This window comes from Podarcis erhardii (assembly GCF_964252035.2).
Source record: "Podarcis erhardii genome assembly, chromosome: 1".
NCBI lineage: Eukaryota > Metazoa > Chordata > Lepidosauria > Squamata > Lacertidae > Podarcis > Podarcis erhardii.
The window spans coordinates 43,847,096-44,114,665 of NC_138497.1; the positions used below are offsets into that span (position 1 = coordinate 43,847,096).

Genomic DNA, 267,570 nt, shown 5'->3' on the forward strand with positions numbered 1-267,570 from the left:
GCTTTTAGATAGGGCACTCTCTCTCTAAGTGTCCACTGCCTATATCTGCATTTTAAGATAACAACAGTAGCCAACTTCACTGGTTTGTTTTGGGAATTAGTGAGCTGACAGACGCTAGCTGCTATTTATTTATTTAAAACGTTTCTATACCACCTTCATCAAAACCAATTTCCAGGACAGTGTTCAACAAGACAAGCAATGAATTAATTTGAAACATTGCTGTACAGTACAATAAAACACAAATGTTTGTAGCCATAGTAAACGAGAACAGGTCAAAAATTACAAAGCACCCTGGGGAATTAAAATGCCTGGGTAAATAATGATGTCTTAACCTGGTGCCAAAAAGATTGTAAAGATTATACCCCTTTAGGGAAGATATAACAAAGCCAGGGTGTCAGTACTGAGAAAGCCTTCTCTCTCTGCAGTTACATAATGCACTTCTAAGAGGGAAGGCTACATCATTACTAAACATCAATACCGGTGACAAATCACAAGGTGACATCAAGGATGACTATTTGTGGCTGGGTTTCTCACTAGGAGTGCTGAGATGTCCTCAGAAAAGGTACCGAGCAGAGAGAGCAGATAAGTGCTTGCCACCTGGAGAGGCCCAGTGCACAACTGACATCAACAATGCTAAACATCTTGCTTATTTCTCTGGCTGTGTACACACTGCCATTTACTCTGGCTCCAGTCCACTCCTGCTGTTTGTTTTTGAATTCATGTACACACAAACTTGCCCAGGATCCAGAGCCATCTCATGGTTTCTGGAAAAAGACTGTGTTCTGATGTAGTTTCCTTCAAGCCAGTTTCAGGCCAACTTGAGCATGGTATGCTTATTCAACTGACACTGAATCCCAGGTCGAAACAAAATAAAAAAATTCCTTCCAGTAGCACCTTAGAGACCAACTAAGTCTCTAAGGTGCTACTGGAAGGATTTTTATTATTATTATTTTATTTAAATTTATTATTACTGTATTATTATTTTGTTTCGGCTATGGCAGACCAACACGACTACCTACCTGTAACTGAATCCCAGGTGTGTACATTTGCACAACCCTCCATTTTGTCCAGAGTATCGGGGGGAGGGGATTATTGGGGGGTGGAGACAAGGGCAGGGAAACCAATATGGCATTTCCATTGGGTGATGAAATGGGCAAATAGCAGATGATTTCAATACACCTCAACCCATGCTGAGGGGTATAGCGATGGGCAAATCAGACTTGAAATGCAGCAAGAAAAAACCTCAGCGCATTTTAAACCGGTAATGTCTACACAGCCAGCCTCTCCTTCCCTCTTAAGGCTGAATACACACCATACATTTGAAGCAGTGGCGTAGCGTGGGGGGTGCCAGGGGTGCCGGCCGCACCGGGCGCAACATCTGGGGGGGCGCGAGTCCAGAGGGAAGGGACAAGTTCCTTCCTCCGCAGGGCTCCCCGCCGCCACCCCCAGCCTTGCGCCCTAGCGCGCGCGCGCCCCCCGCCGCCGCCGCTGCGGCTGCGCTCCACTCACTGCTCGCAGGAGGAGCAGCCGCTGCAGCAGCGCCGACGCCGCCACCAACGCCTGGCCAGGCACGGGCAGCCTCCGCACCCCGATGCCGACGCCAGCCCCTCAGCCCAGCCACAGGCGGCGGCTGCTTCTGCCGACTGGGAGGGAGGAGAGCTCCGAGGGGCCTTGCCGCGCCCTGCGCTCTCCAAAACCCTCCGAGAGGAAGCCGGCGGGCGGGCGAGGGTCTCCCGGCGGAAGGGGGCGCCGCTGGCTCCGGCTCTCAGCGCAAGTCTCAGCCGGGGGGGGGGGGTTCGGGTTCGGACGGAGCGCGGCTGGAAGCCCCCGGACCAGGCTGGGGGGAGGAGAGGCGCTCGCCAAGCCCGGATCTGGAGCGCCTCAGAGTGCCCAAGGAGAGGAGGGGGTGGGGAGGCGCCCGAGGGGAGGGGGCTTCGGCTGCCTCAGCCTGCGGGGGCTCCGCAAATAATAAATTTAATAAATTCCTGCTGAGCCTTAAGGGGGGGGGTCCTTGGCTCCTTCGCTCGCGCCCAGCCCCAGTGGCGTAGCGTGGGGGGTGCAGGGGGGCCGGCCGCAACATCTGGGGGCGCGCGCTCGCACTCGAGTGCTAAAATCCAGGGGTTAGGGGGCGCAAATTACTTGCCTTGCCCCGGGTGCTGACAACCCACGCTACGCCACTGATTTGAAGCATTTATAAAGCACATTTCTCCCTGCGCCCGAAGAATAATCCTGTGAAGTGTAGTTTGCTAAGGGTGCTGGGAATTGTAGCTCTGCAAAGGAGAGCACACTTCAAAGTGTTCGTGCTGACCTTTAAAGCCCTAAACGGCCTCGGCCCTGTATACCTGAAAGAGCGTCTCCACCCCCATCGTTCAGCCCGTACACTGAGATCCAGCGCCGAGGGCCTTCTGGCGGTTCCCTCATTGCGAGAAGTGAGGTTACAGGGAACCAGACAGAGGGCCTTCTCGGTAGTGGTGCCCACTCTGTGGAACGCCCTCCCTTCAGATGTGAAGGAAATAAGCAGCTATCTTCTCTTTAAAAGACATCTGAAGGCAACCCTGTTTAGGGAAGTTTTTAATATTTAATGCTGTATTGTTTTTAACACTCAATTGGAAGCCGCCCAGAGTGGCTGGGGAATATTATTCTTATTCTTATTCTTATTCTTATTCTTATTCTTATTCTTATTCTTATTCTTATTCTTATTCTTATTCTTAGTTACAGTTGCTGGGATTCTTGTGGGGGATGTCTTAAATGCATGGTGTGTACACAGCCTAAACAGTTGTACTGAGGGGAAAGAATTATCAAAGCAAAAGAATGGCTTTGCCACAAAGATCAGGAAGTGAGAAGAAGGGTTATTTACTTAACAGTAAGCTATGAGTAACTGAAGGCTGGAACGGGTTTCAAAACAGCCTGCTACAGCAGCTGAGAAAGAGGGAACATCCATTATCACCCTGCGGGGAAGTGGAGTCCTGGAAAAACTGAGCGTACATCGGATTGAAGCAGCTCCTGAGGAGCAGAAGGTTGGCTCAGCTGGATTCGGAGCAGGGTACTTTTGGGTCCTAAAACTGCCAGGGCCTGCAGCATGATGCAATCCTGACACCACTGTGTCACCTGCACCCAGTGAGGAGCACAATCATACTACGCTCGGAAAACACATGCCAGAAGGATGGTTATATAATGCCATGACTATTCTTCGTTCATGTTGTGACTCTCATATTCCATTATGAGGTGTACAGCTACTTTAGCCAACATCTTCCAACATGTGAGTCTGATGGTGGAGTGCGGGGTAGGGGTTGCCAGCTGTCCAGGAAAGCAACAACAAAAGCAGCCTGGCCTCCTCTTGGCCTTAAACAGAGGTGCAGAAAAAAGCAGGTAAAGATTTTAGCAGCACGGTGAAGAAGTGGGCACTTTCATAGCCAATGCATGAGGGGATAATGGGGCCAAATCTGCCCCAACCTCCATTTGAAGAGCAGAACTTTGATAGCCAAGCCTTGCATGCAGACTGTACAGCTCTGTATCTCAATATTAAGGGTGGAGGTAGGGAGGCACAAATGGGACGCGGGTGGCGCTGTGGGTTAAACCACAGAGCCTAGGACTTGCTGATCAGAAGGTCGGCAGTTCGAATCCCCGCAATGGGGTGAGCTCCTGTTGCTCCGTCCCTGCTCCTGCCAACCCAGCAGTTTGAAAGCACATCAAAGTGCAAGTAGATAAATAGGTACCGCTCCAGTGGAAAAGTAAACGGTGTTTCAGCGCACTGCCCTGGTTCGCCAGAAGTGGCTTAGTCATGCTGGCCACATGACCTGGAAGCTGTACACTGGCTCCCTCGGCCAATAAAGTGAGATAAGTGCTGCAACCCCAGAGTCGGCCACGACTGGACAATGGTCAGGGGTCCGTTTACCTTTAGGGAGGCACAAAGCTGTTGGGTGGTGTCAGAGCCACCCTGGGTCCCAGCTCACAAGAGACCAAAGTCCAATCCAAGCTATATACAAAAGGTTTTATTGAAGATCATTGTCGTCATTACATCCAAACTCCGTGGCTCCGCATCTGTTACCCTTAGATGTTAGCAGTCCCCTCTGAGTCCGTCCCTCCCCTGCACCAATTTAAGAGGCTTGTACTGCTCCACCTTTTCCTCTCTTTCCTTTTCCGCAGGGTCTTCCTGCCCCCCTGTCTTCCCTCTTTCCGGGACTCCCCAGAGGCTGAGTCTTCTCCCGCCTGCTCCCCCCTCCTTCGTGCTTTGGCACCAGGCTCCTCCTCAGAGCTCTCCTCATTTCCGCGCGCCTCTATATTTGAACTTGGCGCGCGTACGTTGCCTCTGACCTTCCTTTCTACAGTTACGCTGCTCTCGGTACTACACTCCTCCCTTTCAGGCAGGACGTCTTGCTCCGAACTCCTCCCCCTTCCTCCTTCCTGTCCTGCTCTTTCTGACACACTGGCAACTCCCCCCCCTCTACTCCGTTCCGACGGGGGAGCTGGTCCCGCTTTGCCACTCCCACTGGGGATTCCCTCTTCGTTCCCCTCTCTCTGACTGATTCCCTCTCTATTGCCCCTTGGCCTGACCAGGGGGGCTCCCTTCTGGGAATCCTCTGATTCGCTAGACGGACTTTGGGACAACCTCGGCTCGTTGTCGTCCTCTTCCTCCTCGCCCTCGCTCTCTGTCTCCTCTCTCCCTAAAACCCTGACATCCATCCCCCCCTCGAAGCCCCCCCTTCCCCCCTTCCGCTCATCGGGTGCAGGTTGTGGAAGCTGCCGCTCTTCGGAGGCGGACGCAGGATACAGATTCTGCACCTCCATCTCCTCTGTTTGCAGTTCGTTGTACGAGTGTTCGAATTCGGGTTCTTGACCCAAGGTGTTCTCTTCTCCCTCCTCCATTGGTACCTGGTCCGGTGCTGCCTGCCAAGGTCCCGTCAGCCATTTCCTGCGCCAGTCCTCCTCTGGTTGCTCGTCCCACCAATAAGAGGGTTCTGTGTCCACCCCCGAACACGATCCCCTGGGCGAGTTGGAGTCCGGCGACCTTTCTTCAGCTGAAGAAAAGCCGTGGAAAGTGCTGCCTGAACATGTGGGCGTAAAGAGCCAGTCATCAAAGTACTCGGCTGGCATGGGTCTATGAGGGAAAAGGGCATGGAACTCGTCTTTTAAAAGAGGTTCGTCTAAGGCGTAGCCCGGCACCCAACCATTGGCACTGACTGGGGCACCCTCTCTGACTAGAAAATATTCTACTCCCTCTTGCCCCCATCTCGAGTCCAGGATCTCTGTGACCTCGTTGAGTGGTTCGGCCCTAGGCGCCCTCTCCCTCTCCTGTGACTTAGTGTGTTGTTGCGTGACTGTGTCAGACTCCTGAAACCTGTGCGGTGCCTTGTAGGGAGTGAGCACCGATCTATGAAAGACCGGGTGCACTCTGGAACCTTCGGGGAGGGCTAGTCGAAAGGCTACAGGGTTGATTTTAGCCTCCACCTGGTACGGCCCTAACTGCCTGTGCCCCAGCTTCTTCTTGGCCAACGACTTGGCTGGCATCGCTTGGGCCGCTAACCACACTCAGTCCCCCACCTGGATCTCCTCTCCCTCTCTCCTGTTTTTGTCAGCCTGCACCTTATATGCTTGCTTGGCCAGCTCTAAATGTCTCCGCAACTCTTCGTGCACCTCCTGCAGCTCCGCTGCAAACTGGTCGGCTCCTTGCGGCACCCCCTCTCCCGGTGCCACGAACCCCGGGAAGGTTCTGGGGTGACGACCATTGTTCGCGAAAAACGGCGTCACCCCCGTGGACGCGTGCTTCGTGTTGTTATAGGCAAACTCTGCCATCGGCAGGTAGTCCACCCAAACTGCTGGTCGCTGGTTGGCGTAACATCTCAGGTACTGCTGCATGATCGCGTTGACCCTCTCAGCTTGGCCGTTGGTTTGTGGGTGTCTCGCCGACGTGAGGTTGATCTTGACGTTCAGGATACCTAAAAGCTTCTGCCAAAAATTGGAAACAAACTGGCGCCCCCTGTCGGACAGGATGGACTGCGGCAGCCCATGCACCTTGAACACGTGATCGATGAAGAGTTTGGCAGTCTGTTCCGCCGTCGCCACCTTTGCGCATGGAATGAAGTGCGCCATCTTGGTGAACAGGTCCACAACCACCAGTACCGCCGTCTTCCCCCTGGAGCTGGGCAGGTCAGTAACGAAGTCCAGAGCTACCCTCTCCCACGGTTGCTGTGGCGTTTCCAGCGGTTCCAACAGCCCCGCTGGCTTCTGGTGTACTGGCTTGAACCTCTGACAAGTGTCACACCTGGCGACGTAATCCGCTACCTCTCCACGCATCCGGGGCCACCAAAAGTCTCTTGCCACCAGTTCTATTGTCTTCTCCTTACCGAAGTGGCCCGCACTGGGGGCGTCGTGCAACTGCTGCAGAACCTTTGCGCGAAGCTCGTCGCTTGGCACGTAGAGGGCACCTTTGCGAGTTAGCAGCCCGTCGCGTAGTTGGAACTCTTCGCCACTCTGCACACCTCTGCGCAATTCCTCCATCTTGGACTGTGCGAACTGATCCACTTGCAACGCGCGTCGCACCGCGTCCAGATCTACTGTGGCGGCAGCGCACGACCACGCCTGCGGTGCGAAAATGTGCTTGGCTGCTACAGGCGCCGCTTCATCGAGATATTGCGGTTTCCTGGATAGCGCATCGGCTATAACGTTGGAATCTCCTGGGACGTACTCTATCCGAAAGTCGAAATCCGCAAAGAATTCCGCCCAGCGCATGTGCCTCTGGCTTTGGAGCTTCGCCGTGCGCCAATACTCTAGGTTCTTGTGATTCGTGCGGACCTGTACTGTGTGCTTGGCTCCTATGAGGAAGTGTCGCCACGCTTTGAAAGCTGCGTGAATGGCTAACAGCTCCCTGTCCCATATGGTGTAGTTTTGCTCCGCTTTGCTGAGCTTTCTGGAGTAAAAGGCACCGGGTCTCCAGTTTCCATGTGGATCTTCTTGCAGGAGTACGGCTCCAACCGCTCTGTCTGACGCGTCGGTCTCTAGTCGTATGGGCTTGCCTGGATTCACGTGCAGCAGCTGCTCCTCGGAGGCGAAAAGGCTTTTAAGCTTCTGAAAAGAGCGCTCCGCCTGTTCCGTCCACACGAACCTCTTTTTCTTGGAACTGAGAGTGTCCGTGATCGCTGCCGTCTCCTTTGCAAAACCTCTGATGAATTTGCGGTAGAAGTTGGCGAAGCCGATGAATCTTTGGACTTCCTTCCGATTGCGAGGGCTCTTCCAGTCCAACACCGCGCGGACCTTGGCGCTGTCCATGGCCAGCCCCTTGTCGGACAGCTTGTAGCCTAGGAAATCCACGTCCGTCACATCAAACTGGCACTTCTCTAACTTGGCGTAGAGCTTGTTCTCCCGTAGTCTCTGCAGGACTTCCTTTACGTCCTTCTCATGGGCCTCCTCCGTTTCCGAAAAGATCAGGATGTCGTCGAGGAAACACACGCATTTCTTGTAGAGAAGTCCCGCTAGCACGTGATGCATAAATGCTTGGAAGACGTGAGATCCATTTTGGAGACCAAATAGCATAACTCTGTATTCGTACGTGCCCAGAGGCGTGAACATGGCCGTCTTCCACTCATCGCCCTCCCGGATGCGTATGAGGTTATACGCTCCACGCAGATCCAATTTGGTGAAGATCTTCCCCTTCCTTACGGTTGCCAGGAGATCATCTATCTTGGGCATGGGGAAGGCCTTGGGTTTGGTCTTACTGTTTATGAATCGATAGTCCACAATGAGTCTTTTCTGGGGCGTGTCTTTCTTCTTTACAAAGAAAACAGGACTGCCCCCCACCGCTTTCGATTCTCGGATGAATCCGCGCTTCAAATTGTGCTCTATGAACTCCCTGAGTTCTTGCATCTCGTCCTCAGACATGGAATACAGCTTTGCAGTCGGCAACTGCGCCCCTGGCACCAGGTCGATGGCACAATCATAAGGCCTGTGGGGCGGCAACTGGTCAGCTTCCTTCTCGCAGAAAACCTCCAGGAACCCCTCGTACTTGCGGGGTACTGCCTGCACCATGCCAAGTTGCAACTGCTGCTCAGCTCCCTCCTCTTGGCTGGACTGGATGCAATGTTGAGCACAGTACGATGAGCAAAAGGTGATCTGCCGTTGGTACCACGCTACAGCAGGACTGTGTCTCTCCAGCCAACTCATGCCTAATACTATAGGCGTGTCTGAAAGGCGGGTGACATTGAAGCTGATGACTTCTCGATGATTTCCAATCCTCATCACCATGGGAGGCGTCTGTTGCACAACTTGTCCTCCTAGCAATTTCCTGCCATCCACCGTGACTACGTTCAGAGGTGTTGTCGCTGGCAGAAGCGCTATGCGATGCTGCTTGACAAAGTGCGTCCCCACAAAATCTGCGTTGCTCCCAGAATCAATCGTGATGGGGACTTCCAGGGTGGTTCCATTCGGCAACTGAAGTGTTGCAGTGAGCTGCACCGCTGGCTTGGGTGGTAAAGGGTCTGTGCGTTGCAAAAGCGCTGGGGACTGCTCTACAGATTCGCCTGGCTGAGCCCCAGCAGCTCTGCTTCCAGCCAGGCACTGTCGTTTCCCTGAGGTTGCTCTGCTTGCATCATTTCTGCTGCAACAGTTGCTAAAGCTGCAGTGTGTTTCTGCAGCCTCTGGGGACACTCTTTCGCCATGTGCTGTGCACTGTCGCAAATGTAACACTTCCTGGTCCCTCTAGGAGGCTTTGCCTTCACTGCACCGGAAGCTGGGGCTCTGGCTGTTGCTTGAGCCTTAGCACCACCAAGTTCCATGGGCTCCTCCCCCTGCCTTCCCAGTGGCGAAGGATGTGACTGACTGAACTCCCTGGGGATGAAAGAAGACGTCCTCGCTGGTGGACGCACCTGACGTTCTTCCTCAGTGTGCCAAGGATGTCCCTCGTGCCGTATCCCAATCGCCAAAGCCCTCTGCACAAGCTCCTCCAGGGTCTGGGGTCTGTCTCCCCTGGCAAGTTCATCCTTAATGGGACCGCTGAGCCCCTCCCAGAACAAATCCCTCACAGGTGCACAATCCTTCTCCCAGCTTAGCGCAGTCAGTAAAGCAAAAAATCTAGAATGGTACTGACGCACAGTGGCTTTGCCTTGCCGCAATCCAAAAATTTCCCTGCGTGCAAGATCCACATCTACAGTAGACTGGAAGCAGGCATCCATCGCTTTAATGAATTCATCTGCATCGCGGCGGGCAGGGCCATCTTCACGCCACAAATTGCGCAACCAGTCTCTGGCCGGCCCATGCAAGTGAGAAACAATAAACCCCACTTTCTCCTCCTCATCTTTAAAGTCATGACGAAGCAAGTGCAATGCATACAAAACGTCTGCTCTGAAACTGGGGTAGTGCTTCAGGTTCCCATCGAAGTGGGTGACTAGGCTGCCCCCCCTCCGTCCAAGTCCAATCCCCTCTGATCTGGACCCTGGGAACCCTTCCCTGCTTGCACGTTCCCACCTTGTTTGCAGGTCCTGGCAGCGCTTCTCCATTTCGTCATGCTTCTTCTGAGACGCAAGGACTGCAGCAGTGAGTTCGGAAACTGTAGTTCGCAGCGCTGTCAACTGCTCCTCCGCAGTCATGGCTGTCACCGTTCGTGAGCTTTGCAAAAAAAAAATTTTGCGTTCTGGGGAGGGGACTTTCTGTCAGAGCCACCCTGGGTCCCAGCTCACAAGAGACCAAAGTCCAATCCAAGCTATATACAAAAGGTTTTATTGAAGATCATTGTCGTCATTACATCCAAACTCCGTGGCTCCGCATCTGTTACCCTTAGATGTTAGCAGTCCCCTCTGAGTCCGTCCCTCCCCTGCACCAATTTAAGAGGCTTGTACTGCTCCACCTTTTCCTCTCTTTCCTTTTCCGCAGGGTCTTCCTGCCCCCCTGTCTTCCCTCTTTCCGGGACTCCCCAGAGGCTGAGTCTTCTCCCGCCTGCTCCCCCCTCCTTCGTGCTTTGGCACCAGGCTCCTCCTCAGAGCTCTCCTCATTTCCGCGCGCCTCTATATTTGAACTTGGCGCGCGTACGTTGCCTCTGACCTTCCTTTCTACAGTTACGCTGCTCTCGGTACTACACTCCTCCCTTTCAGGCAGGACGTCTTGCTCCGAACTCCTCCCCCTTCCTCCTTCCTGTCCTGCTCTTTCTGACACACTGGCAACTCCCCCCCCTCTACTCCGTTCCGACGGGGGAGCTGGTCCCGCTTTGCCACTCCCACTGGGGATTCCCTCTTCGTTCCCCTCTCTCTGACTGATTCCCTCTCTATTGCCCCTTGGCCTGACCAGGGGGGCTCCCTTCTGGGAATCCTCTGATTCGCTAGACGGACTTTGGGACAACCTCGGCTCGTTGTCGTCCTCTTCCTCCTCGCCCTCGCTCTCTGTCTCCTCTCTCCCTAAAACCCTGACAGGTGGGTTCACCTTCCCTTGCATGTTAGCCACATATTAGTCTGAATACCTCCACTTTTGGAGGCTGTGTGCTGCTGAATGCCAGTTGCTAGAAAACGCAGGAGGGAAGAGTGCTGTCAAGCTGAGGTCCTGCTTGCATGCTTCCCATGCTCATCCCATGTTTGGCCACTGTGAGAACAGGATGCTGGACTCGATGGGCAGCATCCAGCAGGCTCTTCTATTAGTTTCTCCTCCCTGGGAAGCAAGCCTGGGCAGTATGTATGGAGGTCCTGGACTGCCCAGATGACAAGATTCCCCTCTCAGCCTTGCTGATGTGGTCCAAAGGAGAGCAGAGCAATACCTTTGCACTAGCTTAGTTGCAGGAGTCCAACCATCTTAGGGACTCCACTACCATTTTGTGTAGCCTTGGAAAGGCAGTGCAGATATAGGATCAGAGTTTTCCATCTCCTAGATAGGCTACCTTCCCATCCTGCATGCATATCACAGTATAGATAGGACAAGCACATGCTTAGCCACAGTTGGCACACTGGTTATGTCCGCTATCATTTTTCCTGGGGAGTTGATTGCAGAGCTCAGCTTCTTTGGAGCCACTTACTCTAGAGTGCCACACCCTAATACAGGTTTTAGGAGGTGCTCTTGCCCTGTACAAAACACTCAGGTGGACACATCTAGATTTCATCATGCTCCCTCTCATACACTTTAGTACACAATCCGAAGTTCAGGTGGCAATAATATTTGAAAAGGCAGTTTCCTTTATTCCAGGACACTCTGGTACCAACAGACTGTGTGGCCCTTGTTGCTTCTGCAATAATCCCTGGTGTCTGGGCAGCTGGGCAGGGAGCCAATTTATGCAGAAGCTTCTGGTGCTGAAATAGGATCTCCAATCTCCAAGACCAGTGTCAGGTTTCTGTGGGCAAGAGGCAGTCAAGGATTTGCCCCTGGGTAAGAGATCTGCTCCTCCTCTTTGCCCTACCTTTTGCTAATTCTCACAGTCCTTAATTAACCTTTCCCATTGAGGACCAGTGATCAAGCAAGAACAGAAGTGAAGCAAACCCTCACATAGGATAGGAGCCTCAGCCTGAAGGCAGTGAAATGATGTCTCCAAGATTTTTATTCTTCTCCTGGTAAAACAGCATTGTTTGTGATGCTTTCACAAGAAACCCGCTCAGACAGCAGAAGGGAGAGAGATCCAGCAGAAGGGAGAGAGTTCATCATGCAATTAGGAATCCTTTTCCTGAGTTTTATTCATTTGGGGAAGCACAGAAAATTGGGAAGCCAAGGCTCTGCCTCTGAGGTCATGCTCCCCAAACAGTCCAAAATGCAGCATGGTACATAAATAATATTTTTCAGATAGGTGCCAGTGCTGGCCATGGTTGTGCTGCTGTTAGTTGGGTAGTACTCTCATCCTCCAAGAAGCATAGGGCTCTGCCAGAAGTCCTGTTTATTGAACGTTTGTGCTTATTTGCTTGCACAAAGCTTACGCCATGTCCAGTCTATTGAACATTTGTCTGATTTGTTTACTGAGGTTGGGGAGTGTCATATGACAATGAGCATTCATTTCAATGTACTTGCACTGTATTTCTACATCTTCCTATAAATCATTTGTTTATCCCACACCTTTCAGGAGATTGGCTTGTCACTTTCCAAACCACAAAAAAACCATTTATTTATTCGTTTTAAAAGTGGATTTGTTGTGCTAGGGCGACAGAGCACTTTTGCCCACTTTAATTGCACAAACCTACATTTCCAGGATACACTTGAATCCCTCCTGCAAACTAGTGACATTCTGGAGACACTGACAGTGTGGGAGGAGTTAGGTTGTTTCTCACAATGATGCTGTGATTAATCTGGGAGGTTAGTGAGTGGCCCAAGGTCACACTGCGAACATTATGGGTAAGGAGAGATTTTCACCCTCCTCTCCCTGATCCAGCACCCATTTCTGTAGGATGTAGGATATCTGACATGCCTTGCTGACAACTTCTTCTTTCAAGAAGTGTAAAATGTTGAGGGGGATCTGCTGTCTTTGATTCGACCTTAACCAAGAGGGCACAGTTATGTAGCAATGTAGTGTGAACTTTGGGGAAAGTAATGCTGGAATTCATGATCTTCTGGAAAAGTAAATGTGAGCAAAGTCAAACACGTACCTTGGATTTCCAGAAAGTAGTAGTGGCACTGGTAACTAAGCTAGAAGAGAGTAGGATAGTGGTAACCAAGCTAAACTGAATATCTTAAATCAAGGATACCTAATGTAGTGTCCTCCAGGTGAGTTTGGACCACAACTCCCATCATCTCTGACCATTGGTAATGCTGCCTAGAGCTGGCAGGAGCTGCTGAGACACTCTCTGCAAAATACGATGCATCTAAGCATCTATTTCAGGGCAGTATAATATCATGTTAGGCAGGCTTGTAAAAAGCCACTCACCCACTTGCCTGTGGCTTCAGGTGACCAGACAAGGAAGTTTTTTAAAATTAGTTTGTTCTTTATTTAACTTTCTGAACACATGCCAACTATTACTAACAGGCATGTGTCAGCAAGCAGTCTAGACAAAATGTTGTGGCCTGGTAGCACCTGAAGACATGCAAAGGCATATGTAAAGACAGGCAACTGGCAGCCCAGGGGTTAAAGCTGGCTGGTTTCCATTTGAAGGCATGATAGTCTTCCTCATTCCATTTTATCCACCGCAAATGCTTTTTCCCATGCAAGAGAAGATGCAAGCAAGGAGCTCTCTAGCCCAGGGGGCCGCAAACTTTTTCAGCAGGGGGCCAGCCACTGTTCCTCAGACCTTGTGGGGGGCCGGACTATATTTTTTTTGGGGGGGGGGATGAACAAATTCCTATGCCCCACAAATAACCCAGAGATGCATTTTAAATAAAAGGGCACATTCTACTCATGTAAAAACACACTGATTCCTGGACTGTCCACGGGCTGGATTTAGAAGGCGATCCAGCCCCCAGGCCTTAGTTTGCCTACCCATGCTCTAGCCCATATCTCTGATACAAAGAGCAAGTGAGAATATGGCCAAGCCCTCACCTTCTTGTGCGCATAGCCATTGAATGAGGATCAGCTCAAACATTGCACTCACAGTACTGTTGCCTCTGCAAAACCACTCCCCGCCGTGATCTCCAATACTACATGGAAAGCGGACCCAAGCGCCAGCCACAGAGATGCATCCGACCTCTGTGTCTCACTTTCCAATTAGGCCTCTTTCAAGTTGGAAAGGATCCACATGATACCTGTTTCTACATGTTACAAAGCAATCTGGAAACTCATGATGGATTGCAGAGCTGATGTATAGGCTGCACACGAAGAGCTTGTTCAAGCCTCCTCCTCCTTTCCTCAGAATGTGAACAACACCACTTAGAGTCCTCTGCTTATTCTCCTCACTTGCTGCCTCCCATACAGAAACCAGGACACAGGCTGATGGGCTGAGAGGAAGGAGAAGCAGAGCCTCTGTCCCACACTGGAAAGCCCTCTCCCTGGCCTCAGCTCATGCAGAAGCGAGACAATGCACAATGGAACTGAATTTGCTAGTCTCCAGCCCCTTCTGAACAAAAAAATGCTGCCCCTGAGAGACCCTCCAAGTATCCCTATTTTCCAGGGACGCCCCTAATTTAGAGAAGCTGTCCCGCTTTCTGATTTGATCCTGGAATGTCCCACTTTTCCTTAGGATCAGAGGCGGAGGAAGGGGGATGCAGTGGGGGCAGACCGCCCTGGGCGTGCCCTCCCAAGCCTACCCTGAGCCTTCGGGGGAAGGGGGGAGCTGCGCCGCTTTGCCGGCGGCATTCCCCCCTTCCCCCTTTGTTTTGACAGCTGGGGGAGGCTTGGGAATTGTGGGCAGGTGGCGCACCGAATGTCCACCATCAGCAGCTCACTCCACCATCATGTGCTGCTTACTCCACCCCTGGCTGCAGGGCAAACGCACCACTCTGTGCACCCAAGCAGCTCTCCTGCGCCTGGGAGGGCACCCTCTGCTCCCCATGCCCCTTGGGAGTGTGCCCACCCTCAGCAGCGTGGGCATATGCTCTGCCGCTGCTTAAAGGGACCCCTGACCCATCACTCTGGTTGCGGCACTCTGAGGTTGCGGCGCTCATCTCGCTTTACTGGCCGAGGGAGCCGGCATACAGCTTCCGGGTCATGTGGCCAACATGACTAAGCCACTTCTGGTGAACCAGAGCAGCGCACGGAAACCCCGTTTACCTTCCCACATCTACTTGCACTTTGACGTGCTTTCAAACTGCTATGTGGGCAGGAGCAGGGACCAAGCAACAGGAACTCACCCCGTCATGGGGATTCGAACCACTGACCTTCTGATCAGCAAGCCCTGGGCTCTGTGGTTTAACCCACAGCGCTACCCGTGTCTTAGAATGTCCCTGTTTTCATTGGAGAAATGTTGGAAGGTATGGAGTTATCCAACCCCCCAAACTGTCTGAAGGCAATCCTGTACAGGGAAGATTTTTAATGTTTAATGTTTTATTATGTTTTTATATATGTTGGAAGCTGCCTAGAGTGGCTGGGGCAACCCAGTAAGATGTGTGGGTTATCGACTTCCAGGTCGGCGCCATCGCCGAATGGCGGACTCCCTCCGAGCTCCGGAGGGAGCCTGCACGGCAGGGGCTGGGTCCTACCGCACCGGCGATGCGGGGACCCTTAAAAACCACGGCCACGGGGGCCGTGGACATGGAGACTCGGCTGACACCGTTAGCGCCCTCCCGACTCGTGAAGGAGCCTTTTTAAAGGCTACGGATCGGGTGCCGGGGAGAAGCGTGGTGTTTTGAGTCCTCTGCTATCCCTGCCGTGCGAAGCCGCATGCCATTCGGCGGAGAGCGCTGGCTTTTTCCTTTGAAAATTCGGACCTAAAAGAACAACCCGTAAGTAATTGGAACTTGGACTAAAAAGAGGGACAAAAATTTTAAAAATTTCGGAGCGAGCGGGGGAGGCGCAAAAAAGGAAGTTAGCCACCCCCTCCATTGTAGAAGGGTCAAAGCAAAGGATCTGATAACTAAGATCGGAGTAACATCATTTTGGCAAGTTTTTAACCTCACGAGTGAAGAATATGAGATTGAGCTGGAGGAGGAAAGTAGAATTCGGACTTAAAAACAACCCCCCCTGGAACCCCGGGAGCGATCGATGACGGAGTTTGGAGAGGAGAAAGGCAAGTTTTGACAGCTGTCAAAGAGCTGTCAAAGCGGAAAATAAGATAGAGACTATGTTACAAGGACTTTGCTGGTTACATTTGTTATAAATTGGATACAAATTGTTTTAAATAAGGATTATAAAGTTACTAGGGCTAATGGACGCGATCTGGAAGAGAACTCAGTTTTTGCAATCCACCTAGAGGAGCCGAGGGATATTACAAGTGGTTTTAGCTGGAAATTGGAACAGAACTGTTTATCTCCTGGGAAACTGCAGAAATGGAACATTATTATGACTACAGAGGCTATTACACCGAAGAAGACAATGGAATCATCTGTTGTGGAATGAAAGGAACTTGACGTAATGTTTTGTTTCTGAATAACAAGCCTCTGTAAAGGAACTAACTTTTGGAATTAGGACATTTGTGCAGGAAAACAGGGACAGAAAGAAATAGAAAGAGGAGTGTGATCAATAAGAACAACAAAATAACAAGAATTGGACCAAGTCAAAAGTGGGGACGTTTGGGACATCCAGATTTGACAAGCTTAAGGATTATAATTTGGAGTTTTTCACTCCTGGATATAAAAATCTGGATGGAAAAAATGGGCCTTTCTTTGAGACAGAATCCTTCCATGATTGGACATTCGAAACTAAAGAGGACTGGCAAAGGACTATGACTTAGAGAGACGTGGAAATATCGGACATTGAGGAACATTGGGAACGCAACCGGGAAAAGGGGGGGTGGGAAATGTGGAATCCAAAGGGCGTAAGCTATGTTTTATTTAGGCCATATACATCTACATGGTATTCTAAAGTGGGGAACTCGTGGTGGGAATAAGCCGATTTTAGGGGAATGGAAAATAATGTTTAAAAAAAAAAAAAATTGGGTTAAGGATAACAAGTCTGAATTGAGGAGAAGAACTTGTTGAGATCATTTGAGAGATTTGGAATACAAGGGGGGGGAGGGAAGGGGAAGTCCTGAAAGGATGTAATTGGAAAAAGATTTGAAATTGGATGTTTTATTAATTTGTAATTAATTGGAAAACTTTAATAAATATTATTCAAAAAAAAAAAAAAAGATGTGTGGGTTATCAATAGTAAAATTATCATTATACAATGGGATGTCCCTGTTTTCATCGGAGAAATGTTGGAGGGTATGCCCTGATCAAAGCTACTGGGCATCCCCTGGCCCCAGAATTACATATGTACTTTATTATGCTGTCCTTTGGAGACCATGACAAGCAGAAAACAAAATCATTCCCATTTATACTGTGGTTCTGGGTACAGTGGTACCTCAGGCTAAGTACTTAATTCGTTCTGGAGGTCTGTTCTTAACCTGAAACTGTTCTTAACCTGAAGCACGACTTTAGCTAATGGGGCCTCCTGCTGCTGCTGCCGCTGCACGATTTCTGTTCTCATCCTGAAGCAAGTTCTTAACCCAAGGTAATAGGTCTGGGTTAGCAGAGTCTGTAACCTGAAGTGTATGTAACCTGAAACGTATGTAACCCGAGGCTCCGCTGTACTTCCATACGTAACTTTTATAACACTATCTGTATTGTGTGTTCAGTGTTTTGTTTTAGGATCCACACATCTTTACTGTTTTACTATTCAAATTTATTTCCCTCATCATCCTCTTTTTTCTCATACTGTACTGATCAGTGGTGGCTCTCTGGGGTTTCAGACAGGAAGTGTTTCACAGCAATACCTGGAGACACACCTTTGTTGTGGGTCCTCCTCACCTCCTTGCAAGCGGTAGGGCGGGGCGGGGGAAGGTGACTGTTGCAACAGGAAAATAAACATCTGCCTTGCTTTGTCTGGTTCCATTCATTCTTAGGGGAATCCCTTGATGGGAGCTGGGCTGTAAAAGCCAACACCAAACTTTTTACAACCAGACTTAACACGGACACTGGCACCAGAGCCTGCAATAAACCCAGATGCCAACTTTGCTGCCACATACACCCGGACAACACCATTACTGGCCCCAACAACATCACACATACCATCTCGGGACTATTTAATTGCTCATCGTCTAACATTGTGTATGCCATCAAATGCCAACAGTGTCCTTCAGCTCTCTATATTGGACAAACAGGCCAAACCTTACGCCAAAGGATAAACGGACATAAATCTGACATCAGGAATCACAAGACAGAGAAACCAGTAGGAGAACACTTCAATCTCCCAGGACATTCTATACAAGATCTCAAAGTAGCTGTTCTATTACAAAGGAATTTCAGAAATAGACTCGAAAGAGAAGCTGCTGAATTGCAACTTATTACCAAACTTAAAACCATGGAGAGACCTGGTCTGAACAAAGACATTGGATTCTTATCTCATTATACATGACAAAGCCATTTTTCACCTTCTCACCCCTTGCTTTTTCCTGTAAGACCTATTGCAGTCGTTAAGAGTCGTCAACAGGCTCATCACAGCTATCTGCCAATCACCCATTCCCACCACCCTTCTGAGTAATACCCCTCCCCACCTTCTCACTATATAGAAGGGTCTGGTGACTTCTGTTTCAGTGTATCTGAAGAAGTGTGCATGCACACGAAAGCTCATACCTAGAACTAACTTAGTTGGTCTTTAAGGTGCTACTGGAAGGAATTTTTTTATTTTGCCCAAACTTTTTGTATAACAATTACAATAGTGTGGAAGGTGCACTGCAGTTCCACAACCAAAAAGATTGCTGGAGCAAGGGGAATGGCAAATGCAATACTGTATTATTATTATTATTATTATTATTATTATTATTATTATCTGAAGAATGGGTAAACCGGGAGTCGGCAACCTAAGGGTCATTTTACCAGCCAATTAGCTGCCCCCAAACTGAGCTGCCCGCTCAACAAGTCCCCACGCACTGCGCTAAACCGGCGCAGCTTTCGGGTCACCAGAAATCGCATCTGCGCATGTGCAGATGCCGGAAATCACGTCTGCATGGACGCAGATGCTGGAAATCGCACCTGCCTACAATCCAGCCCACGGAGGGGGCTCCACAGCAGTGAACCAGTCCAGGCAAGGTAAGCCTTGCCAACCCCTGGGGTAAACCAAGGAGTGCACAGAGGCTGCGATGCCTAGCCAGCCATGCCTGTGATCATGGCTATACAGTGGTACCTTGGTTCTCAAACACCTTGGTACTCCAAACGCCAAAAACCTGAAAGTAAGTGTTCCAGTTTTCGAACGCTTTTCAGAAGCTGAATGTCTGATACAGCTGTTGGCTATTGTTTCCAGGGCGCCAGCACCAATCAGAAGCTGCGACTTGGTTTTCAAACATTTCGGAAGTCAAACAGACTTCCAGAGTGGATTAAGTTTGGCGCTTTTGTTTTTGAGTTTTTGTTTTTGAGGCTTTTTTGGTTAATTTGTTTTTGTGACTGTGTGGAACCCAGTTCAGCTACTGATTGGTTGGTTGGTTGGTTGGTTGGTTGGTTGGTTGGTTGGTTGATTGATTGTGTGACTGTGGAGATGGATAAAAGCCCCCCATCCAAACAATGACTATCATCAGTGCAGGTAAGAAAAAAAAGTAATTTTAATTTTTATCATCTACAATACTGTCTTATTTATTTTATAGTACAGTACATTGATTCTTGCTTTCATTTTATGTATCAATGGTCTCATTAGATAGTAAAATTCATGTTAAATTGCTGTTTTAGGGGTTGTTTTTAAAAGTCAGGAACGGATTAATCCATTCTGCATTACTTTCTATGGGAAAGTGCCCCTTGGTTTCGGAATGCTTTGGTTTTGAAATGGACTTCCGGAATGGATTAAGTCTGAGAACCAAGGTACCACTGTAAATCATTCTGAGTCATGAATTTCAGCTCACTATAAAGAGTTTCGATTCACAAACTAGAAAGAAGAAATGGTGCTGTTTGTTTTCTTAAGCTTATGGACAAGCTTTCTTTCTCTCAGGTTCTCTGCACAGGCTTCAGTTTTATTTATGTTTCATTCTGAAACCTTATCTTGCGTTTCAGATGAATGACTCAGGTCCATCAAACATCACAAGAACAGACTGGCTGGTGCTTACCTTCAATGATCTACAAAAGAAATGGGCATTTCCCTTTGCAGGAACTCATGTGTCAAAGATGCTAGCCTGTCAGGTTTGGATAATATGGCATTGCTGAGAGAAGCTGGTTTATCTTAGTGCTGTGTCAGACGTTAGCTGGGCTCATTAAAGGTAGTCTGGCTCATTAAAAGAAACAAATAGTGAAACTAGAGTAGAAAAGGTCACAAAAACAGGAACAGTCACCTTGTTTGTAACCTTCAGAGGCAAAGCTGACAACATATTAATTCATGAATCAAGAGACTTTCAGGTCACATCTGCACCAAACATTTCTATATCACTTTAACTGGCATGGCTTCCCCCAAAGAATCCTGGGAAATGTCATTTGTTAAGGTTGCTAAGATTCATTTTCTGCATGAGGTTGTTGTTGTTATTAATATTATTTTATTTATACCCTGCCCATCTGGCTGGGTTTCCCCAGCCACTCTTCCAGCAAAATATAAAAACGTAATAAATTTATGGGGAGAGGTAATCTCCCCATAAAATTCTATACCAGCCAGGCAGCAGAAACCTCTCACCCCTTCCTTTGGTCCATGGCTGGTAAAGAACAGATATGATCCTTGAGATAGCTGAGGGGCAAAAGTGGGAGGGAGGTTCCTGTTGGAGCTTGTGAGCTACCCAACCATTGAAGCTCTGGGGTTTAAATACAGTTTGGGACTAATGAAACTCCAAGGAGAGAGAAAGGCTTCCAGGATGAGCGAATACTGTATAACACCTTTATTCCTCTGTACCACAGTTGATTACCTGCAAGTTCTCCATATGTTTACTGAGATAAATTTGAGGTTGAAAGGACACGACCCGTTTCTCTGCATGTTTCCTGAATCATGAGCTTACCTTTGGAGGAAGGAGCCATTTCTCCCTTTCCCCGCCCTGAATAATTGGTCCTAGTCTAGGGCAATTAATCTCCTCAGTCCAGTAGTTACTTGCAGGCAAATAGGTGCTATTTAGAGAAAGTGAACTCCCTCAAGTACAGTATATGGCTAGCCTATTAGTTGTGGGCCTTCCACACACCTGAACAATCTTATGTGCTAGATATGCATGCCAAAGGCACAAGTAGCTTTCTTTTTAAAAAGCAACAACAATGTAGAGCAGAGGTTTTCAACCATTATGCTGTGGCATCCTGAGGTGCCTTGAATGATGGTCAGGGTATGGTTACCAGACGTCCCCGTTTCCTGGGGACAGTCCCTGGATTTACAAATCTGCCCCCAGACAAAATCCGTCCCCGGAATGTCCCCGGATTTCATTTAATGTCCCTGGATTTATATTTTAAGTGTTGTAGATTTATTAGTAGGGAATGAATGTTGCATGATTGGTTCAACAGCAGAAGACACATCATATGGGGACTTCCGGTGAGGCAAAATGGTGGGCACCACGGTAGCAAGCAGCTCCTGAAGCCAGCCAGAACCAACTGCGCTACCAGGCTGGCTCCGGGCTGCTGAGACTGCTGCTGCTGCTGAGGGGGAACCGGGGACGCCCAGCGCGTCAACTGAGGGAACCGCTGACACACACATCTCGCGACCCAAATCGAGCCGGGAACGAGAGCGCCCAGCCACCTGGCCGACTGCTCAGCGGCGCTCCAGGGCCAGGAAAACCCTGGAGCTGATGCAGGAAGAAAGGGGAGAGAAGAAGGAGAAGGAAAAGAGAGAAAGAGGAAGGATAAAAAAGAGGGGAGCCCCAACCTTGCCACACTGCTGCCGCCGCTGCTGCTGACAAGAGGTAGGAGAGCACTGGGAGGGCAAGGACACGTGGCCAAGCCCAGGTCCAACCCGAGCCTACTCCACGTTGGCTAGCACTCCAAGAGAGCAGGCTGGGACCCAGAGGAAGGCTGCGTGACAGAGGAGACCACAGAAGAGAAGATATTACTACTACTACTTCTTTCTTTCTTTTTAAAAAATAACTTTTTTCCTCTCTTTTCAAAAGAAGGGGAAAAAGTGTCCCCGGATGCTTTGGAAAAAAAAAAAATCTGGTAACCTTAGGTCACTGGCCTCAGTCCCTCTTTCGTTCCCTCCCTCCTCTGATGCCCTCTCACATCTCTGCCTCCCAAAGGCTTGTTTGTTGCAGCAGCCCTGCTCCTGCCAATGCTGCCTCCCAAGGTAAAGTGCTGGCTTTATATTCACCTTTGGCCAGTCTCCATTGTGCCACTATGGCTGAGGGCACCCTCTGCCCTGTGGGGCAGTGTTGGGATTAGTAACTCAGAGAAGGTTTGGGAAACTTCAAGCTTCCAAGAGGTCCAGGAGTTAACCTCAAAGGATGCAGAGCCATGGCTAAAAGCCATGAAGGCTGAACTTGATTCCTTAGAAAGGAACAAGACCTGGGAGCTGGTTGCAATAGTACCAGGGATGAATTTTGGCATATAACTAGTATACATCATTGATAATCATCGAATTGTAGAATTGTAGAGTTGGAAGGGACCCCAAGGGTCATCTAGTCCAACCCCCTGCAATGCAGGAATGATGATCATAATCATAAATCTGGATATCTATTTGGACATATAAAATGCTTACATATATGCGTGTCTTTTTAAGTCAGCAGTGATGGATTATTTTTATTGTTAATGTGAGCTGAGTTTGTTGTTGTTTGTTTGTTTGTTTGTTATATTTGCATAACAAGGAAAAGGGGAGAAATTCCATCTAAGCAGCCATGCGATTGCTGCAAGTTTCTACCCAATCCTTAAAACCTAACCCTTTCTGAAGATTTGTTAAAATAGCAGCTTGAATCTATCCTATGTAAATATAATCTGCTTATATGAAAAGCATTGCTGTTATTAAAAAAAAAAAACCCAGCTAGTTTGATTTATTATACATGGGTTCACTCTAACTCCATAGGTTCATGCAGTTGCCCAACAAACTGCGCAAACCGGAATCCTATGAAAGGAAGTGGTTTTCCACCAATTGGTTTTCCACCAAGTCTTGATAGTTAACTAGAAAGAATAAACGTCAAGCAGAAAGCTGACGCAAGACAGGCCAAACTGAGCTGAGTTTGCATTGCACTGCCAGTTGTTACCTCGCTGTCAGTGTTCTCTGAACAGTACGATCTCTCCATGACTCTGTTTTATCTATATAAGTTTCTTAGCTGGTCACTGTCCAGCAATCTCCAGCACAGGAACATCCTCAGCTTGCTTCTAGATGTATGATGTCTGTAGCTGAAGTGAAGATAATTGCTTTTGTTACAGTCCGTTCTGATGCATCACCCCAGCTCTGTAAATGGCCTTCTTGCTTGGCTGTGATTCACCATTGTCAGAAAGAAGCCTAATCCATACCTGTGCATATGCCTCAGTCACCTGAGACTAACACACTGAATGTTCACCCTGGAGGGATAATTTGTTTACTAAATATGAGCCAGTAATTCCACTCCTCCACTATAGCCTGGCGAGGAACAGTTTCTCACAGCAAAATTCTAATCTAGCCTGACAAGGATGCAGGTCTTGCAAAGCACCATGTCTGTTGCTGACTCTGCATACCAGAATCCCAAGTACTTGAGCCAGCCTGGATTTGTCTTTGTCCAATGATATAAAACAGGGGTAGGCAAACTAAGGCCCGGGGCCAGATCCGGCCCAATAGCCTTCTAAATCCAGCCCGCAGACGGTCCGGGAATCAGCGTGTTTTTACATGAGTAGAATGTGCCCTTTTATTAAAAATGCATCTCTAGGTTATTTGTGGGGCCTGCCTGGTGTTTTTACATGAGTAGAATGTATGCTTTTATTTAAAATGCATCTCTGGGTTACTTGTGGGGCATAGGAATTCGTTCATTTCTTTTTTTTCAAAATATAGTCCAGCCTCCCACAAGGTCTGAGGGACAGTGGACAGGACCCTTGCTGGAAAAGTTTGCTGACCCCTGATACAAAGGTTTGGGACATTTTGCCCCCTGAGTAGTTGACAAGCTGAATTCCAAACTAGGAAGTAGTTATGAGGGACAGTGGGTCTCAAAGTTTTCCCACTCAGCTTTCATTGTCACAGGATCTTTCTACCGGGCTTTTTCTTATACAAATTATGCTTTTATCTTCACATCAACCCCTGTGAAGTAGATTAAACTGAGGTAGAATTTATGTCATGCCACCCAGAAAGATACATGGCTGGGCAGGGCTTTGAATGGAGGTATTAGCATTTCGGCATTTGCAACATGCCCCTCAGAAATGGAAATGCAGGTTCTGAAGCCATGGGTTTTAAGTTAAATAAGTGCTGGACTAAGTGTTCATGTGAACATTTTAATTCAGTATCACTTTCAAAAAGTAAATAGAAGCATTAAAAAAAAAAAATTCCCAAATGATTCTGAAGGCACATTTTAAAACAAAGTACATAAACCTTGAAAATCTATTGCAAATTCTCTCTATGATGCAACAAGAATGGCCCAGTCAGCTCTGTACCTTGTCCAAGGGCTGCTACAGAGGTTAACACTCATAATATAAGCAAGGTGCTTGAGATGCACCACTTAAATGTTTGACCTAGTAGGGTTAGGAAAGTCTAGTCAGTGAGCAGTTCAGCCTCTGCCTCTTCGTATCTTCCTTCCTCTGCCTGCCTAAATTGGAGAATTTGGGGCCACACCCAACACGTCACTGCCTGTTGTCTTTGAACCCACAGGAACTCTTGAGTCTTGCATGATCTATTTAGGTTACCGGGTGCTTCATGCCTCATCATTAGATATATGGGCACTCATAATGCAGACCTTTCTCTTGTCTTGATTATTATCTCCAGACCACTATCTTTAAAGGCCATTATAGATTTCTCAGACCAATCTTTACTCTTGATGCCCAGCCAATGTTTGAATTACAGGCTGGGCAGAGGAGGGCCAACCTACTTTTCTTTTGTGAAAGTCTCCTTAACCACAGTTTCTGAAGGCAACAGGGAAACTATGGTTTCATTAAAATGGATGGGAGGAGTCAGGCAGTAGGGCTTATTGATGTATCCCCATGCCCAAGCACTGAGCTGCACATTGCCATTGAGATGGCTAATACCTTGACACCATTGTCAGAGCAAATTGAAACCACATCCTGTGCCTGGCCCACTCACTTCATCTCACCTCCACTGCATTGTTATCCATGCATCCGCAACCCTTGCAGAAACTGGTGAGCAAACAATTTTATTCATTCATTTTGGTCAAGTGACTAAAAGCAAGGTCAGATTCTTGCAATCGTTTTGTATTATCCCCATGCATTTTCTGCACCCCACCCCTAAATCCTAGCTAGTAGTAGCAGGGCTTTTTGCAGCCGGAACTTGCCAGAACTCAGTTACGGCACCTCTCAGGTGGGTGGCATTGCAAGAGAACAAAGGAGGCATTTGTGGTGAATTCCAGCATCTCTTTTTCTAGAAAAATAGCACTGGCAAGTAGTTCCATCTTACCACTGTCTGCTGAGCTGGCACAACCCTTCAGGAAGCCATGAGGACCAGATCTCAGCACAGATACCCCCCACAGCAGCTGCTACTAGCACCACTGACTGTTATGCTGGCCTCAAGCAACAGTTCGGCAACTGATGATGACACAGAATAGAGAGCAGATGGTGACACGAGACACAGGCCTGGTTCTAGGTTATGAGAAGCCCTCAGCAAAATACCTTTGGTGGGCTCCCTATTCTTCTTCTCAGCAGGACTAATGCTCCCCTTCGTGGTGCCCACAGGGAGAGAGAGAGAGAGTGACTGGGTGGAAGTGACAGTTGCTCCTGCAAAAATCTCTTCACTGTGCTAAGAGCATAAGATCAGGCCAAAGACCCACCAAGTCCAGCATCCTGTTCTCACAGAGGTCTATGGAAAGTCTCAAAGCAGGACCTGAGCGCAACAGCACTCTCCCCACTCATGCTCCTCAGCAACTGACATCCAGGAATGTTGATGTTCTGCCTCCAAAGGTGGAGGTACAATTTACATAGCCACCATGGCTAGTAGCCCAATCCTTCTCATCCAGGGTGAATGTCAAACATCACAGGGCAGCCTCTACCACCTGCAGTGGTGGTTTTGCCACCTCAGCGTCCAAGGAGAAATCCAAGCCAGTAGGCCCTCCAAGTGGGCTCTGGGGCCTCAGCAACTGCCTGGCCATGCTAAGCCAACACCCATCCTGCTCTTGCACTTAAGCCAAACAACCTCTAAGGTGCCCATGGTTCTCCTGCATGTGCGTTTCTTGTTAGCTGGAGAATATAGATCATCTTATGAGAAGGAGGATTTATGAAGATGCCTGTTGGGAAGTGGGGGCGGGGGCTAGCCTGTTTTTGTTTGTTTGTTTGTTTGTTTGTTTGTCCTGAGTAAAGCCTCCAGGCGGGCACCATTGAGCACCCCAGCCTGTGTGTGTGTGTATGTAAATACGCATGAGATGTGCCTTTGACCCGGGCTGGTATATTTCAACGTAGGGTTGGTATATTTCAAAAAGTAGAATTCCCAACACCCCAAATTGGATGAGCTCTTTTTGGGAACAAACCCAAATTGTTGTGTTTTTTTGGGGGGGGATTTTAAGCTTTTTGAGCTGTCTCCGATGCTTTTTCTATCGTGTTGCCATACATCCAGGTTTTCCCCTGACATTTGCCAATTTGGCAAAATTCCCCCCCCCCCCATTTTTACAACAAAAAGCCAGGCCTAAATAATGCCTTGCTTCACCCCGCCATCTGCTGGAAACCATCACAAGGCGCAGACCCCTTTACTACCTATTGACATCAGCTGCTTTTACCATAGTAATCTACCACAGAATACTATGGCATGGTAGAGTTGGGAAGCCCATCTAGTCCAGCCCGGGCAATATGCCAGAGATGGAGGAAAGGGTGCCTCTTTTTCTTTGTATCCTGTATTGCTCGTTTTTATTTCGATATTTAAAACAACCAGTGGTACAGTCCCCTCTCCGCACATCCTTTAGAGGTGCCAATATGATTTCATGGTACCCTCCTGCCAAGGAGGGGGGGGAGGGGTCCTGCCGATCAGCACTGCTAGGCAGAGATCAATATGTACTGTATTCTATATCACGTGCAGCGCATAAACTGGGGGCAAACTACTGCCCCTAAATGCCCTCGGCAGCCGATGCACAGACTTGCACCCCGTTAGGGCCATCCGCCAAAGCAGGTTTCTCCCCGCTGACCCCGATCCTCCGCCCCGCGCCTGGCTGCGCCCGCAGTCCAGCCGAAAGGACCGCCTGATGCAATCACCTGCCTCCTTTGCTCGAAAGCTTCCAGCCGAGTTGCATCATCCCGGCTTGATGCAGCGGGCGGCGGGGGGAACCCAATCGGCGCGCGCGCTCCGCCCGTGACCGACAGCTCCCTCTGAGCAATCCAGATTCCAGAGAGGCGGGACAACGCGCGGCTACCGTGACGCCGGAGGCGCTGATTGGAGAGCGGACGGCGCGAGCCGCCAGAATTCCATGACAGCTGGGTGGGGCTTGCCCGGCGAGCTGGTATTTAAAGAGGCTGGAGCTGCAGGAGGCGCACAGTTAATCGTGGAAGCGTCCGCTTTGCTCTTGCCTCCTCGCCGCCAGCCGCCGTGCCAAGCATTTGCCACCTTCTCTCCCGGGCAGCCTCCTTCCCCGGAGCGCAGGTCCAGCGCTGCCGCTTCCAAGGCGCAGGCTGCTTCCCGGGTTCCTCGCGCGGGGCCATGAAGCGGGATCCGCTGCCGCTGCACCCGCAGCATCCTCCTCCTCCTCCTCCCAGCGGAGGGGAGCGCCCCCTTGGGCGGCCGCAGCAGGAGGAAGACCTGGCCGCCGCGGAAGGCGGGCCGCCCAAATCCCCGCTGTGGGTCTTCGGCTACGGCTCGCTGGTGTGGAGACCCGATTTCGAGTTCACGTCGCGCAAAGTGGGCTTCATCCGCGGCTACACCCGCCGCTTCTGGCAAGGAGACACCTTCCACCGAGGCAGCGAGAAGATGGTGAGAGGGGGCGCCCCTTTACTTGGGGGGCGGAGATGGGGCGGGGGTGATGTATGGGCGCCTCTCTGTCCTGGGTCTCTCTCGGGATGGGGGTGATGGGTGGGCGCCTCTATCCTGGGTCTCCCTCGAGGCGGGGGTGGGAGTGATGGATGGGCGGCTCTCTATCCTGGGTCTCTTTCGGGAAGAATGCCTGTGGGTGGCGACCCGGGTGGTGGTCCAGGTTTGGAAGGGATGGGTAGCTTATAAGCAGCATTTGCTGCTGAGGGAGCTGGTTTGAAGAGGGGCTGCAGATCCGCACGACCCCTTTTGCCCTTGGCTTGGCATTGCCCGTGTGCTGGCTGGAGAGCAGCTTGTGCCTCCTGTGTGGTTGGCCTGCAGTGCTGGCACCGTGCGGGTCTCCTTGTGGAGCATCCTTGGGTGTGGCGGTGCTTCGCTTGCGCTTTCTGGGTGGATATCTGATACTGTATGTTAACTCTGACTTTCCTCTCCCTCCCTTTCCTCTCCTGTTCAGCCTGGTAGAGTGGTCACCCTCCAAGAGGATTATGAGGTAAGTTATTTATGCCTACATCTTTATCCAGTTCATTCAACACACCTGTAAAGCAAGTCTTAATCTGGGTTCTTCTGGGCATAATCCAGAACAGTTCTAAGAGTTCACCACCTCCCCTTTAGTTCCTGCACAGAGGGGGAAGGGGAGGTTCGTCACAGTGCTGCAGCTAGACATGTATGTAGCATTTGTTGTTTCTATGGCTTTAGGAGGATGCCCAAAATGCCTCAAGAAACATTAGGCAGTTGGGATAGTGGGATGCTGTGTATATAGTAAGGGACCATGAACATGGGCTTATCTTCAGGTGATGAGAGAAAGCTGAGATAATATTTGAGACATCCTACAAGATAAATAGTTGCTGAAAAATATTTGGTATGTGGTTGAGTCAATGGTGCCATGTCCTTCCGGGAGCCTCTGTAAGAGCCGATTGGATTAATCACTTAGTGGGTAGGCTGGAGTGGAAGGAATAGCCAGTGTTTTTATAATTTAGTGGTCTCTGACTTCTCCAGCCTGCCTCAAAGTCCTTTAAAATGAGATTGGACTTGGCAGCAAGCTGTATGTTATGCATAGCTGGACAGGAGATGAGCAAATGCAAAATTGCTTCAGTTGGTAAGGAGTGTGGTGACTGCTCTGTGAGCAAGTCTTAGTATTTATTTGTGTTACAAAGACATGTAGTAAAATGAGCAGAAAATTGTCAAAAATGTCTTTGTGTGGAAATTAAAGTCTGTTGTTTATTATACAGTCATAGACCCACTGAAAGTTTAAGACTGAGACATAATAGAGGAGCAAAACACAGCTGATCAGATGCATTTTGGACCAATCTGTAGCCTTTCTGAGAACAATGAGCTTGCTTCTGCATGAGTCTTCAGAATAAAAATGTAAAAGCGATGGACAAGGTGATCAGAAAATCTATCTGTGCTCTCCTTTCATGTCACAAAAGGAGTTGTCGAAACAAGGATAATCGTGCTTTCTTTTGAAGAGACATTTATCCATCCCTTGTGTGACCTAGTTAACAGGTTTACGTAAAAAACAGGAGTTTCATCAGCTTCCAGGATATAATAATGCATATGATTCTGTTTCTGCCTCTGTCACAGCAAGTAATCCTTGTCAATTTTTTATTCATTGCAGGGTTGCACATGGGGCGTTGCCTATGAACTCCGTGGTGATCAAATTGCTGCTTCGCTCAAATATTTAAATATGCGGGAAGCCGTGCTTGGAGGCTATGACACCAAGCTGGTGAAGTTCTACCCACAGGATAAAGAGACTGATGAGCCTATCCTAGCCCTGGTTTACATTGCAACCCCGCAGAATCCCTCCTACCTTGGTCCAGCATCTGAAGAGGACATTGCAGCTCAAATAATAGTTTCCAGTGGTCGTTCTGGCCACAATATAGAGTACCTGCTGCGGCTGGCAGACTTCATGCGCTACTTTTGCCCTCAGGTAGAAGATGAGCACTTGTTCTCAATTGAGGAGGCTCTGATCTCCATCCTGCCCTACATATACCAACCTGAGGAGTCTTCAGTGGAAGAATGAACGTGACTCTGCCCTCCAGAGGGGCTGAAGTATACCTTTTTGACCAAGAACAAGAGCAAACACAATAGACACACTTTTTAATACAACTAAAAGTCAGATTAATAAAGCCAATGGGTGAGGCAGTTTTAAGAGGGGAGGGATACTTCTTGTCACTGGACTGGCAGTGGAAACTGGAGAGAGCCTCCATCATTGCAGGACGAGAAGCTGCCTGAAAAATGCTCTGGAAGGCTCCAACCCTATGCATGCTAATCTGGGAGCAAGTCCTATTGCATTTGCTGAGGCTTACTTCTGAGTAGATTTGCAAACGGGGTTTGAGGAAGCCAAACAGTGTTTTTTTTCATCTTCAAAGGGAAGGGCCAGAAGCTACAATGTGCTTTTCTTAAGTGTTTCTGAAGCGCCCCTGCCCCTGCCCCAAATCACCCTAAGCAGGGACTTGGCAGCAGTGTAGAAATGCTGTGAGCTTTGCTCTACCTCACAAACTGGCAGAAGAGCCACAAATGTGTGGCACAGAGTGTCTTCTAGGTCAAAGGAGTCGGCCTCTTTCTCCAGCTTGACCTTCACTAGTACGCCCAGGGTTGAGTGCAATATGAACTTGTATCACCTTCTGTAGGCTCAAATGGGGCCAAATTTGCTTTCGACTTGTCTTAAGTGAACAGTTAATGCACTACTTTTTTATATATAACTTGAAGATGTATTTATTGTAATGAATATATATATATTTATTGAAGGGAAAGTGTCCAAGTTGTTTGCTCGTCTCCTAGTAAATGCCCTGCAGGGCAGGGAATGCTGCAAGTTTGTGTGATGGGGCCATGCCTTCTGGTTTCAGAACCATTTTAGGTACAAGAGTTTCCAATCTTAGTTGGCAGCCACAAGCCTGCTCCATTGAGGCAGCATTCTGAAAATAGTTCAGCTATGTGCCACCTGGTGTACAATATTACTGTCTTCCTCCTGTAAATACTACATCTGTCTCCTTTCTGCTTATGTGACTGCAAGGTGTAAGCACCAAAAACTCTGTCATTTATATCCAATTTTCACTACATTCTGATTCATCAAACAGCTCTCCCCCCCCCCATCCCCAATATCTAAGCTTTGTAAAAGCACAAGACATTAATGTCTCTGGATTCATTAGGCATGAACATAAAAGGCCTGTGCTGAGTAGTCTAGAGCACTGGTGGGGGATCTGTGAGCCATTCAGATGCTATTGGACTCCCAACTCTCATCTGCTCTAACGATCAGGGATGAGGGAAGCTGGAGTCCGGCAACAGGTGAGGACCACTGGCTCGCCAGCCCTGATGATTGGACAAGGTAAGGTAAGCTAGGCTGGCTGTAGTTCCCTGTTCCAGTGACATTCTGTGAGAGACACTGCTGCTCTTGCTCTTTTGTTAACACAGCTTTGGACATTGTGTTCCAAGAGGAGAAGAGCCCAATACTTGACTTCTCGCTGCTGTTTGTGTACATAAGGAGGAACTGTGTGTGCCTCTTGTGCCCAGACATAAACCAAACTGACATTATAGTTAACATCAATTAGAGAAGGGAAACTTTATTAGTCTTACCTTGGATTTATTGGTCTTTGCCATGGGATTTCTTGCAAAAGGTATATGGAGAGACCTGGGTAACTACCCATCTGCAAAGCTGCTGTTCCTTCACCAACAGCCAGTTGCTTTGGGTCATCTGAAATGATTTGCTCGGTCAGCGTTTTTCCTGCAGCACATCTGCATCATAAGCACTACATAATGGGATGCATGATGTATGGGTTGATGTGGCCCACAGATCTCCCACCCCAAGGGTCTTGCATCAAGATGGCATCCTTGTCCCTTTCAAATTCCATGTCTAAAACTTGCGATGGACAGGATGTGCATGATGCCTCTGCAACCTTTCCATGTGGACATAATGCAACACCAGGGGCAGAGGGTTTATCATCTTTCACACCCACCACTGGCAGCTGAATGTCTCTCCCATAAGGCACAAGTGACTTGTCATTTGGAAACTTCTTTTCTGCGCTTGAGAGCAGCAGAGGCACCATAAAAGCGCAATGCTACTGAGCAACCTTCTGCTCCTACCCAGTTCAGACAGTAGTGGTAACTGCTGAAGTCCCACACCTTAGCGGTTTTCTTGAATGAAAGCAGGTGCTAGACTGAATCTCCTCCTGCATTCTAGAAGCGTTCAGTTCCTGCTTCTGGTGCCTTGGCAGGGATTAAACTTGCTTGGAACCAGAAGGCCTTTTTATCTGAGAGGCAGCAGCTCATACTGGCTAATGCCCAATTTTGTTTGGCCACAATTAATGTTCAGTAGATGAAGCTGGAAGCCTTCTGCCATGGGAGTATTTCTCTCTGCATATTTCAGTGGAAAAATTTGAATATCCTGGGAAACAAAAGTGCTGTGTTTGGCCTTTAACTGTAGTTTTGTCTCCCACTAAAATAATTTTTAGAGTTTAGACTGCGGCTGCAAAAGTGGCATAAGCACCTACTGCCCATCACATTGCTGGTGCTGAAAACTCATGCACCTCATACTGACATTGAGTTGTGGGGCAGGGACACTAGATAGACACACAAACACAATTTTAAGCCAGGGATGGGAAAGATGTGGCCCTCTAGATGGTGTATCCTCATTTCCCATCAGCCCCAGCCAGCATTGCTGAGGGGAGCTGTAGCCTATCAACATCTATAGTTTCCCCACTCCTAGTCAAAACACTTCTAGATGTGGAGTGTGTCCCTGTTGTATAGCATGGAAACACAGGAGCCATCACTATTAGGCCCATGACCCTCTGCAGGGGCCCATGGCCAAGCCTCAGAACATTCCACCTCTACTGCTGGATGCTCTACTTTGTTGCTGTCACCTGTCCACTTGCCCTCTCTAAACATGCTGTCACTGAGAAGAGGAGATGGTGGCACAGCATCTTCCATTTGGCTTCACCTTTCCCTCTGGGCAGCTGTCTGGATGGGTCCCAGAGGGAGAAGGCAAGTGAATGGGCAGCAGTGAAGAGGGAAGCCCCTCAAAAAAGGCTCCCACTGTGGGCATTTTGTTCAAGCACCCCCTAAAAAAACACAACCCAGAGCAGTTATGGAGCTCCACGATAGTGACAGAGGTCACCCAAAACATGCTCACCATTGGCAAACAAGCACATTTTTGTTTTCTGGTGGTGACTGTTGCTGCCCAGCTCAGGTGCTCGGAGAAGGACATGCAGTCTCCTCTGTTGTCACAATGAGTCTCTGAGCATCTCTGGAGGTGCAAAATAGCTTGCTGCTTTCAGAGTGTTTCCAAAGTTCATGTGGCAGCAGGGATGGCCCTTGCTCCCCATTCCAGAATCCAGATCAGGAGGACCTGGGTGTTCACACTGGCCCTCCGGCGTTTGCAGAGCATCTCCCAAGTGATGTGATGCCGCAGAGAAAAAGACCTTTGAAAGAGGGGCTTGGTGGGCATTGGAGGCTGTGCATTCCTAATCTTGAGTGCACAAATCTGCATCTCCTCTTGACAACGTGTTGTTGTTTTCTAAGCAGGAGAACGGCTGTGGAATAACCACATTACTCAAATACTCTGGGCAGAGTCTTGTGAACCAGATTAAGTTCTGGAGGGTTCTCTTATCAAGCTGTTTTTGGAATGGTAGAAAAATGCCTCCAAGGGCAAGAGTTGCATCTGAAGTGCAGAAACACAATTCTCTCCCTGCAAGGATGCCAATAAAGGCTCAAGGGAGGAAACAAGGGAGCTGCTTGCCTTTCCACTTCCAAGAAACAGTTATGAAAGAACCGGGGAGGCTGCCTTGTCCTGCATTCACTGCTTGGGCTAAGAGGAAGAAATCTCTGGAGACGAGTGACAGAAGCAGGAGACACAGATGCCGAAACGCAACTGCTTATTTGATCTTTCTGGGTTTAACTCAAAAGTGGGTCCTCAAGGCAGCTTTGCCTGCGCATTGCATATATACCAGCACTCACATTAACCACTCTCTTTCTTAAAAGTGCACATAAACCATTCTCCAAAAATCAGCCCGTAACAGAATAATTACCAAATGCCTGCCAAAACAGATAATGAATTAAACTTCAGGACTGTATAATGGAATGGCTTCTCTCTCTCTCTCTCTCCTGACATACTAATTGCTTCTCATCAAGAGGTAATTAAATATGCCTCTTGGTAACATTTGGGCCTTAAGCAGGCAATATTACCTTGCTTACTTTTCACCATAGAGTGAGGAAAAGCACAGGAATTACAAGGCAAAATATAGTCACAAGGTGTGTAGATCTTTTGATGAAGGGCAGTATAAAAATAAAATAAATTAAATAGATTAAAATAAATAGGAGCACATTCTGGAATTAACTGTCTAAGTCTTCTCCAGGACTTGGAAAATACTGCCAAACTAGTTAGCCAATGCAGCAATCTGTGAACAGATTTTTCCAGTTCTTTATTTGTGTCAGAGCTGGAGACAAACAAACTTGTAGAGTAATTTGACCTCTGGATATAGGGCAGTATATAAATTATAATAATAATTAATAATAATAATAGGATCACAGGGGCACACAAAGGGGCTGAGTCCCTTTGGAGAATAGAACACACAGCAAAGACTGTGGTGCTTTAGGAAATAGGGTTTATTCTCCTATTTATACCCTAAGTCTGCATGGAGGTTGTCCAGATCTTACAGCATGCACATTGTCTTATTAACGACCCTCAATGGACCCTCAATGACTCTCTAATATTCCCTTAATAGCCCTAGCTTGGCCAGGCTACCCAATAATTCCTTTGCACCTTATATTTCTCACATTCCACCCCCAAATAATCACAATCCTAGAATTTATCAATATCTATGTTTATCCTGTGGGATGTGGGTGGTGCTGTTGGTTAAACCACAGAGCCTAGAGCTTGCCAATCAGAAGGTCAGCGATTCGAATCCCCATGATGGGGTGAGCTCCCATTGCTCAGTCCCTGCTCCTGCCAACCTAGCAGTTCAAAAACACATCAAAGTGCCAGTAGATAAATAGGTAAGGTAAACAGTGGTGGGAAGATAAACAATGTTTCCATGTGCTGCTCTGGTTCACCAGAAGCGGCTTAGTCATGCTGGCCACATGACCCGGAAGCTGTACGCCGGCTCCCTCGGCCAATAAAGCGAGATGAGCGCCACAACCCCAGAGTCGGCCACAACTGGACCTAATGGTCAGGGATTCCTTTACCTTTACCTTTATGTTTATCCTAAGTCTACAACAAAATTAAATGATTCAGCATACCTCAACCCCCGTGGCCCCCATTTTCTATGGAGATTGTCCTACAGTGACTTCCGTTGCTCTCTCTGCCTTCTATAGCGATGTGAAGAACATATTTGTCTCTTAGCACAGGCAGGAGATGCACTGAAAGACTGTTTTGACTGGGTTTTTAAAAATTATTTTTAGCTGATTTTCAATATATTGCAAATGTCAGCATAGAGCACAAAATATGCATTTAAAAACAAATGCTATTATAAAACATAACCATGAACTGTGGTTAAGACATTGTTACAGGTAATTAATATACAAATAGTTTCCCCTGTTATTTTGTAACAGCACATATATGCAGAGGTGGTTGGTTTCCAAAGTGGAACAACGGCCATGCAAGAAGTGGAACTAATTTTTCAGTGCCCTGACATTAAAACAAACACAAAAACCCTTCCAGGAAGTAGAAAATAAGCACAGCAGGGTGTAGTCTGGGCTTCAGATTCTTTCCCTGATTTAAGAGTTTCATACCAGGGGAAACTTTCAAAAAATGGTTTTGCCCACCTGTAGTCTGAAATATGCAATCCATTCTCTTGCCTCGTACTGATATATATGCATAAAGTCCAGGACAAGCTTGAGCCAATCTCTGTCATTTAATCTTTTCCTCTGCTGCAAGGGAGCAATTTAGGTGACTGTAGACTGCCCTTTGGATTCATGACCATTTTTAAGTGTGTAAAACTGGGGGTGGGGGAGAGATGGGGACACAAAACTAGACGCGTTTCAGTGTTTCAACACACCACAAGTTTCCTTGGCTTTCATTCTGGCACAAATAAAGTATTGGAAATATCTGCTCAGTCACAACTATGAGATCATATTTAGGCCTTTGTTTTTGAATTTGTGCTTTTGTGTTTGTATGTTTTGCTATTAAAGACTCCCTTTGCAAAAGGGAGAGTATATCAATAAATTACTGCAGTCTCTTATACTACTGAGGAGGTGGTAACTAAGGGACCCTCCAGAGGTCCTTTTTGTTGTGCATTCACTGTTATTTATGCTCATGATTTCTGCTCAATACTGTGTATGTGTGTGCAAAGGTTTCAGGGGGGACATACTTCCCCGTAGCTTACTGCTGAAATCCTGTAACTTTTCATACCACAATGCTCCAGCAAGAGTGTTCCTCCAGACAGCAAAAATAAGGTACTGTTTAGGAAGCATCACCAAAGTAATAAAGTGATGTGCAGACAATCCGGTATAAATCCACTGCTACTGCATTATTATTATTGTCTCAATAACATATTGCAGACCCTGACCATTAAGTCCAGTCACAGACGACTCTGGGGTTGCAGCACTCATCTCGCTTTACTGGCCGAGGGAGCCGGCATTTGTCCACAGACAGTTTTCCAGGTCATGTGGCCAGCATAACTAAGCCGCTTCTGGCAAACCAGAACAGCGCACAGAATGGCCGTTTACCTTCCCGCTGGTGTGGTACCTATTTCTCTACTTGCACTTTGATGTGCTTTCTAACTGCTAGGTTGACAGGAGCAAGGACCGAGCAACGGGAGCTCACCTCATCACAGAGATTCGAACCACTGACCTTCTGATTGGCAAGCCCTAGGCTCTGTGGTTTAGACCACAGTGCCACCCGCATCCATAACATGTTGCAGAACCCACCTGCAAAAAACCAGAAACAAAACTGTTAGGATCTGGAGAGATCCTAACAATTATGATGGGTCACAGACTCAATTACAAGTTGGTAAGATTGTTGAGTTGCAACTCTAAGAAGACACCTGTAGCTTTATGCCCACAGAAATGCAGAACGAGAGGTTGCAGCCAAATGCATTCTCCCCAGACAACTGTCCGTCAGCCTCAAATGTTCTGCCCATGAGAAGGGTTCACCCGCTTTTTTAGTTGTTCACCTGAGGAGAGGGTGAAATGTATGGCCGATGCTAACCGTTGATATGGAGGATGGTATAAATGCTTGAGATCCAAGTGTCAAGAGCAGAGAAGTCGAAGGAGAGCTAAAGACCATTTTCTTCCCAATTACAGAAGGCTGACACAAAGAAACAAGATAGTAAGTATTTACTAGAGCCACCAAGGCTCTGAAACAGTAAGACCAATATTGCAGTAAAGTTGATGTAGCTGGGATAACAGGAAATACTTTTGAACCATCCAGTTGGGTGAGGATATAAATAGCCCAGGGAAGGGATGGAAATAAAAGGAGACTTATTTATTGGGAATGTTTAAAGCCTAGGACTCCTGCTGTAACAGGATTCTTTCCAACTCCAATTATTCCAGTTTCAGCAGACATAGTTTTTTTCAACAATTGACGTGCAGTGGAAGCGAGCAGAAGGAGCTGTTTCTGCCAGAAGTCTCCCATTTGAAAAAGGAAAAATCTGTCTAGATTTTCCCACATACCGGGACAGTACAAACACAAAACATACAAATGGAAAGGCACTCTGCTCTGAGTTTTAATCAGCTCTCTGCGCCTATGAAATAGGTACTGTACTTGAAAGAAGGAACTGATGAGCTCTAGTAAAGGTAAAGGGGTAAAGGGACCCCTGACCATTAGGTCCAGTCGTGACCGACTCTGGGGTTGCGCGCTCATCTCGCTCTATAGGCTGAGGGAGCCGGCGTTTGTCCACAGACAGCTTCCGGGTCATGTGGCCAGCATGACTAAGCCACTTCTGGCGAACCAGAGCAGCGCCCGGAAACGCCGTTTACCTTCCCGCTGGAGCGGTACCTATTAATCTACTTGCACATGACGTGCTTTCGAACTGCTAGGTTGGCAGGAACTGGGACAGAGCAATGGGAGCTCACCCCGTCATGGGGATTTGAACCGCCAACCTTCTGATTGGCAAGTCCTAGGCTCTGTGGTTTAACCCACAGCGCCACCCGCGTCCCTTGATGAGCTCTAGTCCTCCATTTTAAAATATCAAGCTTCAGTCACTGTTGCCCTTCTGTAATAGTTCTCTGTATCTTACCTGGATAGTTCACATATGTTTTTTGCACACTTATCACCAGAATTACAGAGGACTTGCCCCATACTATATGCCTGGAAGAGGAGCAGATAACTGGATCTGTCAAACAGTTAACACTACTGACTACACAACAGGTTATTCTTAAATCTCCTCCCAGCCTCTCACTCAACTATGCTGGCTAGCACTGGCAGTGTGTTGTTTTGCAGCTGGATTTATAGTTGGCATTTCACTCAAATGAACTTCTAATCTTGCCAGTTGGAAGACAGATACCGGTTTTGGTTCAGTTACCCCCAAGTGTTTAAGGGATGTGGGAGGGGAGTGAGAATAGTTCAGTCGGTTGCCATGGCAGCCCACCTCAACCTGTAGAGTCATGCTGACAAAACCATTTGCTCCATTGCCTCTCCCATATTAACGCTGTGTTATGCACCCCACAAACCCAATAGCTCTTTTTGACCTAGTTTCCACTGCAGGAAAAGGGCCAGGTCTACCAAGGGGTAGAGAGGGGCAGCTGGAAGGACTTCAAATTGTTGGTTATTTAATTTATAATTGTTGCATTTTTTACTATGCAAATATCCATATTGCATTTTATTGCTGTGATAGAAACAGAGATATACGGAGGCGGGGACTCAAAATACTGCTAAATAAGAAGAGGGGCATGGTGCTACAGATATGAGTTTGAGCCATGCAAAGGCAGAAAAAATAGCAAGATATAGCAAGTGGAGCAGATAGGGTGAACTGGAAGCAATGGAAGGAGCAGATTTCTTGAGTGTCACCAGGCCTCAGTGTGTTGGGCCAGATCTTTATCTCCCCACCCTTTTGGGGCAAAAATTGACAGGGGGCGGGGCTGCCCAGCTATCAAGAACCTGACATCATTATGGCAACAGGTGGTGCTGTGCTTTGAAGTCCCAGTTTTTCAGACGCCTTTTCGCAAGCAGCTTTGTGTTGCTCTTTAAACCTCTGAAAACCAGAGCAGTGCAAGGCTGCTTGCAAAAAGCTTTCTAGCACTGGTTTTCAGAGGTTCAAGGGGAAGCGCTGGGGCCAAGAAGCAGGTTTCATTAAACAGCAAATGCTTCCCCCGCTGGAGCAAGGCATGACCCCACCACTTATCAGCTGAAAGGAGTACACTTTGCTCCAGCAAATGAATGATCAGTAACACCTTAAATTCCCAATTGTTCCTTTGAAACCCTGCCCTTACCTGCCCCACGCCTGAGGTGTAAGGTGGGTGGTCATGGCGCAGTACGGTCACCACCTCCGATGGGGGCTGGACCACAGCACACTGGCTACCTCTGCTGCACGCTGTTCTTATTGGTTAAGTAGCAAGGAACAGCATGAAAATCAGCGACAGCCATGTGCAAAAGCCTTAGACAGGAACTTCCTGTCTTCCTCACCGATGTGGGCTGCAGGTTGTAATTCTCTGCAAATACTATACAAATGGGTGGATCGGTCAACTGAGGTCACAGGCCTTGCAGAGGCCAGGTGTGCAGCAGAGAGAGAGAGACACACCCATAGCTCAGGGCATTTTGATAGCCGCAGTGGAATAGCAAATGGCAGCCCTCCCCAAGTCTAGGTGCATAGAGCCCAAGGCTGGCCAAGTTATTATGGCACTCGAGACAGAAAACCCCCAAAGTGCCTGTCCCTTGTAATAAAAACACAAGAATAAACTACTAACAATTTTCTGCCTTTCCTGACACTGAAGAATCAGCTGCATCTGAAGCAACCAACTCACTCGGCCTAATTGCTGGGTTGGCCCTGTGACATGTCCTCAGAAGCACACTGAGCATAACTTGCACAGTTCATACAGCATCAGTTTTTAATGTCTGACATTTTATTATGCTTTTATATGTGCTGGAAGCCGCCCAGAGTGGCTGGGGAAACCCAGCCAGATGGACAGGGTATGATAACTACTACTACTACTACTACTATGCTAGCTGGGGGCTGATAGGAATTGTAGCCCAAAACATCCAGAGAGGGCAATGCTGGTGAAAGCTGGTTTAAAGGGATTTGAGGACAACTTCACTGCAAGCAGATGTACAGCCAAGTATTTTCCACCTGCTGCATCTAGGCAATGCTATGTCTCTTTTCAGCAGAATTTTGTGAGAAATCAGGGCTATTCAGTGTAAGACACTCAGGAAATTTGACAAACTGTCACCCCAGTCCCATACTGGTTTTGTGTTTTCTTCAGCTCCCTTTTCATCTCTTCCACTTGCTTCTTGTCCACTCTGCCAAGGGAAGGGTTGCTTTGTTTATACTCTGCAGTTCCTAAAAAGTACTGCCAGTACCTCGAACTCTGGAGAACTAGAATAAAGGTCAGGAGAACTCCACAACACAGAGATGTTGTTAACTAAGCGTCTGTGACTTTCTTCTGAGGACACAGAGACATGGCACCTCTTCCCGTTTTCTTCATCTTTTCTTGTCTAAAGAGAACCAACGCTTTTCATGAGCACAGTGGAATTAAAGACTACTGGTCAGCAAATGGATTGTGTCAGAAAACACACACAGCTGATTTTTTTAGAATCCCCTGCTCAAAAATGTCTAAAGGATATTTGCTAAGGATGGCTAAAGTTTTTTTTTGGGGGGGGGGGATGGAGGAGCAGGAAACAAAGTCTCCCATGGAAATATATCAGCACTTAGGAGGGCAGCTAGATTTTTTGCTTCAATACCAAGGGGTGAAGGAATTTACTTGTGAAATCTCTTTACCCCATAGATGCCTGCTTAACCACTTCGATCTGCGGACAATGCCCTGTTACAAGAGGAATACTCTGCAAAGGTAGCTTTTAGCCCAAAGAGCTCTTTGCTCCAGGGGTTCTTAGATTAATAAGCATGTTTATTTGGACTGAGAGGTGGTGACTTCAAGCCTTAAGCCTCTTATAATGAGCCTTCTTTGCAGTGCTCAAGTAAGTTAGGGCTCATTTCATCTGTAAAAGCATGTGATCATAATACCTTTACTCTCACAACATCATCAGTCTCACAATTAAATACCAGTATGTCTGTGAAGCCAAGTATTTTCACCATGCGTCGACCAGCACTGGGTACATCAACAGAAAAAAGAGTAGGGTCTGTTTGCATATATGGAACACTTGGATTCTCATAGCTGAAATCTGTCAATTCTTGATGCCCAGCTGCTGAACATATAAACTCGATTTTATTGAAAAGAATTGTGTTCCTGGATTATACGAAAGTACTATCAGTGGGAGAAATCTATGGCAGCTCCTTTACATGATAAGAGGATCATCATCACCTGGTGTCGCAGTCAAACTAAAACACACAAACGGCCTTAAGGGTGCAGTCCAGATCCTGTTGTGGATAAAAATAAATAGGAACTTTGTCATTAGTATTTGTTTTCTTTATGAAAGTATTTATATACCGCCCCTTGCAAAACAGTAGTGCAGTGTACAGCAACATAAAAACATTTAAAAGCAATACAGAGCATTCATTAAAATGAATGGCTACTCAAGGGATATTTAAACAACTGCATAGGCCTCTCGGGGGGGGGGGGTCCTCAATAAATGCCCAAAAGTCAAAAGAAAGGATGGCTGCCCAAACTCTGCTGGAAGAGTGTTCTATAGCCAGAGGGGTAGTGTGGAGGGGGCTCAGGGGGGACATAGCCCTGGGCGTAAGATTTTTAGGGGGCATGAATCAGGTGCTCCCATGCAGGGATCCCCACCCCACCTTGCCTGCTGCTGGGGATATCTGGGTCACAGAGCCCAGCCTGGCTTTGTAACCATGTCCCTGGCCCCCTTGCGGAATGGACGCCCAGTCAGAGTTGGGGGGATTCCCCCGCCAAGGGCCACCCTGCATGGGTGGGCCAATGGCACAGTGTGGCCCCACTTGGTTCCGGTGGAGAGGGCTGGGCTGGTGCATGGGCTCTGTGAATCCTCCATGCCCCATGCATGTGGGTTCTGTTTATCCTTTTTGCCCTGCCCCTGCCTGGCACATGCATGTGCATGCACATGCACTCTAAGCGCTGGCAGACAACACAATGCCACTGTCTACAGCAGGCTTCCTCAACTTTGGCCCTCCAGATGTTTTTGGCTTACAACTCCCATGATACCTAGCTAGCAGGACCAATGTTCAGGGATGATGGGAATTGTAGTCTCAAAACATGTGGAGGGCTGAGGTTGAGGAAGCCTGGTCTACAGCATAGGACTGGTGCCACTAAATGCCTGATTTCTGGTTGAGGCCAGCTGGACCTCTATAACATGGCAGAAGGGATGATCTCAGTCGGCTGGGTTATAAGGACTCAGGTCTGGACCCCAGTTGGTCAGGGCTTTGTATATCAACACAAGAGCCTTGAACCTGGCCTGACAGGATACAGGCAGCCAGGGCATACGGTATGTTTTAGCAGAGATGTCACATGCGGCCAGCTCTCTGGTTTCATTCTGCACCAACTGGAGCTTCTGGATCAGACCCAGGGGCAGCCTCGCACACAAAAATCCAGTGTTCAGGTTACCAGTGCAGAGACTACAGTGGCCAAGTTATCACGAGCCAGATATGGACATAGCTGGCATACCAGACGAAGCTAGTAAAAGGCGCTTCTAGTTACCGAGGTCACATTTCATTAGCTGGGCCTCCAAAGACAAAGATGTATCCAGGAGTACCTCAAGCTGTGCACCTGTTCCTTCAGAGGAAGTGCAACCCCATCCAGAATAGGCAACTGGCTTCCAGGTATAGGAACCACCACCTTCTAATCCAGTTTATTGGCCCTCATCCATTGCATTTTAATGGCTAAATGCAACAGTCTTATAAACAAATGCATGAAAGTTACTTTAAAAAAAAAAAAAAAAGATTGGTCAAACTGTTTTTCCACACTGCCTTAAGTGGAAGAGAAGCTGTTTCTTCTGTGACCAACACAAACACAGGCTATTGGGCCTCTTGGGAGGCTAATAAAAAAATTCCTCACCATCCCTGAACATTAGCCATACTGCCTGGCATTGATAGGAGTTGTGGGCCTTCAGATGTCCCTGGCGTACAAGTTCCCCTCCCTATCTTAGAACTACAGTGGTACCTCGGGTTAAGAACTTAAATCGTTCTGGAGGTCTGTTCTTAATCTGAGGTACCACTTTAGCTAATGGGGCCTCCCACTGCCACAGCGCGATTTCTGTTCCCATCCTGAGGTAAAGTTCTTAACCTGAGGTACTATTTCTGGGTTAGCGGAGTCTGTAACCTGAAGCATCTGTAACCCGAGGTACCACTGTATTGCAAAATGCCTGTATGCCCAGTGCTAACGTCCTTTCTTTTCTAACTAGTGTCAGGGATACCTAAGTGATTTTACAGAAGGGTAGCTTGGGCAAGGCAGCCTGAGAATGAACTTTTCACACTTTCCAAGAGGACTGTTTTCTCCCTCTCCCTTTTCAAACTTCAGCTTTAAATCATGTTTAGGTGTGTTTATGTTGCCTTTCCTCGGTCCCAGATATTAATTGCTTGCCAGCCTTCCCAGACCTTTGTGTTTACACTTTTTGGTTCTTCAACACTAACCAACAGGCACTGGAGGTATCTTGGGAATCGCAGCCAAAATTGTGCTAAAGGTCAGCGAAGCTCAGGCCGGGTGTTTACAGGGAGCTTCCCAAGGATTCTTTTAGGTCACTGAGGCAGAGACTTTGCTGACTGGGGTGACGGAGGCCAAAGCCCTGCTTGTTTAATAGCATCCTTTTCGTGCCCAGCGAATGGGTGCAAAAATTTATTTCACAGTGTGTGCTTATGATGTAGCCACTGGCTTCCCAACTATTTTATTTACTTCCTGGCTACAGTCATCCTCCTTCGTGCCTTTTCTGCACCTTCTTTTAGACACAGAGCCTCTTCTATCACAGGCAACAATCTGGACAATAAATTTAGATGTTTTAAACCTGGCAGGTGCACTGAAGAGGCCATCTCCTCAGTCACTGTCCATCTAGCGATACCCAGCAGGGGCACACAAAAATGTGGCAGGTTAAACTGAGAGAAGATAGTCCTTTAAATATCCTGGTCACAAGCTATTTGGGGCTTGAAAGGTTAAGACTATCACCTTGGACTGAGCTCAGAAGTACCCTGGAAACCAGTGAAAATCTTTTGGAACAAGTTTAGGGTCATCAAAAGAGATTCTAGCCAACTGTCTGGCTGTTGAATTCTGAATAAATTGAAATTTCCATACCATCTTCAAGGGAAGCTCTACATATAATGTATTACAGTGGTCTAACACGGATGTTATGAGACTGTGGACAATTGTAACAAAGTCATGCCTGCATGCAGTCATAGCTTGTAAACTTGCCTAAACTAGTAGAAAGCTTTTCCCTTAAGAGGAATCACAACCCCATACAGAGATATCAGCTCCCTATGTATGCAACAGTGGCAGTGAGAATGCTACTAGCCCAGAGATGGAAGGAAGGAGAAGTACCAACAAAAGAAGAAGGGCAGATGAAACTGATGGAGTCTGCAGAGATGGCAAAATTGACGGGGAAGATCCAAAACCAGGAAGATCAAGTATTTTCTAAAGACTGGAGTAAATTTGTAATTTATTTAAAAGACCACTGTGAACAGTTAAAATCTTTGGCAGGGATGCAATGACACTTGTAATATGGAATTCTTTGTGATAATTATGGTTATTTAACAGATGGATAATGGTAAAGATGCAGCAAAAATCTAATCTTAAACATGGAACCCATGGAGAGAGGGAAAGAGGTCCAAAGGTTCAAAAGTACCTTGTACTTTAATGTTTGAAATGGTTATGTTAAAATGTATAAAATTATGGGGGGACGACGACAATAAACAAATTATATATAAAAAGGAGATATCACCTTCCAAAATCACTGAACTACTAGGTAACTCCAACTAACAATCTTATCTGGATTAAAATTTAGGTTACTCTCCAGCTCGTTATTGATTATAGGCACAAGTTCAACACCCCCACTGTCTCACCCATGAGGCAGAGAGAATTGAATGTCATCAATATACTGAAGACACCTCACTCTAAAGCTCCAGAAAACTTCATCCAGTAGTTTCATGTTGATATTGAGTGTCAGGGAGAAAGATTAAGCCCTGTGAACACTATAGCACAAATGTCTTGATACTAAATTCAGATTTCAGCACCGCCCTCTGGAATAAACTCACTAAGTTGGAGCAGAACCACCACAAAATGCTGCTCCCTGTCTCCATCATGATGCAGAAGGATACATTGACCACTGAAAACTGGATAGCTCAGTTGGTTAAGAGTGTGGTGGCAATTCCAAGGTTGCAGGTTTGCTCCAGATATGGGATAGCTGCATATTCCTGCATTGCAGGGAGTTGGACTAGATGACTCTCTGGGCCCTTCCAGCTCTACAGTTCTATGATTCTATGAAGCTGCTCAGAAATCCAGGAGAACCAGCAAGGTTGCACTCCTTTTGTTGCTCTCACTTCTCAGGTCATCCATCAGGGTAACAAACCCAAGACTGAATCTGGATTTAAATGAGTTTAGGTGGCTAGTTTCTTCCAACAGTCTCTGGAGCTGTATGGCCAAAATTCATTCCAGTATTTTGCCCAAGAAGGTGAGATTTGAAACTGGCTAATATTTGTTATAATCATCTAAGTTTGGGGCAGACATTTTAAGGAGTGGGCAGCTGACCACTTCAGCTTTGAAGACTGCCAGGACCACTTCCTCTTGCAGCAAGGCACCAGTTACTTATTGCGCTCAGCTGCTCAACCCTCGGGGGTACAAAGCTTGAGTGGGCATCTGGTAAGACATACCCTCACCAAGTGCCCAGTCCACCAGGCTGTAGCAAGTTGGAACAGATGTCAGCAAAACATTTAGCAAACAAGTCAGGGCAAGACTTGAGAGTTCCCTATGTTTTCTTTGCTATTGCCACGACCACAGAGTAGGCTCTAATATGGGCCTGAGCTGAGTCATCTACTCTGCTGCTTGATTGTCTGAAGCTTCTCACTAAAGCAGGAAGCCAAAGAGAAGGTGGGAGAAGGTTTTCAAGAGCAATGGTGCCAACAGGCTGAGTCATCTGCTTATTCCACAGAACTGCTAGGACTTTAACACAGATGCCAGTCATGTCAACAGAAAACTCTGTCCAGAAACTTTCTGGTTGTGGTGGTGGCACCTTCTCCACCCCTGCAAAGGGGAAAACCACCTGCCAGCTTCAACCCCACTAGAAAGTGATTTGCCATTGACAAAGGAAACACAATAAATCTCTCTACCCCCAGGTTGTCATATTAATTGTCCCAGCATCAAACACCGCACCCAATGTCTGCTGCATGGATCACACTGATGGCATGCTGAAATATCCCCATGGTTGACATAAAAAGAGCCATTCAGTCATGAATCAGTACTGATAGGGTAGCTCCGCTTGGATGCTGGGCTTCCCCGGTACCAAATAGCCAGAAGAATTTTACTACCAAATCTTACAGTAGATCTGCATCTTCACCAGCTCAAGTAGGAAGATTGTTGGACACTGGGGTGGACTGTGCACTGAGAGAAACCTTGCTCGTCTACGCTGAACATTTGCCAAGACTCTAGACCAGTGGGATGGAACTGTGGCCCTGCAAGTGTTGTTGGAATACATATTCCATAATCTCTGACTGCTGGCTGGGAATGACGGACTTGGAATCCAATAACATCTCAAGGTCAAAGTGCGGTCCTGTCCTATCCCTCCACTCTAGACTCAGGCTCTGCCAAGCCAGACACACCAAGTTGATTCACTCTCCCAAGCCTTCTAATCTAATGGCCAGAACATTCACCCAGATTTGGGTGATATAAGCCTGGTTAGGCTACTGAGAATATCACAAGTGAGAAACTTTTATCATCCAGGGTTAAATCCCAGGTGCCTGAGAATTATCAGGAACTGAGAATTGCTGTTCCCCTCTCTTATGCCCAAGCTTCTTGCCTGTCTTACCTTCTCATGCCTGTTTGTGACTCTCTGCCACCTCTCTAATTCTGTTGGTTTAAACTGAGGTTTTCTGCCATCATGTATCATGTGAGAAAGTGCCTCCTCTGGGGTTTTAGAGGAAAAGGGACATGTGAATGTACCATCTCCCCCTCAGCAATATCCTCTCAATTGAGCTTATTTCTATTATCAGAACTCAGCTGATGAGAAATGCAACTGGGCAGCAGTGGAGATATAGAAACTGCGATATTGATCATTAAACCAAGTTTTCAAAGAAACTTCATGAATGAAAGCCTAGAACAGATTTTTTAAAAAAGCTTCTCTACTAATACATCATTACTATAAATGCCTCTAACAAACATTAACGTACTAGGTTGCCAAATGCAAAAGTTGGCCCTGGTGCCTTTGCTGGTGAGGATTGCCAACTTACCAAAAACATATTTAAAGATACACGAGTCATTTTAATTGTGACAGGAATCCACCATGCAGGTTTCACACCCTTTTTGTCCTTCCCCTGCTTTGTCTGAGTGTGGCAGCCCTGAGTTTAAGTAATAGGCCTGCTGTTACTATGTCAAGCTTGGCCCCCATGCACTATTTGGAGTGAAGCCTAACTCCCACAAGCAGAATGCAATGCTGCCGTGCAAACAAGGGATTCAAAAAGCAGAGGAACCAAAATAATGGCACGACTAAGGGGATTAAAAGAATTAAAATGTTTATAGCAGGTAATGATGACTAAATATAGCTGCGGTAATTGCCCACAAACTAAACACCAGAAGCAGCATGGATTTAAGGGCAGCTCAAGAAGTCAATATATTATTTATAAACCAGATATCTATAATTATCCATTGCACAGGGCTGTCGGGAGCCGGGCTTGCTGTGGGCAAAACACTTTTAGAAGCTGCTCCAAGTGCAAATCGGAAAAGACATTATAACTCCACAGAATAAACTAAGCCACGGAGCAATATGGGACCCAGCCGCTTTATCTGAAAAAGCAGAGGAGCCACCACAGGAAATGAATGAAAAGAAACACCTTAATCCTACTGAAAGCTGTTTTAAGGCCATCAGAGCATACACAAATGCAGAACAAGCCTATTCATATGCAATGTTTTTTTAAGGTGTACTCCTTAAAATTGTACAGCATGAACAATAATCTTAAGTTTCAAAATATATATGTATCATGTTGCCTGAATTGGCTAGTTCTTTGTTGTGTGAAAGCTCAGTGGCAAACCCAGGTTTCTGTCAGGGCAATCCTTGAAACAACCGACAGACAAAAGGTCTCTTCTAACTTGAATTTCAAAGGCTCACTTATCATCCTATACAGTGGTATCTCAGGTTACAGACGCTTCATGTTACAGACTCCACTAACCCAGAAATAGTACCTCGGGTTAAGAACTTTGCTTCAGGATAAGAACAGAAATCGTGTAGCGGCAGCGCGGTGGCAGCGGGAGGCCCCATTAGCTAAAGTGGTACCTCAGGTTAAGAACAGTTTCAGGGTAAGAATGGACCTCCAGAACGAATTAAGTTCTTAACCCGAGGTACCACTGTATATTTGTCAAATGCATTTTGGGTAAATTATGACTGGAGTACTGAAGACTGAGCTAGTGGTGATGTTTCACTGATGATCTCAAGTGACCCACCCCTGCGGCTTCATTTTGCTGCCCACTTTCCCTCAGATTAAGCGCACGGCATCTCCCCCCCCCCCACAACTGTGGGAAATGATTACAGGTGGAGAAGGTGGCCAGATCTTAGGGCCCCAACTGTTCTGAGGCACTCAGCTATTGGTCAAGGCAAAATAAAAGGAAGGGAAGTAGATTTAAGCAGAAGGGGTTCAGAAGGTGGAGAATGGCAGATCAGTGCCTTCTTAAGTGTGACTATAGGCCTTTTTTGGACCCAACAAAAACAGGTGTAGGTGGGGTAGCCTGAGAAGAACCTGAGGCTCCCAAGAGAAAGATGCTGCTTTAACCAGGAAACGCAAGCGATTGTTGCACAAGGCACTGGGCTGTTTGTCTTCGCTGACCAGAGAACGAGAAGCCTTGCCGTTTTGTCACAGGTAACAGGCGTGAGGAATGGAGGGTGTGTCTGTCCATGGGCATTCCATTTAATTTATTAGTCGGCACCCGTCATCAACCCACAAGTGGATAATTGCCATCATGTGTCAGGTTTCCCATCATCTTAAAGCAATTATAGACGTAGCCATCTGAACAGTCACCGCATTAACACTCTGTGGTCCCTTAGAAAGACGTAATTTAAAGGTATTCTGAGACACGCCAAAGTGACAGCTGCTAATTTAAGTGGCAATTGGGCCTAGAGATTATACATTTTAAATACAAATGGGGTAACATAAATGAGGTAACGTGCATAAAAAGAGGTACATGTGATGCACACATCTGTTTTCCACCAGGAAACACCGAGGTAGCATTTCATTCATGTTTTTTCCAGGAGACAGAGAACAACAAGCTGAAGCAGGTCAGCAGAGAATATAAACCGCAGCAGCTATGCCATCCTCCACAAAATTCTTACAGATGGAGAAGATATCAAGATTATCATTTTCCTACTCCTTGTGGTAGCCACTCCTTGCTACTGTTCCTAAAATGACAAACAGAGCAGTCCTATTTGTGTCCACTCAGAAGTCAGTCACATACGTTTTAAATGGAGCTCACTCCCAGATAAATGTGAATAGGAATGTAGCCTAAGGCTATGTATCACCTTCTGTACACTTCATTGGGAGTAATCCCCCTTAAACTAGTGGGACTTCTCAGTAAATGTACCTCAGATCCAGGTATAAGACAGTCAATTTCTGATATTGTGCTTACCTTTAAAGTTCTAAATGGCTTGAGATCTGAGTTAACCCAAGAACTGCCATCTTCTACAGGACCCTGCCCATGTGCTACAATCACTAGGGAGGCTTGAGCAGCACCATAGTATATTCGTGGTATCAAGCAAATAACTTTTTATTTCCTCCAACTCTCCAGCAAGTCATTTAAGATGACTCTACTGATATGATCCTTCTGTTGGCTTTTATTGTTCTGGCTGACGCCGGGTTCTATTTTGCATTTCATATGTGATAACACCCATTCCCACCACCCTTCTGAGTAATACCCCTCCCCACCTTCTCACTATATAGAAGGGTCTGGAAACTTCTGTTTCAGTGTATCTGAAGAAGTGTGCATGCACACGAAAGCTCATACCAAGAACTGACTTAGTTGGTCTTTAAGGTGCCACTGGAAGGAATTTGTTTTGTTTTGACTATGGTAGACCAACACGGCTACCTATCTGTAACTGGAAATATGTGATAACAGTTTTTGTTAACTGAAAGCTTGTCTATACACCTTTTGATTAAATAATTAAAAACAAAATGAACTTCTATAGTCAGGGAGGAGGACCTCAGAGTTGTTTGTTGTGGTACTTTTTAAGTTTCTGTTTCAATTTAATTTGGCAACTCAGGTACCGAAGTAAGATGTACATATCTTCACATTCAAGAGAAAAACAAGAGTATGATTCTAGAGTCTCAACGTTCCCAAGTCTTCCTTTTGCAAAGATAAGGAAATAAGGCCTTTCCTTATCACAGTAGAAGACGCAGTAGTGACTAACACAGAAAATAGCCTTCAAACAACAGTAAATTGGAAGTACTATACCCTATTCCTGCTGCATAGGCAGCTATGCAATGTAATGCCATACTTCTGCTGAGCAGAACTGGATGAGACCTGAAAGTTGTTATAACAGTTCCAAAGGTGTTTAATGAGTAGCTTGTTACCTATAAATATCCACATAGGTCAATGGAGGTTCATTTAAGGTTAACGCACTGCAGAACTTTCCAGACTTTTCATGTTGGTGGCACCCTTTATAGACACGCATCATTTTGCGACACAGTAATTCAGTTTTACAGTGGTTACAGACTCCACTAACCCAGAAATAGTACCTCAGGTTAAGAACTTTGCTTCAGGATGAGAACAGAAATCTCGCTGCGGCGGCGAGTCAGCAGCAGGAGGCCCCATTAGCTAAAGTGGTACCTCAGGTTAAGAACAGTTTCAGGTTAAGAACGGACCTCCAGAACAAATTAAGTTCTTAACCTGAGGTAACACTGTACTAGCAAACTGGAAGTGAAACTAACCCCTTTCCAGTCCCAGGAGGAGCATGGGGAGCGTTCACATGACACACACACTGCAGCCAACACACTAGCATGTGTGGAAAGCTGTGATGTACTGGAAAGCCATACAATTCACAGGGTTCTCACAACCGAAGGGAGGATGCAAATTTTGCTTAAAACCTTCCATTTCCAGCATTACAGATAGAACAGACATCAACAAGGCACTTATACTAAAATATATTTGCACAATCTGAGGAAATGCAATGGAAGAATGGGAGTTTCTCCCCAGAGGTGCCAGAAATGGCAGAAGGACGATGGCTGCTTTATGGAACCATGTGGAGTATTTTTCAACATTGTATTTATTGCAGTTCTATCCCACACCTTTTCTGTGGAGTTCAGGGTGGTACGCCTCATTCTCCCCCAACCACTTCTACTTGCACGACAACTCCGTGAGGCAGGTGTGGCTGAGAGACAAGACCACGGTTGCTCAGTGAGCTTCACGGCTAAGTGGAGAGTTGAACCTGGGTCTTCACGGTCCTGGCTGGACACTCCAACCACACACTTGCATTTCTGAGTGCTGCAGATACGGTATATGTTTGTCATGGAGCCCCACCAGAGGCGTGGAGGCCATCAAGCTGTTGCTACACTGGGACTGGGAAGTTGCTAAGAGCTTTCCAGTGTTTTGTTAAATACACGGTACTGTCTGTGACGTGCACTGCTGTAGAAAGCAAACACCAGACAAAATGCATTAAAGCAAAAGAAATGTTTGCAGTCTAAATGTAAATTGAGTGCAAGGATATCAGCCGTATAAAAAGAACTGGAAATTACAGAGTTTCTAGGAGGAAAGCCGTATCAGTTTAAACATTCATTCATTTATACCCTACCTTTTCCCTGATTGAACTCAAGGCTAAAAACAGAAAAAACAATAATTAAAAACAGTTAAAACAGCTGCACCCATAGCTGGACAGGGATAGCCTAAATTCTGTTGTTAATACTCTGGTAATCTCTAGGTTAGACTACTGCAACACATTATACATAGGGCTGCCTCTAAAGATGGTTTGGAAACTTCAGCTAAAGAATTCATAGTATCATAGAACTGTAGAGATGGAAGACCGCAAACGTGATCTAGTCCAACCTCCTGTGATGCAGAAATCTTTTTGTCAAACATGGTCTCGAACCCATAACCCTGAGATTAAGAGTTTCATGCTCTACGGACTGAGCTATTGCAGGTTGCTCACTGGGGCAACAGTGGCCAGGTTGCTCCCTGTTGAGCGTATTACACTGAGTTTGGTTTCACCTTCTGGGTTTATGTTGAATGTGCTAAAGGTAGCCCCTATTTTTCAAGCAATTTTTTTGCTTTCTTTGCAAACTATAGCATCGTATAGCAAACATTCTTCCTGTTTGCACCCTAGAGCAAACAGAATCAGCACTCACCATTGAGAAAAATTGGACTGATAGTACTCCAATATTAAAAGCCATTGGCACCAGACAACCTGCCCTTCTCTTTGCCATCTTGATTCTATTTGCAGCGATACAAAACATCCCGTCCCCCCACCTTGACTTAGGGATACTCTGGCAAATTTTGAGCATTGCTGCTATAAGCAATCTAATAGGTTGCTTGCAGTGTATTTGCAAAGAAGCAGGATATTTGCCCACAGTATCCTGTTTGCGTCTTATTTATCAAGAGCCTTTGCAGCATCTTGGAATGTCTAAGCATAACATTAATATTACAAAAACATTTTACTCACAATAGCTCAAAGCAAGTGGCTTGTCGTATACATAACTTTATAACAGCTGTGGCTTTGTTAGCAAGGTGCATTCCTTGAATAATGCTTTTGGGGAAGTAGGAAGAGAAGGATGGGACAAGAAAGATTTAGAAATGATTCATTCTCGCAGGTACATTAAGTACCAATCTCTTACATTGTAAATTTCCCATGGGAGGAAATTTTTAGCCTGGCTCCTTCCTGCTATGGTCCCTCATGCCTCCTGCAACCTTTGCTCTGGGAGGTTGTGGGAATGTCCATAAAAATGAGTATCAACAAAAAGTGCTTAGTCTCCCCACCCACTAAAAGACCCATGCAACGGCTGTTCTCAGTTTTAACATAGGCAGCAATTACAGCTGGAAAATAAAACAGGGATGGGCCGTTTTGACTCTCCAACAGCTCCAACTCCAAGCAGCCCCAGCTGGGATGATGGAAGGTATACCCCCAAAACATCTGAAGGGCCACAGGACCCCAATCCATGATGTAAAATGAAGTACAAAAGGAATAATTCTGGATGCGGCAGCAGAAAAATAGAGAAGTTTCAAGTAGTACTACAGTGGTACTTCGGGTTAAGTACTTAATTCGTTCTGGAGGTCCATTCTTAACCTGAAACTGTCCTTAACCTGAAGCACCACTTTAGCTAATGGGGCCTCCTGCTGCTGCCGGAGCACGATTTCTGTTCTCATCCTGAAGCAAAGTTCTTAACCCAAGGTACTATTTCTGTGTTAGCGGAGTCTGTAACCTGAAGCGTATGTAACCCGAGGTACCATTTTATAGCCATGGCTATCCTTTGGAGAGAGTAGGAGTATAGGTTTTGGGACAAGAGTAATTACTGAAGGCAGGCGGTCAAGGAGGGGGCGTCCCTTGAAATATGTCACATGAGAAAGTAAGCAAAGGTCAGAGACAGTATTAAACACAGCATGGGTTGCCCAGCAGGTGTCAAGTGAAGTTAAGGCTAAGAGATTAAGAGACTCTCAAGTGAAATCCACTTAAAGATCTTATTCAGCATTTAGCAAAGAGATAATGAGCTTTAAACCCTTGAATAGCTTACTAGGAAAGCAACAAGTGAAAAGGATCTAGGATTCTGAAGCTGAAGCAGAGGCTGAAAAATCTAATGAGGGGCCAAACTGTACATGTTATACTAACTATGGATCCATGCCTTTGAGTGTGTTCCTCTCCCACCCCACGAATTGCCAGTGAGTCCTTGACCATCTAAGATTGCAACTCAAGTGTAGGGGCAGGTGACTTTAATCCTACAGCCCAACTGTGGTCCTGCTTTAAACTGGGACCCCATCCACCTGCAATTTACAATTGATAAAAACCCGTCCCATTCCCTACAGCTGAGCTCTTCTCCTGCATGCAAATTGCAGGGATGATGCCCCTAATCTGAGCTGGGAAAAAGAATTCCCCTAACCCCCAGGGCTAAGCTTCTGATCTAGACTGACCCACTTCCCACAATTGCAATTTATGTGCCCCTTCCCCTCACTTAAAAGCACAGATATGTAGCTAATATGTCCTCAGATTTGCAGAAAGAGTTCCTGACTAAGGGTGGGTGGGGTGCTTCCCTAGTCAATTCAGAAGGTCTGGCAATCCTTCATTACGGGCCCTTCACACACATACTAAAGCCCTATGGAGAATTGGAGGGGGGCAAAAACCAAGATAACAACAAGAAAGCTTCACTGTAGAGATTTAAACTCAGAATCAGAATAAATCAATCCAGTTAGCAGCTGTCCATGTGGAAGAAAGCACAATCCTTTAGCTACACTTGAGGAATCAACAAAAATAATCTTATAAAACAGGAAAGAGTGCAATATTTCCCCATTTCTAATCCTGACAGAAAAGTTTAGAGATATTCCTTTGGCACAGTACTGTTGCCTCATCTGTCTGGGCTACTTTGTTTCCCTTCATTCACACCCCCATAATAAAAAGGTATGCTGCCTCGGCTGTTGCCCCTCTCACCAGATCATTTTAGCATTCATGCAGCTTATTTTTTTGGTATGTCTAATTCTCATGATTCATCCTCCCCCCCCCCCAAATGCTGCACACAACTCTTTTTGAAAGCTGAGCTCCTCAAAATGTTGTTTTTTACTTTAAGTATATCCAAAGCGAAGCAAGACTCACACAAGAGTATTAAAAGCTCTGCCTCATATGATGACCAGTACAGCTTATGTGAGTTTTAGAAGTCTACATAAACACATAGGCAAAACAAATAGTTTTTAGAAAGTTTGATGTAAGAAGAGAAGGTGGTGAAGAAAAAAACAGAAAGGGTGCAACGTTTTGTAATGGTCTTCTTAGCACTTTGCTAGCCCCGCTCTTTGTTGGTGTAAGTCAGGGGTAGGAAACTTCTGGCCAACCCTATCGCAAGGCCTTTTTGGCTCATCCGAAAGAGGTTTACAGGCACTGCTGTTCGGTGCCACCTGCAAAACTCTGTGCAAAGCATTTTAAAAGACCCAACTATCTTCTGATAAGCCTTTTTTATCTAGCAAATGTATAGTTTGTGGGAAGCAGCAAACTGACAGTTAACCACCAGGAAGGAATCAGGGTATATCTACACACCAAAGGAATGACAAACCTGGCAAAGAGGGAACTAAATCAATATTTTTGATGTATGAAATAATGACTCCTTATTTTGCTAAAAATAAAAATGAGACAACACAACTGAACTTATACTTACTAATAATCAATATAAAACAACCACACTTGTACATTACCGTTTTTCTTAGCACAGAAAGGAAAGTTCAAACATTATAGATCCTTTTGCTTTTCATAGCCTGGGATCATGTTGATCTCCTCACAAATCACTGTCAGCTGCCAGGCTTGCAAAGATGTACCCACAGCTACCAAATTACGCAGGAAATATACCATGATACTGTGGGCCCAGTTTGGTATTTAAGCAAGGTGGGAGAAGAGGATGCAGGGGAGGTATTTAATCTACCACACCTACAATGAGCAGTGCTATTCATATAACAAAAATTCACACCACCATACAGAACAGTATGACAACATTTGCTAACATCTGTACCCCCACCACCCCCGATGCACATTGCAGCGCTATCAGAAAGAGGGAAACCTCATACTGGATGCAAGAACAGGGTGAGAAAAGAAAATCACTTGTATTTTAGCCACTGATTTATCAGTCAGATGGCTCCGAGACTGTAGTGGCAAGAAGCCTTCTGCAATCCCCTGTGCACAGTCTGTGTATCCTGCTGCATGTAGTTATTTCTTAGACATAGGCATATGCAAAATAATTAGAAAATGAAGCACTTCAGCACATACCTTGTTTCACCAAACTTCGTCATGGAACAATAAACCACAGAGACGGAATTTACATAAAATTATCTCACTCCATTTTATTTAAGATTCTTTTCTCCAGTTAGTAAAAGAAAGATGTGTCTCTTTTTATACATATGTACAAGTTCAGTTATAAAAATAGACAGCACATTCAAAGAGGAAAAAAAGGCTTGGCATTTTCTGATTCCCTCTAAACACTGTATATACACATGTGAATCTGAGCGGGGTGGGGTAAAATCTTCATGATTTAACTTAAATATCCCCTCCCCACCCAATTATTCCCTCCGAATCTGTTTTTTTTTTAAATAAAAAAAAAACCAATTTAACTGAACTTATTTCTGCTATTTTCAGGTGTGCAAATTAAAGGCAGAGTCAACAGGAAGCACTTGCTCTACACTTTGGGACACCAGGCAAGGTGCATGAGACTGAAAAATCCTTTGCTGCCCTAGCTAAGATCTTCACCTCGTAACCTGGTTCTCCCTTGAAAGATGAAAATGCCCAGAAAGAAAATCCATTTAATGTAAATGTGAAGGCAGGAGAACTGCCTCCCTCCTTCATCTCAGTGCAATGCAGACAGAATATATATATTTATATTTATATATAAATATATATCATGCCAAAAGCAGATGGTTCTTGTGCATTCAGAATAGAATACCACAACAAAGAGTTGCACTTAATGGCGTTGCTGCTCTCTAACAACTTTCACTAGCTTCACAGAGCTTTGCTACAGTGCTGGATTCATCACAGTGGAGCAATCCAAACCTGCTGGGTGTGGACACTGCTGACAAATGAGTCTTGCTAAAGAAAAGGGACACAGTGAATGGATGGCTTGGAATGAAAGACATCGTTTTAGCTGGGGACTGTATGGATCGGGAAAATGGAAGCATTCCCCGATGCGCATCCTTTGCGGTATGGCCAACAGTGGTACCTAAAACATGTTTTTAAAAAACTCTTCTATGGCACAATGAGATGAAAACCAGGGACAATTCCCCACTACTCGAATTTCTTCTTGTAATCGCACACAAAATGGCTTTGTAATCTAAAACATTGAAGAGTCCCACATAAGCCAAATCCAAGAAATTGTACTGAAAACCCAATGCTATGAAAGTAAATGTATCCAAGCCTGGGTTTTGCAATGCTAATTGGCAATTTGAAGCTTCCTTCTGCTCTGTGAGGCAGAGGCAGCAACATCATTCTCAAAAGCTCTAATCTGTCCTATTGTCCTTTAGCCAACCAAGCAGTACTCTAGTAGTTCAGAAGCATGATACTGACAAAAGCCCCTTTCTAGGACGCAGTGCAAAACTCCTCTCTCCTTTCCCCTAGAGTCTATTCTTCATTGCATCCACCATTCATACGCATTAGAACCACCAAGATGTTTGTCCACAGCTCCCTTAAAAACAGGCGCACTGGCCAGAAGGCTCCTCTGAATCTGCGGGGCACCCCCCCCCCCCAAGTTTAGTTGCTGATCTCCTTCTTATAAGAATGGAGTCGAATTCCGTATGAAACCTGAAAGACGAGGGGGGCAAAGGGCGCTGGTGTGAGTACAAATGAAGGGGGAGGAGATCTCGCAGCCAGTCTCATGTGGAAGCCGGATCCTTTCCCTGCATGATTTGTAGGATGCCAGAAAGAAGCCTAATGGAAAAGTTAAGCTCAAGCATCCCAAGTCTCTGTCCCTCCTCATCCCAAATCTGCAAAGACAGCAAATGCGGGCTACACACGGAAGTGCACACAGAATACCTCTTGCCCCAGTAGTGCAGTTGTCTTCTCCTCAAGCCCACATGGAAACAAGGCATCATCTGTAAACCCTTTTGCTGGTAGGCGTGGGTGGGCTGCTTAGGAAGCCGCTATGGAGACACACAGGTTCCAGGGTTTCAGAATTACTATCGCCCACCTGAAGTGTGGGCTCCTTTGTATTGTTTTCGGATTGAGGTTTCTGGTGCCAAGGAACCTGTCAGGTTTAAGGGTTTGGAGGTTCCACAAACGCTGTTTCCTTTACTCAAGGGGGAAGTGGCGCTTGACTGTCCAAAGTCTGAAAGTCCAGCAGGTCGGATGAGAGGAGTCTGAAGAGGGCTGCCTGAAGACATACCTAGCGACAAAAAGCAAAATTCTTCCTCAATGGGCCACACCCAGACTATAGCTTTTTAACGGCATACAAAATTAAAACTGCAGGATTAAGATTAACCAAGAGCTTTACTGACAACTTTAGCCAAGAAATTTTTTTTAGTATCTTGCCCTTTTACCCCAAGGATACCCAAGGCAGTGAGTATCAAAATCTGAGCCCATTCATTACAGTGGATAGAAAGCTGTCAAAGAAAAGGAAAACATTCTATTTTTTGTACGAGTATTTAGTACCGAGGCTTAATCTGACCAATCATAATTGGATTTTGTGATAAAGAGACTTATTAGGCTAATTAGTCCCCAGAAAGTGAGTGAACCTTTTAATTACGTATAAACATACTGATAGGAGCAAAAATGTGGACTTGAGCTGACAACAGTTCTACCTAACTGCTTATCTTTCAGGGACTAGAAATGAACTTTTATACCATCATATGCGCTGGAACTTCAACATGCCTGGATTTCAAGTGGAGACTTAGATATCCTACAAGAATATCTTCAGGTGTCCTTAAGGACGGCTGAAGGCCTGGTGTCAAAGCATAAAGGGTGTTCAACGCCCCACACAGCCTCCTACCTTTAGACACGTTGTACCCATACGCTGCATATGCGGCTGCTGAGGCGGCAGCTGCTCCTGCTTTGGCACCTGCCATGGCCGCTGCACTTCCGGCTGTGGATTTCCGGCTCCGGCCTTTCCCTGTGCTTTTTGACCCGCCATTTGCACCTTTGGGACGGCCTCGGCTTCTACCTGAATGACCTCGTCCTGTGATGGGCATATCCTGTATTGAAATTCCTTAACAAAACCAATGAAGAAAGAACATTTAGTGATATGTAACAAATAGTGACTGTATAATTAAATATAATTTAGTAAAGGAGACCAAAATGTTTTGCCTTCATAAGCCCCCATCTCCTTTCAAGGAAGTTACCTCATTCTTCATGGCAGATAATATTCTGTCACAAACAGCAGAGATATTTAGAAAAGTGACTTTGGGCAACAGTTGCCTGCTACCTGAGCCTTGTACGATCGAGTAAGACTATCTCCACTATGACAATCCAATGCTTGTCCAAAAACTAAACTTGTTTGATACATTTAAAAAGACATGCTTGGGGATTAAAATGTATGTCCTTGCTGAATCCATTGTAATTGCTAATCTCGTACTGATACATATATTGTAAAATATTTTACATCAACGTTTTATGATCTACCCAAGTCTACTTGAAGCAATTCAGATTTGTGCCTTAGGAAATGAGTTTGTATACAGTGGTACCTCTGGATGCGAACAGGATCTGTTCCGGTGCCCCGTTCGCATCCTGAGTAGAACGTAGCACACGACTGCGCATGTTGCCGCTTCCACGCATTCGAATGACGTCACTTTGAGCATCTGCGTGAGCAGCAAAACCCGGAAGTAACGCGCTCCATTACTTCTGGGTCGCCGCGGAGCGCAACCAGAAAATGCTTAACCTGAAGCTACTTCAACCCGAGGTATGACTGTATAAGCATTTAGCTTGCTCTGCTTGATACTTCATCATTTTAAAAAACATAGCTTAATCTTCCATCAAAGGGAACTAGTTCAATAAAATCATGCACTTACTCAAGTCTATACTATTCTAGCGACTTTTGAAAGAGCTCAGAGATACAATGTTTTAGAAATACAGTGGTGTCCCGCAAGACGAACGCCTCGCAAGACGGAAAACCCGCTAGATGAAAGGGTTTTCCGTTTTGGAGGCGCTTCGCAAAACGAATTTCCCTATGGGCTTGCTTTGCAAGACGAAATGTCTTGCGAGTTCCTGCGGGTTTTTTCCCCTCCCCCCCCTTTTCCTAAGCCGCTAAACCGCTTATCAGCTGATCCGCTGATAAGCAGCTTATCAGCTGATCCGCTAAAAGCCGCTAAACCGCTAATAGCGCTAATCCACAAAGCTGTTAATGCGCTTGCTTCGCAAGACGAAAAAACCGCTATGCGAAGAGCCTCACGGAACGGATTAATTTCGTCTTGCGAGGCACCACTGTATTATCTTAAGAGTTTATACAAGGTCAAAGCTGAACTGCCCTAAATGGCTTCGGCCCAGTATACCTGAAGGAGCGTCTCCACCCCCAATGTTCTGCCCAGATACTGAGGTCCAGCTCTGAGGGCCTTCTGGCAGTTCCCTCACTGTGAGAAGCAAAGCTACAGGGAACCAGGGCGCCCGCCCTGTGGAACGCCCTCCCATCAGATGTCAAGGAAATAAACAACTACCTGACTTTTAGAAAATATCTGAAGGCAGCCCTGTTTAGGGAAGTTTTTAATGTTTGATGTATTTTTCGTTTTTAATATTATGTTGGGAGCTGCCCAGAGTGGCTGGGGAAACCTAGACAGATGGGTGGGGTATAAATAATAAATTATATTATTATTATAACTGAGGGATGGGGAGTGGGAAAGGCAATGGTACGCAATGTTCTAACCCAATGGTTCCCAATTAGGTAAGTATTGTGGACCCCCTACTTTTGTAAATTTTGATATATCTCTGGTAGTTTTTGCCATGGACACCCTGGATGGGTTACACAGACATCCTGGGGTTCACAGATGACCAATTGGGAACCACTGTTCTAAACTGTAAAGCTGATGGCCTGATCCCATAAACCAGTAACATTAGTCAGCTTTGTGGAACTACAGCAACTCCACCCATTACCTGGAACTTGCACTGCTGATAGCTACCATATTTACTCGAGTCTAATGCACCATTGAATCTAATGCACACCTCAATTTTCAGAACCTTGAAACCAAAAAAAGTATTTGCTGGCAAATGTAAATGTGCCATCGAATCTTAATGAGTACCTTAATTTTCGCAACGTAATTTGGCCAAAAAAGGTGAGCATTAGATTCGAGTAAATACGGTAATTAATAGAGCCCCCTTTTCAAACCGGTAATTTTAGGAAATAGTTGTAACTATTCAGACTTGGACAGAATGGAATTAAGAGAACTGCAATTTGTCCGCATTCTGCAATGGCAACTCAGCCAAATGAGTCAGGGAGAAGGATCGAGACCCCCATTTCGCTTCTGGTCACTTTTCTTTTCAATGCCTCCTGCGAGAGACAATGCTGCAGTCAAGAACTAAAAGGGAAGGCAGAGCAGTTGAAGGTGTTTCAAAATTTATTTTTCGACTACATAAAGCTCTAAGCAAGAAACCTCTCAAATACAGTAATGAAAAGAAGCTTGGCACTTCTGATATGGGTATAGGTCAGCATTATCCTCCTCCTAAACTGTAAGGCAGATGGGGCGCTGAAAGAGACAGGAGTTGCCTAAACCCATCCAGTTAAATTTACGGCTGAGTTGAGATTTGAAATAGGAGCCAACTTCATACTTTTGTCCTTATTCCAACTTATGAAGCTTATTTAGAATCAAAAGAATTAAGCGGAGAATGATCAAGCACATCAGATTTCACCTGAGCTAACAAATCTGAAGGAGACATTATTTGCTAGATTAACTCCAGTCCTGCCCGTAAGCAAATCCAGTGCTCAGAAGAACGGCCATATACAGAATTCACATTATGCTCCTTGTGCGCCATGTTTAAAGACAAATACTAACCATTCATGTTGTCAGACACTGAGCCCGTGATGGAAGCAGGAGAGTTAGTAGCTCTTGACTGAGGCGCTGAAGATGCTGGATCATCCACAATCACCAGCATGTCATTGCTGCTCTCGTCAGGTGGGATGGATTCCATGTGCAACTCACTGTTGATGGAAATCTAGATCATATAAAAATAAAAGTCCGTAAATTCACATTACATCCTGTTATCATGTTATATACCCTTTAAGCTATGCTTTTGGATTAAGCCTGCATGCTGAAATCAGTGCGCTATAGAACTAAAAAATGCAAGACTATAAAAACTGCTAGAAGCCTTGGAGAATGAAAGGGTCCTACTTTGTCTTCTACAAAACATGTTGCTGCCTCCCTCACCTATCACAAATGGGACCCATCACCAAGAAGAACCTCTTTCCACCTGCCATTCACCTATTATTGAGTGTGGGCACTCAGAAGCAGCCCTATGATGCGGATCCTAAATTTTGAGTTGGCTCAAATGGGACAACTTTTAGGGACCATGGTCCCAAGTTATTTCAAGTTAAAGCCAAAACTTTGAACTGAGCCTGGAAATGTATGAGAAGTCAGTGCAAGATACTTTAAAATAGATATCAGATATATGGTCAGAATGGCAAACGGCAATCTGATGTCTGCCGTGCCCATATATTCAAAGCTAACCTGGAAGTTTCTAAAGATTGGAAAAGTGTTGTAAAGCTATCTCCATCCACAGCTGGTGTACACTGCGATAATCTCATTGCCATGTATGAAGCAGCCCAATGGTGTTGGTAAAGAAATTCCTACCTCACTGAAAGGGCTGGGCATGGCAGAGTCGACACTAACAAATGACTCATCCCCGTCAGCTGAGAGGTTGGAATTATCTGCAGATGGAACAAACGGGATCACCAGATTCATGCCTTCTTTCCTTTTCCTCCCATCTAACTCGTCTTCCTTCTTCTTCTGCAATCAAATTAAGGAAACAACCATCAAAAGGGCTGGAAAACATGGAAAAGAGGCTAAAAGCAAGCCCTTTACTGAACTATGCAATGCAGTTCCCCAACCAAAAAAATTAACAAAAATGTGTGTTTTAGTCAGAAGTGTGAATAAAAATGCATATATTAGTGAAAATAACATGCAAAATGCATTATATTAGGAACAACTGTTCCTAATGCAAAAATGTGCATATTAGAACTGTATAAATAATGAAAATTTAAGTTATCTATCAGTAACTAAACTGTTTGAGGAGAACAGCAACATTTTCAATGCCAGATTAGAAACATTGCTATCCAAAGGTGGCTGTATTCTCCAGTATTATTATTTCAGGAAAATTCATTTCAGACAGCAAAAATTATATTTATTGAGAATTTCCATTCTCTTCAGAAGTGAGCTACAATCAAATAAGAATGACTAGAGTCCCACTTTAAATCTGAATTAACCCTATACGTGGAAAAGCAAATACAAAACAAAAGACAGAAGAACAACATCCTTAAAAACAGAGACACATCCATTGGAGAATTTGTATCACTTGCTCTCCCAGGAAGATTGAACCTCCTTGATCATGAAGGCACTAAAATTAACCTGAGTGGGACAGGTGGCCTTACTGCTCCTGAAGGCAATAATAATAAAAAAATTAAAGCAATAATGTAACAAAATAACAGGAGTGTTATTTGAAGTACCTTTTCAGCATATTTTTCCCTCTTTCGTTTACGCTCTTTCACACGATTTGTCTCCTCCTGCTGCCGCTTCTCCTCCTGACGCTGGCGTACTACCAGTTAAAAAATAAAGTCAGAAACCATTATTTACCAGAGGAACTGCAAAATTCTTGCAAAACACAAGAGCCAAGTTGAACGCAATTGGAATAGGCCTGTGTTGGTTCTTTAACCTCCTTTAGTCCCAACAATGTAATTTCATCCATTCTCATGGTTCCATTCTCCGTTCCCTCAAAAGAGTCTATCAGACCCAAATCCAAGAATGGTATCCAACAAAGTAGTTCCATTAGCACAACTATTTCTGATTGTACAATGGAACTTCCCCTTCCACTCATCTTCCTTGGACACACCATGTCCTCCCCAAATCCGCTTCAGAGAGTTGGAGGAACACTCTCTGGAACAGTCAAAAAGAGAAGCCAGCATTTTTGCTTTTAAATAGGAGCGTGATTGTGAGATTCTTAAGCTTTTAGTTTTGTAAAACAGCACTCTGCAGCAAAAATGCAGTCAAATGTCTCAACTGCCTTTAATCTTGATACTGAATGCATCTATTTAAGGGTGGATCCAGATTAAATAGTTGTGCTTAGCTCCCACTGAAATAAATGGGAAACGATCAAGACATGACTTTCTGTTTGCACTTATTTCAATGGGACATAAGCACTTAGCTTCTTCATCAACCTCATTTTATAGTTATTGATACAAATAAATTAGCAAACAAAAACACAGGCACACAGTGGGAGCTGGTGAAGTATATGACAGAGGTAGGAGTATGGACTTGCACATACATTTTTTCTCAAGTTCTTCATCATCCAGAAGAAGACTAACCACCTCCTTGGGTTTCAAGGTGTCGGGTTTGAAATTGCCACCTGAAATCACCATCCTTTGAATCTATGGAAAAGAAAGAATGCATCAGAAATTTTCTTCTCAGATTATTTAATGCCAGAGACAATCAAGAGAAAGTGGAGGCACTTTATCTAATATCTATTAGATTGAATGTGGGAGAAATATTGTATTTTTTAAGTCTGAACTTTGAAAGTTGTTTAAAAATGGCAATGTTATTTTGTAATTCTAATCCCAAGAGGCACTCCATGGCACAAGAAGGTATGTGTGCACACTAAAGTGGTGGTGCTATGTACAATTTACCCATTACTTGTCAAGTGCTACACTTCATTACAGGCATATAAAGGTAATCATTTCCCATTAGGTGGTATTATCTTTGCCGGAGATTAATGTCTGATTTCTCATCAATCACAGTTCAATTTCCTTGCTATCCCTTCTACACCACATTATTCCATATTTTGTTACCCTTACCTCACTTTTCTCCTTGGCCCTCTGCAAGATGCGTTCCTCTATGGTGCCTTTACAAATCAACCGGTACACAGTGACCTGTTTGGTCTGACCCAGCCTGTGAGCTCGATCCATGGCCTGCTGATCTACTGTTGGATTCCAATCACTATCGTAGAAAATTACCTGTCAGGGCATTTTTTTGAGGGGAAAAGGTTACAAATACAAAACTGATTCTATGGTCACCACCCAAAGTTTGTACTGCACTTTAAAATGATAGTAAACAGCTTTGCCTTCAGAATGATAACATCTTAGTGATTTTTTTGGGGTCAACCCAGATACAAGTCCAGTTCTGTATATGACCATAATTATTTAAAGGCTGCTTTACACATTACTACAGTGGTGCCTCGCAAGACGAAATTAATCCGTTCCGCGAGTCTCTTCGTCTTGCGGTTTTCTCGTCTTGCGAAGCACGGCTATTAGCGGCTTAGCGGCTTAGTGGCTATTAGCGGCTTTAAGAAAAAGGAAAAAAACTCGCAAGAACTCGCAAGACGTTTCGTCTTGCGAAGCAAGCCCATAGGGAAATTCATCTTGCGGAACGACTCAAAAGACGGAAAACTCTTTCGTCTTGCACATTTTTCGTCTTGCGAGGCATTCGTCTTGCGAGGTACCACTGTATTACTAACATGGAGATCAACTTAATGCAGCAAAACGCACATGCACAATTCACATCTGAAATGGGGTGCAAATTATTTGTTTTTCCAGGTTTAGATTACTGGCCAGTCATAACACTCATGAATTATGTGGGGTTGTTTTCTTTTCTTTTGCTACACTATAATTGTCTTCATACTGGAAAAAAGACAATGCAAGAAGCAGCCATCATATTCAGATTTAGGAAAGCAAAGGTAGTGAAACTTTATATTATATCAAATAATTCTGTACTACCAGGAATATCCAAGCTCTGTTAATTAATCAGACTATAGTAGCTTTATGCTTTTTTGACATATCAAATATCCTGTTTTAGTGCTTCTTCCTTTCTGCTGAGTACAAACTATCCTGGAATAGCCCACAGTGTTAAGAAAACATTTTCAAACCAAGCTGTTTACTCACCGTATCAGCAGCTGTAAGGTTAATGCCTAAGCCACCAGCTCTTGTGCTTAACAGGAACACAAAGATATCATTCCTACAGAGAGAGATAGAAAGAACAAAAGCAACCATTGCAGTGGTGTTGCTACATAAACATTACTTCCGACAATAATTACTATTACCAGGAGGGTTTTGACTTTCGCAATCAAAGACAGAATCACTTCACCCAACAGTTTATTATTATAATACCAGTGTATCTGCCTTGATTTCTAATATTGCTTTTATGCTACAGGACTTGTTGCCCTGTGGAACTGTGGCTTTTTGATCTGGCTAAATCTTTAATGATGGGGAAGAACTCAATGCTGGAATACCACCACAAATTTCATCACATGAAATTACAACACAAAACTCCCATGATTTTCCAAGTTAATGGGGGTGGCAAATTAATTTTGTTTGTTTGTTTGAAACAACATGGAAACCGGCATCAAACTTTCATTAGATTCCACTAGATTTCCAGAAGTGGCTGTTTACAATGTGTAAAAGATAACAAAAACCACAGAAACTGCAAGGTTAGGAAATGTCAGGAAAAGGTACCGTTGGTACTCACTTGAAATGTGTTTCTAAGGAAATGAAGAACCAATACAGCCCTAGTGTTTAAGTGAAATACTAAGGGTGATTCTTTGGATCCTCATGGGAGGAATTCACTGCAAGTGCCAGACGGAACAATCCATGTTCTCCTCCCCTTGTGTGCTGATCTAGGGGTTCTTCCAACCCCACAAGATCCAATTTTGGGGGAGTGAGGGGGTGAAGACTCACTGGGGAAGAAGCCCTTGGTTCAGGCTTGGTTCACCCATAGTTTAGATGCTGAAGAACGACAGTGTAAGTACAGTTTGTCATAAGCTGGGATCCAATGGGTTGACTGTACAGTTTCACTTACAAAGGTTACCTGGCTCTTCCTTTCCATCACCCCTTGGCCGATGTATAGAATAAGCATATTCCTACAAGAAGAATGGAGGGGTCCCAACACTAACCATATTCCATAGGAGGACGGAGGAGCCTGTGTACCTGGTGATTTGGAAACTACTTAACAGAACCCTGTCGCTATAATTCAACAGAAAAAGCAAAGGGAAAAACATACCTGTTCTGAAAGTCAGCTACCATATCTCTTCTTTCAGAGATTTTTGAAGACCCATCTAACCGCATATATGTATGCTTCCTGTAAACCATGTACTCCTACAAGAAACCCAGAACAAAATCTCAACATTTTTTATCTAGATTTTCAACAGAACAAACATTTATACTTGTTTTGAACATCACAGTGCCATGTAATATTGTGCAAGCTTCCAATATGCCAGAAGGCTACTAATGTAATTTTAAAAGCAAAATAATCTGTTTGCACCATGCAGTGCTGCTAAAAACATACTAATCCTGAACCTGTTGAATTAAAACCTGATTATTAAAAAAAGACTGAGGTGCTCAGGAAGCCTGTGTCATGTAGGTACTTCATTGCTCACCATTCAGTTAATATTCATTTACTGGGCAAATTACCAAGCGATGTTCAGTCCTTTGTTCGCACCATGTACTTAACTATTTCTGACCTCCACGGCCATTGTTATAATCTAAAATCCATAAACAGTTTCAGGCCTCTTTAAGTTTAATTTGTATTTCAATGTGCTCAAAATTATATCCAAGACGGTAAATTTTTGTATTAATTCACAAGCTCATCTCACTCCTTTTACACATTATTCTGTACTTGAATTAATCTCTAAATTAAATTTGATTTTAATGTATGCATGTACTTTATTCTCTCTCTTTCTTTCTTTCTCTCTCTCTCTCTCTCTCTCTCTCATACACACATATTGAAGCAGGAGGAGGAATGTTACTTGCAACAATATAGGCAACAGCAATGAAAGAAGCCTGAAGGGGACTAAGGAGTACAGGAGCACATAGTTCTTTGCACCTTTCTAGGTTCAGAAGAATATATGCACATTTGCTTGGTTTACAAAACATACAATACACAAAGTTTAATATTTTTGGTGCTGAATTTATTTTCAAGAAGTGAATATAAAACTCTGACAACGGACTTGTTCCTGGGGGGAAAGTGCAATCAATAAACAAGCTTTGGTATAGCTCAAGGTCATAATGCTGTTATTGTTAACTGCAAATATCAGGGTTCATATCTCCACTCAGCCATCAAGCTCACTGTGTGATCTACAGCCAGTCACAGTCTCTCAGCCTATGGGGTTTTTGCACGAATAAACAGGAAGGGGGAGAAACAGGTGCACCACCTTAACTTTATTGATGGAAAGGTGTAATACAATTGAATAATTTTTAAAAAGTTTTCACTGGGATCAAAGGAGTTGGGTGACTCAGTGGTCTCATTTGAAGATAAACCAAACCATGTTTGTTTAGCTAAACTGTAGCTTGTTTGCTGCACTGTATCCAGTACTGTAGTTCTTGCTTTTCCCCATCCATAAAAATAGAACTTCAAAAATGAGGATAGCCTGCCAAGAGCAGACTGAGTAAGGGAATAGGTTTTGTGTTTTATATTGTTTAAATGAGGTATGATAGAAATATTGAGCATGCCAAAAGGTAAAGGTAAAGGACCCATGACAGTTAAGTCCAGTCACAGACAACTCTGGGGTTGCGGCGCTCATATCGCTTTACAGGCCCAGGGAGCCAGTGTTTGTCCGCAGACAGTTTTTCCGGGTCATGTGGCCAGCATGACTAAGATGCTTCGGGTGAAACCAGAGCAGTGCATGGAAACGCCGTTTACCTTCCTGCCGGATAGGTACCTATTTAACTACTTGCACTTTTTGGCGTGTGTTTAAACTGCTAGGTTGGCAGGAGCTGGGACTGAGCAATGGGAGCTCACCCCGTTGCGGGGATTCAAACCGCCAACCTACTGACCGGCAAGTCCAAGAGGCTCAGTGGTTTAGACCACAGCGCCACCCATGTCCCTCCATTGAGCATGCTGCGTGAATGCAAAAGAACAGTAGTGTTCTTGCAGTCCATCTTTTTGAATTATTAAAAAATATATATGAAATATTAAGAATATTCTTTCAGGTCTTGTGCATGAATAAATGTTGCAACCACAAACAAAAAATAAGGATAAAAAACCCAAGTTCCTATTTAGAAATCAAAGAAGAAAATATTGAACTGCAATCAATGCTTAGTTCATGGAAGGATATTATGACCTCAGTAGAGTTCATCTTCCACCAGAGTGTATACTGGGCTTCCACTGAGGAAAGGGGTGGTATATTAGAATCTGTCTCAAATAGGTTAAGTATGTTTGCATGGATTAAGGAGGAAGAACTGAGCTAAGGCTTAATGAATCATGGTAGCTCTTCTTGCTAATATAGACCAAGACAGTTAGAATAATAAACATAGTTATTTAATGACAACTACGGTATTTGGGATGTTAACAACAGCATAATAATTACAGTGGAAGATTCAAGAGTTTTTGCAAGGAAGTCTTTCAGATAGTTAACAGCACACAGGTTGTAGACTCTTTTTTATCTTTGTAGCTTTTTTAAAAGTAAAAAAGATACTGCTAATCCTAGAGGGATAGTTATATTAAAACCTCTTGAATATCCTCCCATTAAGCCTGCTCAGCTGACGCTGTCAGCATGACACTAGAAGTACTAATCCTTGAAAATAATGAAATCAGTCCTGGGTAGAGTGTGCTGGTTTACTAAGACAACAGATAAAATAAGTAACTTCATTTCTTCCTTCCTTTGGTCCACTGCAAATGACAGGGACTTTACAATAGGAAAAAAATATACACCATCCAATAGTAATTATTCAAAACCAAGAGCAACCAAGCAATTGATTTAGAGCCTGGTCCAATAGTTCTACTGAACTATGATTCTGTAAGTGGTCCACTTGGTCAGTCTGAAAGTGACAGGGTTACGCTGGTGCAGCTAAGCATCTAGGACTTCACTTTGACAGCAACACAGAATGGCATGACTGCAATGGGCCAGATCTTACATAACTTAGGGACAGAGAAGAGAGTGGGGGAAAGTATGCATGATTCTCTGTAAATGTATATCCTGGTCCAGCATGCTGCTGCGCTAGCAAAAGCATGCAATCCATGCAGCCTCTCCCTTCCTTAAAAGATTTTATGTCAAATACTATATTTCCTTAGTCATTAGCTTCAGTTTCTCCTTCATGCAGAGTAAATGAATCCTACCTCCAACAAGTCAATCATCCGTGTCATCTGAGAGTAGATCAGGACTCTGTGTCCTTGAGATTTCAATCTTGTCAACAAAACATCAAGGGCATAAAGTTTTCCACTGTCTGTGATCAGACTCTCTTTGTCTAAACGGAAGGAAGGGGGGAAATATTTATTTATTTATTTAACTTGTATACCGCCCTATACTCAGCCTCAGGGTGGTTCACAGGATAAAAATCACAATATAAAAACACAAATTACATCATCAAAATAAAAAAGAGAACATTGAGAACAATGTGGGGGCCTTACTTTTTGGGTGGGGGTGCAGCAGGGAGAAGGCTTATTTCTCCCTAAGTGCTATAGCCCCTAACGCAAAATGCCCCTGCATTACAATTAAGATCCAGTGGCCTGGGCGAATAAGAATGATTCTGCCTGGCACCTAAAAACAGTTAGTGATGATGCTGCCAGATGGTGATTGTAACCCACCATGAGATCTTATGGTGAAGGGTAGGCAAGAAATGAACCAATCACATAGAGGAAACTCCTTCTACTACCTCTTCCCAATAGAATGTATGAAATCAGAATGGATAAATTAGTTACTTAACAGTCTTTTAAACTACTTTACAACAGGCGAACCAAGTTCACCAGGAACCAAATAACAGGAAAAAGAGTTTAAAAACAACAAAACGCGAGTATTTTTAATTCTTGTATTTTTCTTTAATATCACATTTCACCTGCACTAGTTAAATTATTTTTGAACTTTGAATAAATCCTGCCACCTAACGTTGAAAAGAATACCATGAATAAACAATATTTAACTTTTTTCATTTGACTGCACTCTGCTCCTTTACCATCTCTAGCGGAAATAAACAGAACAAAAGAATCATTTGTTAAATAACACTCAAGATCTGATTCTACTCTGAAGATAAGATTTTCACATTTGGTTCAATGGGTCATATTGAATGGTATCACTCAGAATAGGGAAGGAAACAGTTTCTACTGATTCTCCTGCAGCTCCCCCTCCCCAATCTACTCCAGAAGACTGGGAGGCCTTTTGAGCAGAATTTGGGATTCAAGGGGGCAGAGGAGGATGCAGCCTTGCTGTCAGTTATGCAACACCATTGGATAAAATCTAACACACATAAAGGGTTAGATGGGAAAAGCTGTCTATTTCTGGCGCAAAATTGTGTTGTCAGGTTATAAATCAAATGGGCCTCCTTTCATTTAAGAGAATTATTACTTTTAATCAGACTTATCTAGACTTGGCTGGGGAATGAGAAGATGCTATGATGTTACTGTCTGGGGAAGAAACATGTCTGGTCAAAATGACAGTTTAACAGAAGCCCAATTATAGAGTCCCCTCTCCTTTGGAGCCTGACTTAATCTTAGTTCCCTCTAGGGAATTAGAAAATGCACCTCTGCTGGTGTAAAAATAAGAGTAAGAAGGACCAAATCATAGTTTCCAGCCACTGCCTCCCTCCTCTAGAAGGCTGCAGGGCATAAAGGGGTCAGTGCAGAGCTAGCTAGCACTCACAGTAAACAGCCAGCAAAGTTGGTGCTTTTTATCAATGCAAAAAGGACTCAGACACTTCCTGCCATTTAATCTAAGATCATTTCTCTTTCAAAGAACAGGAAAGGCCTCCAGAGATTCCCACAGTGATCGCAACTACAACAGTCTGAGAGAGGAGGGCAGAGTTAACTGAAGTAGCAGCTGTTTTGCTGTTCACTGCAACTTTGGAGCCTGAAAACCAACCTTGTATCGAATTGCTCCTTGAGTTTAATTCACTTGCTCAAACAAGCTTCATCTTATCTATTATTTACTGTATTTTTATCCTGTTTTTCAGACAATTATAATCTTGGCAAAGCAGCTCACATCAGTTAAAGAGAAAAGAGCGACAGGCCTTGGTGTTCTTACATTCCCATTAAAAAACCCCCAGTGAATAACTCTGGAAGTACTATAAATATTTCAACATATTCCACATTAATAGGGGTGTTAGGTAAGTTTTTGCTTGGACACCTCAGGTAAAGGTTGTAAAACAGGCAAACTTGCAATTAAAATGCATGAAGCTGACGGCTGCAAGATCAGAGGCCCAAAATTTATGTGACAATGAACTGATGGGTCAACGTACAAAGTACAGTCGTATCTTGGATCCTGAACACCTTGCAAACCGGGAAGTGAGTATTCCGGTTTGCGAACGTTCTTTGGAACCTGAACACCCAGAGCAGCTTATAATTGGGTGCAGGGAGCTCCTGCAGCCAATCGGAAGCTGCGTCTTGGTTGTCAAACATTTTTGGAAGTCAAACGGACTTCCAGAACGGATTCCGTTCAACAACCAAGGTACGACTGTAAATTTAGTTTTGTGAGCTGCCATACCAAAGAGGTTGAGAATCAATGGTTTGAACAACCTAGCTTTAATAACTGTTTTGAAGCTTATCATATACCTAATGTTAACCACGTTGCTCCTCCTGTAAAGTACTTGCTCAATATCTTTGTTTCTTAGCCTCCTCACTGGTTTTGACAGGAACCAGAAAATAGGGACAGCTGGGATATATGGGAGTGGATGAAAAAGGTAAAGGAAGAAGATCAGTTTGAAAATGCCAGACTAAACTAGTGAGTTGCAGATTTGGTCCAGATACCCAGAATGCTGCAGAGACGAGAATCACAGAATCAGAGTTGAAAGGGACCCTGAGGGTTATCTCAGCACAAGAAAGCTATCAAATAGGCTCAATTAGGTAACCACTGATCGTTCTCTCACACAGCCAACTTTCCTACAAGTTTATTGCAGGAAGATTTCCCCAAAGGAAGTATGAATTATTTCCCAGTTTGTCGTCATTTAATGCATGGGTAGAACATACTAGCATACGTAGATAAGCAAAGTAATATAATCCACGTTGTTATTAAACTATGCAGTTATAGAGCTGTTGCCTACCTGGTATCCTGATGAAAGACCAGCCGTTTTGAGGTCTGACCCCTAATAATCCCCCTGGAAATTCTGGAAAGAACTGAGAGCACCGTTTTAGCCAGCCAGCTGCTAGTTCAGGCGCTCCATGCAATACACATTGCTTTGCTTCAAGGCTTCCTCCGTCTTTAAGTGCTCTGCGCTCATATTCTGCACTCCGATCATTGCAGTAGAAATCCCGTGGCACAGCTGTTACCTGTGGATTAAAAGGGTATAATTATACTGAAAGGATAATGAAAATATTGGCTGAGATTAAATATCAGCAATAAGTGAGGTTCCTTTAGCTATATAGTACTGATTCAAAAACGGTTACAAAACTACTCGATCACTCTTATCTTTCAAGATGACTTGTAACAGTGGCAGATGTCGGCTTCAGTTTAACACTTCTGAAACCTTAGCACCCAATTAGACAGACAAAATTCAGAAGTTATGTGGTTCCTGCCTACAGGGATTCAAATCTATCAAAGTTCAAAGGATATAGGAAAGGACTTGAGAAGGAAAAGGGGGAAAAGGATAGATGGCAAACCAAAGTGTAGTAAAGAAGGAGGAAACACAAGGCTTGATGAAGGAGAGGGAGATGACTTCATATCATATGCAACAGAAAAAGGGAATGGCATGGCATAATGCTTGAGGCGAAGGTAGCTTTAAAATGCCAATCACTGTGCTCATCCTCTCTTTACTGGAGAACCCCACTGGGTATGCTTTGGTTGCTCTGTACTTCTGGATCATCCTTTAACAATTATGTAACGGACTTGAGATTTTGATTTACTCTAGCCTGTTTATACAGTGAAACCACTGGTCAGAATCAATACAGCATGAATTTCACTGATTTAGCATGCAGGAACACACGTTATGTAAATACTATCTGAACTGACTCAAAAATGCAATAGAATCAGAAAAAATGAATTAGCTGGTTTTGAAATTAAACTGCACTTTACTACGAAATAAATTAAAAAATAGTCCAGTAGCACCTTAAGAGACCAACTAAGTTTGTTCTTTACTACAGCAGCCTTCTATTTGTCTATTTTTAATAGCACAACAAACCAGACCAGTTCCTCAGGTACTTGACACTTGGCAAGAGACATGGTAATTATGGAATGCTCATTTAGTGTCAAGGGTGTCTTCTATCTGGCATCTCTGCAAGGCCTTCATACATCTGGTAGTGTCAGCCGTAAGATAAAGGCTGCCTATAAAAATCCTCTTTCCTATTCCTTTTGCAAAGAAGGAATGATCTCTTCTTGAAACTTGATTGCATTTGTGTCTCTGGGAATCAACTGCAGTGATTGTGAGGCTACTCTTCTACACTAGATGTGCAAATGGCATTGGACCTTTAAGCCATCTGAGTGTAGACATGTCGCACAAGGCCCCTACATTAGCATCACAGTATGTGTGCTTGAATTGTAAAAGTCAGGTTTTTTTAACACAGCACTTTCTTTAAACTCAACGCAGTTCTGAGCTATCCAAATGCAAAATTCCATTTCCGTATTTAGAACACTGAGGTCTTCAGTTTATCTTCCTTTGCATGTCACCTTCCCTACTGTCAGCTTCAATATAAATTACCCAGTCAAACAGTGCTGCCAACACAGGAATCTAATCTTTATACCAAAGTAGCTATCTTGGACCATCTCCATCATTTTTAATCTTTGCTGCTATCTGGATGGAGTAGAATGTTAGCCAAACAGCTGTTTCTTCAATGGCTGAATAGCTGAATAGTCTCAAGATAAGGAGTCTGTTCCAGCAGACAAGGTTGCCTTTTGTAAAAAGCTATAGTATTCTCTTATCTCTCCTCAACAGGCTAAAATGCAAGTCCATGGTGCCATCCTGTACAGCAAGTACGTGCTCTCAAATACATTTTCACAGCTAAGCAGTGAAAGCCAAATCAACAACAAGGTAGATACTAGACTCGGTGAGAAAGATAGGGACTGCTGTATAAGCCATAATCATAAGTTACAAACTCTGGTTATCCATCTGCACAGTAGCTGTTCCGGAACATCTGTCATCTAGAGAATTATTCAACAAAATGCAACGACAGTGAAAAAATTATCTTGTATATATGGCAGATTTTTTTTGCCATCTACCTTTTCACATGCAGTCTCTTGCACTATCTTATCTGCTGGTTGGAGGGTCCATCAACCCTTCGCAGCAGATTTTCAAGGGACATGGGGAGACTGACAAAAATACCATCCCCCATTTCCACTGGTGGGAGCATTAATAGAACTCTGTTTATGGTATAATCCTGTCAGCTGAGTCTCACTTAGGATCTAAGCCAATGTTCTTAACAGTAAAAGATAAAAGAGCACTATTAGGTCTGTAATTTATCTCATATGTCTACAAGCATGTTATCAAAGATATTGGGGTACTAAGAATAATTGATCACAGTTGTTCTTTTAGGACAAATAAAAATAAATTGTCCACCAAGATCTCAACTCCTCCTTTCTATGAATAAGACAGACACATCAAACTGTGATATCTTTAAAATCAGAACTTATAAAAAAAAGAGCATGTGAGGTGTGGGAGACAGGGTAAAAACTAGCCTAAGGCACATACACATAGCACCAAATCATGTATTATATACAGTTTTGAAGGGAAATGGTGTGGCAAGATGTACAATGCAACATAGTTGAGACAACGAAAAATCATCCGAAGTCACTTATGGAACACAAGGGTAGAAATTTGGGGGGGGGGTGTGCTTAGTTAAAACACACAGATTGACTCATGTTTGTATAGCAAGTGTGGGGAACAGTTGCCTCCCAGATGTTGCTGAACTACAACTCCTATCACCTTGGCCACTGCCCATGCTTGCTTATGGGAGTTATAGTTCAGCAAGTCTGCAGGGTCAAAGATTTCTCAGCCCTGTTGTAGAGGGACACAAGTGCACACTGTGGAAAGGGGCAGCAATTTAAAAAGTAGCTTTTATCAAAGAAACTGAATGCAACTACAGTAACTTATTTTGGGGGAGTTAACTAACTAGTTGCCAGCTATGAAAAGCCGCAGCTAAGCACTCAACACTTTTTCTAGCAGGATATACAATGCTGCACTGCCATCTTCAGACAAGAGATGGGAAATGAAAAGAGCAAGGTTTAATACACTGAGTCAATACCATCTTTTTCTGACTGACTCATTCACTAAAGAGGGGGGAAATTATGTGCACTGCTTTACATGGAAATGTTTCTATCTCATATTTTCCCTTCTATTACCCATTAAATACAACAGAAGCAAAGTATAAAATATCATGGCTGATACAGGGCTGCAAAACTTTCCTACAGGATAAAAGGCACCTCCTGCAACACAGACACAAGGGGAAGATTAGAAGCATGTTTCCAACTTTAAACTAACCAGAGTTCCTAATTACTTCAGAATTTGGGGAGACTCTTAGTTTGAAATTCTGGTTTGTTCAAACAAGCCAGGATTAAGCCATGGTTTATTATCCTGGCTCGTTCAGATGTTAAAGGAACTTTGGTTACCACATCTGCTAACCAAGTTCTGATCTTCTTGCAGCCATGCCAGAATACTAGAAGGGAAGGTCTTTTATTTGTGTGCACATAACACAAAACTAGGGACACGGGTGGCACTGTGGTCTAAACCACTGAGCCTCTTGGGCTTGCCGATCAGATGGGGTGAGCTCCCGCTGCTCGGTCCCAGCTCCTGCCAACCTAGCAGTTTGAAAGCACGCCAAAAAAGTGCAAGTAGATAAATAGGTACCGCTCCAGCGGGAAGGTAAACAGTGTTTCCATGTGCTGCTCTGGTTTCAGAAGTGGCTTGGTCATGCTGGCCACATGACCTGGAAAAACGCCGGCTCCCTTGGCCTGTAAAGCGAGATGAGCACCGCAACCCCAGAGTCGTCCGTGACTGGACTTAACTGTCAGGGGTCCTTTACCTTTATCACAAAACTATTTCAGAATTGGGCTAACGACATACTGTATATCCCAGGATCATGAGGATAGTAAAATAAGTCATTTTGTATAGAGAACTCTCATGGTATTATTGAAGAATCATTAAAGAGATGATGGGAAGCATATAAAAACTTAGAGCCTAAATTTATATTGCGGCAGGAGTTAGGATCATATTTTGCACTTCCAGATTTGCAGCCATTGATGATACTAATCAGTGCTGTAGGAAAACTGCTGACAGTAGTTCCTAAACTCCCCCCTCCATTGGAAAGGAATTTGCAGACCAGTTTGAGAACCTTTACTACAATTAATGCTCAATAGGCTAAATCTTGGAAGGCATGTGGTGAAGAGTTCAGTAAGGTGGTTCTTATATTTCATTCCTCATATGTCAGCATGAAGGTAGCCATATCTTATTCAGACAATGCACAAATATGTGTTATTACTAAAATAAGTACAGATCAGGAATGGAATGGAACATTTGGGAGGCTTTTGAGATAAGGGTTTTATGCTCCTTGCCTGCTTTTATATGATTATTGCTTCACCATACACTGCAGTATTTATTGCCCTGCTCTTGCTTTCAAATAATTAGCAGACATTATGCTGAGGAGTGTAAGTTAAGGTCAACCAGATGCCTTCACTGGTGGCAGGTATCTCGCTAGACAATCCTCAAACACATTCAGGGTGGGGAGGGTTTTCTGGTAGCAGATGGTTAGCTGTATTTCTGGAGCCACATCTCGTTTATTATGGCCTTTCGTATTATGTTAACAAACAGTGCTTGCAAGAAGCCAAACACTCTCCAAGTTTATTGACTCATAAAAATTAAAGTGAATATGCAATACATGCTCCCCTCTGCCATTTTACTAGGATGTGATCCCTCCACCAAAAAATATTAATTTATATTCATGGAGTTTGTATGAATATATTTCATGGAGTTTCTAGTGCTGAGCACTAGAAATCTGGTATCCTGAAAGGCCAATTCTGCAGCAACAAGTCATTTCCTCTGCAATCCTGTATAAGCTAAATTCCTATGGACTATTAAATACGTTTGAGTTTCTCAGTAGCTTACTGCCTAAGAAATGTAAATGCAGGTCAACAGTTCAGTAACTGAGTTAACTTTAAAAACAAAAGTAGAGAGGGAGAGGAGACTGAGATCAGGAAAGGCTAGGAGAGTCTAAGACAGGATCTCTGTCTCAGTGTTGAGCAGCTATCACATAATACTGTGCTCATTATTTTATTTACTGTAGCGCAATACACATTGGTTCACCCGGGGGGGGGGGGAGAGGGAAGTCTCAATTGCTACTGAAGCCCTGTGAAGAATGTTACTGTTGATGGGAAAGGATTGCATCTGCCCATTTTGCTCCAAGAGACACCTGTGTGTGCAGTGTCAATCTATATGCTTAGGCTTGACCAGTGCAATCTGTGCATTACAAAATTTGAGTGTACAGATTGCATGGATCAGCCATACAAACATGATAGCCAACATATACACATCAGGCAAGGCAGATGTAATCCCATTCTCTTCATCAAATGTGGTATTTCCAATGGATATGAGTTCCTACAGTTAAGCAAAACTAGAATCACTGTTAATGAAATACAAATACAATAAGACACAAACTAAGCGCTCTCTGGAAATATCTGAGAACTGGAAAACGTAATCAGAAGAGGGTAGAAAGGACTTCTTTTTTAAAAGACTTACCCTTGGGCTCACTACAGACAGGAAGGACGGCAGCTCTGTGATTTGACAACACTGTTTCCATGAGGTAGCTGGTCGTTGATGGATGATGTAATCAGAGTAGCCAATTACTGCTTTACAGTGGCCCGTGAACACAAGGTTCTAAAAATTGATGAAATTAAAAATGTTTTGCGAAGTTTTTGAAGAGTTTTTTTCATAGCAGTTGTATCCTAATATCATAAAGGATACAAATGAACAATTCCCAAATATTTAATTTGAAATATGGACCTTTTTTCTGAGAAGACATTCTGAGGCCACTACCACCACTGCTTAATTTTTTCTTCAGCTTTTACAACTAATGAACAACTACATTGGGCAGAATTACAACATGCAATACTACTAAGGAATGATTTCTACTAGAAAAGAGATCAGTTTACATATCCTGTCCTCAGTGTTTAGTTCTGAAAGTTCTAATCCTTAGCCAAAGTACTAGGAGAAATATTTTTTGTGTATACAAGCAAGACTCAACTAACGCTGGGGTTATGTTCTGGGGACAGCACCTAAAGCCAAAATCACATATAGTTGCGTTTGATGGCACAATGTACGCCCCCCTCAGATGTCCACCCACTTTTTAATTTTTGCTAAGTGTGTAAAGTGGAATGCATGTAAGTTGTGAGTTACCTGTATACAGTAGTACCTCGTTTGTGGCCGGGATCCGTTCCAGAGCCCCAGACGCTAGCTGAAAAGGACACAGGGCAAAGCCCTGCACACACGCACAGAGCAGTTTGTGTTTCTGCGCATGCGCGAAGCATGATTTAACAATTCTGCGCATGCGTGAGCGGCAAACCTGGAAGTAACCCGTTCCGGTACTTCCGGGTTTGCCACAGACGTTCGCCGGAATGGATGCTAGATGAGGCGGACGTTCGCATAGGTATTACTGTATACAAACATGTAAACACAGACACTAAGTCCTTATAGCTCTCATGCAATCTGGTTTTCATATGATTGCCCATGGGAATATGTGAGATTGCCAGTGGTTGTGAGCAAGAAAGACGAGCCTGCTGAATCAGGTCAACGGTCCTCTAGTTCAGAAGCTGACTAGATGCCTTTTGTAGTCCTGCAAGCTACAATCCAGCTACAAGCACAACTGCACTCTGCCCAGCTGTATTCAGAGGCATAATGCCTGCAGGGCGCATATGGAAGCAGCAGTTGCATAAACTGCTTCTATGCAGAGATATATATGTAGAAGTTTTTTAAAACTGCAAGGACCAACTCTTTGTAATTAAAGGTTCTCTCACTCATCCTGGTCAAGCTAACAGTACCTGAAGTACACCGGAAACCTGTTCAAGTTTCCTTTATGCATTATTCACTCTAGTCACTAAATTTAGACGAAAAACAAGTCACACAATGTCCTCCTTGTAATGTAATGCTAAACCTTGGGCTCACACTCTCCCCAAGTCTTTGGTGGAGTCATGAGGAGAAATAAGCTTTTGTTTCTGCTTAAGATTAACTGCAGTTTGTCATGCCATTCCAACCCAGACAAACTGTAGTCCATCTTAACTACAGTTAAGATGAAACAGGCCCATTTTGAACCATAACTTTTGAAGCTGGCTTGCTTCAACTAACCACAGTTAATATCAACCAAAGTTTAGGGTTTGGTTAGAAGAATAAACTGCAGTTAACATAAAACAGAAACTTTAGATCTCCTTCTTGCAGTCCCTCACTGGAGGGGGAGAAAGAAGGGAAGAGCACAAAAGTCTGAGGTGCACTGTAGTAATATTAAACCCCCGTTTAGCACTGCATCTGAATGCAGCCATTAACTATTGCTAATCTTTGTTGTAAAAGGAGCACCAGTCAGTAGTTTAATGATTCAAACACTATGTACATAGAATAATGATCTTCCAAAGATGTGTCATACGAACCTAACAAAGCAGGGACTAAATGGTCTGGTGGGCTACTGGAACGTGAGACACAGTAATTTTACAAACGGTTGGTCCAGAAAGATACACTTCAAAAGCCAAAATGGTTGCTCTTAGCTTGGTTTTGATCCCTTCTCTTCACAAGCTCTACCACGCAAAAAACTATACAGGCTTTAGGGATTACAACTGCCAGATCCTGCAAAAGTGGGACTGTTAGTGATCCCTTTTCTACCATTAAATGCTGGAGCGAGAAGGAAGTCATTACAGCATATGATATAGGGATATTATTTCCAACCTGTGACATAAAGTTAGTTATTACCCCTTTCTTTAACAGTCTGAGATTACATTTATTATTTAAAGTGATGGTGGGTGGGGGCAGTTATAGCACAACCTTTTCCCCTAACTGGATGAACAGAAAGCATAGACCATCTTTTAACTGCATATGCTAATTGAGCATCCCTACATTACAGGTTTCTATTATTCTTTTTATGCAAGGTCTTTCTGCCCCTAATGCAAAGTTGGCATGGGGACAAGAGTTCAAATTCATTCAAAACCAAAACATTTGAACAAAAGGATTGCCTGGTGCAGAATCTTATTTTATTGTAATGCCAAATGGTTAACACAGGTTATGTGTGGGTGGGCTGGAAATGCTTTTCCAGCTTAAAAATATTTTTAGATACTTAATACTATTATATGCTGCTGCAGGTTTAACACTGATGCGTCTTACCACTTTCAATGGTTCTAATTTTTCCACACCGAGAAGCTTCAGTATTGGGTAGGATGTAAATAACGTGATTAAGTAACTAAATAGCCTAGAGTATACACAACCCTGACCACATTATTCCACTGCAAGATATCTCTCTCTCTCTCTCTCTCTCTCTCTCTCTCTCATCTATCTTTTTCTTTTTTTCTTTCTTGCTTGCTTGCTTGCTTTCTGTACAATTTCATTTAACTCAAGCAGTTTGACTTGCATGCAGCTGAAAGTATTGCTTACCTGCAGCAAAGTGCAGCTGTGCAAGTTGGGGGAGGAGAGTGGGAAATCGACATCCAGCAGGAAATCTTTATTCTTCAGACGCCGGGTCTTATGCTGGTCATCTTCCTCTGGTTCCCTCCAGAAACGAAAGTGGTGGAGCCTGTAGGCGGCTTTCAGAGACAGGAAAAGAGCTAACCATCTGAAAGAAATCACAGTAGACATTCTTATTCATACCTCTGCGAATGAGGACTTAAATACAGGCATACCTCATTTTTTTGTGTCTCACAGATATTGCTCCTTGCGAGGACGCGTGTGCAGCTGCAGGCAGCCCGGCTGCTTCCAGGGAAGCGAAGCTCACCACCACCCCTCTTCTGGCCATGGGAGTGGAACTGGTTAGGGCTGGAGACAGGTTTGTCCCCTCCTCCCTTGCAGCCAGGGGGCCCCTGGCTTAACAGACTACAGTATAGTGTACACATAGTGCACACATTTTATATAACAACAGCAATGGATTGCTTCCCTTGTTGTTGTTGTTGTTATCACTATGACCATTTTTAATGCCTGATTATAGGTTTTGTAATTGTCCAGTATTCCAGCATGGAATATATATAACTATCAGCTGTAAACATTTTGCAATGACAGATACATGCACCCATTTTTCCAGCCTATTTATATGCAAGTGATTTTTGAAAGAACCCCCCGCCCCAGTCATTGTTTTAAGATTCAAACAGAATTGCTCACCTGGCTAGATGTCCCTGATGCATGAGGTTAGCAATCTCTGCTGGAGAAACATCAATAAACCGTAGGAAAGAGAAACAACTCTCTTCTTCAGCACCTATAAAAGTGACACAGCTTGGAATAAGCATCTGCTACAGGAAACAACAGACATAATACAGTGCTGAAAAATGCAGATTCCATCTTCTTAGTACCAAGCTACAAAAGTACCATTATACTGGGTGCTAATATGTTCTAAATTGAAGTACAGTCGTACCTTGGATCCCAAATGCCTTGCAAGTCGAATGTTTTGGCTCCCAAACACCGCAAACCCTTAAGTGAGTGTTCTGGTTTGTGAACGTTCTTTGGAACCCAAATGTCCAACATGACTTCTGCTTGGCTACAGGAGCTTCCTGCAGCCAACTGGAAGCTGCGCCTTGGTTTCCGAACGTTTTGGAAGTCAAACGGACTTCCAGAATGGATTCCGTTCGACTTCCGAGGTACGACTGTACTATGTTCAGTTCTGAACAGACTAGTTTAAGATCAATCTCATTAAATGAGAAGAATTTAAAAAACAGAGCTCTGAAAAATGAAGTATTTGCAAGATAAACCAATAGAAGGAAAAGCTCTTGGGGGAAGCAGTGATGGCATACACCAATAGATTTAAGAAGACAGCAGGGGGTCAGACTAGAAGCCCCTTTAGGGCTCTACAATTGCTCTACATTTCTAAGGTGAGTTCTAAGGTGAATGATTGTTCATTTATTGAAGAGAGGGTGATAAAGATTTCATCTACAGCAAGGAAATTTGGGTTAAGCATTAAGAACACCGAAGTGTAAAACAGTTCAGGAACGGAATAATCAATCTAGAAGGCACTGCCTTCCTTGGAACTTCAATTAAAATAAAAATTCTAATCCTAGTGCCAATAAAATGTCTTCCTTCACATAATGAAAAGAGCTAACTTCACCCTTATGTTTTTCAACCTACCTCTCCTATGGAAGAGAGACTGCTGGATGTGGTCTGGAGCAAAAGGAGAAAGTAAAAACTGCAACCACCTATAAATTGACAGAAGAATAAAAATGGGACAATTTAAACATATATTAATTAACTCCTGTTCAATGTTTTGTTTCTTTTGTATGCTACCCTTCCTCTAAGGAGCTCAGAACATTGTTTTTGCCTAACAATGCTGTGAGGGAGATTAAGCTTCTATTCAGTCACAACAGCTAAAATCCATGAGTTCTCAATTGTTTTCTAGAGGCTACAATCACTCTACCAGGGAAGATCCCAAAATGGCTTCAAAAAGTACAAAGAAACCTCCTCCATGTTGCCCAGAGAAAGGACTTCCTTGTTTGTTTTGAAGCCATTTTTTAGTCTTCCCTGGTGCATTTGTGACTTATTATTTCTCTACATCCCATTAACCATAGCTGTGAGTAGCTGATTTTTCACAAAGGAATTGGTTGGAATGGTCCCTACATATTTTGCTCTGTATCTCTCAGTCTACAGGGTCTTCAGACTTGCTTTTAAAAAAGGAAACAAAAAATGAAAGGTTAGAATCTGGATCCCCTGCTGGCTCTGGGCCCAGTATAGTAGGTTCACCTGTATCTTCCCTCTTGGCAGGTCTGCCAACATTGCTTACCTGTCCCGTGAGTGGTTAAACACCCTGATTTGCCCATGGCGGTAGAGAAACTTTGAAATCTGGTATGGCTTTACTGAAATGTGAAATGGAGACCAAGTTTCTTGTCGTTCAAAGAGTTCTGGGTGATTGCAGACCTATACAGAAAATTTAAGTCATCAGAAACTGCAGAGGAGTTTCTACACAACAACCTGTGTATCAATTCTTCATAATAGCTGGAAAAAAACCTGGACAAGTTGTGAAGCATGTCCTTAATAGGACTACTTGATTAAAAGTGGTTTGAACATCGTAATTTTAAAAGTTAATCATTTTAGGCTAGGCACATGTGAAATCTAGGCAATATAACTGTGTTCTCGATTGCCCATCCTGCTTTCTTTCCAAAGGATTCACTCTTCCCAGCACAAATTAATTTGTATTGTGTGAAATGGCTAGAACCGCAGCTGTGACCTATTAGCTGCAGCATACAGTCACAACTAAAGACTGACTGCAACTTGTTCAGTGTTGCACTTGAATGTAGGTATCTGGTCATTTTTGCTGAAGTGATCATCAGACAACCATATCAGTGTAACCAGTGTTCGCAAATCTCACCTTCCGGAACTGCATGACTAGATTCATGAGGCTACTGGTAGTGTTCTGTGCTTGCTGGGTTGTACCCATGGACGACTGCAAAAGGTCATCAATAGAAATTTTGTTCTTCAAAGCCTGGTACAGTAATTTTTGCCGGCTGGTTTGCTGGCAATACATAAGGATCTCAATCTTAAAGAGAAAGAGAGAAAGAGATTGAAGCATATTCAACTGTTATTGAGAGAAGCCAATAGCAGAGCCAGGTTCAACCCATACACAATCCATGAATGACTGTAGTGGATAGGGCACTCACAGCCAGCACAACCTGATTAAAATTAAAAGAAGGCCCTCCTTGATAAAAAATATTTTTAAAGAGTGCACAAGACAGAGAATGTAGAGATGGGGCTTGCTAGATTTCCCCTGGGAGGGAACAGCATGGATGAGGTGGCAGGTACTTTCAAAACTGAAATCTAGAAGCAGGGAAATAAAACAGAGAGGCAGGGAATGGAAACTAAGCCAACAAATGTTATTTGTGAGATATCATGATGCATTATAGTCAATGTTATGGAATAGGCATAATTTTGTGGACTGAAAAATGCTAACAGTAGCTGCATGACAGAGCATCAGCCTAGATACTCTGGGTATGATAATGCAAAGTCTTCTTTGGACTTTTAAGTCTGATTTTGCAACATTTGATTGTTGCGCTGAAATGCTGCTCATTGCAAATAAAAAGCAAAACCAAAATCCACCCCTACAATTACTACATCGACAATAAAAAACTAGGTTTCACTACTTTCATTTTCATTTTGTCGTATCTTATAACTGCTAGCAGTGACCAGTTTATAAAACTGAAGTGATGCAGCCAAAGTGATGCAGCCAAGGTCTCGGATGTGCGAATGAGCGCATTCTGATAACTGACAAAAAGGTTTGGATACACAAGCTGACAACGCAGCATCTGCTCATTAACTGACTTTGCTTTGTAAGCTTTAAGGATTTTTAGGGTCATATTTTATATGAATGTACAAGTTTTGAGAGAAGTTAACAACGTGAGCGGAAACAGAATTTAATTCTGTTTGGCACCTTATCTGACAGCTCGTTTTCCACATCTTTTTTGATTCTCCTCAACATGAAGGGCTTCAGGATCATGTGCAAGCGAGAAAGCTGATCTGAAATTTGATGAGAAAGAAACAACAACCTATGATTAAAAACTTGTCAGTTTGCATTTCTTAGTAAAGAAAGTGTGGATCTGATGTGTAGAGATCTTTCCTATTCTAATTCATTCAAGAGGGTTCTGGAAGCTTCTCTGTGTGAAATAAACAAGCAAAAGGTTCATGTTGTTTAGGCTATTCCTTCAGAGAAGTTGAGTACAGCTGGCTTAAACTGGTTGTGTTATCTTTTTTTGTCAAGGTCATGCTATGATAATAGGCTAGGAGGAGTCTGGGTCTCTCTCTTTTCTATCTCTTTCCTTCTGGTGTGCTGCTCTGTACAAAGCATGCTTAATGTTAAGATTTAGTCTTATTATAAGTTATTATAAGTTTCAGTTAAGTCTACTGCAAGTGGACTTCATATGGACAGTGCCAATCCTGAATGTATTGGATTTGTGACCATTATGCTCATTTGCCTTCAGTAGCAGTAAAGCTCTGCTGGATGAAATATTAGAAGAAGAGTTTGGATTTGATATCCCACTTTATCACTACCCAAAGGAGTCTCAAAGCAGCTAACATTCTCCTTTCCCCTCCTCCCCCACAACAAACACTCTGTGAGGTGAGTGATGCTGAGAGACTTCAAAGAAGTGTGACTGGCCTAAGGTCACCCAGCAGCTGCATGTGGAGGAGCGGAGATGTGAACCCAGTTCACCAGATTACGAGTCTACCACTCTTAACCACTACACCACACTGGCTTTATTAATTGCCTCTGGTCTATTTTTGGCGAATCCTGCAATGTGTTTAAGTTTTCAGTCTGCTAACTATACAGTTGTACCTTGGAAGTCAAACAGAATCCATTCAAGAAGTCCGTTTGACTTCCAAAATGTTTGAAAACCAAATTGCGGCTTCTGATTGGCTGCATCAGGAGCTGTGGAAGCCCCGTCGGACGTTCGGGTTCCAAAAGAACATTCGCAAACTGGAGCAATCACTTCCAGGTATGCGGGATTCGGGAGCCAAAATGTCCGAGTTCCAGGGCGTTTGGGATCCAGGGTACGACTGTACATTAGAATTCTGCTCTGGATTGATATTGAATAGAATTCATGACAAAACTAGGTTCTACTATTTTAGTTGTCATTTAGCCAAATTTAACAGTTGTGCCAGCAGTGACCAGCTCATAAAACTGAAGTGATGCAGTCTATGTCTGGAAACTACTAATAAGCACTGACAATTTAAGTTTTGAAAATAACATGAAGTCATAATTAGTAGTTGCAAAGAACCTTATCTTCCATAAATGTGTCTAATCCCCTTTGAAAGGTATCCAATTTGGTGTCCATCACTAGATCCTGTAGGATTGAATAGTCAAGTTTATCTATATGTTGACCTATGAAGTATTTCACTATCCCAAATCTCAGAACCTGCAGTATTCTCCTTCCCTATGTGAAAAACTGCTACTGCTGCTCTTTCCAAAAACTCATCTGTAGTCTTATCTCAGCTTCCACAAGAACAATCCTTAGCAGCACATATTATTAAGTCTATCTGAAAGTAGAGTTAAAAAGCAATTAAGGAACAGTTAACAATTCATTTTGGTCACTGCGGGCAGTTCTGCTCAAGCTGCAGAATTCTCATGCAGAAAAGACAGATTCCTGCACAATACTCACTCTCATCAATGGCTGATTTGTTCTCCGCATGGCTTTCGATATCTTTAGAAAACCATTCATTGAATTCCTCGTGCGAGTCAAACAGTGTTGGCATAATGAAATGAAGCAAAGCCCAGAGCTGCAACGTAAGAGCAAAAGTAAGTACTAGAAGTTAGCCCACCAAGTAAGTAAACTATAGAGTCTTGCCAGTAACCCTGTCGCCACTTAAAAGGAAGCCTTTCAATAACTATGACAGAGAAGCCCAGCTCCACATCTGATAGTAGGGTGAAACAGGTCTTTCCCTTTTCTAGTTCCAAACCCAACCACTAGGATAAAGCTATGGGCACAGAGGGAACTCCAAAAAGAAAGGTCAGCAAGAGTGCAACTATGCAGATTCCACGAAAATAATTCTGTTTTCTATGAAAGGTGAGACACACATGTCTGGGTCACTAGCAAGCTTCTCTGCTAGGAGACGAGAACATGGTGCTGTAAATAAAGAAGCAAGACACAGAATAACAATCTTCCAGATGCATAAAGAAAGTGCCCTGTGATTCAAATGCAGAATTAAGCTCTTCTGCCAATTCTCCCACCCTTCATAGTAAATTTTCAGTAGATGTATGAAGGGTGACTGGGTGCCTATTTGCACTTCAGTAATAGTATCCCTTGCTGCCTCATTCATAGTGGGTGCCCCCTTCTGGGACCCTGAAGAATAAGAAAGGGAGAGAGCAGGCCATGTGCAACTAACCCAGCAGTGTAACAACTAAGATTTTGCATCTATTAGAACTGTAAGGATAAAAAATTTCATCTGTGACCAGGGAGTGTACCACAAGGTGAAGCAGGGGCCATTTACACAGCTATCCAAGGGGTTTCTGCTGAACAGTTAAACTATCAATATCTGTGCAGCACCAATCAAAATTTAAGCAACTTCATTATCCTAGTCAGTCAGCTTATGCAGATGCTCAAAGTCCATAAGAAATTGTGAAAACACAGAATCATTCGTTTATTCTTTGAAAAACCTATTAACTGGTCTATTATGCATCTTTAACACTTGATATGTGATCCATTCATTTGATCCATGGTTATTGTTATGGTACAGTGTCCAGAAACATGGGAATGATATGGGCAAACATATGTGGACTTCTACTAGAAAAGTTCCACTGCCAAAAAGGAGAAGCTAGCTTTTAAACAGAAAATAATAGAGCTGTTACAGTCCAAGCAACAAATGAAACTTCAGCCTGTGTGGAGTTTCCTCCCGAAGCAATCAAATTCCATGTTTAGATACTGATCAGAATATCTTTGTTTATAAATTAATCTAGAATAGTGTGAACTGGAGGGAGTCATGCATACCTCAGCCATGGTGTTTTGGATGGGTGTCCCAGTCAGCAACAGTCTATTTCGGCACTGGAACTGAAGCAGAATTTTCCAACGAACGCTGAAATACCAATGTTATTTTAATTAATAGAATTTAGCTATGATAAAAAGTGGCAAGAAAGAACATTACTGTATAAGATATCTTCTAGGAAAGAGAAAAGACTACATACAATTTTCTTATCATGTTAAGTCCCTACATTCCATTTCTTTCCTGAAGTATTTCTAGAGATGCAGCATAAGGTAAACCATATGTTGTGATATAAACAAATGATGTCAAACATTACTGAGCCATAAATACATCTGGCCACTAGCTTCAGTCGTGACCCGCAGTCTGCAGTGGTGCTGCCATTGAAGATGGTGCAGAGGCTGCAGCTAGAGAAGAACGTGGCTGATGGCTGGCTGGCGAGGCAGCCTATGGGATCAAGCATTGCTGCTTCTGAAAGCACTGCACTGGCTGCCAGTGAACTACCAGGCACAATTTGAAGTGTTAGTACTAGCATACAAATCCCTTTGTGGCTTGGGACCCAAGTACCTAACAGATTGCCTTCCCCAATACAACCATCCCAGACTCTATTGAGTGGCAGGTGAGGCCACAACTCGGTTGGAGCTAACACAGGATAGGGCTTTCTCAGTGGTGGTTCCCCATTTATGGAATGCTTCCCCTGGGGAGGTAGGTCTGTCTCCCTCATTACTTTCAGAAGGAATTTTAAAAAATCCTGCTTACCCAGGCATTTAATGGCAAATAGATAATGTCCCTGGCAACATTGAAATCGTTGGCTGAGATAATGTTTTTAACCATCTTTAGATATGTTTTTTGTTAGCTATGTGTTTCCCAACCTGAGCTCCTTTGGAAGGCAGGTTGGGATATGAACTGAATTAATGAAATAAATATAATAATAATACCCAGGGATTGTACAATGTGCTACAGAGGACTCAAAGGGAAACATCTCCTCTGGGGAGCCGGGCTTATTGCATTACAGGTTCAGTCAAAGTATATAGTCTTGGATCCAGTGCTTGCAGGGACAGCGTCTTCTATGGCTGCTTCAGCAAGACTCTGAGAGCTCTCCAAGGTCCTGCAGGTACCATGGATTCCTGATGTAGACGATTGCCTTGGGACGCTGCCAGGTTTTTCACAGGAAAGGGACAGCCTTCCATTCAAGTAGGTTAACACAACCCCAAGAATTTCAAGGAGGTGGGTGCTACCAATCAATTGCAACTCAATAACTTGTTAAGAAAGATTTTGGGAAAACATTCTTGCATCCAGCTGAAAAAGTGAATTTTCCAGTCACAAACTGCCCAGATTCCTTTGGGATGATAAAGTATGGGCACCTTGATTTATGTATCAAAATTTATATACTGCTTGATTGTGTTTGGGTTTTTTTAAAATAACCTTCTAAGCTATCACAGCAGTGTATATCTTAACTAGGTCATGGCAGCTTGATCAGAGATGGAAAAATTTGTAAGAAAAGAACTACAATATTAAGCATTTTAAGATAGCATAAATCTGTTACAGCCGTGTTTCCTATTCTATCACTGCCCAAAAAGACTCAGATTTTTTTTTTCTTACCTAGAGCTACTCTTCAGTGCCTGTGCCTCATCTAGCACCATGTACTGCCACTTAACCCGTTGAAAATACTTCACATCTTGGACTACAAGCTGATAACTGGTGATCACGACATGGAAAGGAGCATCCTGAGTATACAAAGTCTTCTGCAATTATGAAAACATATTTTAGTTATATAAACTGAGTTGACTCGTCAGTGATACTAAGGTAAAATATCTGTATTCAGGAACTCACACATTACATTCCCCATCTTTTTCCATATTCAATGCCTGAGTTAGTGGAGGGGGTCCACATACCACATTAAGAAGATTGTTGGTACTCTCCCTTTAAAGTATACCTCCAATTTCCTAATTGGAAGGTCCTGTATCATAATGATTTACACCACGACATGTGGTTCTACCACTCTGGAAGCAATCTGCTTGCTATAGTCAGACTTCCACCTCCATTGTTCTAAGAATCAGGGCGAACAGATTCTTTCATAAGAAGAGTTCAAATGTTGGAGCAAGGAAGGGGGACTCCCAGAAGTTCAGAACAGAAGCACACAATGAAAGGGAGAGTAAGCATAGATGCTGCAACTGGGCAAGAGAAATAAAGGATATATAATGTGGACTAGTGAAAACTGGGACTTAAGTAGAAGAAGAATTTGGATTTGATATCCCGCTTTATCACTACCCTAAGGAGTCTCAAAGCGGCTAACATTCTCCTTTCCCTTCCTCCCCCACAACAAACACTCTGTGAGGTGAGTGGGGCTGAGAGACTTCAGAGAAGTGTGACTAGCCCAAGGTCACCCAGCAGATGCATGTGGAGGAGTGGAGACGCGAACCCGGTTCACCAGATTACGAATCCACTGCTCTTAACCACTACACTAGGAAGGTTGTACAATATGTGATTTAGAAGAAACACAGAGGTAGGTATCATAGGGAAGATGAATATTAAACTAAAACTGAAAATGGGAACAGCATAATGGATATGTTTATCATTTGTCCTTTGGGAATATATCTTCAAAGGCTATTGTAAATGAACAAGAACCAGAAAGGCTTTTAAAATAAGTTAAGACGTACCTGACTCCAGAATTTCCTGATCACTTTTCGGTCATGGGGATTTCCCCAGTAAGGTAGCACCTAGGATGGACACATAAACAAATGTCAAGAAAGTGCTTTTTAACAAATCTGAAGAGAAGTGGAACTATTTCATATTTCTGCCCTATGCAAAACACCCCCCCCCAAAAAAAAATCCAATCAAGCATTATTTTTCATGAAGGCAGGCTGAAATCAGAGTGCAATTCATAGTGTAAAAGAAAAATGCAACAATATTTCTAAAAGCACAGATCCTATTTGTAAGAAATTGCTGAACAAGAATAGAAAGTTGATTGCAGCATCAATTTCTCTTTCAAATGTAATACATTTAATGCTACGCTGCCATCTGCTGATAAAGCTAGGAACAGCATAAACAAATTATGAGTATGTATGTGTCAGTACAGTGGTGCCCCGCAAGACGAATGCCTCGCAAGACGGAAAACTCACTAGATGAAAGAGTTTTCCGTTTTGGAGGTGCTTCGCAAAACGAATTTCCTATGGGCTTGCTTCGCAAGACTAAAATGTCTTGCGAGTTCCTGCGGGTTTTTTTTCCTTTCCCCCCCTTTTTCTAAGCCGCTTATCTGCTTATCCGCTAAGCCGCTAAAAGCCGCTAATAGCGCTACTCCGCTAAGCTGTCAATGGGCTTGCTTCGCAAGACGAAAAAACCGCTAGACGAAGAGAATCGCAGAACGGATTCTTTTCGTCTTGCGAGGCACCACTGTATATGGAAACATCACCGCTGCAGACAGCCAGACTGTTGACATCACATGATGCGCCTATCTGTGGGAAAGAAGAATTTCCCAGGACGTTCACAGTCTGGATAAGTCTTTGTGAAGAGTGTAACTTGAAACCTTCTGTGTGTGCACGTTCAGGAAGTTTGTCAGACGCGCTAGAAGAACTGAACTGAAAGGACGTGTTTTTCTCTAGTGCTGTAATGTCAGAAATAAACATCACGTAAATAGATTTCTGACTTATTTTCTTTCCCCTGCAGAAGCAGGAGGGAGGGGTTGTGCATTTTACCCACGCTTGGGAAAATGTCACCTATCAAAATCTCCCTGGTCTGTCTGGATATCAGCCAGAGGAGGTTACCGGTAAGCAAGCTCCGAGGACAGTGAGAGGGGCCAGCCTCTATGGAGGGGGCTTGCAAACCAACAGTATGCACAGTATAGTTTCTCTAGGGCGCTTTCCACTTTATGCAACAACCGCATGAAAATTGTGGTTTTTTGTGATAAATATGTAAAGTGTGAAGTAAAGACATACAGTCCCCAAACAGACATTGTACACATACCAAGGAGTTGCACTCCTCTGGTTGTTGTCTGCATCTTGCTTAGGGACATGTTCTCTTCCCTCCACACTTTACATGCAGTGTGAAACAGCTTCAAATAATAATAATAATAATAATAATAATAATAATAATAATAATAATAATAATTTATTTATACCCCAACTATCTGGGCGGCTCCCAACAGAATATTAAAAACAAGATAAAACATCTAGGAGGACTTGTGGGCACTGGGGTGATGGGGCAATCCTCTCAGTGTACTAAGACCCCAAAAATGTTATTCACCAGAAATTTAGAAAACAATTAGGAAATTACAGCTAAAAAGCCCAGTGAGAAGAGGGGAGAGAATGAACCAACATGCTTATTACACCCTATCAATTTTCAGTCTAAGCATATAATAGAACAGGAAGTTAACTGTGGAATCATTTCAAGAATGCTTGTTACCTTAAACCTAGGAACAAATCTGGCAAACTCCTGATGCCAGTTGTTTAGGGTGGAAGCCGGTGAAATAATTAAAAAGGGTCCCCAGATGTTCTCTCTCTGGAAGAGGAAAGAGAACTTAACTGAATGAAGCAATATCCGAAACAACATTAAAATGAAATATTGTGTATAAAGAAAATATATAGGCTATGAGGAAATTATGTCGAAAAATATATACAAAGCTCAGTTAAGATAATGGAGCAGTGGGGCTGTAGATCAGGAGGGGGTTGACTAATACAAGGAACACAGAAAACGTGCAGCTATATAAGTCCTGGAAAGGCACTTAAGAATAGCAAAGCAGGTCAATTTGGGTGATGTATGGACTGAAAATAAATGTCAATGCAGAAATGTGTAAGCTAAGGTCCATTTAAACCACATATTAAGTGTGGGGGTTGTAAAAGTCAAAGAATCCACCTACCTCAGCCAGATGTGCTAACAAGGCAATACTCTGCACTGTTTTACCCAACCCCATTTCGTCTGCCAGGATTCCATTGATGCCCTGCAAGAGTTACAGCCACTTTACAAGTCTAGTCTGAGCAAGACAGACTAAAATGCCCAAGAGACAGCTAGAAAATCAGTAAATTACTGGAGCCCGCTATCCTCCCTCAAACATCAGATGCCACTTGCAAGTTCCATAAAATCTGATAATCTGTGAGGTTATCCCTGATACCATATCTTGAGCTGTCCTTATAAAGGATTTTTTAATTACAAGACTATGAGCCCAGTTCATCTACTGGCAATGCATCCCTTTCCTTGGAGCTATACCAAGAAGGAACTCGGCTCAAAGAAATAGCTGCAAGTAACAATCGCATACCTGCTCATAAAGGTTGGCCAGCCAGTTCATGCCTTTCAGCTGGTAACCTTTCAGTTTACCATTGAAAATGGTAGGCTGTGGAATGTCCTCTCCTGCCCGGATAGATGGGTTGGCAAGGCTGTAACTTTCTCCGAAGCCACTGCCAGATCTGTTGGCAGCCCGAAGGGCTGCTGCCCGACTCTCCTTAGCATCTTCATCAAATGACCGTGTCTAAACAAGAAGTGTGGTGGGGAAAGGTTATAACCCATGAAAACTTAGTGGAACACCATTACCAGTGGACAAACCTCAGTAGTTTCTACATGAGTAGAATCAGGGTTAACAAACTCATTGTAGTAATATTTCCCTTTCACTTGCTCATGCTTTAAAATCAGCAGAAGCCAGCTTTCTCATAGTTTCTATAGACACAGAATTCCAAATTAACAGATTTATGGTGCACAGACTAAACCTAGTAATATATAAGGCAAGCTTAAGTGTCCCGTTCCTGTCCCTGGCACTCCAGAACACTTTACTCCGTTGTTCTTTCCGAGTACTTACCTGGGCCTGATGAATCCGATAGGCATCTTCGGCATTCTTCAGGGCCTGAGCCTTGTAGTAGTTACTATCTGAAAATACCACCAAATTTGGAAAAAGAAAAAAGTCCACATGGATTAATCTCAAGCCTTCATAGATAGGTCAAACACACACATATCCAAAAGCCTGCAATACAGCAATGACTTGCATGATTCACCTAAATCATGTTCAGTTCACCTCCTTACCATAATCCTCCTGGGTAATGTTGACTACGACTCCTCCACCAATATCAATCTGCCTCTGGATAGAACTGTCTTCAAGTTTCCTCAAGATCTCCTCCTGGATTCCATCATGTCCTATATCACGTTTGCGGCTCATGAAGTGGGCATACAGCTCAGTCTGCGTAATCAGGAAGTTAAGTTTTCTCTGCTGCCGTTTAGCCTAAAATAAGTTACAGAAGGACACAAGAAATCACAAAAGTGCTCACTTTGGCAGGATGTATACCATAGTAACCTCAAAGAAATTAAAACAATACACGTAATTTTGATGACTGTAATCATATTGAAGACTTAATTATATCCTTGTACCATTTTAATATCAAAGTGATGAGAATCACCCTATCACTGCAAAAACATTTGTTCTTTCTTGCTAACCTTGAGATAAAATCTTATGAAAAGGCACTGTATGTTTATAAGGTACAGTAGACCTTGGCTGGATTATACAAAATTAAAACAGAAAATAGAGCTTAGACGGCAACAAAAACAAAAGACATTTTCAGCTGAAAAGAAACACAGCCAGGCCTTTCTTTAGCGGCTTGCATATTGACACAGTAAAAGATTACTGTTCAGGGCATGTAAAGAGATCTTATTTCTCAACTAAAGGAACCCAGCACCCTAGCACAGAAAATTGTGCTATGCAGGCCAAAGGACACCTGGCTTATCAGATGCACTTAAAAAGTAGCACTCAGACCTGCACCAATGTATCCAGAAACATTAAAAGTATTTCCCCGAGGTCAAGGGTGAGGAAAGGTTGGCCCACCAGTTGCTTTTGGCTGAGTTGGAGATCAAGAACACCTGGACAGCCACAGGTAATCTAAAAGTAACAGCGTGAGGAGCATGGCATTTTTTTTTAGCTGGGAATTTAAAAAAAAAGTTAGATCACAATCATAAAAAGAAATAAAAATTAGAGTGCAGTGTGTTTGCTTCTCTTGACATACAGAGCACTGCAATGACTGCAGCTTATATCTCGGTTCTGCCGCCTAAATTTCCCTCTATCTGTGATATAGTCTCACCTCTCTCATCTCTTCATCCAGTTTGCGCTGCTCCAGTGCCTCCTTCTCGGCTCTTTTGCGGTGTTCTTTCTCCACTTTCTCGTATTTCTTCCAGTAAAGAAGCATCTCCTTCGTAAGGCGGCGTGCCCTCGGTAGAGTCTCCTTGCAGTTCTTTTGGGCTTGGATAGCTGCTCGACGCACCTCTCTCATACACTGGTGAGCCAGCTACCAAGGGAAAAGTAGGAAAGATGGAATTTGAAGGCTGCTTGGAAATGGCAGCTAATTCAAAATACCGCTACAAGATAGCAAACTGAGACTGAGCATTAAGAGTCATATTATGCCTGTGCTTCATCAACTTCACTGGCACCAGGTTAGCTTACAGGCCAAATGCAAAGTGCTAGCTTTGACCTATAAAACTTTTCACAGCTTGGAACCAGTATATCAGAAATATTGCCTGTCTCCACACAATCAAGATGTCTTTTTCTGGGTTCCCCTGTGATCTGAGGTGCAACAGGTGGTTACGGGGGAAAGGGTTTTGTTTTTTGTTCTTTTAGTAATGGCACAAAACTGTGGAATGCTCTCCAGGAGGATTTCCTAGTGCCTATGTTGATGGCATTTTGGGGCCAGACAACCCCCTTTTAATTTTTCCAACATCTTTACTTCAATTGCTTTATCTGCTTCTTTTGGTCTTTAAGGGTTTTATGTTTCTAATGATTTGGGTTGTATTTCTGATTTAGTATTGTAAGCCCCTGGTAATTTGAATGATGGCATATAAACTCCTTTAATACAAAAACAGAATAATATAGATTGAAAGGTTTCACATAAAGTAAAATTCCATCTTGTATTAAAATGATGTATGATGCATCTTACCTTTCGACTGTTGCTTAAAAACAGGTTTCGGGCAGAAACTTTTTGTTTGTATGCCTAAAAAAAGAGAAAGAGTTAAAGAAATCATTGCTTGGTCACATTCTTAAAAAGTAATTTTACTGTTTCCAAATATATCTGAATTACAATATCGAAGTGTGAGTTGTATAGACAGCTGACTATTATAAAAAATGATCAATCTATGGGGCATACTACAGCTAAATAAAACACAAATAAACATCCCCCCCCGAAAAGCTATGATCAATATCACCAAGGAAGTATGTCGTTTGCCTTTAATTCCTGAAAACAATTTTTCCTCCTATAGTAAAATGACTAAGTTTCACTCTACACTTGTTACTCTCTTTCTTTTAACTACATCGGTGGTGGATGACCCTTACTCCAAAAAGCGTGGTCAAAATTAAAGGGTTTAGGAACTCAGACCGGACCAAATTTCATAAAATTATACACAGACTTTACTAAAACAAAACTCTACAAGAGAGAAAAACTCCAAATAATTACACACGATTAAAATAGCTCAGAAGGTAAGAAAACAACAAACACTAACTTATCCAGCTAATTAACAAACGCTTACACTGAAATCTCAGTAGGCTGGGCAATGGAACCAGTTGCTGTCAGAAGCCCAAATCGACGCTGACCTCGGCGACTGGCTGGCTGCTGAGAGCTCCCACCAATCCAGGTTTTTTGGGAACATAGACCATGGGCGTTCACCTCTTCCACCCAATTACCTTGTGACACCAGCCTTGTAAGCTCATTATTTCTGAGGTTCTAACCCATTCCCATAAACCAGTCCACAACATGGACAATTATTTCTTCTCTACATCAACTCATAGTTATATCACATCAAAGATATTCAATTTTACATGCGCTCCCCCTCCCTTTCACTCTTTTTGCCATATTGGTTTACTGCTTCTTTCTAGGCAAGCAAAAGGTTGCTTATTTAAATCAAAACCAGAAAAGTAATTGTAAAAAGTAAATACACCCTAAAAGCAGACTGCTATAAGCCAATATTGCCAACCCTGCAATTGACCAACAATAAAAAATTAGCCTGGCCTTCTACCTTACCTTATTCTGCATTCCTGCATTTGCTGACTCTCTGCCAGCCAAACGTATTTATTTCACTCTTTTTTACTGACAAAGCTCACCTTTGGCAGCTCCTTTTTAGCAATGCTCAGCCATACTTTGCGCCGGCGAGCATTCAACTGTTCAACGGATAAATGCTTTTTCTTGGACCCTGGTGGAGGGGTATCATGAGAGAACTTGGCAAAAACTTTGGTCTGGTGGTGATGGCGCCGTGGAGACTCCTCAGACGAGAGTTCTTCATCCCGTCTCTTCTTTTTTTTCACCTTTTTCAACTTAGCTTCATGAGAACAGAAGGTCACATGATTAGTCTACCCCTCAACAAACTGAGGCCACTATTATTCATTCATGATTTTTTGCTCTATTTCTTCCAATAACAGATAGCAAGAGGACTGCTTTGAAACCTACTCTTGATCCTATGTATAACATCTGCTAATTCTTCTCTGCAGTTAAATCACGTGAAGGCTTAATTACTGAGGCTGAACAATCCTCACTTCATTTTTATACAGAAATATCTTGTGAGAACAAAATAACTTTTCCTCTCTCAAATGAAATTCTGTTCACAAACATTAAAGAAGATAAACACAATGAAGAAGTCAAATTGAGCTGTGACAAAGATTTGGCAAAGATGCATCAAGATGTTACATATACCTGAACATGAATGCAAGTCTGTGAAATAAGTATAGTATAGTACAGTGGTGCCCCGCAAGACGAATGCCTCGCTAAACGAAAAACCCGCAAGACGAAAGGGTTTTCCGATTTTTAGCGGCTTCGCAAGACGAATTTCCCTATGGGCTTGCTTCGCAAGACGAAAGCCCATAGGGAAATCTCCGGGGACAGTGGGGAAGCGCAGCGTGCCTTCTCCTCTGTTCCTGGACCTGTCCTGAAGGCTTGCGGTGGGAGGTCCGGGAACAGAGGAGAAGGCGCGCTGCGCTTCCCCACTGTCCCCGGGGCTTGCGGTGGGAGGAGGGTTTTTCCTCCCCACCGCCAACATTCAGAACAGCATTCTGAATGTTGGCGGTGGGGAGGAAAGCCCTCCTCCCACCGCAAGCCTTCAGGACAGGTCCGGGAACAGAGGGGAAGGCGGCAGCGCTTCTCCTCTGTTCCCGGACCTGTCTTGAAGACTTGCGGTTGGAGGAAGGTTTTCCTCCCCACCGCCAACATTCAGAAGGCTGTTCTGAAGGCTGGCGGTGGGAAGAAAAGCCCTTCTCCCCCGCCAGCCTTCAGAAGAGTTCCCCGCAGGGCTCTCCAAGCTGCAGATAGCAGCCTGCTGCCCCTATCCGCAGCTTGGAGAGTCCTGCGGGGAAGTCCTGCAGGGCTCCCCAAGCTGCGAATGTCTGCCCCGCGCGAGGGGCGCTCTGAAGCAGAGTGCCCCTCGTGCGGGGCAGCAGCCTGCTATCCACAGCTTGGAGAGCCCTGCGGGGAAGTCCTGCAGGGCTCCCCAAGCTGTGAATGTCTGCCCCGCGCGAGGGGCGCTCTGAAGCAGAGCGCCCCTCGTGCGGGGCAGCAGCCTGCTATCCGCAGCTTGGAGAGCCCTGCGGGGAAGTCCTGCAGGGCTCCCCAAGCTGTGAATGTCTGCCCCGCGCGAGGGGCGCTCTGCTTCAGAGCGCCCCTCGCGCCGGACAGCAGGCTGCTATCCGCAGCCTAGGCAGCCCTGCAGGAACTCTTCTGAAGGCTGGCGGCGGGAGAAGGGCTTTTCTTCCCACCGCCAGCCTTCAGAAGGCTGGTCTGAAGACCTGGTCTGAAGGCGGTCTCCCTAGGAACGCATTAATTGATTTTCAATGCATTCCTATGGGAAACCGTGCTTCGCAAGACGAAAAACTCGCAAGAAGAAAAAACTTGCGGAACAAATTAATTTCGTCTTGCGAGGCACCACTGTACACTGGGGGAGGATGAGTGAAAGAAAAAAACAAAAGTTTAGAAGCCCAGTAGGAAAGGAAGTCTACCCTTATAAAATCTTTAGAAAGTATATCAATACAATGCCTACCTTTTAATTTTTTTTCCTCTTTGAACTTCTTTTTCTTGGGTCCTATGAGATGGCGCTGTTGTTCATAGTAAGGATCGTACGTGGAGAGCAAACCTGCGCTGTAATACTGGTACTGCTGTAACTGAAGTAGACTTCAATTGTTATAAATATGTATTTTACTTAAGAAACGCTTTAAGGAACACAGCTGAGCTAGAAAATTCACAGTATGAAAAAGAAAGCTGTGTTCTTTTGTATGTCACACTAAGAAGCTGGGATGAGCAAAATAATGACCCCATGCATCTTTGCAAGCCAGCAATGTTTTCACTGCTCTAAAAACAAAAAAGCCTGGTTTTTGTACTGAAGGGCACAGGTTAGCAAAGCTCCTCTCCAAAATTGTTGGCAAAAGACAAATTACGCTCTAGAATTTTACCTCTTTATCCTTGCTGTATTTACTTCGATGCAGTTTCTTGTACTTGTGCAGTCGCAGCATATTGTGAAGTTCTTCCCTAGATAGAGTAAATTCATCCCCTTCTTCCCCATCCTCATCAGTTGCTGACTCACTGTCACTGGAGTCATCACTCAGGAGAATGCTCTGCCAAAATCGAGAGGATTTTAGGTCAGTAAGAGCGAGCAAGATGACCAGATTAGTGTACAATAATTCCTTTAAAATGCCTGCCTGTTTATGACTGCTAGGTTATGAAAAAAACGAGTAACACCTTCTACAGACCATCCTAAGCCCTTTAATATTTCCTAACATATCTTCCCACTACCTCACCTGCTTGCAATCCTAAGAAACTTTTATTATAGTAATAAAAAAAAATAGTATACATTCTCAATGCGCGCCAAGATTTTGAAACTCCCATGTCAGGATTCCCTATCTCCACCCTGCCCAACTCATTCAGAGATTCTTTTAATGCCTTTCTCATCACTCTAGGGCAACTGACCAGGTAAATAATGCTACAATACTAAGCAAGCAACTGCAAACATATCAGGGATTGTAATGTAGGATTAACAAAATTAATTCCTCTCGATTCCATGAAGCCAAGAAGTTTTAACAGATGGTGAGATGCTTTGACAGCTTCACTGTTTTTAGAAAGCTTTCTGATTTCTGTAACTACATCATAAAATAATGCAACAGAAGTATCAATGTAAACACATTTGGATTTCAGAATAATAAAATTCCCACCTTTAGCCACTTTCTGCTTTTCTTCAATTTGGAAAAGTTGTATAGATTCCCTTTTTCTGCTTTTGGCTCTGTTTAAACGACACAGTAAGATAAAAAATGGTATTATTCACATGAGTCAACAGATTTAGCTGGAGAAAGCATTTATCCCTGCCCTAAGTACAAAAAATACATATGCAGAGATAACAAAGGCTGCTAGCTTTCATCCATTTGAAAGTGGATAGTTTAAATTCTGCATTTGGCAAGCATATTGGTCCTTGTCCCAAACACATGTCTACTGTCAAAGGCCAGTTTACTCACCCAATGCAAACTAAAATTAATTGTAAAGCACATTTACCAGATTGCAATACTCCATTGAGCGAATGTGTGTTTAACATTCCAGAACTTCCTGCTCCGGATGACTCCCCAAGCAAGGAGCTTGTAGGTTCTTCTTTAACTTGTATCAAGGGACCCCCAGGCTGAGGAAGCAGAGGATTGTCATCCAATCCATCGTCACTTTCATCACTACAATAAAGTTTAAAATAATAGTTATCACAGCGAAAAGGACAAGTGATGTACAAATAAACAACCACACTCCACCTCAGCAAATGCTCATTTTGCTCCATCACCAACACTGGATATATTTGTAATTATATTATGAACAAGATTAAGCCATTTATAATTTCACATATGAAAAAAGAGTACAATTTAAAATTCTAACTAAATTAAACATGATATGTTTCATGCTCTTAAAGTACTGTAGGAAGTTCAGGTTTTATAAGGAAGTTAAGCATGTTTCAGTTTTGCATAATATTTCCTTTTCCTCCCAAAAGGAAACCTTTTGCTTCCATGGCTTCAAAATTTTCAGAAATTTTACATAAACCACTCATATGTGAAAACTAATTATAAATTTGGTTGCATATATTTTTTTAAAAAACACCTGGAAAGCTCCTTTTCATAAAATAAAGTCAGAATTCAAGCCAGGGTTCATAGCATCCGACACACTTAAGATGAAAACAATAAGCTGCCTCTTTTCTACGTGTTCCCAAATCGAAGTAAGCTAAAACTTTTAGTACCTGGATACATTCCTGTTGAAGATAGCGGAAGTCTGACGTAAAAAATGATCCAACCGCAGAGCTTTCTCCAGATATCGCAAATAGAGGGGCGTTGCCAGCTCTGTGCAGTTGCCATCCTCTCTTGCACCCAGCTCTGAGGCCATAGAACAAGCCTCTCCTCATGCAAAGTTGCCTCCTAACGCACAGCTGTTCCAAAACAGAATGTAACTATTTAGCATAATCATATCTATTTGAAGTCCATGTTTTTTAAAAATGTTGTTGTTGTTGTGAATTCAATTTCTATACTGCCCTTCATCCAAGAATGACAGGGTGGTTTACAATATATATAAAAAGTAATAAATTCACAGGATCCTGTTTCTTTTCATGGGGATTTTTTATTGCGGCTTATATTGGCTTGACCTGTAATGCTTGTCAATGCATGTGCTTGGAAGATCAGGTTGCTCATGTCCTATTTAAATTCTATACCAATAGTCATTGTGGAATTACATTTTCAAAGTTTGTTCCCATGACTGTCCAACTAGGTAACAGAACAAAATTAAACATCATGTGATAAAAAAATGTTCAAATGGTTTCACTTAAGTCTTATCAAATTTTATCAGCAGGGATCATAATTCAGGTTGCAAAAAAAAAAATATTGCTTTTTTTTGGCCTTGCATCTATCCCCCTGGCAAAGAGATGAGAAAGACCTGGCCTGAAACTGAGGAATATTGGTGGTTTTCTAATAGCATCCTTGGGAACCCAGGGGCTTCTTGGAAGGGTTTGTCAAGGAGAAGTAGCAAAAGGAGGTTTGCCCAACCCTGTTGCTCTTCCCCTGCAATGTACAGCTGCAGGAAAGAGATAGGTGTATCCTAGTTTATAAACTCAGTTCATATGAGGCAACTGTGAGGCCAAAGAGACCAAGCCGACACATTGTGTGAACTAAACATGCACTCTAGAACAATGCTGGAGAATCCCCCAGAGGGGTCCATCGCAAACAAGTCAATGAGGAAATTGTTCCACTGACTTTTAAAAAATCATCTATCTGACGTGATATGAGAGCTCTTTATTCTAGAATCTAATATAAGTAGTTCATTGACAGGGATACATAATAGCACAAGTGATACAGGAATAATGTAGGAAAATGTGAATTGGCTTGCTATACATCTAGTGTTCCAACATCTAGTGTTCCAAGACCATGGTAAGCCACTAGAACACTTGCATACAAGCTCACATATCTCAACAGTTCTCGTGATACTTACGGTATTAATTTAACAGGACTTATGCTAGTTCTTCTTGCATTTGCCAGCAGATAACACAATACAGATGTCACAACTTATTTATGACATTAACACTGAAGTTCAGAAAGTGCATACTGCTGACTTCACCGCTCACAGAATATATATAATCGCAAAAGTAAACACAAGTTTCAATAATATTTTATTATTTATTAATTGACTTTTTCTGCCGTTTAATGTAATAAAAGTCTCTAAGCAGTTTACATCAAAACAATATGCATCTGCATTATCCAAATAAAACTGAACAGTTTTTATTTTACCTAAATGTTACCAGAGCATAGACAACAGAAGTTAAGCTATCTCTGTCCAGATAGGGGAGCAGCTGGGCCACTAGCCAAAGCTGATGAAGGCACTCCATGCCATTGAGGCCACCTGAGCCTCAAGCAACAGCAAAGACTCCAGGACTACCCCCAAGCTACTTACCTGCTCCTTCAGAGGGAATGCAACCCCATCAGGAGCAGGCAACCTCTCACCCATCCGGTCTAAGTAATCGCCCACTAACAGTGCCTCAGTCATATCAGAATTGAGCTTCAGTTCTTTGGCTCTCATCCCATCCATTCTTGAGGCAAGCCAACAATCCAGCACATCCAATGCCACACATGCAGATGGAAAGGAGAAATAGAGCTGTGTTTCATCAGCATACTGCCGACAGTGTACTCCAAAACTCTGGGTGAACCCACTCAGCAGTTTCATGTAGACATTAAACATCATAGAGGGAGAAAATCAACCCTGTGGAACCCCACACTGAAGGCTCCATGGGGCCGCAGAGCACACCCCAAACATCACCAAAGTAGGACCGCAACCACTGCAAAGTGGTGCCACCCCACCCCATACTCCACACGTATACCATGGTTGATTGTAGCAAAAGCCACTGAGAGGTCGAGGAGAATTAACAGGAAAGTATTTTCCCTGTCTTTCTTTTGACAGAGGTCGTCATACAAGGTGAACAAAACAGTTTCTGTGCCAAAACTGGGCCTAAACCCTGACTGAAATGAATCTAGAGTGCCTGGTTCTGGTCCATGACCACCAGCTCAAAACCCTATAATAATGACTGGAGATAATGACCTTGGTTCCCAAAAGGTTTAGTTGTCAAACAAATAGGCTCCCAAATGCCGCAAACCCGGAAGTAAGTGTTCCGGTGTGTGAATGTTTTTCAGAAGCCAAACGTCTGACATGTTTCCCACTTGAGTGCAGGAAGCTCTTGCAGCCAATCGGAAGCCGTGCCTTGTTTTTTGAATAGTTTCGGGAGTCAAACGGACTCCCAGAACAGATTAAGTTTGATAACCAAGGTACCACTGTATTATACTTAGGAGCTGCGGGGTAAGGATTTGCTGTGCAGAGAGGAGGAGCTCTATAAACTATTCCCAATGCAAGTAAGCAGGCGCTTACCACAGAAGGCACTCTGCTCTAACTACTGCTAACTAAACATTCATGATTCCTTTTTTCCTTTCCAGAATCTGTGCTCTGGCACATGACCTGCACAATAACAAGTTCCACCACAACTCCTTGCAAAGGGTGAATACTGTATGACTGACATTATCTTTCCCTAATAGCTGACTCTTCTAATGGAGCTATCAGGGGAACCAAACGCAGGAAGAAAGCAGAGAGCCTGATAAACAGTAGCTGGGAAGATGTTTCTTCCCCTCCATTCCACCAGTCACTTAGATCTGTGGATGAAGACCTGTTGATGGTGCCACATAGCCTTGTGGTAAACCATGCTGTGACTTCAGCACATGCTTTTAGTACAGTGGTACCTCAGGTTACATACGCTTCAGGTTACACACTCCACTAACCCAGAAATAGTGCTTCAGGTTAAGAACTTTGCTTCAGGATGAGAACAGAAATCGGGCTCTGGCGGCGCAGCAGCAGCAGGAGGCCCTATTAGCTAAAGTGGTGCTTCAGGTTAAGAACAGTTTCTAGTTAAGATCGGACCTCTGGAATGAATTAAGTATTTAACCCGAGGTACCACTGTATTGTGTCACCAGTTCTCTAGTATTCTTAGAAGGGAAGCAATCCTCAATCAACACTGTTATGTTCTCAACATCCGTGGGAAACTTTACTTTTCTCCCAAGCCTTGCCAAATTGGTCTATTTTATTTCTGCCATTTTAAAATTCATGTTGATTTTTATATTTTAAAACTGCTTTTGTATTAAGTATTTTATTCTATTTTTGTATACTCCAAATATATACTCTGAATATAGAGTAGTGTAATAAATTATTTTAAATAGTGTTTTGAGCCCAGCACATTTCAAATATCAACCCTTCTGCAGGAACACTATGCAATATTAAACTATACTAAAAACTCCTATCAGATCCAGACACTATGGGCAATGCTCAGGCCAGGGATAGTGAGAGTTGCAGTCCAGCAACATCTGGAGGGCACTGGGTTGTGGAAGGCTCTTATAACCCTTTTCTATAAAAAATAATAAAAATAAAACTAATCAGGGGCACCCCAGCAGGAAAGAGAGCAACTAAATGATGGTTGTCTCTCTCAATAGCTAGCTTATCTACCTATAATGAGCACTTAGGCAAAGGTACTATTATGCAACTGCGGATTATCGTTCTGTATCCTGCCCACTCCCATACAGAACAGACCATAAGCAAATCTTGCAGAACAACCAGCAGCAAACATTTGCACATCCAGCTGTTCTTATGTGGGGTTGCCATCTTTTCATCTAGCAGGGCTGCTATAAGTTCAATTTTGTTTGACAGACAAATTATGTGCAACCAAACTTAGCATGGGGATACAGTGATGGATGCAGGTGCTATTCCGCTGTCAGGAGCCCTGCTAGAATAGGTGGTTGGCAACTCTACTCATCTTGCTTTAAAAACTCACTTTAGCACTGATATTGCTCAATGCAACTTTGTCTCACCTGTTCCTATAAGGGCAAGCAAAGAAATCACCCCCACATTTGTTGATAATTTCAACAGCTTTAATAGTGAGATCCCACAACAGAAGGAAAAGTGGTGCTAGTTAACAGCTGTGTGGTCAATATACCTGTAACCTCTTACCCATGTAGGACTTGCCTTTTCCGTTCTGGAACACCTCAGCTGTGCATTGCGTAGATTGGCAGGCTTCCCATCACTCTTTTTTGTAGGAATGGGGGCTTCCTTGGCCACACAACAGCTGAGCCAGAAGAGGCAGGAACGCAGAAGCCACAATTTCTGGCTTGGCTACCAAAGGCACCCAACACAGACAGTGTGAAACCCTGACAAGCTCAGGTGTGCCTGTGTTGACAGGCTCCTCCCAGCCTCCTTCACAGGGAGTCTGTGTACGGGATCAAACCTGGGACCTCATGTATGCAAAACAAGTTGGCCTTCAGAGCAAAAGCTTTAAATAAATCCTCCCTAGTCCTAGTTTATATCTGCCAGGGCTGTTGGATGACAAAGGTTCCATCCTAGGTTTTTCTCCAGTTGATGTTTGATTTAGGGAGCTGCTCTACTGAGTGTGAAGTGTGGCATGTTATCTCTACCTTTTTTTGCTTCCAAGACTACTGGCTGCTTAGCTAGGCAGCCAAAATGTGTGTTTTGCCTTGTGGTGAGTTAAATAAATCCCTAGGCTAGGAGTTGAACTGCTATCCCTTATTTCCCATTTTTATTATCTTTCCTACTGGCCTACCAGGGAGCTCATAAGGTTGCTCCCCAGGAGTTTGTTGTGGCTACCGTGCTTGCTTGTTCGTCCACTGGCTGGCTGCTCCCTCTTGGTATCATTCCCTTTATCATAGCCTACTGGGCCTTGAATTCCTCTCCTGGGAAACCCAAAGATTTGGGTTTGGGTGAGTTAAGATTCAGAGATTATGTTGTGATTGCTTGCTATATATTAATGTTTTTGTTAACTTGCAACTGACTGTTTATATCTTGTACGCAATGATTTTATAGTCATTTGTATGTAACCATCCTAGGATTGTCAAACTTCAGGGCAGGTGTAGAAGTTGAGTGAATACATCAAATAGTGTCTTCCAAATGAGTTAAAGATATGCTTGGGTGTCGCAACTTGCAGCATCCATACTTACTATTCTTTTTTTAAAACTTCATAGAGTGACCCAAGGCAACTTACATTAAAAAAATAAGAACAACCAAAAATACACCTATGAAATTGGAAGGCCTGGCCCACTAAATAAAGCCAGAATGGCACCCTTCAAGTAAAGGGCCAAAAGCCCAGGCAACATTTCCTGTGTTCCCCTATGCCCTTGCCTGATGAAAGTGTGACTATTTGTAGGCTGCCCATGCTTGTGATATAAGAGGTCACAAACTTCAGGAGTGCATAGGTACTGGTGACAACTGCTGGACTATGCTGGCTGCAGTGTGGTAGTGTGAACTACTAAGGGCACTAGTGTGTCTTTGTGACTGCCAGATTGGTGTGTGAGGCAGGGTGGCAGCAGAGATGCGTGTCTGCCACCACAGTAAGTGGGTTGGTTTCTTCCAATGCTGGCTACTGTGCAGTGTGCAGGCATCATTAACACATGATGCTGTGATTTGTGGGTGTAAGCAGTGTTGCCAAGGATGCTGTGGGGGAGTCCGTCAGTGTTGTTATGTTCTTCTTTAGAGTGGCATAATTTTGCTGTTGACTTTGCTGCTAGGAGTGTAAGGGATCCCCAACTGCATTAAGCTACTACTACATTGACATCAGTGGCATTGACATAGCAGTACCATTGGATTACACTGTTAGTCAAACTGTGACTTTTGTTGCATTCTCACATAATGGCAGGTGAAGAGAAAACAACAAAGTACAGTACAGTGGTGCCTCGGAAGATGAAAAGAATCCGTTCTGCGATTCTCTTCGTCTAGCGGTTTTTTCGTCTTGCGAAGCAAGCCCATTGACAGCTTAGCGGATTAGCGCTATTAGCAGTCTAGCGGCTTTTAGCGATCAGCTGTTAAGCGGCTTATCAGCGGAACAGCTGATAAGCGCCTTAGTGGCTTAGGAAAAGGGGGGGGGGAGCGAAAAAAACCCGCAGGAACTCGCAAGATTTTTTCGTCTTGCGAAGCAACCCCATAGAGAAATTCGTTTAGCGAAGCGCCTCCAAAACGGAAAACCCTTTCGTCTAGCGGGTTTTCCGTCTTGCGAGGCGTTCGTCTTGCGGGGCACCACTGTACGTGATCCCTCACAAACCCATATAACCATCAGTTCTGGGTTGTGGACTATGCCACATCTAAAATCTGCACAAGCTTCTAATCAGGTATTTGTACAAGACTTCTCCAAAAAGACTATTTGGAATCTAGTACTTTCGGAGAGATCTGCAATACTAAAATGCTTGTATGCCACTGGTTCAGAATAGCAAATCAGTAATCTCAAATGGACATGTTCTTGAAAAAAATGTTCAGGCTCTAGCCCAATAAAGACATTATTAACTTAGTAAGTTTGTAGAAAAGCCTTTTTCAAGAATAGTTAAAGAATTACTATATACAGTAGTGCCCCGCAAGACGAATGCCTCGCAAGACAAAAAACTCGCTAGACGAAAGGTTTTTTCGCCCGCGATTTGCCTCGCAAGACGAATTCCCCTATGGGCTTGCTTCGCAAAACGAAAACGTCTCGCGACTTTGTTTCCTTTGTGTAAAAACCGTTAAAACCAAGGGTGCTTAGCTTGAGCAGCTGCAGTTGCGACTTGACTTCGAGGAGCAACTGTTAGCACGTGGTTTGGTAGCCTTTTCTCAGACTTTGCTCACTTTTGAAGATTTTCCAAAACTTTTCCAGAACTTTTCCAGAACTTCTCTTTCATCCATTTGGTAAGTTAAACTTTTAAAACTTTTTTGGGGGGTTTTGGATTTTGGGTTGGGGTGTTTGGGATTCAAGGACTTGGTGTTGGGAAGGGGTTTGCGATAATCTTGGGGCTTGTGGGCCTTTTTTGGGAATTTTTATGATTTTCTGTGACCACTGGGCCAGGTTGATTTTTTTTGAAAAATTTTCTGAGTTTGAATTTCTGAGTGCTGGCCATGTTGTTATTTTTTGAAATTTTTTTTTGTCTGGGTGGGGAAGCAGTTGGGGAGGGGTTTGCAGCAGTTGGGGAGGGGCTGGGGGAGCAGTTGGGGAGGGGTTTGCAATTTCTGTGTTGTGGGTGGGTTGGTGCGTGTCTGTGGGAGCAGTTGAGGTTTTTGAAGACATTGGTGATTTTTGAAGCTTTTCCTAAACTTATTTTGCAGCCATTTGAGGTTTCTGAGGACGTTGGTGGTTGATTGTTGAAGCTTTTCCAGAACTTCTCTTTCATCCATTTGGTAAGCTAAACTTTTAAAACTTTTTTGGGGGTTTTTGGATTTTGGATTTGGGGTTGGGGTGCTTGGGATTCAAGGCCTTGGTTCTGGGTTTTAATTTCTGTGTGGTGGGTGGCTGGCTGCTTTTGTATTTTTTGGGTTTGAAGCACATCACTGATTTTTTTTTCTGTTTCTGAGTTTACGAAGGTAGGAGCTGTGCTGCCATGGGACCAAAGAAGACTGCTGCTGCGGTGGCCGGCGAGAGGAAGAAGGAGAAGATGACGCTGGAAATGAAGAAGGAGATCATCTGGAAGCACGACGGTGGAATGCGTGTGACGGACATCGCCAGGGAGTACGGCAGGAACCCATCGACCATCGGGACCATCCTGAAGATGAGGGAGAAGATCCTGGCGACTGATGCAGCCAAGGGAGTCACCAGGATCGTGAAGAACCGCCCAGCTGTCCTGGAGGAGGTCGAGAAGTTGCTGCTCATCTGGATAGAAGAGAAGCAGCGTGCAGGGGACACAGTGTCTGAGGCCGTCATTTGTGAGAAGGCCAAGGCCTTGCACGCTGACCTCATCCGGGAACAGCCAGGAACCTCAGGCGAGCCAGAAGTCTTCAAGGCTAACAGAGGTTGGTTTGACCGGTTCAAGACAAGATCTGGCATCCACAGTGTGGTCAGGCATGGAGAGGCTGCCAGTTCTGATGTTCCTGCGGCTGAAGACTTTGCAGCGGAGTTCCTGGAGGTTGTGACGACGGAGGGCTACGTTCTGCAGGCAGAGGCTGCGCAGGAGCAGGCCTCACTGGAAGAGGAGGAAGCAACTGAGGAACGGCTGTCCTCCGAAAGACTGAGGGACATTTGCCAGAAGTGGAAGGAGGTGCAGACTTTTGCAGATCTACACCACCATGAGAAGCACGTGGCACATGACGCTGGGAACTTTTATGATACGAGGGTCATGTCGTCTTTCAGGGAGCTGCTGAAAAGGCGGATAAAGCAGCAGACTATGGACAGGTTCTTGACCAAGAAGCAAAGAGTGGAAGAGGAGCCTTCTTCGAGTGGTCCCCCAGAGTCTTAGAAAATGTACTGTACACTTTGTTGATTTTTAAATGTTTTTCTGTCATGTTTATAAAGTTAATTTATTTTCCCTTCAATTTTTGAACTGCTCTTTACAGTATGTGTGACTTTAAAGAGCAGTTAATAAACTGTTGTTGTACCAAATTTGGCTTTGTTTGGACTTTTTTTGACCATAGGAACGCATTAATTGATTTTCAATGCATTCCTATGGGATTTTGTGCTTCGCAAGACGAAAAATTCGCTAGACGACAAAAATTGCGGAACGAATTAATTTCGTCTTGTGGGGCACCACTGTAACAACGAAGATTGAAATCAACATAGGAGTCCAGACAAGAACATACTTAACACAGGTAAAAACCTACCTACCACAGAAAGAAATGAGCAAACTGATAATGGATGACTTTTCAGCAGCTTAACACATTTTTATACGTGAAAAACAACTTTAATTCTGAGAGAAGAGCTGCTTTGTAACAAATCCACAAGTGTTTGTTGTAAGTACCATTGTATGTAGTAAACTTTGTTGTTGTGTGGTAGAAAACACAGCCAAGGGTTGACAACAAGTGATATACACATCTGTCACACAGACCATTGACCCTTATACAAAACTAGTGCATAGGTCGCTTCATAGCCAATACATGACATTTGTGGTTTTGCTTCGCTGGGTCAGTTCCTTCTGTGCTTAACTTGAACAGAATTGTCTTAGGTTTACTGTGTGGGGTTCCACTAAAGCAAAAGCATTTTTACCATTAGATTATGGAAATAAATCAATCCTAATTTAATATTCTTCTGTACTTTACTTTTTCTTTAAATTTTGCATCAGTTTCAGTAAACAGAAAAACTAAAATTGATTAAATGGGAGCCAGTGTGGTGTAGTGGTTAAGAGCGGTAGTCTCCTAATCTGGGGAACCAGGTTCGCGTCTCCGCTCCTCCACATGCAGCTGCTGGGTGACCTTGGGCCAGTCACACTTCTGTGAAGTCTCTCAGCCCCACTCACCTCACAGAGTGTTTGTTGTGGGGGAGGAAGGGAAAGGAGAATGTTAGCCGCTTTGAGACTCCTTAAAGGGAGTGAAAGGCGGGATATCAAATCCAAACTCTTCTTCTTTTTAAAGTTGAGTTTTATTTTGATTTGAATCTGTGGCTATCTAAAGTCAAAGAACAACATATTCATAGTTGCTAAACAACAGAGTAGGGGAAAAATTGCTAGGAAATCTATTGATTTGGATTTGGGAAGGAAGTTCAAGTTCCACCTTTTTCAAAGACTATGTGAATGGATAAAACTATACTGAGGTTATACTGCTATGAACACTTACTTTTGTGTTGACTTTATTAAACTTGGTGGGGCTTACTTTCGGTTAAAAGATAGGTAGGATCTGGCCATACATTTCCATTACTCATCTGTGAAATGGTAAAACTAGCAACCAAATACAGAACTGTTTTGAAGGCAAACGTATACTTTGCAAATCTGAAGTACTATGTAAATGTTTAGCAGTGATAAGTTTTAACCTATGCCACATGTTCTTTCTCATTCTAATTTTTCAAGTAGCAGTACAAGATATTCTAGTTGAACGACTGCTTTTGGCTTCTATAATTAAGATGTTAACAACATAACATTTCTAATCCTGAAGCACTAAAAAGCATGAAGAAAAACAATCAAGCTCCAGTCAAAACAGCCCCATGTTGGTTTTGATACAGCAGAGCAGAGGTAGCCAACTTATGAATGGCCCTCCAGACACTGCTGAACTACATGTCCCATTATCCTTGGCCATTGCCCATGATGGCTGAGGATGATGGGAGTTGCAGTTCAACAACATTTAAAGACCTGCAGATTAGCTACCCCTGCAGTAGAGGAACGAATTTAGCTGCTCTGAATCAAACAATTTATATCCAATATTTGGAAATGATACACTGTGATGGTCTAATTACAAGCAGACCATCACAGCCCTTAGTACACTAATAAGTACAGTCAAACCTCGTTTGTCGAACGTTATCGGTTCCGGAAGCCTGTTTCGCTTCTGAAATGTTCAGCAACCGAGGCTAGACTTCTGATTGGTTGCAAGAGCTTCTTGCACTCAGGCAGAAGCCACCTCGGATGTTTGGCTTCCAAAAGATATTAGAAACAGGAGCACTTACTTCTGGGTTTTTGACGTTTTGGAGTCGAAATGTTCAAAAACGGAGCCATTCGACAACCAAGGTTTGACTGTACTGATATTTACCTCTCCTCTGTCAAAACACTACTTCTACCCAAGAAACCTTGCAGGAGATGGCATATTAGCCAAGATTAAGATGCATACTGAAGTTTTTTAAATAACAGAAACACTCACTCCTATTAGTATGTATGGAACACAGGCATACTGACCTGTCACAAATGCACTTGTGAAATGTAAGAGTTTGCTTGCAACCAGAGGGCAAAGGAAGTGATCGTCATCATGTTATGCTACAAGCTAGCCAGACCTTCCAGTTAAAACAGCACAATCTTAACCAACAGCCCTCCATGATTGCCAGCCTTTAACTTCCAGTTACCAAGGACAACCCAGCAGCCAAACCTTTTGGAGTGTGATCAGGATGCACAGATCAAACTACCAAATCACACTTACCATGTGACCAGTAAGTCATTTACAGCTTTTAAGCACGTGTTCTACATAATCCATGCGAACAGAAATTTTCAGATTAAAATTGCGAAACCGATATGCACTTTTATTTTCTGTTTTACGTTTGACGCTCAAGTATGCTGGGGTCTTGGAATCTGCAAGCACTAATCCTGAACCCCCCACAAACCACACCAAAATAAAACCGAATAAAGAGTCGAACCGCACGTTCCAATGGTTAACAGACCGCATAGGAAGCAGTGCGGTTGGCAATCCTATAGGCTAAACCGGGACGCTGCTTAAGGCGGGGCTGTCAAGCCCATACGCTGAGCTCCCGTTTCCTCGTCCGCCGCCTTCATGCAAAGCGCGGGGCGCGCACGTGGGCTGGGTGCGACCGACACACCCTCACCCCGGCGCCGCACGCTGCCGAGGGGCGGCACGGGCCCCGCCAAGGGCGCCTTCCCTCCTTCCGCGCGAGCGTTTTGCGGGCGAGGGGAGGTTGCCGGGGTCCCGCCCCCTCCGCGGTGGGGGGCGCGCGTGTGCCTGCTCTCCCTCCCTCCGCCCCAGAGGAGCGGCAGGGCCTGTCGCTTTAAGAGAAGGCCCGGCTGCCGGGGCCGCTGCGGAGGGAGCGGGAAGGAGGGGTTGGGTTCGGGGGGGAAGCCGGAACCTGGCCTAGCGGGTCCCTCCGGCGCTGCCCCCTGCCTCGGCCCGGGAGCCCCGGCGTCTTACCTGGTGCGTGGCCCGGCTTGGGCCGGGGGTGGCTTGCGAGCTGCCCGCCCCGCTCTCTGGCGCCGGCCTCTCGCCCCGCGCTGCGCTGGCGCTGCCTGTGCCCTGCCGCGGTGCCTCTCGGCTTCTGCCTCGCCAAGATGGCGGCCGCGCTATTGCTGCTGAGGAGGCGGCGGCTGCGGGCGCTGGGACGGCGGCGGCGGCCACTTTCGCTCACTGAGAGGAGAGGAGCAGGGACACGGGGAGCCATGGCGGGGGGGAGGAGAGGCGCCATGGCCAGGCCAGAACAATCGAACTCGGCACCCCTAGCTGGCCCTCGGAGCCCCCACCTAGAAATACTCGGCGGCGTGCTTCGCCGCAACCGCCACACTGTCCCCGAGCCCACATCCCGTGCTCTTCCCCCCACATAGAACCCACAAGGACCCCTGTAGCATCGATTCGTTCATCGCTCGACTGGTTGAGTCTGGCGGTGACGGAAATTACCGAACGCTTTCGGCCGAAGAGACTGGCGTGAGCTAGCAATTCTCGCGCGAGGCGCCAGCTAAAGGTTCGCGAGGGTAAGATTCCAACGGGAGCTCCTTGGAAGTGACGTAGCGTTTGGCTAACCTTGCTCCTGTGTTTAGGGGTGGGGCTGTGCAGACCTTGGTAGGCCTGCGATCAACTGAGAGCCTTCCTTTTGATTGAAAGTATTTTCACATGCAGTAATCGAATTCTCTCTGTTCGCAGTTCGTCTCTGCGCGGTTTCTCCAGCATGCTTTTGCCACGGCTGTTTTTTATTAAAGCCCGAAAGACGGCACATAAATCTCTTACAGTGAATGAAATAAGATTGAGAACCGGATCCCTTTAATCAAAGGCCCCATGCATTAATTTGATATAACCTGGTATCAATTTCTCTTTCAATTCACCTCCCCACCCCCCGCACATTTCTTGTCTTACCACTTCAGTATTACTGTAAAAGGTTTGCCACTGTGGAAAATAATTGAGCTATTTTTGTAACTGCCTTGCAAGGAAAATTTTGATAGCTCTAAGGTGCTGCAGTGTATTTTGTTCTTGCAATGTATTTGTTTTGGTAAAAGGATATAAATTATATGTAACACTGTATGTGTGCATGTATATATATCTGGCCAGGACTTTCCTACTTATATCTCTAAAACCTAAGGACACATTTTAGACAAAATTTAAGTTTTTTCGTGCTGCATATTTACAACTGGAAAGATGGACACCAACTTGAAAGGGCAGATTAACCTCATCCATAGATCTGACTATTCCTAGTTGTGATGACTATAAGCTGCTACTGAATACCAGGTACCAGAGAATAGCTGGTTATGTTGAGACTGCTCAAAGGTCACAGTAAGTTTTATGGCTGAGTGGTGATTTTAACACAGGTCCTAGTCCATGTAATATCCCTGCACTTTATTCAGCGTTCTGGAGGGAAAGATGTAGAAATGAATACACTGAGCCAGGGGCATAATCTTTTCCAGTAGGTCTGGAAAGTTATGGAATCCTTTTCTTTCCTTGTTAACAGTCCTGTGTGACACCTTTTAAGTCTAACCAGGCTGCAATCCTGTTCATACTTACCAGGGAGTGATCCACATGGAATTCAGTGGGGCTTAGTTCTGAGTAATCTAGTATTTGTTGTATGAATCCACCCCTTCTGAGCCATAATAAGACACTTAGGTGCCAGGTATTAATACAATTGCAGTGTTCAAGTGGCCACAGAACTTCCCCCCCAGAAGAAGTGTTTGGGAGAGCAGGAAACCCTTCTTAAAACTAGGCTATTTTTTCCATTTAGTTAGGTGCTATCTATAGAACAGCAATTCCTAAAGTGTCCAAAGTATAATGGAGGGGGAAGAACTTGGCCACACACCTTAGACTTCTTAATTGCCCCACCAAGTCTAGTGGACACCAGCCACCCGTGAATGGGAGATGGAAGCTTTTGCTCTCAATAGTGGAGAAATAGACCAGTAAGTATGTGGAAAAATAGGATGGTAGGCTAAATAGACCTTTGGTCTGATTCAGCAGGGCTCCTTTTAAGTTGTTATTGTACTTATATCTGAGGAATTGTATTTTCAGGCAGCTAAAGGGGTAATCTAGGCCGCAGTGTCCAAATCCATCGGGGGGGGGGGGACTTAGTATAGTGGTACCTCGGGTTACATATGCTTCAGGTTACATACGCTTCAGGTTACAGACTCCGCTAACCCAGAAATATTACATTGGGTTAAGAACTTTGCTTCAGGATGAGAACAGAAATTATGCAGCGGCAGCAGGAGGCCACATTAGCTAAAGTGGTGCTTCAGGTTAAGAACAGTTTCAGGTTAAGAAGAGACCTCCAGAACGAATTAAATTCTTAACCTGAGGTACCACTGTATATATAACGTAACAGGGACGTCCAGCAAATTAGAATAAAAAATGTTGAGGAAAGCTGCGAAACATTAATTCTGTAGTGCATGAAAGTGAATGGGGTGGTGCTAAGTTGGTTGCCTATTCCTCAAGGCCTGTATACAGTGCAGGGGCCACCTGTTTGAAGGATGATTGCTGGATTCCATTTTGAAGCTCTAAAAGATGTTGCTCTGTGCAGATACAGGACCTATATACGTGAATGCAAAAAGACCACAAAGAAGAAACACGACTTTTATTTTAGAGAAAAACATTCCAACTGCCTTGTGAAGAGTTTTCTTGGGAAAACCATCTACCCCAAAACCCAGCATATTACGTTTATATCTGAAATGTACACACTTGCATTTTAACAAACATCTGTTCAAATTCCAACAAACAATATACAGCTTTGCCCTTCTATTTTGAAAATGAACAACTCGTACCTATTTTTAAATAAGCATGCTTAGGATCCTTTCCTTGCAGTTCTGCTGCTGTAATGCTGCCCAACTAAAGGCCTTTTACCATGTAATTGTTTTCCCCACAAAAAAAGGAAGCCAGGACAGATCGTGATGAGTGCTCACTGGAAGGACAGATCGTGAAGCTTAGACTCCAATACTTTGGCCCCCTCATGAGAAGAGAAGACTCCCTGGAAAAGACCCTGATGTTGGGAAAGATGGAGGGCACTAGGAGAAGGGGACGACAGAGGATGAGATGGTTGGACAGTGTTCTCGAAGCTACCAGCATGAGTTTGACCAAACTGTGGAAGCAGTGGAAGACAGGAGTGCCTGACGTGCTCTGGTCCATGGGGTCACGAAGAGTCGGACACAACTAAACGACTGAACAACAACAACAACCTTTTGAAACCTAGAACAGTTATACAGTACTGCATCACATATCCAATTGATAATTGAACTTTGGAGTAAACATGGGTAGGATTGAGCTGCTTAAAAATGTTTGCTGTTCCCTTTGTAGACTATGTTGTACAAATAATGCTATTATTTATGGGTACCTGGTGCAATAAATAACTTTCTATATTGCTCCAGGGAGAATTTTGCGATCCAGAATGGAAAACCTGTTCCAAAGGTATTACTGTATTGGGGAGCAGTGGGGAACAGCTAACAATTCTGCAGATGATTTGTGTTTCTATGTTGTTGGGTGTGGTTTTTTTGAAATCATCATGAAAGGGTTGGGGACTCCTTCCCCCTTTGTCATGAAGTTAACAATACAGGAAGCACATACATGAACTTTAGGTTTAGTTGGATAATTGGAACATTCAAATAGAATGAAAATCAATGTTTCTTTGGAATAATCTGGAAAAAATACTGGACTCAAGACTACAGTGGTAGAATTAACACCAGTAACATCAATTGTGTTTATAGGAGCAGGAAACTGCCATACAACATGAAGGGTATTGTGTCCAGCTGCCTCCAGAATTTGCTCCATTAATGGAAGTCTTCCAATGAAGAATTTGAAAAGGAAACAATTTCTGCTCCTTGCCTCCAGGGCTTGGGGCTGGCAGCTGACAGTTGAAATCCGAAGGCAAGACAAAGTGAACCGCCAAATCACTTCCCCCCATTCTTCTGTCTTGTGGGAACCTGGAGACAGTAATCACAAGTTGTTTGAGAAGAAGGATTTCTACTCATGGCAGCATTAGACAGGGTTTGGCTAGACTGCTTTACAGCTTGAAATGGGATCCTAGAATTGTTTGCTTTTGGAGGTGAAAGGGCAGAAACAGCAGATTTGTTGTCTTCATTCTTGCCTTCTGTCAACAATTCCTTTATTTCCTCTTCTAAAGTCAAATCTACCTTTGTTTGCGGTTTGAACACTGGAGATGGTTTTCTTCCTTTCACCTCAGATGCTCCCAGTACTGATTTACAGCAAACGGGACGTCTTGCTTCTGCTTCAGATTCAACATTACTCGCACCAACTGTTGCCCATTGATTATTACAATGATTTGCCTGCCAATCTTCTTTTTCAGAGTTGTCCTGATCATCTTGGCCCAAAAGGTGGAGAGGACTGGTAGTTTTAGGGGATACTGCCCTACTAGAAAGAATTAAGCCAGCACTCTCTCTCTGGTTTTCTTTCGCCTTTGCTACCCTTCTTCCCATAGTTTCTAATTGCTTTCTGATGAGGAGACCTTCCTCATTCAGCTGGAAGTTCTGCCTTGCCCTCTTTCTTCGTTCCTTGTAAAAATCTGCCAGTTGTCTAAGCTCTTGTGGTAGCTCCATACAGGATATCTAATTAAAAATCACATGCATGTAGATCAGAACTGTAATATACTTTTTATTACTGTTTCAAGAATAGTTAAATCTACAGATGGAGCTAAAACACTGAAAGGCTCAATACATTCTACTCCAGCTGTGTTAGATCCCTGCCAATGAGGGGCCTGGAAATCCCCACCCTGAAGCAACCCATTTAAATGGCTATCTGCTGCCTAACACTGGCAGGCACTTACTGATGCCTCTGTTGTGATAAATCCCTACCATCGCCAATGCTGTGCCTCTCAGCTGACACAAACACTGCATCCTCCTAACCCCAACACTATTGGATGTGTGTGTGTTAGCATTTCACTCTTATTTTTGCAAGTAATATTTACTCTTGCATGGTACCCACTGTGATGAAGGGAACTGGATCCCCTGACGTTGGGAGGAGAACCAGCTCAACTTTTTCAAGGCTCGCTCCCCTCTGGGCAGGGTGTGTGTGTTGGCTCTTTGTGATCACATCCCTCAGGTAAGTCCTTTAAATACCCATTTTCCATATGAAGAGGACTGGCAGGAGATATAAGACAATCAAACACAATTCTAAGGATCTGGTATTGAAAGAGGTGTGCCTGAGTGATAAGAGCATTGGCTTTGTATGCAAAAAGTCACATCTTCAATACCTGGCATCTCCAGGTACGGCTAGAAAAGATTCCTGCTTGAATGCCTGGAAAACCACTGCCAGTCAGTGTAGAAAACACTCAGGTTATTTGACTGGGTTTGGATTGCTCTTCCCACTGAGGCTAGGCAGGCACCAATGATGGGTGGTTTCACTAGCATCAACTAAACCAGGGGTCGGAAACCTAAGGCCCATGGGCCACAAGCGGCCCATGGGGGTCGTTTAACCGGCTCATGCCCCCCCCCCGCCACCTGCCTGGGGACTCCTGCCACCCGCTCAGTCAGCTCCCGTGCACCGCGCTAAACCGGCACCGGCGCTGAGCAGAGTGGGGACCACCTTCCACGACGCTGGCCGGCTTCCCATTGGCTGGCTCCTGTAGCCAATGGGAAGCTGTGCATACCTGCGTGCCAGAAGGAGCGTCAGAAATAGTGTTTGCGCATGCGTGCGTGCACACACTCTGGCCCACCGTGGCGTCTGTGGGACCGTGAACCAGCCCAAGCCACACAAAAATTGCCAAATCCTGAACTAAACACTCTTCACTCGGGCGTTCTCTGACTAGCGCTGGTTCCTGTTGCATTTAGGTATGATGGTGTTACAAACAATTCCAATTAATTTTTTGTGATTTATAATGTGAATTGCTTTGGAATCTCCTGGAAAATGAAAGCAGAACAGGATTCAAACAAACAAACAAACAAACAAACAAACAAGTATCAAACCTCAGTAATGTGCAGTTCTGAAATCTAAAAACAAGACTGGCAGCAATAAGGAAGTTGAAAGTTATTGAAGTTTCACTTACCTCTGTGCTCCCCAGTGGATCTGCAGATCCTTCCCGAAAGGCATTTAGATATCCATCCACCAAAGTTGTTAAGTCAGACATGATTTCATCGAGTAGCAACATGCGGAGAGGGAGGAGGTATGCTGCCTCCAGAGCCAACACTTTCAGCAATGCAGGTGGAAGGGGTCGCACAAACCATATCTCGGGGTTTTCCTACATACCCCAAATGTAAAATGAAAAAAATAATAATACTAACACTTCCCAAACTGGAGTTCAAAATGCATTTGCTGGTATAACTTATTGGCTTAGACTTTCTCAGGGGTGCCCAAACTTTTTTTAAAGAGGGCCAGATTTGATGAAGTGAACATGCCTGAGGGCCAACCAGAATTGTTGAGCTTTTTTTAGGAGATAAACTGCCGCAAGGGCCATATTAAACCAACCAGCGGGCCAAATTAGGCCGCCAATAGGGACTTTGGACATGCCTGGCTGTGCATCAGGAAGCACTGGGCTGAATTTTGCCTCTCCTATGAACTCACCACGTGACTTTAGGTTAGCAATTTACTCTCAGCTGCAGCCCTCCATCTCCTGTATGAGAATACCGGCCTACTTTACAGAATTACCAAGACAGTATTGAGGATTGGTCATATATACTATATAAATGCTAAGTATTATAACCACGCTAAACAAACATGATTCATATTAGCAATATCAGATTTTTTAAAAAACAAACAAATTATGCAAGTTTACTCAGATGTAATCACCAATAAATTCAGTAAGACGAACTCCCAGGTAAGAACACAAATACTTAGTATTCTGCACCCTATAGAATCTTGCATCTTTCATACCAAGCCTCTATTAGCCATTTGTAAACTTTGGTTTCTTGTTTCCCCGTTGCTTCTATCCTTTACCTGTTTCTCTTTCTATAATATTCCCTTCTTAGACCTTCATCTTCCTTCCACTCCTGAGATTTCCCTAGGCTTTCCCTGTACCCCTTTTCCTCCCAAGAACATGTTTATAGAGAACTACTTGCTTCTGGACTCCTTGATAACACCTTTGCATTCCAAGTGTTTTCAGAACCATCTCCTGCCCTATGTAGAAAAGTGGGCTTTTATTCCTCCTAAAGAGAGATCTTAAGTTGCTTAAACCCACGGACTACTCCCAAGTATTACTTAGGTAGTTGGATAGTATGCACAGGTCACAATACTGACCCTTGGGAACCCCACTTCTCACATCTCTCCATTATGAGAACAATCAATTTATTTGTGTTCTCTGCTTCCTGTCATTTAACCAGCTAGTGCATGGGTAGGCAACTAAGGCCCAAGGGCCGGATCCGGATCGCCTTCTAAATTCGGCCCACGGATGGTCTGGGAATCAGCGTGTTTTTACATGAGTAGAATGTATTTTATTTAAAATGCATCTCTGGGTTATTTGTGGGGCATAGGAATTGATTCATTAATTTTTTTCAGAATATACTCTGGCCCCCCACAAGGTCTGAGGGACAGTGGACAGGCCCACTGCTGAAAAAGTTTGCTGACCCCTGAGCTAGTGGGTCCATAAAAGAAATCTTAATCCATGGCTTTTAAGTTTGCTGAGCAGAAAGATTTCTCTTTGAAGAAACCGTGTTAATTCTACTTAAGCAAGAGTCTTATACAGTTGTTACTTTTTTCTTTAGGAACGCTTTCCACCAATTTACCTGGAAAAGATGTTAAGCTATATGGCATGTAATTTCCCATATTTCTTTTTATAGCAGATATATCATTGGCCATTTTCCAGGCCTCTAGTACTGATATGGGGGCAAGTTGCTTTTTCTTTTTATAAGAACAACTATTTCACATTTGCGTTATTTTAAGAACTCACCAGTGAATACCCCCTGGGCCCAGTGATTCTATGAAGTTACAAGAAAGGAGACTCCAACTAAACATCAATGACTTTCTGACAGTAAGAGCTGTCTGATAGTGGAATGGACTCCCTCAGAAAGTGGACTTTCCTTCCTTGGAAGTTTTTAAGCAGAGGTTGGATGGCCATTTGTCAGGTATTCTTTAGCTGAGATTCCTGGACTATAGGGGGTTGGACTAGATGACCCTGAGAGACCCTTCCAACTCTACGATTTTATGATTCTACTGTTTGCAGTACCCTGTCCTGTGCCAGCAACCAAACTACAGTGGTACCTTGGGTTACAGATGCTTCAGGTTACATACACTTCAGGTTACAGACTCCACTAACCCAGAAATATTACCTCAGGTTAAGAACTTTGCTTCAGGATAAAAACAGAAATCGTGCTCTGGTGGCGCGGCAGCAGCAGGAGGCCCCATTAGCTAAAGTGGTGCTTCAGGTTAAGAACTTCCAGAACGAATTAAGTACTTAACCCGAGGTACCAGTGTAATGAACAAATATGGAGTATACCTTCTCTTTCACAAGGTTTGCATAATTGCCATAAAAGTAGCTTCTAAAGGACCATAACCATAGCTAATAACATATATTCTGGCTACACCAGAACAGATTTTCCAGAAAAGGATGGGATGGCTCCATCCCACTTACCTCAATCACACGCTGCCTTTGTTCCATGAAAGAGATGCATCTGTAGGGCATCCCCAAGTATTGCATTAAGCAGTCTTGTAGAGAGCTGATACGGTGAGGAAGGAAGCCACCTGTTTCTACTGAGAACTGCAAGACATCAGCAACCTATGAAAGGAAGCAGAGGGACCAGTATGTCATGCCCACACTTTACTGGCTAACAGCATAATAACTCTACAGAACATCCACTGCCTAAACCCTTATATTCAAGATCGGTCACTGAGACTTTCTCCAGGAGGGTTGTTGGCGAGGTTCATCTGGCAGGAACAAGAACGCGAGCCTTCAATGTCATTGGCCCAGTCCTGTGGAATGCTCTGCCAATGAAGATTCAGAAGGGGTCTTTTGTTTCAACCTTTAAATGCCTGCAGAAAACTTTTCTTTGCTGTCAGGCTTATGCAGGCAACTAAGAAAGCATAAGGGACACGGGTGGCACTGTGGGTTAAACCACAGAGCCTAGGACTTGCCGATCAGAAGGTCGGTGGTTCGAATCCCTGCGACAGGGTGAGCTCCCGTTGCTCAGTCCCTGCTCCTGCCAACCTAGCAGTTTGAAAACACGAAGTGCAAGTAGATAAATAGGTACTGCTATGGCGGGAAGGTAAACAGCGTTTCCATGTGTTGCTCTGGTTCACCAGAAGCGGCTTAGTCATGCTGGCCACGTGACCCGGAAGCTATCTGCGGACAAACGCCGGCTCCCTCGGCCTATAGAGCGAGATGAGTGCTGCAACCCCAGAGTCGGCCACGACTGGACCTAATGATCAGGGGTCCCTTTACCTTTACCTTAAGAAAGCATCTTTCCATAATAGCTAACTGATTGCTGATTTTTTACATGTTTTTATTACATATATTATTGTAAACCACTTTGATATTTCTTGTGATATAGCAGGATATAATTAATCAAGCAGACTTCAGATATCAAATTCATTTCTTTTCTGGATTCTGTAAAATATTGTACACATGAAACTGAAGACAAACATCCTTGAAGTAAGTTATTTCTTTATGAAGATGATGGTAATGATGATGAAGAAGAAGAGTTTGGATTTGATATCCCACTTTATCACTACCCTAAGGAGTCTCAAAGCAGCTAACAATCTCCTTTCCCTTCCTCCCCCACAACAAACACTCTGTGAGGTGAGTGGGGCTGAGAGACTTCAGAGAAGTGTGACTAGCCCAAGGTCACCCAGCAGCTGCATGTGAAGGTGCGGGGAATTGAACCCGTGGCTCTTCTGTCCCAACCACTTATTTCTTTACCATGTCTACTCAGAAATAAGTCCTACTGAATTTAGCTATACTTACTTGTTTTTGAAGAGATGACAATTTACACCATAAAACAATAAAATGTAATTAAAAACTCAGTATCATATAACAATTTGCATCTCAGAGGAGAATAAAATGGGGGGGGGGAGAAGAAGCACATATGCCAAGTTTAGCTCCTTGGAGGAAAGGCGAGATATAAAATGTAATAACAAGTAATGAAAACAAACAATAAATACGCAGCACTGAGAAGTGTGTTGAAAAATCTAGTTAGAGAACAAGTAACTAACAAGGTACCTGTGTATCAAAGACATTGGAGAGCATAACTCCATACTGGTGAGAAAGACAATCTGAAAGCCACCGGCAGTCATGGATAACCTAAAGAAAATAAGGAAGAGGTACTGTAGTAGTTGGTGAAATAAAAGTAATATATAAATAAATGCAATTTGATGTTGCCATGTTTACGTTATTTCACATTTTCTCTACATAGGTTCTCAGATGCCCTGTGCTAGACAAATACTTACTTTCAAAATGTTCTGATCTTCCAGTATCATTTGGAGTCCATTCTTGAACACTCGAGCTCCCAGAAGGAAAACATCAAACAAGAAAACCTTGCTCTTTGTTGCAATCTATAATAAATATACAGGACAGAAACAAAAATTATATGTACCTGTTTTACTTAAATATTAGCAATAAAATATTTTCATAATATGAATCTTATTGTCCTAACAGAATATCTCTCTCTCTCTCTCTCTCTCTCTCTCTCACACACACACACACACACACACACACACCTGAGACAAAAGACAAGACAAATAGAAGACATATGATCTGCTCTGAGTGAAGGTAAGAACATAACTGGCGCTTCAAGGGAAGAAAGCCAAAATACTTCCTTCCAGAATGCATTCCTGCCTTCAAGCAGTAGGGGAAGCCAATCTACTTAGAGGGTTTGTTCTTCTGAACTGATTACAACAGGGGTCAGCAATTTTTTTCAGCAGGGGGAAGTCCACTGTCCCTCAGACCTTGTGGGGGGCCGGACTATATTTTGGAAGGGAAAAAAATGAATTCCTATGCACCACAAATAACCCAGAGATGCATTTTAAATAAAAGCACAAATTCTACTTATGCAAAAACACCAGGCAAGCCTCACAAATAACCCAGAGATGCATTTTAAATAAAAGAGAATATTCCACTCATGTAAAAACACGCTGATCCCTGAACTGTCTGCGGGCCGGATTTAGAAGGCGATTGGGCCGGATCCAGCCCCTGGGCCTTAGTTTGCCTACCCATGGCTGAGAAGGTCCCAAAGGACTCTAGAGGGCCCCAGGAATATATTTGTGTATGTTAACAAAGGGCTACATAACAACACAATAAAGAAAAAGGGGAGTTATACTGAAGACCCCAGATATAGCATATTCTTTGTTCCTCTTAGGTATCTCTTGGTTATAAGAAGACCACTGATTAAGAAACACAAAATCAAAAGTTTCGGCCCAAAGGTTCCAAATAGCAATATTAAGTGCTTATAAAATATTCCTTCTTACCTGTAACCAAGAGAGTTTTCCATGGCGACACAAATTGACACCCTCTGCTGCTACACTACAAACATTCTGCTTTTTGATGTGTACCATCTAGTGAAAAGGGGAGAAACTACTAGGTAAAGGAGAGTGAAGAAGACAGGTCAGAAAACATGATGCCTCATTTGTGACAAACATAAAATTCACACCCAGCATACATCGGAGGTAGTGAGAAACAAGGGATAATCAGCAAAGTGTAAAGATAAAAATAAACCAGGGTTTCCATTCCTTGAGCATTACTAGCGTTTATTCAGACAGTGCCATTAAATACAAAGTTTTAGGTGTAAGACATTCTACAGCCTAACAAAAGTTTCCCACCTAGATGGTGTTTACTATGTTATTTTCTCATGTAACAATATACCCTTTGTACTGTGGTTACCCCAAGGTGGTATGTTAAGATGCTGTTCTTTCATCAATGGGGAAATTATACAATTAAAGTAATCCACTAAAAATTATTAAACTCAATTTAGAATTGGTAATAAAATTTTAGATTTTTGACACCTCTCTCTCACACACACACACTCCTGCAAGAGCCACCAACAACAAGTCTGAACAAGTGATTAAGAGTTGTACTTTTGATTTATGGCCAGATTTTCCAACAGTTTATACTGATGTATTCAAGCACCTCACATTCTAAGTGCCAACCAACATGGTCATTCAAGGCATATATCAGAACACTGTAGCCATTGACCAGGACAAGTTACAGGAAGCCTGTTGCAATAATTTCAATGGCTACTGGTGAAATTTCCAGGCATTAATTCAGTGTTGGTTATAACATACAAAGTCCAACACAACTTTGGGTCTGATTATCAGAAATACTGCATTCCATCATATGAGCCTGCCAGTGTTTCAAGATTCTCAGGAGAGGCTCCCCTTTTTCCTCTCAACCTCTGAAGCATGTAGAAGATCAAGAAAGGAGAGAAATTCTGAAACTCATTGTCAGAGAAGAATCTCTGAGGATCTTCTTGGATTACCTTCTTCTGGCCAGACAGGCAAAGATGCTTTTATTCAAGCACAATCTGACTTTCTCATAGAATCGTAGAGTTGGAAGTGACCTTGAGAATCATCTAGTCCAACCCCCTGAAAAGCATGAATATGCAGCTGTCCCTTATGGGGATTGAACCTGCAACCTTGGCATTATCAGCACCGTGTTCTAACAAACTGAGCTAATCACTGTAAATATTGCAATTTGTTCAACTGGCTGTTGCTCTTATTGATTTATGTTTTACATACCTCTTTTCTGATTTGATTATTATTTTGGATTTTACTGTTGCTCACTGCTATATCATTTAGTGGAAAAATTGGAAACAAATTTAACAAATGATGAAATCTAAACTTTCAGATTTATATTAGATTTATACCACTTGGTGATTGGTCAGAGTTTTCAATGAACCTTGGGAAAAGTAGTGTGGTGCTAGGTATTCCATTATAAATCCTTGGCCAAACTACAATTTCCCAGAACAGCGACAGACGGCAATCCCCCTAACCCCTAAAACAAAACAAACACCCTTAAGTAAAAGTAACAATATTATACTCACTGCAGAACCAAATTGCTTCTGAAATTGATCAACAACAACATATTCTATGTCCTCCCCTTTGTCTTGATCTGCAGTTAAAAAGATACCATACTAAACATTTTCTCTTGCCTATGCTCACAGTATATGTTTGTAAAATATGTATTCAAAAATACACTATGCTTTCTCCTTTACAAAAAAGGTAAGCTGTGATCAGACATGAAACAATACTTAGAAAACAGATAAAATAAATTGATTAACTCAGTAACCCTTTCTTCAAAACATGCTTGTTAACAGCAAGTTACACATAAATCTCTTAAAAAGCAGGTTGTTTCTGGATCCTCTTGTCAAGACACAACTGTAATTAAAAGGCCTTTTTTTCTTACTGCTCCATGACATGAATAGAACGATATAAAGTGATACAGTTTCCAAATGAAGCATTTGAAGGCTAGGAAATAAAAGCTAAGGCTTTCTGTATTACAGCGACCATATTATTTTTACATTCCATATAATTTCCAGTTGAATCCAGAGTCAGTCCTAGGAATTCTCTTCCACCCAAGCAATTACAGCACTAACTACAAATACTCCATTTTGCCCATTATCTTATCCACAGCTGTTAATAAACTACTGCACTGGATTTCTGGGCTGAATTGCTTGCTGAATACACCAAGGGCTGATTAACCTTCCACATGGCTTAGGCTATGCTAATAGTTGAAAAAGTGCCTGGGCAAGCAGACAGGAGATGGGTAGAGGTATGCCCAGAAGAGGGCATTTTCTGTGGTAGCCCCTACCAGGGGGTCAGCAAACGTTTTCAGCTGGGGGGCGGTCCACTGTCCCTCAGACCTTGTGGGGGGCTGGACTATATTTTTTTGGGGGGGGGGGAACCGAACAAATTCCTGTGGCCCCACAAATAACCCAGAGATGCATTTTAAATAAAAGGACACATTCTACTCATGTAAAAACATGATTCCCGGACCGTCCACGGGCCAGATTTAGAAGGCGATTGGGCCTGATTCGGCCCCCGGGCCTTAGTTTGCCTAACCCATGCCCTAAGCTATGGAACTTCCTACCCACAGACCTGCATCTGGCACCTTCATTGTACAACTTTCAGAGAAGGTTGAAGACACACCTCTTTACCCTGGGCTATTAATATTTTATGTTTTTAGGACCCTACTTGTTTTTATAGTTGAAAGTTGTTTTTACTGCTGTAATCTGCCCTGGGACTTTAATGTGAAATGTGGGGAGCATATAAACAAACAAATAGAGCCCCAAGTTGATGGTATAAAAATTATGGGATATATGATTTGCTGCTTGGATATTAGGCTGAATTTCTGGTAGCTACCTGAAAAGTTGTACCTGAAGTTACCCAGGTTGAGCTGATGAGTGTCCTGAGAAAGAGAATCAGGATTCTGTGTGATCTGCTTCTGTGGTTCTCCTTTGTCCACTGGAGACACTTGGATAGATGGAGATTCCCTGTGCAACACATCAACACATCATTAAGGGTGCCCTGATCAATTGTCATGATCAGCTACGGTAAAATTGTGGACAGACTTTATCTTACATTTTAGCTAATGTAAACATAAAAACTAAACATAAAACATAAAAAGTAGTAGGCTTCTGGACTGCTTTAATTTGCTGAATCAGTATACATATAAGATTTTCCACCTAACTTATCCTAATATCCACCTAATATCCAAGTTCACCAGTGAGCCTTGATGATAAAACTCTTCATACGTACCTGGTAGGAGTTGTCTTTCCTTCTGCAGCATGTTGTTCCGAGTCATCAATTAATTCCACTGAAACATGAATATACAGCTCCAATTACAGATTTTGCCTTCATTGAGGAACTACACAATACCTAGAAAGTTGAAGATAGGCCAAAAACTCTACTGGCAAATGAAGGATGCAATCATGACTCCCAAGAAGAAAGGAAGCTACCAAGATTGGAATGTGCTGGAAAAGAGGCGCTCATTCTACAGGACAATATGCATAGCATGACTCTTAAGAGGGTTAAATTAAATGCAAACATGTCATGGAAATAGGATAGAAGTTACACTCGCCTATTCTACAGAACCTCTCCAAAAACCACTTTGGCTCTATTGACAAAAGCAGCTAGTATTACACTACTATTATGCTCTCCACAACAGGCTGCCTATTCAGGATCTGAAAACAAGGTCCTTGAGAAGGTAGAATGGGAAGTGCACAAGGATTTGAGAACGAAACAGGGAAGGAGCCAGGGGGAGAGAAAGGAAACAGGGCTCACTGAATTGAGAAAGGCTGCAGAATATGCAGCCCCCAAGACTCTGCTGGGCGGCCCATTCATTTGATACAACCTTACCTAAGTTTTCCTCCCATACCCCAAATTTGGTTTGAATCTTACCAATGAAGGGCAAGTTTGAAAATGTTATGAAGGATTTCTAGTATGTCCCTAAATGACAATTGCAACTTCCATGCATACATTTTAAATTTTGGTAGAATTAGCAAAAGTTAGAATTAATGAAGGTTTGACTAAACTGTGCCAAACATGGAAATTCCTAGACGTGCCCTATGCTCAGAGGGCCAGACCGACCTGGTGAGGCAGGCTGAGTGCAGCCATTAATAAATAGAGCAGAATCATTCCCATGACAAAAAGCGAGACATTCAGCAGCAGACAAGGGCGTGAAAGGGTGCAAGGGTAACAGGTGTGTGATGCCTCCACAGGAATAAAAGTGTCCTTTTAAAACAGAGGATTTGAGGTAAGGCTTAAAAGGTGTACATTTCAAAGAGAGGAGGGCAAAAGCTTCTGAAAATGTCTGTTCTACAGGTTTACAATATGACCTTCAAATGCTTTCATGTCAACCCTTCCTCCATTTAGTTTTCAGAGCTTTTACTAAATGCTATTATTGAGCTTTGCCTGTAATAATTCTATCAATATCTGTGTAGGGTAAGTCATTATTATTATAACCATATTGCAAACAGAAGACTTACTATATAATCCAGTTTACTCAAAAGTAAATCCCATTCTGTTCAAGGGGGCTTACTCCAAGGAGAGAGGTTTGCAGCCTAAGATTGCAAGCGGTTTGGAACAGGCAAGCTCTGAGCAAGCTATTTCCTAATTTACAACTTGATACCTTAGCGGCCACCAATTCATTGTTACAGAGGAGAGTCTGCTGGAACCAACAAACAAGAGTTTTTCCATTTGCTTTCCCCACTCTTCCCGCAGGGGGTATTGTTTCTGCTGTTGCTTGGATGCTTTTTATTTTATTGTTAGGCATTGTTTCAGTGTTTATTAACGTGATATGTTTGTTTGCCCTATTAATAGTACTGTGGCTTTTTGTTTAAACTGTGTTGTGTTTTGTAAGTGTTAATGCATTATCTTGAAATGTTGTTATACAGTATTTTATTCTATGTTATGAGCTGCTGTTCTACCATAGCAAAGAGACATACAAATATACTGATGTTGATGATTCTAATTATAGTGATCACAAACATGAAATATCCATTATTTAATGCTTAAATCATTCCACTATCTACTGTACTGCCATCAAAGCTTCTGATCATACGTGAGCATGTATTGACTTTAAGGATATGCAAAGACAATATTAATGTACACTTGACTTCTAGCTTTTCATGGAACATGCATTTTTGTAAAATGTTGGAATTAACTTGTGTAATGTGTTGAAATGTGACCAACAGATCTTTATTACAGCTTTTCCATAGCATTTTATGAATCCTGTGGTATTACTCACTGTAATAAAATTGCACATATATTTGTCAGTTTCACTGAACTGGATGTAGGCACATGGGCATAGTCAAGGGGGGACAGATCAAGTAAAACAATAGAAATACTTAACCAACTGACCAATCACATTGGTTTTGCCCTCCCCAAAAAAGTCCTGCCCCCCCCCAACAAAAATCCTGGCTATGCTCATGCATAGGCATCCTTGGGTAGGGAACCTCATTTGAAAAGGGGTGGGACAAAAAGAACTGTCAGCTGGCATTAAACTCAACCAAGAATTTCTGAGTATAACTAAGTATATATATATTCTCACCATTGACAATTTCATGGCCAAAGAACATCTTTACTCCTGGTACGTATCTGCCACTTTCCAAGTTCTTAACTGAAGTAAACAAAATACAGCAAGGTAAGTGTCATACCCTTTAACCAAAGCAAAAAGGATTTAGGAAAATTTTTAATATTTGATATTTTATTCTGTTTTAATCTGTTGGGAGCCACCCAGAGTGGCTGGGGAAACCCAGTCAGATGGGCGGAGTACAGTAGTGCCTCGCAAGACGAAATTAATCCGTTCCGCGAGTCTCTTCGTCTTGCGGTTTTTTCATCTTGCGAAGCACGGCTATTAGCGGCTTAGCGGCTGTTAACGGCTTAGCGGCTTTAAGAAAAAGGAAACAAACTTGCAAGAACTCGCAAGACGTTTCGTCTTGCGAAGCAAGCCCATAGGGAAATTCGTCTTGTGGAACGACTCAAAAAACGGAAAACTCTTTCGTCTTGCGCGTTTTTCGTCTTGCGAGGCATTCGTCTTGCGAGGTACCACTGTATAAATAATAAATAATTATTATAATTATTAAGAATCGAGATATAAAACATCACTGGCGAACATAGCAGAGTGGAATTCTGTGAAAATCATCCAACTGTCTTGTAACCTTTGAACAGTTTGCTCACTGTATAGTTTGCTTCTTCATAATTAGGTGGGCACCATACTTTTAGTATAGCTAATGTATAGTACATTGAGGATTTTTTAAATTGTGTGCATCAATCCTATTTTCTTAAGGTGCTTTGTAGCACTATACTGAGCTAATCTGTTTTATGATATTTCTTTACTGTCCTGTTTAAAATGGTGCAGTTTAAAAGCCAAGTACTGTATGTATATTTATATTATTTTTTCCCTGCCCTTCATTCCAAAGGATCTCAGAGAAGAGTATGAATTAAAATGTATTCCACATAAATCATAATAAAATAAAGACACATTAAAAACAACAGGAGGAACTAAACCAAGGGAGCAGAACCTCGGGTCTCCAGGTTCCCTCACTATGAGAAGTGAAGTTACAGGGAACCAGGCAGGGCCCCTGCCCTGTGGAATGCCCTCCAGTCAGATATCAAGGAAATAAACAACTATCTGACTTTTAGAAGATATCTGAAGGCAGCCCTGCATAGGGAAGTTTTTTAATGTTTTGTGTTTTTAAAACTTAGTTGGGAGCCACCCAGAATGGCTGGGGCAACCCAGTCAGATGGGCAGCACATAAATAATAAAATTATTATCACCATCAATGAAATCAGTGTGGCCTAACACTCTATGTAGATGTTTGCAGCTTCAGGGCTTCAGATTGCAACCTACACACCAAATGAGCCAGAGTAGTCATATTTATTCCAATAGACAAGAATGTGATTAAGTGATTCTTCCAGAGCAACCTACATTTTTGTCAGGAGAAGGCCTTCTTTGGAAGCTGTTCTTAGACTGTTTTCACTGTCTAAGGTTTGTGGGTGACCACCAGAAAACAGCCTTTTCTGTGGTGCCTCCTAAATTATGGAACTCCCTCCTAAATAATGTTTGCCAAGCATCTTATTATCTTTTAGGCACCTGGCAAGGCCTATCCTATTTTATTCCTATTTTATTTTTATTTCTTTTTCCTTTTTCATAGTGTTAGCTGCTTTGTAAGTTCAGGAACGAGGCAGAACAGAAATCTAGACAATAAAAAGTTGTTTGTTCCTTGAAAAAGTGAATATGAGGGATCCAGACTGCTTTGTGAAGAATCAAATTCTTAGAATATTTATCCTTTTTAGCATAATAAAATGCTAGAAACCACTTAGGGTTTCTTATAATCAGGTGGTATATAGATTTTGTTAAACAAACAAATGAATAAATTAATGCCAAAAAACATAATATTCTGCTGTAACTGGTACAGAAAATGCAGCTGATGTCTGCACATGTAACCGTGAGAGATGATTCTACCCTATCAGTTGCTTAAGGTACTGCTTTGGAATTCATCAAAGGATGCCAGCTATTGAGAAATTTATAAAGCACAGCTGAGATTAGTCTTTTTTGGCTGTATAAAATATGGATATATTTAATGCCTTCTATGCCAACACTGTTGAAATTCTCTTGCATGTGATAAAAGTTGAACAAACACCTGCATTTCATCCAAGTAAATAATCTTAAAAGCATTTGCATTCCAATGCTCTTCCAATTAATTTAGTAGGGCAACGTTAAAAAGCTTAACTTGCAGACAGCTGCTAAGGAATTTTCAGTACAGTAAATGAAATCTTGTTATTATATTGTATATGAAATCTAATCAATCTCTTTGAGATGCCACATAATAGATCCATGTGCAGTGCTAGAAGCAGATTTTGAGAAAAGTGGGTAGCTACTGCCAAAAAGCATTTCTGTGATAATAGGTATAGGTAAAGGATCCCTGGAGGGTTAAGTCCAGTCAAAGGTGACTATGGGGTGCAGAGCTCATCTCACTTTCAGGCTGAGGGAGCCAGCATTTGTACACAGACAGCTTTCCAGGTCATGTGGCCAGCATGACTAAACCATTTCTGGTGCAATGGAACACCGTGATGGAAACCAGAGCACATGGAAACACTGTTTACCTTCCCACTGCAGCGGTACCTATTTATCTATTTGCACTGGTGTGCTTTCAAACTCCTAGGTTGGCAGGAGCTGGGACAGAGCAACAGGAACTCACTCCGTCACGGGGATTCGAACTACCAACCTTCTGATTGGCAAGCCCAAGAAGCTCAGTGGTTTAGACCACAGCTTCACCCGTGTCCAGGGAAGACAATGGAATTATTTGTGATTATGGATATCTTTATGCGCCCCCTTGCCCAGAGTTTTGGGCTGGGTTGTCATCAATATGCTGATGGCACCCAGCTTTATCTGTTGATGGATGGCTGCCCTGACTCGGCCCCGGACACACTGATCAGATGCTTGGAAGGTGTGGCTGGATGGCTGCGTGGGAGCTGGTTGAAGTTAAATCCTTCAAAGACAGAGGTCCTCTGGCTGGGTCGGGACGACATGGGGCTGGGGGGCAACTCCCACCTCTTGCAGGGGCTCAATTAGTGCCAGCACCTTCTGTCAAGAGCTTGGGTGTAACCTTTGATGCCTCCCTTTCCATGGAGGCACAGATTGCAGCCACAGCAAAGGTGGCATTTTTCCATCTCTGCCTTATCAAGCAGTTGATCCCTTACCTTTCTCGCCCTGATCTGGCCACAGTGATCCATGCGACAGTCACCTCCAGGCTTGATTATTGTAACTCGCTCTACGCAGGGCTGCCCATAAAGCTGATCAAAAAACTCCAGCGGGTGCAGAATGCCGTGGCGAGGCTCCTTATGGGGTCCTTTACCAGCTGCACTGGCTCCCAGTGGAGTACAGGGTCAAGTTTAAGGTGCTGGTTTGGACCTTTAAAGCCCTATGCAGCCTAGGACCCATGTACCTACGGGACCACCTCTCCTGGTATGCCCCGCGGAGGACCTTAAGGTCCACAAATAACAACACTTTGGAGGTCCCAAGCCGCAAGGTGGTTAGATTTGTCTCAACTAGGGCCAGGGCCTTTTTAGTACTGGCCCCGACTTGGTGGAACGCTCTGTCATAAGAGACTAGGGCCCTGTGGGATTTGACATCTTTCCGCAGGGCCTGCAAGACAGAGCTGTTCCGCGTGGCCTTTGGTTTGGACTTAGTCTGACCCTTATGTTTCCCTCCTCTCCCCTTACGGTTTTGATTTATGGGCTACTATTAAAATGAGGCTGCATTTTAAATTATATTTTCACCCATATTTTAATAAACTGGTTTTTTTGGGTTTTTTGTCGTCGTCGTCCCCCCCCCCCCCCAATTTTGTTTTATTGTAATTTTATTGGTGTTAGCTGCCCTGAGCCTGGCTCTGGCTGGGGAGGGCGGGGTATAATTAAAAAAATAAATACTGTTTGGTGCAACTAGAGTACTAGAAAGGCACCATGATTATACTCAGGTTGTAAAATCAGGAATGCTTTTGACTTAGAAGTTTCCAATGTCTTCTATAACTGATCGCTGTGTTAGCCTGTTGCAAAAGAACAACACAGCTTTCTATCTGGCATTTCCAGATGGGTGTTGATTTAGGAAGCTAAATCCCCTAAACCATGGTGCTTGGGTACCAGCAACTAAGAATACAACCTACCTCCTGCTCATCCAGGATCAAATATTTGCAGTAATAGGAAATGACAGCAAATACCACTGAAAGCAGAAGAGAGGAATGCTGTTCTGCTACTCCGTCTGCCAGGAATACACCTCAAGCACTGAGTAATCCAGTAGATTCCCTGATTCTAGAGATTCTTGGAATTTGGGCTATTTATGAAATTAGGCTGCACCCTTATTTGGTCATACATCAAATTACTTCAATGGGGCTTACCTTTGAGTAAATTTTTAAAGGATTATGCTGCATTTTACATGCTCATATAGGGTAACTGTGGGACGTGGGTGGCACTGTGATCTAAACCACTGAGCATCTTGGGCTTGCCGATTGGAAGGTTGGAGGTTTGAATCTGCTCATGTCCCAGCTTCTGCCAACCTAGCAGTTTGAAAGCACACTAGTGCAAGTAAATAAATAGGTACTTCTGCGACGGGAAGGTAAATGGCATTTATCTGCACTCTGGCACTCATCAGTGTTCCATTGTGCCAGAAGCGATTTAGTCGTGCTAGCCACATGACCTGGAAAGCTGACTGTGGACAAACGCTGGCTCCCCCAGCCTGAAGCGAGATGAGCACCGCAATCCCATAGTCACCTTAACCGTCCAGGGTCCTTTACCTTTTTATAGGGAACTACTATCAGTGAAATACTACCAATATACTTGTTCTTTTATTTGGATTTTTCCATGTGCATGTAACATCAAACATCCACATACCTTAAATAACCATCGCCTAGATAACCTAAGGAAGAACAGCAAGAGCTGTATGGGCTAGTATTTCATGCAGTCCTGGAACACAGGAGCAATTATATTTAGCACCCTTTGTAACCCTTTTGCTTTTAACATTTCAAATTGTGTAGGTAAGCATTCCAAGGATATTCAATACAGAAATTTATTTTGACTATTACACCCAAATACTAACATTGACAGATGGCTGTATTTAAAAGGGATGACCAACTGGTGGCCTGCGAGCCAGATCTAAAATTTGGAAACGTCAGGGTGAAGAGTGGAGAGATGCCCATAGACTGACGTAAGGAAAATGATCAGTTTTCAAAAGTTCTGAGAGACAGGGATTTAGCAATGCTAAAGATTTTTGTAAATTTTGAGTATAATAACTCATTGTGTGACAGCTATTTAGAGGCTTTATAATATAAGGCTTTATCATTTGATAACCATTATAGAGACCAACATACACTTCTAATCCATAGACCATTGCTTCTAGAAAATTCAAGGCTCTCCCCTAATAATAGTTGAAAAAACAGTTTCCAATAGAAATTATTTAGTTCAAAACAAATGTAGAACCTCTGTTCAGAAAGATGCTTCGGCTGGAATCCACATGTTGCAGCACCCCTTGGAATGTGCCACATTTCAGTGTGATTTTCACAGTTTTCCTCAGGATGTCATGAAGGAAGTGGTAATTGCTGCTAGGATCCATTATGTTTTTTATCCTTCAAGGAATCTGGTGCTCAGCCTAAATAAGAAACTAAACAGAAAAGCTTTCTGTTAAGTTATCATTAGTACTACAGTATTATAAAAATTATTCTACAGTTAACAGGGACACTAAAGATAAACTGCGTAAGGTAAACAAGAACTGCAGCAAGAAAAATATTTCAATTACTGTACTTTTCCGTGTATAAAACTAGGGGTTTTTTTACTAAAAAATAATGTTAAAAATGGGGAGTAGTCTTATACATGGGGGCACTCTCCCCCCATTTTCTTAATTTTGAGTCCCCAAAAACAGGGGGCGTCTTATACATGGGGGCGTGTTATACACAGAAAAATATGGTAATAGGCTTCCCATGGAATAGGGTATCATAAAAATCCAGGCCAAGAAATTTCCTATAAAGTGACATTGCAGAGCACAGATTGCACAGTAAAAAATTAAATGTAAAAAGGCTTGTCAAACAAGTGGCTAATGTTGCAGAAAAAGTCAAACAATTCAAGACTACTCCAGTGTGATCAGAAAGAAAACATTAAGGCTGCAATCCTAATCCCACTTACCTGAAAGTAAACCCCACTGATGTTAATAGGACCTACTTAAAAGTAGACATAGTTAGTTCTGTTAGTCATAAAATCCAGCTGTTTTGGATATTTGCAATTTGTAGTAATAACAGTTCAGCATGCAATTCTACATACTGGAAACTGCAATCAGCTAGCACCTTTAGTGGGCTATGGAAACAATTTGACCAAACTAAAATTGAGCAAATTTGTATCTTTAATACACCTGCTCTAAAGGTGGATTAAGGTGATTTCATGTAAATGCTGTTATTTAATACACTTCATCTTGGCATTGGCCAACTCTATGTGTTATCCCTTGATATTGGAGAGTAAAATATGATATGATAATCCTCCCATGGGAGTAAAATATGATAATCCTCCATACAGCTTGAAGCCACCACTAAATATAATTTTAAAGGGAGAAACTATTTGAAACCTTTTGCCCAGGGGTCAGCCAAACAAAACTACAGCATATTTTTAAAATGGAAAGAGGTATTTATGCACAGCTGCAGCGTTTTAATGTGTGGGAACTAGCAAGTCTGCCCATTTAAAAGAATCAAATGCTTATCACATCACTTTTCATTATCCAGAGATCAGTTCCCACCACTATCACTGAAGTTTTGTGCATATGTAATTAAAGTTTTGCTTACTTTTTGCAGTTTAAGGCAAAAACAAAGAGCACATTATCAGTCACTCGAGCCTCCAGGTAGGCCTGCAAGGAATTTGTGACTTTGAAGAATGTATTTGAAAAGTTTGTTATTCCATTAAAACCTGTTTTGTAAGTAATGACACACCCTATTTCAGAATACAGAGACACTGTTTTCTATTTTGGGGTCTGGCAAATCTCTGAGGAAGAATAATCTTATAAGATTGCCACTTTGATACCAGCAATTGGTCTATTACGTATAGAATTTGAAGGAAGAATTCAAAGGCAGGAAGATAAAAGCAAACTGAGGAAATTACTGACACGCTGCTTACATATAAAATGCATACATACATAGTTTTTACAACTCCTTAAACTTACATTTTGCTGAACTTGAAATATGCTTTAGGCACTCATTTCATCTCATTTTATCAATACACATAGCACCAAGGGATAAAATGACATCCATATTAGATTTTAATTCTAAAAATAAATTTAAGACAAACTAGTGCCACAAGGATTATAAACCAGCTCTTGAGTGTCACAGTTTTTGAAACTTTATCACAATAAGGTATGAAAAGGAAGTGGGAGGAAGACACATTAGCTTGTCCAAAATCTAGAAAACTGCAGGTTTAAAGAAATTAAGGTGGAAGAGTGTGCCATACCGATCTAGGTTTTTCTGACAAATTCAAGTCTATAATTTTTTTTTACTAAAATGTGCTTTTAGCCCACTCTTCCAGGGCAAGCTACAATAAAACAGCATGAAAGATAAAATAATCCAATAATAAATACCAAGGCATTAAGATGTATGTGAGATTCTTGGCCATATTCAGCACAACTTCAGAACGATCCCAAACAGATTTACTCAAAAATGAGGCCTATTAAGTTCAATAAGAATTGCTTTCTATGTATTGATAAGATTGCAATCTTATACGTCTATTCAAAAGTAAACCATATAGAGTTAAATAGGAACTTACTCCCAAACAAGTGGGGATAGGACCACAGCCTTGGTAGCCAAATGCAAGTGATCAGGCCGGCAGAGAAACCATGAAACCACACCCAATATAGAAACCAAGAAAACTGCAAGATTATAGGAACCTGCTGCTCCGCATTCACCACACAAATATAGCAGACTTTTTGCAAGATAACCAGAATTCTCCCTTTTCCCCTCTGCAGGCTTCCAGCAAGCTTTTAAATACCGTACTCTTGAAGCTGAGGAGCTTTTTGTAGTCCTGTTTACAAAAAGGTGCCTTAGAAGTGAGCCATGATGGTGTAACAGGATGCTTCTTCTGCCTTTGATCTTATTAAAAGTAGCTGCACCTCATAAAGAAACTGATGTGAAAGGATTGCCCCTTCAGTCAGATTAACAATTTTGACAATGGGCATTGTTGACTATCAACACGAAGATTAGAATAGCCACTATTTATTACGTTTTGTCTGAGAACTCTTGTGCATTTCCCTGAAATAAAACACTGTCAGCAGAGGAAAAAGAGCTTAAGTTACATATTGTTGGGAACCGCCCTGAGAACTATTGGGTATAGGGCGGTATACAAATGTAATGAATAATAAAATAAAATAAAAATATACACTACAGCTAAGGGGCAACTTCCTCTGGCCTAGGAAAGCTGAGGCCATTTTGAAAACCAGCAACGTAAAATTATTTCACAGCTCCTCCATTCACAAGGACTTCCTGGATTTCACATAGAAATGAATGCATGACTAGCTTAAAGACCGCGAAGCCTGCGCAACCACTAGGACTACAATTCCCACAGTCCTTTGCGCCTCGCCAGACTGGAAAGTAAACAATAATTGGGGAGGGGGGAACCCGCTACCTTTCAACACTTTCGAGGCTAACCAGCATAGAATGGTGTAATATTTTTTAAATGCCTATGCCAAGTTCATCAAATACAAGGTAGATATAACCGCCGTTGTGGACTGGAGTTGGTATTTTTTTCCCCAGAGAACGATTAGAAACCGCTCACGGTGACGTCAGAATCAGACCGATCAGGGCAACCGAGAAGGCAGGAGGGTCGTTCTGCGCAGGCGTAACGCGCGGTAGGCGGGGCTACCATCGTCTCCCTCGAACTGCCGGGGGCGGGACGGGGGCGGAGCTCGCGGCCGCGATAAGAGGAGGGGCGGCGCTCTGGCCCTCTGTGTCCCTCGCAATCTCGGTCGCTGGCGCAGCGTCTGCGCGGCTGATTGGCTGGCCGACTCGCCGCACGGAGGACCGCCGGCCTTAGGCCAAGAGCAGTCCCTCTGGTGCTTCGTCGAGGCGGTTGTCCGGCCGTGAGGCAGCAGCCGCGATGGGCTCCCGGGCTTCCACGCTGCTTCGGGACGAGGAGATTGAGGAGATCAAGAAGGAGACAGGCTGTGAGTACCGAGAGAAGCAGCTGGAGACCGGGGGCGCTGGGCTGGCCTTGCTTTCTGCGGCCGAAAACCATTCACGGTCTCGTAACGCGAGGCGGGCGGGCGGGCGGGCGGGCGAGCCACCTGCGGTTTTTCACCTTCCAGGGCCGAAAGTGTCCGGGCTGAGGGAAGAGGCGTCGCTACTTGTCAACCGCCATTCCTCGCCGATATACCGGGGAGCCTTTTCGGCGGCATTGGGTGACCCTTGACTGAGGCGCCTGAGGCGGGGTCGCCCGCAGCCTGGGAGCTGTGTGGCAAAGGAAAGGAACTTCGGCAGGTGCCGCTTATCCTGTCACAGGACTCGGGAGTGAGAAGTGGCACCTGCCGACCTTCCTCCTCCTGCGCACCTCTTAAAAGCACAGGAGCCCCACATTTTCTTGCCTCTGGTCACCACCTTTTGCCTCGTGAAGAGAAAGGTCATGTTCCCAAAGGCGGGTCTCCTTCCTCTTCAAGTTGCCCGGTTGCCAAATTCTTCGCTGTTCTGGTACAAGGTATGCTGCGTGAGGCGCAGCCTAGAAGTTACCGACCTGATAAACTTGGCACATACGGGTAGGCGTCGATACTATTCCGACCGAATACACACCTTGTGTGTGTGGTAGCCTTCTGTAAGAAAAGAGGGGTTTTTTTGACGTCTGACTACTGTGAGTTGCCCTCTCCTTGATGAATCGGCAACATCTGAACTTTCGAAATGGTTGCAACATTAGTTTGCTATGTGTTGTTTTAAAGTCAAATGCTCAACCTGACAGTGGGTCGGATGAGCATTTTTAACCTACTTTATCCTGCCTTAGTGATTTTTAAAATCATTATTCTGCTTAATTTGCCCCATATAATTATGGTGAGTGTAAAGCCGTTGTAGGAGCTCTTTCCATGTGAGTTGTAGCAGAGTAGAGAAGGGAAAATAACTCTATACGGGCCCTCTTAATTACAAGTGCTACGCTTGTTTCTGAGGTAAGCATTCAGGACAAGTGCTAGCTTAAATCAAGCCTCTTTGTGTTGTGAATGCTCCAACCTGTATCAAAAGTGTTACTTGCTGCATTCTAGATTTTCTTTCAAAGTGTTGAAGGTGCCCCTCCTGCAATTCTATGAATCTAAGTGCCATGCACATTGGTGGCACATTATTTATGTATAGATTGATAATGCATTTCCTCTTGACATGCACTGGAGCATTCAAAGGACTAGTTAACATTTTTTATTTCATTTATAAATTCCTTTCCATGAGACACCCTGAAGCAATTGTGTAAGCAGTTCTGATAGTCTTTAGCACAACTTTATTTAGGGCACTTTTGATGTAAAACATTACAGCCTTTATCTTATTTATTACAAAGATGAACACCCACATGATATTGTGGGAATTCTCATTTTAGAGCTTGTTTTCTGAGGCTCAGATAGCAACTTGCCTAAGGCCTCTTGATGGCTCCATGGCTTAGTAATGTACATCTCCCATAGCCAAACAGAACGTTATCTAGTGGGCAAAAATGCAATAGAAAACAAATGTGCTATTGGGTTATAGCTACAGCTAGTTACAGATGACTATTATTTTTCCAACCCCAGTTCTGTATTAGCGAATCCCATCTACTGTTTTGACTAGTAGCAAATGACAATATATCCATCTACAGATATTTGATTCTTAGTATGTAGCATGTAGTTAGTTCGCTTGAAAAAATAGGAAATATGAAAGTACAAAAGTTCAGTCAGGACATTCCATTTTCTAAATTGCCAACATGCAGTTCCTGGTAGTGCCAGGTGATCTGTGGATTACTGCCTTATTGCATGATTAATCTCACCTTTTTCAATTGTTTAACTGCAATGAAAGAAGCTAATAATACATTAAATTATTTCCAATAATTACCGTACTTTGTGTATGTAACCAACTACTGTATTTACCATAGGGATATAGCATGTCTATACAGATAGGCTTACTGAGAGCAACACAGTAAGGAGGAATTCTAGAGGAAACTAAGCAAAAGCTACAGTCACTAATTATTGCTGCTTATGATACATTCTATATTACATAGTTTAATGCTCTAGTAGCTACTGATTTTTTTATTACTGGTTCAGTGGTACAAACTTGGCACTAAGAAAAACAAATTCAATTAGATTTTGTCATCATAGTGCTATCAGTTTAATACAGGGGTCGGCAACCTTTTTTAGCCGTGAGCCAGTCCACCATCCCTCAGAACATGTGGTGGCTCGGACTATATTTTTTTTGGGGGGGGGGGGAATGAACAAATTCCTATGCCCCACAAATAACTCAGAGATGCATTTTAAATAAAAGCACACATTCTACTCACGTAAAAACACGCTGATTCCCGGACCATCCGCAGGCCGGATTGAGAAGGCGATTGGGCCACATCTGGCCCACGGACCTTAGGTTGCCTACCCCTAGGTTAATACTACTATTCTGAGTAGTGCTTTATTCTCGGAAAGCTAAATTTTATGTTATGCAATTATTTGACCCTTAATAAATATAATTATTAGCGGGAGCATAAGGTGTATAGAAGCAGCCCAATGGTTTATATTCAGTAGTGGTTTGGGGCTAGCAAAAAGCACCCCTGCTTTTTACATTTTCTTGTTGGATGTGTGTATGTGGCTTATGGTAAAAGAAACTAGCACAACATTCTCAGATCAGCATATTTTTGAGAAAGATGTTAGCAGCAGCAACAATATTGTATGGACATCACATACACATTTACTTATATATTAGTATGAAATGCGAAGGCTTTTAAAAATGAGCCAAAATAGTAAATTTGCTGGCAAGAAGCAGAAACAGTACCTGAAGAATACTGTTTATTCAGTAAATGTCTGGATCACTAAACATTTAAGAAAAGGTCAGAAGACTGGAATTGAGACATCAACTGAATAATCTGAATCAAAATTGGAAATTATGTAGCACCTTTTTAGCCAACTATAGAGGAATGAGCCATCATAGAAGATGATCTTGGCAGCCTGTCAGAGCAGCAATTTCTACAAAAGTGTGCATTCCAGCTACTATTGCTGTGAAACAGTTTCTAAGGATAGCTTATGTCTATCATATGCTTATGTTCCTAGTTTTAATGAAAGGGCAGTTATGTGAGGTGCTGACTGGGAGTCATTCATCCTTAACACCTGCAGTTCCTAATGCCAGCTACAGATGTGTGTCTTGCTATGGGACATTTTCATGTACTTGCTAAGATACACAATGACTGCAGAGACTACAGCAAAGTGTATTATGTTAATTGTGTGCTTTTCAAAGTCAGGCTTTGGCATTGGCTGGATTTGATATTTATTTATTTTTTGAGATTAGGCCCTTGCTGTACAGTAGTTGAGATCACACTTCATGAAGATTGCAGACAAGTTATGGTCTTGGCAAGGCTACACATAAATACATTATAAATCAGAAACGTTAATGTGCATATCAATGTTTCTATTTTATGCTTTATTCAGTGATTCTATTTTGCATTGTAAGCAAGATTCATTACAAAAAACAACATTGTTAACAAATTCATTGTGCACAAGCAGGTGTTTGGACTACAGTCTACTTTAGCAGATACAGCATCTAATGGAAAAGTCCATGGAAGCTTGTGCTACAAGTCCTTAAGGTGCCACAACAGTCTTCATCCCAAGAGACTAGCATAGCTATTGCTCTGGCAAGAGAAATTAGAGATGGCAATCTCATTACATATAATTTATGCAAAAAATTATGTTTTTGTTTTGGTGAAGTACACGTTTCAGTTAATAATCCCACTACTGTCTCAAGGCTTATTTAAGAAACAGATCAGGTAGCTGTTTATCATAATTGTCAAATAAATGGGGTCAATCCAGAGAGCCAGTGTGGTGTAGTGGTTAAGAGTGGTAGTCTCGTAATCTGGGGAACCGGGTTCGTGTCCCCGCTCCTCCACATGCAGCTGCTGGGTGACCTTGGGCTAGTCACACTTCTCTGAAGTCTCTCAGCCCCACTCATCTCACAGAGTGTTTGTTGTGGGGGAGGAAGGGAATAATAATAATAATAATTTATTATTTATACCCCGCCCATCTGGCTGAGTTTCCCCAGCCACTCTAGGCGGCTCCCAATCAAGTGTTAAAAACAGTACAGCGTTACATATTAAAAACTTCCCTGAACAGGGCTGCCTTAAGATGTCTTCTGAATGAATGTCAGGTAGTTGTTTATCTCTGTGACATCTGATGGGAGGGCATTCCACAGGGCGGGCGCCACTACCGAGAAGGCCCTCTGTCTGGTTCCCTGGGAAAGGAGAATGTTAGCCGCTTTGAGACTCCTTCGGGTAGTGCTAAAGCGGGATATCAAATCCAAACTCTTCTCTTCTTCTTCTACCTTTGTGCCCATAGATAGGTACCGTATTTGATCAGTTGAATGCCTCTGCTAATGGAAGAAAGCTGGTTGCTTGCTGCAGCCCCCGGTGTCCCCCAAAATTGGCTCCAGGGTTTGGGGACCCTTTTGAAAAGGGTAGACGATTGGGGGACTGTTTGGGAAAGCCCACATTGGGATTCCTTCCACTTCCATTAACAGTGGTATTCACTGAATCAAAAGCCTGAGTGCAAGGCCACCAGTTAGATCCCACTCTTATTAATTACACCATCAGTTTTTGTAATAAGAGTTTTTGCAAGCACATCTCAATGTCAGAAACCCCCAACTTGCTGTCAAACACTTAATTAAATGTGGCATACATACTGTGTGTCATAAAGTCCCATGTCCGTTAACTTATAAAGAAGAGTCTAAATATGTGGCTTTGCATACAATTACAAAAAACATGTATGACAAAACTATTTAATACCACGTGTAATATTAAAATGGTTCTTTCAGCTATTTGGCAAATAGGCCACTGCACTTGGACTTTGAAATGCAAATTACATGGTGGTGATTGTTAGTCAGACAAGAACAATATCCTTTTATGTGTATCAATAATTGCAGGCGTCTAAACATTTTTTAAACTTTCTGCCTGGAATGTTTGCATTTCATAACACTTTTCAGATGTTTCCTTAGTTAATATCAAGAGATAAAGACAAACCTAGTCTTGTAAGCTTAGCTGCTTAAATTTCAGACACACTCTTGTTTTAAAGTTATAGTTTGCTGGGGAATAATGCAAATTTACTCATCAAAATTAAAAATACCTATTTCAGGGAGAGCTTTGTAGCCCGAGAGATCTACCTTGGCAACTTAAAAGGCTATTGGTAGGGAGGAGAGGATGTGCCGTATTTTCATTGAATCCTGGCATCTACAATATTTTTTGCTTGGTAAATCTAGTCACTGAAACCAGTACGATAGATCAGAAAATTGTTTAGAATACTGTATTTGTATTCTTTTATCAGAGCCCTGGGGAACAGCTTTTTAAAGAGAGATCAAGTTGATTCGTGTTCTGTGGGTTTAACAAGGTTGTTCCTTCCTCCATTTAGCATGCTTTAAAACCATTTGGAATTGCTTTAATGGAGTTTTTTGCAGGGTTGGCAGCTGAGTGGTTTAAACTTTAAACTACTTTCAGATGGAAAGGAAACTAGATTATCCAGAGGCTGAGGTAGCCTAGGGCTCCAGAACTGTCTGAATTTAAAGAGAGACAAGGAACAGGCTTCCCTCTTAGCCAAGTCAGTGGACTAGTTACCCGTAGTATTTCAGCCTTGTAGTTGGCCTTTGCCTGGTTGCCATAGGTAACAAGGAATTGGTTGCAAACAAGTGTATGGAATCCATCCTGGTGAGCTGGTGAAGGAAGGACAGATTGTCCACTTGGTTTCTGTGCAGGTCACAGAAAAAGTGAAGCACTTTCATCTACAACTAACAAGAAAATGTGGTAGTCTGATGGGAGAGGAAAATATATCTGTTCCTCACCTGCAGGCCTGCTGTATTTGTAAGCTATAGGCCACTAGACATCAGTGGGCAGGCAACCTTGGAAATGTTTTGTGGACTTTCTTGCAAGGCTGTAATAAACTTACCTATGTCATACCTCTTCTTAAGACATATCTGTTCAGTGAAATGTTTTACCCAGTGCTGTTTTTCTAGAAAGAGGTCCGGAACTCACCATGAATGGCTCCCTCATTGTCTTAGAATGGCAATGGCGTCCATCTGAGAGGTGGCGGAACTAAATTGCAGCGAGTTCCAGCTGAAAAAAAAGCCCTGGTTTTACTAATAAAGGAGTGAAATGTTTTACCAATAGAGGGGTAATAGGACTTAAAATCTGAATGGAGGTCATTTTAAAATGTAAACATCCAGCAAAATCAATGTCCTGACCCCTGAAATGTAATGAAATTACTCTTACTCTGTATTAAGTAGTGTGGATTAATTGATTTTAAAATGTTGCTGTTCAATTGTAAATTTTAATTTATTTTTTGCTTCAGTTTCCCACAGTCAGATTACTCGTCTGTACAGTCGGTTTACCAGCCTAGACAAAGGAGAGAATGGCACTCTTAGGTAGGTACTCTTTAGCAAACTTCATTGTATTGACTCACTGCTTTTGCTTAGTGCCTTACTGTATTGACTTGCTCACTGCCTCTGCCCAGTTTCCCTTGATTTACCCCCTCTAGCTGCAGCCCTCTTCCTCCTGTTCCATGCATTTCCTGAGAGTCCTCTGATTCCCAGAAGGCTATTTGGGACACACATTGGGATACAGTGGGGGAAGGAGGAACCAGAGAATTCCTGTTGTTTGACTGTATTGGGTGCAACCCATAATCCCTGTTCAGGTTTTATGCTTCATGCAGTTACAATCATGTGATGGACAACGGGACTGCACTTACTGCACTTACTCTCACTGTTGCATTACCTGCCAGTTCAGCCCCCTGCCCTGTATATGTTGGGAGGAAGGTCTACTACGTACATAGACTTTCCCCTTTGCAATCCCAAACCCTGGGTTCTAAATTGTGTAAGGAGCCTTTGTACAAGGGTCCCATGTTCAACACCCCCTTCCTCCAAAATGCATATCTGAAGCTGTGTTTTAAGGAACAAAAGAGCGGGGCCAGTAATACATAGTCGAATTTAGAACACCAAGCCTTGTCATAATTGTCATAATCACATACATAATTGGGTAATATTAGTGGAGATGAGAAAGGAGCTGCATACGTAACAATGCACATCACAGTAGAAGTACAGCATTTCCTTTAAAAACTTTCCCCTGCATTTCAGCAAAGCTTTCAAGACAGCACCATTTAAAAGGTGCTGAGGAGCAGAATTGAGAACAGCAAAGCAGTTGTTATTGTTGTTAAAATTTGTATACCGCCCTATACCTTTAGATCTCAGGGTGGTTCACAACATAAAGTTACAATATAAAAAACAAAATACATGATGAAAATAAGAACAGAAATAAACCTCTGCTTCCATATGGGAGAACATTTATTCCTTTTCCCACCCTCCATAAATCATTTTCCAAATTTGTAAGAAACACATATCTGGCCTACACAGCATATAAAACAAGAAGGAATCATGTGACACCATCAAGGCTTAACAGTTTTATTGTGGTATAAGTGTTTATAGACAAGAGCCCACTTCATTGTGCCTTAATAATGAATCTTCTAATCTTTAAGGTACTACAGTACTCCTGAGTTTTACTTAAACCATTTCAGCTTAGAATACAGGGTAAATCATTTTTGTTACCTCCTGCCAAGTTGTCTTCCCTATATTTTGAGCCAAAACAGTTTAAGCAAGAGAAAAGATCATAAATTCATGTTAAGTATGGACGTGCAAAATTTCTAGTGAGTTGGTTAATTTGGGAGTGGCTGTAGGAATAAAAATTCGAATTGCAGTGTGGTTTTTAATCCCTGACTGATTTCAGGGCAGACTGCTATTTCTCAAACTTATGGACTCTCCAGAATGGCTAAAATGCCATCCTTATAGCCTATACCATATTGATGTAGATATTAATGTCAAAACAAAGTGTTCTTTTTAAACTGAAACCCACTATGTATATTTATATTTATATTTATATTATTTATATTTATATTATTATTTATATTATTTATATTTATATTTATATTTATATTTATATTTATATTTATATTTATATAAATATATATTTTATATTTTATATTTACATTTATATCCTGCCTGTCTGCTGTCATGGAACCAAAGGCAGTGTATATGTGGTTCTTGGGCAATTACACATCTAGGCACTGATCAGACCCAGTTCTCACGCCAGCATGCTGACAAATCCTCCCTTAAATCCAGCAAAATATATGGCTCCTGTAGTTGGAGTTAATCACTTGCCCTAAACAAGAGAGGATTATGAAGTGAAGAGGATTTGGAAGTAGATACAATCTTAGGAGCAACTTAGTACAGAAAAGTCTAGAAACAATAACTTTCAGTATTTAAAAAACCTCTTTGTAAATAGATTGTAATGCTGATCACAGTATTAACCATATACTTTTATGTCACCTGAGCAAGGCAGGACAACTCATTACTTCATAAACTTGACTTTTTGTCACTTTCTCTTATGATGAAATGTTTGAATAAGTATTGATGGTACTGTAAAGTAAGATGGAAGAGTCAAACTGAAATAAAAATGAAGCAGTAGTACAAACATGAGCTAGTTCTGTGGTGCAGTCTCTCTGTTCAGACATTACAGAAAGTAGAAGTGTTGCTGAAGGCATGCCCCACTCTATAAATATGCTGCAATATGTGTAAAGTATATGGTTTGGCAGAGAAACTTATTGAGTAGATGATGTTTGGATTTCTGTGATTCAGAATAAGCACAATGAAAAGCACATGCAAGTAGGCTTCAAAAATACATTAATTCATGGGAGATCCTGTTGGATAGTGTTCTATGGCATGTGAACAGAAGAAAATATTTCCTGTGAGTTCCAGTCTAAGCCAGGTGAAGTGGGTTTTGCTTAAAAAAAAAAAAGCACAGCTTGCTTTTCAGTATTCATTTACTTTTATGATGTGTGTAGTGTTTTCCAGTTAGTGTTCTTACTTGGATAATGTCCCCTTCATAAGCGCAGTGGCTGGTAGGAATGACAGTAATAGATTTTAAATTCAGTAGTTACAGTTGGTTAATGTTTAACCTTAAGGTAAGCCATAAAATATAGAAATTAGAAGCTGATGCATTCAGATTTCAGAAGCTGAATCTTTACAAACAGGGAGGGTATGTTTTAGAACACTGAAGAGTCTGACACATACATGTAACAGGAGATTTGCTGCTTTTCATATATCTGTCACACTGTTTGGACCCAAGGGGAGGTGGAGTACTTGGGGTGGGGGGCAAGTTAACTTTTCCTCCACTGCAATTTCTCCAGTTTAAATGTTTCATTGGAAATTGCTGTTTTTCCCCTTCTGGGCAAATAGCAGTTTAAAGTTGAGTGCTGTTTAAATCAGGAAAATGGCACAAGGTAAAATTATTATTTAATAACAACACTTCCCCCAGCACACCAGTCCCTATCCAAATTATTTCACACCCCCAGTTGCCTTTAATATGAGAGAGAAGTGAAAAATCTTATTCAGATTTCCTGGGTCACATCTGGTTTGGTTCAAAGTCACTAGACTTGCTTGGCTCTTATCAACTGCAAACAGAATCACCTTACTTGATTCTTTAAAAATTAAACAAAAAACCCAACCTCAAAGGTTGTATCAGGCTTAAATTTTCTGAAGTACAGAGGTTCCCAATTAGCTAAATACTGTACTGCAGACACATGTTTTTTAAAAGCTAAGCCATGGACTCCCTACTTTTGAATATTTTCATATCTCTATGGTAGTTTTTGTTATGTCAGTAGTACAACGGACCCCCTGGGTGGGATACATGGCCCCCCGGGGTCTGCAAACCACTAACTGGGAGCCACTGGCATAGTGAATTTGGATATTCTATACCTTATGTATAGGTGGAAACAATTTTTGGGGTATGCTAATTCATAGTGGCTGAGGTAGAAGCAGAGATGATATTCTCTCTGCCCCATTGCTTTTTACTATCCTCTGAGGCTGTCTGTAAACAAGACTTTACAGATTTTAGAAAGGCTTTGAGGGCCATTAGCATTGAATTTTCCCACTGGGTCACTCCTGAATGAACAGTGGTGTGAACAGTGGACTTGCTACTCCATTCTTCCCAAGAAACAATGCATCTGCTTTGGAAGAGTTATTTTCCTTAGCTAATAATTCCCTGTTGCAGATTGGAACTGGCAACTATGGCTGCATAAAGAAAGAACAATTGCTATGTGAACTGGGAAATAGAATTTATTTTATTGAAATATAAGGTGAAAGAGCCATTTGACAGTGCCTAGATGCATGTGGAAGATGATGCTTAAGAGGTTAGTATTCCATGAAATCAAGCCTGTAGCTGGAGTCAGATTGATTCAAGCCTACTGTAGGACCAACACACCAGATTCTGCATATATTCTATTGTTGAGGGGTTTCTCTTTTGAGTTTTATGGGCAAAAAATACTTCAGAGACTTCTGTCACATTCCAGAGGCCATTCATGGTGTTAGCATTCTTAAAATGAGGGGATTCTAGTGATCTCTTTCTACACTGCAAGCTTTAGTACAAAGTGGTAAATATAGGAAATGTATTGCTTTTAATTCAACCCACTATTTCAGCAATCCTTGATTATAGTTTTTGAACCATGGAGTACAAAAGTGCACCGTAGACAGATCATAGTGAATCAAAGGGTAATTATGAAGGGCATCACATCAGGTGGGTTGACTCAAGCAAAAGAAAAAATATATAATACTTCCAAACAATAAATAGTGTCCAGGTACTATGATTGCCTAAAGAACACTATCATGGCTAAATAATGAATCTAAGTAGTTTAAACTCCTATTAGATGCTGAATATATCCAGCAAGTAAGTACAAATGGATATATTTATTTTATTGTTGCATACTGCAGACACTGAGAAATCATAAGTAGGATAGAGTATCCATTGCATCTTGACTGGGAAGCAAGTCCCATAGTAGTGCATAGGATATGGTCTTAGTTGCTAGATAGATGTGGAGTGATGTAAACTTGGGAGAAGTGCGATCTTAAATAAACCATACACCTACTTTTATATCATCATGACAGCTGAGATTAACTAAGAGCAATGCTTTGACCATGTCATCTGTGTGCCAAATCCAAACAAAGATACATAAAGTCATTCTTGCTGACTGCTTCCCATGTCCTTGAGAGCAGATGAACCTTCACCTAGATATCTATCAGAGTAAGCCTGAGCACTTTCAGAACAGCTGTAAAAAGTTCCTCTTCTGGCTGACATTCAGCAGCCAAGGTTAAGCTGGTGTCAGATAAATTACCCAAGCAAAATAAGTTAACTATTGCTTGCCCTGGTTACCTGCCTCAGGAATTAAACTGATACACATTTTGATATACATAACACAGCACTGAGTGGCAGCCTTTTTTCAGGATGGTTATATATAGCTGTACAGGGACGTGGGTGATGCAGTAGTTAACTGAGCCTCTTGGGCTTGCCAGTTGGAAGGTTGGTGGTTCGAATCCACTCAGCGGTGGTGAGTAGGGCTGGGTGATAGCTGGTTTTCAACATCATGGTAATATCACCAGCTAAATATCATGATATCTTGATATATCATATGTATCTGTGGTGGCGGAGAGCCTTGCTGGGCCCTCCCCACAGGGGCAGAAGGTATCACCATACCTCCTTGCAGCAGTGGAGGGTGTGCCATGCTTCCCCACAGTAGCAGAGGGTCCCGTCGTACCTCCCCATGACATCTGCTTCCCCACTCAAAGGTCTAAGTGGAATCTCTGCATGCATAAGCCCCACTGATTTCAACTAAAGTAACTTCTACTTTCCTTGGAGAAAGCCCCATTGAATCCAATAGGGCTTGCATGTGAGTAGACACGCATTTGCTTTCACTACTTACTGAAAAACACCCTCCCCATCATTCTCATACAGTACCCAATCTCCCATTTCGGCATAAGACAGCCAGCTAAATCTTCTCCCTTCCATTCTCCCCCAAAGCCCTCATCCTATCAATCTTTCCCTTTTTATCAAAGCGAGGTAGGGAGGGAAAGCAAGCAAAAAGATAGTCTCCTTTAAATTATAAAAAAACCACCCTTCCCTTTTAATATGGAGGAAAGCTATTTAGGGAGAACTAACAACATAAACACCACCAGAAAAGAAAGAAAAAAACTCTTCCCCCCTTTTTTTCACTGGTTAGGGAAGGAAGAAAAGTGCTTACCAGTTATTTGTTTACTTTGCCTCTTTGATTGTCTAGCCGTGGGGTGTCCCTCTAGGCTCTGCATAATTAGCTGACCTCTAAGTGGAAAGATACAGGTGAAGCTGGTTTGTGCAGGGCTTTTGGTCATTTCTTATCGGAGGAGGGAGAGCAAACAAAGCTGAAGACACTTGCAAATTATCTGCAAAGTATTGTTCAGTTGCTCTGTTTCAGCTTCTGCCAACCTAGCACTTCGAAAGCACACAGGTACCGCTGTGGCACAAAGGTAAACAATGTTTCCGTGTGCTTTTGCTTCCATCACGGTGTTTCGTTGCACCAGAAATGGTTTAGTCATGTTGGCCACATGACCCTGAAAGCTGTCGGTGGACAAACGCTGGATTCCTCAGCCTGAAGCGAGATGAGCGCCACACCCCATAGTTGCCTTTGACTGGACTTAACCATCCAGGGGTCCTTTGCCTTTTTAAAAAATCTATATAGCTGTACATTAATACTACACAACTGGGATTTTTTTATTGGTGATAGGTGTTATGAACTGAATATATAAAAGTACGCAGCACAAAACTCATTTTCTTGATCTGAGGTTTACTATTTTCATGATCAATGAGCTTAACATACTGGATCTTTACTTAAAAAAAAAAAACACCTTAAAAAACCCCTCATAGCTGTTGTGTGATATCTGAACCATAAATTTCAATCAGCCCTATTATAAAAAATGAATGTTTAACATGGGTGTTCAGAGATCTTATTCTATTAAAGGATTGATGTAGATTTCATTGAAATTGTAGCCGTGAAGATTTCCAACGCATTCCAGAACTTGCCATCAACCCACTGGGGGACCGGATTATCAATGCCTTTTTTCCAGAAGGGTAAGTTGCACAGTGTTTCCTCATAATAAGTTGCTTGGTGTGAAGTGCTCCTAGGACTAATTTAAGATGTGGATTCTTATATTCTATTCTTGACACCGTAAAACAATGTGCTGGACTTCAGATACAATATTGGGGACTGGAGCATCAGCTACTAACTATTCAAAGTAAAGCTTTATTAATATTAGGTATTTGTTAGACGCTTTAGTTCTGTTTATATTCTGCCACATTTATCAAATGGCACCAAAAATATCTACTTCACTTCCCAAATTCCCTTCACTAGCTGAGAAGTAAAACCTTGACTACCTTTCAGTTGATGCTCTAAGCAGGGGTCTGAAATTTTTGGCCAGTTGTAATTGCCAGGATCCTTACCCCTGCTGATTGGGTGGAGGCAAGCACCTCTGCTCAGTAATAAAGAAGTTCCATCAACCTTTCTCTCCTACATCAACAACAGGTAGGGAGAGCACATTTCAAAGAAGCACAGAGCCCCAAGGCTACAACATCAGCCAATTTTTTCAGAAGGAAAAACATAGTTAAGTTTGGAGCAGCAAATTGCACTGAGACTTTGAATAGCAGCATATTTCCAAATGCCTGTGTAAACAGGTGAAGTGAGTACCTGGTGCCAGAAGCCCAATACTATAGGGCCCATCCATGCCTCCAGGGGGAGAGAACTTCTCAGTTGAGGAGCCACAACAGAGAGAATTCTATCCCACGTCAATGTACAACTGCCTACAACAAACACAGCAAAAATAGCAAGAAGCACCTCCCCTGCTAATCTAAGGATCTGGGATGGTTGGTAATTGTTGAAGGCTGACTAATTTTTATATTTTAAGTTATAGTTTTGAGATGGTAGTTCAATAACGTTCAGTTAAACAGCAAAATAAAATAACAGCTGAGAAGAGAGACTAAAACAGTGTACATGGAACAAGTATAGAAAAATAACAGCAAAATATGAAACTGCATTCTCCAAACTCTGGTAAATTTGTTTGGATATTCTTGTTTAAAGTATTTTGCTTGATGGATTTGCAAAATGTAATAGATTGTGTGTATCTTCTCTGGTATAGAGAAGACCAGGTGAATTTTCGTGGATTCATGAGAACTTTGGCACACTTCCGACCCATTGAGGATAATGAGAAAAGCAAAGACCAGAATGGGCCAGAACCACTTAATAGTCGGAGCAACAAGCTGTACTGTAAGACATTTTTAATTGGACATCTATTCAGGCTAATTGTACTGCTTTGTATTCTTCTTTGTAATCCTGCAGCTTGGAATCTGTTCCTCTTCTTTTAAACTTAGTTTAAACCTGGATACAAATCTTATGGAAACAAGAGTAGAAAGTTACCTAAGTGAAAGTGGATTTTTCTCACTTTTGCTGGCTGTGGCTGATGGGAGTTGTAGCCCAGCCATCCAACGGAATTTCCATTTTCTTTCCTCCTCCCCAAATCTACTCTGGATGGTCCCTGAATACCGCCCCCCAGCTGGTTTTGAGGGTGCACAGGGACAGGAGAGGAACAGGAAATTCCATTGCGTGCCTGGAAGTCTGTTGTGTGAGTGGTGCTACAGTGTTGGGCACAGCCAGTTGTTTCTGTCCTAATGTAACAAAGCCTATAACCAAGCCCAAGTACATGGTACTGAAATAATTGTATTTGGAAAATGCTGTGCACATTGATGGTGCTGCTTTAAATGAATCATCGTAATATATCTTCCATGACCTCACATTTTACTTTATAATATTTTTAGATTTACATAAGATACTCAACAAATCTTAAATTATTGGTAAAACTGTTGAAGCAGGCTGACTTTCCATGCCTAAATATAGGCATTCTATATAAGCATTCTATAAATTACTGCCTGATAGGAAAAAGAAATCTGTTTAATGTGCTAGCATGTATCAGTAACTGGTCAAAGAAAAAGAAAAACCCAAGAATTTAAGCATAACTATTTTGGGACAGCAAAATTTCCTTCCTTTCTCCAGTCAGTGAGATGAGTCCATTATGTTCCCTCTATACTCCTAAGATAGGCCTTTGGTCAGATGCAGCACAGTTACTCTCCTATTCTTAAAAATGATCACCTCAAGGAACAGTCAAGTTTTAACTGATTGGTGTCTTTGTGGTTGCCAGTAGTCAATGACTATGAAGAATAAGGGAAGAGTGTTTGTAGTATGGGGGCACATTGCTCTGGGTCTGCAGTGGTTCGATAATGTATTCTGTATATGGCAGCAGTGGGAAAGAAAGCGGGGATTTTTCACACAGGCACCTCCCCATTTGCACCTGATCATGCATGTGACTGCTGACACACTCATGCCTTTTTGGGGGCCCAAGGGGGTGGAGCAGGCTGGAACATACTTGCATGTGTCCCAGAGCAGACCCCCTGCGTAAACAGGGATTCCCCTATATATCATTTCCCCCCCCCCCTTATCCAGAAATTCCCTACAAAAATGTGACAGTTTGTTTACTTTTTATTTTCTTTTGTATTTTTACTTAACATTCTGGCATTTATGGCAGTTCCTAAGCAACACGACTGGTTCAACAATCTGTGGCTTTTTAATGTGTTCGTAGGAAGGGGTTATTGGTTTTTGTTCTTCATAGAATCATAGTCATACAGTCCAATCCCCTGCAGTGCAGAAATATTTCGCCCAGTGTGGGGCTCAGACCCATGACCCTGAGATGAAGGGTCTCGTGCTCTGTGGACTGAGCTGTGTAGAAGAGGGTATTATGTTATGTGTTTTGATTTTGTAAACTACCCTATGAAGGACAGTATATAAATAAATAACCTTGAATTTATTTCCTCTAGTTGCTTTTCGGCTATATGATCTAGATAAAGATGACAAGATTTCTCGAGAGGAGCTGCTTCAGGTATGTTTAGCTTTTGCAGCCCATAAATTAATGCAAATTTTTTGGATGTCTTATTTAGCTTTTAAGGTAAAGTCTGGTTGAATGATAATTCTAAATTATTATAATACATAGGCATTATATAACAATATAACTATAGTAGCAGCAGAGGTAAGAAAAGACTTTGTGAATCTCTCCCCTCCATTTTAAATCCCCCCACTCACACAGATATTGCTCAATCTTTAATCTCCTCTAGTCTGCCTAGGCTGTGTGACCCTGTTCCATGCTAGGGACAGGATTGTGTAGCCAGTGCAGGATTAAACCCTGTTCAGTAGTGATGTCAGCTCATGGGCAAAAGGGCGTGGTTTCGGAAAAACAGCTTGGCGGCTCAAACTGGCACACAGGCCAAACATTCCTCACCCAATGTATGTCATAAGGTTACACTCTCCTTGCTACTAGCTATAACACTGAAAAATATACTCTGGTTCAAAACCAGCAGCCAGCCCCAATCCTATAAAGCTGTGCTCTCGGTGGTGGGGAAAGGTATTCTGTAAACCCAAAACACTGCTACAAATGCTGAAACCCAGAACAGCCCAGAAATAACCTGTGGAGTATCTTGTAGCACTGGAGAAGGTACTTAAAGGTTTGTACACCATGGTATGCCATAGTTTCAAACTATTAGGGCTTATCATGAAGCTCTTCTGGTTGTTCTAGAGAGAACTAGCCCACAAGTACTGGTTTGCACACAAAGCTAAGCTCCTAGTGTGGTTTGTTTGACAAACTTAGGAGCAAGGTGGGCATGATTTGAGCATTTCACACCAATGTGCTGCTCATTCAAAGAACACCATACTTGATTTGTGTAACAATGGCTTACTGTATTGTTTTATACTATCTGGATGTCCCATAATCACATTATATAAATAGTTGTGTTCTGTGTTATAAGTCAAGCACTGCTAGGGGTTGTTTCTTTTTGCTTTCCAGTGTATTTCTTATCAATAAAAAATTTGGTGTGGCGTGAGCAAATTTTTACTCTAAAAGGGTGGCCCAGAGAAAAAAGTGGAGAACTTTCTGAAAATTGTTAACTTGCTGGTCTGAGAATTCTTGAGATGAAAGTTGTATTTGTAAGTGGTGCACTTGACATTATTCAATAAACCTGGACTGATCTCCTTATTTCTAGAAAGAGCTTCCTTAAACTGCCTCAGTATATTTTATTTGAGGCAGTGCAGTAAATGGTGGTCTGTGCAACGGCAAGGTGTATAGACCTAGCACCCAAGGACAGATAAGGTATTTTGGCACCTGAAGCAGGAAATGTCCCAAGCACCTCTCCTTGGGAACAATAATATAATAATTAAAAATTGCTGCTGTTTTGTGATATTTAAAACCAGCTGCCTGATCGGGCTGGTCCTGAAACTTCACTTGGTTGACTTAAAATAATAGCTTTACTTGTCTGGTGCCTTCTTAGCACTTACAGCATATTCTTTGTTGAACACTAACATTACATTCTTTTGGGGTTTCTGTATACTGCAGGTTTTGCGGATGATGGTTGGCGTAAACATCTCGGATGAACAGTTGGGCAGCATTGCTGACAGAACAATCCAGGAGGCTGATCAAGATGGTGACAGTGCAATCTCCTTTGCAGAGTTTGTTAAGGTCAGGAAACAATGTTTATTATGGCAAACCTGATTAAGTGCTTGGATTTCCGAATCAGATGTGCAATCAAATGAATAGAAGGCTTATGTGCATAATTTCTTCAGTTATTTTGCTATTTCCCATATCTGAACATAAATTGGCAGAGATGTGCTCTTCAGCTTCATAACAATTGCAATTTATCTTATTTGCTTAAATGATTCTTGTTAGACTTGTTAGTTTTTCTAAATATTTTTAGTGTGTGACAACTTTGCATGCTGTTCCAAGGCATGATCTGTGGGTACATGATACAGGAGCCTTTCTTGAAATTAAGCTGATTTAGTTTGGTTAGTGCTTTGATAGACTGCCCAGGGATCATCTTGAATTCCATAAATGCAATTAAATACACTCCAGATGCAAGTGTTGCTAAGTACAGCTTTCATTTTCCATAAAATATATTACTGATGACCTCTAGGTCAAGATCTACAAAAAATAGTTCTGCAGCACAAGAGGACATGCAGTAGGAAAGCTGACAAGAATGGCTTCCTAAGACAAGACTAAAGTCTAAATGTTGAGAGAGAATTCGATTCCTGTGACAAATGGTTAACAATTCTACTTTTTTTGCAGGTTTTGGAGAAGGTGGATGTAGAGCAAAAAATGAGCATTCGATTTCTTCACTGATGCATCAAGGCCCATTCCTTGTTGTCCTGATATTTAAGGAATATAGTTTGTTTTACCCTCTCCTGAGCATTCCTGCTGGTGCGTGTGAGGTACATCTCCAACCCCCCCTCAGTTTGTTCCATCGATGTGAACATTCCTTCTGCATCAGAACAAAGGAACGTGGCTGCAGTGCAGCTTGGAATGGAACCTTGAAATGGCCTTTTCCTCACACTTCTCTTTGCTTTGCTTTCTGGTTATAAATTATTTCTTCCCATGTTACTATAATCTTCTACCATTTTATGAACTATGACAACAAAAATCTGACTTGGTAGTATTTGTATTCTCTCTTCGGTTTGTCTGGTTAACAAACTGTTTTCTTCTGTCCTTGGTTTTGTTTAAATATATATATTTGCCACTCTTAACTTCACAAAGTAATGCAAGGCCAATGGTTTTGTTTTCGGAATTAAGGCTTCGGAGCTTCGTCTTGCAAGTGTGTCAAATGTTACGAATTTGTCCACAGATGTGGGATGTCTGCCAAGAGAGTAACTTGCAGTTCTGAAAACATAGTAATTGGGTACTTGAATGAAACTATTTCATAGCAAGCTGTTTCTTAGCTGGAAAAAGTTGATTGCCTCTCTGCTGCCCACCCCCTGCCACCAGCTTTGTTTATGTAGACTATTTTGATTTGCATTATACTTAAATTACTCAAATTTCTTTCTTGTGCTTTTATTGTTTTTCAGTGAATGTTTGCAATACATAATTTTTGTTGCACAGCTTATAGTGGAAGGCTTTTCATACCAATTATGCCAACTGGACCTTTCGTCTCCAACATGCATGTCAAAGTCCAGATTTGAGTAGTACTGTGTCCCTACAAATTATGTGGGAACACTAACGGTTTTAGAAAAATTCTTAGCACATGTGTACATTTATTACTTCAGATTATATTTTGAAAGTTTTACTTTAACCACACACAAGGATCAAGTAACATTGTGAATTTTGATGTAAGCATCACAATACAGAACTGAGGGCTCAAAAGCAATGAATATGATGATCTTTGCTGTTAGTAAACAATTCTGTTGCACTGATTATCAATGAACTTTGACAACCGTTTTTAACTGTGCAGTGTTGGCTTCCAAGATGCAGAAAAATACTTTGTGTAAAAATCAGTGTTCAAATGCTCCCAACCCCTGCTATATGTCAGCATTTCTATAAGTATTGAGTGCAAGTTAATCTAGTTTACTTAAATCCAACACAATTCAATGATCCTTAAGAACTGCACACTACAGTGGTACCTCGCAAGACGAAATTAATTCATTCTGCGATTTTTTTCATCTTGCGATTTTTTTCGTCTTGCGAAGCACGGATTTTGGAAAAGCTTCAAAAATCACCAAAGTCTTCAAAAACCTCAAAAAAGGCTACCACACCGCGTGCTTTGAGTTGCTCCTCGAAGTCAAGTCGCAACTGCACCCCCTGAATGCACGGTTTTAAGGAAAAGGAAACAAACTTGCAAGATGTTTTCGTCTTGCGAAGCAAGCCCATAGGGGAATTCGTCTTGCGAAGCAACTCAAAAAACGAAAAACTCTTTCGTCTTGCGAGGTACCACTGTATTTTACATTTTAAAAAAAACTGCAGAAGAAAATCTATTCCTTCAGACAAATTATAAAGATGGGAACAAGATTATAGGGTGATTGCTTACAAATACTTTAGGATTTTTTGATCACAATGTAAACATAGGAATTTTATAAAGAGAAGGAAAATGAAAGTAACACCAAGTTAGATTTATTGTTTGAAATTTGCTTATCTGAAAATAAGCAATCTTCCTTTGGCTATAGAGGTAATCCACAGGTGTGCCTTGTCAGATCTATTATATTCATCAACTATCCATGAATAAAATCCTTCAACATACTGTGTTCTGTGAATCAATGGAGGTTTTAAATAACACAAGGTGCCTGTAGAATGCTACAGCTGAAAGACTTTATTTTCTCATATACTAATCTAGTTTTTAAGAGATTGGGTGACATCCAGTGCTGTCAACCCACTTGCACAACATACACCTGCTAGCACAACAGGACTTGCCTTTTTCCTCCCTGCTCAAAAGAAAGGAAAACGAAACAAAAAACCTGCTCTGCAGGCTCCTGCAACCTTCAAAAGATTTCAGAGAGCAAAGAGAAACCCAGCTGCATAAGCAGATGTTTGCTCATGCAACTTTGGATCTCACCTCTTGTTTTCATTACTCAAGTTTTAAATGGCTTTGAATTTTCAACCTGCAGGCATTTAGAATGTTTTACAAGCAATATATATCAACTGGAATTTCTTGCTTTCTCTTAGGCCAGGAGAGTGTGGTCCTATTGCCCTTATATCTGGCTCAGCTATTTATCAGTTTGATGGTGGGAATAAATAGGAGTTGCCTGCCTTTTACTCAGAATATGTTAAGACAGAACAGATTTTAAAACTTCAAATAAAATTAGAAATAACGGGGAATGGAGATGAAATACAGGCCAGGTAAGTGTATTCTTAACTCTTGTTGTTAGTCCAGCTGTGCATTTTAACTCATATAAACTTCTCAACTTGATGGGTTCTGCTTAGGTTTCAGTAGCTGTACAATTCACTGTAGAGTGTAGAAACCTGAAGACTCATTTAACATGTTCCTGACTAAAGGTTGATTCTCATGTTACAGTGGATGCAAATTCCCATTTGTCTACAAAAAAGAATTCATAAAGCACTGTAAAGTCTAATATCAATATGGAGTTACTGCAACTGTTCATTTCTTGGCATGTCTTGTCAGAAAAACAACTCAAGCCATTATTATTATATACGGTATGTTAGTATTAATCTATATATTAAAAGTACATAATTGTAAATGTGAAGCTTCCCTAATAGTAATTTCAGTTTGCCTTGATCCCACCCCTAAAAGACAGAGTAAGATAATTGAAATTATGGCTCCAACTCAAGATTATGATGAATGTTGGTTATCACCCATACACAAAATATGAATTCATAACATGACATACCTTTTGGTGTGCTATGTTATCCAAACATAATAAACCTGCTAAATTAGTACTGACTCAGTTGGCAGAGGATGAGACTCTTAATCTCAGGGTTATGGGTTTGAGCCCCACATTGGGCAAAAATATTCCTGCATTGCAGGGCTCAGACTAGATGACCCTCGTGGTCCCTTCTAACTTGACAGTTCTATGATTCTGTGACTAAGAGACAACAGAAAATTGTCCCATATAGCAAACACCTCTTCTGTTATGGTGCAACAACCAGTATCTTAAAACTTGTTCAGGTCTCTGGACAGCTTCCTACAGGATATTCCCTCTAAAGCATAGTCACAGTACCCACACCATTATGAAACTAAGCTTTTAGGGTGCTATCATAGAGCCCCAACATGAGACTTCAGAATTTTTATAGTGCCCCCCCCCCCCAAAAAAATTACTGTCAGATCATACCTGTACCCACTCATCACACCAGGAAAAAAGGGAGGGCTAACAATTCACAGCGCCACCTAGGAGCAAAAATGTAGAATCTGAGGTACAGATCCCATGTGAATATATATGATTCCTACACAAGTGGGTGACAAATCCCTTCTGAAAACCCAGAGGGTTTCTTTTTTTGCAAAATAATGGAACGAGGAAGTGCAAGATTTGGTCTGTGGAGACAAGTGTGATCTGAGTTTTGATGAGGATTTTGGTCTACATTTTCTGTGCAGTTGTTCCAACTGTGTTTCAAGAAAGCATTCCCAACCTGCCAGAGCAAAAACCTAAGCAGTCTGATTTCTACTGAGGAAGCTCTTTCCTAAGTAGGGCTGGCGTGAATGTACCACCCTTTATATAATGCTTATTCTCCCCCGTGTAATTTGCAGGACACCCAGAACTAAAGCTGAAAGAACTCTAGCTTGCAAGTGGTAGAGCCAACCCATGACATTTTGGCAAACCTCAAAATGGCACCCTCCCTCCCTGCCAATGAAGGGGTTAGTGAAGAGCTAGACCAGAAACGGGAGGAATCTGCCTGCCTGCCTGCCTCTGTGCCTGAGGCGGTTGCAGCACCTTGCCTTATGGGTGGGCCTGGTGTGTTTAGGATTGAAGCCCGGTTAGAGTTCCTTATCGGCCCATCAAGTAAGATCGCCTATTGTACACTGAAAGATCCAGCTCTGCATTCCCCATTCAATTTGGACGCGCTCACTTGAGAAAATTAGTGTTAGCGGGCACGAGCATCCTATTGAGCGAGGAGGAGGAGCAGCTGCGGGGGGAAATGTAACAGAATAAACAAAAGTACAATTTCCAATTTGCGCATTCCCGCCACCGCGCACAACCCCTTCCTTCCTTTAGGAGGCGTCCTGAACGACTGAGTAGACCGAACGCCTAACACCCGCCTCCCGACCGTCCCCACTTCTTCAACGCGGCGATAGGACTCGCGAGGAGGAAGGCGTATACCACATCGCGGTTGGCCAATCGCCTCTCCGTGTCCAGCCGTTTGGGGGCAGGCTACCCAATGGCAGCCCAAAGCGGAGAAGTGAGTGACAGGAGAGCGGCCCACTCGGTGGAACCCGCGTTCTGTAGAACGGCCGCTGCGTCGCCCTGCGCCGGCCTCCCATTGGGCGCTCGAAGTAAGGAGGGGAAGATGGCGGAGTGAGGGGGGAAGGAAGGAGAGCGCCGTGGGCTGCGGCCCTGAGGCCTTAACTGAGGTAAGACATGGCGGGCTCAGGGGCTTCCGTGGGGAAGGTTCATGGGCACGAGGACCTGCTGGACAGAAAAAACCAACCTGGAGCCTGGAGCTCACTTGGCGAAGCCCGTCTGTTGAGCCGGCCGGAACCTGCTCTCTCTTTACGTGCCCGTCCCGGTTCTGTGCCGCTGGAGAGAGACAAGTTCTGGTGTCCGGAGCTTATTGCCTCAGTTCTGGCCTTTTACCTCATAAGGGGCCTCCTTCCTCCTCGTCGTCCGGGGTTTGTGAGGGTGGAAGCAGCTCGCTTTTCTCTGCCTCCAGAGCCGCAAACTTGTAAGCGGGCTACGCCTGGAACGAGGGGGTCGGGAATCGCTGCGTGGCCTCGGTGGCCAAGCCAGGGCGATCTCCTCCTTTCCCCTTTTCCCTGCCTCCCCAAAGCTGGCAGGGAGCGAGGGCTTGCTGGTGAGGCCCTGCACGGGCGAGGTGCTCCAGGCACCCGGCGCTGTGCAGCGGCCGAGAAAGAGAGAGACAAGGCACACCGCCTCCCTAGTTCTCGAGCGGGTGGGGTTGGCGAGGCATTGCTGCGGGCACTTGGGCCTCGCTGGGTGTCCCAGTGGCGAAACCATCTCCTGCCTTCTTTCCAGTGTTGAGAAGTGGGTTGGGGGTCGGTGCGCATTTTCCAGGGGGGTCCTCTGTAGCTCCTGTGTTTTTCGAGGGAAGGCTGGAATTCGTCGTGCCTGCAGCAGACTAGCCCGGCCTCTAGTCGTCCTTACTGCGCAGGGCCGATTATGTGCCCCCTTTTCTTCCTTGAGCTGACAGAGGTGCCAACTTGAATAAAATATCGTGGGGACCAGGACCAGGGGCCCCACATAATCGATCACATGACGCATTTCCCACACGCTATTTGAATGCCGATGCCCATCAACTTTGTGGGGCCCCGGACCCCTCAAATATTTTATTGTGGGGTCCAAAGCCCCCAGAAGTTGGCTCCTGTGAGAGCTGTATCTCTTGTTGATTCAACTCCCATTTTCCCTTGTCTTGCACATCACAGCTTTCATGTTGTGTGTATCAGAAATAGAGCAAGCCATATGTTTTTGTGGGGATTAGGAAGGCTTCACCTGTCCTGTTTCCATACTCGTATAAGTGGACATATTTATTTCCATTATTAATTACTTTTTCTGTGAATTTTGTTGTTTTTTTTAAAGAAAAACAACCGTGGGTCTTATTTGCTTCTTACAGTTCTGTTTTTAATAAGTAACACATAGAAGCAAGAGTGACAGATCAGCTGTTTTCTTAAAGAAGTCAAGAAATAGGAGCCCATCTGCAATGAAGTAATAAATTATGACTAGCTTTGGAAAAAACATTGAAACATACACTGTGAACAAGCTGGCAGATCTCATGTAAAATTGCTGGTGAGCTTCAGCAGATGGCTGGAGTGCATTCTGAATGCATTAATTTGTATGCACTGTATTCTTTGCTATATAGACAAAGAGCAGCTGCATCTTATTGAAGTAGATACTGCAGAATTTTTTTTTTTTTAAATTGCATACTTAGGAGATTCTATTTATACAGCTGCCAAAATGTCTTTGAATGGAAAAGAGACAGATGTGAAGAAATGGAGGTCTAATTCAAATTGCCCCAAGTAAGGGTCTATCATTTTTGGCGAGCTTTACTGGCAGAGTCAAAAACTGTACTTGCCAGCCCCCTTCTCTATGAGCCAAGCCCCTTTCAAGCCTTTCCCAGGGGAAGAACTAGTGGAAAGAATGCCAGGTTGCTGTCACTGCTTGAAAATGTCCCAAACCTTCAAGCAACAAGTCAAGCACCCTCCCAAGGGAAGGGCCTGATGGTAATGTAGCCAAGGCATGCAAGCCTTTCACACAGTGGTGCACAACGTACCCCACCTGCCTTTCCCAAGAGAAGGGTGGATGGGGAGAGTAGCCAGTTGGGTGCCACTGTTTGAAGGTCCCCCAAGTGCCTTCAAGCCAGTGGCGTAACTAGCCACTTGGGCGTTGTGCATAGCGGGGCAGGGTGAGCAGGGCACAAAGCCAGAATCCCAGCGCCTGAGGTATTACGTTCTGCTCAGGCGTCCTGCAGGCCCGCATTGCTCTTTCAAGCAGCGCAGAGCCTGCAGGAAGTCTGCCCAATGCTTCCCCCTCAACTGGAGGGTAATTGAGAGGGAGGCGGTGGGCAGAGGCCAGTCCCACAGTGCTTTTTGGGGTGGCACGGTGTCTGCAGGCACCCAAGACACCATGGCTCAGGTGCGCTGTGGGCCTGGCACCACTCGTGGGGCCAGCTCGTGCCAGTTGCATCCTTCTCAGCTGCCCTCCGGCGGCTGTGGGGGTTGCAGCAGCTTGGCACCCTGCAAGCACTGCCCTGGTCTGCACTGCGCTCTGGGGTGCCTGGATTTGGGTGTCACCTTGGGCTCCAGCATGCCACCCCCAAGTAAGTGCCCCCCCAGCTAAGCGACTGCTTCAGGCACCAGCACTCAACACAAATACAAACCCCAGCTTCTGGCAAGGACACTGCGAAATACATGGAAAAGATGAAAGCACTAAAAACTGTTATTTTGGCAACCCCAAAACTTGGGTGTTAGCGATATAGACATTTCCCCTGGAAAAAAATAATTCCAGCTTTGAAACTGCCTTATTTGACAGATAATTGCTAATTCATTTCATAAAGCAAAGCAATGCATTTTTATGGCTTTTCTGACACTAATGGGACTAAAATTCTAAAACTGCTGATCCTTTCCTAAGTCTATCTCCATCTTCTTGTCACCTTTGCTGGCATGACACAGATACCATTTTGCAGAGCTGGTGCTTGCTGTGTTGAGATTGGGCCTTGATCCAAGGCTATGGGATATTTTATATATATATATATATATATATATGTCCAGTAGCACCTTAGAGACCAACTGAGTTTGTTCTTGGTATAAGCTTTCATGTGCATGCACACTTCTGGATATATGGACTTTGTTCTGAAACCGTATGCCATCAGTGCTCCTAGCTACGTCAGTGACACCACAGACTTTCAGAGGAAAATGCAATCTTTGAACAGGTATCTGAAGAAGTATGCATGCACATGAAAGCTTATACCAAGAACAAACTTAGTTGAAGAAGAAGAAGAAGAGTTTGGATTTGATATCCCGCCTTTCACTCCCCTTCAGGAGTCTCAAAGCGGCTAACATTCTCCTTTCCCTTCCTCCCCCACAACAAACACTCTGTGAGGTGAGTGGGGCTGAGAGACTTCACAGAAGTGTGACTGGCCCAAGGTCACCCAGCAGCTGCATGTGGAGGAGCGGAGACTCGAACCCGGTTCCCCAGATTACAAGACTACCGCTCTTAACCACTACACCACACTGGCTCTCTAAGGTGCTACTGGACAATTTATATATATATATTTTGACTGTGTCAGACCAACACAGCTACCTACCTGAATCTAGAAGAATGGAATATTACGTTATACTGATATTACAGCCATTGCACTTGAGTCTCAGCGGTGCTGTTCCATTATTAGATCTTGCTTTAAATTAGATGAAGTACAGAAATTTCAATTCCTATAACAGCCCTTTACTGTTGAGTACTGCCAAAGTACCTTTTATAAGTAATTACATTTTACTATCATTCACTTCATTGGTTTTATTTACTATTTTAAGAAAGCAGAATAAAACTGCTTGGTACTAGAATCATCATAGCTGCTCAGTGCAAAGTGATTATTTTAAAACATAGCTTCCAGTTTATATTTTGCTGAATGGAGTAGGGAGATAGAGTTTCAGATTCTTTTTTGGCCTTCGTCTTATTGATGACAAAATTCTGTAAATGAAGAACCACTGTTCTGGGAAATTGATTTGCATCACAAAATAGTCCTGGGCACCCCCTTCCTCCAAGCTTTACATAATGCCATGTTAACATCATGATAATGCATTAATACATTAAACATTTCAGTGTTGCTGTTCAGGGCGAAGGGGATTTATATTATTGATTGGGTGAGTAGACAACCTGCTTTGTGAATGTAGCAGTGATTTCAAAAACAAACCTATTTTTAAATCTTGCATTACAGTTTCAATACCTTGACTTGCATCTTCACCTTCCACAGGTTTTCATGTGAGTTGGGTATAATTCCATCATGTCACTGGAAAATCTTGCATTATTTTGTTATGAAAATACTCTCAGATATGTGGAGAGGTGACTAGAACCGAAAGTAGTATGTATAGCAGCCAAGTTCTCCAACTCTCACCTTCCTACTTTCTTATTAGTTAAGTAGCTCAGCATTTCAGTTACTGTACTTTATCATGAGAATTGTCAGAGAATTTAAATATGCTTTAAAAATTTCTTGAGTAGTTAATGAAAATTCAGAGTGCAAGATGCTATGAGAATTTAAAGACCATCTTAAATGGCTAGAAATTTCTAAAGGTGCTCACACTTCTTTGCCTTTAAAAATATTGTGTATTGCAGAAAGTGAATAAGCACCAGAATGCTGCTGTTTGTGTGTACCGGGTATATGTGTGTGTGTTTAATTGTATGATGAGCACCCCTGCTCACAGGTGATCCATCATTCTACTGCTAGACTTGTCAGCTTTGCATTCTTAAGACCCGAGTGTAGTCCTTCCCTTTGAAATTTAATTAGAAACTGCAGATTTTCTGATCTTCTCTATTTGAAACACTCCATTCTTTTCCCGAGAATTGCATATTACTTGATTAGATAGTAATTGGAGGGAAATGTAACCCTTTGTGCTTCTTTAGTTATGACTGCACTGTTATAAGCTGTTGAAGAAATGCAGAGGCTCTGAATGAAAAATGCATTCATTTGAGTATTGCATTTCTGACTGCTCAGTGAAGGCTAGGCAAATATGATCTTGATGAATTATACCCTGATGTTAAATGCATTGGCTTGAAGATAAGAGCTCTTTCATGCTTTACACAGCCCGCTACCACTGTATGGAGCAATAAAGACAAGGTCCAAAGAAGGAATTGTAACTCCAAGCAAACAGTGGAAAGGTACCAGGAAGGCAAAATCAACTGGTAGCTCCTGTGCACATGTCCCCAAGCGTTTGGGATTCGCCTGTACCTTTCAGATGCTGTACATTTCAGAAGTGGTGTGCATACTTGTTGGGTTTTAGAGACTGTTGTAAATCATGGTTTGCCACTAATCATGATTAGAAGCTTCTACGTAGTTGTGTCACATTTGCCAGGGGCAGGATGAGAACAGGAGTGTGCAAGTCAGCTTCTTGTGGCATAGTTAGCATTGCATCTACATAATCCCATTGATTACAATGAGCAATTCTATTTATTCCTTAAGACAAAATTTATTAGTTAATTTATGCCTCATCTTGAAAGGACATTGTCTGTTATACTAGCAGGCTGTGCATTGTCATCATGATTTATACGGGTTCTGGCACCTATTTGGTGTGTTCCGGCACCTCTGTAGCATTGCAGCACGGGGGCACGCTGCTCAGGGCTGAGCAACTGAGGCTGTGAGTGGCACAGTCTCAGGCGCATCAGCAGTGCGGTGAGCGGGCAAAGAAGAGAGCCCCCCCCCAATGGTCACCAACTTTGGCTGGGCACTCCCCTAAGAAAAGCTCAACAAGTTCCGGCACCTCTTTTCCTAGAAGAAAAGCCCTGGGTGGAGACTTTTTTCAATACTAGGAAACCCAGTATCTTAGGATAAGAAGAGGAACATGTGATACATTTTTTTTCCTGTGGCCTGAATTTGAGTTTCTTTCCTGTTGTGTGCCATAGGTCCATGCATGCACCATCTTGATTGGCAGTCAGAATAAGAAAATTATCAGAAAGCTAAAGGCAAGACTTTCTGGTGATAAAGAGTTTCTGCAGCCATAAAGCAAAAGGTAAGTGTTGGTTTAACCCTTCTTTGGATAATATGAAAGCCGTTTGCGGCCTACCATCCTAGGAATAGTGTTTATGTTATACATTAAGTCTGCAACTTACACACATTTAACTAGTGTGCATTAAGCTTTACTATTTGGCAAAATAATAAAAATAAGTAAAAGGAGATGCATATCCAAGAAAAAAGACTTTGGCAATTGCACCCAATGTGTTTTGACTATACATGCTTTTGGTTTTAGGCACAATTCCTGGAACATAACCCCCAGGTAAGTTGTGGGCTTACTGTTCTTGGTTCAGATGAGAGCATACCATTTGGAGTTTTTACTAAGAAACTTAGTAGTTTTGCTGACAACTCCCTTCTCATGCAGTTCTAAAACCAATAACTATAAATAACCCCTTCCAGAATAAAGACACCACCCATGAAAGTTAGCTTTTTATGATCTTGCTTGACTGATGTATGATTTTTAAAAGCTCTCAATCTTTTCTTACACAGGGGAAAACATTCTTGTGGTTGCAGTCAAAGAATCAGGAGTCAGAAAATTACAGTAGTCTTATGCAACAGTAAGTAAATATGGAAAGGTGGTGTTAAGCTGAATTGACAGAAATTATTTCAGGTCCTTGGATAGAAATCTATAAATGTATAAAGTTGGATAAAAGTATCTGGGTGTTTTCCACTACCCACTTGAAAGCTTTTTTCCAGCAGAGGAGAAGTCTTGGATGTGTTTACACTGCCCTGCTCGGTTACCTAAGCGGGCTTGGCGGCGTCTCTCCAAATTCACTTCCTGCCAGCTGGACTGCAGGTTGACAGTTATCACTCTCTCTCACTAGATGAATGCATGGGAGAATGGCAACCCAGATTTTCTTCTTTTTTCTTCCATCAGTCTGCCTTTCTGTGCTCCCCCCTTTCTCCATCTTAGCAGGATGAGCCTGCCAACCCTCTCTGGAGTCATCCGACAAGGGGGGAAGGAAGCTGGGTCTCCCATTTCCCCTCATGACATGAAACCGACTCATAGTCTAAGTGTGCTGTATTGAAATTGAAACTGCTCACAGTTTCTGCTTATTCTCTGAAGTTTTCTTTCTCTGGCAATCTTTTTATTCCATTGCAATATTTGAATTAATTAGCACTTATCCCTGAAATAGGCTTATTTCATACATCTTGAATGATGTACCAGGTAGACTTCTAGTACTGCTCATAATGGTATATAGCATTGGCCACAGCAATCAGGATCTGTTCTTGGTGTGTGAAACCTGAGGGGTCCCAGAATAAGAACTGCTTGGAATACCATTGGGGGGGGGCGCGTCACAGGCACTGTAATTCACCTGTAAAACAATTCCTCCAAATATTTAAAAGTTCCAAAGTTCCCATAAAATGTATATGTGAAGTCAGTTTCAACTTAATTTAGAGTGAAATTACTTTCTCTTTTAATTAGCTAATTTGTGTGTGTATGTTTCCAGGTCCTTTCCTGTTGACCCAACACAGGCTGCTAAAGGAGCTTTGACGGCTTCTGGTGAAGAAAACTCCCTCCTTTATCTCCATGAGGGAAAATGAAGAAGCACTGCTTATTTTCTGCTCCACTCCTTAACCTGAATTGGAGATGTAACGCCTGTATTATAGAAAAAATACTACTGTCCTTTCAGAGCAACTGAAATTAATGGCTGACATTTCACTGAAACATGCAAACTTTTTGTTCAGAGTTTTTGCACTCTATAAATGATTTTGCATATAGATAGAGGCATAACCCTAATTTGATTGGCATTTCCCCCCTTTCAAACTACCTTGGTAAAATAACTGCCTACTCTCAACATAGCATTTAGAGAAGCGAGCAAATTGATATATCCTTGGAACTTGTTACACAAACCTTTAAAGAAAATATTGTGCAGAAATAAAAGGATATACAGGTGTACTTAAAATGAGAAATACCTTCTTAAGAAGGAAAAAAAAAACAGCTTGCGAAATTGCCCTGTTGGAATTTTTCTCCTTTTAAAAGGAGCCAATTTATAGGTGTCCATCTTGATGCCATTATGTGAAGCAGTTGAAGCACAGTAGCATTTAGTAATTTTGTTCACTGTTTTGAGTAGACTATTAAAAAACAAAACTTGCATATATAAATTTACATAATTGCTGGAAAGGAGAGGTGATCCTGTCAGTTGCTGCTTTTCTAGCAAGATCCTTCCCAAGGGGTTGAAATCTTGAAACCAAACCCAGGAGCACTGGGTTTTACATGGTATCCTCAGTCTTCTTAGGGAATTCAGCAACAAAAGGAATAATACCTTTCTCCAAGCTTTTACCCAAAGGCACCAACTGATAGTGTAAAATATATGTGAAATTTCCCACCAGTTGGATGAACAAAGACAACACATGCTCAGAAAGGGCTTCTTCACTAATTCTGTGGGTCACTGAAAGTTAAGGTGGAAATTCTGTTTCTAACATGTTTACAAAAGATGCTTTGTCTCAATTGCACATGATTCATATAGGACATTTTCTTTAGCATGGAATAATAGCTGATTATTAGCCACACTTTGCGAGGGTAGATTGATTCCTGGTTTTAGAAAAGTCTCCCCCGCTTCCTTATGCTGAAGCCCTCAGCACTGCACCTTCAGTCTTACTGAAAATGTGAGTTTAAAATCTGCCAATGGCTTCAAAATATTTTCAATCTGGGTAAAAAAATGGGAGTGCATGTTATAATGGCCAGTCTTGGTTATCAACATTTTTAGTGCTACTTGATGTCTGGTGTGAGGTAGCAATGGCAATATTTCCTGTGATGGAAAACAGCAGCTGTTTGGGGTATTTAATAGTTTTGAAAGGAGCATCCCAAGCTAAATACTGGTATTTGCTCATCACTTAATCTTATGTTCCTTTTATATAATAAAAGATTCACATAAATACTTAGGAAAGCTTATTCAGATGCTTTCCTTAATTCAAATCAGTTTTTTAAAATGGAATGTTCAATAGAAGATTATCAAACAGGTAAATATTTATAACTGCTAAACATAATCAGATTTATGACTTGGGTCAGCTTGCTGGGGGGAAATTGTCATGGTTATTTAGATTGGCTTTGAAGTATACTTAAATCCTAATTCAAATAGAAGTCCAGAAATTAAAGGTGTCGGATTTCCTTCTAGGTTATTCTGAACAGGAATTCCTCTTTAATTTATTGGGATTTTAGATATAGGGTTAGGCTTCTTAGTGAAACATTCTCTCATTCTGGAACTGAAAATACAGAAGACATCAAGTGTAGTGATGATTTGCTTCTATGTCGGTAGACTTTATGTTGTCTTCCCTACGTACTTCTCTCAGATTTAATTTGTAAAAGAATATGCTGGCCCAGAGTGAAAATGTTTAGTTTCCCTAAATTGTCAGGATAGATATAAGAGAAAGTGGCCATATCAGTTGCACAAAATTCCAGCAAAGAACAACTCCCCCATCCCTTTCCCTCAAGCTCCCCCTGACTACATGAGGACTCAGTTTAAAATCTTGGAGAAACGAGTGCTGTACATGGCCCAAGAAACCCGTTTGTAGTACTTCTCCTGTAGCATCTTAAAAGTACTGTGTCAAGGCAATACTGCCTTAATCTTTTTATTTTACATTTTTATCTGCATCTGTTCATGTTGGCAGGAAATCTTTCCCTTATGAAAAACAAATACCGGGCACGTGCAATAGTATAATATATACATATAAATATATTTTAATACTTGTGGACAAAATGTTACAAGTTGTTTGAGAACAACAAAATCACCAATGTCTTCCATTTTGAGATGTGTATAGTTCCATAAGCATTAGTGCTTTGTAGCAAAACTGTAGTGCCATGTTAGGATCAGTGCATGAGCCTAGTAGTACTTTTTTTACAATTTCAGAGTGACAAATTAACAAGGCTGATGGTGTAATTCATAAGAAACTGACAAGATTATGGTCATGGGCTAAGGATGCAGTGTCCTTTCTAGGCAATGATAGCATATATTGGTGAATAAAATCAGTAGCATGAGGAGTGCATGGATCTTGAATCTGTAAGCAGGTAGAAGTGCACCTCAAGGAAACTACAGTTGAAACAGTCCTTAACAAATCCTTTTTTGAGCAAATAATATTTTGCTGCAATGGGAAAATTCACTGATCTCTTGGACTAAGAAGTTTCACAGATTTAAGTGTGCATAAGGCTAATCTTTGCCACAACATGTTCTCATAAAATGTCCCTTCATATATGACTGTTCTCCATTCAGAAGAGCCTATAAACTTTTACTCAGTTACCCACTAGTTGCATATTTGCTCATAAGTACCCTTATGTTAGAGCAGCACATCATCTATCAAGTTGAAAAAATGACTAAATTACAAATAATAACACTGCTACTGCTATTCAAGATTGGTAGTATTCATTTTTGAAAGCAAATGATTCTCATTTTTCTACTTCCATAGAAAGCACCTGAAGGAGTTTGCTGTTTTAAAATTTTTTTAATCTTTACAGTACAACTATTTGGGTCACTAAGATGTCTCCCTGCTTATATTATCAATTTGCTTTTAGTTCAAATAAGTGAGATCAGCAATTCAGGTACCTGATTTTTCTGTGCAGATCCTGTAGTCTGGACTGCTGTGATTTTGTTTTTAGAAAACAACTACTTGTAGCTTAAAGAGGATACTGCATCTTTTTCTTGGTCTTGTCTGTAAATGGCCACCTTGGTGAGGAAAAAAATATTTCTGGTTTTGGTTTACCATTGGCTAAAAAATCATAGGAAACAGTTAATTAACCACAACACAAGAGATCTATGTTTAAAGGTCTCTGCCTATTCTCCCTTGAAATTTGGGAAGGTGGGTTGTTTACAAATGAGCAGTGAGGACCTGAGCTCAGCCAAGGTTCTGTTGGAAAGAAATGTATCTGTCCCATTGAATGAAATAGTTTTTAGTGCTTGGGAGAATCAATTGATGGAAAAATACCTCTGAAACTGGAATGCAAAATAGCACAGTATGTAGGGGGAAAGAATCCCTGATGCAAATAAAGCCATAAGATGACTTAATCAATAGAACTTTAGTAGCAATAACTGTTTGCATGTAATAGGAACTACTTGCATTAGCAAGTATTGTATAGTAGAATAAATAGTACTAACCAAATAGGTTTGTGGTGCTCTGTGTTGCAGGGAGTTGCCTGACATGATGAGTTTCTCTTTAAAATGTTAGGAAATTCCTCAAAGGAAGTTGGCACTTGAATGCTTTATTGAGGAGCCTGTTTAAAACTCCTGCATAGCTCCCCCCCCCCCAATTGATGCAAGTAGGGCAGAAACTTGTTGTGGTCATGGGCTAAAGATGCAGTGTGCATGAGAAAGTGGATGAACCCCTGTCCTCCTTGTCAATAGATAGCATGTAGTTGAACTTCTGGTGTGAAAGGGAACTCTTCAGAGACTGTGAACAGGGCCAGGTTCAACCTAAACATGCAATTTAGATTTGATTGTGGAAACTTGTTGCCATTACCTAAAGCTGGTTAGATGTGTCAAATTTTTGAGGAATGTTGGCAAGGTACAAAGCATCTTAGCACCTAGCAAGTGTTGTGTCTCCTGAAAATGTTATTTTTCTCTTTAAAAAACCTTTAAAAAACTTGTACGCCTGTTACGTGGTTTCACTCTTAATTATAAAAGCTACTTTTGAGTTTGGAAGCTTCTATTCTAGATGGGTATGCCTGGCAATCTTTTACCCTCACCACTCTAGAGTGCAGTTCATACCTCTTTAAAATGCAGCTTGCACTAACCTAGTATGCATGTAAGACCATGTAAACTGTAAGCCTAATATGTAACTCTGCCTTAAACAGGATACAGCTGAAGTAGAACAGATTTATCTACAAGGTTGGGATGTATACTTGAAGGCTTTACCTTTATTGTTTTCCTTAATTGCAAGGAGTTATATCCCAGCTGGTGTGTGTCTGCCAATAGAAGGCTTTTGAATAGGGATCAAGGCTATTTTGGGTAGTTCCCCTCCCCTCAACAGCTGCCCATACTGTTCCAAAGGGCCCACCAATTCTCCAGGTCAGATTTGAGTGGGAAGGAGGACTCACTGAAGAGTGCCTCAACCCTTTTTCCACTGATGGCTCCACTGTACTAAAGAGCCTTCCATAAGCAGAATATGGCCAGAGGATAGCCAGTATCTATCATCAGTCTGATTAACACAGCCACCTGTTCAAGTGGATGGAAGAAGTCCATATTTTAAAAGTAGAATTGATATATATTCTGTACAGAACGACCCCTATATATTCATACTGTAATATGAGCTTTATGAATGGTTTCCAAAATAATGTTTGAAATCTGAATCAAGGAGACTGTCCTTTATATGTGAAAAAATAGTCAACAAAAACCTGTGACTATTTTGTTCACATCACAAAATATACAAGGCACTTTTTACTGTTTTCAAACAAACATGATTCTAGGGCTAAGGAAATTTGCACTTTGTTAACCATTCTGAGCAAACTGGCAGAATCTGAAAGGCATATCACGGCTATGCCACCAGTAGGACTTGCTTTGCTCTAAATTAATTTTGAGTTGCTGGTTTGCAGATACTTTTCAATTTGCAAAACTGGTGCTTGACTGACATAGTGCTGCTGCTACCCAATTTAATAAATAATGAACTTTTTAGCTTGGTATCTGGATGAGTGTGTGAGCTTCATACATGCAGGATTTGCTGTTGTAGTGCTTAGTCAGAAACATTTAGGATGTGGTTAACTGTTTGAAGATGCTTGGCTATCTTGCATAACCTCATAATGGAGAGCTTTGCTGCCTAGATCTATAGAAATGAGGGGTTCTGTTACTCTCCAGAGCAGCCTTTGCCAGCCTAGTGCCCTCCAGATGCTTTGTGCTGTAGGTCCCATCAACCCCAGCAGCACATCCAAAACAACTGGAGGACACCTGTGAGAGGCGGCTTCAACAAATTGCACTTAAGCAGTTTGCACCTCAGTAGCTGTGGTATTTAAACTCCTGAAGGTTTAGCACTGAAATTTGTTTCCATAAGCAGTTAATGAGGGGAAAGATCTTTCTATGAAGTGGCTCTTCATGGCACATAAGCAGCACTTGGGGTATACGTGTGGTTCCCCCACCACCACCTTGCCTTCCATTTATTCTCTTAACAGCCTTTATTCTATCAGTGGAGAACAGGATTTCATTCTAAGTATATTGGTGCCATTCTTTATGAATGGTTGCAGGGGGCTCTTTTTTAATAGTCTGTCTCTATTCTACATGTGCACTAGTTTTTACGATAAAATCCCCCTTACTTGACTTCTCCCTTTTAGACCTTTTATTCTTGCTTTGCACTTTGAAGAACAGTAAATATTGAGCAGTAGAAGTCCAAGCACAATACATGGGTGCCAATAAATGTATTTTCCAAACAGGCTTCCAGGATATAGATGGTAAGTTTGCAAGTGGTAGCGTTGGATCTTTGCAACAGGATTTGGAGGCCTAAGCTGAACTGAATTTTTGTACCATGCTTTATTAAGTACTTGAAGATTGAGGGTGGGGGTGGAGGAAGGACAAGGAGTTTATGCCCTCACCCTGTACACAGAAAGGCAATGAGTTCTCCCTGCCTTGAAATGTAGAGGAATGGCCAGCTAAGTGGTGCTCCCCAAAGACTGCAGGAATAAAAGCTTAGTAGGGTCTCTGCTGAACAAAGAACTCATTTGTATGAAAGGACTCTTATGACAGGAATGTGGAAAACAAAATACTAGAGAATGAGAATATGTCCTGTGATGGGGCAGGGGAGAATGCCCCAAGGTGAAGATTTCCTACATAACTAGATGAGAAGAAAGCAGGTTTAGAGCTGGAAATTGGTTCTATCTGAAGGGGGGGGCAGGATGAAAGCATTCGAGTTTGATCACTTGCTAGTTGGTTTTAGATGGAATTGTCAACTTTCCCTAATTACAGCACAATGAACATTCCACAGAGTTTAGCATCTAAATAGTTGCAACTCATCTGTCCTCTGCCATCTTTGACAAACCCTTGGAAGGCAGATGAGGTTGTGAAACTCAAGTATGGAAAACATACATGGAAAATTGACAATGGCACAAGCACATAGGCTCACAAACCAAGTCTTTTATAGAGGTAGTATTCTAATTATGCATGATTAAGATGTCTAGTGTTATAGTTATTACCAGTAAATTGATATATGCATTTATACATAATGAAGCAATAGGAACTAATATACCAATAGGTTGAACTTACTGCTTTGATTCTCAGATTTTGATTTTAGAGAACATTCTGTCTCTTTAAAGGAGGCAGAATGTACAAATAAGAGAAGCATGACACCAAAACTGTGTATTTGAAAGAAAAATTAGCAGAATGAGCCCTTTTGACCTCTTACCAGGTTCATTGTGTTCCCTTGAGCCTACATAATATGAGCATGGTTGGTGGTAAGATGGGTGTCTTGGCTGCGGCAATTGTACAAATAAAAAAGGTGCAGAGTTTCAGAGTACAGAGAAGGCACTAGATGAACCCCAAATAGGGCAATAGCAAAATGTTGTATGTAGTAGGAATTTTCAGGTAACAAGAAGGAAGGAACCTGGATCACAACCTGTTGGCTGCAAATAAATGAGAATTTAGGTGGATGAAATCATTAAGCAGTCTTTACTCTTCAGGTATTGAGTTTAAATGACAGGTTCTCCTCGCCAGGTATCTCTCACCTTGTTAGGCAGCTATACCAAGATGAACTGGTTTCAGACCAGCATTAATACACCTTACAATAACTAATCTGAAAATGGCAAAGTTTTGCCTTAGACACAAAGCAAGTTCAAGCTTGCTAAGTAGGAGTGGAGCTTGCTAACTAGACTCGAGAGTAAATGGCACCCCCATAAAAATTATTGGTTTAGTTAACAAAAAAAGTAAAAAGTGGGTGCATTTAATGGTAGAATATATATGCCGAATACATATTAAATATTAAGTAGAGGATGGTAGAAGCATAGCCCTTGGACTAGAAAATTATTTTCCTAATGTGAAGGTGCTGCTTAAAATAAACACTGAGTTTAAAGTTCCTTAACTAGATTATGGCTATACTAGTTTCTGCAGAGCAAGTTACAAATACTTCTTCATATCAAAGTTTGCTTTCTCATAGATCTGAAAAAGGATTTGTTATGGCAAATCTGCATTTTATGTTAGTGGTTATTTTCCCAATCATTTGTTTTAAGCTTGTTATAGAGGCCATATTTTTTACATTGCCAGTCTCGGTAATTAGTAGCTGCCAAATAGATGTAAGAATATTGGAGACGTGAGTGAAGGCTTTTAATGACATCAGTTTGACTTCCCCTCTGATTTCATGTTAACATGAAAAGACTCCATAGTATTGTATCATTGAATTGTTTTCCCCGAACTCTGTCCCTCTTGTAGGTTGTGATTTAGGTCTCTGCTAATTAATTTCTTCTTTCAGAGCAAAGAAAAGATTGTCTTTGGAAATGCATAGGATAACTGATCATAATAAAAGGATTGTGAAAGCTAGAGTCTGGGGAAATGTACAGAAACATTGTATAAATTTTAGAAGTAGGCTTACATTTTGTTAACTCACTTGAACAAGCAGAACAGACAAGGAAGGTATATGCCACTGCAAACTATTTACTCCCATTGCACAATTATGTAACAAATACCACAAATCTACCCCTGTATATATCTGAAGATTTCCAAAAGGCAGCTTGCTTTTATATCTATGCATCTTTTGGGGAGGGAAAGAGGGTGTTAAAATTATTATTTTGACACTGTAAACAATAATTGTTCAAAACTGAACCTGGAAACTCTGCACCTGTATACAATTTTTTTAGCAATAAAGCAGCATGGGCTGAGAATGCACTTAAAATGCCATTGTGTCATTTCTTCTAGGACGAACTCTTGAAACAATAGAAATGTAGGTTCACATATTTCAGTTTGCCTTCATTGTGGAGCAGAAGATGTTTAATCATTGCAAACTTATATGATTGCTGTGAAACCCCAGCAGCTTTTTAGCACATCTGAGCCACTTCATACTCTCATGTATTTCTCAACAATGTGATCGGTTGCCATGTGTTTTGCAGTGCCTCTTCTCCCTCCTCTTCCCAATACAGTGGTACCTCGGGTTACATACGCTTCAGGTTAGACACTTCAGGTTACAGACTCCACTAACCCAGAAATATTACCTTGAGTTAAGAACTTTGCTTCAGGATGAGAACCAAAATTGTGCTCTGGTGGCGCAGCAGGGGGCGCCATTAGCTAAAGTGGTGCTTCAGGTTAAGAACGGACCTCTGTAACGAGTTAAGTACTTAACCCGAGGTACCATTGTACAGGGCTTTAAGTTTTTTTCTGAAAACTTATCAGGTGGTGAAATGAATAGGAAAGCAGCGCCATCAAATATAAGCTAACCGGTCAGTCCATTCTGTCAAATTTGTGTTTACACCATTTAAACAGCACTGGAATGCACATTCTTACATTGGACTTGAAATTGTTTTTATTGTTAAATTGCTTTGAGATGTTTCATAGGAAGCAATTCATAAAGTTTATAAGAGATACAGATATGTAGGCTGCCTCACATCTGTACAAGTTTCCTAACTTATGCTCCATCTTTGGTAGTTTAGGCAGCATTTTAAAAACCCTGTTAGCATAGAATTCAACTGGTGTTACAGTTAAGAGTTCAAATTTGATGAAATTTTAATAGTTTTTAAATTGACACTTTTAGTTTACACAACAGGTTATTGGGTAGACCGAACTGTCTCAAGCCAAATTTAAAATAAAATGCTGAATTGAAGCCAACAAAACTGAACAAGCTGTACATTTCCTCTAAACAGAGGCTGAAAATGCATTCACTGTATAGTTTAGGATAGTATTAACAGATGTAACAATTCCAAAAAAATCCAGGCAGAACTATGTGTGCACATATAAAAATATAGCAGTTCATATGCTTTGTGTAATCCATTTGCCAGTCCAAGACACACTGCCATTTTCAAATACTGTACAACCAAAACAGTGGTTGTGTGAAGACAAGTTACAACCTCATGTTTATCACAGCCAAATGCAGATATGTGACTGCAGAAATTCTACCAGTTAGTTGTTCAACTTCTTCCTTGTTCCCCCAGATGCTTGGCCATGTAGTCTTACTTTGTAGACCTGCTTTTCAGACATCAACTTCTGCTGGTTTCTTTCTTCGAGTTTCTCAATCAACCGTTCTATCCGTATGTGCGCTAAAACAAGGCTCTCCTTTAACTACAAAAAATAATAATCGCCAAGATTAGATAAAACGAAGTGATGCAGAAAACCAATTATATCAGCCAAATCTTTGTCAGTGAGAACAAAAAATTGTCCAATATTTTAAGTCCAGTGACACACCTTGTAACTATGCATTTGAGAGGCATCTCTATTAAAGGTGTGGGAGAAAATCAACATTGCACCAAGGCTATTCTGTCAGGTCAAGCATTTGGGCTTGCTAGATGAATCAATCTCCTTTACCTGTTTCAGGTGTTCTCTCGGCCAAACACCCCCTTGACCCAATTATAGAGGGCACAGGGGAAGGAGGGGGGAACGCCAGTGCACAAGCAGAAGACCTTCTTCAGGGTCTCTCTCATGTATCTTGGGAAAGTGACTAGGGCAGCTGAGCGCTCTTTCATGATAACTCTCCAAACTTGATTGGCATGAACCCAGCATGCTGACAACCAATATTTCAAAAACCGTGTAAGACAGTTTGTCATGTGCAAATTTGGTTCCACTTGCTCCTCACCTTTTAGCCCACCTCACTGGCCTCAGATGAAAGCCAGTACTGTCAGCTGTGCAGTCTGACATCTAGTCATACTTGGGAAGATTTAAACTCAGATCGGTCCCCTATGGCCTACCATAGCTGTTTGCTAGCATGGCCAAAGGTTGCTCATCCCTGATTTAAACAGTTCTTGATCTAAAGAAATGATGAAGCTGTACAGGGCCTGTTCCAAACCTCCCCAAGCTGCACAGGATCCACTGCGGCAGCTATTTCATTTGGCATTTGGGTAATGGCAGAAGCCTCAGAATATGTGAGAGGAGTCCACAATGCAGTTCCTACCAGAACTGGGGCAACATTAATGCAGGAAGAAGCCGTGCTGTGGACTCCTCTTTTATAGCACAGGAATTCTCCTGTTTCCTCGAGTGGCACAGGAAAGTCAAGCTGGAACAGCTCCTATTTGTCTCAGATAAAGTGAGGACACACACACTGAATATCGTATTAGTAAGAGTATACCATATTTGCCTTTGGCATTCAGCTGCCAAATGTGTTCATGTGCTCTTTGGTTTAAATGAGCAAAGGACTGCATTAAGCTCAATTTTATGGACTGCTTGTTTTGAAAAGCTTGTTTGTAAAAACAGGATGCTGTAGTTAGTTTCCAGAAAATATTTATAACTTAAACTGAAAAATGTTAATATTTACTAGTTTAAAGTATAAATGTTTTCTGGAAACTAACTAGAGCATCCTATTTTCATACAACCATGTGCTTAAAAGAACAACCGGTGTTGGCTAAGTGTGCCTGGGAGCTATTTTTTCTATTTCACAGACTTGGAGGGTTGCCTTTCATTTGCCAAGCCTCAAAACAGTTTGTGCCCATTATTATTACTAGAGAAGAGCCTATGTTTCTATGTTCCATAAATGTCTGAAAGACTGCTCTGACTACTCCTTTTAAACCTCAGTCTAGTATATTGTGCAACAGTCTATAAGAGAAACCCAGGTTTAAATTCTGCCCTGTCAAAGACTATCAGCACAATTCTATCTATGTCTGCTCATAAGTAAGTCATATTGAATCAGTGAATTCAGTGGGCCTTATACTCCCAGGTGAATGGGATTAGGATAGCAGCCTAAAAAAAGTTCACTAGACGCTCTCTGTTGCAAGGGTTGCAAAGCTGATAAGAGCACTTAACATGTTTTGTAATGGTACATATTTTTGTACATTTAGTCACATTTTTATCTGCCCAGTTCTCCTGTGAGAAGGGGAAAACAGTTAACCAACACAAAAACAGAAGAACACTTACTTTCTGTACTTGTTCCTTTAGGCTCACAGGAGGACAGGTCATCTTTGAGGCTTCAGTTGTCGTTTTAGTTTTTAACAAGTAACTGAAAAATAGGTTAAAAGACAATACATTTTGAAATTAGCTGATCAGTCATAGGAATGTATGAATAAAGGAGAAGATAAACATAATTTATATTGCAATTTTTCAGAATATTGTGTTCACTTTTTTCAACATTTTGTCTACTCCAGCAAGAGAAATCTAAATATTCAAAAATGAAGATTATGAATAATAACCATTTAATAGTATTTTGCCAACATCCTGATTTCACTGATTATATCCTAACTTGTGATATAATTTCCTGAAATTAATAGGTTTCCACAATCTCATACTGCAGTACATTTCAGATTCGTAACAATGTATTTTGAAGGACCTAATTCAGGGGTCGGCAACCCGCGGCTCCGGAGCCGCATGTGGCTCTTTTACACCTTTGCCGCGGCTCCGGGGTGCCTCTTCCCTCATGGTGCAGGGAGCGAGGAAGAAGAGGAGGAGGGCAGCGGCAGGAAGGTGTGCCAGGGCGCAGAGGCATGTTCTCCCCTCAGGTGGATGCGGCTGCCACTGCCACTGCCGGCCACACACAGGCGCATCCACATGCAGGCGCGCTCCCTTTCGCCCCTTTCGAAGGGGTGAATTACGTCAGTGACGAGGAGGGGGTCCAGAGGTAGCCAGCAGGAGAGGCGGGGGAGCACAAGAGCAATTGCAGAGGGGGGGGGCTGTTAGGCACCAAAATCCTGCATGCGGGATTTCCCCGTTCTCTCGTGCCTATGCAATTCCTGCCCTTCTCCCTTCCCCCTCGAGATTTGTTGCAGAGACAAGCAAATGAAGAAGAAAGGGAAGAGTATTAGCTGACATGTCCCCGGATCCCATGGAAAGCACCACAGATTCCTTTGCTTACCAGCTCTTTTTATTTTAAGTTGGCTTCAAACCTGTAATTGTGTAGGTGTATGTATGTATACATATACACACATAAATATTCATATCTCTTCCCTCTCACCTTCCTTTCACCCAGTTTCTCTGGCACTGGTTTATAAATGCTGCTATGTAGAAATGATGAGAAAGTTGCACCAGCAGAAGGAATGGATATGTGCTGTTAGTAAAAAGAGAGGGAGTTGAACTGCAGGGAGGGACAGACACTTTCCTATGTATTAATTTGTATAATGCCCTCTATGCACATGGTGCTTTGCAAAAAATGGATATGAGAGGTACCATACCCCTCTTTGCTATCTGAAATAGACTCAGGGAAAAGAGAGAGAATGAGGGAAGGGGAGGAATGTGTGGTTATTTACATTTGGCTTGTTTTGTGGCTCCCCGTTTTTTTTTTCCCCTTTGGAAACGGGTCCAAGTGGCTCTTTTTGTCTTAAAGGTTGCAGACCCCTGACCTAATTATTCAATATACAACACTTATTTTATTTTCAAGAAAATAACTTCTCACCTCTCCTGTCCCTTCCTCAAGTAGGCTAAACTTTTGTGGTCATAGATCACTTCTATTTTATAGCCAGTTTTAAGCCCTTTCACACAGCATATTCAAAGGTCAATGCCTTATCATGAAGTAATACTTAAACAGCCAATCCACTGTCATCCACTGAAAAGCATCGTCTTGAGCTGTGACATTACGGTTTCTCATTCACAAGTCAAAACACAAGACTGCATGATCATTGTTTAGTGTAATAGCAAGGCTATTCAAATCCCAGGTCAGCCATGAAGCTCACTGGGTGACTTTGGACCTGTACTTCCCACTAACCATATAATACTGGGCTGTTGGGAATCTAAACTGGAAGGGAAGTAGTCCCCTGAGCTCTTTGTAGAGGTGATGGGATAAAAAGGTGGTGGTGGTGGGACAATTAAGTGAAGTCGCCCTTAAGATCAAGAAAATATGAATGGTACTTTCCAGTGGCTAATTGAATAAATCTCCTAAACTTGTATCCCACTGGAAAATTAGTTTTAGATCAGCTCTCATAACAGCAAGGTGTTACTATTGGAATAGTTATTTTCAGTTGTATAAACGCCTGCTTCTACCCAAACATTAGCTACATGTTGTGCTGCTGTAACTACCACAGCATAGTGTCTACAAATGATGCCATCAGCCAGTATCTCTTTTGGAAAAGCCTTTTTTAATCTTTTGCATGCCTTTTTATGAAACCTTCATGTATAAACTTATACAGGATGTCTTGTATGTGTCAGTTTGTTACCCTTCGTTTTACTGGAGTTTATCCGCATGACTTAACCATCTGATCAGTTCAATATGCATCTGGATACTAACCATATGATGTTGTCCTTCAAAAGGCAAAAGAAGCCTCGCAGGTGAGCCAGAGGTTTTGAACAATAGAGTCTGAAACCTACTCCCGCTTTACATTCTCGACAGTACAACATGTTGTAGGTGCTAGGGGGAAAAGACCAGGTGTGAAGTCAGCATTGCATAATCTGCTTTATGACCAAACTAGGGGCTTCAGCCACCATAAGAAACATTTTTGGAATTTGCCCTAGAAAATCCAGAATTATTCAGTTATAAAAACCAAATTTAAAGTACGGTAACTTTTTAGAAGTATGCATCTTTCCATTAGTAGATAGCAGGCATAGGCAAACTCGGCCCTCCAGATGTTTTGGGACTACAATTCCCATCATCCCTGACCACTGGTCCTGCTAGCTAGGGATCATGGGAGTTGTAGGCCAAAAACATCTGGAGGGCCGAGTTTGCCTATGCATGGTATATAGCTTCCAAGTTTACAGGGGAGAGGGTGTTGCAAAAGCCTGTATGAACATATTCCTAGTGATAAGAATGCAGCATGGTTTCCTTACTACAGAATATGCATCCTTAAACAAAAGATGCTGCATTCATCCCAAATATTACAAAGAAGTCCTATGGGGGCAGTGGTGGGAGAATCCAAGGTGGATGAAAAACCAAATCAAAAGCTCTGTGGAGCTGGTAGGGCACAAAATTGGGGTGGGGAACAAGCAGGATGTTTCCGAATTTCTTCTTTCACTGGTTCTCATAACATCTTATTGTTTCCACAGTCAGAAAGCTAGAGAAGGCAGAAACACTTCTCTGCCCAGATCTTTATCTATACTCTTCCAGGACCCCAGGATACCTGCCCCAGGAAACAAAGGAAAGAAGAGATGCAAAAAGAGCCATTTCTCGGAGACAAAGGATGCTCACTGGGAATGAAATAAACATTTACTTAAGCCAGGCATTTTATTTTTAAAAGTACTAAAAAAACAAGTCTGGCAAATAAAGTATTATTTATTTCATTAGCCACCTTCCCCAAGTCACATGCAAAAAGAACAAAAAGGTGGCATATGGTTCCAAGATATTCTTGCTCTTCTAAGCATCTGATGTAGTAAATTTTAATTAAAAAAACAACTCACCATCCATTGAGGTCTCCCTCAATGCAGACCATCAATTTATCTTCCACTACAACATCATTTGTAACCTCTGAAAAGAGAAGCAGACCTTTTGCAGATTGAATAAAGCTAAGAAATCATCAATACATTACATTCAAACACTTTATTTCATTTAATACTTATTCAGGGACCTGTTAATACACCTGTAAATTATTCAAATAGATCTCATAGAAACAAGACTATCTTCATGCTTGAAAAATAAGAGACATCTACTGCTAGAATCACTGCAACATGCACTTTAGGTTTAATATATATTATTACAGGCATATTTAAATTACTGAAGCATTTTACACAAGCTAAGACCTAAATTTAAAATGTCACTTTCAGAAATCATAGTAGAAAAGGGACTCTCACTGAAGATTGCAAAAGTGGATTCCTGTTATGATAGAAATTAATGCTGTACTTTGGAATTCACACCATTATTTAGATCATGGCTTGATGTTGATTTATTTAACATTCATTAAGATTAACCAGTTTATTGGTTTGGAAATGAAAGCTTCTGAACTCCTCATGGCTATGCCACATGAGGGGAAGAGGCGGGAATCACCCCAACAGAAGGCTCTCCACAGCTTATTCACATCACACTAAACTGGTTTAGTGTGTGAATGTGAATGTGGCCTTCTCAGCCTCAGAATGGAGGTGGGAATAAGGGCAAGTGGAGTGTCATATATGGCCTGCGGTCCACATTCATGCTTGGCCAACCCCTGTAGGGTGTCTGTCTGTCTGTCTGTCTCTCTCTCTCTCTATATATATATATCTACTGGCAAGGTCTCATGGGACTACATCATTTTTGTTTTTTAAATGTATTTTTATCGCTTCTATTTCTTATGCATTACATTTCAGTTTGAATTACAAGAAAATACAACATAAGAAATGAAAGCAATCAAAATCAAACAGCACATGGCAGAAGACATAACAGAAATCATGAGCCACGACCACCAACATTTTTCAAGTGGCGGGGGCGGATTGAGACCATCGGCTCCAATCTTTTAAATTCCATGTTTTGAGCTTCGCACGACCCCTACACGAATGTAACAGGCGTCATGATAACCCGTGTACATTGCCACGTGCGAAAACAATCCTGCGTGTATTTATTTGAACATTTGTGCAGCCTGATTGATGAAGAGCCCGGTGTAGCTCGAAAGTTCGCGCCTTTTCTTTTTCTAAAGAAAAGAAAGCGCCCTTCCCTTTTCGCTCCGAGGCTGCCAACCCAACACTCAAAAGAGTGCGACCCACTCACTGAAGCAAACGAGAAGGCGGAGCTTCTCCTCCTGGGCGCAGAGATGCAGCGAGTCGCCCAGCACCGAGCGGCAACCGCGGCACTGGTAGAGCACGCAGTCCTCCAGCCTGAGACTCCGGGAGCCCGGAACCCACTCCCCGGGGTTCTCCGGAGGCTTTGCGCTTTGCTGACCATGGCGGCAGCTCTTCGTCCCGGGTTCCGCCCGATCCACTCTGATCACGCCTCCCAGTCGGGGCTCCTGGAAGAAAAGCTCCAGCTGCCGCCGCACGGCCATGTTGCTTCCCGCCAACTTTTCAAACCTAGTCCCCACCCCCTGGGGGGGCCTATTGGGGCAGTCCCTCATGACGCTAGCAGGTCTTCCCCCTCCGATTGGGTGCCGCTCTTACTCCTCAAGCTTTCCCCAACCAATCGCGTTTTCCACCCAAAGGGCGCTTTTGTTTTACCTCGGAGCGTGTGGAGAGCCGGAGAAGCCTTCGCGCCTTTTCGAAACAAGGAAACGAAACGGTGGTGTGGTTGGTTGGTTTGTTTGTTTTTAATTATTTATTTATTTATCCGGGGTTCCTATTGGCTAGGAGCCTCCTTCGAGCACCACCCACTTTCGCTTGCGGCTCGACCAATGAGACGGCGCGAGAGGTGATTTCGAAGGCAGCGCGGCGGGGAGGAAAGACGGCGAGCGCTGAGCGGGCGGGTTTGAAGTGGCGGCGGTTGGAACGGTCGGTTGGATAGAGGCGAGCATGGAGGCTCCTTCCGCGCAGCAGCTGGAGGCGCTCAAGTACGGCGAGCTGAGGCGCCTGGCCAAGAGCGCGGGGCTGAAGGCCAACCTCAAGGTGCGGGGGCTGCGCGCAGTGAAGCGGCGTTGGGGCTGGGGAGGGGCGACTGGGTGCGGGCGAGGCGAAACGTGAGAGGGCCGTTTTTCGGAACGAGAGTCGTTTTCGGCCCTCAGCCACATGGCCGCCGTTCTTTAGTCGTCTAACTTGCCTTGTGAGCCTCAGAGGAGCTCGCGCGCCCAGGACGAGCTAATTAACTGGACCTTGGGTCTCCAGCTGCTGTTGGACTACAATTCCCATCATCCCTGACCATTGGTCTTGCTAGCAAGGGATGATGGGAGTTGTAGTCCAAAAACAGCTGGAGACCCAAGGTTGGGAAACACTGGCTTAGGGCCCCACTCTCTTGGGCCCCTCCCTAAAAAAAATTAAAGGAAAAAAACTTGGATTTCCAAAATATAAGATAGAAAAACCAAATAAAATAAAACCTACATACAGGAACAGTGTTTTGTGTTGCGTATGGACCAATTAGGTTCCTAAATTACCATATAGCATATATTCAACATAAAAAACAGCTACAATTTGTTGTTGAGAAAGGACAGCTGGACATATAAAGGGCCCCATTACCTTCAGTTGCTTAGGGCCTCATCAAACCTCACTCTGTCCCTGCAAACACTAGTGGCCAAAATTGGGGAAAGTGTATTTCTGAGGTTTGAAAGCTCATAACACCACCTTTTTTTGGAGCAATACCATAAAATTATGTATCAATGGAAAGATAATTTAATGAAGAATATAATGCAACAAAGTTTGTTCAGTTATCTGTATGGTATCAATACAAGTCTATCAGCAGAAACGTTAAATCGCCACCCGCGTGTGCACCAACGTGGCGCTGCGGGTTGCGAACGTGCCTCCCGCATGGATCGCATTCTCTACCTGAGGTTCCACTGTACATCGGAGGCACTAGTCCATATGAACTGTGCCCACTCAAGTTGCCTAGTCAATTTGAAACGGGCGCCCTACTCAAAACAATTATGCCAGAGGGCGATCTTTTCTAGATTGCTTTCCTGTGGTGCATTTAACTGGCCGCAAACAAACACCAACTGGCACCGGCTTTGTAGCGAGTGTTTCTAGATGGCTTTCTTGTGGGATCAGGGCTTACCCGTTGCACCCCTTTGTATACAAATTGGGTTTGGCTTTTGCTGTCCAACTCCCCAAGGATATTCAAGTGCCCTGAGTCCATGATGGGTCAGAGAAGAATAGCCCACATGCTTTCCATCAAGTTCTGCCTGCTGGTGTGAACAGCAAGTGGTGGAACAGCAGTGAATGTTATCACTACAAAAACAGTGTATGGAAGCTAATGTGCCAAAGACACAGAAAAAGCTGGTCTGAATTACTTCTTTGTGATATTAAATATCCTTTCCTAGGAGCACCCAGTATGTTCCTCTTTCTCAAATACAGGGTCCCCAATTCTGTTAGCTGAACCATATAGCAGTGAAAGACTATGTAACCTATTTCTATACCTAATGTTTTGCCAACTTGAAAAGACTGCCCATTCTTATTACTCAATATAATCTATCAGTATAATCTATCATGACATGTCTATTTAATTTAAAGTGACTTATAATGGTGTATTCTCTAATTTTATATGGAAAAAACCTGGTGAAATGAATCCTTGTGTACACTGATCTCACATTATTCTGTAACTGTTTTGTAGGCAGACAAGTTGTTACATTTGTTGAAGCAGCACTTCTTTGCAGCAGTAAAGGAAAATGGAAGTATGGTAAGCACAAAATATATTTTGCCTATCAATTTCTGTGTTTTTCATTGCCTTTAAAACACCCTGCTCACTTGTTAATTATGCATATGCTGGCACAGAAGTGATTCTCACCTGATTTTTATCAGAATTATTCTTGGGGTATAAACTGTAAGTAATTTCTGAAATCACCAAATAAGTGATTGAGTTTCAGCTAGGTGGGAAAATCTCCCCATGTTGCTTCTTCAGTGTTTACAAATAATTTGGAAATAAGAATGATGTGGTCCAATTTACTTGGTACAGGTAAACAAAAGAGGCTTATCTACAGATGCAGATGAGCTGGACAGCAGTCAACCGCTTGTAAACGAGTCCATGGTGACTAAAAGGCGTAGAAAACAGAAATATGATGATACACAGGGAAACCCAGAAGGAAAAACAGAACTTCCAGAGAAAGAGGTGACTTTATGTATCATTGAGTCTTTGTATTGTAAATATTTACCTGCTGCTTTTGGAAGTTTATGCTGGTATTTTGTGCTTTTGAAAAGCGTTTTATATGAAAAGGCTATAGTGCTTTATGCGATGATCAAAAGGTAACAACATTTATGAGTTGTGTGTACTATGTCCTTCAAAAAGGTGTCAAGAAATGTCTGATCCTGAACCCTGTATAAATTAAGTTATGAATAAGTTACTTTGTAGCATTGTTAGTTATTGGGTGCAAAGAACTATTCAGTGTACTCTCCAGCTTTTGAAATCCATGTTCTGATCGCCCTATCTTTTGCCCGTATATTTACAAGCATGCATTGAAGCCCTAAGGCTTTCTTTTACTGTTCTACTGTAGCAGAAAAGCAAAATGCTTATTTACAAGTTTATTTTTTTGAACTTCAGATTCTGACAGAGGTGACAGAATGTGAAGAGGCCCAGGAAGTTGAGTCTAGAAAAACGCTGAAGACCAGCCAAAACAAGTGTCTGTTGAACAGTGGAACTGTAGAAAATTTAGCAGATACCTCAGATACTGAAGATCAACAAAAAGAGAAAAAAACCAGAAGAAAAGGAGGTAAAGTAACTTGTACTTTTAAGTAAAATGCTTGTTTTGTACTAGTTCAGTACAGTGTGGGGGATAAGCTGTGGTCTGTATTTTCACACTCAGTAAAATCTAGGATTCTTGGGAGCTGAACAATAGTTTGTAGACAGTAAGATTCAGGGGCAGCAGTGTGCAGTGCTGCTCAGGCTAGTAGTCTAATGTGAGAGGAGCTTTAATGTACCACTTTTACTTTCCTCTTTGTCATCAGCATGCTCAACAAAATCGCCATTGCACAAAGTCATTAGTAGAAAGCCTTAGCAAACATTACACTCATATGAAAGATTATCTGATGGAAACTCGAATAGCTAAATTTGTCCTGCTTAAGAAATTTGAAAATATTAAGAACAGTTTGAAATTGTAGCACTATTGTTGCCCAATAATTTTCAAGTTTTCTCCCATATCTGTTTCCATCAGGTAGGATTCTTGTGGATCCTGTCTCTGAAAAGAAACCTGGGAGAAAAGGATTTGCTTCTACCACTCCAAGTAAGTAGCATTAATACAGCTGACCTGCAATAGAAGGATAAAATATTAACCTATTTGTACATGAATCTAAATGTTTAAATGCACAGGTGCTGTTTTTATCCTTCACTTTGTCATTTGTTCGGCTGTTAAATCACACTGATGTGCTTATTTTTAAAAATATGTGGGAAAGATTTTTATGGAAGAATTTTGCAGCAAATCTTCAGAGCCACTGATATGGTAATCAGCAACTATCCTCAGCTTGCAGTTGGATTCCCTGTCTTGACTACTGAAAAGTATCTTATGTGACACTTGATGCTTGCTATTTCTGTTTTGCCTTCTGTGTAACAGTTCAGATGAAACTCACACAATTCCATGTACGTGAGATTTCTTTGTGCAAAGGGTTTTAACCAGAACAAAACATCTTTTGTAGGGCATTTGAAGGCCCTTGAACAAATATGTAGAGGAGCACGGGGAGACTTGGAAGTAAATTTAAAGCTTCATACTAATGAGTACAACAACAACAATAATAATAATAATAATAAACTTTTCTTTTTGATGTACTAGTATTCTGCTTATATTTCATATGTACCAGCTCATTTTCTTGCACCTGCTACGTGTGCTTGCATCTTAAAATAACCATGCTTTCTTACTCTGATAAGCTGTAATAAATGTGCAAATATTTCCAAGTTTTCCCATGCTCACGGGTCACTGTCCATGAAGACACTAATATCTGGTACAAATGCAACTGATTAATACATGCTTCCATGACATTACGTGCAGATAACCTGTAGTTACTGGCATGTTAGAGAGGGAAATGTGGGAAAACTGTCAAACTCATACTTCTAGAACATTGCTGTGAAAAAGCAAAATTCAAGTTTTGACATCTGAAAACATTTGGAGATTACATTTTTACGTACCCAATAACAGTTCTCTTAAGCTACTGTATGTTGTATACTGTACCAAAAGTTAGAGGCACGAATGATATTCTATGCTGCAAACATAAATGAGAAATCAAAACTCTTCCGCATTTGAAGTAGCCTTGTTCTTTTCTTAAAAATATTAGTCTGATTTATCAGCATGAATAACAAGAAGGAAGATCTCATGAATCTGATATTTTTACTGACATTCATGAAGCTAAAAAATAGATGTCAAGACCTTGGGTGATAAGAGAAGCAGGAATGGTTTGTGCAAGTACTGAACAAAAGAGACTTATAACTAAAAATGGGAGAATAAATTTAATAAGGGTACAATAACAGATAATTAATTTTTTAAAATGGCAACTTTATTTCGAGAGCAACAAAGCACCTATTCAAAACAAATGCCTGTTCATGTATTGAATCCACTATAGAAATTCAGCAGTAAATCTTGTTATACATATTTGTATCCAGTGCTGCACAAGTGGAGTTGCACTCACACAATGATATTTCCCCTTCCTCCTTCTCTGTTCATCCACAGAATCTTCTCTGGAGCAGATGTTCTGGCTATGTGGGGTGGGGCTGTATGGGGCAGGAGAAAAGGAAGTTATTGTGCAAATGGAACAGCAATGTTGGACACAACCTTGTAAAGTTTCTAGTTGCAAATAGAATAACAATCTTTGCCTCCCAACTGCAGCAGTCTGCTGCATTTCTCTGCTGGGTGCAGATAAGGGAACTGAGTGCTCCATTTCTCTTCTAGCATGCTCACCTGCATGATTCTTGTTGATTTATATTGGGCTGCAAACTAGCAATTAAATTGGTATGTGTCCTTTTAAAGAAAAATATTGGTAACAATGTTCTTTTTAATTCTGAAGACTTTAAGAAAATTCACGAGGCTCAGTTCAAGAAAATGCAATCTATTGATGAATACATTGAAAGGAAAAATAAAATGATTCGCAAGTTCAGCAATTCAGTTAATGAGGTCAAGGTAAGGATTAACTTTCTCCACCCCACCCTATATGTAGAGTATTTGGAATGAAACCTGCATTCACTCATAGTAATTACCAGCAAGGGTGCATGTCATAAATTTAGCCCTCCTTTCTTCCAAAGACCATCTCACCAATCAGTCCCTGCGTACTGTGAAGTTCTTTCATACAATGTATTCTGACCCACAGAGTAGCTTGGCCCATTCCTAATTGCCCTGCATTCTCCTTACCTTTTGCTTTTTCCATTTTTCTTCTTTTTTTTCATTTCTTTTCTTTTTGTTAGAGCCTCCTTAATCTTCAGGGGACATTCTTACCAGGGTTGAAACCAACTTGTCCCCTTAAGTCTTGTGGAGATTGACTCTTTAAACATTTGTATTTTATAATCACCAGGTATTTCAGCATTATGACTGCAGGAACTATTAAAGTATTCTGCGCCCCTACTCACTCCCCTCACCAACCCCACAATCACTCCAGCATCAACATCCTACAGCTCCTTCCCACCCCATGCAGTGAAAAAGCTCGCTTTTCATATTTCCAACCCCATTCAGGATAGAAGTCACTTCTATTCTGCAACCCTGCTTTGCACCGGTTTTCGCATTCACCCCCAAGTTCATGCAGCCTCTTCCCTACATTTTTATGCACCCTCCCTGCACACAGACCCATCTACATTCTCTTCCCAAACATTGCAACTACTAATTACTCTTGTCATCTGCCAAATTATGAAGCTGCCATCCCCTCCTATTCAGCATCCCCTTTTGTGCCCCTACTTTTTTGCAGCCCCTTTTGCACCAGTTTTACCATCACCCTTTACCTCCCCCCCCTTTCCTTTTCTCAACTCCTGCTTGCACACAGACCATGCTTCAATGAACAACATTGCATGAAGGTACTATGGAATATTTGAGGGCTCCACATCCATCCTCTATCTTTCTCATATTAGGCAGCTGAAGAATGGAAGAGGGAGAGATTTGAGTACACCATGATGCAAGGGACACTGACATATTCCCCTTCATTTCCCTCAGTGCTCCTTCCTCCACAGCACTGCAAATGCCCCACTTAAATCTATCCACTTTCATCTACTCCCCAATTCCTCCACTCCAGCCTTTCCCCCCCCCTCTGCCACTGGAGCCCTAAAATTGTGTTTCTCTCACAGTTACCTTTCTTTCTATTCCCCTCATTCCTCCAAATGCCACCTTTACCCCCACCCAGTCCCACCTGCCCCTTCCTCTTCTCTTCCCCACCTCACACACAGAAAGACTTCCCCTTCCCCACCAAGTCATTTACAATAGTGTCTTCTCCCTTTTCTCCCTCTTCCTCCTCCTGCCCCTGCTTTGGAAAGTTAGGAATCAGCCCCCGAAAACAACACAGAGGTGGGCTAGTGCAAATATAATTTAGATGTGAAAGTTTGCTAGGCATTATAGCCAATGTGATAAGCTAACAGCTTCAGATAACATTCCAATTGAGACCCATGTGATCTCTGCCTGCTTTTCAGCAGGCAATGAAAATGTGGCTCTTTAGCTTAGGGCACTAGATACAGCCTGGTTTTGGAGTTTGGTTTTGTGTTTATCACTTGGTTTAACTTTGTAAAGCACTAAAATATCCTAATGGACTGAAAGTGCACAGAAGTATTGACAAATTAAACTTTAAAGCAATCATATTTTGAGGTTCATATACTGATTTCAGTGGTTTTTCATCTCCTGGTATAGTAGCTTTCCTAATGCCTGCCTAGGGCTCAGACAGACAGCAATAGGCAGTTTCTGCTTATGTCAATTTTTGTGGGATTTCTTATTTTGGATAAAGCAAGCCATATTTGCTTTTAATTGGGCAATGTGTTCATCTTGGGGAACTAGAATAACACCCATAGAAATGATACAGTTTATCTTCAAATGTTGGCAGATGCTGGCTCAGAAGACATCTCAAAACAGTAGTTCCAAGGTGAGAATAAATTATTGGTTTTCAGCTTACCTTAAAACTTTAATGATCCCTGACTTACTCCAAATCACCGTGCAGACTTGAAAATATGCTAATATCCCTCATATTTGCAGAAGCGTTCCAGTTCCAGAGGGTTTTTATTAAGCCCTTATCCTCAAAGGAATAAGCAGTCTGCTGTGTGTACTCCCGTAAACTTGCGACACTCACCCCGCAATTCTTCTGGCACTGCAAACAAAAGCATTTTATCTCAAAAATCAATATTCAGCTCAACCTGCCTCTCTACCACCAAGATGAATGTCAGGTAAAGACACTATAAGTAGCAACAGCTAATAAAATAATGTTAGTATTGTGAGATTGTGACATTTATAGAATGCTACACAGTTGAAGCATGTGTATATTTAATTACAACAATGGATGAAGGGTTGATATACACATGTAATAGACAAAATAAAAATAAACACTACTTTAAAAGATTGTGGGGGGGTTAGTAGTTCGGGCTCTGTTGCATGTTTTCAGTGTTTATTTGGAAGAAAATTGATTTAAGGAATAGCTGAAACTCAACCATTAAATACTGAAAAGAACTGTTTTGCTCAGATTCTCTACATCTACAAAGGATAACGAGCACAAGCGCTCCCTTACCAAGACGCCATCTAGAAAAACTCCTTTCCCGAACGTTGGTACCCCAGCCAGCCAGGAGAGCAATAAGTCAATAACTATGACAAATTCCAAAGGAAGTGCAACAAAGCATCAATCAGCAGAAATCCCAACAAACTCTGGTAACTGATGAACTTAATTTGCAAATAAACACAATGGCAATTGTCTATACTTGATTCTACAAGGACGAGGTAATTCTTGCAGTGTAGGCATCTGGTACAGAATCTGTGGGCTATTGTTGCATAGTCAGGATTGGGTTCTCTCTCCTCAGTGTCTAAGGCACTGAAATAACTCTACACTGATGGAGTGGGCAACAAGAAGGGAAAAATTAATTCAGCATGAAAAGCTGGAACAGCATTGCCCTCCAATATGCAGTCCAGTGTGTTATAAGTAAACTGTCTCTGGAGACAGGTCTTTCCTCATTCCTTCCTTGATTTGTCTCTTGAAGCCCATGTGGTGTCCTGTCTCGTCACTCTTCACCCCCTGCGACCCATATTCTTAATGGAAATTTTCTTTCCTTTAATAAGCGCTTGTCTAATTGAAAGGCATTCATGCTCCTTTGGAATAAAGGCAGTTTTATAGTGTAACTATATTTGTAACTTATTTGTTCAGTACATTAGATGACTGAAAAACTCAAGCCGACTTTTTAGTTTAAAAAAGAGCAACTTCATCTTTTTAACCTTTTGCTTTTGCTCTGGGGAGTTCAGTATTTAGTATAATTACTACTAGAATCCAAATGGAAGTGTAAGGGTAATTAGTTTTTCATCAAATTTACAGCTCAGTCAAGCTTCTATACATAACTTTTATACACTTTCAAGCAGCAAACAGTTTAGCTGGTATCATTTGCTAAGTTTTACTTGCCCGTCACTGGTGTTCATATGCGGTCTTCTTTTAATAGCCGTTACGCCTTTCAAGTTTGAAGCCACCAGCGCAAAGAAACCAGTATTTGATCTACAAGCAAGTCTGTCAAGACCTCTTGGCTATCAGCCACACAAAGGTATTGAAAATTGGCATGCCAATATAGTTGCAAAATGTGTGTTTTCCTAAAATGACCCCAACTTTCAGTGTACATAGAATCATAAATTTGTAGAGCTGAAATACACCACAGGGCCATCTAATCCAACCCCCTGCAATGCAGGAATCCTTTGCCAAACATGAGCCTTGAACCTATGTCTCTGGGATTAAGAGTCTTGTGTTCTACCAACTGAGATCATACCACTTGGATCGATAAATTTTATGTACATCATTTAGAAATCTTATTGAATTTGTCTTTTCTAAATCATATTGAAATGAGTTCATTCTTGATTTGTGAAGGCCATGACGCAGACCTTTAGACAAAGTAGAAAGCACTACCAATCCTAGGGATTTTTGCCTGTTACATACAGAGGTAGGGAAAGTGCATTTCTGTCTAGTTCTGTTAACTGCAAAGGATAGCAAGTAAAATAACCATCTTGCAGCTTTTCTTGAATTCCTATATATGCTTTACTGTATTAGTACTGTTCGCTAGTTTCTCACAGAAGACATACAGTGGTGCCTCGCAAGACGAAAAGAATCCGTTCTGCGAGTCTCTTCGTCTAGCGGTTTTTTCGTCTTGCGAAGCAACCCTATTAGCGGATTAGCGCTATTAGCGGCTAAGCGGCTTAGCAGCTTAGGAAAAGGGGGGGAAAGCGAGAAAAAATCGTAAGACTCGCAAGACGTTTTCGTCTTGTGAAGCAAGCCCATAGGGAAATTCGTCTTGCGAAGCGCCTTGAAAACGGAAAACCCTTTCGTCTAGCGGGTTTTTCATCTTGCGAGACATTCGTCTTGCGGGGCATCACTGTACAGTAATTGTGTGAGTAAAACCCACTACTGATAGGCTTGAAAAAAGTTACCTGATGTAATCATTCTTTGATCATAAAATTCAATGTGTTCAAGCTTTCCAGAGTAATAATACACTGCAAGTAGTAAGTGCTAATGTGCAGACTGAAATTGGAATATACTTAATTATCTTCAAGTTCACTTAAACAATTTGTGCTATATACAAAAGCTAAATCTTGGCACATTTTCCTTCTATGTAAATATAGGAAAACTGAAACCTTGGGGCAACTCAAAGGAGAATCTCCAGTCTCCATGTTCACACAAGAGAAATTATAAACAGCCACTTCTTCAGACTAGGCAAGTATATGACTTAAGGCTGCCATACAGTCTACCATAAGCTGTTTTCAGATGTTGTGACCACTCTCATAACTTTACCTCACTTCACTTCACTCCACTCACATGTGTATGCTTTGGAAATCATAAAAGAGCTCAAACAGGGGACCAATCCTAGTATGGGCCACCTTACCTACCCTCTAGTAGCAATGTTGGTGGTCCCATGCCATCCAGTGAGGTCTCCTATAGACAAAGTAAGGATTTGATAGTTCTGCAATAAGACTGCTGTGTATAGAAGTGATCAAGCAAGCAGTGTCACACCTGCGGGCCATACACATGGCAAGCAAAAAGGGTTTTGTGCATATACTAACATCCTTGGCAAAGTATTTTTATATTGTGGGTGGATGTTATGTATTACTTTATTTGAAATATTGCCTAACACAAGTATGTGCCTAACATACGGTATGTGTAGAAATTCTCCCCATGAGACGGGATACTGAGCCACTCGAGATCTCCCTCTCCCATGGATGAGCTCTTTGCACACATTAGTGTGCATGCCTTCTCACCCTCACAAAATATGCAGGGAGGGAGGTCTGGCCACCTTTCATAGGCTTTCAACTTAGGAAGCTCATCTGAAGCCACTTGATAGAAAACATTGAAAGTCCTGACAAAAGCAAAGGGAAGAACTTGATTTAAGAGAGGGACATGAAAATAGGTGATATACTTTTAAGTTTTAATTGTGCGAAGCATAAAAGACAGCGACAGCTCCTCAGGCACCCTTAGGTTGGAGATACAAATAATGAAAAGTGGTACCCCATTAAGTAAGGGTTCCCCCTGAAGTGTACTCTTGGGTTGAGAGCTGAAACATCCGCACCCCCCCCAATACTTCTGTCATTCTGCAACATGAGGTTTGGGGCCAGCAGTACAGCTTGGGGATAGGGGAAAGGGAGGTTTAAAATAAACCATAAGGTGTGTTGTTCATGGTGGCCCTGTGAAATGCCCTCCCATCAGATGTCAAGGAAATAAGCAACTATCCTATTTTTAAAAGACAGGCAGCAGGCCTGTTTAGGGAAGTTTTTAATATTTAATGCTGTATTGTTTTTAATACTCGATTGGGAGCCGCCCAAAGTGGCTGGGGAAACTCAGCCAGATGGGCAGGGTATAAATAATAAATTACTATTATTAATAATTATATTACACACTCAATTTAAACTTGCTTTAGGGATGAAGGAAGGTTAAGTACTTCTGTCCTTGCAGGCCCCTGACTAATACTGGCCCTTTAAAGAGATGAAACTGTCTTCAGTTTTCAAGCCTCCCATTATGCTACAAATAATCTTAAGTGGCAGCTAAAGCTACTTATCAATATTAAAAATCTTGTATATAGTTTATGCAATTTAAACCCCAATCTGAATTGAAACCTTTCTCCAGTATATCCAGTATTATTCTCAGAGCAGTCATTCAGAAATACAAATACTTGACTTCTAGGCTGAGCTAACAAGTAGATATGGAAAGCAGAGAAGTAACTACAGCAATTTCTTATTTGCCTATCTTATGGATGGGGTCATACTTATTTTCCCAAATATTCTCAAAGACAACTTACCGTATTTTTCGCCCTATAGGACACACTTTTTCCCCTCCAAAAATGAAGGGGAAATGTGTGTGCGTCCTATGGGGTGAATGCAGGCTTCAGGAAGCTATCCGCAAGCCTGGGGAGCCAGCGGGAGTTCCCGAGGGGGTCCCTAGGCTTGCGGATAGCAGCCTGCATCCCAAAACCCGGGGCGCAAAGCGGAGCGCACCCCGGCTTTGCGTAGCTCTCCGCAAGCCTTATTTTGTTTTTTTTGGGGGGGGGGAATAAAGGGGAAAAAAATATTTCCTCTCCAGGCACGGGGCTTCCCCTGACCCCAGAACAGGCAGCTCTCCGCAAAGTCGCGCCGGGCTCCCACGGCTTGCGGAGAGCTGCCTGCATCCCAAAGCGCGCCCCAGGCCTCAAGCTTGAGCTCAGCGCGCCCCAGGCCTCAAGCTTCGCACAGCTCTCCGCAAGCCATGGGAGCCCGGCGCGACTTTGTGGAGAGCTGCCTGTTCTGGGGTCGGGGGAAGCCCCGTGCCTGGAGAGGAAATATTTTTTTCCCCTTTATTCCCCCCCCCCAAAAAAAACAACAACTAGGTGTGCCTTATGGGCCGATGTGCCCTATGGGGCAAAAAATACGGTAATTATTTCACATATGACTGGAATTCAACCATGCAACTTTATAGTCGAGTATGGTTCCCCCCTGAAAATGTAATGCCTCCTTCCAGATGTAAAAATGGATGCAGCAACAAAAGAACACTGAGCTGTTTGTCTTTACAGTGGTACCTTGGGTTAAGAAATTCGTTATGGAGGTCTGTTCTTAACCTGAAACTGTTCTTAACCTAAAGCACCACTTTAGCTGATGGGGCCTCCTCCTGTTGCTGTGCTGCCACTGCACCATTTCGGTTCTCATCCTGAAGCAAAGTTCTGAACCTGAGGTACTATTTCTGGGTTAGCGGAGTCTGTAACCTGAAGCGTATGTAACCCAAGGTACCACTGTATTGGCTTTGTGTACTTGTTAGCACTGGTGCATGAGTTAATCTAATATGGTATGTTTTGCTTACAGAGAAGAAAGGAGGGAGAGGCATGTCCAGGAAAGAAAACAGAGAAAAGACGAAGTGCTTAGATCCCGGAGAGGATTAACTGTTACTTAAGGCCAACTCAAAAATGACTTTGTAAATAGCATTTTTAATGCAAAACATTTTCTTTCCTGTAAATACATTTACTTATTTCCTATGCAGTTATATTTTTAAGTCAATCTGTTGTCTTGTACTGAACTAGCTTCATCTAATGAGAAAATATAGGCCACTGGTGTCAGCTAATTCAGTTTTAACTATCTGAAAATGGGTTGTTAACAGCTTCAAACCTGCAACTAGTAATACTTAACTTCTTTTGTGAATGTCTTCTCTAGATTCACTTACCATCTTCTGGAATAGCTGAAAACTAAAATATTATTCCAGCTGTGGACCAAAAAAAGTGTATTGTATAAGATAAAAGGAACAAAATTAAGTTTTAGATGAATTTAATTGAGTGTTTTTATATAACTTTGTTTTACTAATTTCATTAAAGCAATATTGTTGACAGTATGTTGTGCAACTTGGATAAAAGTTAATTTTAAATCAGTGAACACTATTACACAGCTCTCCCACTAGAGCTATTCTCTACTGCTGTAGGTGCTCTGAACCTGTTAGCAACAATAATAGTTCATATGGTGGTTAGTTGTATATTCTCTACAGCAAAAGTTGCAAACCTTTTCAGGTCCATGAGCATCTTTTAATTTTTGAGTCTGCTTTTCTGATGTTTATTTTCCAGCTGCAGACTGGGGAAAGGTTTCAAATGCTATACTTTTCAGATGGCTGAGGATGCATTTCCAAGTACTATGAGGTTTCTAGTTCTGCCTGGCTGGGGTCACTTCTTGCTTCCCTGCCATTGGCAGCCATCTAGTCTTCTGTGTAGGGCCGCCATCTAGTCTTCTGTGTCTACATTTGTGAGACATTACAGAATTAATGCCTATTCAACTGCTGAAGCTTTTTCTGGTAGGAGAGTACTGCAGCAGGTGCCAGTAAGAGTAGGGTCCACAGCTGGTCCCACCCATCTGAGTAGCTTTGATACATCCCATCCAAGGATTCCCTCCCCTCTGCAGGAAAATGTGACATTGGACCTCCTTTCATGCAGGGGCAGGGGGACCCTAACCGCCCTAGGTTAGTTTGGGTCATTGGCTGTAAGTTGGACAAATTTATATATTTTTTAGTATTCTCTCAAATTGGGTACCCTCTAGTTCAGTTCAATTTTGTACTGGTTTTATACTGGACGCTCTTCCTCAAGTCTTGTTTTGCACTTTGTCAGCTGGCGTGTTGTGTCTATGAGCTGCAGTCCTTTTCTCCAAAGTTAACATTATCTTTTCTTCCAAGCTGTATGACCTTGTCTAATTCACATATTTTGCCTGTGAAGCAAATTGGAGGGACAACCCATCTGAGGATCCACTCCATCCCTCATGGGAGGTCCAATGCCACATTTTCAATTGAATGCAGGAATTCTTAAATAATGAATTGGGACTTTTCTGACTTTCTGCATGAAAAAGTATTGTACTGGTGCCTGATCAAGACCACATAAGCTTAATCTACGTCCTGGCTGGTGATCAGTTAGGGGTGGGAATACATTTCATCACCAAGTCTGTCCCCACCCACCTTCAAGCGTATACTATAGTTTTAATCAAGGACACTGGAGGATGAGCAGACACAATACATATTTATTTTCTAAATTTATATCCCATTCAGTGCAAAACAGCACCCTGGAAGAATCACAACATGCATTGCATAAAAAAACTACTAAAACATGTTCTTCCACCTGTCCTAAATGTCTTCGGTCAAGGCTGATCTTCAAAAGTTGCAGAATTTTTTTTTCACCTTGCTCCAAAATTAATTGTGTTGGTACCAGCCTGCAGGGAAGTGTGTTCCTTCTATGGGGTACCACCACCAAGAAAGCCTTACTCAGAGGCCCAGGCATCTAGAACTCATCATGATTTGAGCAAAAAGGCTTTAGTCACAGGCAGGACATAGTAGACACAAGGAGGGTTGAAGGAATAGCCCCTAGTGGTATTGTCCTTCCATTTGATTGATAGCAGGTGCACACTTCCCTGTTTCCTACTCCATCATGAAGAGTTCTGATAACACAAAGATTCTTCCCACCTAAACAGAATGGAAGAGGATCGCTTTCTGCTATTACATGTGTAGCTTGTTTTGCAAGCCTCTTACAATGAAGGGCTTCTAAATGGGTCAGATTAAGGTCAGAAAGGAATCTCTTACTCCCTCCAAATGGAATTGCAAGTAATCTCTGCACGCTAGTGGCTTTGGTCACAGCATGGATTGCATTTTTGATCGCACTCATTGGGACCCATTTCTAACAAGCTTTGGCATGTCTGCAAATTAGCTCATCCTACCCGTGATGGCTGGTAGCTACAAAAAACAGTCACAAAGAATGCAGTAGCCAGAAATGAGTTTAGGGTAGAAATTTATTAGGTAGCCCAACAGACAAGCCCCCAAAGCCTTCTACATCACTCATTAGTTAGCTATTCGTTTCCCATAAAATACTTGCCTCTTTTTCTTCAAGTGAAATGGATATTTCAATGTAATTTTAGACCTTTAGCCTGCTGACTTTATTCCAACTTAGTAAACCATTAGAATGCATCCCGTCACCTAACCTTGAAAGCCACTAACTTTCAGCTACTACTGTCTTTCCACATGCTATTTTAGCAGGCCAAGGTTTTTCCCCGTCCCCTGCTGTTTGCAAATTTTGTGTAAGGGGGGGAGGGATGGTGGAAGTTTCCAGTTTCAGATGAATAGCAGTCCTCCAAATGTTCAGTAAGTTCTACTTCTTGGGATTTCTTTCATATAGCTCATAGGCAGTTTCCTCTGAATGGGCTGCATCACAGAACAATCCAATGAAGTCAATCTCCAGCTGAAATGGACCATTTACTTGGTCAGCTATGGTGAATCCTAAGGTACTGATCTGTTTAAAAACAACAACAATGCATAATTTGTAATGGCATTTTCCAAATTATTCCTTGAATTAACATAGACATGTGGAGGCCATAACACTTCTCTAAAAGGATCCATTCATATTTTTTAATGGTCACTGATTGTCAGCTTATAAACACATCAGAAAACTGGTCTTGGTTTATTGGTAACTAGAAGGTATACAAATGTATGGCAAATAGCTTTGGCTGAGAAGCTAACAGGTTAGAAACAGGACAATTTCAATACAGACTGGTATTGCTTCATTGCACACATCAACAGTCACTAAAACTACAACAAACGCCAAGCCAAACCCTACGTTTGGTCCTCCAGCTTTGCCTTCTCTTCTGATTCTACAGCAGAAGTTCCAACAGGAAAGAAGGACCCATATTTGAAGAGTTCCTCTCATCACATACTCTAGTTCAGGTTCAGCCCTCCTGGGACTTTTCAATCTCTCTGGTTCTGCTATAGGCCTTCACTGGGAAGGTACTTAAAGGACTTGGCACTGGTCAGTGCAGAAGCTCCCTGCACTTTTTCTTGGAGAGTAACAGGGCAGCTCTACAAGTTAGCCAAGAGCTAAGCGCAGGTTTCAAACATGGAATTTGTATAAAGCACTGAAAGCTATTGCCATTTGTCTCTGTAGAGCAGGCGTGTTCTGCAGTTCAAAAGTTCTTTGCAGTTCACAATTAGTCTAAAGAGGATGGGGTATGGAGGGAAATTCCAAAAGAGCACCATCAGCATACAATTTGCAGACTTGTTTCATTGGACCCTATAGTTAAAATCTTGCACTTTCAAGTAGCAGATTTACGTGCAAGAATATTTACCTTATCTAACCAGAGTGCATGTTGGTTATCCTGGATTCTCCCCCGACTTGTAAAAAAGAACTTGGAAAACGGAATCTGCCAATAAGAAATTATTTGTTATTATTTTTTATTAAATTTATATACTGCTCTTCACAAGATCTCAGGGCTGTTCACAGAATAAAATACAAGTAAATAATTAAAACAACAACAATAACCTCCTCCTCCCTTTAGTCAGAAGCAAGCATATTTTAAGTAACTGGTAGCAAGTGCCTTCATGCAGCTCATAATTTCATATTGCGATTTTCATAGTGGTGCTGGCTCTGAATACAAAGCAGGTGTGTGTGTATATATATATATATATATGTGTGTGTGTGTGTGTGTGTGTGCGCGCGTGTGTGCGCGCTCACATTGGGATGGCTATGTAGGTAAGTTTTTTCCTACTCATTACTATTTATAATCCCTGTCACTTGTGGATAATGCAGCATTCTCTCAACTGATTAGAACTGAAAGCACAGTTATGTACAAGAACAGGAAGATCTTTAAAAGAACAAAATAAGTTATGGGGAAGCTAGAATGAAGGATTGGTCAAGCTATCTGTCTAGGAGGAATTACCACAGGTAAATGGAAATCTGCATGACAAAGACACATATAAACACTTGATATTTTCAACACTATATAAACTCAACAGAATAATGCTGCATTCATGATTGGTGTTCAGTAGTAGCAGAATACTTCTCAATAAAGCTTCGTTTTTTAAAACCATATTACTATTAACTATGCAAGAGCTGTTATAGTTTCACAATGCTTAGCCTGCAAATCAGGAGAGAAATAACTGAAAGTGTTACTGCAATTTCATCCTAAGCAATAATTCTGAAAATACAACTCCATGTGACCACAGTCACTCCTGGCCAAATACGTATCTCCCAAAATAGCCTTGTCAGTAGTCTGCAAAGAAGATACAATTGTGTACAGGCTATCTATATGCTTAATTAGGTATTATTATTTTTAAAAATTGTGAGGTAAAGGTACCCCTGATCATTAGGTCCAGTTGCGGACGACTCTGGGGTTGCGTGTTCATCTCGCTCTATAGGCTGAGGGAGCCAGCGTTTGTCCACAGACACCTTCCGGGTCATGACTAAGTCGCTTCTGGAGAACCAGAGCAGCGCATGGAAACACCGTTTACCTTCCCGCCAGAGCAGGACCTATTTATCTACTTGCACTTTTGGTGTGCTTTCAAACTGCTAGGGTGGCAGGAGCTGGGACCGAGCAACGGGAGCTCACCCTGACGCAGGGATTTGAACCGCCGACCTTCTGATTGGCAATCCCTAGGCTATGTGGTTTAGACCACAGCGCCACCCGCATGTGTAGACTGCCCTTAATCCATACAGGTACTAGGGCATGATACCACAAAAGCATACCACAAAACCAGAAAACATCATAAAACAGTAAGAAGTAACCAAAAACAGTAAGAGAAGACTAAAATGCCAACATTAAAATACCTAGCTAAATAGATATAGACCGGCTGCAAAAATGAATGGAAACTACAGGAAACCAGTTATTTCAGGGTGGGTGCAGCCTCATGTAAAATTATACACCTAATTCCTGGACACAAACCAGCTACCTACAGAACCTCCATCTTGTCAGGTTTCCGCCTCATTTACTGGCCCTCATCCAGCCGACTACCAAATCCAGGCACTAGCTCAGCACCTTGACTAGCTGCCCTCACAACTCTGAGTTTATTTATCTAGAAACTGCGTCCATTTATCTTCAACAGCCTTCTGTGGGTTTCCACTTATCTCTCAAATGCTTAAAACTTTTAAGCCTGAAACCGGTGTGGAGGTACCCATAAAATCATTCTGTTTTTCACTTTTATAATTATTGCTTCTACATGTTTAAGTTTGTAAAGCCTAAAAACATCCATTTGGACTTATTTTCTATGCCCTACATATTATTTGATTTAAATAAATAGTTTGTCAGCTTACATTTCCTTTAAACTACAGAAGAGGGACAGATGGGACTGTAGGGCCTCTTTATCAGGTCCGCTGAGAGACCAGCTCGCTCAACTATCATTATTTACAACCATTCTACCAGACTATATAAGTGGGAAAGATGGAACTGCAGGATCGTTTCCATAGGTTTTGGTGAAAAAAACGGGAACTTTTGGCTTTTCCTCTTTACATCTTTCCATTCCAGCTGATCCCTACAAGAACTCTATAGCCTGAGATTGCTTTCCCGCTTTTTATTCCTTTTCCTTTTGTGTTGTCTCTTGGATTGTGAGCATACTTGTAACTCACTCTGGGAACCTTTTTTTGCCTGAATAGTGGGATAAAATGTTTTTAATTTATAGACAGCCCATGTCTATTGAATTTTGGACAACTATTACTGGTAAGCCAGAGGTCCTTCAGTTGCTTATTTTCCACATGACAAGTAATACATTTTTTACACACTTATGGAAATACTCATTGTATTACCTTGATTTCCTCCCAATACGGGCCCCCACGTGTGAACATGAAGTAATTATATATGTCATCCTTCTGATGAGAGAAGTATGGGTCTGTATAGATGTTTATCATCCAGGGTCTACCATCACCACGAACACGCAGGACTAGGGTATTGAAATTTGACCAATCATAAGGCTTCTTTCGATCAAAAGCCACCTATCAAAATACAAGATATTGCTCTAAGCCAGAGTTTTCCAAACTTCTCATGTTGGTGACACATTTTTCAGACATGCATCATTTCGTGACATAAAAATTCAGTTTTACTAGCAAACTAACCCATTCCCAGCCCCAGGCGGAGCGTGGGGAGAATTTTTGCACGACACATCTGTACACTACAGCCAACTAACTGACTAACATGTCTCAACGTACAATTTGAAAAGCTCTGTTCTAAGCCTTCCACTGAGTCAAACTTGACTTCCCCATCCCAACTAAGCTGCTTCAGTGCACTCTGAACACGTTTACACACTTTTATTGTACTGTTAATGAACTTTAGTTTTTCCAGGAAGTTAAATAAATATATACAATTTTACCAGATTTTGGAAGATTACATTACAAACTCACATTTAAGACCATGTTTTAAAGTATTTACATTTAGTTTTATTTAAGAAGCACATAATTACAAATTAGTAGGTAAAGGCTTTGAGGAAATCATGCTTTATGCCTTATGCTTTACTCATTATCCATGTAATTTGCGTGACTGAATAACATGCCTCAAACGTAATACAGTGGTGCCCCGCAAGACGAATGCCTCGCAAGACGGAAAACCCGCTAGACGAAAGGGTTTTCCGTTTTGGAGGCGCTTCGCAAAACGAATTTCCCTATGGGCTTGCTTCGCAAGAAGAAAGCCCATAGGGAAATCTCCGGGGACCTCTTTTAAATGCTAGCGGTGGGGAGCAAAGCCTTTTCCCCCCCTCCGGCCTTCAGAAGAGGTCCAGGAAGGCCGGCAGGGGCCGAAAGGCTTTGCTCCCCACCGCCAGCATTTTAAAAGCAGTCCGGGATAGCAGGGAAGCGCTTCCCGCTATCCCGGATGGCTTTTGAAGGCAGGCAGAGGGGAGCAAAGACTTTTGCCCCCCGCCCGCCTTCAGAAGAGGTCCTGGACCTCTTCTGAAGGCGGGCGGGGGGCAAAAGTCTTTGCTCCCCTCTGCCTGCTTTCCGGGAGAGCGGAGAAACGCTTTCTCCGCTTTCCCGGACGGCTTTTGAAGGCAGGCAGCGGGGGGGGGGAGCAAAGACTTTCGCCCCCCACCGGCCTTCAGAAGAGGTCCTGGACCTCTTCTGAAGGCGGGCGGGGGGCAAAAGTCTTTGCTCCCCCCCCCGCCGCCTGCCTTCCCGGGAGAGCGGAGAAACGCAGCGCTGCGTTTCTCCGCTCTCCCGGGAAGGCAGGCAGGGGGGACAAAGACTTTCGCCCCCCACCGGGCTTCAGAAGAGGTCCTGGACCTCTTCTGAAGGCCGGTGGGGGGCGAAAGTCTTTGTCCCCCCTGCCTGCCTTCCGGGGGCTTTTAAATCGCCCCGGGACAGCGGAAAATTCCTCCGCTGCCCCGGGGCGATTTTAAAATGCTGGCGGGCAGCAGCGCTGCCGCCCGCCAGCATTTTAAGATCACCCCAGACAGCGGAGGAATTTTCCGCTGTCCCAGGGTTTTTAAAATGCTGGTGGGCGGCAGCGAAGGCTTCGCTGCCGCCGGACAGCATTTTAAAATCGCCCCAGGAGCGGAGAAGTCTCCGCTGTCTGGGGTGATCTTAAAATGCTGGCGGGCGGCAGCGCTGCTGCCCGCGAAGCCTTCGCTGCCGCCCACCAGCATTTTAAAAACCCCGGGACAGCGGAAAATTCCTCCGCTGTCTGGGGTGATCTTAAAATGCTGGCGGGCGGCAGCGCTGCTGCCCGCCAGCATTTTAAAATCGCCCCGGGACAGCGGAGGAATTTTCCGCTGTCCCGGGGCGATTTAAAAGCCCCCGGGAAGGCAGGCAGGGGGGACAAAGACTTTCGCCCCCCACCGGCCTTCAGAAGAGGTCCTGGACCTCTTCTGAAGGCGGGCGGGGGGCAAAAGTCTTTGTCCCCCCTGCCTGCCTTCCCGGGAGAGCGGAGAAACGCAGCGCTGCGTTTCTCCGCTCTCCCGGGAAGGCAGGCGCGGGGGGGGAGCAAAGACTTTCGCCCCCCACCGGCCTTCAGAAGAGGTCGGGGGACAGACTGTCCCCGGACCTGGTCTGAAGGCGGTTTCCATAGGAACGCATTAATTGATTTTTAATGCATTCCTATGGGAAACCGTGCTTCGCAAGACGAAAAACTCGCAAGACGAAAAGACTTGCGGAACGAATTAATTTCGTCTTGCGAGGCACCACTGTATTCTTTTTCAAAAAGTGATAAAAAATAAGCTGGAGTAGAACTTGGTCAAAAACTGAGTCACATGTCTTAACACATAGAACTCAAAAGACATAGCTTTAAAATGGCATGTTTGTATACTGTATTCACCTTCTCACAGTTGTGGCAGCAGGAAGAGTGTTTGGTCGATTACACAATGCTGAGCATGCTCTATAAATCAAGGTCAGTACAATTTTAATATATCTATACATTAAGCAAATACTGTTGCACACAGACCAGCAACAAATGTATCTCAGATTTATACCCTCCTCCCCTTATACCAGTGGTGTCCAGACTTTTTTCAAAGAGAGTCAGATTTGATGAAGTGAAGGGCCGTGAGGTTTTTTTAGGGTTGAACCTTTTTTTTTTTTTTAGGATTTTTACCCCAGGAAATAAACTGCCACAAGAGCCAGATTAAACCCCTGAAACGGACTTTGGACTTGCCTGCCTTATACAGCTGTCCGTTCCGACTTTCGTTCCGACGTTCAGAAACCAAGGCATGGCTTCCAATTGGCTGCAAGAAGCTCCTGCAACCAATCGGAAGCTGCAGAAGCCGTGTCGGATGTTCGGGTTCCAAAGAACATTCACAAACCGGAACATTCACAAACTCACTTCCGGGTTTGTGGCATTCGGGAACCAAAACGGTGGACTCACAAAGCGTTTGGGATCCAAGGTACAACTGCACTGTATACAACAGTAATGTTTTATATCAAATATAACTGATCTGTAGAAAGGACTTTATGATCTGAAAATAGAGACAATATATGTACAGTCATACCTCGGGATAAATGTGCTTCAAGTTAAGTATTTTTGGGTTGCGCTCCGCGGCGACCCAGAAGTAACGGAGAGCATTACTTCCGGGTTTCACCGCACGCTCATGCGGAGAAACGCAACCTGCGCACACGCAGATGCGAGTTGCGTTCGCTTCAGGATGCGAACAAAGCTGTGGAACGGATCCCGTTCGTATCCCAAGGTACCACTGTACTTTTGTAACACACACACACACTCTCTCTCTCTATATATAAAGAGCTTTCATCACTAAAAGCTAATTCCACTCCTGCTTAAATAGTGCTCCTAGTTTGAAGCAAAATGACTATTACTATACTATATACTCACCAGTTGAGGTTTAGATCTCATGGAGCAGTAACCACTGTACCTGGTCTCACCATCACGAGGTACTGTAGTATTAATGTTCCCATACAACAGGGCAGACTGGTTATTCTTTCCCAGCTGCATATAGATTTCACTTTTCCCTCCAATTTCAACATCAGATGAGATTACCCATTTATCCAAATCTTCTTGACTACGAAACTCCCAAGCCACTCTTGTCTGTTCCAGCATGTATTGCTTTAGTGGACGTCCCTCAGGCCCTTTCACATGATCAGTTACTTCTTTCACTAATCGTCCAAAATGTGTCTTGATTCCTTCCACTCCCTTCTGAAAGCTGAAGTCTATTTTCTTCCAAGGTGGGGTTCTGTCAGGAGGTGTCCCTGGTCTCCTGTAGCTACTGTACCATTTTAGATTGCAACTATCAACAAGAGGTCTAAACAAGGGACACAAGCAATTTTGCCAATGACATTTCTTTAGAAGACAGGCAGCATCCAAAATCTTGAGGGATGAAGCCATAATAATATTCACAGAAAACTAGAATCTTTTGCTTTCCAACAAACTTTTATTTTTTAAAAAATAGCGCTTTCAATCCCCGATTAATGTTGTTTGCTTCCATCTGCAACAAAAGGAAATGAAATATTTTTTGAGCAAACATGTTGGCTTAATTTATTTTCCAAAGCTACTAAGATTTGGGTATGTGCTTAACTTTATTACCTTAAGTAGAATTATTGGCACAGAGTCTGAGGATAATCCCTGCCTCATAAATAAGAAACAGGTATCACATTGCCCTAGTTCAATATTATTATTTTTTAAAATTGAGTGTAATAAGTATATTGTATCCAATTAGAAGCAGACTGTTTTTCTCTTTAAATGCAAATAAGGGAGTGCACACCCATCTGCACACGCATACTCTTAGCACCATGGAAAGCGTTTTTGAAATGTACTCCAGAGCTGGCTAAAAAGCAGAGATGACAATGGCAGTCATGCCCATTCAACAAAAACTCTTGGTTTAGGAATAAGCTCTTTAGGTGGCCTTAAGAAAGACATTAACAGCTCATCCTCCATGTGCAATATGGGAATATTAGCCTATTTTCCATGGTTGTTGTAGGGGATGCTGAAATAGCGAACATGAAGTACTTTGAAAACTCAAAAGGTATCACTACTAAATCCTAATCATATGGAAAATTAGTTTATAATCTTAAAATTTTGACAGAACAGTTTTAGCTTCTGCACCATCTAGTCACCAAGTTCATTATTTATTGTTGGCTTTTTCACTGTATCTTGTAAGTTTAAAAAGATTACTTTTAGTAATAAAGAGCAGACTAGAAATGTTTTAAATAAATGACAACTTTAGGAAAACCTGAATCTGAGGAAACAACTTAGTTCTAACTGGAAATACCAAATGAAAAACTATGGAATGTTCACCCAAGAACATCCTTCACATTTACAAATTGAGAAAAGAAGTCGATCAGTAAGTCTTCTGAAACTGTGAATAAATAACACACTAGACGTGGCATGTGAATATACATAAAAGAACAGGCAAACGTTAAGTACAGCGGTATCACTACGCAGCTATATCCAGACTATCAACGGTATTAAGAGAGAATTCTTCCTCACGTCGACAGTTTCCGTGCATATTAACCAACAGACAACAACGGACGCCAGCAGTACTCGCCACATCACCCTTAGAGCCTATTTACCCTAACTTAAGGTTTTAATGCTGCCTGGTTTAGCTGAATAATTGTGCCCTGTTTCTAAAATGAGAGGCGCCAGGGCATAAGGCTGCGCGAATCGAACGCCCTTTCGTCTGCTAGTCCTGGAGTTTCCAGAGCTAAACCACCCGGGAAATGTAGCGGGACATTTAGCAAGGAAAGCCCACCGTTCTTGCATGCAGGCAAAAACGGCCAGTCTCACCCCCCCGCTTCAAGCTCAAAGTAAGCCCCTCACCTGCCTTCTGCGATGCCTCCACGCTCCGCCAGTCCGCCGCCGAAAGCCGTCCGTATGACCCCCGAGACCGAGTGCAGCTGGCTCCGCTCTCCAAGGAAACAAGAGCCTCACACTCAAGGTTCCGCGCTGCACACGGGAGAGTTCCTGGCCCAGCGCCCCCGGAACAAAAGCTCTCCCTCCTTCGGCTAAGAATTAGCCCAGAGACGTTCTCGGCCCCCTGAGAAGGACGAGGGACACTGTCGCGTTACCCTTCCTCACTTCGCAATAAGGAACGGTCGCAAATCAGCCTCATGTAGGCCTACGAAATACCACAGGCTTCAGGAAGTCCCAGTAGGCCAAAACCTAGAAACGGCCGTTTAAGGAGAGCCCGGCTCACAGAATGCTTTTACAGTATGACTGAGGGCTCGTTTATTCCTAAAATGCTGCTTTCATTTCTTCAGGGGAAACAAGACCCTTCGCACTCCCTGCCACACCCCCCCCCGCCCCCCTCTCGCCCGCGCGCCGCTTCCTCGCAGCGCCATCTTCGAGGGCCAGGGGCCGGACCCAACTGACGCGGGACCGCCTCTTTGTTCCACCACAACGCCCGCCCCCTCCCTCCCCGTTCCGACTGGCCACTGGCCCGCCGCTCCTCGACCCCGCCCCCATTCGGTGCCAGGCCCTTCGCCCCGCCCCAGAAGGCGGGGCGTCGCATGGCGCATGCTCGGTGCCCTTTGTGTCCCGGGCTCGCTAGCTGGCGGGCGAGCGGCTGGCTCGGCAAAGGCCCGGCCGCTCCGAGTGTCTCGCCGCTCGCGCCTGCGGGGCCCGCCGTGAGGAGCAGCGGCAGCAGCAGCAGCAGTAGCGGAGCGCCGCCAGCGCCGCCATGGTGAAGAAGCGGAAAGGCCGGGTCCTCGTTGACTCCGACACCGAGGACAGCGGCAGCGAGGAGAACCTGGACCAGGTGGGTGAGCCGAGCTGGGCCCAGGGCTTCTCTCCGCGCCCGCCCGCCCGCCGCCGCCGCCGGGCTCGCTCTCCGTGGGCGGCTGAGGGGAGCTTTCGGGTCTCCGTCCCTCAGCGTCTGCGGGTGCGTCGGCTTCGGCTCCTCGGGGAGGGGCAGAGCGGGGCTCGCGTGTGGGGGGCGATGGCGGGAGGACTCTGGGCACCAAACGTGGGTGAGGAGGAGGCGCAAGGGGGGCGTGGGGCGGGTGGGTGCCAGGCTCCCTCGAAAGCAGGCGCCCTGGAGGGGAAAATAATATCTCAAGGGGAAGGGGTTTTGTTGTTGTTGTTTTCCTCGTCAGTGACGGGACGGACCCCTCCGCCAGGTGATGGGATGGGCAGGCAACCATGCATCTGGCGCCTGTAGCTCGGGGGCGGCTAGGCTTTGGTCCCCTGGTGTTGCTGAATTCCCGTCAACCCCAGCCAGCGGTCAGGGGCAGTGAGGGTTTTAGTCCAGCATCATCTGGACTAGCCATTGGCTAGCCACCCCCTACTATAGGTTGGGCTCCCACCTAAATAGGAGTCCTTTGAAACTCAATGGTGCTTGATGTTTTGAGGGATAGGGAATAGGTAGCCTGGTTTCTGGACCTTTTGCAACAAATCCGTCTTAGTTCGTGTTTCCTGTCACTGAGAAAAGTCTCCCCCTGCAATGTCCGAGGTTCCCAAAGTGAGTGGTTTAGTTCTGACATACAGCCGGGCAGATGGGGAATTCTGCATAAGGTCTCTCTTAACTTTCCAAGCTTCACAGTATTCTATGTTTCATGTTCAGGCTTCCACAGCAAGATCCCTTTTGCCAGATTCTCTCCTTTCTGTGTCTCTTACAATTTTACTAGTCCCCCCACCCCTCTTTGGATACTTCAGCACTGCTAATAAACATAATATCCATTTTCTCTGGCTTTGGGCAGGGTGCAATCATTTCTGCTTGGTTTAGAGTGCTGGGGTCTGTCTTCCTCTCTAGAGGTTTCTGGAACCTGAACATTTAATGTCTCTTCTATGTGTCTTGGTGTATGCAAAGTGCATGGATTGTGAAAAACAAGCACACCAATACAACTTCATTTCTTGGTTAGTAGGGCAGTAGTTTCAGCATCAAAGCTGCAAATTCCATTTTCAGTAAAAGGCAGACCAAAAATTGAACAGGGTACAGAAGAGGAGGGCACACCCAGTCTTTTTGTTTCTATCTTCTATTAAGATAATAATAAATAAAAGGGGTGTTCTGTTGCTCTTGAGCCCCTGCTTGGAAAGATCCTTTCGTGACCTGCACTCAGGTCAGAGCCATAGAATTAGACTCAGAGACTCATGTGGGCCTTTCCAGCTTGCGTGAACTCTGTGCAAGGTTCAGCCACTCAGGATACAAGTCCTAGTTTGGGGCCTATTCTATCCCAAAGAATCATAGTTCTCAGATCTCCTGGTTTATAGTTGGTTGGCATTGATTTGTCACAGTAGACAATGAAGGAGTGTATCTATGAGTGTGAAGTCAAACTGTTGGAGCGTTACAACACTTGCTGTGACTATAGAGATCAATATGGGAGAGAGATGTTTCATTGCAGCTGGGGCAGTTGAAGGCATCCAGTTGTGCTTCTCTCTGGTGTTTCTTCTCTCTGTGCTCCTCCCAGTGGTCATTCTTCCTCTGGTCACTGCTGTGGATACACAAACTGACTGTCTGTCACCAGGCACTGCAGTCATCTATGAGGGATTCCCATGTGGTGGGGTTGATGTTGCCAGTCTTCATGTTTCTGTTGCAGACATCTTTGTAATGCAGAGTTGGTCTGCCAATGGGGCCTAGTGTTTGAAGCCAGCTCCTCATAGAACACATCCTTGGGGATCCTGCCATCCTCTATTCTGCGGACATGACCAAGCCAAAATAGGTGTCGCTGAGACGGCAGTGTGAACATGCTTGGAAAAACACATCTTTGAGACTGTCCTGCCATGTGATGCCCAAAATCTTCTTGATTGTGTTAAGGATCTCCTGTTCCAAGGTTCATCACACCATCCAAGCCACTTGTGCCTCCAGTTGCACAATTGGTAGTTAAACAGCAACAGCTCTAAGAATTCAAATTGCTAGGTGGTGGACTGGTTCATACTGTCAAAGCCTTCTATCAGTCCTCCCTAAACAATATGTAGGAGATACTATGGGTGTTCTGTAGGTGGTGAAAATGCCAATGGATCCAGCCCGACAATGCCTAGGTACTAGACCATTTTTCATTCCAGAAACTACCACTACAGTGGTACCTCGGGTTACAGACACTTCAGGTTACAGACGCTTCAGGTTACAAACTCTGCTAACCCAGAAATAGCATAATAAGTAATAACAACAACACCACAGTTTAAAAGGCCATTGATTGGCTAAATAAACAAAGAGATGGGAGAAGAGGAAGGTCTTTACCTGGCACCTCAAAAATATGTAACAGAGACGCCAGGGGAGCCTCCCTGGGGAGAGCATTTCACACGCCCGTTCTTGTGTTGCCGCCTTCCAGACACCTCATGGAGGAGGCACATGAAGAAGAGCCTCAGATGATGAGCGCAGGGTCCAAATCAGTTCATATGACAAGAGGCGGTCTTGAGGTTTTGCAGTCCTGAGCTGTATAAGGCTTTATAGATCAAAACCAGCACTTTGAGGCAGATGAAGATGATGGATTTTGCAGAACTGGCAAAGCTGACAGGAAAAATCTGAAACCAGCATGATCAAGTATTCCAAAAGGACTGGAGTAAATTTATTTGAAAGATTATTGTAAGCAATTAACATCACTAGCAGTGTTGCCTGAAGACTTGTAATGAGAAATTTTCTACCTTTCTATATTTATTTAAATTTCAAGTAATTTCATAATGAGTACAATTAGAATTGGAAAATGTACAAACTGCAATGATATAAAGGTTAATTTTGATAGTCATGAGGCGGGAGGGAAGGAAGTTTTTTATTTATTTATTTATTTATTTAATTATTTTTTTATTTATTTTTTGGGAGGGAAGGAAGTTGATGGCTCTAAGAGCCAGGGTGGTAAAGTGGATAATGATGATGTGAATGTATATAATTAAATGGAAAATAAGTAAAAATTGTATATATAGATATAGACACACACACACATATACACACACACACACACACACCCAGCACTTTGAATTGGGCCAGGAAACTAATTAGTAGTACAGTCGGGCAGGATCAGTGTAATATGCTCACACTGTCTTGCCCCAGTGAGCAACCAAGCCACTGTATTCTGCACCAACTTAAGTTTCTGAACCATCTTCAGAGGCAGCTCCATGTATAGCACGTTGCAGTAATCTAATTTAGAGGTTACCAGAGCATAGATGACAGAAGTTAGGCTATCCCTGTCCAGATAGGGATGCAGCTGGGCAACCAGCCAAAGCTGATGGAAGACAACTGTGCGGAAGGGTTGTTCTTATATACAATTGTGCAGTTTCCCGCAGTGGTTTCATGTCTTTCTTTGTCTTCATTTCTGTTCTTGTTGGAGTACTTGTTTAAATGTGTTTTTTTCTAGTGATAGCTACCATGGTCAAACAGTTGATAGAGGCATTTAACTTCTTCTGATTTGGGCCTTGTCATCTACCACAAGAAAATTTACTTAACCCCTTTGCTGTATTTTGACCAGAAGAGCACTTCACAGTAAGCCCAACTTTCCATTTTTGGCCATTAACAATTGGAGAATACTGTAGTACAGTGGTACCTTGGTACTCAAACGGCTTCGCTCCTGAACAAATCAGCTTTGGTTTGCAAACATTTTTCAGAAGCTGACCGTCTGACATGGTTTCTGCAGCTTCCAACTGAGTGCAGGAAGCTCCTGCAGCCAATCATAAGCCGTGCCTTGGTTTTCAAACTGTTTCAGGAGTCGAACAGACTCCCAGAATGGATTAAGTTGGAGAACCAAGGTACCACTGTATGAGTAGAGTGTTTACACCTTACATGATTACTGAAGCTGGGTGCTAAGCAATACCTCTGTTAAATTGCTTCAAAACTCGCAGCCTACTTGAATGGATATGGCCACGGACATCTGAATTAATACTATGTAAAACACTCATTCTTGAATTCATTGGAAATGTACCCTAGGTGTATACACTTAAGCTCTTTGCTTAAACCTAAATAGTTAATATTAGGATTATAGGTGGCTTAGGAAGCTGGAAAGGTAGAAATCAATGTACATTCTTAATGAAAATGTGGCCTTTATGGTACTGTAAATATTAATATCAGGTTTGCTGGTGAAGGTGTAAAGTTGAGACACATAGTTTTTAATAGAGATGCACATTTGGAAATACATTTGGGTGCCTTGTGCCAGTTTGTAAGCAAAACTGCACAGATGTTGTTGTCTGTGTGTAATGCAGTCATCTGATTAGACATGGAAAGGAATAGCTGGTGGCAGTGGAGAGAGCTAAGGTGAGAAAATGGAGAGGAGGCAAAGATTGGATATCTGGAAGTAGGAGAAGAGAACCTAGCAGACTGAAAACTACTATTACTATTACTACTACTACTACTACTACTAAATGATGATGATGATGATGATACAACTTTTTTTTTGCATAGAGACTGATTTTGAACCTGATACCTGTGAGCAGATTTTCCATCAATCCCTCCTTCCTTGAAAAACTGTGTCCCTGAAAAACTGTTCCAGAGGGTTGGAGCATCTCCCCTTCCTCTTCTCCTTTGGAATTGTCTGGTGGTTCTCAGTCCCTTCCTTAAACAGAAGGAGCTCTTCTATTTATAGAAGGAATGTTGTGGATCCAATATACTGGTTTTAACATCTCTAGGAACCTATAACTAGTGAGGAAACATTTGATATGGTTATAAAAGAAAACCCCAGAATTTGGTGAGAAAGATCAAACACCCAATAAATATTGCTTGATTTTGGTAATCAACATTTCTGGGCTTATTCACCTGTTTTTCTGTATAGACAGTACTGCTTTTTAGCATTTTTGTTATATACAACAGTGCTTAAGCATTTTTGCTGTCCAGTGACTGCTCATTTGTGCACCAAGCCCTACATGGCATTAAGCATATAGTTTGGGTGCTTTTTATTCAAATTTAAATAGCAATTGTGGGGGTGGGGTGGATTGGAGTTGTAGTGGAGGGGTATATTTTTCAACATATTCCTGTGGTACAATCCTGCTGAAAACCCCCTTCTTTGGCTGCTGTTTACATCTGGTGGGAAGCTGCCATTGGCATCAATATGTAGTCTGACAGCTGTTACTTTGAAAACAACAGCATGCAACACCATGTGCTTCTGATTTTCTTTCAGAGGAAAGGGAGATATTTTATTTATTCATTGAGAAGCTCTCTTCTCCATGCCAAAATTATCACTGTGCTGTTTATGTTTGGGAAAATGTGTATGCAAATAAAGGATTCTGATGTTAACCTTCCAAGTGCTTAATTAATATAAGCCAATGTATCAGATTTTGAGGTTAGTTTCTGCTTGTAGCTTAAATCTAGCATTTAAAAGAGAAATTATGATTTTACTACCAAGTGCTAGAACTTTGTGGGTAATGATGAAACTTCAATATTACCTCACTTCCATTTTGCTCACTTCTATAGTTGCTTGGAAACTGTGGGTCTTTCTAAACTATAATAATTCACAGTACAATAGACCAATATTAGCCAGAAGAAACTGTGAAGCATCTTTCCCTAGCAGGGGAAATGCCAAATCCTTATGAAGAATTTTCTTTCTTGCATATTAGCACAGTCTTACTAAGACAGTGGTCCAGTTAAGATATTTTGCTACCTGGTTTTTCAGACCATGGTTTAGCAATTGGGAGCACACCACAGCACTGCAGACTTATTTGCCCACTCCCACCTACATTCTTCCTCCCTCGCACCCTCGTAAGTGTTTACAATGGTTTGCCCAGAATAATTTGTTTGAGAGCAATTAATGGTTAATGGTGATTGTAGTTCAGAGGTCACAGAAAACTCTTAAGTTATCACTAACCAGGAAAGGGAGGGGGGAGAAAGTGTATGAGCCCAGGAAAGGGGGACAATCAAGCCTGCAGGGGAGTTCTGATCACCAAACAAAGTTTGATTATCACATAGCATGACATCTGAACCAAGCCTTTATGAGAATTGAAACACATCTTTTAGGTAGCAGGTTCTAATGAAAATTCAATGTATGTTTTTCACTTCCTGTTTTTTTTAATAGCAAACTCAATGATACTTAGAAATCCATCTTCCCTGTAGTGTGCCTTGTTCAGTGGAGTGCTCCCAGTGGTTGAAATGGGGTGGCTGGAAGGTTTACTTTACACCTCTGGCCTCCTGTGCCAGCCACTGGCCTAGTTAGCATGTCACACTAAGCCACACCACAGCTTAGTGGCGGGCCTTGGAGCAGAGATTGCAGCGGCTTTGCTTTCCTCTGGCTGAATTAAGTTGCGATTTGGCATAGCATGTTTTCAGGTCAGGCATACTTTTTTTTTCTCTCCCCAAAAAATCCTATCAATTAACCACAGGACGGCTCATGGTTAGCCTGGAGAGAGCTAAACCATGAGCCTGGGTTTGGATGACACGCTAAACCAAACCAGGGCTTAGCTCAGCATAGCATCAGAATGACCAGGAAGGAGCAAAGCTGCCTGTCTCATCTCCTAGAGCCCAAACACCTCTGTGAAGTAGGCCATTGGGATATGTAGAATTCTGTAGAGATCTGTGTAGCTGTTTGTTGAAGTTACATGTATCAAGCCCTCCCATGTAGTAAGTTGTTACTTAGGGGAGCACTCCAATAAGCAAATGTTCTAATGTGACTCATGGGCGTGCTTTAAAATGTCTAAGGCGGGGTGGTCCAACACACTGCCTGAGGACTGAATGTGGCCCCTGATACCTTTTTAGGTAGCTCTTGGCAACAGTTTATGCCCCCCACAGCCCTCACACTGCTTTCCAAAGCCAGGTAAGCTGGGTTTTGGGAAAGAAGTATGAGGGCTCTGACAGGGTCCTAGAGTCCTCCGTCCTCCTTTCCAAAGCCTTGTTAGCACTTTCCCAGCTTTGGAAAGGGCTCTAGGACCCTGCCAGATCCTTGCACTTCCTTCCCAAAGCCTGGCACCCCCGTGACAAGGCAGAGTGTGGTCTGCGGGTTCCGTGTCAAAGTATTCTAGTAGCCCACTTGGTATGAAGTTGGACCACCATGGTCTAAGGACTTGGATTCATGTGTAATATAGTTTGTAATGGGTCCACCTGTTTGCATTTATTATATTGGCTTTTTATGTATTAAAAGTGGACTGCAACAATTCTGTCAAATTGAAAGTCAAATGCGTACACTTAAATTCGCCAAATAACCCAGAGCCACAAATGGAGCACAGCGTAAGAAGCATGTGATTCTTTAAAACTTTTCTGAAATAACATTTTTACACATTTTCTAGAAGTTTGTATGGTCAGGCACCTGTGGACTTTACTTAGGAAGGAGTTCAGAGGAGCTGGGTCGCAAAAGAGAAAGCCCTGCTTGTATGCATGCGAAGTTTGTTTTTTAATGATTTGTACAGTACATTTACACCATGTGATAACACTGGTACTTTAAGGGACAGCATATCTGAAAAATTGATGGGGTTGATGGAGAAGTGATATGGTGAAAATTGTGTCTCTAATAGGGTTAGAGTCTTTTCATTTTAAAGGTAACAGTATATTTATTCTCCTACCAGGAGCTTTTATCACTTGCCAAACGGAAACGTGGTGACTCTGAGGAAAAAGAAGCACCTGCTAGTAAGCCTACAGCATCTTCAGATTCTGAGACTTCAGACAGCGATGTAGAGGTAAGCTTTTCTACAAGAATAAGTGGATTGCATCAAATCAGTGTGGATTCTGCAATATAAATCAATATTATAATCTGGGCTTCTCTTGTAGTTTGTCCTATCTCCTGTAAAATTAACTTGATTGTTTGGGAAAGCCATGATTCACTTCATTTCTCCTGTGATACAGTGGACAGTCGGAGGTTCTAAAAACAAAAAGAAAGTGAAAACTGGGAAAGCAGAGAAAAAAGGAGCCATGAAGAAACAGACGAACAAAGCAGCCTCATCAGGCAGTTCTGATAAAGAAAGCTCAGCAGAGAGCTCAGCACCTGAAGAGGGTAAGAGGATGCACCATGTCAGTAATGTGGGTGGTTTTCTGTAGGCACTCATTTTCTGTTGGGCTTAGATTGTTCTTCCAGGTCAGATTATTTTTATATTTGCAGTAGGCTGTGCTGAAGTACTAAAAGCATATGTAAAACACTGGTGTGCTTGTTTAACATTTCCTATCACTCTAGATATTTAGATGTAAAGGGCAAGAAAGGGACAATGATTTAAGCCTTCCGTAATAAGATACATGTAATTTTATTTTCCTGGTCTGTTCTAATCATTTTTTCCTCCCTCTACAAATCTAGTGTGGGATTCATCTAATGCAGGCATAGGCAAACTTGGCCTTCCAGATGTTTTGGGACTGCAACTCCCATCATCGCTGGCCACTGGTCCTGTTAGCTAGGTTGGTGGGAGTTGTAGTCCAAAAAGAAGAAGAGGAGGAAGAGGAGTTTGGATTTGATATCCTGCTTTATCACTACCCTAAGGAGCCAAAGCAGCTAATAATCTCATTTCCCTTCCTCCCTCACAACAAACACTCTGTGAGGTGAGTGAAGCTGAGAGACTTCAGAGAAGTGTGACTAGCCCAAGGTCACCCAGCAGATGCATGTGGAGGAGCAGGGACGCGAACCCAGTTCCCCAGATTACGAGTCTACCGCTCTTAACCACTGCTCCACACTGGCTCTGGAGGGTTGAGTTTGCCTATGCCTGATCTAATGAGTCTCATTAGCGAAGCCCTATGCAAGTATTGGGAGAACCTCCAGAACAGTGTGCAGAGGGGGGCAATATTAAATCCCTAGTGTCTTGGACCATTCTTGTGATTGTCTGAGCTATACGCTATTAGTATTCAGCCGCTTGCTATTGTATATGAGGCCGCTCCTTTATTCTTTGCACTGGAGGTGAGAAATCTGTGGTCCTTCAGGTCTTGTTGGACTCCCATCAGCCTCAAACAGCATGATTAATGGTAAGAGTTGACAAGTTTTTCTTTCCCTTAAGGAATGTGTTTCATTTACCATTACTGTAGCCTGCTTTGAACCCTTGGAGTAAAACGAATAATACATCTGAATGTGGCTTTGGTATTCTCAGTATTGTAATCTTTCTGACATTCTTAGACCTTTGGGCTGCACCTGTACTTTTTGCCTAAAAGTTACTTTCTTTTACAATCCTGCAACTCCATCCTATGCAGAGGCCCACATACTCTATTAATTTTACTTTATTAAGGAGTAACAAAAGATACAATAATGTGTATGTATTTTCTCCTGCCATAGTTGAGGTTTGTTAGTGATACTTTCTACTTTCTCACAGGTATGTGTGTATTTTAGTGTCACCAGTGTACATGGCATGCTCCAAAGTAGTAAAGGAAAAGACAGGTACCTGCCTGAGGAGCTTAGAATACAAAGTTAGATGGTGATGGGGAGAAGGGGAAGCAATAGTAACAAGGAATGTATGCCTTTATCTGGAGTTCTGCAGTTGACTCAGCAGAATGGATTCTTTCTGTTTTGTTTCAGGTGAAGTGTCTGACTCTGAAAGCAATAGCTCTTGTTCCAGCTCAGACTCTGATTCATCTTCAGAAGATGAGTTCACTGATGGCTATGGGGAGGACCTCATGGGTGATGAAGAAGACAGAGCTCGGCTAGAACAGATGACAGAAAAGGAGAGGGAGCAGGAGTTGTTTAATCGGATAGAGAAGAGAGAAGTTCTAAAGAGGAGGTGAGGTTTATGTTTAAAGGCTAACTTAAATAACAATTTCAGTGCCCTCTACATATACAACACACACCCTCATGTCTGTATTTCTAGTAAGCTTGCTAGTTCTCATTTGGTCAATGTCTACTTGTGCTCAGTATTGGTAGGATACCTACATATCATTTCCCAGCTGGTTTGGTTTTTTTTAAAAAAAGGATAGAAATGAGTTAATGCAGATTACAAAATTACCCTTTGCAGGGTGCAAGAAATTGTCAGAATGTGTTGTTTTTGTTTCCTACCTATATTAGATATAGATACACACTACACATGCATATACATATAAAAACACAAACAAATAGTGTCATACCACCAGATCTCCAACCTACTGAAAATTAAATACAGGAAGATGATAGAAAAAATTACACTTCCCTCAATAAAAGTGCTTTTCAATTCTATTTCAAATAATTATATTTAAATGCATTTAGAGAGAATCTGCTTTTGCTAGGAAAAGTAGAAAACGAATTCTACCTGTTTCAGGCCCAACTTCTGACTCTCGAACTGCTAGGAAAAATCAAATAGTCATTTTCTGTAGTTTGCACAGCATAAGTCCTGCACAGCATAGGTCCCGCCAGGTTGTTCTTACAGTCTAGTATGGAACCGAACAGCATGGAGAGTTTCAGTTGCAGCATGTGATGCAAATCATTTGCAGAATTTCATTTGCAGCTCTTCGGATTTCTGTTTCAAGCAAAATCCTGGTCAGATAAAGCTTGCAATTTCTAGGCATAACCAAGCAACTTTTGTTCTCACCATTCTAAATCTGACTGCAGAACTGAGCTTCTCATGTATACAGTTCAAATTCAGTAGGTTCTGAACATAACTTGGTTGTTAGTTTGGTGGATGGCTCTGTACATCTATCTGAACCCTTCCCACTGTCCTAGAGTAGTCATGCTTTAAAGTGATCAATCCCATCAACTCAAACACTTAGGCTCACCTGCCAGCTTCTAGATCTGGTATTTTGCTTTGAAACTGAGCAACAAGTCACCTGATTTTGCCAGTAATTTGCCTAGTCTGTAACAGTAATGGGTGGACATGTTTTTCACCCACCTTTAGTGTAACTATTATTACAGTCTATTCCTGCTTATAATTCTCTTGCTTTAGAGCAGGGTTGGGAAGCCACTATTCAGATTCATCCCATAACTGGAGCTGGGAGAGAGAAGTGGTGATGCTAAAAAAAAAGTTTGTTGAAAGAGACAAAATATATGTCCCTCTGCATCCAGCTCCTGCCTCACCCACTTTTGGGCTTTAGTAACTGCCATCTCTAGCCCCACTCACTCACCAATCTATGCTACTGTCCCCCAGGAAATGGGATTGTTGACATACAAAAATGGCTTCCCATCCCTTTTTCATGTTATAATATTTCATCTTCCCTTGACTTCTAATGATGTGTGAAAGCGACTGCAGGTTCTTACTCATTTTTCCCTTGTTTTGAGCCCAGGTTTGAAATAAAAAAGAAATTAAAGACAGCAAAAAAGAAAGAAAAGAAAGAGAAAAAGAAGAAGCAAGAAGAAGAGCAGGAGAAGAAAAAACTCACCCAGATCCAGGAATCCCAGGTAAGAACAGAGCAAGCTCACTTTACCAGGTGATGACAAATGCCTAAAACCAGGTGTTTGTGGTGTGAAATTACTCAGATGTTTGTGATGTGAAATCACTCAGATGTTAGTGATGTGAAATCACTTAGATTCCAGTTCAACATGCACCTTCATCCTAACCAAACCAGATTAAATAATGAAAACTGAACAGGAGCAATGTATTTTTGTCTTGTCTTCCATTATTCTTTATATAGGTAGCAGTCCTTTGGTAAACCATTTCTAGGAAGTATCTGTGTTGTAATGTAGCAAAAAGAAGACTCTTATGGCACTATAAAGGCTAACAGATTTATAATCAATAAATCTGAGGTGCCACTGGACTCCATTTTTGGAAAATCATGTAATCACTTTCTGTTATGCCAATGTGACCAATAACAGAGCTACAGTAGCTTTTCTGCACTTCTGGATGATATATTTGCATGCAGAAATGGTCTTTTTTATGCCCTCTTCTTCAGATAAGTTAATGAAGTGGTGCAGTATAAAACCTTTTTTAGAATAAATTCCAGGCCAGCTTTAAATGGTCATTACAAACCAAATTTTGCAAATAATCCAGAAGACTTCAAAACATTGTAAAGAGAAGTGATGTGGATGAAAGTGTATGTAAGTGTAGTTATTTTGGGGCATGAGCTCTAAGTAGCTATTATAAAGGTTGCTGTGTGTTTCCATAGGTAATGTCACACAATAAAGAGCGACGGTCAAAGCGAGATGAAAAATTGGATAAGAAATCCCAAGCCATGGAAGAACTGAAAGCAGAAAGGGAGAAAAGGAAGAACAGAACAGGTTAGTTCAAAAGCCCATGAAAAGGATAAATTGTGGAGTACATTTCAAGTTAAAGAATGTGGGTGCTCCTTGATGCCCAGGGACTACACCCTTTATAGAGCCTTGATTTCATTTAACTAACTGTGGAGGGAGGCACAGTTCATTGCTACCACATTCCCACAAATTTCCTGATTACTTTTTATTCAGTGACTTTACATGCCTTTAAGGGCTGTTAACTTGTATGTCCGTAGTAAGTGATAGACTTATGCCCTCAATATCAGGCATACGCAAACTCGGCCCTCCAGATGTTTTGGGACTACAGCTCCCATCACCCCTAGCTAACAGGACCAGTGGTCAAGGATGATGGGAGTTGTAGTCCCAAAACATCTGTAGGGCCAAGTTTGCCTATGCCTGCTCAATATGAACTAAAAGGCTTCTCCAGTGCTCACTACCAAAGCACCCTGATAATGTAGGGACTAGGCACAAGCTACGCAAAAGTTTTATTCTTTCCTGAATGTCATTGGCTGGGGATACTAATATTTCTGTTAAGATTTAATTTGTGTTTTTCCTGATGGGATGGTCAGGAAATACAGGAAGCTGCCTTTTATGGAGTCATACTACTGATCCATCAAGCCCAGTATCTTCTACATTGGCAGCTTTCAATGGTTTCAGACAAGGGTCTCTCCCAGTCCTGCCTGGAGATGGTGGGCATTGAACCTGGGGCCTGTGTGGGTCTTTTACTAGAAATAAAGAGCCACGAGCCTTAAGAATTAAAAGATTCAGAGCCCAGGAATATTGGGTATCAGAGCTGAACAGATGTCATAGTCCTTCTACTTTTTGCCTCAAAACTTTCTTTAGTTTATCAGGCAAATTCAGATTGGGCGTGTGGAATCATTTCCTTGCTACTTTTGTTATAAGATTGAGAATCAGAAACCTTTCTTGAGCTGATGCAAATCTTCCAGAGATCAATCTTCTGCCCACTCTTGCATTAGAGCATCTGATTTTGTGAGCTTCCTGCACTTTAAAATGATATCCCAAAAAGGAAGCAATGTTCATTCTTTAACATGGCTATAGCCCTTAATTAACTCCTTTTCCCTTAACTAACAACCAAGATGTTGGGGTTTTTATGCATCAGTGACACACACAGTGGAAATAGACTATTTGACAGTTAATCAGGCTACTCTTTTCAAAGCACTGACGAGAACCAGCTCGCCATCCGTAAATAATCAGTCTCGCACCAAGATGGGTTGCAGAAATCTGTGGCCGCAGCTCTCTCTAGAAGCTGCTGCTGCCCCAACCTTTATTGTGAGTCCCAGAAAAGATACAAATTCAAGGAGAGAGCTTTGCCTCAGTCAGCAGATAAAAGACAATACAATACATTAGTCTCATGTTCTCACACCAGACCATGCAGTTGATCATGCTATGCTACGTGGACCAATCATTGGATGGCATGAGCTCTCCACGCGTTGATCATGCTTCCAAGCAATGCTTTTAGCTATGAAATCATCCTTGCAATAATAAACTTTTGCCCATGCTCTTATGGACAAATGACCATATTCCCACATCCCCTCTTTTCTTGTTTATATTATAAGAGGGACCCTTAATCATATATTTCATTACATTGGGAAATCAAAGAGGGTAGGCATTGAATACAGCACACCATAATAAAACCAACAATACATGCAATTACAATCAATAATATTTTTCTTAACTATGCTCTATTAGGTAGCCAAGAAAACAACCATTCCATGGATCAAAACCTTCGGGCTATCATTTGTTCCATATAATCAGTAGTAGCAGAGATATTAGTCAATTGATCAGATATATACATACAACAATGAAAATGAATCAAGGCACAAACTCCACCTTTGGAAGCAAGGATTACATCTAAAACATAAAATTTTTTAAGTGCTACATCACTTATTTCTGACATTTATTTCAAAATCATTTTTCTCAGCAGCTGAAAGGCACTAGCCAAGCATATCCCGCTTGCTGTAACTAAAAAGATTGCAACAAGGCAGAGAACAGAGCCCATTGTCTTCTCAGGCCCTGCTAAAGAACCACATTGCAACTTGCTTTCTGTCCGGGAACCATGCCAAAGCACAAGAATGAAACAACTGGAACACACTGAAACCTCCTCACCCCCTGTCCTGCCAAGAGTCCACAATAGTTCCAAGACAGCTTTCTGTACATGCTCAGGGGAACACACCATGGGGCAGGACTCCTGAGGGAGGAGAAAAGAAGAAGAGATCTGGGGGGTAAAATCCAAGCGATGCCAGTATAGCGAGGGCATCCTTCAAAGCCAGGCTCAGTTCCCAAACCAGAAGCAGCAAAACTGTCATGATATTTGGTGGTAGAATTGGCGTCCCAGGGAAAAAGGGGGGCCAATGCAGTAGAGACGAAGATGGCCTTTCAACGTGCCAGGAAACACTGGAACAGCTGTAGAAGGTGACTCCATCCAGGGCACGTCAATATGGCGATGTCTCCAGCTGCAGGGCGGGTTGAGGTCAGAAGGCAGATTCCCACAGGCAGACAGCGTAAAATACGGTTGCAAGGCGCTGGTGTCTCCTTGGGCGAAGACGAAGTGAAGTTCAGCAGGCGTAAAATCCTTTCTGCCAAATACCCAGGGTGGCCAGTGTGAGATCTAAGATGTGCTTCATAAAATTGACAAGTCCTGGCCTGTATCAAAGATGGGGCACTTTGTGCTAGGGTGACATTGCTGTGCGATAGATCTGCACTGCGCATGAAAATGACCCACTTCGCCACATCCAAAACAGGTTTTATCCTTGGCAGGATTTTGGGACACGGTGGTGGACAAAGCCGTGGCTAGCAGGCAATCAGTCCCCACCGATTGGCAGGCTTTAAGCATATCTGCAATGGCTATATTGGGAGTTGTCATCAAAGGGCGCAGCGCTTGCTTACAGTCCTCATTGGCATTATCGAATGCAAGCTGGCGGACAATCACTTCTTGGGCTGCCATATCTTGAACTTGCCGCTTAAGGGTGTTATACAAGCGATCGACAAATTGTCCAGAAGGCTCTGTAGGATCCTGTCTGACGCTGCCCCAACGGCCATCTCGCTCATTTTTGTCATCAGGTACAGAAGACAAAGCTTCCTTTATGAATCTCAAATCAAACTGTTCGTGCCGGGCTGGGCCTCCCCCCGGGGCGGCAGGAGCAATCACAGGAAAGAGATTAGGAGTTGTAGAATCAAAGGCCAGCAACGGAGCAGCCGCTCGAAGGGCCTCTTGAAGTGGGGTGGAAGCGGTGCCAGATGCCTTGGGCAGAGGAGGTGGGGGCTTTGGAGGGACATAAACCGGAGGATTCGAAGAAGGCAACGTGGGATGCAGAGGCAAAGGAGGAGCCAAAAGGGAAGGTGAAACAGGCAATGAGGCAGCCAGGAGGATATTTGCAGGAGTTAAGCTCGACATAGCTTTGTAGACTTTACACCAGGCATGCAAAACTTTGACATCAATTTGAGGATGGTTCTGGAAAATTTGCCCTATTTTTTCCCAGTCTTTTAAATTCAAAGTGCCATTTTGAGGATACCAGGGGCAGTGGGTGTCCAGGGCTTCTATGAGTGCCTTGAGATCGGCATCCAGGACAACAAGGTTGTTACTGGCCAAGAGAAATTTAAGTTCATCAAAAAACTTCTTCTGTGGTGCAGAAAGAGACAGCCCCATGATAGTGAGAGTAGGGATCCACGAAGGATGAAAAGGAGCGAAACAAGGGAGCACTCACCAGGGATCCTAGGAAGGATGAATGGTGCCTGAAACCCGTGCCGGGCGTGGTGGGTGCTGAGAGAACCGTAGCGTCGTGAAGTCCGAAATCAGTCGAAGTCCGAAAAAGACTGCCCCACAAAGGCAGAAGGACTGGGAGCACTCACTGGGATCCGTAGCGGATGAAAAAGGTGTGGTGAGCGCTGGACGATGAGAAACAACGTGGAGTCCGAAGGTAGTCACACAGGGCACCAAATGACGAGAACCAGCTCGCCATCCGTAAATAATCAGTCTCGCACCAAGATGGGTTGCAGAAATCTGTGGCCGCAGCTCTCTCTAGAAGCTGCTGCTGCCCCAACCTTTATTGTGAGTCCCAGAAAAGATACAAATTCAAGGAGAGAGCTTTGCCTCAGTCAGCAGATAAAAGACAATACAATACATTAGTCTCATGTTCTCACACCAGACCACGCAGTTGATCATGCTATGCTACGTGGACCAATCATTGGATGGCATGAGCTCTCCACGCGTTGATCATGTTTCCAAGCAATGCTTTCTGCTTATGAAATCATCCTTGCAATAATAAACTTTTGCCCATGCTCTTATGGACAAATGACCATATTCCCACAAGCACTTTACTTGGAATTACTTGTATGTGCTATTGATTTGCAGACTTCTAATGTTAACATTTAGGGAAAAGCTTATTTTTATTTTATTTCCTCTTACAGCTTCATCTAATAACCATGATATAAATGTAAATGCAAATGACAACTGTTATCCATCTTGTATTGGGATATCTGTCTGGCTCACTTGCACTTCTTAATTAAGATATTTCTAACACACCCTTCATCCATGGATCCCACAGTAGGATATATTGCATAGTTACGAAACATCAATTACATAAAAATCAATGTTGTTCATGCTGTGTTTTGTCCCCAGCAGCTAAGTTTTTAAAAGGCAATGGGTACAAAACAAATTTTCCTTGTTGATGTTTTGTCTTGCAGCTAATGCTAGAGGAATCATATGTGGGCAGTTCTTCGGATTTAATGGACACCAGTAAATGTATTTCTTTAGCATTTACAAGTGAACATTATACACCTGTGTTGCTTTGAACAGCAGTATGTCCTAATAACAGCTCCTTAATAGTGTCTCGTCAGAAGGTTCACAGATGGCAATATATCTACCATCTGTGCTCTGGTATCCACCAGAGTTCAGAGTGTGAACACATTTTACTAATTCAGAATTCATATAAAGAGACATGCAAATTGCCAGTGCACATAAACTAATTTTGTATGATTGTGTTGAAGAGCTTCCCATGTAAATCTAACATGTAATTTATTTCTAAGGTACATAATGAAGTAAGATGTGGTAGATGAATAGCAATCTCCTTTACTCAAATGCAGTAATCAGTAAAGCTTAATTTGAGCCAAAAAGAATTCAGCCATGCTTAGCCCTGGAACTCAGCTTGGAAGGAAAAAAAATGTGAACAGGGCTAACAGCATGGGCTCCCTTGAGGCAATACCTGGTTGGAGCCTTACTTATTTTAACTAAAGGAGTCTCTGGTCAAGGAAACTGAACAGAAGAGAATTATGTCATTTTCCCTTTTTAGCTGAGTTGCTTTTAAAGAAGCAGCCATTAAAAACGAGTGAAGTTTACTCAGATGATGAAGAGGAAGAAGAAGACGACAAATCTAGTGAGAAAACTGATCGTTCATCCAGATCTTCATCTTCGGATGAGGAGGAAGAGTAAGTACTGAAGTACTGCTTGAGGGCAGTGAATAAAGCTGTATACCTTTCATAGTATTCTGTGTGGGCTATGCTTGTTTTCATCTTATGAGAGAGGCAGTGTGCTGTAGTAGGACTGGGGAAGCCCACTTTCAATATTTAAGGAACACTGGGTAACCTTTGGCCATTCACTACCTGTCAGCCCAATCTGCCTCACAAGATCGTTGTGGGGATCAAATGGAAGACAGGAGAACCATTTGACCACCTTGAACCCTTTAGTGTACAGGTGAGATAACTGGCTTTCACTTGCTTGCTTTCCCAATAATAAACTCCCCCCGTCCATTTTTAAAGAACCAGTTAAAATACTTTACTGCAAGGGCTTTGCTGAAGTTTTGTTTAAAGTGAAGGGTTCCACCACTATAAAAATAAAAATTGAGAACCACTGTGTTGATGTGTGGATTTTGTTACGTGAGTGTGGCACTCTCATTCTGTTTGAATATTTCCTCCTGTGTCATGCTAGGAAAGAAGAAATCCCTCCTAAATCACAGCCAGTGTCCTTGCCTGAAGAACTGAATCGGGTTCGATTATCTCGACACAAACTAGAGCGATGGTGTCACATGCCTTTCTTTGCCAAGACGGTCACTGGCTGCTTTGTGCGCATCGGCATAGGAAACCACAATAGCAAACCAGTTTACAGAGTGAGTATATCCTTGATCAAACCCAATTCCTGTTGACACCAGAAGCAGCAGGACACTGTACAAATATATGGTGACGGGAAAGCGGGTAATTACACAACACAATATTAGTTATGAAGCCCTTTTACTTATCCCACCTTGCTGTCCTCTTTTTCTTAATAAATACCAAGATCTATAGAATCCCTTGTTTAACCAGTGGAACGGACAACACAGCAGAATGCATTCCCTGCTGCAGCTCTCTGTGCACCCCAGAATCTGTTTCGAAAGGTTGGAAGACCCTCCGGAGCAGATGAGGGGAGGTACCAAGAGAGTACAGCAGTGAGAAGAGGAAGGGGAATTTCTCTTGTAGAACTAGAAGTCCACTGTTGTGAAATTAGCTGCCACCTGTTATGTTGGGTCCAAATTTAACCATCTGCCAACAGTAGGTTTTTGATTCCGCAGAGGAATGCAGCTGATAACAATGAAAATGAGTATTATTGCATACCCCTGGTGCTCTGGAGCATCCTCTGACCTGCTGAGGGAAAGGGGATTTAGCAAAAGTCCTCATCTCCGTTTCATTGCTGGAAGAATCTTCTGAGCAGAACTTCTAAGGCAGCCTTTCTCAACCTGTGGGTCCCCAGATGTTGTTGAACTACAACTCCCATCAACCCTAGCTAGCAAGGCCAGAGCTCAGGGATGATGGGAGTTGTAGTCCAACAACATCTGGGGACCCACAGGTTGAGAACCGCTGTTCTAAGGGAATACGCGCACCACTAGGAACAATTCTCGATCCAAGCCATTGCAATTTAAATGTTGCCATTATACTTTGTTTATGAGATAAGGCCTTATTGCTTCAGAAACAAAGAACACCATTACAGATGTGCCAGTAGGCATGGCATTTTGTTCCAGCTCCATCTAGACTCTCCTTCTTAAGTCTGCCTCTTCTTGACTCCTTTCCCCCTCCATGGAAGTACTCATCCTTTTTCACTTTATCTTTATTTATATAGGTGGCAGAAATAACAGGTGTTGTAGAAACTGCAAAGGTTTATCAGCTTGGAGGTACCAGGACAAACAAAGGATTGCAGTTAAGGTAAGACCTGCTCCATTATTTTGAGAGCGTGGTATATGAGAGGCAAATTCCAAAATACTTCTATCCTTGAGTAGTAGGAAGCTGATAAATTTCTGTCAGGGTATTGAGCACAGAGGAGTTTATCCAACAAAGTTGTTCCATTTGCACAAGGACTTCCTCATGCGCAACAGAATTCACAGGACGCTCCCACTGAAGGACTGGAGGGGAGGCAATTTTTGCCTATTCCTTCTTTCCCCTGTGCTCTTTGAAATACTTCTCCAGAGGCTTCAGGGACCCTCAAAGAGTGTGGGAGGTGGCTTGAGGAGCAAAAGGGAAATCTATTAAAATTGCTTCCTCCATCAGGACCTTCTCCTTGATTTCAGGCCTTCCCAATATTTTCCTTAGAGATATGAAAAAAATGGAGCGTCCAAACAAATATTTGAGTGAAACTGAGTGAATGTATGCTATGTTATTCCTACTAACATTTCCCCCTTCACCGTTTCCAACAAACTTATAATGTGTCTTCCTGTAGCAAAGTTAGAGTTAGCGTAACATAGTCACTATACAGAGGTATACTTAGTAGCCAGGTATAAATGCACTTTATATCTGTCTCCTGCTGCCCTGCCCTTGGGAAGGTGCTGTGGAATGATGGCTCCTTTTTTCCTTCTCTGTGCAGGCATGGCAGTGACCAGCGTGTGTTCCGCTTAGAATTTGTCTCCAATCAAGAATTCACAGAGAGCGAGTTCATGAAGTGGAAGGAAGCTGTAAGTATTTCCATTTTTCCAAACAGGAGTGTTGAATGGTGAATGAAGTACTCTGACACTATTTCTCTTAACATCTAGATGTTTTCTGCCGGGATGCAGCTACCAACACTAGATGAGATAAACAAGAAGGACATGTCTATCAAAGAAGCCCTCAACTATAAATTCAATGACCAGGACATTGAGGAGGTAAATGAAGAAAATGTACTTTTGAGCTGAACCCATACAATTGAAGGTTCACAATGGAAAGGTAGGTGAGCTCTTAGATGTTCTCAGGTGCCAGATTCTAGTTCTGTAAACATAAGATGGGTTAGACTTCCTGTTCGTGTTGGGAAAGACATCGTATTGGAAAAGACTGTTTATATTGGGAATGGGAAACCTGTGGCCACCCAGATTTTGTTGGACTCGCATCAGCCCAAAGCAGCAGCACCAGTGGTCAGGGATGATGAGAGTTGTAGCCCAAAAATGTCTGGAGGTCTATGGATTCCCTATCTCTGGTTCTTATCCTATTTTAGTGTTGTTGGCATATCACAGTTACTCTACTTACTTCAGATTTGCAAAAGTTAGATCACAACAGAAGTAGGACTTGTATTCTATTGTGAGTAAGGCACTAAAGACTAGGTTTGTAAGGGAGGAGGAGAGATGGGTTGTTGTTTTTTAGCATCTGCCCACAAGAGAAATTAGCTGGGCTCTGCAGTACTTACCGTATTTTTTGCTCTATAAGACACACTTTTTCCCTCCTAAAAAGTAAGGGGAAATGTGTGTGCATCTTAAGGAGCAAAAGCAGGCTGCGCAGCTATCCCAGAAGCCAGAACAGCGAGAGCGATCACTGTGCAGCGCTCCCTCTTTCTGTTCTAGCGTCTGGCTTAGCCCCGTGCAGGCTCTTCTGGGCAGGGGGAGCCTTTATCCCGCTGCCCTGAAGAGGCTGCACGCAGCTAAGCCAGAAGCTAGAACAGTGAGAGGGAGTGCCACACAGTGATCCCTCTTGCTGTTCTGGCTTCTGGGATTCAGAATATTTTTTTTCTTGTTTTCCTCCTCCAAAAACTAGGTGCGTCTTATGGTCAGGTGCGTCTTATAGAGCGAAAAATACGGTGCCACCCGTAATCATGTAACAACAAAGATAGACTGCAGTTACTCTTGATAGATTATTGTCGGCTAGTGGACATGCAGCCAGTGTGTTAACATGATGGAATAAATTTTAAAATGCTTCTTTACTGTTCTTGTACCATGTAAATACAGGCTAGGAACAAAAATTTCAGCAGGCCACAAAGTGAGTGATGTAGGACCTTAGCCTGGCTTGTCAGTGCTTGAATAGAGCGAGCCAGAGCAGCTTTTTCATAACTAACCATCAGTTAGCCCACCTTTCATAATGTCCCCCCCCCTCCCCTTTTGCATTTGTAGATTGTAAAAGAGAAAGAAAGGTTCCGGAAAGCACCACCAAACTATGCCATGAAGAAAACACAGCTACTAAAAGAAAAGGTAAAATATGGTGACACTGGGAAATGGCCCCTAAAATAATTTATTTCAAGATTAAGGCTGCCTTTTTCAATATATATTTCAGTAATATTGCTTAACTTGTTTCCCGAGGGGGGGACACCAGTATCCCCTTTATTGCTGAGAATCCTTTGTAAAGATTGACACAACTTGTTCAAATTTGATAAGTGCACTAACTGTTGCTTCTCTTGTCTTGAGTCAGATCCCTGTTGATCCTGAAGTATAATATGTTATTAACAAAGAAAGCACATAACCAGTTGAACTAACAACATAATAACCTCATGGTTTTTAATCAATTCACATAGCTGATGCTACAACAGTTGTTCATTCCTAACAAATAATTATTTTTATTAAAGGCCATGGCAGAAGACATGGGAGATCAGGACAGAGCAAAACAGATTCAAGACCAGCTTAATGAGTTAGAGGAGAGAGCAGAGGCCTTGGATCGCCAGAGAACGAAAAATATTTCAGCCATCAGGTTGGTACCTAATATTTAATAATAGACACGGGAACAGAAAACCAGCAGTACTGCTTTTGTGACCAGTATTGGTCACTGCTGTTATTTCAGAGTGATCTTGTTAATTTTCCATCTGGACAGAATCCACCACTTTTCAGGGTTCAGAATTTATCTCTCATTTCAAAAAGAAATAGAAAATGACTTCTAGAAAAATAGCTTGTTGAGACCCTGAATTTCAGAGTTCCTTTCTAATACATGAGGTAAGTGAAATACATACACCTTTTCTTTTTCTTTCGTTTTGCAGTTACATCAATCAGAGGAATAGAGAATGGAACATTGTGGAATCTGAAAAGGCTCTAGTGGTGAGTGATGTTGATAGTGCAAAGAAGGCAAAATATATTGTCATGGGAAAGGTGGCTCTCTGAACTCTCTGCTGCTTTTTACGATGACGTATAATTTTCTGGACAGCCTTACCATATTGCCATTTAGTATCAAGCAATAACATGCAACTATACTTGAGTGGCACTGTTGTGATAAAGTAACTTAAAGCCTGCCTGCTTTTGCTGGAGGCTGACTTTCCCTGTCTGGGATGATGAAAGGGCTACAGCGACCATTGGCTTTTAATGCCACTATATAACTGTGGTTTGAAACTGTCTCAACCAGGAAAGCTTTATGATTGTTAAGAGCCTAGGGTAGGGGAAAATCTATTGATAGAAGACAAGGGAAATGTTTAGCACTCTAGTTTGTAGTCACACCCTCCATAGGCATGTTTTCTCACCCTTCCCAATCCTGTCTTGCATATGTACGCATATATGGTAAATGAGGAAGAAAATGTTTTTCCCAAAATACTCACTTGGGACTCCTACATATGGAAGGTTTCTTCCACTTGTTCTTAAACCTTCTATTTGTGAATTGCTCAAGCAGTATTGGCACCTGCAGTCCTACTTTAGCTTTCTGATAAGTTGAGGGGTGGACAAATTGTTCTCATTATGAACCTAAGAGGAGCCCTGCTGGATCTGACTAAAGGCTCACCTAGTCCAGTATCCTGTTTTGTAGCAGCCAAAAACATGCCTGTGGGTTCCCCACAAGCAGGACACAGGGACAATAGCCCTCTCCTTGTTTCCGAGGAGCTGCATTTGGAGATATGCTGGGGAAAGCATAAGGCAAAAACAGGACTGCATATTTCATATTTCTCTCTGCAGGCTGAAAGCCACAGTATGAAAAACCAACAGATGGATCCCTTTACTCGGCGGCAGTGTAAGCCCACAATAGTCTCCAACGTAAGTAAAATGCAGAGAATTGACAGCAGTTGGTAGCAGGGCATATATTCACATATGGAGGTGTTGGGGGGGGAGAGAGAGTGTGTATCTAGATGCGGCAACATAAGGTGTGGATCACTGAAAATGTATCTAGAAGAAGGCAGCACTATAGTCTATTGCCCCCTGCAGAGGAGAACAGTATATTTATTTCCTGTTTCAGCAGACTGCTGTATTGGTGTTCAAATCCCATTTTTATAGCTGAAGCAGAGTATTTCTGTCATGCATGGAAAATCACTGAAACCATTTGGAAAGATAGTGTATACGTTTCTAACTATACGTTTATTGAGCTGTGGGATATGGGTACATGGGATATATTAAGGGTTGGGATTCAGCTAATGAGTCCTCTCAGTGGAAGCCCCGCTCAGACACTTCCACTTGTACAATGGGGTTTCCCCCTCCCTCTGTGCACACCCTACCCCCTGAAATTGGTTTTGGGAGGTCGGGGAAACCCCCCATAACAGTGTTGAGGAATGAGGTTTGTTCCATTCCATTCCACAAGCTAAAATGCTTGTGCTGATTAGAAGAGTATTACCTTTAATTCCCCCCTTTATATACATACTTGTTTCTGTATGAAGAGAGAAATGTTAACCTATAAATGGTCAAGTCCATTGTTCAACCTGACATTAAATTTCTTCCTTTTTCACAGTCTAGAGATCCTGCTGTCCAAGCTGCTATTCTTGCCCAACTTAATGCAAAATACGGATCAGGTGTATTGCCAGATGCTCCAAAGGACATGAGCAAGGCAAGTTCCCTCAACTTTTTGCTGTTGCATACGCTTCTGTCATGTAATCCTTACCTTTGGAATTGCCACCATGTGAAATAGTCACATTTTAAACCTCAAGCTGCGTCTAAGAATAGAACGGGGTCTACAATGGAACCTTTCAGACACTATAGCCAATAAAGCATGGTTGGGTAACCTTCTGTGTTACTTGATATTAAAAGATGTCTCTTGTTTCAGAGTCAGGGAAAAGACAAAGATATGAATTCAAAAACTGCCAGTGACCTCTCAGAGGATCTCTTCAAAGTGCATGATTTTGATGTGAAGATTGATCTCCAGGTTCCCAGCTCAGGTAGGTGTGCCTGTCCCTCAGGGAATGAAAGGTAAAGGTGGTAGAAAAGGAAAAGAGTTTTAGGTGCCACCTTGCAAAAAAATAAATAAATAGCCGGGTGGTTTTTCAAAAATCCAAAGCATGTGAATGGAAAATACACAAATTTTGTGCATCGCGGCAGAAACTACGAGCAGCCATAACTTTGAAAAAATGAACTTCTGTTACTAGAGCTGTTCTTTTTCTGGTTAATGTAGCTTAAAGAACCAGAAACTTCAAAAAGTGCAGCTTCTATTTAGACTGAGGAGCTGGTTTAAAGTTGAGAGAAGCCACCATTGGTTTAGTGTCACCACTGCCCTCATAGATCCTGCTGGATTTACTGCTTTTCTTTGCCACGGCATCTGAGGAGGGGTCTGCTGTACTGTAGGAACTGGAAGTTTCTTAGGTCTGTCTTCTGCTCAGTGTCTCGGGGGCAGGCAGAACTCTTTTTTTTTTTTTTACTTACATTACACTGCTGGCACCACATTAATAATCATGGCTATCCCCTGCAGAAAGCTTGCAGAGTTAATGCACTCCCTTGAGCCTGATTGTTTGAAGAGAGCCATGCACCTTGCTGAGTTACACACCTAGTATGTGTGCCTTATTTCCCAACAGAGTCCAAAACACTGGCTATCACCTCCAAGGCTCCCCCAGCAAAAGATGGCGCCCCCCGGCGATCACTGAACCTGGAGGACTACAAGAAAAGGCGGGGGCTTATTTGAGCAAACCCCACTCTCTGCTGCTTCTGATCCTGCATGCTACATGATATCCCGCCCTTTATTTTCTTCCCTCCTTCTTCAGTTTGCCCTTCGGGGTTGGAGCAGCAACAGAGCTGGGAAGAGACTCTTTAAAATTGCCAGCCATCTGTAATATAAATCATTGACTCTTTACTGTATAGACCTCCATTTCTTGCCCTTTTCTGCCACCCACAAATATGGATCCATGCTATTTTTAGTTTTGTTTTGTTTGTTAATACAGCTATTTGGAGTTGGCTGTATGTATTCAGTGTTAACCTGGAGTCTGGATTTCTGCAGGAATCTGTTGGTGGCAGAAGCAGTGTTAGCACTTGGCTGTCTCAACCACCACAAGCAAGGAAAATTAAATCGTGGCACAAGACCTCTTGTGAAGGTCGCCTGCACTTTTTTCCTCATCTTCTCTCCCCTTTCTCCTAGCTGTGGAGAAGGGTATATTTTACGAACTGGTTTAGGTTGAAAGTGTACATTTTTGTGGGGGGTGGGTGGGTTGTGTGAATTTTTTCCAGGTAGTTTTTTTAAAAATCGATTTTCACCTGCAGTAAATTTGTATCTGTCATGGTTCTTTAAATCTGTCTTGAATTTTTACCAGCTATATTTGAGCATCCAAAACAGCAGGGGCAATTTAATAAATGTGATTTTATTTTATTATTTTATTATTTTTTACAAACAGGGAGCCTGGCTGACAATAGCTGTGTAACTTCACACTGTTCCTTCACACAGACTTAGAAAAACCCCTTCCCTCATCTCCCCCCCCCCCCCCCCAGTCACTGTCTTTGTAAAGCAGTAGTACATGTGCCCTTGAATTTCCTGCTACAGGTAGGTGGGGCAGTTTTATTGTTCCTGGCTGCTACTTGGATCTCTTCCCCACCCACCCCCAAAATCCCACAACAAACCATGTAACATTTCGATCTTCCATCTTGCACCCTTTACCAAATTGCCTTTTATAGCCAGATTTTTATTTTTTTCATTTGCCTCCCGTTTTTATTTTATTTTATATTTTAATCTTGTTCTGCAGAATGGAAAGCGTACAGTAAAAAATTGAAAATATAAGAGGGCAGTTAATTTGACCTATATGTAACTGGTACAACGTGTGCAGCTGAACTCCAGCACAAGGATTGTATGTATGGAATGTCTGAATAGGAAAAAGATGACTGCTTGATAATCACTCAGGTGTAAAGATCGAAGTGTAAATAAATGACATTTTATCAAAGAGCTCTTCAAAATGAACTACCATGGATTATACTGAACTAAGACTGTGCATACATTGATGAACGTTAGTGATCTGTCGGATCATGCCAGTGCCAGTGCTGGAAAAGTGCCCTAAATAAGGATACTTTCCTGAAGCTGGATTAAAAGGAGAAATCCAAACACACGCGAAGCATTCTTAAGCAGGCCCAGAAAATGTTTGCTCACATCAGAATAGAAGTTTGAGTCTTGTGGCTGTGGTCTGGGGGATCCTTATTGATGCTTTAATCTATTTCTTCTTTGATTCCTTATTTAAGATTAGGGAGACACACACCTGTGTAAAACCTGATGAAATGAAGAGGAGGAACACACAGTCCTCCTCCCGAAGTGGTTCTTGTCAAGTTGTGTAAACTTTGTGACTTTATTTACTACATAGTCCATAGCTTCGCAGACTATTGTGTAAATATGTAATCATTCTGTTTTTCTGCCTTTTTTCTAGCTACTTTTCTCAAGCGCTTGTGGACTCTTATTGACATACATGCTTCTAACTTTTTTTTAAAAGTGAATTTCTAGAATCTGCCAATGTATGTTTGGGGAGCCATTATGATATGCTATGTAGGTATGCATCTCTATCACTCGGATTTCTTTGTCAGCAACATTATCCGTAGTAGACAGTCTCCCTGATACCAACATTCTGATATAGAGAGATAGTAAGTCCAAAACTCTTTAACAGAGTTCTGATTGCCCACCAATATTTGCAAAGCTATGGCATAGGAGCAAGGAAAGAGCCGGCAAATGTTAAACTAATGTTCTTATGATCCCTCCTAATTATCATGGCAGTCTGCAGCAGAAATGCACTTCCTGACTTTGGGCTTCATAATCAGAGTACGGAAGGCCTCCCTAAGTTGTAAATAATGCATCAGTTTATCCTTTCCAATTGGGTTACAGGAGTTGATCAAATAAAACACTGTGGAACTTTTAGGACACAAGTGAATGAGGTCGCCATCCTCATGTATCCCCTCCTTACCAAACTTAGAAGAGGTTCTCCTTTCACACAGGTAATGGACGATTCCTTGTCACCTTGTGTTTTTTTCACTTGAGAATAATGCATTGAGGGAGTAATATTTTTTCTGGGATAGCTATGGAACTAATTGTGTATGAAGGTGTAATGTTTTCTCCTCTTTTAAGTGCATGTGACAGTGAGTGGCGACAACACAGGCTCATTGGGAGGGATGGGTTTATTTGCTTTAATTCATTGTCTCAGCAGCATTCGTTACAAATGTATAGACTTCTATAAATAAACTTTGGTTGGTTTTAATAAAGCTGCTCTTGTTTCATCCTTTGCTGTAAGGTGCTCGGCAGACTTCGAGCAACACAACTCAGGAGTCCAGACTATTCGTCATATAGTTACCGCAAAGCTTTTCAAATCCACTTTGAGCTTTGTCTCCGGTTGAGTATAAAAGAAATCATTGCACTACTTCTGAGGTTATTTTGACAGAGAGCAGTTAAGATTAGATGGAAAGGCTTGCTTGGAGTTCTGTTCTGTTTCAGAAGCACAAACAGATGCAATTCCTATTGAAGGAAGGGCAAGATTAAAATGTAGTTAAAGTAAATCCCTGGATGCGCCTTACATTTTTCTCTGAATTCTGGCCTTGTAAGCTGTGGTGTTCATTCATTCATTTAAAAATTGTATCTTGTAAAAATCTTTCAGGATTGCTAATGGTTCACTTGTCACAGCCATGGTCAGAAGCGAACTGGCTTATCACAAACAGGCATGCTGTGGCACAAGTTGTAGAGAACAGCTAAGGCAAGTACAACAAGTAAAACAAGTTAAATTCAAAGTCCTAGCAAAGCAGCAGCAGCATTATACTGGGCCTGTGAAAAATAGGCATATTAGTGTCGCTCTCTACTGCAGCTTCTCATAACACACTTCAAATGGGATTATTGTCATATAGAGGCTTTCAGCAGCAGCCTTGGTAGCTGCCGTCAGTCGGGGGGCCTGTCCTTCCAGGCCAGGTGGAAGGGACCCACACAGGGAGCAGAGACCATGTCTTGAACACCTCACAGGCAAACTATCTCTTATTGGATACTTTATTCATAAGTATTAGGTTAAAAAACAACAACCACACACCTGCCATTTCCTTGAAATGAACTGGAAATTGCTCAATTTATATACCATACACACAAGTCGTGCTCAAATGAAAAAGCAAGTGCCTGCACAGATTTGCTTGCTTGCACTTCTGCCCCAGAGCATTAAATTGCTAATTGTGTCAATGTGCAGGCCTCTAAGAATCTGGTGTAAAGCAGTCTTGTGGCTCCTTGAAAAGCAGTGATTGTCTTTATCCAGTAGATAGGATTGTAGTGGCCTGATACCTGGGACATGGTAGTTATGCAAGTTCAGGTCCTTGCTTGGGGATCTTCAGCTCTGTGTAAGCAGATATGCTTCCTGGACTATTTACAACTGTAAGAGAAGAAGAATTAAGAGGAGGATCATTGTGGCTGGTTTTCTGATGGGCACCAGGGTGAAACTGCCCTTTCTACCAAGGACATAGGGCAGGACTCAACCAATGTGTTCTGTCAATGCAAGGACTTATACTTGCGCAGTTAAACTTACCCCTCCATGTGCCTCGTGCCCTCCCCAGATTTGCTCTGGAAAGTTGCAGGAATCCCTAGAACTTATCTAGGGGGCCCATGAGAGGAGGGCAAATTCCACTGCACAAACAGAAATCCTGGTGCTGAAATGATATGCTCGTTGGAAACCACCCTTCATAAAACTGAGTTCCTTTGGAAATTGTACATATACGTACTTTAATTATTTGCAATGGTTGTGTGTTTTAGGGGTGGAATTGCTCAAACATTTAAACACTGTTTTTACTATATCGAGAAAGGCAACTTAGAAAGTGCTGGCATTTTCTTTGTTCTCCATTATTCCAGTCACAAGAAGCGAGGCCCCTTCTCTTCAGTGCTGAATGGCACAGCTAAGGTCCCCTAGAGCAGTGTTTCCCAACCTTGTGCCTCCAGCTGTTTTTGGACTACAATTCCCATCATCCCTTGCCACTGGTCTTGCTAGTCAGGGATGATGGGAGTTGTAGTTCAAAAACAGCTGGCGGCACAAGGTTGGGAAACACTGCCCTAGAGCAATTGGGTTTTCCCTCCCTTTATGGACACTGGAGAACGTTGTATCCCTCCCCTTTATTGTCTGGGCACCATGCCAGAGAGGAAAAGCCCCCTTAACTGATTAATTTCTTTGCAAGTGCCCTCACCCACCCAATTTTTAGAAACTAAAGTTTGAACTGCTCATTTCTTAGGCTGAAGAGGCGCGCTGTGGTAAAATTTGGAAGATAGTGTGGCTCATCCCTGACCATTGGTCATGCTGATGGGGGCTGATTGGAGTTGGAGTCCAGCAACATCTGAAGGGCCTTGGGAGAGGCATAGCTCAGTGGTAAAATAATAGAATTGAAGAGTTGGAAGGAGGGACCCTAAGGGTCATCTAGTCCAACCCCCTGCAGTGCAGGAAACTTGCCCAATGTGGGGCTTGAACCCATGACCCTGAGGCTGCGAGTCTCGTGCTCTACCAGCTGAGCTCCCTGGACATCCAAGGGTGTAACCCAGTGGTAGAGCATTTGCTTTGCATACAAAATATTCCAGTTTCAATCTGTGGCATCTCCAGGTAAGGTGGGGAAAGACCTTTTTTTTTGGGGGGGGGGGAACCATAGAAATCTACTGCAAGTCTGTGGGAAATGCGCCAATGGCCTGACTCTGTATAAGGCATCTTCCTATGTTCATCACTCCTGCTGTAGATCATGAAAGTTAAGTCCAACATTTTGATGTATTACATGTTCCAAATCTGTATGGCCAAGTATTGATGTCTCACGGCCTGTTACCTGTGTAGTCACATCCTACCCAATAATTCCTACTGAAGTTCATACCACAATTCCTCTGTTGGCTCCTTGGTCTCCCCACCCCATCCTGTACAACAAATCCCTGCAAGCATTATTCAAATATCCTCTGGTAAAAGAAGTCATAATTTCCTCTGTAATTGTTACTGAATTGCTTCCAGTAACTCTCTTTAATGTAATTCCATTGTTACTGGTGTGAAGATAGCGTTGCCAAGGGATGATATCAGGAATGTGGTTATGGTTGGTTGGTTGGTTTCATAAAATTTATATACTGCCCTCAGGTTCCATTGTTCCTACGTTCCACGTGAGAACGTAGGAATTGTGTGGTCTGCCTCAGTTAAACTTTCTGATCATTACATCCGCAACTGAGCGACCTTTCGGCTTTGGCCCAGCCGCTGCATCAGCTCTGAATGTACTTGTCCTCCGCTCTTCCTCAGTAGTATGTTGAACACCTTCCGACCTGAGGGGCTCATCTTCCAGCGTCATAACTTTTATATGCCTGTTGTTGTTTTTCCATTGTGTTTTCTTGTTGAGACAATAGGTTAATAACATAGTTTTTTTTGGGGGGGGGGAGGACAGGAAGTCAAATTTATGTACAAAATTATTGTAGGAAGACTTACATTCTTTTGTTGGATTTTTGTTTTGACAAAATTGATTTATGTAAAATAAGGAAGATATGTCTTTGATGTATAGATGTAATTATGGATAATAAAGCAAGAAATTCAAACCTTACAAAGTTGTGACGATTGCTACGAGGCAGGTGAAAACCATGGCTGGTGCCAATTTGCCAAGTGAAGAATTCCTACCTGGCCCCCTCAACAGGTGACTAACTGTAGTCCATAGTAAGGCCAAGATAGCGAATGCATAAAATAGGGTGGGAGGGTGGGAGGTCCGACGCAGGAGGAGATAAGGTGAATGAGACCCGGGCTGCATGGAGGTTTCAATCAGGTAAGCCACGCCCCCAGTCGACCGGATTGGTTGGCCGTGGGGTGTGACACAGCCGGGACTCCCAGTGATGCAGGTCGTGGCGCCATCCTCCCCCCCCCCACTGTACATGGGGAGTGCTCGTGGCCTGCCTGCAACTCCGCCTTCCTGGGAAGGTGAGCGGTTCTGTCAAAAGAGCATCTTTGTATAGATGGGGTAGACCTGTGACAATGAATTCAAGAACCAAGGTATTTACCATTCCTAAATAAAGGCCAGGAAAAGGCAATCAGCAAGCATTATTGAATATCTTGACATACAGGAGACAAGTCACACTCTCAGTTTTCTCAAAATAAAAAAATTCCTTCCAGTAGCACCTTAAAGACCAACTAAGTTAGTTCTTGGTATGAGCTTTCGTGTGAAGGTATTCTTCAGATACCTGAAGAAGTGTGCATGCACACGAAAGCTCATACCAAGAACTAACTTAGTTGGTCTTTAAGGTGCTACTGGAAGGAATTTTTTTATTTTGTTTTGACTATAGCAGACCAACACGGCTACCTACCTGTCTCAGTTTTCTGTTGTAGTCTGCCTCCTCCTATGGTGCTTGCATGATGCTTTGGGGCGGTCTTTGGCTAAGGAGCTGAGCAATTTCCAAAGTCTTTAAAAGTTGTTACACCCTTTTGTTCTGGGTCCCCTCACCTCCTTGCAAAGTGTGTGTGCTGGGGGAAACTGCCTCACTTTCTCCCATTGGTTCCTGCCTCGACTCATTCTTCTCTGACTGATAATGAACTTAGGGGGATACTGAGTCCCCTGATTGAGAGTTGGGCTGTAAAAACTAACCCCATTTTTTCTTATATCACCCTCTACATTGGGGTGGGGAACCTCGGGCCAATTTGACCTGCAAGGCCATTTATCTTTAACCATACCTAGCCACCCAGCTGCCATTACTGATGAAGTCGGCTGCAGGGTAGGAGGATAGGGTTAAATTCTGCCTTGGTTGTGTGCTTGCACAGCCAAGGCAGCAGGTGAAAGAGGGGATGTAAAATCTGACTCAGTTCAAACATTTCTGCCAAGAGCTTCCTGAAAGCTCCCTGCCTCCTCTTCTGTGCTGCTGGAATTGTGCTTGGATCTGCTGGGAAAGCAGTTTCTCTTGAACATAGTGAGGGTGGTAATATCCCAGTTTCCTCCTTCCTCCATCCTCAAGGCAATAAAGAACTTACTTCTCATAGACATGTGTGTGCTCTGCAAATAAAGTTTAGTTATGCATACCGTCATTCTCAACAACATACTGCAAAATAAAAAAAAAATCCTTCCAGGAGCACCTTGTTGTTGTTTAGTCGTGTCCGACTCTTCGTGACCCCGTGAACCAGAACACGCCAGGCACTCCTGTCCTCCACTGCCCCCCGCAGTTTCGTCAGACTCATGCTGGTAGCTTCGAGAACACTGTCCAACCATCTCATCCTCTGACGTCCCCTTCACCTTGTGCCCTCCATCTTTACCAGCATCAGGGTCTTTTCCAGGGAGTCTTCTCTTCTCATGAGGTGGCCAAAGTATTGGAGCCTCAGTTTCACGATCTGCCCTTTCAGTGAGTACTCAGGGCTGATTTCCTTAAGAATGGATCAGTTTGATCTTCTTGCAGTCCATGGGACTCTCAAGAGTCTCCTCCAGCACCATAATTCAAAAGCATCAATTCTTCGGCAATCAGCCTTCTTTATGGTCCAGCTCTCACTTCCATACATCACTACTGGGAAAACCATGGCTTTAACTATATGGACCTTTGTTGGCAAGGTGATGTCTCTGTTTTTTTAGATGCTGTCTAGGTTTGTCATTGCTTTTCTCCCAAGAAGCAGGCGTCTTTTAATTTTGTATGAGCTTTCTCATACCAATAACAAACTTAGTTGGTCTCTAAGATGCTCCTGGAAGGAATTTTTTTATTTTGTTTCGACTACAACAGACCAACACGGCTACCTACCTGTAAAGAATGGCATTGCTGGCTTTATGTTCAGGGCTTGCAAGGTGGCTCTCCCTTCCCTATGTGGCAGGTGGAGAGAGAGATGCTGGTATTTTACAACCATTCTGCGTTCAAGAGAAGCCCCTTTCACAGAGTGTCTGGTAAACCAGTGCCCACTCCCCATCCTCCTTTTGCAGATCTGCTGCAAAAGCGGCTTCTCTTGAACCTACCGATGCTTCTGAAATATGCTCACTACTCTGTTCAAAGGGCACTTTTCCTTTAAGACTCCTGCATGCAGCTGATCTTCCCAAAGGCAGCAGCTTTTCATACATATATATATATACATATATTTCATTGCAGGTTTTGGTGTCCTCGGGTGTCTTCCCGTGTAAAAGTTGGGGTGTCTAGGCGACGTTTCGACGAGGTCTCACTCGTCATCTTCAGGCTGGTGCTTTCGGCTTCTTGTTACTGGAACAGAGCAGGATCTCAGTGTTTGAGTTCCTATAAATACTGTAGAGGGGGTGTGGTGTATAGCCTCCAATGTTCTGGGCAGAGAGGAAGTTCCCAGGCTAGTGTGCCTTTTCTTCTTTTGTTCCTTAATTACTTAAAGAAGAAAAGGCACACTAGCCTGGGAACTTCCTCTCTGCCCAGAACATTGGAGGCTATACACCACACCCCCTCTACAGTATTTATAGGAACTCAAACACTGAGATCCTGCTCTGTTCCAGTAACAAGAAGCCGAAAGCACCAGCCTGAAGATGACGAGTGAGACCTCGTCGAAACGTCGCCTAGACACCCCAACTTTTACACGGGAAGACACCCGAGGACACCAAAACCTGCATTCCTGTACCCGTGAAAATCTACGAAAGCATATATTTCATTATATATATATGTGTGTGTGTGTGTATTTCCATAAAATTTAGATACCACTTGATTGTAAAAGGTTAAAAGACGAACAAAATGCAACAAGTCAATGACAAAAATCCACCAACAGCATACAATTCAATATGGCTAACCTGCTCCAAAACACCCACCCACCCCCACTCACACACGAAAACAAAGACCACCACAGCCAACCACAAATGAACAGCCGCACCCTAGGCCAACCCCCAACCTCTCTCAACACCAAAGGAACACAAGTGAACAGCAGAGAACCTGCACATGCAACGCTGACACCAAACCCTACATATATTAAGTAAAATAGAGACATCACCACCCACCCCCACCCATCTTTCCCCCTTCCACCTCTTTCCCCCCTTTTCTTCCTAATGTCTCAACAAATGAAACTGATTTGTAAAAATGTTACATGGTAAAAATACGAGAGAGAGACATTACACATACTTTTGCAAATCAAGAAAATCTTTCATAAAAATACATTATAAAAAAAGAATCATAGAAAAATGGTTTACAAGATGAATGAAGCAATGGAATCGTCAGTAAAAACAGTTATACATAACTATTTAAAACATTTTTAAAATAATTAAGCAATAAGCTAAAAACCACATTGAAACACCAGTCAACATTCTGCAGTTGTCTTTCATCAAGAGTTTAGGAATAGCTCAGCTGGTAGAACATGAGACTTTTAATCTCAGGGTTGTGGATTCCTGCATTGCATTGCAGGTAGTTGAACCAGACAGGCCTTGAGGTCCCTTCTGACTATATATTTCTATGATTATATGTGCTTATCCATGCTTTGTATGTCTAGAAAGCATGGGGCCAAGCAGGGGTGTAGGAAGGGGGGCGCAGTCCGCCCCAGGTGTCATCCTTGGGGGTGACAAAATGGCACACCATGGGGGGTGGCACTTACCTTGGGGCCAGGCCTGCAGTGAGCCCAAGCCACGCATCCTGAAACGGCAGCGTGGAGCCTGCGTCCTCCAGGAGCAGTTCACCGTGCCGCCCTCCTGTGCAGATCGCTGTGGCGTCCCTGTGCACGGATTGCCATGGTGCCCCCGTGGTGGTGGTGCCCCCGCTGTTCCGGGTGCTGGAGCAGCTAGCTATGCCCCTGGGTCCAAGACGTTTTCCACTTATACCGTGTTTTCTAGGCAGGGGTCAGAGCAGTTCTCAGTTTGCCCCACCACTTTCCCCAGGAAAACCTTCTCTTTACTGCTGAATCAGAGCAAACAGCAACCTGTGAGAAACCCTCTTTACAGCAGAAAAGAGTGGGCTTTCCTAGGGGAAAGCAGAAGGACAAGCGGAAGTGCAGATGAACCCTATGTCAATGCGTGAGAGCAGAACTACTTATTTTTATTTTTATTTAAGAATTGGATTTTAATGCATTTGCTTCCTGATATAATAAAGATGCTGCTTAAATGGTTAAATAGTTCCACCTCTAAAGCAAACACTACATTTGCACCGTTTAAAGGATTATTGAAACAGATGAGAAAGAGAATGGAATCCTACCATCCAGCTGAAAACTTCCTGCAGCTGATTCTAGCCACCAAACATTTTTTGGCTCGTACAGTGGTACCTCGGGTTACAGACGCTTCAGGTTAGAGACTCCGCTAACCCAGAAATAGTACCTCAGGTTAAGAACTTTGCTTCAGGATGAGAAAAGAAATCGAGCGGTGGCAGCGCGGCGGCAGCAGGAGGCCCCATTAGCTAAAGTGGTGCTTCAGGTTAAGAACAGTTTCAGGTTAAGAACGGACCTCCGGAACGAATTAAGTTCTTAACCCGAGGTACCACTGTATTCTGAAATACAAAGATAATGTGAATACGTGTCTTGACTTTTATGAGCATCTTAATTATGTCAGTACAATTTGCAATTGCCGGTTGGCAGGATCTTGTGTTTAAAGCAGGCCAGACTAGCTGGGCAACATGACTTTATGAGTATGGGGAGTTGTTACGATAAATTGGGAGTGAGCAAACTGGCCCTTGGCCCAATTTTACGTGCACGCTAAGGAGGGGAAAGTTGGAAGAAACGGTTGGCAGAAAGTGAGTAAGAAAAGAGAAAGGCAGAAAGGAAAAGATAAAAGGGATGCCCTTCCCGCCTCCAGCAGCAGCCCACAACAGATTATCTCTCAGGGAATGCAGACTTCAACAGAAAAAGGTTTCCCATGCCTGGTTTAAATAGTCGGCCAAAATACCTGTATTGGGAGATTTTGGAACAGGAGGGTGATAAACTGAAATTGTAGAGTTTTGAGAAACTAAAAGATAAAGTGCGAGACTGGCTTCATTATTTTCAAATAAGGGAGGCCTACAATTTGGACAAAAAAAAATGGCTTCCAGGTGGAAAAATCAAAATTGGAAACAGAACTGTTAGAACCCAAAACTAAGATACTATCAAGAATGTATAACTTGCTGTTGAAATGGAATACTCAGGATGAAACGGTGAAATCTGCTATGATTAAATGGGCACAAGATGTTGGACATAACATTATGTTTGCTGACTGGGAACAGTTGTGGACCACAGGTATGAAATTTACGGCATGTAATGCCTTACGAGAGAATATTATGAAAATGATACACAGGTGGTACATGACACCAGTCAAGCTTGCAAAAATATATCATTTGCCCAATAACAAGTGTTGGAAATGTAAAGAAAATGAAGGTACATTCTTTCACCTTTGGTGGACATGCCCAAGGATTAAGGCTTTCTGGGAGATGATCTATAATGAATTGAAAAAAGTATTTAAGTATACCTTCTTGAAGAAACCAGAGGCCTTTCTACTGGGCATGGTCGGCCAACTGGTGCCAAAGAAGGATAGAACTTTCTTTATGTATGCCACAACAGCAGCAAGAATACTTATCGCAAAGTATTGGAAGACACAAGATTTACCCACCCTGGAAGAATGGCAGATGAAAGTAATGGACTATATGGAATTGGCGGAAATGACTGGCAGAATCCGAGACCAGGGAGAAGAGTCGGTGGAAGAAGATTGGAAGAAATTTAAAGACTATTTACAGAAACACTGTAAAATTATTGAATGTTAAAATGACATTGGAATGAAACGAAGCGGTTTTAGTAATAAGGTTAAACAGGAATATGTAAAAATTGATTAAGAAATAAGATAAAACAAAGAAGGTAAGGATTTGCTGAATTAACTATCTGAACTGGAATACAAAAAAGGGAGGTGTGAGGAAGTCATGAAAATAAGTAAATGAACTCTAAGATATAGAAAGAGGGATTTACTTTTAATTGTTCTTATTTTTTCTGTAATTTGTATTTTTTGTTTTTTCTTTTCATCAATTTTGTAACCTTTTTTATTGAAATTTTAATAAATATTATGTTTTTAAAAATTAAAAAAATAATTAAATAGTCGGGCATCTATGCAATGTACTAACCATCCCATCAGCACAAGAATTTATGCTTGCACAATGGGACTCCACCCACCCCCATTTTCCCCTTCTGTCTTAGGGTTTTCCCCAACCCACTGGAACAGATTTCAGGACAGTGTGGGGCATGCTCAAGGGAAGGAGAGTGAGGAATAATAAAAATAAAAATATTAATTTATTTATACCCCGCCCATCTGGCTGGGTTTCCCCAGCCACTCTGGGCAGCTTCCAACAGAATATTAAAATACAGTAACCTATTAAACATTAAAAGCTTCCTTGAACAGGGCTGCCTTCAGATGTCTTCTAAAAGTCTGGTAGTTCTTTATCTCTTTGACATCTGATGGGAGGGCGTTCCACAGGGCGGGTGCCACCACCGAGAAGGCCCTCTGCCTGGTTTCCTGTAACTTGGCTTCTCACAGTGAGGGAACTGTCAGAAGGCCCTCAGCGCTGGACCTCAGTGTCTGGACTGAGCGATGGGGGTGGAGACGCTCCTTCAGGTATACTGGGCTGAGGCCATTTTGGGCTTTAAAGGTCAGCATCTTTAATAGAATTGTAGGGTTGGAAGGGACCACAAGGATCATCTAGCCCAACACCCTGCAATGCAAGAATCTTTTGCCTAACGTTGGGCTTGAACCCCCACAACCCTGATATTAACAGTCTCATGCTCTACCAACTGATCTATCTCAAGCATAAATCCTTGTGTGGACAGGCTGGGTTATTTAGTGCTACATTGGAGAGAGAATCTTTGAATATAGACAGTCCCATTCCAGAGCATCTCCTGGTTGGGCTGGGAGAGTCCCCTGTCTGAAATCCTGGAGTAGCGCTGCTAGTCAGTGCTTTGTTCTTGGTGGACCAATGCTGTTCAAGAGAAGAACTGTACCTCAGTGGTAAAACACCTGCTTTGCATGCAGAAGGTCCCAAACTCCCTTGTATCCCCAGACCCCCAATATCTCCAGGTAGGGCTGGAAAAAAGCCCTGTCTGAAAAACTGGAGGGCTGCTGCTAGTTAGGACAGACAATACTGAGGTTCTGTTGCCACCCATCCATCTCGGGAGACAATGGAGGAGTGCGCCTTTGGGGGTGAAGTCAAACTGAAGGCCACTGTGGCTGTAATGACTGATACAGGAGAGACATGTTTTATTGCAGGTGAGGCAGATGAAGGCATCCAGTTGTGCTTCTCTCCGTGGCGTTTCTTCTCTCTGTGCTCCTCCCGGCGGCCATTCTTCCTCTGGTCACTGCTGCAGATGCACCAACTGACTGTCTGTCTCCAGGCACTGCGGTTGCATGCAAGGGATTCCCACATGGCGGAGCTGATGTTGCCAGCCTTCATGTCTCGTTTTCAGACATCTTTGTAACACAGAGTTGTTCTGCCAATGGGCCTGTTCTGGCTTCCAGTGTGTTGCACTGTCTGTCGACATCCCAGAACGAATTAAGCTGTTGCAGACGGATGCTAAGGGGTGTCTCATTTGAGCATCGGCTGGTTGAGAAGCACTGCGTTCTGAACATCCAGACAGGAGAAATCATTACTTTCCCCTTTCCACAATCACAACTTTAGTTAGTGTGTGGGTGTCAATGCAAGTATTTCTGCTTGTGCAAGGAGGACTTTCTCTTATCTCCACACCTCACACTCCCCCCAAATGTTCTCCAGAGGATTTGGGGGGGGGGCTAGAACAAATTGAGAGGCCATGTGAGCAGAGAAGAGGTAAAGTCCTTGCGCTGAAATATTATTCACATAGCGCTACATTGGAATCAATCCTGTGGTTTTTATTTTTGTCTACTGTTGTTTAAAATTTATCTTCTTTTAGGGAAGTAGAGAGAGCAATGATATCTTTCTGTTTTTCAGTATATTTTCCTGATTTTGTCTTTTTGCCCCACATGCCTTTCAAAAGGAGTTTATGTGCAAAGCGCCATCTTTGTACCACGAAAAAGTTGCAAAGTCCAAAAAAAACCCCCTCCTTTCCTTTACAATTGAATCAGTTGCATGAGAAGAAAGTTTGGGTGGGGTGGGGATTTCCCCTTCTCGTTTGAGAAGTAATAACATTTGTAAGCAAATCAAAGGATTAAGTTGGCCATTGAAGAAGTATTTTTCTCAGGTGTCTAGAAATAAATATTTTCTCTAGGTATTAGTTTCCTCTCTACAAATGAGGCTGAGGAAAACAAGATGTGCCGGTTTACAGCAGGAGTCAGTTATGCACAGCTCAGATGGGCAGCTGCTCTCTGGCATAATCAATCCCTCCACGATTCTGGTAGTTTTGTATGTTTTCAAAAATGAGCCTCAGATGTGTTTTCCGTTGCTCAGATATACAAGAGGCACTTTTATTTTAAAAATGCAGAAAGCCCACCTTGAAACCAGAATGGGAGGTAAAATGGTGACTGAATCTGTGGTGGAATTGTTGGGAAGTATGTGAGTCAGAAACTGGAAGAAGCTGGGCTTTGTTAGCAGGAGGAATAATAACCTCAAATCCTGCTTTTTATGTACGTTTGTACACACCCATGGACCTTTGTTTCAGTGCAGTTGTAGTACTGGAAGCATGTGAAGTTCTCCTGAAGCCATAAAACAACTGGAGAGATTAACAGTGCTGCTTGGGACTCGTGGAGGATCCAGTGAGAAGAAAAAAAATGTAAGGGATATGCATGTTTTCTACTGTTGTGAGATTAGAGTTGTGAGAATACTGTGGATGGTACTATTACCATGGGTTCAGCTTAAAGCAAGGCCTGGTCCCAGTCTGGGAATCAACAAAAGAACATATTTCTTAATGGTCCAGGATGTCCAAGGAGTGATTATTTTATGAGAACTAATTGGCAGAAGATTTTATATTAATGCAGTGGTCTCTCTGGAAGGCTTGGGAAGAACACCTCAGTGGAGCTTGGGGAAAGGAGAGGCACCCTTTCCCTCCCAAGCTAAGGGGTGGGTGCTGGTGAACAAGTCTCTCTGTGTGTGAGGGAAGGGGGGGAAGGAGGAGGAGAAGAAGCAGTACAAGCTGCGCGGAGGAGAGAGACATTGAAACTAAAGCCGTGCGGACAAGATGCCCTTTTTTTCCAGAGATTTGTTGTGAGGGAGTGGATCTGCTGTTCATGCAGCTTTCCTTTACAGTGGTACCTTAGGTTAATTCGTTCCAGAGGTCCGTTCTTAACCTGAAACTGTTCTTAACCTGAAGCACCACTTTAGCTAATGGGGCCTCCTGCTGCTGCCATGCAACCTAAGGCCATTTAACTGACCCTTGGCCCCCTCTGCCCGCTTGGGGATCTTTGCAGCGGTACCTATTTATCTACTTGCACTTAAGAGTGCTTTCGAACTGCTAGGTGGGCAGGAGCTGGGACCGAACGATGGGAGCTCACCCCGCTGCAGGGATTCGAACCGCCGACCATGCGATCGGCAAGTCCTAGGCACTGAGGTTTTACCCACAGCGCCACCTGCATCCCTTATGTTCTTTGTACCATTGTCCATTTACTATATTCATTTCCCCCGATTTGAACTATAAAATGGTGATCTTCTTGAGTCAAAATGAGATTTCCCCTAAAGATTTTTTTTTATAGGAAAACAAAAGCACTGCATAGGATCACCTTTCATCACTGAGATTTCCTCCTCCATTCAAGCTACTCAAACTAATGTTCCCATCTAATCCCAAAAGAACAGTGAGATTGAGGCATGGGAAATTCAGGAAAGGTAAAGAGCATGCTAAAGGTGTGATCAGTTAGGGAGGACACCCTATGCGTCTGACTGAAGAACTTGGGCAGGAACTACTCAAAATAGCTGCTTTCACACCTCTCCATGCAGGACTAAGATCACACAATATCTGCAAGATAGGTTCCATAGCTGGAAAGACTGACAGCCCAATATGGAAGCTTTGTGAGCAGAAGTGAAAATATATCAGAACCAAACTACATGAGAGACTTGTGGTTTCTCTTGAGTGCAAACTTTTTATTTCCTAATTTGCAGTGTGTGGGGCCTGATCCAGATTTGGACCTTGGAATGGGCCTAGGAGGACTTTAACCCTTACCTCCCATCCTGCAGTTCCAGTGCAAGTTGGGGCTGGGGCGTGTTTGCAATTTGCATTGGGGGGGGGGACCTCCCAGCAACCCAAGATGATACAGATGATTAATTGATGATGATACTAAATTGTTCAGGGTTGTTTAAAAAAAACACAACAACCTGTGAAACTCTCCAAAAAGATCTCTCCAAGATGAGTGGTAAAATGACAAATGTTATTTAGTGTAAACAAATATAAAGAGATGCACATCAGGGCAAAAAAATATTTTTATTTCACATACTGTATATGCTTGTGGGGTCTGAACTGGTGGTAACTGACCAGGAATGAGACCTTGGGGTCAAAGGCAGATTTAGGGCCGTGCAACCGGTTTCCGCTGCATTGGACTCTGAGCCAAGGGGGTTCCGCAGGGCGTTGCAACTATGACGTAGTGAATTGAGCAGAACGGAAGGCAAGTGGCAGGGGGGCAAAGAAATTGGCCTTGGACAGGGCACTGCTGAAATTTGAAAGACCAAAGTCCGGCCCTGCTTGGGGTCATAGTAGATAGCTTGATGAAGATGTTGACCCATTGTGTGGCAGCTATAAAAAAAGGGGGGAATTCCATGTTGTGGACCATAATGAAGGAAACTGAAAACTGCCGATATCATAATAGCATTATACAAATCTATGGTGCAACCCCATTTCAAATATTAGGTACAGTTCTGGTTGCCTCACCTCAAATAAGATATTGTACAGTCGGAAAAGATCCAGAAAAGGGCAGTGCTATTTTTCGGGGGGGGGAGGGTTCTGGAACTCACTGTAAGCACCTCTCTTGTTCTCTTAGCATGGCAATGGCCCCCACCTGAGAGTTCCAGTGAGTTCTGGCAAAGTGAGTAAGAAGTGAATGATGCAAGTTTATAAAACTATTCATGGCGTAGAGAAAGCTGATAGAGGGGGCGGGAATCTCCCCTGCTGGAACTTGTGGACATCCAATGAAGTTGAATGTCATCAGAATGGATAAAAGAAAGTCCTTTTTCATGCATAGTTGAACTATTGAATTTGCTTCCACAGGAGGCAGTGATGATAACCAACCTAGATGATGATGATGATTGCCCCAGCCACCTGCGACACAGCTCTTGTGTAAATATGAACCTGTCAGAGGGTAGCACTGAAGGCCTACAAACTCGAGAATTCAGCAAGAGGTGGGGCTTCAGGTCTTTACACTGGGTGTGGGTATGAGCGACAGACAGAAAAACATTGCAGACAGTGCTGCATTTTCAAGTGGCCCTCCTTTTGTAGGAAGGAATATCCTGGCCAGGAAGCACAGAACTACAGCATGCAATAAATTTAATGTATTTGCTCTGTATCGTACTGGAAGAGCCTGTGGCAACTTGCCCCCAAGTGAGCTGGAACTCTGTAGGAAAGCTCCTGGCTCGACTTAATCCACTGGGATCTGAGTTTGTGAATGAAACAAAAGAAACCCTCTGAGACCTTGGTGCCTGTTTGGTTGATGTTGCAGAAAGCTGACTGGAGGATCTGATGAAAGGAAGGAGCTTGTTCTTTGAGCAAGGTGAGTAGTGGTGGAGATGGAGACAGAGACAGGCAGGGACCTGGAACTGTCTTGTGTCTTATATTCTGTATTCCAGGCAACCCAATTTTGCACTTTTGATTTACCGTATTTTTTGCTCTATAAGACTCACTTTTTCCCGCCTAAAAAGTAAGGGGGGATGTGTGTGGGTCTTATGGAGCGAATGCAGGCTGCGCAGCTATCCCAGAAGCCAGAACAGCAAGAGGGATTGCTGCTTTCACTGCACAGCAATCCCTCTTGCTGTTCTGGCTTCTGAGATTCAGAATATTTTTTTTCTTGTTTTCCTCCTCCGAAAACTAGGTGCGTCTTGTGGTCTGGTGCGTCTTATAGAGTGAAAAATGCGGTATATACACTTCTTACAAACCCTTTTCACTTTTGTTGCACATTAAAAACATTGCATGTGATATAATGTGGCTATTGTAAGGAGATATTGCAGGATGGCAGCTGTAAAGTTACCATATTTTTTGCTCTATAAGACTCACTTTTTCCCTCCTAAAAAGTAAGGGGAAATGTGGAAGAGCCAAAAGAAATAAAAAGGATATTTCAGAAGTACTATAAGGATTTATATAAAAGAGAAAAGGAAACAGACTATGAAATTAAACGCTATCTGGAAGAACATAATTTACAACAGATTGCAACTGAAGAAAAAGAGTTACTAGACCAGATGATTACAGAAGATGAGATAAGGAAGGCAATAAAAAAGATGAAAATTGGAAAAGCGCGGGGGCTGGATGGCTTACTGGCCAAATATTATAAAACATTAAGCGACCAACTATGTCCAACTTTATGTGAAGTTATGAATAATATTCTAAAAGAGGGAAGGATTCCAAATACCTGGAAGGAAGCCTACATCACATTAATTCCTAAAAAAGATGTGGACACTTTAGAGGTGAAGAACTATAAATAAATAATAACGACTATAAATTGTTTGCAGATGTAAAGGCAGAAAGATTAAAAAAAGTATTAAATAGCAGAATTCACAAAGACCAAACGGGCTTCCTACCAGGGAGACAATTGAAGGACAACGTAAGAAATGTGATAGATATCATTGAATACTTGGAAACTAGAATAGATAAACAGGCAGCCTTGATATTTATTGATGCCGAAAAGGTATTTGACAATGTCTCTTGGCGTTTTTTGATGGAAAATTTGAAAACGATGGGGATGGGAGAAAGATTTAGAAGCTATCTACCATGAGCAAAAAGCAAAACTTGTAATAAACAACACTACATCAGAATTTTTTGATATATCCAAAGGGACTAGACAAGGTTGCCCCTTGTCTCCTCTATTATTTATAACAGTATTGGAAGTACTTACTAAGAGACAGAGGGAAACAGCAGAGGTTAAAGGAGTTAAGGTAGGGACTAAGGAACACAAAATCAAAGCCTTTGCGGATGATATTGTACTAACATTAGAAGATCCAAAACATAGTGTAAAAGAAGTCTTACAAAAATTCGAAGAGTTCGGTGCTGTGTCAGGCCTTAAGGTTAATAAAAATAAGACCAAAATGCTGACTAAAAACTTAACTAAAGAAGATACTGCAGATTTAGAACAAAAGACGGGAATTATGACAGCAAAGAAGGTGAAGTACCTTGGAGTGTGGATTACGCCTAAAAATATTAACTTATATAAGGATAACTATGAGGTCACCTGGAAGAACATTAAGAAAGATCTAGAAATCTGGGAGAGAATGAGATTATCTTTTCTGGGGAGGATAGCGGTTATCAAAATGAATGTCCTGCCTAGAATGTTATTTTTATTTCAAACCATTCTGTACTCAAAGGTTTAAAGCAATGTAAAGAGTGACAAAGAGCCTTGGTGAGATACATCTGGGAGGGAAAAAGACCACGAATAAAAATGAAAATATTGGTAGATAGAAAAGAAAGAGGGGGTTTCTCCCTACCGGATTTAAGTTTATACAGTGGTGCCCCGCAAGACGAACGTCTCGCAAGACGGAAAACCCGCTAGACGAAAGGGTTTTCCGTTTTGGAGGCGCTTCGCAAAACGAATTTCCCTATGGGCTTGCTTCGCAAGACGAAATGTCTTGTGAGTTCCTGCGGGGGTTTTTCCCTTCCCCCCCTTTTCCTAAGCCGCTAAGCCACTTATCAGCTAATCCGCTGATAAGCCACTTATCAGCTGATCCGCTAAAAGCCGCTAAACCGCTAATAGCGCTAATCCGCTAAGCTGTCAATGGGCTTGCTTCGCAAGACGAAAAAACCGCTATACGAAGAGCCTCACGGAACGGATTAATTTCGTCTTGCGAGGCACCACTGTATTATGAAGCGGCGTGTTTATTGTGATTGAAAGATTGGATAAGACTGGAAAATAGGGACATCTTGGATTTGGAAGGCTTCGATAACAGGTACGGGTGGCACTCGTACCTGTGGTACGAAAAGGTGAAAGTACATAGAGGCTTTCTAAATCATATTTTTAGAGGACCAATATTTCAAGTATGGGAAAGAAATAAAAATCTATTAGAAATCTATTAGAAATCTATTAGAAAGGAAGACACCTTGGTCAAGAAAATTAATATGGAAGGGAAGAATGCCACCTATGAAGAACGTACGAGGAAAACTGATCAAAGCATTAAACATAGACCGTAGGAAGAGATTAAAAACTCATTTACAGGGTGGCTGCAATACCACCAGGTAAATGATTTGTTAAAAGAAGATAAAAAGAAATTAGGATTTGAAGACAAAAAATCTAAATTCAATGTGGAAGTTATAGAACGTAAGAATAAAATATTGTCTAGGATATATGATATTTTACTGGAGTGGTACACAAAAGACGAGGAGGTGAAGGAGGTCATGACTAAATGGGCGATAGACATTGGTTATAACATAGACTTTGAGAGGTGGCTGGAATTATGGAATACTAACATGAAGTTCACGGTGTGTACGGCATTGAGGGAAAACCTGTGGAAAATGATCTATAGGTGGTACCACACGCCAGTGAAACTAGCTAAGATTTATAGGTTGAAGAATAAAAGATGTTGGAAATGTGGAGAAGTAGAAGGTGAATTCTACCACATGTGGTGGTTATGTAGCAAAGTGAAAGGCTTTTGGGAATCGATCTATAACGAACTTAACATTTTTTTTAAATACACTTTTTCAAAAAACCCCGAGGCTTTTCTGCTGGGAATGATGGGTAAAGAAATTAAAAAAGAAGATAAGACATTATTCCTATATGCCACAACAGCCGCAAGAATCATGTTAGCACAAAATTGGAAAACGGAGGTTATACCCAATATAAGTGATTGGCAGGTTAAAGTGACAAATTATGCCGAGCTCACTAGAATAACAGGAAGATTAAGGGACCAAGATGAACAGAAATTTCATAATAATTGGAATAAATATTGGATGTATATTGGAACTGAATTTTAGATGACACTGGCGGGGTTGGAATAACTCTAACAGTAAGGGATTACTATGTATAAGAGATAAAATACGTGACCATAGAATTTATCTGATACTTACCAAAGGAGTGGAGGGAAGTCCAAGGCTCGGCAGAGCCTAAAACAACTGTGTTTTATACCTATGATTTGTGGAGTGGATATAATATGTGTAAGCTATGTAATGATTTTTTATATATCTATATGTATATATGTGTAATATTAATAAAAATTTATCCAAAAAAAAAAAAAAGGAAGGGGAAATGTGTGTGTGTCTTGTGGAGTGAATGCAGGCTGCGCAGCTATCCCAGAAGCCAGAACAGCAAGAGGGATTGCTGCTTTCACTGCGCAGCGATCCCTCTTGCTATTCTGGCTTCTGAGACTCAGAAAATTTTTTTTCTTGTTTTCCTCCTCCAAAAACTAGGTGCGTCTTGTGGTCTGGTGCGTCTTATAGAGCGAAAAATACGGTACCTCTTTTTATAAAGAGTTGTTTATCTGTTTCAATGCACAGGGTTAAGATGACTCACTGAATTACTGGTAATGAAGATGCTTAATTGGTGTAAATTAGAAAGCATTTGAATATATTCTGCGTAGCCTACAGGATACTCTTGGGAACAGCCCTCTAGAAGTGACAGAGGAACAGTCAAGGAATAGCAAAAGACAAGGACTCAGGGCAACATTTTCCTACCTGCACTACCATAGCACTCCTATGTAATCACTGACAATGCAGGATGGGTGGTGCATACCTACTTCCAAGTAAACATGCATAGTATCAGGCCAGTGCTTTTTTCCCCCTTCCTAAAATCATGTTTGGGGTACTCTCATTTTTATTCAAGAAATTCACCATTTTATAGTACAAATCAAGAAAAATAAATACAGTAAATGGACAAAAGTACAAAGATTCCCAAAATGTTTAGGGGCATGTGTACCCCCAGAAAAAAGCACTGTATCAGGCCATTAATGTCCCAGCCCTGCTATGTCTCACTGCAAGTTCTTATATTTATTCAGGATTAATTAATTTCTGGCTGAGATAATGCTTATTTCAGCAATATCATTAACACGATCTCTTTTTTAAATATTATTTTATTAATTTTCCAAAAACAACAAAAAAGAAAAGCAACAATACATATTCAAACATAGAAAAAAGTAGAGTTGACTTCCCCCCTACTCCCTTCCCTGGTTTCATAGTTTATCACTTTTACCTTTGCCCCGTTGCTGCCTCCCCATAAAGTCTGCCCTTTAGTGCTAAATTGGAACAAATGGCAATCCATGGAAACCCAATTGCCATTTGTTCCAATTCCGCAGGTTTCCCAGAGGAAAGCAGTGAGGCAAATGCAAGTGTGGATAAGCTCCTAGAGAAAACAAGTTTTACACCTAGTGGCAGAACCCTATCAACGTTGTGGTCATCCATGTTTCCTGGAGAAGGGAGCATTTCTTCAAGGTCCCAAATGCATGAAGGGGGAAATAAAAAATGCACAGATTGGCCTCACCCCCTGTTGCCAGAGAGGAAAATTCTATCACCATTTCATGTGCTTCCATGCGGTTTGGCTCCAAAAGGTTATGTTTTGCCTAGGAAGGTAAGATAACAGAGAAGCTTGGCTGCTTGGGGCAAATATAACTTGCAAATTTCCAACCAAAATTCTCTGTTGATATGGGCATGGGAGTGGCCCTACAGGGATGGCTGAATCTTCCTATGGATCTCCTGTAAAGAAGTAAGCTGTAAACCAGTGTTTGTCAACCTTGCATTCCCAGATGTTGCACAAAAACTCCCATCATTCCCTGCCAGGTCTGGCTGGGATAGTTCGAGTCGACAGAGCTATCTGCCATGAACTCAGGTTCATGCGTTCGAGCCTCATGTTGAGCAAAAAAGATTCCCAAATTACAGGGAGTTGCACTAGATGATCCTTGGAGTCTCTTCCAAATGATTGATTCTATGGTTCGGTCATAAGGCAGCTTAGCCAATGGTCAAGGATGATGGGAATTGTAGTCCAACAACATATGAGAACCCAAAGTTGAAGCAGACTCATTGGCTGTATCCTCCGCAGCCTAGACCCTCTAAAGCAGGCATCCCCAAACTTGGCCCTCCAGATGTTTCGGGACTACAATTCCCAAGCTAGCAGGACCAGTGGTCAGGGAAGAAGGGAATTGTAGTCCCAAAACATCTGAAGGGCTGAGTTTGGGGATGCCTGCTCTAAAGATACAGCAGTATCTCTTAGGGACAAACTTTGGTTAATGCAGGAAAATGCAAGTGTTTTATACCAGTTGCTAATTTCTTGGTTCAACGAACGGTAACAATGTTTGCTATTTATGTTTGCCTAGAGTTCATCATAAAAGCTACAGCCTTTGGCTTGTTGGGAAAACATTATGAAGAACCTGCTTGAAAAGTTGTTCATTCTCTTCCTCAGTAGTCTGCTTGGCGCTTTTCTTCTTCAGACGCTCTATAGTTGGCACACAGAAATAAGAGGTAAGAGTGAGGATTGCCAGATATTTAAATAGCAGAATATTGGATGGTTATGCTTAGTTTTGTTGTTCTGATTTTCTATTACATGGTTTAAATTTTCCTATAGAATGGCAGGATAACAATGTTGAAAATGGATCAAAACTCTTAATAGTAAGTAAGTAAGTAAGTAAGTAAGTAAGTAAGTAAGTAAGTAAGTAAATTTTTATTTATACCCCGCCTTCCCCGGCCAAGACCGGGCTCAGGGTGGCTAACATCAGATATCAAATACATTAAAACACAACCAAACAATTGATTAAAATACAGCTTAAAAATTAGAATCAGGATAAAATTAAATGACTGCCCACAAATTACAACCTTAGGAGTCGGGAACCTCAGGTATTCCTCAGGGCCAGCTATCCATGTTGGTCCCACATGAACCGATAAAAGGGCCACAGAGGTAACTTACTGGGTCCCATAGAGGGGGGTTCAAACTGAGCCCAGACTGAAGGCCAGGCAGAACAGCTCCGTCTTGCAGGCCCTGCAGAAGGATATCATGTCCCTCAGGGCCCTGGTCTCCTGTGATAGAGCGTTCCACCAGGCTGGGGCTAAAGCTGAAAAGGCCTTGGTTGAGGCCAGTTTAATCTCCTTAAGGCCCTCCTTGAGTTACTGATTTTCACTCCCTGGTCATGGTGTCAAAGGTCACATTTCCCTTCTGTAGATCCTGAAGAAGATTGGCTGAGAAGGCAACGAGATCGCAAAGCCTCTTTGGACACCATCTGCCAGAAAGATACTTTCTCAAAAGGAAAACCAAACCCTCAAGTTGCGAGTCAGATCTTTGTAGACGAGCGTCACAACTTTATCTACTGTGAAGTGCCAAAGGTGGGCTGTTCCAACTGGAAAAAAATTATTCTCCTCCTCACACTCAACCTGAGCAGGGATGTCTTAGAAGTAGATCATGATATAGTCCACAGAACACATCTCTTAAGGAGGTTAAGTTCTTACCCTTCTGATCAGCAAGTGAAACTTCTGAACAGCAGCATTAAAGTGATGTTCACTAGGCATCCTCTAGAGAGATTGGTTTCTGCTTACAGAGATAAGCTCTTGCACTTCGAGCCTTTTTACGTCTCTGTGGCAAAAAGGATCAAGACCTTGTTCAGGGGAAACCCAAACTCCACCGATCCAGTGACTTTCCAGGAATTTGTAAACTTTGTTTTGAAACACGCCCCCAAGGATTTGGACATACACTGGAAGCCAATGTTTATGCTCTGTGATCCCTGCAACATTCACTATGACATTTTGGGGAAGTACGAGACACTGGGAGAAGATGCTGACCATGTTCTCAGGAGAATTGGAGCACCAGATGATCTCCAGTATCCAGATTTTAAGAAGTACGGTACAGAGAAGAGGACCAACAACAATATCACTCTGAACCACTTCAGCAAACTGAGTAAGGACCAAGTGCAGAAGCTCAAGGACCTTTACTCAATTGATTTCTCTTCCTTTAATTATTCTTTTCATTTTTAAAACAAAACTTTGCTGTAAGATTCAATCGCAGTTCCCTTCTCTGGGTTCTCAGGTCTCCTGTCTGCTAGACAACAGGAAGTCCCTGTAATGGCTGGCACCCTGTCTCTGGAAAATCCCTCTTTAGGGAGGCTGATCTGGCATTTTCATTGTTATAACATATGTGCTGAACTAGGAGCCTACCGAATCAGACCACTAGTGCATCTTGCTCAGCAATGCTGACACCAACTAGCATGTATTCTCCAGTGCTTTAGGGCACTACCAGACCACCTGTTTCTTGAGCATTCATCCTGATTGAATTGCAGGGCACTTAGATAACGCTGGCTATTTGATGAGTGTTCGTTCCGATTTGTTCCTGGGGATGTTAGATTATGTTGCATCAAAGCAGGTGTCACCCCACAATGCATTTCCAGTGCATTTTCCTGGCACTGCCTTTATTGCAAAAAGTCCAGCCTTTGGGGGAAACAGGTTTGTTACACAAGGCATCCCAATCGACTATAATCTCACAATCTGAATTTGCCGGTGCGTGACTGAACTCCATGCAAAAAATGTGACAGTCTGGAAGTGCCCTGAAGACAGGGGTTTTTCCTAGCCCTCCCTAGAGATACCTGGGACCTTCTGAATACAAAGCAGGTACTTTATTAGTAAGCTACAGCCCTACTTCAGAGTCTATTCAATTGGTCTGCAGATGACAGCAAATGAACATATTTAAAGTGCATTCCCCCCCTCAAAGAACTCTGGGCACTGTAGTTTGTTAAGTGTTGCTGGGAATTGGAACTCTATGAGTAGAAACTACAGTGCCCAGAATACTTTGAGGGAAAGAACGTGCTTTGAATATGCTTTAAAGGTATAGTACATACACAGCCCAGAAAAGCATTTATAAATGATGATGAGTAGAGACTAATCCAAAGTCTATTTCATAACATTATTTCCTCATTCCTCCTCTCTAATATGAAAACCACATTCTAAACACACCATGTTTGTTCCACCAACTTGTTATGGTTATGTCAGATTTAAAATTGAGGTGGATTTGACAGAAAATATCTATAGGTATGTAGGAATACATAAATACACACACAAGAGAGAGAGAGAGAGAGAGAGAGAATGCTACTCAGGATCTAAGTGAATTTTCATTTTGATATATTTTGATGTATATTCTGCCACAGGAAATCATTCTCTTTCTTATTTTTAAATAATTTTTTAATTAGTTTTCAATTACGATCCAATAATAGCCTCATTATAACAATACCAGTTTGTAATACAATTAGAAATACCAATCGTTCAACTACTGAACTATATAATTTATATAAAGTGCCCCCCCCCGCCCCGTGCTAGAGTTGATGGTTGATGGTTTTCTTTATTTCTGCCTTCCAAAATCATACTAATTTCAATTACATTCCAGTCATAATAATAATAATCGCATTATGCAACAACTGCAATTAATGTTGACACATTAAATGATTTATAAAGCTACAAGTGAGGCACTCAAACTATAACCTTGTTCTTCCTGTGTGTGGCAATTATTCTGTCCGTGGTGTTTCTTCTTGTTCTCGTAAAATATTATGTGTCTTTTCCCCGGTTGTTGCTGTTATCCATCATGCCTTGGGCAGAGCTGATAATGTTGTTCCAGAAATTTCTCCCTCACTCTGTCCCATGCTTCATTGTTTTGCAACTTTAACAACAGCAGCAAAAGTCACTCTGTCCCAATAAATAACCTGTTTTTGCCATTTTTACTCTCAGTCAGGGAAGAAGAGTGGTCTGTCAAACTGCAGATGACTCAGTAATGAACCTTATCAGTTCCTTAGCAAGTTCACAGACTTCTTTCATGCTTCCGTCCAACTGAAGATAAATGAGCAAATATGCTTCCAATAAAATTAAATTTCAAGTCCTTTTAATGTTATTCAGTTCACTCTGTAAATAATAGAGGATGGGGAAGAGTCAGCTCTAAGTTTCCATCATAAATCTTTTGCAAAATAGAGCTTCCCTCCCTTTCCCCCTTTTTTTACACACATAGTTCTGTTTAATGTTATATTCAATATCTATAATCCTTCTTCTATCCTCGCTTGTACAGATATAATTTGAACTAACATTCAGAGGAGGGTTGCTGAATCATAAATGTAGAGAAGAAAGCTGTCAGGGGCTCAGGAGCTGAGGCACAGGGAAGATGGGAGATGGAGAGCGAGGGGGAGGAATCCGAAGGGAGCGTAGGAGGGGACAGTGGTCCGAGGGATTCCATGAGCCTCTCCAGCGAATCGGAAGATTCACAGAGGGGAGCGCCAGTGGCCAGGGGCAGGGGGGTCCCAAGGGGAATGCCCCAGGAGCAAGGGGGCAGCAGGGACTCCCAGAGCAGTAGTTGGAAATCAGGACCAGCTTCCCCACCAGAGCAGAGTGGGGGGGAAGAGTCCCAGGCATCGGGGCCAGTGCTTTCCCCACCAGGGAGAGGAGACGAGGCAGAGCCTACCACGCCTCCCTCGGAGAGTCGGACAACGGAAGGGAGGTCAGATCCGGCCAGTGTCACGGAAGAGGGAAGCAGTGATAGAAGTAGTGTAACGGTTAGGAGAAAGGTCACTGGGTTGGCGCGAGAAGCAAGTTCAAATGTACAGGAGCGCGGGACAGCAGAGAGTGAGGATTGGGAACCGGGTCCTAAAGCACGCCGGAGGCAGGGGGAGGAGCTAAGCGACTCAGCGTCGGAAGAGTCCAGAAAGGGCAATGCCCCAGAGGGCAGGAGGACCCAGAGGAGAAGAGAGCAGCGCAGGAGGTGGAGCAGGGCTAGGATCTTAAACTGGTGTGGAAGGGGCGGAGACTCAGACGGGACTTCGCCGATCTAGAGTTTAGACGTAGTGCTGCACGCTCTGGCTTTGAAATGGAAATTAAACTTCAATAAATACTTTTGTACATAACATCAGCCTGGCGTTGGTCCTCTGTGAGCTGGGACCTAGAGGCAGCTCTGACAAAAGCTTTATATAAAGAAACCATAGGCTCCCCCGTCTTTTACACCGAATGAAGTATTTGGTTCTGTTCTGCAGTTTATTATCTCATCTTTTCTAGCATGCACTTGTACTTTAGTCCAATTAAGTTCTTAATGGCATCGTAGGAGGGTTTTTGGCTGGCAAAGTGCTTTTACACTCAGCGCCTCCCCCCCCCCCCCCATTCCATGCCGGAGCGAAGGCCAGGTATTAAGACAAACTGTCCCTAGGAGGAATTTGCAAGGATAATTACCCTCAGTCATCCTTGTTTTTCCTTCACCAACAATCTCCTGCTGTCATGGGAGCTGCCTCCATTTTGTCAGTCTGGAACCAGAACGCCAGGAAATCATTCTCATGGTGGAAAAAACACTGTGTTCGAACCAGTCTCCAAATTTATAGAAATGACAATATTCCCTTTGGAATGTTTAATAGACAATTGACTATAGAAAACAAAGAGTAACTGCTATGATCATACATTTTAGAATAAACCAGTGTCCAGCAATGGGAAACAAAGAAACTTGCCACTGATATTTGGAACTAGGATTGCCCGATCCTCTCAGATATCAGGAAAATTATCAATATGACCATAGCTAGAGATCTATGGCATTTCGGGCTTCAGTATGCTGTGTATTTATTGTACATCAGGCAACAGCAAAGCACCCCAGAATTCATTGCTAGATACTGCTCTTTCATTTAAAGTTTTTCTAAATTTCAACAGCACCACCCGATGGTAGCTTTGATTCTTGCAGGATTAACTTTAAATGTGAGTGATCTGTTCCATTCCATTTCTGCAAGATTCCCTTTCTCGAGGTAAGGTCTTCTGTACATTGTGTCCCATCTCTACCTACTATCTGATCACATTTATAAAGTTATCAACAAGTGGAATGGACAGGTTTGTGACCTGTTTTTCATGTAGTATAGCTACATGAAACTTCATGGTGAATGCTCACCCCAGTTATTCTTACAGTGGCATTTTTCATTTCTGTGCTAGATAAATCCATGCTGTTTGAAAAAGAAATCCTACCTGCCTTAGGCCTTGCAATTCCAGATGCTATCTTGAATAAGTGGAGCTCGCTTAAGGGAGATAATTTAAGAGTGGGGTGGAAGCAGAGCGTCTTTACACCTATTTTTATCATCCATTCTTTTCATCAGCACTTGACTCTCCTATGCAGATTAAGTGATTGAAATATACTACCAAATATGAGCTGAGTGTCTCTCTGATGTTTCATGTTGCCAAGCAACACTTTATCTAATATGATGTGCTCAAGGAAATAACCATCCTCAAACTGAAAGGAGAAGCATTTCCCTTCAGCCAGGTCCTCCAGGTGTTTCCACAGCTTTCCACCCTTGAGAATAAGAATCATGACCTAAGGAAACCCTGAACAATAAAATGCAATAAAATCACACACTTCTGTTTGTCTGTAAATATCTATCACGGGGTGGGCACAAACGAAAGGAAGAGGTGATTTTCACATGTTTCCCTTTCTTGTGGCAGCCACCTAAAAATCTGCTCAGCAGGGCTAGGGGAGTTGGAACGGAGGATTTTATGGGATGAGGGAATTGGCTAAAATAGTTGTCTTCCTCCAAATCCAGCTGCCAAAATCTCCAGCGGATTGAAGCCCTTTCTGTTCTGTGGTGAGTAGAAGCTGATTCCAAGTCCAGGTAGTACACACAGAGAGCCTTTCGAGCTTAATTGTTTGAGAAGCGCGGCCCGAAAGATTTCAGCTGGGCCAGTGAACCCTCCCTTCCACCTTCATTTTCTGTCCTCAGTATCAGCCGCTAGAGGTCAGTCTCCCCTTGAAACAGAGAAAGTTGCCTTAGAACGTAAGCACCCCAGGTGAGACCAGTAGCATCTTCTCACAGCGGCCAACCAGATGCATGTGGGAAGCCTGCAAGGTGGACCTCAGAGCAACAACATTCTCCCCACATATGGTTCAGTTTCAGCCCAGCCTTCATGATCTGTTCAGACAGGGGAGAAATCATATCAGTACTCGGATTGTGGAAAGAGCTTCATTAGCAAGGCACATCTCACCCCACGTGAAGTAATTCACACAGGGTTGAAAAACCATTCGAATGCTTAGAATGTGGAACGAGCTTCAATCATAAGACCAGTCTGACCTCACATACAAAAAAATCCATATGGGAGGGAAACCATAAAAAGCAAGTCTAGAGTGAGAGACCAGGGTGATGTCTCGAGGAGCTTGTTGTGAGACTTTTATGGGTGAGCTGAGAGTTTGTTTGGAGCCTGGACAAGATCCTGGAGGTGGCGAGGGTAGGTCAGAAGGAAAATGAAATGATATTGATTTATATCGATTAATAACATTGCATTAATGTAATTTGTATATGTAATTGTGTATTTGTATTTTGTTTTTGTTGTCTATTGATGCTTCAGTTTTTTGTACACCTTTTAGATATATATATTTATATATTAAGTGGTATAGCAATTAAATAGTAATAGTAAAAATTCCCAGAGAGGCACACTGTCTCTGGCGCTGGAGGTTACATAGCTATTGTGATTAAGTAATCATTGATAGCTTTAATAATAATAATAATAATAATAAATTTTATTTATATCCCGCCCTCCCCAGCCGAAGCCGGGCTCAGGGCGGCTAACAACACTAAAACAGTACAACATTATAAAACATTATAAAATGGATTAAAATGAATTAAAATCAAAATTGATGGCAACCATAAACTAAAGTTTTGTAAAGATTGCCAGAGGAGGGAGTCAGGCTGCGCCCTGACCAAAGGCCAGGTGGAACAGCTCTGTCTTGCAGGCCCTGCGGAAAGATGTCAAGTCCTGCAGGGCCCTTGTCTCTTGTGAGAGAGCGTTCCACCAGGTTGGAGCCGCAGCCGAAAAAGCCCTGGCTCTTTACCCTCCATAAATTTACCCAGTCCTCATTTGACACTGTTGGTAGCAATCACTATATTTTGTGGGAGCAAATTCCACAGTTCAACTCTGGAATGTGTAAATACTGACTCTTGTCTGTCCCAAATCGTCCAACAAT

The 267,570-nt window shown here is 42.9% G+C and overlaps 10 protein-coding genes and 4 long non-coding RNA genes across 21 annotated transcripts; 8 read left to right on the forward strand and 6 right to left on the reverse strand.

The window, feature by feature from the left end:
* The first annotated feature begins 26,967 nt into the window (after positions 1 to 26,967).
* On the forward strand, positions 26,968 to 30,213 carry CHAC1 (ChaC glutathione specific gamma-glutamylcyclotransferase 1). Its single transcript, XM_081852085.1, has 3 exons — positions 26,968 to 27,409; positions 27,921 to 27,956; positions 29,082 to 30,213. Exons 1-3 carry the CDS (start codon positions 27,140 to 27,142, stop codon positions 29,484 to 29,486), a joined length of 711 nt encoding a protein of 236 aa, XP_081708211.1. The 5' UTR covers positions 26,968 to 27,139; the 3' UTR covers positions 29,487 to 30,213.
* Positions 30,214 to 55,646: 25,433 nt separating this feature from the next.
* Positions 55,647 to 113,150, reverse strand: INO80 (INO80 complex ATPase subunit). 3 transcript variants are annotated; one of them, XM_081858406.1, is made up of 36 exons: positions 113,013 to 113,150; positions 101,164 to 101,349; positions 100,446 to 100,612; positions 100,112 to 100,179; positions 99,356 to 99,517; positions 98,947 to 99,061; positions 97,025 to 97,239; positions 95,868 to 95,921; positions 95,019 to 95,222; positions 93,973 to 94,168; positions 93,752 to 93,819; positions 93,218 to 93,427; positions 92,822 to 92,902; positions 92,368 to 92,463; positions 90,627 to 90,686; positions 89,569 to 89,711; positions 87,978 to 88,062; positions 86,652 to 86,769; positions 84,929 to 85,014; positions 83,873 to 84,040; positions 83,288 to 83,421; positions 82,639 to 82,706; positions 81,682 to 81,775; positions 80,965 to 81,142; positions 78,076 to 78,213; positions 72,460 to 72,685; positions 69,548 to 69,675; positions 66,494 to 66,588; positions 65,380 to 65,452; positions 64,297 to 64,455; positions 63,771 to 63,873; positions 62,956 to 63,044; positions 62,084 to 62,239; positions 61,289 to 61,448; positions 58,303 to 58,518; positions 55,647 to 57,699 (listed from the first exon to the last, which is right to left on the reverse strand). In XM_081858406.1, exons 2-36 carry the CDS (start codon positions 101,304 to 101,306, stop codon positions 57,494 to 57,496), a joined length of 4,662 nt encoding a protein of 1,553 aa, XP_081714532.1. In that variant the 5' UTR covers positions 101,307 to 101,349; positions 113,013 to 113,150; the 3' UTR covers positions 55,647 to 57,493. The 3 variants fall into 3 exon arrangements, with proteins under 3 accessions (XP_081714532.1, XP_081714531.1, XP_081714530.1); XM_081858405.1 differs by having other exon boundaries at positions 62,084 to 62,236; positions 98,947 to 99,067; XM_081858404.1 differs by having other exon boundaries at positions 98,947 to 99,067.
* LOC309352635 (putative CENPB DNA-binding domain-containing protein 1) lies at positions 108,618 to 109,985 on the forward strand. The gene is made up of 2 exons (XM_081881251.1): positions 108,618 to 109,330; positions 109,406 to 109,985. Exons 1-2 carry the CDS (start codon positions 108,848 to 108,850, stop codon positions 109,697 to 109,699), a joined length of 777 nt encoding a protein of 258 aa, XP_081737377.1. The 5' UTR covers positions 108,618 to 108,847; the 3' UTR covers positions 109,700 to 109,985.
* Positions 112,284 to 116,069, forward strand: LOC309344857. Its single transcript, XR_014157911.1, has 3 exons — positions 112,284 to 113,015; positions 113,420 to 113,566; positions 115,936 to 116,069. It is a non-coding gene; the product is annotated as an uncharacterized lncRNA (long non-coding RNA).
* A 659-nt stretch (positions 116,070 to 116,728) lies between these two features.
* EXD1 (exonuclease 3'-5' domain containing 1) lies at positions 116,729 to 138,761 on the reverse strand. Its single transcript, XM_081861864.1, has 12 exons — positions 138,579 to 138,761; positions 135,408 to 135,588; positions 129,982 to 130,050; positions 127,689 to 127,746; positions 127,293 to 127,423; positions 125,975 to 126,042; positions 124,404 to 124,490; positions 123,387 to 123,491; positions 123,160 to 123,240; positions 121,576 to 121,719; positions 119,059 to 119,250; positions 116,729 to 117,622 (listed from the first exon to the last, which is right to left on the reverse strand). The coding sequence occupies exons 2-12, from the start codon at positions 135,538 to 135,540 to the stop codon at positions 116,948 to 116,950; spliced, it is 1,743 nt and encodes a 580-aa protein (XP_081717990.1). The 5' UTR covers positions 135,541 to 135,588; positions 138,579 to 138,761; the 3' UTR covers positions 116,729 to 116,947.
* Positions 138,762 to 138,908: 147 nt separating this feature from the next.
* CHP1 (calcineurin like EF-hand protein 1) lies at positions 138,909 to 157,933 on the forward strand. Its single transcript, XM_081866583.1, has 7 exons — positions 138,909 to 139,116; positions 145,474 to 145,546; positions 152,025 to 152,105; positions 153,167 to 153,294; positions 154,896 to 154,957; positions 156,461 to 156,583; positions 157,187 to 157,933. Exons 1-7 carry the CDS (start codon positions 139,050 to 139,052, stop codon positions 157,238 to 157,240), a joined length of 588 nt encoding a protein of 195 aa, XP_081722709.1. The 5' UTR covers positions 138,909 to 139,049; the 3' UTR covers positions 157,241 to 157,933.
* LOC309345111 lies at positions 144,135 to 164,308 on the reverse strand. The gene is made up of 3 exons (XR_014158006.1): positions 161,984 to 164,308; positions 151,243 to 151,371; positions 144,135 to 145,238 (listed from the first exon to the last, which is right to left on the reverse strand). It is a non-coding gene; the product is annotated as an uncharacterized lncRNA (long non-coding RNA).
* On the reverse strand, positions 158,273 to 161,586 carry LOC309344819. Of its 3 annotated transcripts, none has more exons than XR_014157891.1 (3): positions 161,405 to 161,557; positions 158,823 to 159,917; positions 158,273 to 158,499 (listed from the first exon to the last, which is right to left on the reverse strand). It is a non-coding gene; the product is annotated as an uncharacterized lncRNA (long non-coding RNA). The 3 variants fall into 3 exon arrangements; XR_014157892.1 differs by lacking the exon at positions 161,405 to 161,557 and adding an exon at positions 160,672 to 160,686; XR_014157890.1 differs by having other exon boundaries at positions 158,823 to 161,586.
* LOC309344802 lies at positions 161,752 to 177,523 on the forward strand. The gene is made up of 4 exons (XR_014157884.1): positions 161,752 to 161,906; positions 167,620 to 167,726; positions 168,218 to 168,285; positions 169,180 to 177,523. It is a non-coding gene; the product is annotated as an uncharacterized lncRNA (long non-coding RNA).
* OIP5 (Opa interacting protein 5) lies at positions 172,116 to 185,717 on the reverse strand. 2 transcript variants are annotated; one of them, XM_081866152.1, is made up of 5 exons: positions 185,357 to 185,693; positions 184,081 to 184,147; positions 182,978 to 183,097; positions 180,682 to 180,763; positions 172,116 to 178,899 (listed from the first exon to the last, which is right to left on the reverse strand). In XM_081866152.1, exons 1-5 carry the CDS (start codon positions 185,628 to 185,630, stop codon positions 178,741 to 178,743), a joined length of 702 nt encoding a protein of 233 aa, XP_081722278.1. In that variant the 5' UTR covers positions 185,631 to 185,693; the 3' UTR covers positions 172,116 to 178,740. The 2 variants fall into 2 exon arrangements, with proteins under 2 accessions (XP_081722278.1, XP_081722279.1); XM_081866153.1 differs by lacking the exon at positions 182,978 to 183,097 and having other exon boundaries at positions 185,357 to 185,717.
* Positions 185,718 to 185,802: 85 nt separating this feature from the next.
* NUSAP1 (nucleolar and spindle associated protein 1) lies at positions 185,803 to 199,182 on the forward strand. 2 transcript variants are annotated; one of them, XM_081864091.1, is made up of 12 exons: positions 185,803 to 186,183; positions 187,835 to 187,900; positions 188,177 to 188,329; positions 188,759 to 188,927; positions 189,369 to 189,437; positions 191,206 to 191,318; positions 193,210 to 193,248; positions 193,359 to 193,546; positions 193,840 to 194,021; positions 194,798 to 194,896; positions 195,963 to 196,053; positions 198,663 to 199,182. In XM_081864091.1, the coding sequence occupies exons 1-12, from the start codon at positions 186,091 to 186,093 to the stop codon at positions 198,748 to 198,750; spliced, it is 1,350 nt and encodes a 449-aa protein (XP_081720217.1). In that variant the 5' UTR covers positions 185,803 to 186,090; the 3' UTR covers positions 198,751 to 199,182. The 2 variants fall into 2 exon arrangements, with proteins under 2 accessions (XP_081720217.1, XP_081720216.1); XM_081864090.1 differs by lacking the exons at positions 193,210 to 193,248; positions 198,663 to 199,182 and having other exon boundaries at positions 185,805 to 186,183; positions 195,963 to 196,373.
* A 1,907-nt stretch (positions 199,183 to 201,089) lies between these two features.
* NDUFAF1 (NADH:ubiquinone oxidoreductase complex assembly factor 1) lies at positions 201,090 to 210,867 on the reverse strand. 2 transcript variants are annotated; one of them, XM_081865438.1, is made up of 5 exons: positions 210,328 to 210,867; positions 208,383 to 208,992; positions 204,884 to 205,069; positions 202,434 to 202,508; positions 201,090 to 201,604 (listed from the first exon to the last, which is right to left on the reverse strand). In XM_081865438.1, exons 2-5 carry the CDS (start codon positions 208,890 to 208,892, stop codon positions 201,464 to 201,466), a joined length of 912 nt encoding a protein of 303 aa, XP_081721564.1. In that variant the 5' UTR covers positions 208,893 to 208,992; positions 210,328 to 210,867; the 3' UTR covers positions 201,090 to 201,463. The 2 variants fall into 2 exon arrangements, with proteins under 2 accessions (XP_081721564.1, XP_081721563.1); XM_081865437.1 differs by having other exon boundaries at positions 210,324 to 210,867.
* Positions 210,868 to 211,032: 165 nt separating this feature from the next.
* On the forward strand, positions 211,033 to 238,968 carry RTF1 (RTF1 homolog, Paf1/RNA polymerase II complex component). Its single transcript, XM_081861271.1, has 18 exons — positions 211,033 to 211,260; positions 218,910 to 219,020; positions 219,187 to 219,334; positions 220,829 to 221,030; positions 222,499 to 222,613; positions 223,318 to 223,429; positions 228,733 to 228,868; positions 229,368 to 229,545; positions 230,529 to 230,611; positions 231,267 to 231,354; positions 231,433 to 231,540; positions 232,753 to 232,830; positions 233,202 to 233,323; positions 233,607 to 233,664; positions 234,505 to 234,582; positions 235,268 to 235,363; positions 235,580 to 235,691; positions 236,322 to 238,968. The coding sequence occupies exons 1-18, from the start codon at positions 211,183 to 211,185 to the stop codon at positions 236,426 to 236,428; spliced, it is 2,010 nt and encodes a 669-aa protein (XP_081717397.1). The 5' UTR covers positions 211,033 to 211,182; the 3' UTR covers positions 236,429 to 238,968.
* A 21,031-nt stretch (positions 238,969 to 259,999) lies between these two features.
* Positions 260,000 to 261,826, forward strand: LOC309328723 (carbohydrate sulfotransferase 8-like; the record flags this gene model as incomplete). The annotated part of the gene is made up of 2 exons (XM_081839019.1): positions 260,000 to 260,099; positions 260,794 to 261,826. The coding sequence occupies 2 exons, from the start codon at positions 260,000 to 260,002 to the stop codon at positions 261,597 to 261,599; spliced, it is 906 nt and encodes a 301-aa protein (XP_081695145.1). The 3' UTR covers positions 261,600 to 261,826.
* Positions 261,827 to 267,570: the final 5,744 nt, after the last annotated feature.

Excerpts from the sequence above, each read along its gene's own strand:
- CHAC1 (XM_081852085.1), top strand. The coding sequence starts at position 27,140 with ATGAAGCGGGATCCGCTGCCGCTGCACCCGCAGCATCCTCCTCCTCCT. Across the intron at positions 27,410-27,920 it reads ACCGAGGCAGCGAGAAGATG|CCTGGTAGAGTGGTCACCCT; the intron begins GTGAGAGGGGGC and ends TCTCCTGTTCAG. Across the intron at positions 27,957-29,081 it reads CCCTCCAAGAGGATTATGAG|GGTTGCACATGGGGCGTTGC; the intron begins GTAAGTTATTTA and ends TATTCATTGCAG.
- INO80 (XM_081858404.1), bottom strand. The coding sequence starts at position 101,306 with ATGGCCTCAGAGCTGGGTGCAAGAGAGGATGGCAACTGCACAGAGCTG. Across the intron at positions 82,707-83,287 it reads TTTAACCACTCACGGGACAG|GTGGTTGCAGTTTTTACTTT; the intron begins GTAAGCAATGTT and ends GTCAATTTATAG. Across the intron at positions 81,143-81,681 it reads CATCAGGGACATCTAGCCAG|ATGGTTAGCTCTTTTCCTGT; the intron begins GTGAGCAATTCT and ends GATTTCTTTCAG.
- LOC309352635 (XM_081881251.1), top strand. The coding sequence starts at position 108,848 with ATGGGACCAAAGAAGACTGCTGCTGCGGTGGCCGGCGAGAGGAAGAAG. Across the intron at positions 109,331-109,405 it reads GAGAGGCTGCCAGTTCTGAT|GCTGCGCAGGAGCAGGCCTC; the intron begins GTTCCTGCGGCT and ends CTGCAGGCAGAG.
- EXD1 (XM_081861864.1), bottom strand. The coding sequence starts at position 135,540 with ATGGATCCTAGCAGCAATTACCACTTCCTTCATGACATCCTGAGGAAA. Across the intron at positions 127,424-127,688 it reads GGAAAGACAACTCCTACCAG|GGAATCTCCATCTATCCAAG; the intron begins GTACGTATGAAG and ends TGTGTTGCACAG. Across the intron at positions 123,492-124,403 it reads GAAAACTCTCTTGGTTACAG|ATTGCAACAAAGAGCAAGGT; the intron begins GTAAGAAGGAAT and ends TATTTATTATAG.
- CHP1 (XM_081866583.1), top strand. The coding sequence starts at position 139,050 with ATGGGCTCCCGGGCTTCCACGCTGCTTCGGGACGAGGAGATTGAGGAG. Across the intron at positions 145,547-152,024 it reads GGAGAGAATGGCACTCTTAG|CCGTGAAGATTTCCAACGCA; the intron begins GTAGGTACTCTT and ends TTGAAATTGTAG. Across the intron at positions 154,958-156,460 it reads CTCGAGAGGAGCTGCTTCAG|GTTTTGCGGATGATGGTTGG; the intron begins GTATGTTTAGCT and ends TGTATACTGCAG.
- OIP5 (XM_081866152.1), bottom strand. The coding sequence starts at position 185,630 with ATGGCCGTGCGGCGGCAGCTGGAGCTTTTCTTCCAGGAGCCCCGACTG. Across the intron at positions 184,148-185,356 it reads CCGCCTTCTCGTTTGCTTCA|AGGTTACAAATGATGTTGTA; the intron begins GTGAGTGGGTCG and ends TTCTCTTTTCAG. Across the intron at positions 183,098-184,080 it reads GAGGGAGACCTCAATGGATG|CACCTACAACATGTTGTACT; the intron begins GTGAGTTGTTTT and ends TTTTCCCCCTAG.
- NUSAP1 (XM_081864091.1), top strand. The coding sequence starts at position 186,091 with ATGGAGGCTCCTTCCGCGCAGCAGCTGGAGGCGCTCAAGTACGGCGAG. Across the intron at positions 188,330-188,758 it reads CAGAACTTCCAGAGAAAGAG|ATTCTGACAGAGGTGACAGA; the intron begins GTGACTTTATGT and ends TTTGAACTTCAG. Across the intron at positions 194,022-194,797 it reads AGAAATCCCAACAAACTCTG|CCGTTACGCCTTTCAAGTTT; the intron begins GTAACTGATGAA and ends TTCTTTTAATAG.
- NDUFAF1 (XM_081865438.1), bottom strand. The coding sequence starts at position 208,892 with ATGGCTTCATCCCTCAAGATTTTGGATGCTGCCTGTCTTCTAAAGAAA. Across the intron at positions 202,509-204,883 it reads CGTATTGGGAGGAAATCAAG|ATTCCGTTTTCCAAGTTCTT; the intron begins GTAATACAATGA and ends TCTTATTGGCAG. Across the intron at positions 201,605-202,433 it reads ATGCACTCTGGTTAGATAAG|ATCAGTACCTTAGGATTCAC; the intron begins GTAAATATTCTT and ends GTTTTTAAACAG.
- RTF1 (XM_081861271.1), top strand. The coding sequence starts at position 211,183 with ATGGTGAAGAAGCGGAAAGGCCGGGTCCTCGTTGACTCCGACACCGAG. Across the intron at positions 229,546-230,528 it reads ATAGCAAACCAGTTTACAGA|GTGGCAGAAATAACAGGTGT; the intron begins GTGAGTATATCC and ends TTATTTATATAG. Across the intron at positions 231,355-231,432 it reads TCATGAAGTGGAAGGAAGCT|ATGTTTTCTGCCGGGATGCA; the intron begins GTAAGTATTTCC and ends CTTAACATCTAG.